At 42.8% G+C, this 248,739-nt stretch overlaps 3 protein-coding genes, 2 long non-coding RNA genes and 1 pseudogene across 5 annotated transcripts in view; 4 read left to right on the top strand and 2 right to left on the bottom strand.

The window, feature by feature from the left end:
* Positions 1–3,637: 3,637 nt before the first annotated feature.
* LOC139352077 (NLR family CARD domain-containing protein 3-like) lies at positions 3,638–15,636 on the top strand (annotated as a pseudogene).
* Positions 15,637–17,965: 2,329 nt separating this feature from the next.
* LOC139352078 (uncharacterized) lies at positions 17,966–18,861 on the bottom strand. Its single transcript, XR_011603619.1, has 3 exons — positions 18,634–18,861; positions 18,222–18,379; positions 17,966–18,103 (listed from the first exon to the last, which is right to left on the bottom strand). It is a non-coding gene; the product is annotated as an uncharacterized lncRNA (long non-coding RNA).
* Positions 18,862–41,495: 22,634 nt separating this feature from the next.
* Positions 41,496–51,855, bottom strand: LOC139328040 (NLR family CARD domain-containing protein 3-like; the record flags this gene model as incomplete). The annotated part of the gene is made up of 6 exons (XM_070958155.1): positions 41,496–42,287; positions 42,456–42,502; positions 47,751–47,924; positions 48,353–48,526; positions 49,705–49,872; positions 49,958–51,855. Coding segments are annotated over 6 exons (3,030 nt in total), but the record flags the coding sequence as incomplete, so codon positions are not given.
* Positions 51,856–64,928: 13,073 nt separating this feature from the next.
* LOC139352063 (NACHT, LRR and PYD domains-containing protein 12-like) lies at positions 64,929–217,304 on the top strand. Its single transcript, XM_070994112.1, has 11 exons — positions 64,929–65,059; positions 65,435–65,554; positions 65,719–65,918; positions 66,821–68,654; positions 70,074–70,250; positions 71,959–72,132; positions 80,215–80,388; positions 209,984–210,157; positions 213,101–213,274; positions 216,476–216,522; positions 216,688–217,304. Exons 1-11 carry the CDS (start codon positions 64,929–64,931, stop codon positions 217,236–217,238), a joined length of 3,756 nt encoding a protein of 1,251 aa, XP_070850213.1. The 3' UTR covers positions 217,239–217,304.
* On the top strand, positions 96,377–97,469 carry LOC139352079 (uncharacterized). The gene is made up of 4 exons (XR_011603620.1): positions 96,377–96,530; positions 96,654–96,797; positions 96,906–97,122; positions 97,207–97,469. It is a non-coding gene; the product is annotated as an uncharacterized lncRNA (long non-coding RNA).
* A 21,393-nt stretch (positions 217,305–238,697) lies between the features above and the next one.
* Positions 238,698–248,739, top strand: part of LOC139352065 (NLR family CARD domain-containing protein 3-like) — a 10,168-nt gene continuing 126 nt past the window's right edge. The window contains exons 1-8 of the mRNA XM_070994115.1: positions 238,698–238,805; positions 239,578–239,656; positions 239,815–240,031; positions 240,184–241,990; positions 242,076–242,249; positions 244,931–245,104; positions 247,862–247,908; positions 248,076–248,739. The exon at positions 248,076–248,739 is cut by the window's right edge and continues 126 nt beyond it. Of these exons, the coding sequence (XP_070850216.1) occupies positions 238,759–238,805; positions 239,578–239,656; positions 239,815–240,031; positions 240,184–241,990; positions 242,076–242,249; positions 244,931–245,104; positions 247,862–247,908; positions 248,076–248,641 (3,111 nt within the window). The 5' untranslated portion in view covers positions 238,698–238,758 and the 3' untranslated portion in view covers positions 248,642–248,739. The remainder of the gene's footprint in view (positions 238,806–239,577; positions 239,657–239,814; positions 240,032–240,183; positions 241,991–242,075; positions 242,250–244,930; positions 245,105–247,861; positions 247,909–248,075) is intronic.

The raw sequence follows: 248,739 nt of genomic DNA, 5'->3' as shown, positions 1-248,739 counted from the left end.
GCTTCCAGCACATGTTGGATTAGAAGGAAATGAACTGGCAGATAAATATGCTCTTTTAACACTGACTGCTCTTTCATTTTGGGCTCTGGGTGAAGTTCAGACTTGTTGGCTGCTTTTCAGCTTCATGGTCCCAGTTTTTGTCATGTTTTGTTGGTTTGAAAAGAGAAACTTCAGACTGAGCTCAATGAAAGTTTGGACCTTTTTAGCAAACAGCTGACGAGCAGAGTTTATCATCTCGAGTCAGAAACCAAAAGATTCAAAGGTGAAAGTCCATTCTTCTTCTGTCATGTTCATTTTATTGTCCTTGTTAATGGTGGAAAGTCACCGAGTACATTTACTCCATGACTTCAGCACAACTTCAGATCAGATCTTGATGTTTCCTCCAGGACCCTCAAAAGGTTTCAGCTCAGTTCCTTCTCTTCGTCTCCTCCATGTTTCTGTGCAGGAAGCTGCTCTTTAGCTTTTCTTGCTCGTGTAGAAAGAGGAACAATCAGCCGGCCTGTGAGGAGCCACGTTCCTCTGATGGTCTTTGGTACCCAGCTTCAGTACCCAGCACGGTGGCACAAGTGGTAACACTGTCGCCTCACAGCTAGAAGGTCCCCGGTTCGAATCCCGCTGTGGGCGCTGGTGGCCCACCATGTCTTCAGTGCCTGCTGCTCGAGGAAAAAGGGGCCTTTCTGTGTGGAGTTTGCATGTTCTCCCCCACTAATAACCCCCACTAAAAACATTGGTCACCTGACCAATGGTGACGGGCAGCGGCATCGGCTGGCAGCTGGTCTGCCGTGGAGGTTGGACAGACCGAGGATGTGTCAAATGCGGAAAAAATAAACAAAAGTACATTTCTAAAAAAAGAAAACTGAGAACTGAAGAACTGTCACTGAGCAGGTGAGCCTGTGAAGCTCAGTGTGATGCTGCCCTCTAGTGGCTGCAGCAGTCTGTGCTGCTGATGGTTCATGTGGATTTTATTGATCCCACAATAAATCCCACACAGGGGACACTAAGTTGTTACAGCAAGCAGGAAAGCAAGTACAGTAGCATTAAAAACGTAAATGCCAAAGAATCCTACTGCCATAAAAAAGTGTTGCTCGTAGTATTATTGAGAAAAACTAATTACTGACATGACGTGTTGTATTACACCTTAGGAAAATACTACTTCACTTGGGAAATACTGGGTCTATGTATTTGCACAATATAAACAGTTTATTAAAAATCATTTCCCAGTTTGGATCATAAATGGTATTACTGCACAGCTGAGAGAAACATACAACTAAGAAATGTAGAAACTGCACCAGGTGAGATGGACAAATGTGAGCAGAGGTTAGCATTAGAGCAGATGTTAGAATTAGAGCAGATGTTAGCATTAGAGCAGATATTAGCATTAGAGCAGATGTTAGCATTAGAGTAGATATTAGCATTAGAGCAGATGTTAGCATTAGAGCAGATGTTAGCATTAGAGCAGATATTAGCATTAGAGCAGATGTTAGCATTAGAGCAGATGTTAGCCTTGAACAGTAGTGCAAATCAAAAACAGATTAATGATGTAGAGTTGAGAAAGAAAGAAGCATCAACAAAGAGCGACATGACATGATGCTGGAGTTAAAGAGTCTGACAGATGTTGGATGAAGGACCTGTGGCAGTTTCCTTCTTACAGACTGGATGCAGCAGTCTGTTACTGAAGGAGCTGCTGAAGCCCACTGTCTCATGCAGGGGGTGGGATGGGTTGTCCATGACCGATGTCAGCTTGGCCAACATCCTCCTCTCACCCACCTCCTTGTTTAGTCTTTTCCTGTCCCTCTCTGAGCTCCCACAGCCCCACAGACCACTGCACAGAAAACTGCAGATACAACCACAGAGTCATAAAATGTATTTAACAGTGTCCTACAAACTCCAAAGGACCTCAGTCTTCTGAGCAGGTGCAGGTACGCCCTGCTGTAAAGGGCGTCTGTGTTGTTTGTCCAGTCCAGTTTGTTGTTGAGGTGAACGTCCAGGTATTTGTAATCCCCCACGATCTCAGTGTCCGATCCCTGGATGTTCACTGGTGTAGTCTGTGGTACATTCCTTCAGAAATCAATCACCATCTCCTTTGTCTTGCTGGCGTTTATGTGCAGGTGGTTCAGTCCACACCTGTCAACAAAGTTGGTTACAACCTCCCTGTACTCCAGTTCGTTTCCCTCTGATCCACGTCCAATGATGGCTGTATCATTGGAGAACTTCTGGATGTGACAGTTGTTGGTGTTGTGTCTGAAGTCCGATGCGTAGAGGTTGAAGAGAAAGTGGACAGCACTGTCCCCTGTGGAGCCCCCGTGCTGCAAATTACCACATTGGACACACAGTCGCGAAGCCTCACATACTGTGGTCTGTTGGTGGGGTAGTTGATGGTCCATGCAGCCAGGTGGCAGTCTACGCCAGCTCCTCCCAGTTTGCCCCTGAGCAGTGATGGTTGGATTGTGTTGAAAGCTCTGGAGGAGTCGTAGAACATGACCTTCATCATGCTTCCAGTGTGCTCCAGATGGGAAAGAGGTCGATGGAGCAGGTAGATGACTGCATCCTCCACACCGATGCTTGGACGGTATGCTAACTGTAGGGGTCCAGCTTGCTGCCCACCAGGTGACGGAGGTGGTTCAGTATAATCCTCTCCAAGGTCTTCATCAGGTGGAAGGTTAAGGCCACTGTCCTAAAGTGGTTGGGCTCCTTGGGTTGCACAGTCTTTGGAAAAGGAACTACACAGGAAGTTTTCCAAAGGGCAGGAACTCTCTCCAGACTGAGGCTCGTGTTGAAGATGTGCAGGAGGACCCCGCAGAGCTGATCTCTGCAGTCCCTGAACAGTCTGGAGCTGATGCCATCCGGGTCTGTAGCTTTCCTCACCTTCATCCTCCTGAGCTCCTTCCTCACCTGGTCGGCTGTTATGGAGAGGCTGGGGGGGACTTGGGGGTGGCTCCTGTAGAGTGACATGAGGGGAGGTGAATGTAGTCTGTGAAGTGGAGCGGAGGGGGTTAAGAATTGTAAGGTACTTGTACTTTACTTTAGTATTTGTACTTCCTGCTACTTTCTTCTGCTCTGCACTGCATTTCTTCTAAAGCTCCAGTTACTCTGGAGATTCACATTATTTCTCAAAATATGATCAGATAATTAACGATGAAGTAAAATTACAGATGAAACTGCAGTATAAAAGTACTGTGAGTTGATCCATTCTGCAGAACGAGTACTATTACTTTGTTCTTTAAGTAGGCTCCTTCTGTACTTGTACTGCAGTACAATGTTGATGTGAGTACTTCTCCCTCAGAAATACTAGAAATGTGAATAAAAGGCAGAATAAAAAGCTGGAGCCGTTCAGACTTTCTGCTTCCTGTTTCCTGTCATTGATGCACATTTGAAATAAAGGTCTTCAGTCATAAAATGTGCTTTTTGTTTTTTCTCTGAGGATTAAAGAGAAATTGATGAGATAAAGGAGATTAAAGCTCTTTGTGAAGACATGAGACTGTTTCTGTGTCTGACAACAGTGAGGACAGTCCGTTAGTTTGTCTCACGTCCTCATTTCCTGCCTGATTTACTCTCACTTGACAGAGGCTCAGAGTTTTCTGTCCTCAGCTGGACTCATGTCTCTCTCTCTCTCTCTCTCTCTCTCTGCTCCTTCCTGTCTGAACTTGACTTTCACTTTCTGCCTTCGGTGTGTAGCAGTTTGTTTTCTCCTCTGAAGCTCCAGCTGAAGGTAAAGTAACTAATTTCAGGTGTTTTTCACTCAAACTGTCGTTAGCTTAGCTTCAGCACAAATGGCATCGATCTGCAGCTCCATCCATCGTTTCTCCAAACTCTGAGTTTAACTGTGAACTCTGGACGAAGGAGGTGAAAGCAGCTCCGTTCAAAACATCGGCCATGTTGTGTGGATGTTTGTGAGTGTAAACGCTGGAATAAGAGCAGAAGCAGAGCGAGTTGATCCTCAACAGTTGATGTGGAGACAGCAGGAAGGAGCATTCAGAGGCTGTGAGGAGCTGAAAGCTTTTATTTCTCAGTTCAGTCTGTAACTGTGTCACTAAATGAGCTGTCAGAGCTCTGAACTCTCCTCCAACAGCAACGAGTGTCGCTGCTTTTTCTCACTTTGTGCTTCAATGTGATCAAGAATCAAATCAAAGATTCCTCTTTGAATATGACCTGAGAGGGCTTTATTGAGACAGGCTTTTATTTTGAAAGGATCTCTCAGTGGTGGAAAGTCACTATTTACTCAACTAATGTAGTTTAGTACAGTCTGTAAGTACTTAATTACTTTACTTGAATATTTGTGCTATTTTCTGTTTCTCCTGTGTAAATATTTGACTTTCTCCTTCACTTATCGATGAGCGAGGATCATTCAGGCGTAAAGAAACTTTCAGTCATGTTGAATTTACTGAATCTTCCACAAACTGAAGCTTCCTGTCAGATTCAGTCAGTGTGTGTCAGTGATGTCAACGCTTGTCCAGGCATCAAGCGTGTGTTCACTTCACTGCAGCTTCATGGCACCATCTAGTGGACTGATAGAAGTACAGCAGCTCGGCCTCACTCTGCTGTCTGACTGCATTCAGCTGACTCTGACATGAGAGACGAGATAACAGCCAATCAGAGGAGGAGCAGCTGATATTTGACAGGAGAAACCATGAAAGGATGATTTCAGCTGATGTGCACATGAATGATTTGTGTTTCCTCTCCAGATCAAAGTGTGTGTGAGCTGACGTGAGTTCAGCAGCATGAATCGGTGTGAGGACAGAGAGGAGGGAGTCCGTCCCTCTAAAACCATTCCGTGTGGGGACGATGACGTCCAGACCGAAGCTCAGAGGTGAGACGAGGATCTCTGACTGTCCAGGACTCGTCTCCATGTCAGAGCACTCAAATCTGTCCATCATCATTATTCACACTCAAAGCTCTGTGTGTGTTGTGTTGAAGGCCAGAGCAGCAGGACCCACCAGACTCTGCTGGACCTGGACCTGGACCTGGACCTGGACCTGGACCTGGACCTGGACCTGGACCTGGACCTGGACCTGGACCTAGCTGTGTGTCCTTCAAGAGTGACCAGTCAGTGGGTCGCGTCAAGGACTTAAAACGTTTCTTTGACAGACTGTAAGTTGTTCTCAGCATGAAACTCGTGTTGGACAATTTGACCTGAGATGTCCATATGTCCTCCTCATGTTGTCCACTGCTGATGTTTGTCCTCATTAAATCCAGTCTGACCAGTTGTCCTTCTGATGTTCATGTTGTCCTGGAATGATGATGAAGGTTAGAGCTAGATTAGTGTTAAAGGACATTTGTCCAGTCTGTCCCTAAATAGCACTGACATGTCCACATGTGGACACTGAAAGCTGAGGATAATATGAGGCTTCAGCACAAATCCAGTGGGGACCTTCCAAAGTGTCTTTCCCATCAAACTTCCTCTTTGAATGTTGGACTAAAAGCTTCAGCGACCATCGTCTCTAAATAACAGTCAGGATATTTGTGCTGAGTCTCATGATGCAAATGTTAGAAAACAGACCAAAAGAGTTGCTGCTGATGGACTCCACAGTTTAGTTTGTTGTCTGTCAATCACAGTAAAATCTGCTCAGAAATCAGTCCGTTGAGTCCTACTTTGGCCCAAGATTTGATGGACAAATGAAGTGATGATTCACAGACTGAAATCATTCAGCTTCATTGTTGATTGAACTTTGGTGTGTTGATCCTTTTCTTGTTGATAGCTGCTAGTTTCTCCAGCAGCTTCTGAGTCTAAGAAGAAAAAGTCCATTTCCATCCCTGGTGGTCTTCCTCTGTGTCTGACAGGTTCGATGGGAGACCAGCCTCTGTTGGACCTAGATCTGACTCTGGACCTGGACCCAGCTGTGTGTCCTTGAAGATTGAACGGTCGATGGGTCGTATCGATAACTTTAAAGGAGATCAACTGTCTGCTGCAAAGAGGTAAACTGTTAAGTGCAACCAGTCAATGGATGGCATCATTCATTTTAAACAGCAACATGTCTCTGACAGACAGTAAGTTGTTCTCAGTGTTAAACACACTTAAATTGTTGGTTTCTTTGTAGATAAAAGAGCTTGGTCTGTACCAGCTCTATATGGAAAGTGTACTGAGACAACTTCTGTTGTGATTTGGCGCTATACAAATAAAATTGAATTGAATTGAACTGAATTAAACTTGTGTTGGACAATTTGACCTGAAATGTCCATATGTCCTCCTCATGTTGTCCACTGCTGGTGTTTGTCCTCATTATATCCAGTCTGACTAGTTGTCCTTCTGATGTTCATGTTGTCCTAGAATGATGATTAAGGTTAGAGCTAGATTAGTGTTCAAGGACATTTGTCCAGTCTGTCCCTAAACAGCACTGACATGTCCACATGTGGACACTGAAAGCTGAGGATAATGGTGGTCTTCCCCTGTGTCTGACAGGATCTATGGGAGACAAACCTCTGCTGGACCTGAATCTGAACCTGGACCTGAACCCAGCTGTGTGTCCCTCAAGAGTGACCGGTCAATGGATTTCCCCATTTACTTTAAACAGCAACATGTCTCTGACAGACAGTAAGTTGTGTTGGACAATTTGACCTTTATTTTCAGCATCGTTCTTCCTCTCATTCGTTTCTATCCTCACATGTGGAAGCTGCCCAGTATAACCAGTCTTCAGCTCTTGACTCCAGTTGAACATTTCCTCCACACACACGTTCTGACTGATGACTGCATGAGTATGAAACAGTGACTTGATTGAGGCTAACAGATGCTAACGAAGGCTAACCCTGATTCCACTGAGTTCCTCCATCAAATCAACATGTTGTGCTTTTCAGTCATGTGACAACACAAACACAAACATGTCAGTGATAACAGCTGGACTGAGATCAGCTGCTGTGAAACACAGAGTGAAGCAACACAGAGAGAGTGAGGAAACACACAGTCTGTTTGTGACTGATGCTGCTGATGGATTCACAAAGTCAAGAACAGCACTGACGGTGGCATCATGGCGCCTCACATCAGGCTGGAGTTGTGCCTCTGTGAAGACGTCTGATGCAGAGAAGGGTGTTATGAGTAACTAAAGGCTGCAGGAGCTCAGAGAGGAGACAAAGCTCAAAGACGTGTTGTGTGTCCAACAAGTGGACGAGAAGAAATACATGTTGTCCAAGAATAAAAGAAAGAGCCAGAACAAGTTGTATGAGCAACAGCTGCAGCTGTTTCCTTCATGTCGTCCAGAGAGGAACGTTCCAGCTTTCATGTGAAGATGCTGTCCACAGTATTATAGGGCTCAATAAAAACTGGAGGGACTCAAGCAGACAAGCTGCTCAACCAACACAGTAAAGTGAAAGCTGCGCAGAAATGCAGACTGGACTGTTGATTCACGGTAGGATCAGCAGCACGAGCGACACTTTAATGTCAGTGGAAACCATCTGATTCAATGTTGGAATCAACACTTTAGCTCAAAGGACCTTCAGCTGGTGTTTGTCTCTGTGTGGACGGACATGATGTGAGCTAATTCTTCATGATTCGTCCACAGAGTCCACCAGGAGAGCTCAGAGGTTCCCAGTGGTCAGTCTGCCCAGCAGCATCAGACTCACCTGGACTCCATATTTCTGGTCTGTACATGTACAACAGCTGCTTTCACATCTGTTCTGTCCACAATAATGTCCACGCTGCACTTTTTAGACCAGTGGACTGTCAGTCTGTCCAACATGGATCTGATGTTTGCTTCCGTGATTTCACTTTGTGTCATTCATATCATCTTCTGTTCCAGCTGCTAGAGGAGAACATTGTCTCTTTTGTGAGGAACGAGCTGAAGAAGATCAAGACAGCTCAGAGCTCAGATTACCCAGAATGCTTAGAGAGTCAGGGGGAGGATGAGGATGAGGATACAGAGCAGAGGAGGAGCAGCAGAGAGGCATTTCTGAAGATCACGCTGCACTTCCTGAGGAGAATGAAGGAGGAGGACCTGGCTGAGTGAGTAAGAGGATTTCTCTAAAGGTTTAACTGCTGGATTAATGGACATTCACTGATGTCCAACAGATGGACAAAATATGTTCAGACAAGGACATTAAATTCTCATCTGAACTTTATCAATCACTCATTGATTTATTTGTTGTTTGTTCATTCAGAACATTTTGCTCCAATTTGTCGGCGTAAACTTAAATGTAACCTGAAGGAGAAGTTCCGGTGTGTGTTTGAGGGGATCGCTAAAGCAGGGAAGCGGACCCTCCTGAATCAGATCTACACAGAGCTCTTCATCACAGAGGGAGGGGCTGGACAAGTCAATGATGAACATGAGGTCAGACAGATTGAAACAGCATCCAGGAAACCACACAGACCAGAAACCACAATCAGATGTGAAGACATCTTTAAAGCCTCACCTGGACGAGATGAACCAATCAGAACAGTGATGACAAAGGGAGTGGCTGGCATTGGGAAGACGGTCTTAACACAGAAGTTCACTGTGGACTGGGCTGAAGACAAAGCCCACCAGGACATACAGTTCATGTTTCCGTTGACTTTCAGAGAGCTGAATGTGCTGAAGGAGAAGTTCAGCTTGGTGGAACTTGTTCATCACTTCTTTCCTGAAACCAAAGAAGCAGGAATCTGCAGGTTTGAAGAGTTCAGGGTTTTGTTCATCCTTGACGGTCTGGATGAGTGTCGACTTCCTCTGGACTTCACCAACAATAAGATCCTGACTGATGCTACAGAGTCCACCTCAATGGATGTGCTGCTGACAAACCTCATCAGGAGGAAACTGCTTCCCTCTGCTCGCCTCTGGATAACCACATGACCTGCAGCAGCCAATCAGATCCCTTCAGAATGTGTTGACATGGTGACAGAGGTCAGAGGGTTCACTAATGAACAGAGGGAGGAGTACTTCAGGAAGAGGTTCAGAGACAAGAAGCAGGCCAACAGAATCATCTCCCACATCAAAACATCACGAAGCCTCCACATCATGTGCCACATCCCGGTCTTCTGCTGGATCACTGCTACAGTTCTGGAGGATGTGATGAAGACCAGAGAGGAAGGGCAGCTGCCCAAGACCCTGACTGAGATGTACATCTACTTCCTGGTGGTTCAGTCCAAAGTGAAGAACATCAAGTATGATGGAGGAGCTGAGTCAGATCCTCAGTGGACTCCAGAGAGCAGGAAGATGATTGAGTCTCTGGGAAAACTGGCTTTTGAGCAGCTGCAGAAAGGAAACCTGATCTTCTACCAATCAGACCTGACAGAGTGTGGCATCGACATCAGAGCAGCCTCAGTGTACTCAGGAGTGTTCACACAGATCTTCATAGAGGAGAGAGGACTGTACCAGGACAAGGTGTTCTGCTTCGTCCATCTGAGTGTTCAGGAGTTTCTGGCTGCTCTTCATGTCCCTCTGACCTTCATCAAGTCTGGAGTCAATGTGCTGTCAGAACAACAAAGAACCTACTATGAATCTGCAGAGTCACACTTCTACCAGAGTGCTGTGGACAAAGCCTTACAGAGTCCAAATGGACACCTGGACTTGTTCCTCCGATTCCTCCTGGGACTTTCATTGCAGACCAATCAGACTCTCCTACGAGGCCTGATGACACACACAGGAAGTGGCTCAGAAACCAATCAGGTAACAGTCAAGTACATCAAGAAGAAGATTGAAGAGACTCCCTCTGCAGAGAAAAGCATCAATCTGTTCCACTGTCTGAATGAACTGAATGATCGTTCTCTGGTGGATCAGATCCAACAGTCTCTGAGTTCAGGAAGTCTCTCCACAGATAAACTGTCTCCTGCTCAGTGGTCAGCTCTGGTCTTCATCTTACTGTCATCAGAAAAAGATCTGGACGTGTTTGACCTGAAGAAATTCACTGCTACAGAGGAGACTCTTCTGAGGCTGCTGCCAGTGGTCAAAGCCTCCAAGAAAGCTCTGTGAGTACAGAGATAGTGAAGTTTCTTCATCAATAAATACTCTGATATCTAACTTACTGTTTGCTTCCTTCCTGTGTCTCTTCAGACTGAGTGGCTGTAACCTCTCAGAGAGAAGCTGTGAAGCTCTGTCCGGAGTCCTCAGATCCCAGTCCTCCAGTCTGAGAGAGCTGGACCTGAGTAACAACAACCTGCAGGATTCAGGAGTGAAGCTGCTGTCTGCTGGACTGGAGAGTCCACACTGTGCACTGGAAACTCTCAGGTCAGGTCAAGTTACTGTTTGTTATCAAAGCATTGACGTCTTTCTTTAACCTCAGAAGTCCACGCATTTGACACAGACATTCATTGATTGGCAGATGTTTTCTCTCAATGTACCTTTTATTAATGAAGTCTGGCTGAGATGGAAATCCTTGTTTATGTTTTGTTGTCATGTGACTTTGATTAGTGGACGTCACTTTATTCCTGATTCAGTCATGATTAATTAGCACAAAGGTGTCACTGAGGACCTCAGGAAGTGAAGTGTCGAGTGTGAAGTCGTTACAGAAACTGTTGAGAATTATTATGTGTTGTAACTCCTCCCACATGACGCTGCATTGTGAGAGCAATGACTGGACGCACACAGCAGGACCCTCAGATGATCTTCCATGTGTGTTGTTGTGTGTGTTTGCAGGCTGTCAGGCTGTCTGATCACAGAGGAAGGCTGTGCTTCTCTGGCCTCAGCTCTGACCTCCAACCCCTCCCATCTGAGAGAGCTGGACCTGAGCTACAATCATCCAGGAGACTCAGGAGTGAAGCTGCTGTCTGTTGGACTGGAGGATCCTCACTGCAGACTGGACACTCTCAGGTGTGAAGAGGCTGCTGCAGCCACAGTCAGTCAGTGTGAAAAAGGAGGAAGAGCTGGAAATATGTTGTCTGTCTTTTTGCTTGATGGTGGACCTGAGTGAGACATGAACAGTCAGACATGTAGGAAACCTTTGTTCTTTGATCACAACATAAACACTGGTTGAACATGAAAAGGACATATTTGTGTTGGAGGTCTCAAGGAGAACATCTCCAGGAACAAACATGATGATGACCTGTTGGTCATAATTGATGCAGTTTGGACAGATCTCTGCATGGTAAAAGACCTGTCTGTCAGTGTGACAAATGACCCTTTTGTCCTCAAAAGAATTAAAAACAAGCTTCCAATAATTCCAGAGCAGTTGTATTTAGTTCAAACTGCTGGAACCTGACAACCACAGGACGGAGCAGGACTTTTGAGACACTTCAAGTGTATATCTAAATAAACATAAAATAATATAAAATTAAATACTATAATGTAGAATTACAACAAGCAGATGAGACAAAATTCAGCAGCGGTTAGGAAAAGGAAGACATACAAGATCTGTCTTCAGATATGGTTTAAAGATCTCAACATATGTAGACACCTTTAGACCTTCGGGCTGGTCCAGAGTTTTACTAAAACAAAGGCTTTTTAGTTCTCGTTCAGATCCAGTCAAGAGGTTTGAATCATAGTATCTGAGAGACTGAAGAGACTCTCAGCTTTGGCTCCAGTAACAAGGATCTCAGTTTGTCTTGACTTTGCTGGAAGAAGTTCAGAGTCGTCCACAAGCTGATGATGTCTGAGATACATGAAGTTCAGCTGTTGGTAGAACTGGAGTCATTTGAGCTGACGGACAAATTGTCTGTCCAGCAGAATGTTCTGATCTACAGGATCGACTATAGCACTGAGGTCTACCAGGACCAGCACAGACAGCTTTTTCTCGTCACTGTTTATTCTGAGTGCATTCACAGCTTTGACTTGAACAGTTTCTGTGCTGGACCCGAAAACCAGACTGGAATATTTCAACCACACTGTCGTCACACAGGAAATAATTCTGCTGTTTAAAAACAGGTTTTTCTAAAATCAGACATCAAGTGACTCTTCTTGTTCTGGTGAACTTCAGGAAGTATGACATAAAAAGATTTCCACACAACAGAGTCATGATGACTCATCTCACATATTGAATTTATTGACAGTGTCGGGGAATTAACTTAATTTGATGTTACATTCGTTGATCAAATACCGGGGCACCACCTTCCTCAGCTAAGAAGGACTGCAGAAATTAACTGCTATAATGCTGATGAAATACTAACGAATGAACCAACAGTAGATCAGTCTGATAATCTGAAATGTAAACTCTCAGGGATCGTATATATTCAGCTCAAAAGGACACCGTCTAACCACAACTTGAATCAGAGTCTTATTTATTAAAGACAATTATGGATAATGAATAGTGTATCATGAATAGCGCGACAGAAGATATGGGTGATATGACATAACACAAGAGAGACTTATGGCAACACAATGGAAAAATAAGTTTGCCGATTGCGAGAAGTAGTTTTGAGGGAAAAATGAAGCAAATGGAGAGTTAATTTCTTGGATAAATGGTTGAGAGAACTTAAGTAAATTAACAGTATCATAACCTCATGGACCAACTCTTATTCAAACCCGCTTAATGCATGCCTACTTGTCAGCAACGTTCCTGTAGAGGCCTACTCTGAACTAGCCAAAGATGCTTCCAGTGTCTGTCCATTGCTCAGTCTGCTCGGCAGTCTGGTAGAAGATCCAGGCACACCAAGGTTGAGAGCTGATATTGGACAGTGATGTTTGAGGAACTGGATTTCGACGGCATCGGTGACAGGCGAGGAACGGCTTTGGATGGTTATCTGACCCGGACCAGTGGGTTAGCAGCAGGCTGCAGGGCTTTAGCTTGGTTGGTAACCGCGAAGCAAGACTTTAGATTTAACAATAATAATATTGATAACCTCTTCGATGGCCGGTCAAAAAGTGTCTCCAAAATTATTCTTACTTGACGAGAATTTTACTAAAAACAAAACAAATCATGCTGCTTAGCATGGCGAGTAAAAATGAAAGTTTTAAGGAGAGTAAACTAGAAAAATACGTCTTCTGAAGAATGAAATCAGTACAAGAGACGTAGAAAACGACGGAACAAAAACATGAAGACAAAAGGACAACTAGACTAGAAGAGGACAGACGGAAAACTAACTAACTGAGTAGCGCGCACTGAGTACTCACTGCTACTGCAGACATTTAAATCTCTCTCTGGGGCGTGTCTAATCAATAGGCCATCCCTCACGTGGGATGGTTCATAGACGCACGATTTCATTTTATGAGGCGTGGAGTAACATGATTTACACGAGGGGCTCATCTGCTTCTCACTATGGTCAATCACGTATATTTTAAATGGGCGATTTTCAATGGCATTGTTCATAACAGGCATTAGGCAACTTTTATGAGTGGATGACAACATTCAGCGATAATCAAGACAACAATCTCTAACACTCATCGTATTACGACAACATTCAGCGATAATCAAGACGACAATCTCTAATACTCATCGGAATATATATATATATGATTGTTCAAGGTATAATTATCATAACATAGCAACAAAATAATAGGAAGGCAGACTACATTTGCCTGAAATGATTATCACCGTTATGACTACTCATTAATAAATGTCTCATAAAGCACAATCAACTTAACCGCTACGAACTCCTAGGTGGCAGGATGGCTCCATGGTGGAACCTCAGACAAATTTTGTAGGAAAGTTAAAATCACAGCTTTGTCATTTTATAAGCTACAAACACGGGAAAAGCATTGATATTATCCAGATGATGAGCTTAGTAATGTGAAAACATCCAAAGTTAAGTCAAATATAGAGATTCAGTTATCCTAGTATACTAGAAAACAAGGCACCCAGACCTACAAACAATTTGTTTCAGGGCTGTCTAATTTAATAAAATAATTCTACTTGGTGGATTCCCCCGAGGCCTGGCCTTTGTTCTCCAGCCAGTTTTATTGTCTGTATTTTCTATGGGCTATCACGAGGGAGCATTAGCATCCTCATGACAAACATTGTGAGCAAGGTAATCTTTGATGTGAAGGTGTTGGTAATCCCACTTCCTTGAAAGAGTGTGGAGAAGATGTCTCTCTCTGAGATAACCCTGTGAACACTCCAGATGGTAGATAATTCTTAAAAGTTAGTCTGCTTTACAACTGAGAGGAGAAGAGGAGGTCAGTTAGAGGTCAGTTCTGCGACAACAGTATTCACACAGTAATGAACACATGAAGCACGGTCACATATGGGACATGACGAGGACAACCGTGTCCAACAGTCAATGATTAAAGCTCTGTTGGTTTGTTGAGTGAAGACAAAGTCAGACTGATTATTGATCATCACAGGTGGGAGAGCAAGAGAGCGATCAATGAGTGAAGCAGCTCAGAATAGAAGTCAGCAACAGATTGAAATGAGGAAATGAGCTGATGAAAGCAGATTTAATGATGAGAGAGAATCAGTGTCGCTGTCAGTGTCTGAGCAGAGCTGAAGAGGGAGAAGCAGGCCGCATCAACATGTTGTGTTTGTGTGTGTGAGAGTGATGTAACGTCCATGTTTGCATGCTGAAAGAGGAGGTGCTGCTCTGACCCCCCTCCTCCTTTCAGGGTGGAGCCTGCTGGAGTCCGATGGTTGAGACCAGGTCTGAGGAAGTGTAAGTGTGTCTTTCATTTGACTGTTGACAACAAAGCAGAGCACATTCAGCCATCTTCAAACTGTGACATCACTCATTCACATCTCTGATGTCATCATCAAACTGTCCATCAATCAACAGCTGATCAACAGCTCGATCAATAACTGCAGCTGTTTTCTTCTTCTTCTCTCCATCAGATTCCTGTGAACTCAAACTGGACACAAACACAGTGAACAGATACATCAAACTGTCTGACAACAACAGGACGATGACACATGTGATGGAGCGTCAGTCATATCCTGATCATCCAGACAGGTTTGACCAGTGTCCTCAGCTGCTGTGTGGAACTGGTCTGACTGGTCGCTGTTACTGGGAGGTCGAGTGGAGAGGAGACGTTTATGTATCAGTGAGTTACAGAAGAATCAGAAGGAAAGGAGACAGTAAAGAGTGTTTATTTGGAGGGAATGATCAGTCCTGGAGACTGTTCTGCTCTGATGGTTTTTACTCTGTCTGTCACAATAAGAGAACAACATCCATCTCCTCTTCCTCCTCCTCCTCCTCTGTCTCTCACAGAGTAGGAGTGTATGTGGACTGTTCTGCTGGCACTCTGTCCTTCTACAGAGTCTCCTCTGACTCACTGATCCACCTCCACACCTTCAACACCACATTCACTGAACCTCTTTATCCTGGTTTTGGACTCTGGTTCAGGTCCAGGTCCTGGTTTGGTTCCTCAGTGTCTCTGTGTCCTCTGTAGGAGGGACAGTCTCCTCCTGTTAGAGAAACACTCCTGAACAGATCAGTTGAGTCTGTGCAGGATCTCAGTCACATCAGTCTTTCAGGTTATTGGAATAAATTGATCAATGAACTTTGTTGAAAAGGATTGAAAAGATTCCTCCTTTACTTTGTGAACTTCTTCCACTTCCGGTCCTTTAAAGATGGAAGCTGTGATCATTAAAGTGTGGACACACTGTTGACTTAAACCTTGAGCTGTGTGTTGATTTCAGTTGTGGATCTTGTTGCAGTCAAAGCTGAATGTTGCTGTGAGTGTTTGTTGTGTCTCTCAGATCAGGACTAGAGGTCCACCGAAACGCTTTTTTCAGGGCTGATACAGATTATTAGAAATCAAGGAGACGGATAACCGTTAAAATATCAGATATCATCTTGATGGTTTCACTTCATGTTGTGTTTTCATGGTTCATTTCACTCAACAACATCGAGCTGAAGCAAGAATCAAGTTAGCACAAACTGTTTGTTGACGTATGAAGACATGAAGACGGAGACAGCAACCTCCAAGATCCAAGACAAGTGACCACAGGGAGAGCAGCACAGGTTTCCCTCAACACCAGAGACAACCTGAGGGACGTGGACCTCGTGAGCAGACGTCCACTTCATTCAAACAACTTCATTACCACCAACAAGTCTTCAGTTTGACCAGCAGAGGTTTTGGTGGCTGATAAGACGTTGTGATACTATTTGTGACTCAAACTCTGATTTGGAGTCAAGTTTCATCTTTGAAAGCAGAAAAACAAGTTTGGAAATCGTTGTTGAACAAATCTGTCAAAGAAGAAAGAAGAAAACTTGATCAACATCAATCAGAGACGCAGAATTTATTGAGAAAAATCAGTTTCATTTTAATGGAGTTTTTCTGTCCTGCAGCTTCTTCGTATTCAATGTAAAAAGAGGAAAAACAACAACAGAAAACGGGTTGAAAAACTTGACTGAGGAGGCTTCATCACCAAAAAGGAACCACAAAATAATGGAAATGACATGAAATGAAAGATAATTTCTCTTATGATGTCTTACATCAAAGCTGGTTTAATGCACAATGTGCTGACTTTATATATTGAGTGTTGGATGGTGGAGATGGTTGCAGGTGGACAGGTGTTCTGACGGTCTGTGGGAGCCATGGAGGAGTCTTCAGGTGAGTCCAGATCCTCAGATCTGTATTCATCAACATCATGTAAGTCTCCACTTTCCAGGCAGAAGTCTCAGCGGTGGATATTTTAGCCTTTCAAAGACGTTGTGACATGATAACAGTTAAGGCAAAAAATGGATCAACAGCAGCAGCAGTGGTGGCAGCATCAGACCCCTGGGAAGGTACAGGTGTGTGTGTGTGTGTGTGTGTGTGTGTGTGTGTGTGTGTGTGTGTGTGTGTGTGTGTGTGGTTTACTTGCATCTTTCCTGAGTTTCAAAGAAGGTGAAATTAGTTGTATAAATAAAGTTGGATGAAAGAGAAATAAAAAATAGGATCATAAATTAATAAATAAAATCTCAATAAATAAAATCCCCCAAAATACAAAAGATTTTCCTTATTTTAAGGATTTTTTTGAACATGAAGCTGCATGTGTTGTACAACAGTGTACAATAAACTAGTAATGCACATAAAAATGAGCTGGATGAAAAGTTTCAAATGCCTCCCTTATTCAGAAACAAGCCGTGACTGATAATTCTACATAATCACACAGCTCACTGAGGAGAAGAGCACACCTGAGCGACATCACACCCTTAAGGTGAGGCTTACATATTAAAAGCTGGCAGTCAGGATGGTGAGAGGTCATGGGGAAGGAGGGGTGGGGAGGGGGCTACCATGGCGGCACCTCAAGACACCTTTCCTCCTCCATGTTCTCGCCTGCCTACTTGTGAACGGCAGACGTGAGCCGCCATCCATCCTCATCGATTTGTTCGAGTGGATGAGGAGAGAACACAACAAGGAATTTGAAAAGACACTTCAGACTTCACGCCATGGGACTGTTTGGGCAGGGCACAGCAGGATTCTCCTGGCAAATTTACTCATGGGAGGGGGTTCAACTCAGTGGAATCACAGTACACAACACCTACGGCACACTGGGAAAAAACTTGAGGGGTGGATGTCTCCAGGTTTCAGTATCTGCAGCTTTGAGGTCTGATTGTCTCTTTCCATTGAAGCATTTTGAGGGCAAGAGCGCAGGAAATGCCATTTCGGGGTGGGGGGGCTGTACAGGCAACCCAGACAAATCCGAACACTCACACTTGCTTTAGCATAAAATGCACTTTTATTAAAACTGAATACGAACTGTAACAAGTTCGACGATGCATTCCAAATTGTAAAGGAGATTCAAGTTAACTCTTGGGGCTCTATTTTCGACTCCGCTGCCGGCGCCATATATCACACCGTCAACAAGACGGCAGCGTGGTTTTAACGGTGTTTTCAGCAGCGCTCGGTCAGTCATCAAACGCACACATTAGCAACAGCGACAGCCTCAGCTGTTCCTGTGTGTTTGGCCACCTGCAACAGATGACACATGACAAGATCCAAACATGAAAAGACGACACCGGTGTGCAACCCATACGGCTCAGCTGACCGTCAGGCTGAAGCCTGGTGACGATATGTGTTGAGATATCACCATCAGCAGCTCCAAACAGCCTGTCTGTAGCAGTGGGCAGCACATGTGCAGCATGAACATGCAAAACTGCTGTGCCTCATGTTGATTTGGGAAGAGTATTAACAATCAGGACATTACTTGCCACATTGCTCACTTATCTGTACTGTAATCCAGTTAACTGCGTGCAAACAGCTAAACTTACCTCTTTTGGGTGATCTCTTTGCTCACTTGCTTGGAGCAGGACTTCTGCAGTGAGCCAATGTAATCGATGAAGTCCTTGCAGTCCGCATGGAGTGTCTCATCCTCTCGCCTCAGGCTGGTGTTGACAGTGTGGTACACCAGGAATCTGTCAGAGGAAGTGCAAGTATTTTAAGTATTTACACATATTTAAGCCCAATTACGTTTATTGTCTACACAAGTGTTGATATTATATGGAGAAAAAACCCAAAACAAATGCTACCAACCTCTTCAAGCTCTTCAGGTAATTCATCTGTGTCTGTTTTGTGAGCTTTGCCTCGGAGAGCTCACAGAGGTACTGCTGGATCTTCTCCCTGTTCCTGACAAATTGCAGGGATGGCTTCTGTGGGTCCAAGTAGTACAGGTACCAGGCAACGCTTTCAACCTGAAAAGACTAGATAGATAGATAGATAGATAGATAGATAGATAGATAGATAGATAGATAGATAGATAGATAGATAGATAGATAGATAGATAGATAGATAGATTCTTTATTAATTTCAGCATATTCCACAAATTTAAAGTAAAAGGCATGCAATAAATACTCCAAAAGAATAAGAAAACACGTTACAACATGTTAAATTGTCTTCTAATCATGACTGTTTTTTTACTTGCATTATGTTTTATGGTAGTACTCACCTCCTGTTTAAAGTTTTCATTGCAAAGCTCCCTCTGCAGGTATACGCCAAAGTCCTTCAGCAAGGCATGGTCCAGAGAGTGCTTCTGATAAAGTCCCTCTGTGCCATGAACTTCCTGTTGGGGATCGTCCACTGCACACCCTGGACACTGCAATGTGGGAAAGGCGTTTTGTTATAAAAGTGTGTGCTAGGATGGAAAGCTAAGCTTTAAAATGGGGAATTACTCCAGTTAATCAGATCTTGCAAGCCTGAAACACTGAAGGCTGGAAGGCTGAGAGCCCTGCCTGAGACTAACAGCTTATTTACTCAAGCTGAGAAGTGCATCACCGGTGCTGATGATTCCCAGACAGAGTGAGGTTGTGAATGTCATTTCATGCAAATAAAGTCATTTCCAAGTTACAATGAATTAAACACATTCCTGGAAATGCCTAAACATGTTTAAACACATTAGAAGCACTGTTCAAACATTGTAAGTGAAAGAAGTTTGACCTCTGACCCAGCTCTGACAGCTGCCTGAAATTGACCACACTAAATGTCTGATTACAAGCATGCAGTTTGTGTTGGGATGGAAAGTTGATACTTTGTGGAAATAAGAGAATCAAAGCTTTAAGATGATGTACAACATGTTTGAATAAATCAGGTTTAGCAGAAACACAGGAGGAGAGGTGAAACCATGAATAGAGGTTGGCTGCAGACCTTTCAAAAACAACTGAATGTAAACAGAATTCAATAGTAGTTTGATAGAAATCAGAAGCTTTGAAACGAACAAATTAGATCATGCTACCCAGAAATACTGAAGGCTGGAAGGCTGAGAGCCCTGCATGAGATTAACAGATAATTTACTCAAACTGAGACGTGCTGAAGCTGATACTCACAAGTGAAAGCACTCGCCACTGCTGACAGAAGTGTTGTCCGATGCCTCACTCTCGCCAGCCTCAGGAGCTGCACTCTCAGACGTCTGTGTGGTTGATGGTGTAGTGTGTAGGGGAACTACCTTGATTTGATGTTGCATTCGTTGATAAAATGACGGGGCACCACCTTCCTCAGCTAAGAAGGACTGCAGAAATTAATTGCTATAACGCTGATAAAATACTAACGAATGGACTAACAGTAAACCAGTCTGATAATCTGAAGTGTAAACTCTGGATACAGGGATCCTATATATTCAGTTCAAAAGGACACCGTCTAACCAGGACTTATATCAAAATATCATTTATTAAGCAGAATTATGGATAATGAGTGATGTATCAGGAATAATAAGACAGAAGATGTGAGGTGATATGACAGAACACACAAGAAACTTATGGCAACACAATGGTAAATAAATTGGCGATAGTGAGAGGTAGTTAAAAGGGAATAATGGGGACGCGAACGTAGAGTTAAGGGAATAAACGATTAATGGAGAGAATTTGGACGAATTGACCGTCTCTCAACCTCACAGACCAACTCTTATTCAAACCCGCTTAGCGTGCCTACTTGATTGCTGGCGTCCCGCTGTGCTCTGCTCCGAACTAACTCGAAGGTGTTCCAGATGTTCGTCCGTGGCTCGATCTGCTTGGTGGTCTGGTGGAAGGCCCAGGCACCAAGGTGAAGAGCTGATGTTGAACGGGGGCGTCTCTGGAACTGGTTCTGCGGTGTCGGTTACAGATAAGGGACGGCTCTGGATGGTTGTTCGCCGGACCAAGGATCAACAGCTGGCTGCAGGGTTTGGTTCGGTTGAGTCCGTGACGGATTATTTTAGACTGATAGTACAAATTAAGAGTCTCTTCGATGGCCGTTCGAAGAAGGCTACAAAATTAGTATTACTTGCCTAAATTTACTGATGTTAAAACAAAACGTTTGGCTAAACAGAAAGTTAACTTGAAAGCTTACGACAAATTATAAGAATACGTCTTCTGAAGATAACTTACGCTACTTGGAATGGCTTGGAGTAGCTCGAAGACGAAAAAAACTTAAAGAGCAAAACGACTGTGCAAAACTTAAGACAAAGAAGTAAGAAAAAGAACTCAGCTGAGAGTAACTAGACGTAGAAAGAAGAAAAATAAAAACAGAACTAAAAGACAAAACTAAACATAACGTAACATAACTTAAAACAAAACTGAGTAACGCGCACTGAATTCATGCTGCGGCTGCAGACATTTAAATCTCGCTCCAGGGGCGTGTCTAATGTCGAACATGTGAGACGCTTTGTGACGCGCAATCGCCTCAAGGAGCTGAACTAATCAATGATTCATACGAGGGGCTCATCTGCTTCTCACTATGGTCAATCACACATAATTTCAATGACAAATTTTCAATGACATTTCAACATTGTTCACAGCATGCATTAGACACTTCCTATGGTTGGGTGACAACATTAAAGATAATCATGGTAACAATTTCATCCTAATATGTATGATGACTCACGGTATAACTAACACAAAAATAAAGATAAAGAAATAAAGAAAGGCAGACTATATTTGCCAAAATGATTATCACGATTACAGTTACTTATCGATAAATGTGTCAAGTCAAGCATATTCAATCTGACGGTTAGGAACCTCTGGATGGCAGTATGGTTTTACGGTGACAATTCAGACAACTTTATAAAACAGTTAAAATCACAACTTTGTCATACTTCAGGTTAGAGATACTGGGAAAACACCAATATTATGTACAGTGTACAGTGAGTCCTGTAGGGTGAAAACATCAAAAGTTAAGTTTAACATAGAAGTTTGGTTATTCTGGAGTATTGAGAAAAAGCACACAAGCATATATCACCGGTTGCTTCAATGAATGTCCAGTTTACAACCCATCAGCATTTGCTGATGTTTGTGGATTCCTCTGAGGCATGTCATTTGTCTCATCCAGACAGTTTTATTGTCTTGAGCCCTTAGGGCTATTGGGGAAGAATTAGCCTTAACATGGGACATCCTGGGAAGGAGATGCCCATGAGGTAAAGGCGTTGACCTCTTGGCTCTCTTCCTTCAACGTGTGAGAAGAGTAGTAGTTGAGCCAGACATCCTGTCTCTCGCCGAAATCGCATTTCATTATAAGTAAACCAGATGGTCTATAATTCAATCAGTTGGCTGGTTTACACCTCCGTTTCTCATGAGAAGTCAAAGAGGGTAAGAGAAGGTCAGTTAGAGGCCAGTTCTGCTACAGGTGCGACAAACAGGACAAATGGCAATTTCTGGACACCTTTAATGGACACACCAGAAATGGGCTGAGTTCCAGCAATATCGAATGTGTTTATGTGGCCTTCAACTACTCAAAGTAAATGAAAGTGTATTCATTTAATTGAAATGAATAAATAACTTTCTTAGTGATGAGTTTGCTTAAAGATAATTGTTTGTTTTGCAGATCATGGAGAAAAAGAGAAAGGAAGAAAAGGAACTGGTATGTATCAAATGAATGTAGCCTAACAATTGTACCCCACTTTTGTGGGTGTGAATTTAAAACCTTATATCTGGTAACTTAATCTAACCATATTTATATGTATAATTTAAACAGAAGTTAAAATGACATTGACACCAACATCAAATCATGAAGCCAACTATGACGCCATTCCAACTTTGAAAAGTAGACACAAGTCTCGTGTATTGGTGTATTAAGCCACGTTTTGATGTCATATAGTTTTTGAGCAGTCGCTGTTCAATGACCATGATCGTTTTGGGAGAAATTGTGAGTTCATAATGGGTGTGTATTGCACGGAATGTTCGCACTAGAGTGGAGGAGAGAAGCTCTGAAAATCGTCTGAAACTTTTTCTTTCCACGCACCTCCAAAGCACAAATTTCGCTCTACATGCGTGAAAATTTCCAGAGCTGTAGTGCCGCTTACGCTGATTCTCACAATGTGCCTGGCTAAGCGATAGGACTTACGGTTTTTGATATATGAGCCTCTGAGTGAGGAGAGTACCTCTGACCTGGCCCATAAGGTCCAATACAAATACAAAAACAGGAGAAACAGAAACCAACCATGTTTTTAACTCGCTGTAAAATCCGCATTTCTGACCCCAGTGGAAAAAGAAAGTGATCAGCATGTACAGCAAAGCCTTGTAGCTCTGATGGTGAAGAAATTTTGGCAATAGGACTTTCGGTCTTCGCGTGAGAAGCGTTTGTTCGAGGGGTGCGCAGAGGCTAAATTCAGATGTTTCTGTCTCTGCTCCTCATTGCCTCCAATACAATGCATGTGTGTCTGCACCTGTGTCTGAGTTAGAGGTAAGAACGGCCCTAAAAAATCCAGCCCGACCCGACCCAGGCCCGCGGGTATTAAAGCCCGATCCGGCCCGAGCCCGATCAATTAACTTGATTTGCAGGCCCGAGCCCGAAACAAACCCGAAATTTTATATCGCAAGTTTTCTTAATGTTAAAATAATCTACATATTTTTATGATCATTATAAATGCATTTACACAATGAAATAACGCTGGAAAAGTTTGTTAAAGATATTTCTGTGTGTGATATTGTGCTCACATGGACGCGCTTCTCTGACAAGGAGAGGAACAGCAGCAGGAGCAGGTCTCTGGGCTTCATTGTAGATCACAAGGAAGGGCATCTGAGATACACGGGGTAAAGCCTCCAGAGCGCAGCAGGTTCACTATAGTCTTCGTTACCAAAGGCGGAAACAAACAGACTTTAAAAATCCTCCGCTGGAGACTGCGCGCACGGATGAATCCATTTATACATGTTTCTGGACCAGCTGCTGTTTGCAGAAGTCAGACCTGCTGAGGTAGGTGGTCCAGGGCGGTCATCTTGGTGTAAAGTGCGTATTGTGCGGGAGTTCAGTCTCGGGTCTCGTCCTCTTGAACATCTGGCATTGAGCGCTGCGTAAAGCGCGCACGTGTCCCGAGCCGTGTATTTGGTTATTACAGACTTCAAATAAATATATATTTATTAAAAAAAAATAGCGAGAGAGAAGCCCGGCCCGACCCGACCCAAAGTTAATAATTGACATTTTGGGCCCGACCCGGCCCGAAATTCGGGCCGGCTCGGGCTCGGGCTCGGGCTCGGGCTCGGGCTCGGGCTCGGGCTCGGGCTCGGGCTTAAGATCTTACCTCTAGTCTGAGTGGGTGACATCATTGATCAGGCCACCTCAAGTTTCCATGGCAACCTCTGAGCCTCAGTACTTCTCTGAGCACTCCTCTCCCACATACACACACATATGTAGCTTCAGCGGCAGCTATGCAGTGGCTTGACAATGATCCACAGCCTAGCCTATTACTGGTGAGTTCTAAGTGTTAGGCTGAATCCCATTTCACCCCTTGGCCCTCCCCCTTGGCCCTACCCCTCCGTTTTGCGCGTTCACGTGGAGGGGTAGGGGTGTCCCAATTCCCATTATGACGGAGGGGTAGGGGGAAGTGGTAGGGCTATGTACCCCTCCAAATGGAGATTTTTCCGAGGCACACTCCAAATGGAGGGGTACGACAGATTTCGATTTACGAAGTATTTTCTCCATGAATAAAGTTTTAAAATGTACGAAAACCACTTTATTGTCTATTTTAACGTTGTTTCAATGTGTAGTGGTCATTTTCCTCGTAAAAAATCCCCCGAAAAAAATCGATAGTAGTCGAGGCTTCAGTTACGTGGTTACCATTGCCAGCCTAAATGCCACTAGCGGTGCTCTGTGGGCAGCCCCGATGATAATCTACAGTGATAACGTTATCAATAATAACTTCGGGCAACCTCGCTGCTGGTATTCGGTTACATTGACAGCATTATGGGATACAACATGCAGGAATGTCATACGACAAATCGAATGTGAGTGTGACGGTAGCATTAGCCTGTAACTCCATTGAAGTTGTGTACGAATTGCGACAATCCGTGCTAACATGTTATATGGATGTTGTAACCCAAGTAACGTTAATATCACTGGTTTATATGAGATCAGAGATCATGAAATCACAGTTATCCATGTGTCCCAATAGCCCACGCAACAGACCACAGCGGGAGACGGCATGATTCCCCGAGATCTCCGGCAAACGCTTGTCGCATCTGCCTACGTAAGAGGCAGCGGCGACTACTGATGAAGTACGCGGTTCAATTCAATTCAATTCAATTCAATTTTATTTGTATAGCACCAAATCACAAAAGAAGTTGTCTCAGGACACTTTCCATATAGAGCTGGTACAGACCAAGCTCTTTATCTACAAAGAAACCAACAATTCCCCCATGAGCAAGCACTTGGCGACAGTGGCGAGGAAAAACTTCCTTTTAACAGGCAGAAACCTCGAGCAGAACCAGACTCTGGGTGGGCGGCCATCTGCCTCGACCGGTGGGGTGAGAGAGGAAGAGCAAGAGAGGGAGAGTGAGAGAGACAGACAGACAGACAGACAGACAGACAGACAGACAGACAGACAGACAGAAATGCAGTCAGAGAGAGAGAGAGAGAGAGAGACAGAGACAGAGAGACAGACATGCAGTCTCAGTCACAGTAACAGTGACAGTGGATGTAATAACAGCAGTAGCAGTTGCAGTGGATGTCAGGCAGGGCCAAGGCAGGAGATGCAGCTGAAATCCACAATCCAGATTCAGCCACTGTCCATGGGAACCTGCAAGATGACAAAGCATAGAGACTCCGGGGAAGGAGCTAAGTTAGTAACACGCCGTGGTAGGACATGAGAGCGTGCGGATGGAGAGGGACAGAAGGACGGAGGAGCTCGGTGTATCTTTGGATGTCCCCCGACAGTCTAATCCTATAGCAGCATAACTAGGGGCTGGTCCAGGACAAGCCTGAGCCAGCCCTAACTATAAGCTTTATCAAAAAGGAAAGTTTTAAGCCTACTCTTAAATGTAGAGACAGTGTCTGCCTCCCGGACAAAGACTGGAAGATGGTTCCACAGGAGAGGAGCTTGATAGCTAAATGCTCTGACTCCTGTTCTGCTTTTTGAGACTTTAGGAACCATAAGTAGACCTGCATTCTGGGAACGCAGTGTTCGAGTAGGGCAATAAGGTACTATGAGCTCTTTAAGATAAGAAGGTGCCTGGCCATTTATGGCTTTGTAAGTAAGGAGGAGAATTTTAAACTCTATTCTAAACTTTACAGGGAGCCAGTGCAAAGTGGCGAGTATTGGAGAAATATGATCTCGCTTCCTGGTTTTTGTCAGAACACGTGCTGCAGCGTTCTGGAGCAACTGGAGAATATTCAGCAACAAATTTGGGCAGCCTGATAGTAAAGAATTGCAATAATCCAGCCTGGAAGTTACGAATGCATGGACTAGTTTTTCTGCATCATTTTGAGACAAAATATGCCTGATTTTTGCGATATTACGTAGGTGAAAAAAGGCAGTCCTTGAAATTTGTTTTACATGGGAGTGAAAGGACATGTCTTGGTCAAAGATAACTCCCAGATTCTTTACAGTGGTGCTGGAGGCCAGCGCAATGCCATCCATAACTGCTATGTCATCAGAAAGTGACTTTCTAAGATGTTTAGGGCCTACTACTATAACTTCAGTTTTGTCCGAGTTTAGCATCAGAAAATTGCAGGTCATCCAGGTCTTTATGTCATGAAGACATGCTTGTAGTCTAGTTAACTGACTGGTTTCTTCCGGTTTCATTGATAAATATAGCTGGGTATCATCTGCATAGCAATGAAAATTTATTGAGTGCTTCCTGATAATCTTACCTAAAGGAAGCATATATAAGGTGAATAGAATTGGTCCAAGCACAGAACCCTGCGGAACTCCATAGCTGACTTTAGTGAGCACAGAGGAGTCGTCATTAACGCGTATAAACTGAGAGCGATCTGACAAGTAGGATTTAAACCAGCTTAGCGCAGTTCCACGGTTGTCGAAGGGGTGTCCCAATTTGGAGGGGGGTTGACTTTCGGCCCTACCCCTTGTACCCCTTGTTTCAAGGGGTACAAGGGGTAGGGCTAAGGGGTAGGGGTAGAAAAGAGAAATGGGATTCACCCTTAGTGAGGTAATGAGTGATGTTGGCCTGTTAGCATTAGCCACAATGCTAACATGCTAATGCTAACATGAGGTCCTATGAACTTGTTGGTGCATAGAGGTTTGACTTTTGATGTCGGGTTGTTGTGTACACATGCTAATGTTAGCATGCTAATGCTAACATGCTAACTTAGGCTAAAATGATTCTTGAAGGCGTTCTAATGATGGTTCAGATGTTTTTAATGTGTTATTTGACATGCTAACCTTGGCTAAAATGATTGTTCAAGGCATTCTGATTATGGTTCAGATGTTTTTAACGTGTTATTTGACATGCTAATGTTAGCTTAGCATTAGCTGTTGGCATTGTCCGGCGGTAGCCCCCGTGGCCCTTTCAAAATTTCCCAGGGGGAAATTGTCTAGTTTTTCTTCCAGCTGTCTTATAAATAAGTACTATAAATAAGTTTCTTTTTTTTAATTCAGTAACATTTGGAAAAGTATTTAACCATGCAAAAGAGCTGTAGTTCTTGAAATAATTCAGTGTAATTGAAAGATGACAGAGGACTGGCATGAGGTTTCCAACTGATTTGATTGACCATTGTCCTAACTAAAACATTTGTAAACATTTCATTTTGACAGGATCTTGACAGTAGTGATGAGTTGGGTGGCGATGACAGCAGTGATTATGTGCCTTCTCCAAGCTCTTCAGACAGTAAGGCCAGCAGTCCAAGTCCAATGCAGTTACTTGAGGATGCTGAAATGCAAGAGGAAGAAGAGCTGAGAGGTGATGCTGACAAAGCAGCTGATGAGAAGGAAGACGGCATGCCAAACATAACAGTGAAGAGGTGCAAGAGGGGAGAGAAAAGGAAGTGGGACAAAAGACATTATTGTATTTACTGCAAAAAGCCACAGAGTAAAATTTCCCGTCATCTAGAGAGAAATCACAAGAAAGAAGAAGAAGTTATTAGAGCAATGTCCTTTAACAAAAACTCAAAGAAACAACGTCTGCTGTTGGATCAGCTTCGCCATGGGGGTAACTATCACCACAATGTAACTGTCTTGCAGACAGGAATAGGGGAGATAGTGACGTACAGACAGCCTTTAGAAGAAGTAAATCCACATCACTACCTGCCCTGCAATCATTGTTATGGGTTTGTCTGAAAAAGTGAGCTGTGGAAGCACGAGGCTACCCACAAAAAAACAAATGATGCTCCCCAGGAAAAATCCATGAAAAGAAAGAGAGTCCAAGCTGTTGCTTCCTGTCTCATTCCAAAATCAGGAAATATAACAGAGAGATGTTCCAAAATCATTTGTAGGATGATCCATGATGAGGTGTCGATTGAGGTAAAATCTGACTCACTTATTTGTGAGTATGGCGACAGACTGTTGGAGAAGCATGGGAGTGATCCATCCAAAGACGGCTATGTGAGTCAGAAAATTAGGGAGTTGGGGAGATTTGTGTTGGCTGCAAAGGCAATAAACAGGAAGGTGAAAAATCTGGAGGACATCTTAGTTCCACCAATGTTCAAGTTGGCTGTTGATGCAGCTAAAAAGGCATCTGGCTACACTAAGTCAAAGTACTGCTATGATCGACCATCTCTTGCTGTAAAACTAGGACACTCTCTAAAGACAGTTGGTGATATCATGATAGGTAAGTATGTAAAAGAAGAAGATGAGGCAGCTGCAAACCGTGTGAGGAACTTCCTGGGTTTATTCAGTGCAGAATGGAACCACTATGTCTCACATCGAGCAAGGACAAACCTGGAAGAGAACAAGTGGAACATGAAAGAAATGATCCCTCTCACTGAAGATGTAATCAAACTTCAAAAATATTTGAAGTGCTTGGAAGAGGATGCCAGAGAGAAACTCAAAGAAGGTCCTCATCCCAAAGCATATAACATGTTAAGTGAAACCATCCTCTCACAGACTATTCTGTTTAACAGGAGGCGCCAAGGCGAAGCAGCTAGAATGGAACTTGAAACATACAAGAACAAAAATACAGAGGCACTAAATGAGGATGTTATGCAATGCCTGCCTGAGTAAAGACTTCACAAGAATTGTGATAAGAGGAAAACGTGGGCGAAAAGTACCTGTGCTGCTTACCAGAGACATGACCAGATCATGGATTTTCTCATTGAGCACAGGACGCAGGAAAACGACATTCTTGACACCAACAAATATGTCTTTGCAAGACCAAAATCAGACTCCCACATAAGAGGGTCTGACTGTCTCTGAAAGTGTGCAAGTCTGTGTGATGCAAAACACCCTGAGACCCTGACCTCCACTCAGTTATGGAAGCACATTGCAACTCTCTGTCAAATAATGAACCTGAAGGATCATGAGTTGGATCAGGTGGCTAAATTCATGGGGCACGATATCCGCGTCCACAGAGAGTATTATCGCCTAACTGAGAACACAATCCAACTTGCAAAAATGAGCAAACTGCTTATGGCGATAGAATGTGGGACCACTGTCTATAAAGGAAAGTCTCTGGATGAGATAGATTTAGGATTAGAGGGTGAGTATCAGAGCTCCCAGTTTGATCTGGGTTTTTTTAACCTATTGGAAAGTAGTAGCGGAAAGTAAGTACATGTGACTTATGCAGTATCAAATATTTCTCTTACAGTTGCCTTGTCGCAAAAAAACAACCACGGGCGCACTTCAGAGCGTGCCACAAGGGAGGCATCGCCTGGACAAGAACTGGATGGTATGCAATTTGCTATAGTAGACATCAGGGTTCAATGGGTTTTTTTAAACATTTTATTTATTTTGCTTTTCTAATAAACAATACACGTTTCAAGAACTTTAGGAAGTGAACACTGAACCAAACAAAGCTGGTATTAAGTCATAAGTTAGCTTTTTCCACTGATGTTAAGTTGTAACGACTAATATCTGATGTGTGTTTCCCTCTGTTACAGAGCGATCCAGAAGCCAGAAGTGGAGGCCTGGCCGGAATGAGTCCTCTGACCAAGACTCTGATGGTACGTACTATGATCATGTACAGCTTAGACTTTCTGGCATGCATTGTACAGTAGGTTAGCACTCAGTTTGTGTACCTGGTGGGCTGTCTCTTCCTCCACCCAGAATGCCCTGCTGTAAACACAAAGACTACTGTCAAGAGATCATCTAAGCCTGATGCAAATGGTAAGCTTTTGTGTTGCCAGTAAAAAACAACTGCCAAACATTATAACATTTTTTTAAAAGTGACATTTCTTGTGATATAACTATTCTTGGAATATACAAAATATACTTGCGCTTCTTCATACCATAAAAATATTTTTAAACTATTCAAAAGTCAGTGTAAACTGATGTAAACTGTCCAAATTTTTTATTTTTTTTTACTTTGCTATTGTCATCTACTATGGTGTTTTTTATTTTATTTTGCTATAACAACAACAACAACAACAAATCTTTCAAAACTGAAATTTTTTATTTTGACTACTCAAATGCATCACTAACAACACATTTTTACAAGACCCCATTGAACACATTATGATAACATAACTGACGTTCATCTGATGCTCATAATTACTTATTAGACTTGAATGCGTCATAGTACAATCCAATGCAGAGCCTGAATGGGCAAATGAAGCACTGTCACAATGATGTGGGAAACATACAGTCACTGTAGAAGCCCCGTTATTAGTAACGTTCAGTTAGTGACTTTTTTTTAAATTCATGACTGGTGACTTGTCCAGTCCTGAGTGTAGCCCACCGGATGACAGCTGACGGTACAGTAAGCCTGCGGCTGTGGCTCATCAAAGCTAAGATAATCGTTTCAACTGCACGAGCCTACTTTTGCTCTCACCATTCTTGGAGGAAAACTGTTTAATGTCCTGGGCCCCTGCTCTGCTGCTCCTACTCCGGGCCTCCTTTTCCACTCTTTTCTGGTGTCCAGATTTGTGCCTTTTAGGGGGCATGATGATATCATCTTATCTGGCTAGCTCTTGCTCACTCCCGCACTCGCATGAGGAAGAGCGAACCGTGCTGGATGGACAAACCATTTCTAAGAAGGGAAGGGACAAAGGGAATTATTGAAATGATTAAAATTAGAGAATATTGAGTGACTTGTGGCTGTTTGAATTCGGATTCATTAGTATAAGTATGTTGTGTAACATAGCAACAGCAAGTTCAGGTAAAAGTTGTGGTTTGCTGTACAAAGATGTGAGAAGTTACATTCTTCCTGTATTCGATGTGCTTGAATAATAAGTTACCCTTGTAGCTGCGTAATACTTTACACAGGTGTGAGAAGTTACATTCCTCCTGTACTCGATGTGCTTGAATAATAAGTAACCCTTGTCGCTGTGTAATACTGTACACAGGTGAGAAGTTACATTCTACCCGTTTTCAAGTAGCATGAATAATAAAAAACCCTTGTAGCTGCTTGAAATTGCAGTGTTTCCTCTACATTCACTTAGGAGTGGTGAGCCGCCATTCCTAAATCCTAGCCGCGTCTCCTTCAAATTTTTTTTTTTTTTATTGTCGCAAATACACCATCGTCTCCACCTTCACTGCAGAGTTCTGCACTGGACAGCACAGTGCACAGTGCAGGGTCTACAGATAACTACAGATAACTGTCTTGCTCAGTATTTATTCTTGGCACCTCGTCTGGACCTTGATTATGGATCACAGTGTGTTTTTCCACACAGCCGTGACATAGGTGACAGAATAATAACAGTGCTAGTACAGATCAGTGGTCGCCGGGTTGGTTACACAATTTTGAAACTTTGTTTCCCCGTTGATTGGAGAATTCTCTCACTTAACATAATTTGGTCTACTGACAGACTGACCCTAACTTGATGGTCAAATAGAAAAATACAGAAAAACAAATAAGATTGGTGTTGATTGGGAGTCAATGAAGGGAAGCCAGGATGCATGTAATGTGGTCAAACCTCCTGGTTCTGGTCATGATTCTGGACAAGCTGAAAACCTCTGGTACTAGAGGCAGGTAGGCCAGGGCCCTATTTCTCCAAACCTAGATAAGCGATTAAGCCGGGCTATGTTGCTTATCCTGGCTTAACTTAGTGTTGATCCGGTTCTTCGAAAGTATCTCCAAGTGCACATATGTTGCCATGGAGATTTATTCCTTGCACTTAGCCTGGTCGTGATCAGGCTAACAGCCAGGCTTAGTTTAGTGTTGTGCCTTGTCTGTCCAAACAGCTGTCACTGTGATCGGAGATCTGTCACCTCCCTCATCGGCCTGCCTCTGTTCTGGTCGAGGACCACCTCCTCCGCTGGCGTGAAGAAAGCGTTGGGCCCTCCCCCACACCCCCCACACCCCCCACACACCCACAGCCTCCTGCTTCTCAGATGCAAGCACCTTTCAGACAGTGCAGTGCGTGACGAGCACCTTACTAATACAGGTTATATCTCATTGGTACAGTAAACAGTAAATGTAACTGAGACACCTCTCAGACTGCAGGATGTTCTTAGATTTTACTTCGACCTGTTGCCAGGTTTGCATTTGGCCAGATGTATTTGTGCTGTATGAACATTAATTACTGTGATAAATTATAGCCTAGTTGCTATAAGAGATAAGAGACGCACAATAAATGAAGGATCATCACGGTACAGTTCCCGAGGAATATTAACTTCCGCTGCTGCTCACCTTTATAGTGAAATGTAAAATTGTTCATTTGTGGAAGGGACTTGTAATGAAATTCATTTGTGCCACAAGTGTATATGTTCAGATCACTTGCACATTCAATTTGTTGCCACACACCCTCTCTCTGCTTGATTATCGCTGCAGTGCTTCCTTTTATTGTTATAATGTGTCTGGATTCTGCATATGTCTCCATAATTAGACGCTGCTCTTGGCGAGAAGTAAGCCGCACGCGCCCTCTCCATTGCTGCATCGGTGAATCTGTGATCAATCTCGGGGTCTATTTAAGGCTGAATCCCATTTCACCCCTTGGCCCTCCCCCTTGGCCCTACCCCTTCGTTTTGCGCGTTCACGTGGAGGGGTAGGGGTGTCCCAATTCCCATTATGACGGAGGGGTAGGGGGAAGTGGTAGGGCTATGTACCCCTCCAAACGGAGATTTTTCCGAGGCACACTCCAAATGGAGGGGTACGACAGATTTCTCAGAATGCCTTGCAAGACCGGTATTTTCTCCATGAACGAAGTTTTAAAATGTACGAAAACCACTTTGTCTATTTTAACGTTGTTTCAATGTGTAGTGGTCATTTTCCTCGTAAAAAAACCCCCCCAAAAAATCGATAGTAGTCAAGGCTTCAGTTACGTGGTTACCGTTGCCAGGCTGAATGCCACTAGCGGTGCTCTGTGGGCAGCCTGATAATCTGCAGTGATAACGTTATCAATAATAACTTTGGCAACCTCGCTGCTGGTATTCAGTTACATTGACAGCGTTGTGGGATACAACATGCAGGAATGTCACACACAAATCGAATGTGACGGTAGCATTAGCTTGTCGCATCTGCCTACGTAAGAGGCAACGGCGACTACTGATGACGTATGCGATTGTCGAAGGGGTGTCCCAATTCGGAGGGGTTGACTTTCGGCCCTACCCCTTGGCACTCCATTTCAAGGGGCAAGGGACAAGGGGTAGGGCTAAGGGGTAGGGGTAGAAAAGAGAAATGGGATTCACCCTAAGAAATCCACGGACACGCACTTATCCGAATGAGTTACACCTGGCTTGACAAAGCTCCTCCTCAGCCTGGCTTGGCGAAAAACCAACTAAGCCAGGATGAACTTAGGAGACTTTGTCCAGCCTCGCTTTCCTGCTTATCTTGGATAAGTTGATTCTACTTACGAGAAATAGGAGCCAGAGTATAGAGCATGACAATAATCAAGGCAAGATAAGACAGTTGCATGGACAATAGTTTCTGCATCAACCATACTTAGCATGGGCCTAAATATATGGAAGTTATAAATGTGTCCAGCTATGAGTTTATCAAACCATAAAACAACAACAACAAGTTATGCACTGATGATAATTGCATACTAAATGAAATTGCTTTTAAATGGTCAGATTAGGTAGAAAGGTACTTTCAACACTAGTGTTGACATGTTGATTAAAAAATATACACACATATACATGAAATAAGATAACTAAATATTAGGGTTTAATAAGATTTTTAAAAAAATCTTTTACGATATTATGTTATAGTAAAAAATTATCATAGATATTATATGTATTAAAATGTTCTTTGTTAATCAAGCCAGTCTTGATTAACAAAGAACTCCTCTTGGGAGATAAGAATTGTTCAAAATGGCTGCCCAAAAGCCTTAAAAAAACAGACCTTGTGATTTAAATATGCCTAGCAACAGTCTGGTCCTCACAACACCACACCAACTTCACCAGTTGTGTGAACATTTTGTGTTTAATCATTTTAAGTGTTTTTCTGATGCTCCAGCCCCACCTAGTGTTAAAGGTATTTTTTTCATCTTCCTAGCATCAGCAGAAAGGGCGGTCCTCACAACATGCTATGGGGTCATGGTCTTCACAAGTATAGCAAAACATTGTGTGTGTGTGTGTGTGTGTGTGTGTGTGTGTGTGTGTGTGTGTGTGTGTGTGTGTGTGTGTGTGTGTGTGTGTGTGTGCATCTACTGCACATTATGTGCAAGTGGCTATAATCATTTTTATGTTAACAACAGATCACATGACCTTTAACATGACCACTTTTGTTCACTCTCACTGCTCTCATCAGCGCTGTTACACTACCTGCTCCGCTCCAAACAACAGACAAACAAAGATAGTGATGAGGAGGCTGAACATCGTGCAGCATTTAGCAACTAAAAAGCCATTTTCCATGATTATTACACCGAGGCCAGAAACACCACTCCAGAGGAATGCCAATGTTTGTGCTAACTAATGCTAATTCTAGTAAAAAGGTGACAAAATTGCAGGTTTAAAATGCTTTTTGTGAAGCTGCATATCTGCTGCATGATTTGACCCATGAGAGTCTGTGCTCTTCACTTTCCTTTCCTTCCTTTCACCCCTGCCATGTTTGTCTACAGCTGCTGCAGAATCTTCAGTATGCCGAAGAGATGACCATCATTTGTGTCTATAACGGCCCCTACATGCTTCCCCCCAACCAATGGGATGAGAAGGCTTTCATCAGACGGCGTCTCCGAAGAAAAGACAAGCCTTGAATATACCAAACGGACACAAATTGCATGGATTCAATTCAGTTTCCTGTTCAGTGAGTTAAAAATGTAAGGTTGTAAAAGTGAAACTGAAGTTCATCATTTAGTATGAAGAATTTGTTGAGCTCTGTTACATTGAAGAAAAAATTCCAGTTTTATTCTATGGAAGAATTGTTCATGTCATTTGTTTAAGCTTTGTGTCAGATGTGACATAAATACATAATTGTCTTCTCATTTGCACTGTTTATGCAGCAAAGTGCTCAGATGCACACATTTAAGAAAATGTTCTGCTTCTTTTCTAACTGGGTATATTACCGCTGTTCAGTATCTGATACCTGGTGTGCTTTTCATCAATACTGCTTCAATATGCAGTGCAGTATGAAGTGGGTCATGATATGTTCTGGAAAACACATCCAACATGAACAGAAGTTATTTCATGCAAAATACACTCTAAAAGAATTGTACTGATGTTTTTGTGTCTTATCCTGCTTTCCGCAGCGGCAGAGGCGATGACGTCATCGGGGATCCGACAGCGGCTCCTCCAGCTCCTTCTCTCCCTCCTCCACGCGATCCGTGCATTCTCCGGGGGGGCCTGCAGATCCAGGAGCTTCCAGAGGGGGAGCCTGTGACCTCCACACCTCAGCCCAGCACCAGCTCTGAGCCCATCGTGCCCAGGCTGACACCCATGGGCCTCCGCTCATCTTCCAGAGCTTCCACTTCCACGCTTTTGTCACGTAAGGGTTCGTCAGAGTTCCATGGCCCCCCTGGGAGTCACCACACATTCGGCCAAGCAGCCAGCTGTGGCCCCCCACAGCAACTCACATCACTTTTAAAATCCCACACAACCACATGCAGACCAACCAGGCATGTTAACACGTCCAAAAAACTTCACGACTGAGGTCTGTGTGTGAGAGAAAAGCACTTCATTCATTGGTGACTCTAATGTGGCCAGATTTCCACCTTTTCAGCACCAGGACTTGCAGGTGGACAGTTATCCAGGGGCTTCATTCTACCATGCAGAGGCTCTCCTGAAAAGCCACCTGCACCACGAGGGTGGAGACTGTTGTTCTGGCCTTCGGGTTGAACAGCAGGAGACACAAACCCTGACAGATCTCCATCAAACAGCTCCTGAAAGCCACCAAGATGGCCAGAACTCGCTTTCCTGAAGCCACGCTGTGGGTGCCTCTTATCAACTGCTCTCCTGCCTTACCACACAGGAGCAATCCAACCTGCAGGTATTGAACTCTTTCATTATGAAAACTTTCAACTTCTTTCCCAAGTTACCTGTCAATGATTTTGACACTGACCTGGATGGGATCCACTGGACCCATCCCACAGCAGCCAAAATGTCTGATCATTGGATGCAGCAGCTAAGCTAAATGTCCCCGAGAGCCTGGTTTGTCAGGAGGGGTTTAAAAATGTCATGGTTTTAGCTGAACAGACTCAGCTAACCAAGGCACAGCTCCCTTTATTGAATAGAGGTTTAAACTTCATCTCCACTAGGGGCAGTAGTGGAAATATTAGACCTGAGACTAGGCTTGATCTCTAGAAATATCATAGGAGACTAGGGCTGGGCCGATAGCGATATGTCTCGCGATAGACATGTCATCAATATCAATATAAAATGCGTTCGATAAAGCATTCGATAATTTTTTTTTCTTCATAGGAAGAAACCTGAAGTTGCGAAGCGAGGTTGGTTGCATGAACAAAGGCACTCGCTCTCAGGTAACTGAGCAACGTAGGGAGTAATCGCTAATCAGTGAGAGACACGCTAACACGCCAATCATGTAACATTATCAAGTTCGGTTGCACCGTGTCGTTGTCACGTGTTTGATGCTCCGCGAGGACTGAGATGAGAAATAGAAAGTGAGCGCTGCAGCGAGCGAAGAAATCATCGATAAAACAGGGAAAGTCAGCTCGCCAGTACGGAGTTTTTTGGATTTTATAAGTCGGACCGTAGTCAGGCCAGTGTGGTCTGTAACTTATGCAAGACTGCCGTCCCCACCAAGACCGGTAACACCACAAACTTATTTAACCACCTTAGCCGCGCTCACTCTTTGGAGCGCAGCCGTATTCGCCAACGTCCGCCAACCGCAGCACCACCGCACAAGCAGCAGACCACCATGCAGAGGTATCTGCTTCAGTGCCTGATGACAAATCATCTAAAAGGCATGAAGACGTAACGGAGGCAGCGGCGTATCATATAGCTAAAGACATGCTTCACTGAGCACTGTGGAGAAACCAGGTTATAAACATCTCTTACACTTACTTTTTTTTTTTTTTTTTTAACACACTTGCAATAAAAATCTAATTGAATAGTTCATGTAAGTTTAGAGTAAGACGAGTGACTAAAGTTGTTCATATGTCTAGGCTGGTTTTATAGTTCAGTCAGTGTTACTGTGCTGTCTATCATGTTTGTTTGTTTGTTTGTTTGTATGTTACAAATGTGAAGTCCACCTCAGTTTCTGCTATGTTTCCAAAACACTGTACATATCTGAAAACATTTTATTCAGCAGAAGGTGAATCAGCTTGTGAACTTTCTGCACTAAACTTGCAGAAAAAAAGTTCCCCCGGCAATACATAATGGGTGTGTATTGCCGGAATGCTCGTGTCAGAGTGGGTGATGTCATCGGTCAGAGTGGGAGAGAGCCGAAAAAAGTCCAGATTTTTTCTCTTTCCACACTCCTCCCAGCCACAATTTACGCTCTGGACGCATGATTTTTTCCAGGTTTGTAGACAAATTTCTTCTGTCTCTCACAAAGTGCTCAAAAAATCTGAGAGACTTACAGAGTTTTTTTTATTATTATTATATTAAAAATCATGTTAAGTCAGTCTATCTTGTTTGTGTTGGTTCATTTCAAGTAATTTAAGTTTGTACAACACAATTCAACATGTTACATGAAATAATATAGGTTTTGTGTGTTACACTAATGTAAATCGTGTTGGATGAACTAATCCAGGTTTTGTCTGTTATACTAATATCTTGTTTTAGTGTTGTTTTCACTTTACACTTAGTGTAAGCATTATGTTCAATTAAATTACCAAAGATCCGCTAACATACATAAAGTACATGCAAAAACATTTGCAATTTTTATTTGACATTTGGGTGCAACATAGAACTGACACCCGATCTTTATTGTCTCTGATGCATCTCCACAGTATGCCACAGTACAACGCTGATCAAAACAGTGTCTGAAGCCCAAAATGAAAGAGCAGTCAGTGTTAAAGGTCCAGTGTGGAGGATTCAGAGGATCTGTTGGCAGAAATGGAAAATAATCTTCATACTTCTGTTTTCATTAGTGTTTAATCACCTCAAAATAAGAATCAGCGTGTTTTCGTTACCTTACGATGAGGTAACGAGGTCCACAGAGTCCACCGTGTTTCTGCTTCTTCTTCTGCTGTTTGTTTATGGCGGTTGGCAAACAACTGTTAGGTGCATTAGCGCCACCTTCTGGACTGCAGTGTGGAGCAGGACAGCTTGTAATCCAACATCAGATCCTAATAATAACCCTGTGCTGAGTAAAAACCTGAATACAGGCCTGTACCCAACATCTCCTGAAGCCCTCCTGAACAGCTCAGTCACACTCAGTGTTCGTTGACTCCTTTGGAGTTCTGGTTGGACTGTTTGTCTCTGCTGTCGGGACCTTGGACAACGTAAGAAGACATGCTCCACTGTTTCCTGTCATCCAGAGTGTCCACAGTTCCCTGTAGCATGTTTCTTTATTATGTGTAGTGGTCAGGCCAGTGTGACCAGTTTAATCTCATCCTGGATATTCTGTCTTTTTCTTTTCTGCTCCTCTGACTTTCTCTCATGTCTCCAGCTTTCCTTTGAATCCTATAGAGGTGTCCACCTTTACTCCCTCTCTGCCATCGTTCCTGCCATTTCTTATTTCTGTTTGATGTGATTACACATTTAATCTCAGACTTTCTGTGTTTTACAGCCATATTTATTTCTCTCTTCTGTGTTGCACTCGCAGCATATTTATCTGCCAGTTCATTTCCTTCTAATCCAACATGTGCTGGAAGCCAAATGAACTGAATTCCTGCCCCTGTCCTCCTGATTCTGTGGATCATTTGTCTCTAGTACGATGTCCAGCCTGGTGTTTGAATGGTTGTGTCTAATTCTTTCTAATGCACTGCTTGAATCTGATCCTGTGAAGACTTTCTGTGCTCTGACCTCCTCTATCCAATTCAATGCTGCAGAACAGCCAATCACTGGCCTGTATGCACTGCTGAGTCAGCACTAATTCTTTGACTTGACGTTGTGTCTGAATGTGGTGTTACAAAAGCTGCTCTACCTTCTTCTTCTGTGACTTGGATGCATCTGTGTCTGCTTTAACAGACTGTGAGCAGTTTCTCTTTCTGTACTTGTTCACTTTGTTTGCACTTCAAATCTTTCCTGTTTGCTCCTTTAACAGTTTCACATCAACTTTCTCTTCTTCTGTTGTCCACGGTGGCTCGACAGAGAGACGAACAGTCTGGCCTGTAGTTTTGTTTGCGATCCCGACTTCCTGAACTCGCTTCTCAATTGTCCATCCAAAACTCCTCGCCTGTCCTTTTGCTTTCTCTTGACGTGGTTTGATCGTACTCTGACCCGGATGATTGTCCTCATGTCCTCTTCGGTTTGCCCAGTAGTTTCATGAAATCTGTTCTCTTCTTCACTCCGATAGCATTTCACCATGACACCAAGTTTTCTCAGCGTTGTATTTGATGCTGATTCATACACTAAACATCCATAATCAATAACTGAACCAATTAAAGCCACATATAATGATTTCAAAGATGCTCTGTTTGCTCAAACAATATTTCATGTCTTTTACACGTGTCAACTATTTTCTCAATATGTATTTTCCATGTAATCTTCTTGTCAAAGCAAATCCCTCAGTACTTAAAGCGATCTACTGTTTCTAGATCTTGTCCATGTAGTTTAAGACTGATTTGGTTTTGTGTTTCTTTTTAGAAAAGATGACTGCCTTTGTCTTTGTAACTGAGAACCTGAAGCCCCATTCCAAAGCCCAGCTTCTACCTTCCTTATTAGGGCCACGGGGCAATCGCCCGAGGCCTATTGCCCCCTACAGCTATGAAATAGCTATGAAATAGCTGTATGGTAATAGGGCTCGGGGCTTTGCTTGCGCTGATTCTCGTGATGTACCTGGCTAAATGATAGGACTTATGCTTTTTGACTTGTGAGCCTCTGAGCGAGGAGAGTACCTCTGACTTGGCCCATAAGGTCCAATACAAATCAAAAACAGGAGAGACAGAAACCAACCGTGTTTTTAACTCGCTGTAAAATCCGCATTTTTGACCCCAGCGAAAAAAGAAAGTGATCAGCGTGTACAGCAAAGCCTTGTGGCTCTAATGGTGAAGAAATTTCGGGAATAGGAGTTTTGGTCTTTGCGTGAGAAGCGTTTGTTCGGGGGGTGCACAGAGGCCAAATTCAGACGTTTCTGTCTCTGCTCCTCATTGACTCCAATACAAAGATTTTCTGAGAGAAGCAGAACGGACCCCTGTTTTAAACTCTCAAGTGTCTGCGAAATATTGACTGTGGAAACACCGAAATCACACCGAATCGTTCAGGAAGTCCTGACAACAATGACGGTCTGTGTTTTTTTCTGATAGGAGCTACCGTTTGGTGAGCATAGGCCCAAATGTCAGAGCAGTGCAGAGGCAGAAAATCACTTTTTCTCCCTCTGAATGCATGTGTCTGCACCTGTGTCTGAGTGGGTGACATCATTGATCAGGCCACCTCAAGTTGCCGTGGCAACCTCCGAGCCTCAGTACTTCTCTGAGCCCGTTTGGATGAACATCGTGTCTTCTTTGGAATATTTGGATGAAGTTAATGAAGGTTCAGCTGATTGATCGACTGAATTTTTGACCAAAGTTTTGCAGTTTTAAGAAGAAATTTGACATTTATCAGATCAAATTAATGAACAGAAACTTGAAATAAAGACCAAATGGACCAACTTGATGATTTAAATGCAGCTTGGTTCAATAATTCAGCAGCAACAGACAACTCCGTGATTTCGGCTGTGACTGAGTGAAACCAGTTTCCAGTAAAGTTTGAATGAAACGGAACAAAAGTTCATCTGATTTCATGAATGTGATGAAAGAGGAAGAGACTCAGCGTGTGTTTGTGTGTTCAGGATGCTGAAAGTGACGATGGAGCAAACAAAAAGTCAGAATTTAAGAAGAAAAAGTGACATATTTTAAACGTGTGGAGGACAGAGTCACACCACAATACACAACAACACACAGAAACACACAGAGACTCAGTCAGTACGACGCTGCAGGAAAACGGTGAAAATGTGAAATATTTTGTGGGAAACATCGAGAGAAGGTTGAATTTTAGAGGAAGTTTCTGAATATTGAGCAGAGATTTGGCAGGAAAACCAGCGTTTGTTGGTGTGTTTCAGCTTCATCTCAGTCTGCGCTTTGGCTGTTTGTCACACTGTGGCCAAAAGTATGTGGACAGCCGAACTTTCACTCAGTGTGTGATTAACGTGACTGTGACACCGTGTTCATGACTGTGCTGCACATCAGCCTCCAGTCTTCTGCGCTCAGCCTTTGCAGCAGATATTGAAGCTGCTGTTTGATCCCGATCGGACACCAGAGCATCACTGAGGTCCAACGCTGATGTCGGCGCTCCAGTTAATCCCAAAGGTGTCGGATGTGGTTCCAGTCATGGCTCTGTGAAGACCTGCTGAGTTCTTCTACACCAAACTGGAAAAACCGTTTCTTTATGGACGACAGCATCAGAAACGTTTCTCCTTATCTTTCAGCTGAGTCCAGTCAGCAGTCCTGACCTGAAGAAAGACCATAAAACACTCACAGCAACATTCAGCTTTGACTGCAACAAGATCCACAACTGAAATCAACACACAGCTGAAGGTTCAAGTCAACAGCGTTTCCACACTTTAATGATCACAGCTTCCATCTTTAAAGGACTGGAAGTGGAAGACGTTCACAAGGTAAATGAGGAATCTTTTCAATCCTTTTCAACAAATTCATTGATCAAATTATTCCTATAACCTGAAAGACTGATGTGACTGAGATCCTGCACAGACTCAACTGATCTGTTCAGCAGTGTTTGTCTAACAGGAGGAGACTGTCCCTCCTACAGAGGACACAGAGACACTGAGAAACCAGGCCTGGACCAGAACCCAAAGCCAGGATAAAGAGGTTCAGTGAATGTGGTGTTGAAGGTGTGGAGGTGGATCAGTGAGTCAGAGGAGACTCTGTAGAAGGACAGAGTGCCAGCAGTACAGTCCACATACACTCCTACTCTGTGAGAGACAGAGGAGGAGGAGGAGGAAGAGGAGGAGGAGGGGGAGGATGAGATGGATGTTTCTCTTTTATTGTGACGGACAGAGTAACGACCATCATCAGAGCAGTCCAGTCTCCAGGACTGATCATTCCATCCAAACAAACACTCTTCACTGTCTCCTTTCCTTCTGATTCTTCTGTAACTCACTGACACATTAACTCTTCCTCTCCACTCGACCTCCCAGTAACAGCGACCAGTCAGACCAGTTCCACACAGCAGCTGAGGTCTCCACTCAAACCTGTCTGGATGATCAGGATATGACTGATCCTCCTCCTCCACATACGTCATCGTCCTGTTGTTGTCAGACAGTTTGATGTATCTGTTCACTGTGTTTGTGTCCAGTTTGAGTTCACAGGAATCTGATGGAGAGAAGAAGAAGAAAACAGCTGCAGTTATTGATCAATCAGCTGTTGATTGATGGACAGTTTGATGATGACATCAGAGATGTGAATGAGTGATGTCACAGTTTGAAGATGGCTGAATGTGCTCTGCTTTGTTGTCAACAGTCAAATGAAAGACACACTTACACTTCCTCAGACCTGGTCTCAACCATCGGACTCCAGCAGGCTCCACCCTGAAAGGAGGAGGGGGGTCAGAGCAGCACCTCCTCTTTCAGCATGCAAACATGGACGTTACATCACTCTCACACACACAAACACAACATGTTGATGCGGCCTGCTTCTCCCTCTTCAGCTCTGCTCAGACACTGACAGCGACACTGATTCTCTCTCATCATTAAATCTGCCTTCATCAGCTCATTTCCTCATTTCAATCTGTTGCTGACTTCTATTCTGAGCTGCTTCACTCATTGATCGCTCTCTTGCTCTCCCACCTGTGATGATCAATAATCAGTCTGACTTTGTCTTCACTCTCAGCAAACCAGCAGAGCTTTAATCATTGAAGTGTGAAAACTGTCAATGAATTCAATATATGAGACGAGTCATCACGACTCTGTTGTGTGGAAATCTTTTCATGTCAAACTTCCTGAAGTTCACCAGAACAAGAAGAGCCACTTGACGGGCTCTATTTTCGACTCCGCCGCCATTCCTTACTGCCAAAGTCTGCGCCGCCATGCCCCATTGGCGCAGCGGACCTGACTTTGCGCCGCGCCGATGGGGCCATCGGCGCAGACTTTGGCATTTTCGTGCGCTGCGCCGCCGGTGCATCTCCTCCTCCTTCTCATCTCAGTCCCACCCAGCGGCGCAACTCGGAAAGAGGGAGGGGAGAAGGCGTGGAGTGGGTTTGACACAGCCGAGTCAAATCTTCACCAATCACCTTTAAGAACGCCGCTGGCCAGGCGCATGGCAGGTTTCCAGGAGACAGACGTCACTCATGTCTCCTGACATCCGTTTGCATATACTGTTTATTTTTTCTCAGTAGATAGATTGCTTTTTATGTATATAGTTCTCTCTCTTTTCTTTCTTTTCAAATTTTATTCTAATTCTATTCTTCTAAGGAGCACTGCAACAAAAACAATTTCCCCTCGGAGATCAATAAAGGATTTCTGATTCTGATTCTGATGTCTAAATATGAGGTCCTTAGATGGTAAATCCTCCTCCTCCTCCTCCTCCTCATCCTCCTCAAAGCAATGATGTACTCCATCTTTGTAGATAACGTTAAGCATTACAATGATAATTCAATTCAATTCAATTTTATTTATTTGTATAGCGCCAAATCACAACAGAAGTTGTCTCAGGACACTTTCCATATAGAGCTGGTACAGACCAAGCTCTTTTATCTACAAAGAAACCAACAATTCCCCCATGAGCAAGCACTTGGCGACAGTGGCGAGGAAAAATTTCCTTTTAACAGGCAGAAACCTCGAGCAGAACCAGACTCTGGGTGGGCGGCCATCTGCCCCGACCGGTTGGGTGAGAGAGGAAGAGCAAGAGAGGGAGAGTGAGACAGACAGACAGACAGACAGACAGACAGACAGACAGACAGACAGACAGACAGACAGACAGACAGACAGACAGACATGCAGTCAGAGAGAGAGAGAGAGAGAGAGAGACAGAGAGACAGACATGCAGTCACAGTAACAGTGACAGTGGATGTAATAACAGCAGTAGCAGTTGCAGTGGATGTCAGGCAGGGCCAAGGCAGGAGACGCAGCTGAAATCCACAATCCAGATTCAGCCACTGTCCATGGGAACCTGCAAGACGACAAAGCACAGAGACTCCGGGGAAGGAGCTATGTTAGTAACACGCCGTGGTAGGACATGAGAGCGTGCGGATGGAGAGGGACAGAAGGACAGAGGAGCTCGGTGTATCTTTGGATGTCCCCCGACAGTCTAATCCTATAGCAGCATAACTAGGGGCTGGTCCAGGACAAGCCTGAGCCAGCCCTAACTATAAGCTTTATCAAAAAGGAAAGTTTTAAGCCTACTCTTAAATGTAGAGACAGTGTCTGCCTCCCGGACAAAGACTGGAAGATGGTTCCACAGGAGAGGAGCTTGATAGCTAAATGCTCTGACTCCTGTTCTGCTTTTGGAGACTTTAGGAACAATCGCAGTGTTCGAGTGGGGCAATAAGGTACTATGAGCTCTTTAAGATAAGAAGGTGCCTGGCCATTTATGGCTTTGTAAGTAAGGAGGAGAATTTTAAACTCTACTCTAAACTTTACAGGGAGCCAGTGCAAAGTGGCGAGTATTGGAGAAATATGATCTCTCTTCCTGGTTTTTGTCAGAACACGTGCTGCGGCGTTCTGGAGCAACTGGAGAATATTCAGCAACGAATTTGGGCTGCCTGATAGTAAGGAATTGCAATAATCCAGCCTGGAAGTTACGAATGCATGGACTAGTTTTTCTGCATCATTTTGAGACAAAATATGCCTGATTTTTGCGATATTACGTAGGTGAAAAAAGGCTGTCCTTGAAATTTGTTTTACATGGGAGTGAAAGGACATGTCTTGGTCAAAGATGACTCCCAGATTCTTTACAGTGGTGCTGGAGGCCAGCGCAATGCCATCCATAGCTGCTATGTCATCAGAAAGTGACTTTCTAAGATGTTTAGGGCCTACTACTATAACTTCAGTTTTGTCTGAGTTTAGCATCAGAAAATTGCAGGTCATCCAGGTCTTTATGTCATGAAGACGTGCTTGTAGTCTAGTTAACTGACTGGTTTCTTCCGGCTTCATTGATAAATATAGCTGGGTATCATCTGCATAGAGTGCTTCCTGATAATCTTACCTAAAAGGAAGCATATAAAAGGTGAATAGAATTGGTCCAAGCACAGAACCCTGCGGAACTCCATAGCTGACTTTAGTGAGCACAGAGGAGTCATCATTAACGCGTACAAACTGAGAGCGATCTGACAAGTAGGATTTAAACCAGCTTAGCGCAGTTCCCTTAATGCCAATGAAATGTTCCAGTGTCTGCATTAGGATACCATGGTCAATGGTGTCAAATGCAGCACTAAGATCCAATAAGACTAGTACAGAGACAAATCCTTTATCAGATGCAATTAGAAGGTCATTTGTAACTTTAACCAGTGCTGTCTCTGTGCTATGATGCACTCTAAATCCTGACTGGAAATCCTCGAAAAAACTATTATTGTTTAGAAAGTCTCACAGCTGCTTGGCAACTGCTTTCTCAAGAGTTTTTGAGAGAAAGGGAAGGTTGGATATCGGTCTATAGTTGGCTAAAACCCCTGGATCAAGAGTAGGCTTTTTCAGTAGCGGTTTTATCACAGCTACTTTAAAGGACTGTGGTACGTAGCCTGTTGATAAAGAGAGATTGATCATGTCTAAAGAGTCAATTAGAGGTAATACTTCTTTAAACAGCTTAGTCGGGATAGGATCTAAAATACAGGTAGATGATTTTGATGATGAAATTATTGAAATTAGTTGGTGAAGGTCAACAGGAGTAAAACAGTCTAAAACTGCGACAGACTGAGTAACAGTTTCTACGGTTTCTGTGTTTGAAGACAAAACAGTACCTGTTAACGGCAGGAGTCGATGAATTCTGTCTCTAATAGTTAGAATTTTATCATTAAAGAAGCTCATGAAGTCATTACTGTTCAGAGCTAAAGGAATACATGGTTCAATAGAATTATGGCTCTCTGTCAGCCTGGCTACAGTGCTGAAGAGAAACCTGGGATTGTTCTTATTTTCCTCTATTAGTGCAGAGTAATAGGCTGCCCTGGCACTGCGGAGGGCTTTCCTGTGTCTTGCCAGGCGGACCGAAATTCTTCCAAATTGGTAGAACGCCATTTCCTTTCTATTTTCCGTGAAGTTTGCATTAATGACAACATTTGTATTTGGAATGAAATGACGTGGGTAACAGCGGACAGCGATCATCACACGTTTTTCATGTGTCTGTCTCTCTCTGTCTCTCAGTGCTCTGAGATAGATGCAGTATATTTGCTCTGTAGGATGCCACGGCTATTTCTGTTGGCACAGCAACGTTAACCGATTAATTCGCATCCCTGTTTCACCTGTGTACATTCGGTCAGGGTGAGTGACCATTACGCGTGCCAAACGTGCTTGTATGTGCTGACTCAGATAGTTTAACTGGATCGTGGCTGTTGCTAATTATTGATCGCAGTGTGCGTTCGAAGACTGACCGAGCACTGCTGAAAACACTGTTAAAACCACGCTGCCGTCTTGTTGACGGTGTGATATATGCCGTCATCAACCACGTTTTCAGTGGATAGCCGTTATCAACTTGCAGCCACCCATCCAGAGGGGTGTCCCCCTGAAAGACTGTAGGGATGCCAGAATTCGCCACGATGAACGAGTCATGTGCTGACCTGGGGAAAGTTGCATACACGTCACCAGGCAATTTGAGTCACAGATCACCAGACATCCCTGTTTCACCTGTGTACATTCGATCAGGTTGAGTGACCATTACGCGTGCCGAACGCGCTTTTGATGTGGTCACATGAGAGACGGATCAAAATATATGACTTTATGTCTGACTGTATGACTGTATGACTCAGATAGTTGCATTGAACTACGGCTGTTGCTAATAATTGATCGCAGTGAAATGCCAAACACTGTGGAAACCTGACTGTGAGGTGTTGGTGACGTGAGCACACGACTCCGCCGGTTTACCAAAATCCACTTGCGCCGCACAGAGTTGACCAGGTCTGAGGTGGCGAGCTTTCAGTGCACTTTTACGCCGCCAGCGCAGACCAAAATGGTCAAAAATTCTCATTATGCCGACACCTCCCCCCTACTGCGCCGCAACGCCCATCCTGGCGCACCTCTGTACGCCTCGGTTTACCAAAATACCAAGTGCGCCGTGCACCTGCCTGCACCGGCGGCGGAGTCGAGAATAGAGCCCGACGTCTGCACAGGGAAATATTTACAAGCCATGTTTGCTGTGAAGACCATGTTCAGTCCAATTGTTGTCCACTGATGAAGGAACAGTCCAACATTTTGAGAAAAACACTTGAATGAAGCGTCTCAAAAGTCCTGCTCTGTCCTGTGGTTGTCAGGTTCCAGCAGTTTGAACTAAATACAACTGCTTTGGACTTATTGGAGGCTTGTTTTTATGTCTTTGAGGACAAAAAGGACATGTGTCACACTGACAGACAGTTCTTTTACCATGCAGAGATCTGTCCAAACTGCATCATTGATGACCAACAGGTCATCATCATGTTTGTTCCTGGAGATGTTCTCCTTGAGACCTCCAACACAAATATGTCCTTTTCATGTTCAACCAGTGTTTATGTTGTGATCAAAGGACAAAGGTTTCCTACATGTCTGACTGTTCATGTGTCACTCACTTCCACCATCAAGCAAAAAGTCAGACAACATGTTTCCAGCTCTTCCTCCTCTTTCACACTGACTGACTGTGGCTGCAGCAGCCTCTTCATACCTGACAGTGTCCAGTCTGCAGTGAGGATCCTCCAGTCCAGCAGACAGCAGCTTCACTCCTGAGTCTCCTGGATGATTGTAGCTCAGGTCCAGCTCTCTCAGATGGGAGGGCTTGGATCTCAGAGCTGAGGCCAGAGAAGCACAGCCTTCCTCTGTGATCAGACAGCCTGACAGCCTGCAAACACACACAACAACACACATGGAAGATCATCTGAAGGTCCTGCTGTGTCCGTCCAATCACTGCTCTCAGAATGCAGAGATCTGATAGGCTGAGCAGCATCACGTGGGAGGAGTTACAGCACAAAATAATTCTCAACAGTTTCTGTGTTTCAGGTCAACGACTTCACACTCGACACTTCACTTCCTGAGGTCCTCAGCGACACCTTTGAGATAATCACGACTGTATCAGGAATAAAGTGACGTCCACTAATCAGTCACATGACAACAAAACATAAACAAGGATTTCCATCTCAGCCAGACTTCATTAATAAAAGGTACATTGAGAGAAAACATCTGCCAATCAAGGAACGTCTGTATCAAATGTGTGGACTTCTGAGGTTAAAGAAAGACGTCAACACTTTGACAACAGTAACTTGATCTGACCTGAGAGTTTCCAGTGCACAGTGTGGACTCTCCAGTCCAGCACACAGCAGCTCCACTCCTGAATCCTGCAGGTTGTTGTTACTCAGGTCCAGCTCTCTCAGACTGGAGGACTGGGATCTGAGGACTGAGGACAGAGCTTCACAGCTTCTCTCTGAGAGGTTACAGACACTCAGTCTGAAGAACAAGAAGAAAAAGAACATTTATTTTAAAATGCTGAGTCTCTTCTCAGCATGTGTTCAAATCTTTGCTGTTCCATCAGAAACATGTTGCAGATGTTCATTCATTGTCTTCATGTATGTAGAAACACAGTCATGTGTATGAGGGGACAGTGTCAGACCTGAATCCACTTCCTGATCTCATGTTTAAACCTGCTGGATGAAGCTTAAAGTTTCAGACTCTTGAATGTGCAGTTAGAAATAAACAGGAGGCTCTGAGAGTGAATGAGTGCTGAAACAAAGATATGAAGTGAATGATTGAAAGGATCAGCAGTTTTCTGCCAGCAGTCCTCTCTCGTCTTATGTGCAGCAACAGTCTTGATTTTCCTCTTTTATTTTTTACATTCTCCAAAGCTCTCCATTATAACAGCCTGTCCCTCTGGACTGAAGGAGTGGGGACATGATTGGTCCTTTTTGTGGTGACAAGGAGTCAAATGATGAAGCAAACCTCTCTTTTTATGGGAACGTGCACAGAGCCTGATGAAGGAAACTTGAGTTGACAGAGGAAGCTGATAACCACCATCGTGATGCCGTTATCTCTGCCTGGAGTTCATGTTTAGTTGAGGCAGCTCACACAAAGGAAGCCTGGCTTGGTCCAATTTGTTTTGTCCTTCATCCCACTGAGCTTCACATGAGACAGACAGACCTCTGTGCTGGACTCAAATGCTGACTCACAGTCTTTCACAATTTATATTTCCCATGACTCAGCACTCCGATCAACAGTAAATTCATCAGATTTAATGAACCATGCTGCACTTTGTGAAACCTCACTGTAGAGAAATATTCCTGCACAGATTTTAATTACAGATACGCAAATTATTTCTACAGCGACAAAACTTTATGACACATCTGCAAACTTGAATTTGAGGGATTTTTTAAAAATTCACACATTCAGACATGTGCACACATTTTTCTGATGTGCACAGAAAAGATGATCTACAACTGCAGGCTGGAAAATTATTTGTGATCATCATTTGACAAACTCAAAACAATCAATTTCAGTCAGAGATCTGAAAATAAAGAAAACAGACTGAAAGATTCAAATCCTGACATGAGAGAGACTGTTTAAACTAAATGAAACTCTAGATGTACAAAACTAACTTAAATCTGTCAACACAAACAGTAACTTGATCTGACCTGAGAGTTTCCAGTGCACAGTGTGGACTCTCCAGTCCAGCAGACAGCACTCCTGAATCCGGCAGGTTGTTGTTACTAAGGTCCAGCTCTCTCAGACTGGAGGACTGGGATCTGAGGACTGAGGACAGAGCTTCACAGCTTCTCTCTGAGAGGTTACAGCCACTCAGCCTGAAGAGACACAGGAAGGAAGCAAACAGTCAGTTAGATATCAGAGTATTTATTGATGAAGAAACTTCACTATCTCTGTACTTACAGAGCTTTGTTGGAGGCTTTGACCACTGGCAGCAGCCTCAGAAGAGCCTCCTCTGTAGCAGAGAATTTCTTCAGGTCAAACACGTCCAGATCTTTCTCTGATGACAGTAAGATGAAGACCAGAGCTGACCACTGAGCAGGAGACAGTTTATCTGTGGAGAGACTTCCTGAACTCAGAGACTGTTGGATCTGATCCACCAGAGAACGATCATTCAGTTCATTCAGACAATGGAACAGATTGATGCTTTTCTCTGCAGAGGAAGTCTCTTCAATCGTCTTCTTGATGTATTTGACTGTTACCTGATTGGTTTCTGAGCCACTTCCTGTCTTTGTCAGCAGGCCTTGTAGGAGAGTCTGATTGGTCTGCAGGGAAAGACCCAGGAGGAATCGCAGGAACAAGTCCAGGTGTCCATTTGGACTCTGTAAGGCCTTGTCCACTGCACTCTGGTAGAAGTGTGTTACTTCAGGTTCTCCATCAAAGAACAACCGGAGTTTAGCTTTTGTACGTTTATGGAAAGTTGTTTGTCCTTCTGACAGCAGATTGACTCCAGACTTGATGAATTTCAGGTGGACATGAAGAGCAGCCAGAAACTCCTGAACACTCAGATGGACGAAGCAGAACACCTTGTCCTGGTACAGTCCTCTCTCCTCTTTGAAGATCTGTGTGAACACTCCTGAGTACACTGAGGCTGCTCTGATATCGATGCCACACTCTGTCAGGTCTGATTGGTAGAAGATCAGGTTTCTTTTCCGCAGCTGCTCAAAAGCCAGTTTTCCCAGAGACTCAATCATCTTCCTGCTCTCTGGAGTCCACTGAGGATCTGACTCAGCTCCTCCATCATACTTGATGGTCTTCACTTTGGACTGAACCACAAGGAAGTGGATGTACATCTCAGTCAGGGTCTTGGGCAGCTGTCCTTCCTCTCTGGTCTTCATCACATCCTCCAGAACTGTAGCAGTGATCCAGCAGAAGACGGGGATGTGGCACATGATGTGGAGGCTTCGTGATGTCTTAATGTGGGAGATGATTCTTCTGGCCTGCTCCTTGTCTCTGAACCTCTTCCTGAAGTACTCCTCCTTCTGTTCATCAGTGAACCCTCTGACCTCTGTCACCATGTCAACACACTCAGGAGGGATCTGATTGGCTGCTGCAGGTCGTGTGGTTATCCAGAGGCGAGCAGAGGGAAGCAGTTTCCTCCTGATGAGGTTTGTCAGCAGCACATCCACTGAGGTGGACTCTGTAGCATCAGTCAGGATCTTGTTGTTGGTGAAGTCCAGAGCAAGTCGACACTCATCCAGACCGTCAAGGATGAACAAAACCCTGAACTCTTCAAACCTGCAGATTCCTGCTTCTTTGGTTTCAGGAAAGAAGTGATGAACAAGTTCCACCAAGCTGAACTTTTTCTCTCTCAGCACATTCAGCTCTCTGAAAGTCAATGGAAACATGAACTGTATGTCCTGGTGGGCTTTGTCTTCAGCCCAGTCCACAGTGAACTTCTGTGTTAAGACCGTCTTCCCAATGCCAGCCACTCCCTTTGTCATCACTGTTCTGATTGGTTCATCTCGTCCAGGTGAGGCTTTCAAGATGTCTTCACATCTGATTGTGGTTTCTGGTCCGTGTGGTTTCCTGGATGCTATTTCGATCTGTCTGACCTCATGTTCATCATTGACCTGTCCAGTCCCTCCCTCTGTGATGAAGAGCTCTGTGTAGATCTGATTCAGGAGGGTCCGCTTTCCTGCTTTAGCGATCCCCTCAAACACACACTGGAACTTCTCCTTCAGCTTACATTTAAGTTTACGCCCACAAACAGCAGCAAAATGTTCTGAATGAAGACACAACAAATAAATCAATGAGTGATTGATAAAGTTCAGATGAGAATTTAATGTCCTTGTCTGAACATATTTTGGTCCATCTGTTGGACATCAGTGAATGTCCACTGGTCCAGCAGTTAAACCTTTAGAGAAATCCTCTTACTGCTCTGCAGACGCTCAGCCAGCTCCTCCTCCTTCATTCTCCTCAGGAAGTGCAGCGTGATCTTCAGAAATACCTCTCTGCTGCTCCTCCTCTGCTCTGCATCCTCACCATCCAACACCTCCTCATCCTCCCCCTGACTCTCTAAGCATTCTGGGTAATCTGAACTCAGAACCGTCTTGATCTTCTTCAGCTCGTTCCTCAAAAAAGAGACAATGTTCTCCTCCAGCAGCTGGAACAGAAGATGATATGAATGACACAAAGTGAAATCATGGAAGCAAACATCAGATCCATATTGGACAGACTGATGGTCCACTGGTCTAAAAAGTGCAGCGTGGACATTATTGTGGACAGAACAGATGTGAAAGCAGCTGTTGTACATGTACAGACCAGAAATATGGAGTCCAGGTGAGTCTGCTGCTGCTGGGCAGACTGACCACTGGGAACCTCTGAGCTCTCCTGGTGGACTCTGTGGAGGAATCATGAAGAATTAGCTCACATCATGTCCGTCCACACAGAGACAAACACCAGCTGAAGGTCCTTTGAGCTGAAGTGTTGATTCCAACATTGAATCAGATCGTTTCCACTGACATTAAAGTGTCGCTCGTACTGCTGATCCCACCGTGAATCAATAGTCCAGCCTGCATTTCTGTGCAGCTTTCACTTTACTGTGTTGGTTGAGCAGCTTGTCAACTTGAGTCCCTCCAGTTCTTATTGAGCCCTATAATACTGTGGACAGCATCACACAGCTCACACAAGCTAACTGGATGCTACCTGTCCAGCACAAACTGGCACTGAGTCCCAATAAAGTGAGTGAAACATGAGCAAAGCAAAGAGAGAAGCAGAGAATACTGGATCAAAGCAAAGCTGAGGCTGATTTCACATCCAGCTGTGTTTCACATGAAAGCATGACTGCTTCTGTCTGTCTGTCTGTCTGTCTGTCTGTCTGTCTGTCTGTCTGTCTGTCTGTCTGTCTGTCTGTCTGTCTCACTCTCCCTCTCTTGCTCTTCCTCTCTCACCCAACCGGTCGAGGCAGATGGCCGCCCACCCAGAGTCTGGTTCTGCTCGAGGTTTCTGCCTGTTAAAAGGAAGTTTTTCCTCGCCACTGTCGCCAAGTGCTTGCTCATGGGGGAATTGTTGGTTTCTTTGTAGATAAAAGAGCTTGGTCTGTACCAGCTCTATATGGAAAGTGTCCTGAGACAACTTCTGTTGTGATTTGGCGCTATACAAATAAAATTGAATTGAATTGAATTGAAGCTGGAACGTTCTTCTCTGGACCACATGAAGGAAACAGCTGCAGCTGTTGCTCATACAACTTGTTCTGGCTCTTTCTTTTATTCTTGGACATGTATTTCTTCTCGTCCACTTGTTGGACACACAACACATCTTTGAGCTTTGTGTCCTCTCTGAGCTCCTGCAGCCTTTAGTTACCCATAACACCCTTCTCTGCATCAGACGTCTTCACAGAGGCACAACTCCAGCCTGATGTGAGGCGCCATGATGCCGCCGTCAGTGTTGTTCTTGACTTTGTGAATCCATCAGCAGCATCAGTCACATTCCTCACACTCTCTGTGTTGCTTCACTCTGTGTTTCACAGCAGCTGATCTCAGTCCAGCTGTGACATGTTTGTGTTTGTGTTGTCACATGACTGAAAAGCACAACATGTTGATTTGATGGAGGAACTCAGTGGAATCAGGGTTAGCCTTTGTTAGCATCTGTTAGCCTCAATCAAGTCACTGTTTCATACTCATGCAGTCATCAGTCAGAAAGTGTGTGTGGAGGAAATGTTCAACTGGAGTCAAGAGCTGAAGACTGGTTATACTGGGCAGCTTCCACATGTGAGGATAGAAATGAATGAGAAGAACGACGTTGAAAATAACGGTCAAATTGTCCAACACGATTTTAATATAGAACAACTTACTGTCTGTCAGAGACATGCTGCTGTTTAAAAGAAATGGGGAGATCCTTTGACCGGTCACTCCTGAAGGACACACAGCTGGGTCCAGGTCCAGGTCCAGGTCCAGGTCCAGGTCCAGGTCCAGGTCCAGGTCCAGGTCCAGGTCCAGGTCCAGGTCCAGCAGAGTCTGGTGGGTCCTGCTGCTCTGGCCTTCAACACAACACACACAGAGCTTTGAGCGTGAATAATGATGGTGGACAGATTTGAGTGCTCTGACATGGAGACGAGTCCTGGACAGTCAGAGAACCTCGTCTCACCTCTGAGCTTCGGTTTGGATGTCATCGTCCCCACACAGACTGGTTTTAGAGGGACGGACTCCCTCCTCTCTGTCCTCACACCGATTCATGCTGCTGAACTCACGTCAGCTCACACACACTTTGATCTGGAGAGGAAACTCAAAACATTCATGTGCACATCAGCTGAAATCATCCTTTCATGGTTTCTCCTGTCCAAATATCAGCTGGTCCTCCTCTGATTGGCTGTTGGCTGTCTCTCATATCAGTGTCAGCTGAATGCAGTCTGACAGCAGTCTGCTGGTGTTAAGAAGTCTAGACATCACAATTTAAAGCACAAAAGGACCTGATATCCTGATGAGGAAATGGGAGGTGGGGTGTCTCAAGTAAATGAAGTACAAGGAACTGAAATTGCCATCACACTTTTTGCTTTACATCAAGTCAGCTCAGTCACTTTATTTTTGGTATCTTGACATTTTAAAGAAGTAGGTTAGGACACTTTTCATTCATACTATACGTTCATGTTCATTATAACTATACACAACATATTTACTGCGCTGTAAAACAGATTAGATGTAATTTCGTGTTGATAGGTTGAAATTCCAGTGAGCTATTTCAAAATTTCAGTATTTGTGTGTTGTTGTCATTATTTTTTTGATTGTGAATAATCAGAGATTACAATTTTATGACGGTCCCTAAACGCTCCGGTTGCCGCACGGTGTGAAGGATATTCAGCGTCGTTCGTTTGAGTTTTCGCCACAGCAACTGAGGTTGGTGAGTTGATGAGACCTGTGAAATGTCTGGCTTAGTTATCTCTACAAAGTAATACCGACCTGGCTGGAATTGGTGCGGTTTTCATGACGCTATTAAAGTTAGAAACAGAAAAAACAAGCGAATGTCGAATATAAACCAGTCACCTCTGTCGCGACACGAGCCGTTTTCAGCTCTGTCTTGTCAGATGCACCGCGTACGTTACGAAACAAGTTCACCAAGTAACTTTAAATATCGTGCAAACCGAAACAGAGGCCAGCTGAAGAAAACCTACGGCAACATGAGCTAGAGTCCAGCCAAGTACTGGGAGACCAGTCAAGCACTGGGGGTCCAGTCACTGTCCGTGTGCGCAACAGTGGGGCACGTCTTCTTCTGTGGGAGTTATTGGCGGTTGGCAAACCAACTCATGGCGCATTACCGCCACCAACTGGACTGGAGTGTGAACAAGAGATAAGGCAGGATACAAAACAAAAACAATAGCAAAAACAAAAACTAGATTCTGTTATCTAACTTAGTTTCTTTAATGAACTTAACAATGTCATATTGTATCTTGCCTGCTGATTTCCCCAAAAGCCCTGTTAGTGTAAAGTCGTGATGTTTTGCCTTCCTTAATGACTGACTAAGATTTTTCCTCTGGGTGTCATATTTGTTGCAGTGGAGTAGTACATGTTCAACTGTTTCTGGCTGGTTACAGTGTGTGCAGAGTTTCCGGTAGGGTGTTTTCCTATTTTGTGCAATGTATGATTGAGACCTGAATGACCTATTCTCAGACGTGTTATAATGTTTTCTTCCCTACGTTTGAAGCCCACCTTCCTCCCATCACCCACATGCCTTTGTATTTGATACAGGTGCCTTCCAGTTTCGCTGATGTCCCAATATTCCTGCCATGTAGTTTGTGTTTTCTTTTATATTCTTATACTTCTTATTTCTTAACTTGAATGCCTACCTGTGCAATTCGGAGTGTTTGCTTGGCCAGAATATCTACCTGTTCATTTCCTTCCACACCCACATGAGCAGGGACCCAGATGTATTGTGTGACTATGCCGTTAACATGCATTCTGTACATTATTAGGTATATTTCATTGATAGTGCCGAGAAACTGTCTGATGCAATAACTGTTTTTTGTATTTCCCTCTCCTCTATCCACTGTAACGCCAATAAATAGCCAGCAGTTCTGTGGTGTATACGGAAAGATGATCTGATACCCTTTTCTTAATATGTGTGCCACTCAACGGAATATATACTGCTGCTCCTGCACATCCTGTATCTGGATCTTTGGATCCATCTGTAAAAATAAACACTGAATCTGAGAAATGCTGGTCTAAATAATTCTGGACTATATGCCATATAGGATGTTTCCCTGACTTTTCCTTCAATTCTTGCTGTATTTTGAGGTCTACATTTGGCAAAGGAAATAACCAAGGAGGAATGGAAGAGATTGGGACTGTGGGGCTGTACTGCAATTTACTCAGTCCTATGATTCGTGCTTTCACGTCACCAATCCAACCAAAACTCCTGAAATTAGTCTCATTGTGTTCCCAGCAGTCTGCTAAGATATCCTTGGCAGGATGTTTATCACCATGCCCCTGCAGATTGACCCAGTATTCAATTCAATTCAATTCAATTCAGTTCAATTCAATTCAATTCAATTCAATTCAATTCAATTCAATTCAATTCAATTCAATTCAATTCAATTTTATTTGTATAGCGCCAAATCACAACAGAAGTTGTCTCAGGACACTTTCCATATAAAGCTGGTACAGACCAAGCTCTTTATCTACAGAAAACCAACAATTCCCCCATGAGCAAGCACTTGGCGACAGTGGCGAGGAAAAACTTCCTTTTAACAGGCAGAAACCTCAGACAGAACCAGACTCTGGGTGGGCGGCCATCTGCCTCGACCAGTTGGGTGAGAGAGGGAGAGCAAGAGAGGGAGAGTGAGACAGACAGACAGACAGACAGACAGACAGACAGACAGACAGACAGACAGACAGACAGACAGACAGACAGACAGACAGAAATGCAGTCAGAGAGAGAGAGAGAGAGAGAGAGAGAGAGAGAGAGAGAGAGAGAGAGAGAGAGAGAGATAGAGAGAGAGAGAGACAGAGAGACAGACATGCAATCACAGTAACAGTGACAGTGGATGTAATAATAGCAGTAGCAGTTGCAGTGGATGTCAGGCAGGGCCAAGGCAGGAGACGCAGCTGAAATCCACAATCCAGATTCAGCCACTGTCCATGGGAACCTGCAAGACGACAAAGCACAGAGACTCCGGGGAAGGAGCTAAGTTAGTAACACGCCGTGGTAGGACATGAGAGCGTGCGGATGGAGAGGGACAGAAGGACAGAGGAGCTCGGTGTATCTTTGGATGTCCCCCGACAGTCTAATCCTATAGCAGCATAACTAGGGGCTGGTCCAGGACAAGCCTGAGCCAGCCCTAACTATAAGCTTCATCACAAAGACTGGAAGATGGTTCCACAGGAGAGGAGCTTGATAGCTAAATGCTTTGACTCCTGTTCTGCTTTTTGAGACTTTAGGAACCATAAGTAGACCTGCATTCTGGGAACGCAGTGTTCGAGTAGGGCAATAAGGTACTATGAGCTCTTTAAGATAAGAAGGTGCCTGGCCATTTATGGCTTTGTAAGTAAGGAGGAGAATTTTAAACTCTATTCTAAACTTTACAGGGAGCCAGTGCAAAGTGGCGAGTATTGGAGAAATATGATCTCGCTTCCTGGTTTTTGTCAGAACACGTACTGCAGCGTTCTGGAGCAACTGGAGAATATTCTGCAACAAATTTGGGCAGCCTGATAGTAAGGAATTGCAATAATCCAGCCTGGAAGTTACGAATGCATGGACTAGTTTTTCTGCATCATTTTGAGACAAAATATGCCTGATTTTTGCGATATTACATAGGTGAAAAAAGGCAGTCCTTGAAATTTGTTTTACATGGGAGTGAAAGGACATGTCTTGATCAAAGATGACTCCCAGATTCTTTACAGTGGTGCTGGAGGCCAGCGCAATGCCATCCATAGCTGCTATGTCATCAGAAAGTGACTTTCTAAGATGTTTAGGGCCTAATACTATAACTTCAGTTTTGTCTGAGTTTAGCATCAGAAAATTGCAGGTCATCCAGGTCTTTATGTCATGAAGACGTGCTTGTAGTCTAGTTAACTGACTGGTTTCTTCCGGCTTCATTGATAAATATAGCTGGGTATCATCTGCATAGCAATGAAAATTTATTGAGTGCTTCCTGATAATCTTACCTAAAGGAAGCATATATAAGGTGAATAGAATTGGTCCAAGCACAGAACCCTGCGGAACTCCATAGCTGACTTTAGTGAGCACAGAGGAGTCATCATTAACGCGTACAAACTGAGAGCGATCTGACAAGTAGGATTTAAACCAGCTCAGCGTAGTTCCCTTAATGCCAATGAAATGTTCCAGTGTCTGCAATAGGATGCCATGGTCAGTGGTGTCAAATGCAGCACTAAGATCCAATAAGACTAGTGCAGAGACAAATCCTTTATCAGATGCAATTAGAAGGTCATTTGTAACTTTAACCAGTGCTGTCTCCGTGCTATGATGCACTCTAAATCCTGACTGGAAATCCTCGAATAAACTATTATTGTTTAGAAAGTCGCACAGCTGATTGGCAACTGCTTTCTCAAGAGTTTTTGAGAGAAAGGGAAGGTTGGATATCGGTCTATAGTTGGCTAAAACCCCTAGATCAAGAGTAGGCTTTTTCAGTAGCGGTTTTATCACAGCTACTTTAAAGGACTGTGGTACGTAGCCTGTTGATAAAGAGAGATTGATCATGTCTAATACTGAAGAGTCAATTAGAGGTAATACTTCTTTAAACAGCTTAGTCGGGATAGGATCTAAAATACAGGTAGATGATTTTGATAATGAAATTATTGAAATTAGTTGGTGAAGGTCAACAGGAGTAAAACAGTCTAAACCTGCGACAGACTGAGTAATAGTTTCTACGGTTTCTGTGTTTGAAGACAAAACAGTACTTGTTGACGGCAGGAGCCGATGAATTCTATCTCTAATAGTTAGAATTTTATCATTAAAGAAGCTCATGAAGTCATTACTGTTCAGAGCTAAAGGAATACATGGTTCAACAGAATTCACGATTGTTAGTTTGTCCAATTACTTTTGGTCCCTTAAAAAGGGGGAGGCACATATAGAAATGGTTGTAATTCTGACACCATTCACCTGATTTGGATGTAAATATCCTCAAAGCTGAAAGTCTGCACTTGAAGCACACCTTGATTGTTTCATTTCAAGTCCATTGTGGTGGTGTACAGAGGCAAAATTGTGAAAATCGTGTCAATGTCCAAATACTTATGGATAATATTCAGAAAAAAGAATAGCTTACACAAGTGCTGATGCTGCTCCGAATGAGGGGGAGTGTTGGCGTCCCTGGCAGGCCAAAGTCTCTCCAGCATTGCTGAAGGCAGTGAGTAAGTCCTTGAACGGACCATCATTGCTGCTGGAGAAGTTTGGATTTGCCTCAAGGAAACTTCAGGCGGTGCGTGACGACACGATAAAACCACATGAACTCCTCTTTGGTGAGGGGAATCAACACGTGACCGAATGTCTCCTTGCTCTTCTGCCATTTAACCTGTGAAAGAAACAAACAAACACTGACATGAACTGGAAGGCAAGCCTTATCAGCCTGATTTAAATGAGCTGACAGTTGGTGCAGACCTCAGGTGTGCAGGGAGAATGTTCCACAGGTGAGGAGCATAATTCTTTGGTGACTCTAATGTGGCCAGATTTCCCCCTTTTCAGCACCAGGACTTGCAGGTGGACAGTTATCCAGGGGCTTCATTCTACCATGCAGAGGCTCTCCTGAAAAGCCACCTGCACTACGAGGGTGGAGACTGTTGTTCTGGCCTTCGGGTTGGACAGCAGGAGACACAACCCCCAACAGATCTCCATCAAACAGCTCCTGAAAGCCACGAAGATGGCCAGGACTCGCTTTCCTGAAGCCATGCTGTGGGTGCCTCTTATCAACTGCTCTCCTGCCTTACCACACAGGGAGCAAACCAACCTGCAGGTATTGAACTCTTTCATTATGAAAAATTTCAACTTCTTCTTCAACTTCGAGAGCCTGGTTTGTCAGGAGGGGTTTAAAAATGTCATGGTTTTAGCTGAACAGACTCAGCTAACCAAGGCACAGCTCCCTTTATTGAATAGAGGTTTAAACTTCCTCCCCACTAGGGGCAGTAGTGGAAATATTAGACCTCAGACTAGGCTTCATCTCCAGAAATATCATAGGAGACTTAAACTTTTAGCCTATTATGGTGACAAAAGTAAATCAGTGAAACAGCCTTTTACCCCCGAATCCAAATGGACTCCTCCAGAAGTTAAAATACCTCCTTATATCTCTAATTTAATTAAACTAGATCTTAATTATTTCCATAATCATTTAGTATTAAGAACTGAGCCCAATCTGTCGCCTGAAGAAAATTTGGCCCTAAAAGAGCTGATACAGAATAAAAACATTGTGATTAAAGCAGCAGATAAGGGCAGCATAGTGGTACTCATGGATCTCCAACAATATTTATGGGAAGGATATAGACAATTAAATGATAATAAATACTATTCTAAACTAGATAAACCTATTTATTTAGAAACATTTACTCAAATTATAAAAATATTTCATAAAGATACATGAGAAAAATCTAATAACCTCTAAACAACGGAATGATCTAATTGGAGATTCCAGCCTGGAGCCAGGCACTTTGATCTTCTTCCCAAAATTCATAAAGATCCAGCCAGTTGGAGCAAACCCTTTCAGATTCCTCCAGGGCGACCTATAGTCTCTGATTGTAGCAGCGAGACCTATAGATCTGCTGAATGTATAGATTTTTATTTAAATCCATTAGCTAAAAAACATAAGAGCTATATTAAAGATACATATGATTTCATTGATAAGATAAAAGATCTAGTTATTCCTAATAATTCTATATTATTTACTATTGATGTTGATAGCCTGTATACTAATATTGATATATAGGAGGGGATCTTGGCCGTTGAAAATATTCTTTACAAATATTATGATAAAAAGTGGCCTGATGAAGAGTTATTACAACTATTAGAAATTCATTTGACAGGCTACTGCTGAACGGCTGATCTGCCAACGGCCTTCACTCAAAGACAGCTCTCCATGAATCTGTGACAGACTCAGACTCACGAGACAAAGAGCACAAAGTACACTGAAATTATGAGGCGTTAAAATCGACTTTAGAAGTTTTTCCTTTTTTCATTTTCCACGTCTGTGAAGAAACTCTCTCTCTCCCTCTCTCTCTCTCTCTCTCTCTCTCTCTCTCTCTCTCTCTCTCTCAGCTCCGTCAGCTCCATCTGTGCGTCCCTGCCCCTCGGGAATATGCGTTAATGTAAGTCTGACTGTGCGTGCCTGCGTGCCTGCGTGTGTGCAGCCATGTGAATACTGGACTTCCATTCGAAGGCACATGGACTGTTTTTAAATGTATTTATTTGGAGCCCAGGTGTGTGCGTGTGTGTGTGCGTGTGTGTGTGTGTGTGTGTGTGTGTGTGTGTGTGTGTGTGTGTGTGTGTGTGTGTTAGTTTCTACAGTGACTTGAGTCGAAGCCATGTATTAAAAATATCACATTTATGCTGCAGAGCTGTTGAGGAACTGATGGTTTGTGTTGTGGACTCACCGGCTTGCCGTAGACGCGGCGGGCCGGCTGCGAATCGGACTGGCAATAAGAATCCCTCTGAATCCAAAAAGCTTTATGTAGATCTCCTGTATATGAGTTGAGGACAGACGTGTGCGTCTCTCGGTTCTGTCGTTGTTGTTGTTTATTTGTAGTTTGGCTGAGAAATGATTTCCTTGTTTATTTTTCTCTATGACGTATAAATGCATATAAAACTGTGAAAATCCTTTGTGTTCAGTTAAAGGGTGAGTTTTATCTTAGCTTTTTTTGCATGTTAATCTAATTTGTTTGATTATGGATGATTTCTCCTTCTTCCATCTCTTCTCGCGCCACACACACACACACACACACAAATATATATATAAATCTAAAAATATATGTAATCTCACTCTCAGGGTCTTTCACAAATCCATTATTCAAAATGCTTCATGTTCTTGTTTCCTGAGTTGCAGCTTGTTCTTTCCAGGTCCTGATTGTTTTGTCTTTTTGAATAATGACTCAGAACTGTCAATCACTACGTTCAGCATGTCTTCGTTCATGTCTCACATTTGATTTCTGCATGTTGGTCTTCCTGCTGTGAACCAAAGGCTGGATTACATGAGCTGTCAGACATGGCGAGGACGGCTGGATGGACGGACACATGCTCTCTCTCTCTCTCTCTCTGACTGCATTTCTGTCTGTCTGTCTGTCTGTCTCCCTCTCCCTCTCTTGCTCTTCCTCTCTCACCCAACCGGTCGAGGCAGATGGCTGCCCACCCAGAGTCTGGTTCTGCTCGAGGTTTCTGCCTGTTAAAAGGAAGTTTTTCCTCGCCACTGTCGCCAAGTGCTTGCTCATGGGGGAATTGTTGGTTTCTTTGTAGATAAAAGAGCTTGGTCTGTACCAGCTCTATATGGAAAGTGTCCTGAGACAACTTCTGTTGTGATTTGGCGCTATACAAATAAAATTGAATTGAATTGAATTGAATTGAATTGAATTGAATTGAATTGAATTGAATTGACGTGATGACAGCTGACACGTGGAGGTTTGTTTTTGAATGAACAGATTACGTTTACGTTTACAGATTATGGCCAACAAGGCTGGAACAACATGAAGAGGAAAGACAAAACAACAAGCAGGTAAATACATGTCACTGCACACACCAGCTGTCCAAACACAGGAAACACAGATTTAACATGACCAGAAAAATATTTGCCAAATCTGAGGAGAGCGTCAGAAAAATGGCAGAAAAATTTGAGTCTTCTCACCAAGAAATGAGTAAATCAAACAAAGTGACATCCTGCAAACAGGATTTCAACTTTGACACAAAAGCACTTAAACTTAGACTTAAACTAAGACTTAGACTCAGACCTAGGCTTAGACTTAAACTTAAAGTTAGACTTAAACTTAAAGTTAGACTTAAACTTAGACTTAGACTCAGACTTAAACTAAGACTTAAACTTAGACTTAAACTTAGACTCAGACTTTAATGATCCCAGTTTCAAAATAGTTCTTAAACAAACACAGACAAACACACACAACAGAATTAAACTAAGAGAAAAGAGTTCTCCAAATCAAACAAAGAGTTGAAACAATATTAACATCAGTTCTTAAAGAGAGAGAAGAGCCATAAAGTAGAAGAAATGTGCGCGAGCTGCAGATGAAAAATAAATGAAACAATAAACAGTATGTTCAGTACAGCTCGAGGCAAATAATCAGGCCGCATCCTCACAGCCAGCAGCTCGAAGTCTGGGCTGCAGACACGCTCGTGAACGGTCACGTGTCCGGGTGACGCCGCTTCTCCTCCACAAACTGCGCAGTCCCTCCTCACTTCTCCTTCCCGCTCCGCGGCTTAGTCCGCCGGACACACACTTCGGTAACTGTCTGCGAGACTGTTAGCAGCAAAGAGAGAACGAAAAAGACCGAAAACACACGAAGCGAACGAAAACACACGAAATGAACGAAAAGGGATGAAAACACACGAAACGAACGAAAATGACGGAGCGACTGCAACAGGCGGCACAGAACACAGCGCCATCTGACAAGAACCGAAACACATGAAAAAGATTATTTCGAAACAAAAAGTCAATAAATCATCCAAAAACTGCTGACTGCTGAAAATGAGCTGAGATGAACTGTTTGTATTTCCTGTCAGTCTGTAAAAACACGTTCAGCTGATTTGGTCTGAAGCAGTTCAGCTGGAACTTAACTAAACACACACACACACACACACACACACACACACACACACACACACACACACACACACACAGAGAGAGAGAGAGAGAGAGAGAGAGAGAGAGAGAGAGAGAGAGAGAGAGAGAGACTCGACTGAATTGCTGTCAATAAAAAGGGGAGGAGCAACACTGATCCAGGTGATCCAGGTGAATATGAGGGAATCCTGAGAGTGAAACTTAAGTGAAAAACAGCTCAGACTCCATTTAGAGTGACAGCAGATGGAGCAGAGCTGAAATCTGAGGCAGGGTGAGTGTCAATCCAACATTTTCATGAGTTTACTGTTAAAGTGTGAGTCAGTTTTCTGCCTGTGGACTGTAGAGGACAGACATGTTAGAGTGAAGACAGTTTGACTCAGCTGTAGACACAAAGTCCTGATTGACATCATGACTGTTTTTCCAGCAGTGGTCTAATAATAATGTTGTGTTGCTCAGTCAGCTCTTTGACCAACACGGTCAACTTTCTCATTATGTTGAATGAATTTGGCACTGGGGAGTCCCTGTTTCACCAGAGGACTTTGAGCTGTGTTCGATGCCGCGCCCTCAGGTGATCTCTGATTAAAGGTCATCAGGGAAATGGCCGTCAGCCTTTACTGTGGGATATTACTGAGGCAGCTGCTGCTGAAAGGTGTTTTTCACAGCGAGTGAAGAATCAGACGATCCAGAAACTCTTCCAGCAAAACATGACGAGTCCTCCTCCTGCTTTGTCACATTGGTCCACGATTGTTGGAGAGATTTCTTTAATACTGACAAGCTCAAAGAAATTTCATCAGAAATATTTCACTTATTTTATCCAACTAGTCACAGAAATTCAAGAAAACATTGTAAGTTTGAGCTTTTGTGGAGAGTCCAGGGAAACGCTGCATCTGTTTTGGTCTTTTAGCCCAAATACTAAACTACTGTGGAGTGAAGTGATTGATTACTGATCATATCTGCCCTCTTTATGCTGTGTGTGTGTGTGTGTGTGTGTGTGTGTGTGTGTGTGTGTGTGTGTGTGTGTGTGTGTGTGTGTGTGTGTGTGTTACTTCCTGTTCTCTCAGTCTTGTCAGTGTCTTGAACACACTTGTTTGTTGCTTCTTGTGTTCTGAGCTCACCGTCAGTGTCACTGTTTCAGCTCTCAGACTGACTTCAAACCTGAAGATGAGTGTTTGTGTGGAGGAAGAGGAGGACAGAGCAGAGTCTCCAGTGTCCAGCTGTCTGTCTCTGAAGAGCGACCGGTCCAAAGGTGATCCTCCACACTTCAGTCATGAACCTGGACCCTCAGATTCAAAGTAAGAAAACTGCTATTAACTCATTTCTACGACTCACTTTCAGTTTCTTCTGCTGATGTCATGTTTTCATTGTTTTGATTTTGTGTTTTTTGATTAAAAATGTGACTAAAATGTCTTTGCAGCCTAAATTGAACCAACTTTTTGTGACATGAAGAGAAATGATTGGTGGCATCTTCATCTTAGAAGCTGTGAGTTGCTAGCTGTCAGTCACCTAGAAAAGCTGTAATCTAATCTAAGAGGACTGATACAGACTTCACAGCTCCTCATTGTGGACAGCAGCAGCAGTTTGTGTGTTTAGAGCTTCAGAAATGGCTTTCATCAGAGAATTGATCAAGGATTCATGTGACACGAAGAAAAACATGTTGGTGTTTGCAGAGTTGAGGACAGCAGACAGAGAGCAGAGTCTCCAGTGTCCAGCTGTCCGTCTTTGAAGAGCGACCGGTCCAACAATCGTCCTCTAAACTTCAGTCATGAACCTGGACCCTCAGACTCAAAGTAAGACCCTGTTTTTACTGTAAACTGACCTGATGGAAGATGATGCATTGAGGATGAAGACAAAATACTCTGCTACAAGATTCATGTTGATGATGCAGAACTCTTCCTGCAGATAGTGTTTCAAACTAAGATCAACCTGATTTTATGACCTGATGTCTTTACAGTCATGTTTGTGTGGAGGAGACGCCGTCCTGCTGTGCTTTGTGTCAGGACGTCTTGAAGGATCCAGTCTCTACCAGCTGTGGACACTGGTTCTGCAGACAGTGCATCACCTCATACTGGGACCAGTCTGCTTCATCAGGAGACTCCTGGTGTCCCCAGTGTGGAGAAAGATCCAGAACAAGATGTGGACGGCAGACAGTAAGTCAGACCTGCACTGTCCAAAGTAAGGCTGTCCATCCACACATCTTCAAACTGTGACCTTCTACAATTCATGACATTTATTTGGAGACTAACAATCAGTTCATTCAACACACCAACCAAAAATGTCAAGAAACATGTGAGAACATGAACTTCATCAAATACGCTGAACTGCTTCAAGAACCACGTTCAGTTTTTGGGTTTTCAGGCAACATGAAACACTTTCACACCAAAATGATCACAAACATGCAGAGTTTTTAATTAAAGTTTAACCTGCGTTCAATGTCAAAACAGGGAAACATGGTGGTGTTAGGCAGTTTGCCGCTAAATAGTGGGACCCAATGATGCAGACCCAGAGACAGGACTTATGAAAATGAAACACAGTTTATTAACAAAAGGCAAACCAAAAGTGCACTCGAATGAGTGGACAAAAAGAACTAAAGACGCACTCAAAAGGAGTGGATGCACAAAAGGAACGCGTGGAAGCGGCGGGTAGGCACTGAAACAAAAGAAAGAGCACACTATCAGTGGCTGAAACAAAACAGTGGAACATTAACTATTCTCAGGAGGAGAAGAGGACAAAAAGACGTAGTACTTACGACCAATAGACCAGACACCTTCATGGGAGGATGAGGAATAATCCGGCAATGGTAGTAGAGAGACTGCTTAAATACTCTGCTCACAGGTGAGTCCAGTGGGAGGCGGAGCTGGCTGAGGTACGGGGATGCCCAGCCACGCCAACAGGGGTGAACAGACAGACAACACACACAGGAAAAAAAAGGGCACACACAAGGAGACACACAAGGAGACACTTCTTTATATCTTCTTTATTGTTATTTATTGATGAAAATAATCAGCAGATTGTCAAATTGTCTTTGTTTTGTCTCACTTTTCTCTCTTTTTTAGTGGACAGTGGTCTTCAGGAGGTTTTAGATGAACATAAGATCAGCCTGAGGAGGAGATATGAACGTGTGACTGAAGGAAGTGATGAAACAGGAAGTGGAACCCTCCTCAACAGGATCTACACTGAGCTCCTCATCACAGAGGGACAGAGTGAAGAGGTTAATACCCAACATGAGGTGAGGCAGCTTGAGACAACTTCCAAGAGGGAGACCCTCCATGAGACCCCAATCAAGGTCCAGGACATCTTTAAAGCCTTACCTTACCAACAGAGACACATCAGAGTGGTCCTGACCAACGGCATCGCTGGCGTTGGAAAAACCTTCTCAGTGCAGAAGTTCACTCTGGACTGGGCAGAGGGCTTGGAAAACCAAGATGTCAGTGTGGTGGTTCTGCTTTCGTTCAGGGAGCTGAACCTGATCGAAGATGAGCAGTACAGTCTTCTCAGGCTGCTCCATGTTTTCCATCCAACATTACAGAAGGTGACAGCAAAGCAGCTGGCTGTCTGGAAGCTTTTGTTCATCTTTGACGGCCTGGATGAAAGCAGACTTTCACTGGATTTCACCAACAATCAGCTTGTTTCTGACGTCACACAGAAGTCATCAGTCATCAGTGCTGCTGATAAACCTCATGGAGGGGAATCTGCTTCCAGACCCGTGGCAGCCAATCAGATCCCTCCTGAATGTGTTGACAGGGTAACAGAAGTACGAGGCTTCACTGACGCCCAGAAGGAGGAGTACTTCAAGAGGAGGTTCGGTAATGAAGATCTGTCCAGCAGAATCATCTCACACATCAGGACCTCCAGGAGCCTCCTCATCATGTGTCAAATCCCAGTCTTCTGCTGGATCACTGCTGCAGTTCTAGAGCACATGTTGACTCCAGACCAGAGAGGAGAGCTGCCCAAAACCCTGACTGACATGTACTCACACTTCCTGCTGGTTCAGACAAAGAGGAAGAAGCAGAAGTATGATGAGGGACATGAGACAAGTCCACAGGAGTTGATGGAGGCTGATGGGAAAGTTCTTGTGAAGCTGGGGAGCATGGCATTTGAACATCTGGAGAAAGGAAACATCATGTTCTACCAAGAAGACCTGGAGCAGTGTGGTCTTGATGTGACTGAGGCCTCGCTGTACTCAGGAGTTTGTACAGAGATCTTCAAAAGAGAGTGTGTGATCTTCCAGAAAACAGTCTACTGCTTTGTTCATCTGAGCATTCAGGAGTTTCTGGCTGCAGTCTACCTGTTCCACTGTTACACCAACAGGAACTCAAAGGTCTTGAAGACTTTCCTAAAAGATGACAAATACAGCAAATCAAAACAAAGGTCTTTTATGGAGAAGATTTTTAAATCTTCTGTAAAAGATGAAAGGCACTACCCATCCCTGGATGTGTTTCTGAGGAGCAACATGGAGAAATCTCTTGAAAGTAAAAATGGTCACCTGGACCTGTTTGTTCGCTTCCTTCATGGCCTCTCTCTGGAGTCCAACCAGAGACTCTTAGGAGGTCTGCTGGGTAAAACAGACAACAGTCCAGAGATCATCCAGAGAGTCATCAACAACCTGAAGGAGATGAACAGCAACAACATCTCTCCTGACAGAAGCATCAACATCTTCCACTGTCTGATGGAGATGAACGACCGCTCAGTACATCAGGAGATCCAAGTGTTCCTGATGTCAGAGAACAGATCAGAGAAGGAACTCTCTGAGATCCACTGCTCAGCTCTGGCCTACATGCTGCAGATGTCAGAGGAGGTTCTGGATGAGTTGGACATGAAGAAGTACAACACATCAGAGGAGGGAAGACGGAGACTGATTCCAGCTGTGAGGAACTGCAGAAAGGCTCGGTAAGTCCAGATGTGATTATCAACACTGTTGAGCAACGTGAAGCTGAAGCCATCAGTGTTAAAGATACACATTTTACACAGTTAACTTCCACACTATCAAAGTTTTACCCTGATTCCAAACAAGTCAGAACTTTTGTTCAGTGAATTCATTTCAAAGATATTTAATGTTCAAACTGATGAACTTTGTTTGTCACCACAGTAACACTAGAGGCAAGATGTGCAGAGCAAACAGCAGCACACATTTCCACTGTGATTTTGATTGAATCTGCAGCCGCAGTCTTTGTTTAGTGAGCACCTGATTTACTCAGACAGCAGCTCATGACAGTCAGCTCCTGGGACGACCTCCAGGTTGATTGTGCCAGTGAAGGAGAGCTCAGCAGGTATAGTTGAGTGGAGGGATCTCCATCATCAACAAGCTCAGTTTAGTCTTTGTTCCAAAACATGAACTTCAGCCAGCTGAACTCCACCTGATAAAACTACTACAAATAAAACTGTAATAATACAATCTTTAGTACTTACTACAGCAGACATGTTGGTACGCTGTGGAAAACATCAATCAAACAGGAGGTGATCACCTGATCTGATCCTCTCTGACACAAACTGACCTGACAACAGCTCAAAGTCAATATATTGAATGTTTTTCCTCATCAGCTTCATTGATTTCTGTAAATATCTGCTTATTGTGAATCTGATGCAGCAACACATTTCACAGACTGAAAGATGTGGAACGCTCCAAAAACACCTGTTTGGATCATTCCACAGGTAAACACGCTGATTGGTAACAGGTGAGAGGATCATGATTGATTTATGAAAGGGGTGTCCTGGAAAGGCACAGCGAGGATGGAGCAAGTTCACCACTTTGTGAACACATGATTGGATGAAGGAGATGAACACATAAACTCAGAGACACTTCAGAAAACTGCTGTCAGTGAATAGTTTGATTATTGATGATTGATTGTGGTTTGATTTTTTGAATCGGGTTGTCTGATGTTGATGAAATAGGAGTCATTAGATTCATTTAACAGGAGATGAAAAGCAGATGAAGTGACACAAGATGTATTAAAGATGCTCAAAATCCACTCAGACACATGACTGAGGTCAATACAAATGACTGCAGTTAATAAAGTTCAACCAACACAAATCACAGCAGCCTGTCAATCAAAATATGACACATATTGACATGATGGTCGTTTGGCTGACACTTTTGTCTGAAGCTGAAATTTGTGGTTCATTATGTTGCTGAAGGAAACTTTGACATGTGGACAGGAGGAGCTTCAAAGCACAGAGCTGGTGACCAATGGCTGAGCAGCTCAGGCTGAGCGACCGACAGCATGTTCAGCTCATGTTAATGTTGTTTGTGACATTAATAAACTGTCAGATTTTATTATTCTCTAACTTTTATATTCTCTGTCATCACAGACTTTCACTCTGTGGACTCTCAGAGACTCATTGTGAAGTTGTGGCCTCAGCTCTGAAGTCCAACCCCTCCCATCTAACAGAGCTGGTCCTGAGTAAAAACTGCAGTCTGCAGGATTCAGGAGTGAAGCTGCTGTCTGCTGGACTGGAGAGTCCAAACTGTAGACTGAAGACTCTGAGGTCAGTTCATGTTTTTCACTCTTGTCCAGTGGATATCCACCAAATTTAAATCCATCACAGATGTTTGAAGTTTCCTTCAGTTCTCTTGTTTTCTGCGTTTGTCTGAGCACAAATCAACAGCTGTTTTTCATAGTTTAACAGTCTGGACAGTTTGGCTCAGAGTTTAGTCTGAACTTTGAATTGAATTGGTTTTATTAAGGAAACTGTAGGATTGAAGCTTCAACATCCTCTAAAATTAAATCAACATTTATAGTTTTTGTTCCCTGTGAGACACAAATACACATAAAAAATGAAGTTCAACACATTTTCAGGAATAATGTCTTTTTATCCAGAACCTTCAGAGCGCAGTATTTTACAGGAACTTATGCAGTACATTTACACACAAAGAACCTCTCTCTGACACACACACACACACACACACACACACACACACACACACACACACACACACACACACACACACACACACACACACAGAGGAGCACAGAGAGTGTGAAGCATATTTCCTCATGCAGGTGTTTGAAGTGTCATGTCTGATCTGTCACCAGCGACAGGTGACACTTCAGTGTGTGATGATGCTTCAGTCAGAAAATGATGTCACTTTGTGTTCTGACTCATCCAGTAAGCAGAAGATGAAGAGAAGATGGTCTGACGTGCACATTTGATCCAGTTCTAGAGATGATTGAGGATGAAGCTCACAGTCAGTCAGCTGTGTGTTGATGGAGACGAGTCCATGAGTTTTTATATTGACTGAAATGATGATTTATGTCCTAAAATCTTCTTTATTTCATATTGTCCACTTTGAAATTGTCCAGAAATCGTCTGTTATGTTCTCAGTCCAGCGTGGGAGCTGCTGCTGTCCAACTAGCTCAACTCTGACTTGCAGAACGATGACTTGAGTGGTGGTTAGCTTTACTTCCTGTTTCCTGTGGCTCTTTACACCATGTGACACAGACAGAGTGAAAACTCAGACTGTGAGACAGAAGAGACACAATCACCATTTTGTTGGCAGCGTGTGTTTTTCCTGCTATAAGTACATGGAAATCAAACATTTAATGACAAACAAATCAAAGACTTTTCCATGTAAATAACGTTGTTAACATGAAGTTAAAAGTGCAGCGATCAGATTCTTTCTGTCCATCGTTGCTTCTGTAGCATTGACAGTGTGGATTAGAGTGTATATAGAAGAGTATGTGGACAGATTGAGCTGACTTACTCCAATGACTAACAGGAAGTGATCTTTGTGAGCCCAGAACTCCTGAAACAGACAAACACTGATCAAAGTCAAAGTCTATCAAAATAAAAGTCCATCCAACATTGTGTCTGAAAGGCAACAGACCTGTCTGAGCATGTTTCATAAGATGACTCATGATTATTCTGAATGAGAAGAAACAGAAGAAAATGAAAGTAACAAAAACAACACGTCTGATTTGATGGTTCTTCCAGACTTGACTGAGATTAGCAGCATGTTATTGATGTGTGTGGACATGAATAGGTGTATGAATGTTGTGCTGACATTTGGATGATGTCTGTAGAAGGCTGACATTATGATGATCCACAATTACACAATGACAAAGTCACTCTGCTCATTTTAGGGAGAAACTCATTGATGAGGACAGAGTAATGTTGAGCTCCACATTTACAACCTGAACAACATCTGATTGGATTAGAAATGGATTTTAATCTTCATCATTTATTCTTTATTCAGGTTGAGTAACTGCAGGTTGTCAGAGATCAGCTGTGCTTCTCTGGCCTCAGCTCTGAAGTCCAACCCCTCCCATCTGACAAAGCTGGACCTGAGCTTCAACAAGATGCAGGATTCAGGAGTGAAGCTGCTGTCTGCTGGACTGGAGAGTTCAGACTGTAGACTGAAGACTCTGAGGTCAGACACCATTTTTCACTTCTGTTCTGAGATTAATATGATGTGAAAGTTGTGTTGACAGTAAACTGCAGACATCAGGCTGATATTATTCGCGCTGGCACTGTAAGGCATAAGTTGCACAGCATGAGCTGCAGGTAGTCCCAAATGGCAAAACACGCCACTCATAGACTTCTGGGCTGTGATCTTTCTTACCATCACGCCACAGGAAGCGGAGGAGTGGCTGGTCTTCAGGGAGGAGACGCACCTGATGAAACATGCCACATATATCTCCACTGATGGCCACAGGGTGTTCTCTGCACCTCAGTAGCACACCAAGCAGTGGTGCACTCAAGGTAGGGCCAGGAAACAGGCTGTTGTTGAGGCAGGCTTCTTGATAGTTGAATGAGCAGTTGAAGACAGCTCTGGCTTTACCGTCATGTTAAACAAGATGGTGAGGGAGGAACCATGATTCCTCTGTCTTGCTCACCTCATCAGCGTTGATCTTGACAGCATATCCAGCTTTCTCCAATTTGTATATCTCCTCATTGTACACTGCAGCTTGTTCAGGGTTGGTAGCCAGGTGGCGCTCTGTTGCTCTGAGGAGAGCCATCACGGCCGTGAGTGGAGCATGGAGCGTGGGTGCATTTGGTTTACGCAACAATGGAGTAGCTTAGCAGGACACACCATCAACTGTGACTCTGATGGTCTTCTGCTCATGTTGTTCCATAGCTGCTTTATCCCCACCTGAGCAGATCACCTCCTTACTGTTTCTGAACGGTAATGTGTCTAGCTTCCAGAGTCTTTCAACATTTTGTTGTAGCTCTTCTGAAGGGGAGAGGAATAAAGAATGCAGACAGCTGTTCTCACCTGATGAATGCTGCAGGAAGGTGGCGGGTCCCTGCACCGCCCATCCCAGAGCCGTGCACACAGCGACAGGTCCACCAATTGGGCCAGACCGGACTGGGGTTACTGGTGTTATCAGATGGTGATTGTCAGAACCGATGAGTCGCATAGGCTTGAATCTACTGTAGGAGTGCAATGGAATGTTTCTTAAGTGTTGGTAGTTTTGTTTCAGGTTTTTGCACATGATTGTTCAGCCAGATTCAAGGCTGCTGCTGTGAAAGCATGGTGAATGTCATGTTTCACCCCTTTCTTCATCATGTGTGACACTTTGAGTGAGACTGTAACTCCCTGTAATTGCACCTTGTCCTGTCTGATCGTCCTCAGGGATAGGATATCTTTCTTACCCTTGAGACCCAGGTGATGCACAGCAGCTGGTAGTATGATTGTTCTTTCAGAGCTGTCATCCAGGACAGCGTAAGTACTGAGTGTTTTCTTCCCATTGTATAGGCGTACTGGGACAACTTTCAGCATCACTCGACCTGAATGGCTACTTTGGTCCATGTAAATCATCCTAGGGGATGTACTCATGGTCAGGACTGTCTCAGTTTGAGCCACATCATGGAGCACTGTGAGGTGGACATGGCTTCTTGAAAGTGCAGTTATCGGGTGTGTGTCCTCTCCCACACCTCCAGCATTTTTTCTTTTCCTTTATCCAGTCAGTCTTTGCATTGTTGGTGAGCTTAGCAAAGTCATCACAGGCATTGAGGTAGTGTTCTTGGTTGTTACAGTAAGGGCAATAGGGCTTAAACCTGTCACGCTTCTTAGACTGTAGTGGGATGCTGGATACAGGAGCTGGATTAGGTTGCTGAGCCCCCTGGTGGTTGCCAGTAAAATAGTTTCAGACTTCACCCATGGCTGCTTCACTGATCTGCGCTCTGCGCGGTTGTCAGCATGTGTGGGTTCTGGTGGACATGCGCTTATCCGACAGGATACCTGCAGGGTCTGGACCTTCCTCTCAAGCCAGTCTGCCAGATCTGGAAGAGAATATGTCCTGTCACTGCCACTTTGGATGATTCCCCTGGTGAAGCAGTATTCAGCGAAGGCATCTCTGAAGCTAGCAGGCAGCTTAGTGAGCAGTGTGTCAACATGAGAACCACACATCAGCTCTGCAGAGGAGGGACCTTGCATTGTGCTTAACATGCCTACTAGTGTTCCAACTGATGCTGCAAAATCTTTAATACCTTGATAGTCTCCAGCCTTCACAGGCGGAACATTCAAGATGGCATAGAGTTCTCCTTGCACAAGTTGTCTGGGCTGACCATATCTGTGCATGAGGGCTTGCATGGCAGTCGTGTATGGCGTTGCACTGTTGATGAACCGCTTGGCTATTTGAAGTGCAGCAGGGAATCTGAGGTGGTCAATAAGGACTTGATACTTGTAGTCTTCACTTAAATGCCTGTGGGGCTCAAGAACACTGTCCAGGCCCTTTTTGAGCAGCAGGAAGTCACTTTCCCTCCCCGAAGCAAACAGTCAGCTTGGGCAAAGGGATGCCAAAGGATGAAGCGATAGCCACCTCTAAAAGACCTGGTGCATTGGGGTTATCTGGTGGCCGCACAGGTGCAAGGGGCCGCTGAGAATAATAGTGTTGGACAGGATGAGCAGGATACTGTGCATGAGGATAGGGATATTGCTGAGGAGTAGGCTGCCAATACCTGGGTACACCGTATGCTGGTCGTGATGGGGCAGGTGCAGTCTGGATCGGCAGAGCAGGAACTGCTGAGACTGCAGGGGGCACCGGCGAGGTAAACGGAGGCTACACATTTCATCTGTGAAAGGGGAGTAGATCGTGTAGATTCAACATCTGAATCTTGATCCACATTATCAGCTAGTAGTGCAGAAGAAGCTTGGTCCACAGTCTCTGTCAGTGTAGCAGAGGGTGCAGCGTGCGTAAATGAAACAGCAGCCGTGTCGTGATCTTGAGAGAGGGGCACCAGTGTAGCTGGAATGTGGGATGCAGGTGGATACTGTGCCATCCTATTGGAGCTGGGACACAGGTGGACCCTCTCTAGGTGGGGAAGGCTACCATACTGAGACATATCTGCAGCATATTGATGTGAGTGATATGTGGGATGAGTGTAGCATACCTGAGAGTGATGGGTCAGTCTTACATTGTCCATTTCGGCTTCCAGTTCTCTCATTTGGTGTCTCATGGTCTGCCAGCGTGCCTCTAGGTGCTGAAGTCTATCATCAGGGCTCACATAGGATGGATATGTCCTTACTCCGAATTTATAGCTGAGTTCTCGGAGTTTCTATCAAGTTTAGTTCTTGAAGCAGATAAAGTAATTATTGTAGGTGACTTTAATGTACATGTCGACGTTGATAATGACAGCCTTAGCACTGCGTTTATCTCAGTATTAGACTCAGTTGGCTTCCGCCAGAATGTACATGAACCGACTCACTGTTTTAATCACACCCTCGACCTTGTTCTGACATATGGCATTGAAATCGAAGACTTAATAGTCTCCTCACAGAATCCTCTTTTATCAGACCATCATTTAATAACTTTCCAATTCATATTACCAGACTACCAGCCAGTAGGCAAAAATTCTTATACCAGACTCCTGTCTGATAGTGCTGTAGCTAAATTTAAGGATATGATCCCATCAGTATTTAATTCAATGCCATGTCTCAATACAACAGAGGAGTCTTATGCTAACGTTAGTCCCTCCCAGATTGACTTCCTGGTTGATAGTGCTACAGGATCGTTGCGTATGACACTTGACTCTGTTGCTCCCCTAAAAAAGAAGAAAATTAAACATAGGAGGTTAGCTCCATGGTATACTCCTCAAACCCGCAAATTAAAGCAAACTTCACGGAAAATAGAAAGGAAATGGCGTTCTACCAATTTGGAAGAATTTCGGTCCGCCTGGCAAGACAGTCTTAAAATATACAGGAAAGCCCTCCGCAGTGCCAGGGCAGCCTATTACTCTGCACTAATAGAGGAAAATAAGAACAATCCCAGGTTTCTCTTTGGCACTGTAGCCAGGCTGACAGAGAGCCATAATTCTGTTGAACCATGTATTCCTTTAGCTCTGAACAGTAATGACTTCATGAGCTTCTTTAATGATAAAATTCTAACTATTAGAGACAGAATTCATCGACTCCTGCAGTTAACAGGTACTGTTTTGTCTTCAAACGCAGAAATCGTAGAAACTGTTACTCAGTCTGTCGCAGTTTTAGACTGTTTTACTCCTGTTGACCTTCACCAACTAATTTCAATAATTTCATCATCAAAATCATCTACCTGTATTTTAGATCCTATCCCGACTAAGCTGTTTAAAGAAGTATTACCTCTAATTGACTCTTCAGTTTTAGACATGATCAATCTCTCTTTATCAACAGGCTACGTACCACAGTCCTTTAAAGTAGCTGTGATAAAACCGCTACTGAAAAAGCCTACTCTTGATCCAGGGGTTTTAGCCAACTATAGAGCGATATCCAACCTTCCCTTTCTCTCAAAAACTCTTGAGAAAGCAGTTGCCAATCAGCTGTGCGACTTTCTAAACAATAATAGTTTATTCGAGGATTTCCAGTCAGGATTTAGAGTGCATCATAGCACAGAGACAGCACTGGTTAAAGTTACAAATGACCTTCTAATTGCATCTGATAAAGGATTTGTCTCTGCACTAGTCTTACTGGATCTTAGTGCTGCATTTGACACCATTGACCATGGCATCCTATTGCAGACACTGGAACATTTCATTGGCATTAAGGGAACTGCGCTAAGCTGGTTTAAATCCTACTTGTCAGATCGCTCTCAGTTTGTACGCGTTAATGACGACTCAGCAAAGTCAGCTATGGAGTTCCGCAGGGTTCTGTGCTTGGACCAATTCTATTCACCTTATATATGCTTCCTTTAGGTAAGATTATCAGGAAGCACTCAATAAATTTTCATTGCTATGCAGATGATACCCAGCTATATTTATCAATGAAACCGGAAGAAACCAGTCAGTTAACTAGACTACAAGCATGTCTTCATGACATAAAGACCTGGATGACCTGCAATTTTCTGATGCTAAACTCGGACAAAACTGAAGTTATAGTAGTAGGCCCTAAACATCTTAGAAAGTCACTTTCTGATGACATAGCAGTTATGGATGGCATTGCGCTGGCCTCCAGCACCACTGTAAAGAATCTGGGAGTTATCTTTGACCAAGACATGTCCTTTCACTCCCATTAAAAACAAATTTCAAGGACTGCCTTTTTTCACCTACGTAATATCGCAAAAATCAGGCATATTTTATCTCAAAATGATGCAGAAAAACTAGTCCATGCATTCGTAACTTCCAGGCTGGATTATTGCAATTCTTTACTATCAGGCTGCCCAAATTCGTTGCTGAATATTCTCCAGTTGCTCCAGAACGCTGCAGCACGTGTTCTGACAAAAACCAGGAAGCGAGATCATATTTCTCCAATACTCGCCACTTTGCACTGGCTCCCTGTAAAGTTTAGAATAGAGTTTAAAATTCTCCTCCTTACTTACAAAGCCATAAATGGCCAGGCACCTTCTTATCTTAAAGAGCTCATAGTACCTTATTGCCCTACTCGAACACTGCGTTCCCAGAATGCAGGTCTACTTATGGTTCCTAAAGTCTCAAAAAGCAGAACAGGAGTCAGAGCATTTAGCTATCAAGCTCCTCTCCTGTGGAACCATCTTCCAGTCTTTGTCCGGGAGGCAGACACTCTCTCTACATTTAAGAGTAGGCTTAAAACTTTCCTTTTTGATAAAGCTTATAGTTAGGGCTGGCTCAGGCTTGTCCTGGACCAGCCCCTAGTTATGCTGCTATAGGATTAGACTGTCGGGGGACATCCAAAGATACACCGAGCTCCTCCGTCCTTCTGTCCCTCTCCATCCACACGCTCTCATGTCCTACCACGGCATGTTACTAACTTAGCTCCTTCCCCGGAGTCTCTGTGCTTTGTCGTCTTGCAGGTTCCCATGGACAGTGGCTGAATCTGGATTGTGGATTTCAGCTGCATTTCCTGCCTTGGCCCTGCCTGACATCCACTGTAACTGTTACTGCTATTATTACATCCACTGTCACTGTTACTGTGACTGCGTGTCTGTCTCTCTGTCTCTGTCTCTCTCTCTCTCTCTCTCTCTCTCTCTCTCTCTCTGACTGCTTTTCTGTCTGTCTGTCTGTCTGTCTGTCTGTCTGTCTGTCTGTCTGTCTGTCTGTCTGTCTGTCTGTCTGTCTCACTCTCCCTCTCTTGCTCTTCCTCTCTCACCCAACCGGTCGAGGCAGATGGCCGCCCACCCAGAGTCTGGTTCTGCTCGAGGTTTCTGCCTGTTAAAAGGAAGTTTTTCCTCGCCACTGTCGCCAAGTGCTTGCTCATGGGGGAATTGTTGGTTTCTTTGTAGATAAAAGAGCTTGGTCTGTACCAGCTCTATATGGAAAGTGTCCTGAGACAACTTCTGTTGTGATTTGGCGCTATACAAATAAAATTGAATTGAATTGAATTGAATATGTGGGCACTGGATAGGGAAGGGATCCTTCTATGTTGGGTGGTGCTGCATATGTTGGGGTTGTCGTCGACCCTGTCCTTGTAGTGGTGGAAGGAGGGTGTTGGAAGGGGTAGCTGAGCTCGTAGTCTTCCAAATGTCTGGGAATGCATCGCACTCTGCTGGGACGGGGACTCTGTGGCAGCTCATCATGATTTCCTCTGCTTGTAGCCATGGCGAAGCTTGTGTACATCCGGCTCGAAGGACCATTTGTGGAATGTATTTTGGATGCTGGCGTACACAGTCTGGCCTTAGTCTTCTGTTAGAAAAACTGCAGCTACTCCAGAGAGTTACGTTTTCCTTCTTTATTGGTTCCACACGTGAACAAAGTACAGGATGCGTTATGTTGAGTTGTGATTTCCTGAAGTACAGAAATAAATAAACAATAAAGATATCAATATCTTACAGAACTGACATAATATACCTGTGATCTAAACACACAAATGGTACCACAAAGAACGCAGTGAGATAGCAACTGAGATCAATAATACTCTCTAATGGCCGCATGGGGGGCCTTAGACTGCACCATTACAATCTAACACACAGCAATGGTAATAAACGTAAATATCAACATATTTATATAACAACCATCCATGGTATGAAACACCAGAACAGATTCATACGTTTAGAACACAAATGTGGATGAAGATGAACATAGTACTAGTCCGTGGCGACATACGTAACTTACAAAAACTCTGTGGGCGGGAGCACACATCAGATATGACAGCATGTTACGAAAAACATAAAACAACTGATGCAAACTTAGTTTGTACTCATGCACAACAGACACAGAATGACAACGTAGACAGCCACGACCCGGTTCTGCTTAATACTGTCAAAAATGAGCAGGATGTGCGCAGCACGCTACAAGTAGATTAGCTGCCTTTTGGGGCTGTCTGTCGTCCTTCGGGTTCCTTCGGGACTACTCGGGTCTTTTCGGTGACGTTCGGTGATGTGACGGTGACACCCCGAACATAGCCGAGCAGGGAAGTTTGCACACAGAGCAATGTTGAGCTCCACATTTAAAACCTGAATATAATAAGAGAAATGGACACTGGATAATTCTTGATTTCATCTGATATTCTACATCATCTTGTTTTTAATAAGTGATAATGAAAACTTTAATCCATTGAATAAAATAATAATCTGTGTTTCCACAGTCAGACAATAACAAATATATTCAGTCTTTTTCTTTTCCAACACTTTCATGAAGCTATATGATGCTTCTACTGACTGAATAGTTGAAAGTGAAGATGCTTTGATTTCATGACTCCACTGTTCCAAACAGAAATATTGTCCATGTGTTTTGTTCACATTTCCTCAAACTTCATCCCGACGTATTTGTCCTCTGTGGACACTTTGGGATGTTGAGTGGAGTCTTCAATCAGTTTCTGTGGGTTTTTATTTGTGTTTGGCTGCACAACATGAGTTCATATAGATGGAGCTATGGGTGGAGAAGGCAGAGTTTAAGAGGTGGAGTCACTCTGTCTTTATTGAAGTAGCAGCACGTTGTCATTGATATTACTGAGATTTGACTGTTTTGAAGCTGCATCCTGTTGGGTTCAGGTGTTTGGAGTTTCCATTTTCTAAACTTGAACTTTCTAAAGCTTCTTCAGCCCTGAACAGATTATTAACCATTGAACGATTTCAAGCAGGAACATTTGCTTCTGAAATGACATCATTTATTCTTTATTCAGGTTGAGTTTCTGCAGGTTGTCAGAGATCAGCTGTGCTTCTCAGGCCTCAGCTCTGAAGTCCAACCCCTCCCATCTGACAGAGCTGGACCTGAGTGGAAACTACCTGCAGGATTCAGGAGTGGAGCTGCTGTCTGCTGGACTGGAGAATCCAGACTGGAGACTGGAGACTCTGAGGTCAGTTCACTGACTCTCTGTTGCTGTTGTAAATCTCACATGTCTTTTTAACAAGTGAAGCAAATTTGTGTTTTCCATAACATCAGTAAAGTTGTAAATTAGCTTTTGTTCATGTTTTCATGTTTCATGTTGAAGTAAATTTAGTCTGCACTCACAAAGATTTATGCTTGTTAAAAAAAGTGTAGAAAATGTCCACTGTTAGTTGTTGAAGTCAATGAATGTTTGTGATTTTTGCTAAATGGTCACATCTGGATACAGAAGATCCTCTGAAGTAATATTTGTTTGAAATTGATCAAGTTTACTTGATGAAGCAAAAATATTTCTTTGTTTTTTGTTGATTTCAGTGTATTTTCACAAATAATGACTGATGATTGATATTGATCCATCACAACACACACACACACACACACACACACACACACACACACACACACACACACACACACACACACACACACACACACAGATGAAAGCATGTTTCCAGATGCAGCTGTTTAAAGGATCAATATATTTGTTGTGCTGTAATTCCAGACTTGACTGAGATCAGCAGCATGTTATTGATGTGTGTTGACATGAATATGTGTATGAATGTTGTGCTGACATTTGGATGATGTCTGTAGAAGGCTGACATTATGATGATCCACAATAACACAATGACAAAGTCACTCTGCTCATTTTAGGGACAAGCTCATTGATGATCATCATAATAATGATAAACTTTATTTGTACAGCAGCTTTCAAACAGGAATTGCAGCTCAAAGTGTTTTCAAAGAAAGAAATCACATGTACCAAGTGAGTGCTTTGCATAAAAGTGGATGGAGAATCAAAGCCACTTTAAAATGAGAACTAGGATAAAAATAGAATAAAGACATAAAAGCGCAGAATAAAATAAGACAATACAGGTAAACATTGAGGAGAATGAGGATGAAAAAATGAGGATAAAGGCTGAAAAGCTTTAAGAAGAAGTGCAGCAGTGCACAAGCATGAGGCAAAGCAGAAAAGCTTCAGACCTGAATCAGGAACCAACAGCTGGTGAGTGAAATGCTGAAGTGAAGAGATCAGTTTTTAGCTTTCTTTGCAAAATGTTGAGTGAGCAGCTTCTCTGATGTCTGTAGGTGGTTTGTTCCAGAGCTTTGGAGCTTCATGGACAAAGGCTGCATCCCCAATTTTCTTTGAGCTGCTGGAAAGCTCCAATAAAGCAGCAGCAGATGATCACAGTGTTGATGAAGACCAATAATAAAGGAGGGAGTTAGCCATGTAGCTCGGTCCCAGTCCATGAAGGGCTTTGTGTACGAGGAGGAGGAGGAGGAGGAGGAGGAGGAGGAGGACCTTCAAAGCAGTCCTGAATGTTCCAGGAAGTCAGTGCAGAGCAGCTGAAACTGGACTAATGTGCTCTCTGCTCCTGGTTCTGGTTCATAGTGGAGCTGCAGAGTTTTGAATGAGCTGAAGTCTCTCAGTATTTTTTAGGGAGGCTGCTAAATAATGCGTCACAGTAATGGAGTCAGCTTGAAATAAAGGCAGGAATCAGTTTTTCAGCATCGTTCTGCTTTCTAAATGGTCGAACTTTAGCTGTTTCTACCGTGGAAAATGAAGTTTTCATCACCTTGTTGATGTGAGACTTGAAGCTTCCATCTGACAACACCAAGACTGTAACCTGAGATTTAATCCAGGGAGTTAATTTCTCAGATTATTAAACAGCATTTCTCTCAGACTGATTATTGATGAGGACAGAGTTATGTTGAGCTCCACATTTACAACCTGAACAAATCTGATTGGATTAGAAATGGATTTTAATCTTCATCATTTATTCTTTATTCAGGTTGATTTACTGCAGATTGTCAGAGATCAGCTGTGCTTCTCTGGCCTCAGCTCTGAAGTCCAACCCTTCCCATCTGACAGAGCTGGACCTGAGCTTCAACAAGCTGCAGGATTCAGGAGTGAAGCTGCTGTCTGCTGGACTGGAGAGTCCAGACTGTAGACTGAAGACTCTGAGGTCAGTTCATTGACTCTCTGTTATCATAGTTCTTTGAAGCTTCTTTATGGAGTTAGTCAAATTTCTGTTAATACATTACTTAAATCAATAATGTTTTCATTTTCCTTTTCTTCATGTTTTCATGTTTCTTACAATAAATTAAGTCTGCATTCACTAAAGATTTCTGCTGTTTAAGTTAAATGCTTCGCATTTTAAACCTGACCAGGTTTAATTGGATTAGAAATGGATTTTAATGTTCATCATTTATTCTTTATTCAGGTTGAGGGGCTGCAGTTTGTCAAAGATCAGATGTGCTTCTCTGGCCTCAGCTCTGAAGTCCAACCCCTCCCATCTGACAGAGCTGGACCTGAGTGACAACTATGACCTGCAGGATTCAGCAGTGAAGTCTCTGTGTGATCTGGTGAAGAGTCCACACTATAGCCTGAAGACTCTGAGGTCAGTAGAGGGTTGGAGTCAGTCCATGCTGGTCTCAGCAGTGTTGTACTAAACACAAAGCACAGATCCAGTATTTCCTGTAAACCTCCAACCTTCTAAGCAGCTGCTTTCCTCAGTGAAGCTGTGAGAGGAGAATGGTGACGGGCTTCAGGATTGGACAGAGAGAGAGAGAACAGTCAGCCAATCAGATGAGCCAGAAGCTTGTTGTGATCATGTGTTTGAGTTGATGTGAAGACATCTGTTGTTGTTGTGTTCATGTCTACAGCAAATAAAGCTGGATTCCAGCTGACAGCATTGCAAGATGTATAGAGACTTTATCAAACTGTCCAACCATCAAATCTGATCTCAGACTGTTTGTTCTCTCATTTCTCATTTGAGTGAAATCTGCGTAAACAGACTTGATGGCCAAAGTCTCTGCAGGTGTGTGAGCTTCCAGCTCAGCGTGTTCACTCCAACACGTTCACATGAGAGCTGAGAGGAAGCTGGCTACACTACACAGTCGCTCCACTTGTGGTCTGAACAGGACTGAAGTCCCTGCTGCTCTTTATACTGGATGTGCTGCATCACTGACTGCCAAGTGATGAAGGAGTCTCTGTGAACTCTGACTGATGACTTTTGTTGTCTGTCTTCTTCTCTCATCAGATGGGAGTTGCGTTAACCAGAGTGAGAGCGACAAGAAAGGTGATTGGCCGAGAGCCGATCAGCTGTGTCCTGATGATCCAGAGAGGTTGAAGCAGCAGCAGCAGCAGCTTGTGTGTGGAGAGGCTCTGACTGGACCATGTTACTGGGAGGTAGAGTGGAGAGGAGAGCTTCATCCAGCAGTGACTGACAGAGGAATCCCAACAAGTGGAGATGACTGTCAGTGCTGCAGTGTGAACTGCTCTGAGATCAGCTCCACTGTCAGACACAATGTCAAGTCCAGCATCCTCCCTGTGTATTCCTGTGGATGTGACAGAGTATCATCAGTGTATGTGGACTGCTCTGCTGCTGCTCTGTCCTCCTACACAGTCTCTGCAGACACACTGAGACTCCTCCACTCCTTCTGCTCCTCACTCACACACCTCCTCCACCTGGAGCCTGGACCTGAACCTTCAACCTGGACCTGAACCTTCAACCTGGACCTGAACCTTCAACCTGGACCTGGACTTTGTTTTGTCTTCCCTTTTAATCTTTCAGATATTCTGAAGTCAAACTGCCTCTGCAGATTAGAGCTGTTTGTGACAACATGAGTTTGGTGAGCACTGACTTAAGTTGAATTTTCTGATGATTTTTGGATGTTGATGTGAAAAAGCAGCATCCAGCCTTCGTCCATAAAGTGGCTTCTCTGAAAGTTCTGGTTATTACCTCGAATACCAGACTTCACAGAGAGTCAAACTGGTGCTTGAAACCCAGAAACAAGAAGATAAAACCTGTAGAACATTTGGATTTAATTGAAGCTTCATTGATATCTACAACCTGAAGCACAATTCTCACTCCAGAGATATGTATCATTGTTATCAGTGCAAGATTATGAATCTGTTTACCTTTTAAAATGTTTTTCTCCCCCAACAGATTGGGTTACTGCAAAAACTGAACTAAAGAACTACAAAATCTGGTGATAATTATCTGTTGGCTTTTCACAATGACCAAACAATTTCACTTTCCTGTTGCTCTTTGCTCCATTGTTAATATAAAGATAATCATTAGTCGCTTATACTTACTGAAATATTTCTGGATTTTGGTGAAAAACCAGTGCTGTTTTCAACCTTGTTCACACTCTGTTTTAAGAACTTGTTACGTGATATTTTATTTTCTTTTGACAGTAAATAAATCAGCAGAAAAATATATGAAAGTGCAATATATAAACCTTAATGTTATTATCAGTGATTAACAGCATGTACCTTCATATATTTGCTGTGTTTTCTCATATCATGTCTGTTTTTATTATTGCAGGAAAAACACTGATCTGATCTTTATATTCAGCCTTTGTTCTCACGGGATGTAGATCTCCACAATCCAACTTCTGTCAATAGAAATATCCTGTGTGTTGGTGTCAATAAAGCCCATTTGTTGAGTGACTTCTCTGGATTTCCAGAGTTTTATTTCTGACTGTTGCTCATTTCCACCAGCTGCTCGACTCACCTAAGACTTAATGATTCCTCTGTGAAGTGCACCAGGCCATGGCTGAGGGGCCAGTAGACTGATTATAGTGTTGTCCTGTAAAGGACAGAGAAATAATGAAGCAGGCAACAGGTGATGTGTTTCCTTCTCTCGCTTCTGCCAGACTTTAATTTTACAAACATATGTATTTTTAACACAATTTCAATTTCACATATTTCTCCATAAACCTTTTATTAGCTCATGGTTTCCAAAAACCCATGCAATAAAACTGGTTCTGTAATAAAATATTTTCCACAGTCCATGTCTCTATTGGTGTTATTGGTCTGCAGCTTTAAGCTGTAATTTCTGCACTTAAGCAGGCAAATAAAGTTCCAGTTACACTGGCGAATCACGTTGTGTTTCACATTTAGCATAAAGCTAACCAAATATAATGGGAAAACCCATATGAAAAATTACAGGCACAGCGAGTGTTTTTATCTAACTGACAAAATTACTTAAACATGAAATACATAAAAACAATGAAATGTTCCTTTAAACCATGTTCTTAATCCAAACAGTTTTTTTTAAATGCACCAGGAGCCGAACCAAATACAGTTATGAGCCTTTAAGCAGTATGTGCTAACCTCAAACATAACAGACGAAGCAAATATTAGCCAGTTTAGCTAGCTCACGCTGCCGCCATGGCTGCATGCTAACCACGTTATTTTCCGATCCTCAAAGAAACAGCCCTGACCAGAAAAGTACACAATGGCGCTTGTATTAACATTATAAATAAATGTTCTGGTGATCATATTTGTGTTTTGACAAGTTACTAACCTGTAAAGGACAGAGAAATAATGAAGCAGGCAACAGGTGATGTGTTTCCTTCTCTCGCTTCTGCCAGACTGAAGAGGAGAGCTGGATACCGTCATCACTAAGCCTGTCTCCCTGGGGAGGCACTGCCTCCTAGTGGCAAAGTTGAGATGCAGCTCCAAACCTAGATGTCCATTAAATTACCTGAATAAGGCTCTTCTCCAAAAATATACACATGAAAACCAAACAAAATATACATTAATTAATTACATAATGTGACCACACATTACTGTGTGTCACAGAAGTGCCCCGAATTGTTATGTGAGTACACACACCAAGACCAGAGGAAGGTGAACTCTCAGGGATGGCTTGAGAGAATACAAAACTAAGGCAGGTAAATTCAACAGAAGGTTTATTAACAAAAGGTGTCCACAAAAACGGGTAAACGAAAAGCGAGAGCACAAAAACACTCTGCAACGTCCAACTAAAGGTGTCCTCCAAAACGGGAAAAACTAAAGGCGAGAGCAAACAAACACTCTGCACAGAGCAACTAAAGGTGTCCACAAAAACGGGAAAAAACTAAAGGCGGGAGCAAACAAACACTCTGCTGGAAGCTCCAACTCCTCTCACGACCGAGGCTAGGCTGGGCTGAGGGCTTATCCACAGGGCAAAAGGCTCCTGGAAGAGGGCAGACAAAAACACAGGTCAGAATGGACTGGACGCACACAGAAGAAAAGTCTACTGACAGAGGAAAGACAGACTACCACGGAGGTAAGCAGACGATCTGACGAGTACTGGAGGGAAAAGCCTGGGTTAAATGCAGCTGCTGATGAGCTGATGATCTGCAGGTGTGAGAGGAGGCAGGCAGGTGGAGCTTGACTGGCAGGTGCAGCCTTACTGCACGGTCCTGGACAGACAGGGGGAGACAAACAGACAAAACACACTGGGGAAAACAGGGGAAAATGACACAAAAGGGAGAGACACACTGCCAGGTCCTAACACGAATGAATGAATGAATGAATGAATGAATGAATGAATGAATGAATGAATGAATGAATGTGTGATCTGTTGAAGTCAGGTCTTTACCACCAACACCAGCTGTTCATATGATAACACATAAATGTTTGCTTGTACAGAACAGAAAGAAGTAGACAAAACCTGAACAAAGTCAACAAAGTCAATCAAGGCTTCACTGCAGTTTCTCAGATGACCACAAATAGAGATGAGGAGGCTGAACATCGTGCAGCATTTAGCAACTAAAAAGCCATTTTCCATGATTATTACACCGAGGCCAGAAACACCACTCCAGATGAATGCCAATGTTTATGCTAACTAATGCTAATTCTAGTAAAAAGGTGACAAAATTGCAAGTTTAAAATGCTTTTTGTGAAGCTGCATATCTGCTGCATGATGTGACCCATGAGAGTCTGTGCACTTCACTGTCCTGAACTTTCACCCCTGCCATGTTTGTCTACAGCTGCTGCAGAATCTTCAGTATGCCGAAGAGATGACGATCCTTTGTGTCTATAACGGCCCCTACATGCTTCCCCCCAACCAATGGGACGAGAAGGCTTTCATCAGACGGCATCTCCGAAGAAAAGACAAGCCTTGAATATACCAAACGGACACAAACTGCATGGATTCAATTCAGTTTCCTGTTAAGTGAGTTAAAAATGTAAAGTTGTAAAGTGAAACTGAAGTTCATCATTTAGTGTGAAGAATTAGCTCTGTTACACTGAAGAAAAAATTCCAGTTTTATTCTATGGCAGAATTGTTCATTGTTTGTTTAAGTTTTGTGTCAGATGTAGCAGAACTGGCCTCTAACTGACCTTCTCTTACCCTCTCTGACTTCTCATGAGAAACGGAGTTGTAAACCAGTCTAACTGATTGAATTATAGACCATCTGGTTTGCTTATAAGGAGATGTGATTTCGGAGAGAGACAGGATGTCCGGTTCAGTGAACTCTCCTCGACACTCTTTCAGAGGGGAGAGTGGAAAGGTCAGGTCATGAGGTCTTTACCTCATGGGCTATCTCCTACCCAGGATGTCCCATGTTAAGGCTAATTCTTCCCCAATAGCCCTAAGGGCTCAAGACAATAAAACTGTCTGGAGAGACAAGTGACATGCCTCAGAGGAACCTCCAAAAATCAGCAAATGCTGATGGGTTGTAAATTGGACATTCCTGAAGCAACTTGTGGTGTATGCTTGTGTGCTTTTTCCTAATACTCCAGGATAACCAAACTTCTATGTTGAACTTAACTTTTGATGTTTTCACCTTACAGGACTCCCAATATGTATAATATTGATGTTTTTCCAGTTTCTCTAATTTGAAGAATGACAAAGTTGTGATTTTAACTGTTTTATAAAGTTTGTCTGAATTTTTATCATGGAACCATACTGCCATCTAGAGGTTCAGAACCGTCAGGTTGAACATGCTTGACGTGATACATTTATCAATAAGTAACCGTAATAGTGATTATCATTTTTGTTGGGCAAGTATAGTCTGCCCTTCTTTATTTCTTTATTTTGTGTTAGTTATACCTTGAGTCATCACACATATTAGGATGAAATTGTTACCATGATTATCTTTAATGTTGTCATCCAATCATAGGAATTGCTTAATGCATGTTGTGAACAGTGTTAAAATGTCATTGAAAATCGTCCATTCAAAATATATGTGATTGACCATAGTGAGAAGCAGATGAGCCCCTCGTATGAATCATTAATTAATTCCAGCTCCATGAGGCGAGATTACATCGTGCGCCACAAACCGTCCTACGTGAGTGACGGCCTACCCATTAGACACGCCCCGGAGCGAGATTTAAATGTCTGCAGCCGCTGCATGAATTCAGTGTGCGTTACTCCGTCTTGTCTTAAGTTATATTACGTTATGTTTTAGTTTTGTTTGTTACTTCTTAGTTGTCTTAGTTTTGTACAGTCATTTTGCTCTTTAAGTTTTTCCCGTGTTCGAGCTACACAAAAGCCATACCGAGTAGCGTGATTTATTTTTCAGAAGACGTGCTTCCATAGTTTTGCTGTAAACTTTCATTTTTCTAAGTCACACGTTTTTGTTTTAGTATCTGTAAATTTTAGTCAAATAATAATAATTTTGTAGATCGGCCATCGAAGAGACTATCAATTTTGTTACTATCAGTCTAAAATAATCCTTCACGGACTCAACCGAACCAAAACCCTGCAACCAGCTGTTGATCCTTGGTCTGGGTTAACAACCATCCGGAGCCGTCCCTTATCTGTAACCGACACCGTAGAACCCAGTTCGAGAGACATCACCGTCCAACATCAGCTCTTCACCTTGGTGTGCCTGGGCCTTCCACCGGACCACCGAGCAGATCGTGCCACGGACGAGCACCTGGGCATCTTCGAGTTAGTTTGGAGCAGAACTCACCGGGACACCATCAAACCAGTAGGGCATGCTCAGTGGGTTAAGATACTGCTAATTTATCCAAATTCTCTCAACTGCTCGTTTAATCCCTTAACTTTACGTTCGCGTCCCTATTATCCCCTTACAACTACTTCTCACTATCACCAAACTTGTTTTGCCATTGCGTTGCCATAAGTTTCTTTTGTGTTCTATCATATCACCACATATCTTCTGTCGTACCATTCATGATATATCATTCATTATCCATAATTCTGCTTAATAAATGAGATTTTGATTTAAGTCCTGGTTAGACGGTGTCCTTTTGAGCTGAATATATACAATCCCTGTATCCAGAGTTTACACTTCAGATTATCAGACTGGTTTACCGTTAGTTGATTCGTTAGTATTTTATCAGCGTTATAGCAGTTAATTTCTGCAGTCCTTCTTAGCTGAGGATGGTGGTGCCCCGTCATTTTATCAACGAATGCAACATCAAATTAAGTTAGTTCCCCTACACAGATGTGACATAAACACATAATTGTCCCCTCATTTGCACTGTTTATGCAGCAAAGTGCTCAGATGCACACACTGAAGAAAATGTTCTGCTTCTTTTCTAACTGGGTATATTACCGGTGTTCAGTATCTGATACCTGGTGTGCTTTTCATCAATACTGCTTCAATATGCAGTGCAGTATGAAGTGGGTCATAATATGTTCTGGAAAATACATCCAACATGAACAGAAGTTATTTCATGCAAAATACATTCTAAAAGAATTGTACGTGTACCCTCCTCCACGCAATCTGTGCATTCTCCGGGGGGACCTGCAGATCCAGGAGCTTCCAGAGGGGGAGCCTGTGACCTCCACACCTCAGCCCAGGACCCAGGATCGTGCCCAGGCTGACACCCATGGGCCTCCGCTCATCTTCCAGAGCTTCCACTTCCACGCTTTTGTCACGTAAGGGTTCGTCAGATTTCCATGGCCCCCCTGGGGGTCACCACACATTCGGCCAAGCAGCCAGCTGTGGCCCCCCACAGCAACTCACATCACTTTTAAAATCCCACACACCCACACGCAGACCAACCAGGCATGTTAACACGTCCAAAAAACTTCACGACTGGGGTCTGTGTGTGAGAGAAAAGCACTTCATTCATTGGTGACTCTAATGTGGCCAGATTTCCCCCTTTTCAGCACCAGGACTTGCAGGTGGACAGTTATCCAGGGGCTTCATTCTACCATGCAGAGGCTCTCCTGCGAAAAGCCACTTGCACCACGAGGGTGGAGACTGTTGTTCTGGCCTTCGGGTTGAACAGCAGGAGACACAAACCCCAACAGATCTCCATCAGACAGCTCCTGAAAGCCACCAAGATAGCCAGGACTGGCTTTCCTGAAGCCACGTTGTGGGTGCCTCTGATCAACTGCTCTCCTGCCTTACCACACAGGGAGCAATCCAACTTGCAGGTATTGAACTCTTTCATTATGAAAACGTTCAACTTCTCTCTAAAGTTACCTGTCAATGATTTTGACACTGACCTGGATGGGATCCACTGGACCCATCCCACAGCAGCCAAAATGTCTGATCATTGGATGCAGCAGCTAAACTAAATGTCCCCGAGAGCCTGGTTTGTCAGGAGGGGTTTAAAAATGTCATGTTTTTAGCTGAACAGACTCAGCTAACCAAGGCACAGCTCTTTTTATTGAATAGAGGTTTAAACTTCATTCGCACTAGGGGCAGTAGTAGAAATATCAGACCTCAGACTTGGCTCAGGCTTGACCTCCAGAAATATCATAGGAGACTTAAATTTTTGGCCTATTATGGTGACGAAAGTAAATCAGTGAAACAGCCTTTTACCCCCAAATCCAAATGGACTCCTCCAGAAGTTAAAATACCTCCTTAGTTCTCTAATTTAATTAAACTAGATCTGAATTATTTCCATAATCATTTTCAAGTATTAAGAACTGAGCCCAATCTGTCACCTGAAGAAAATTTGGCCCTAAAAGAGCTGATGCAGAATAAAAACATTGTGAGTAAACCAGCAGATAAGGGCAGCGCAGTGGTAGTCATGGATCTCCAACAATATTTATGGGAAGGATATAGACAATTAAATGATAATAAATACTATTCTAAACTAGATAAACCTATTTATTTAGAAACATTTACTCAAATTATAAAAATATTTCATAAGATACATGAGAAAAAACTAATAACCTCTAAACAATGGAATTATCTAATTGGAGATTCCAGCCTGGAGCCAGACGCTTTGATCTCCTTCCCAAAATTCATAAAGTTCCAGCCAGTTGGAGCAAACCCTTTCAAATTCCTCCAGGGCAACCTATAGTCTCTGATTGTAGCAGCGAGACCTATAGATCTGCTGAATGTATAGATTTTTATTTAAATCCATCCATCCATCCATCCATTATCTTCCGCCTATCCGGGGCCGGGTTGCGGGGGGAGCAGTCTGAGCAGGGACGCCCAGACTTCCCTCTCCCTGGACACTTCCTCCAACTCTTCCGGGGGGATCCCGAGGCGTTCCCAGGCCAGCCGAGTGACGTAGTCACCCCAGCGTGTCCTGGGTCTTCCCCGGGGCCTCCCCCCGGTGGGACATGCCTGGAACACCTCCCTAGGGAGGCGTCCAGGGGGCATCCGATAGAGATGCCCGAGCCACCTCAGCTGACTCCTCTCGATGCGGAGGAGCAGCGACTCTACTCTGAGCTCCTCCCGGGTGACAGAGCTCCTCACCCTATCTCTAAGGGAGCGCTCCGCCACCCTGCGGAGGAAACTCATTTCAGCCGCTTGTATCCGGGACCTCGTTCTTTCGGTCATGACCCAAAGTTCATGACCATAGGTGAGGGTAGGAACGTAGATTGACCGGTAAATTGAGAGCTTCGCCTTTCGGCTCAGCTCCTTCTTCACCACGACAGACCGATACAGCGACCGCATTACTGCAGCCGCTGCACCGATCCGCCTGTCAATCTCACGTTCCATCCTTCCCTCACTCGTGAACAGGATCCCAAGATACTTAAACTCCTCCACTTGAGGCAGGAACTCTCCTCCAACCTGAAGGGAGCAAGCCACCTTTTTCCGGTCGAGAACCATGGCCTCGGACTTGGAGGTGCTAACTCTCATCCCAGCTGCTTCACACTCGGCTGCGAACCGCCCCAGCGCATGCTGAAGGTCCTGGCTCGAGGAAGCCAACAAGACAACATCATCCGCGAAAAGCAGAGACGAAATCTGCCGGCCCCCGAACCGAACCCCCTCCGGTCCCTGGCTGCGCCTAGAAATCCTGTCCATAAAAATGATGAACAGAACCGGTGACATAGGGCAGCCCTGCCGGAGTCCAACATGCACTGGGAACAGGTCCGACTTACTGCCGGCAATGCGGACCAAGCTCCTGCTCCGGTTGTACAGGGACTGTACAGCCCTCAACAGAGGGCCTCCAACCCCATACTCCTGGAGCACCTCCCACAGAATGACGCGAGGGACACGGTCGAATGCCTTCTCCAAGTCCACGAAGCACATGTGGACTGGTTGGGCAAACTCCCATGAACCCTCAAGCACCCTGCGGAGGGTATAGAGCTGGTCCAGTGTTCCACGGCCAGGACGAAAACCGCATTGTTCCTCTTGAATCCGGGGTTCGACTATCGGCCGGATTCTCCTCTCCAGTACCCTGGAATAGACTTTACCAGGGAGGCTGAGGAGTGTGATCCCCCGATAGTTGGAACACACCCTCCGGTCCCCCTTTTTAAAAAGAGGGACCACCACCCCAGTCTGCCAGTCCAGGGGCACTGTCCCCGTCTGCCACGCGATGCTGCAGAGGCGTGTCAACCAAGACAGTCCTACAACATCCAGAGACTTGAGGTACTCAGGGCGGATCTCATCCACCCCCGGCGCTTTGCCACCGAGGAGCTTGCGAACTGCCTCAGTGACTTCAGCCCCGGTGATGAATGAATCGACCTCCAAGTCCCCAGTCTCTGCTTCCTCTACGGAAGACATGACAGAGGGATTGAGGAGATCCTCGAAGTATTCCTTCCACCGCCCGACAATATCCCCAGTCGAGGTCAACAGCTCCCCACCTCCACTGTAAACAGTGTTGACAGAAAGCTGCTTCCCCCTCCTGAGGCGCCGAACGGTTTGCCAGAATTTCCTCGAGGCCAACCGGTAGTCCTCCTCCATGGCCTCCCCGAACTCCTCCCAGACCCGAGTTTTTGCTTCTACAACCGCCCGAGCTGCCGCACGCTTGGTCTGCCGGTACCCATCAGCTGCCTCAGGAGTCCTATGAGCCAACCAGGCCCGATAGGACTCCTTCTTCAGCTTGACGGCATCCCTTACTTCTGGTGTCCACCACCGGGTTCGGGGGTTGCCGCCACGACAGGCACCGCCGACTTTACGGCCACAGCTATGGACGGCTGCATCAACAATGGAAGTGGAGAACATGGTCCATTCGGACTCAATGTCTCCAACCTCCCTCGGGATCTGGTTGAAGCTCTCCCGGAGGTGGGAGTTGAAAACTTCCCTGACAGCGGGTTCCGCCAGACGTTCCCAACAGACCCTCACGGTACGTTTGGGTCTGCCAAGTCTGTCCCGCTTCTTCCCCTGCCAGCGAATCCAACTCACCACCAGGTGGTGATCAGTTGACAGCTCAGCCCCTCTCTTTACCCGAGTGTCCAAGACATACCGCCGAAGGTCAGATGATACGACTACAAAGTCGATCATTGACCTCCGGCCTAGGGTGTCCTGGTGCCACGTGCACTGATGGACACCCTTATGCTTGAACATGGTGTTCGTTATGGACAAACTGTGACTAGCACAGAAATCCAATAACAGAACACCACTCGGGTTCAGATCGGGGAGGCCGTTCCTCCCAATCACTCCCCTCCAGGTGTCACTGTCGCTGCCCACGTGAGCATTGAAGTCTCCCAGCAGAACAATGGAGTCCCCGGTTGGAGCACTTTCCAGTACCCCTCCCAGGGACTCCAAGAAGGCCGGGTACTCTACGCTACTGTTCGGCCCGTAGGCCGAAACAATAGTGAGAGACCTATCCCCAACCCGAAGGCGCAGGGAAGCGACCCTCTCGCTCAGCGGGGAGAACTCCAACACATGGCGGCTGAGCTGGGGGGCTATAAGCAAGCCCACACCAGCTCGCCGCCTCTCACCGCGGGCAACTCCAGAGTAGAAGAGAGTCCAGCCTCTCTCAAGGAGTTGGGTTCCCGAGCCCAGACTGTGCGTGGAGGTGAGCCCGACTATCTCTAGCCGGTACCGCTCAACCTCCCGCACTAGCTCAGGCTCTTTCCCCCACAGTGAGGTGACATTCCATGTCCCCATAGCCAGAGTTGTTGTCCAGGGTTTGGGTCGTCGGGGCCCCCGCCCACGACTGCTACCCATTCCACATAGCACCGGCCCCTTCTGATCCTTCCTGCGGGTGGTGGGCCTACGGGAAGGCGGGCCCACGTCGCTCCTTCGGGCTGTGCCCGGCCGGGTCCCGTGGGCAAAGACCCGGCCACCAGGCGCTCGCCTGCGAGCCCCAACCCCAGGCCTGGCTCCAGGGCGGGGCCCCGGTGACGCCAATCCGGGCGACGTACGCTTCCTTGCTTTAATTCCTTTCATAGGGGCTTCTTGAACTGCTCTTAGTCTGACCCGTCACCTAGAACCTGTTTGCCTTGGGAGACCCTACCAGGGGCATTAAGCCCCGGACAACATAGCCTCTAGGATCATTCGGGTACTCAAACTCCTCCACCACGATAAGGTGGCAGTTCAAGGAGGAGTTATTTAAATCCATTAGCTAAAAAACATGAGCTATATTAAAGATACATATGATTTCATTGATAAGATAAAAGATCTAGTTATTCCTAATAATTCTATATTATTTACTATTGATGTCGATAGCCTGTATACTAATATTGATATACAGGAGGGGATCTTGGCCGTTAAAAATATTCTATACAAATATTATGATAAAAAGAGGCCTGATGGAAAATACTTCCTACAGATTAAGGGCACAGCGATGGGCAAGAAGTTTGCTGTTTCAGGCTTGCAAGATCTGATTAACTGGAGTAATTCCCCATTTTAAAGCTTAGCTTTCCATCCAGGCACACACTTTTATAACAACACGCTTTTCCCACATTGCAGTGTCCAGGGTGTGCAGTGGTCGAACCAAAACAGGAAGCTCATGGTGTAAATGGCAGTGGATTTGTTTATGATATTTAGTTCTGCCACTTTATTTTTGTGCTTTTATTTTGAAGAGCGCCGCTCGTACTTTACTACTTCCTGTTTTGCCGAAGCCAGACTTCTCGCTCCCGTCTCAGAAAACAACATGCTCACGTTGCTCCAGAGCTGGTAAAATATGCAAACAAACTTTTTACTTCTTGTATGTTGTGTCGGAACTTGTGGAAAGCTATTTTATTGTGATTTGCTTCGTACCTTTTGTGTTTTTGTATATCTTGTGTAAGGATTGTTACCGCGAGGTGTGTGGAAGACAGGCTGCTAGCAGGCTAAGTTCAAGCTTGGCGCCCTTGGAAAGCAGAAGGAGGTGGGAGGAGACTAATGGTGTATTCCTTGTAAAACGATTTGTTCATTTATTTAAAACAAGAGAATTTGTCATTATTTTTGTTTACATAAGAGCTGTAATTCACTACTGTTTAAAAAACGGATTATTTCATGTAAAATTTATTATTTGAGTTTACTAAAATGATTGTTTATTAAGTTAAAAATATGAACATGATTTATGCATTATTTTCTGAAATATAACACCACGGCATTTGTATTTTGTCCGTTTTCACAGTTTTCACGGTGTCATAAGGTGACAGAATGTGTCAAAAGCCATTGGTGACAAGAGAGGAGAGAATGAAAAGAACACCAGTTGAAGCTCTAATTAATAATTAATTCCAAGTGGGCTGCTACACATGGCACAGAGGGGCCTTTATCAGAAGCACTCTCTGGACCATGCCTTTGGCGTCTACCTGCAGAGGGAGCTTTGCAATGAAAACTTTAAAGAGGAGGTGAGTACTACCATAAAACATTCTGTTTTTATTACAAAAAAAATCTGCAAGTAAAAGGAGATGATTTTGCAAAACAGTCAAGATTAGAAGACAATTGAACATGTTTTAACATGTCTTTCAACTTGTTCGTAAATTCTTTTGGAGCATTTACTGCATGTCTTTTACTTTAAATTTGTGGAATATGCTGGAGTGAATAAAGAATCTATCTATCTATCTATCTATCTATCTATCTATCTATCTATCTATCTATCTATCTATCTATCTATCTATCTATCTTGTCTTTTCAGGTTGAAAACGTTGCCTGGTACCTGTACTACTTTGACCCACAGAAGCCATCCCTGCAGTTTGTCAGAAACAGGGAGAAGATCCAGCAGTACCTCTGTGAGCCCTCTGAGGCAAAACTCACAAAACAGACACAGCTGAATTACCTGAAGAGCTTGAAGAGGTTGGTTGCATTTGTTTTGGGGGTTTTTTCTCCTCCATATAATAATAACACTTGTGTAGACAATAAACGTAATTGGGCTTAAATTTGTGTAAATACTTAAAATACTTGCACTTCCTCTGACAGATTCCTGGTGTACCACACTGTCAACACCAGCCTGAGGCGAGAGGATGAGACACTTCATGCGGACTGCAAGGACTTCATCGATTACATTGGCTCACTGCAGAAGTCCTGCTCCTAACAAGTGAGCAAAGAGATCACCCAAAAGAGGTAAGTTTAGTTGTTTGCATGCAGTTAACTGCATTACAGTACAGATAAGTGAGCAATGTGGCAAGTAAGTTCATGATTGTTAATACATTTTATCTTTTTTCCTCACAGACACGGCCTGTTGACTGAGAAACAGCAGCTGACACCGAATGACTGCTTGGCTGTGCTGAGGGCTGCCAAGAAGGACTTCTTGGCAGTTATGGGGAAGGTCTTTGAGGACAAGGACGCGGCCCTGGAGTTGACTAAGTGCTGCTTTGTGGTGTACTATCTGCAGGCAGTGGTGATTTTGAGACACCTCCAGCGGCCAGGCGTGGTGGAGCGCATGACTGTGAGTATTATTGTGCCCTTTTTGTCTTGCCTGGATTTTTGCCGTTACCCTTACTAATCGATATGATATCCTTGTTTTGTGCAGGTCCAGGAGTGGGTTGTGAGAAAGAGAGACACACTGGGCAACACAGTTATTGGAGTGAAGGAGCACAAGACTGCAGCACAGCAAGTGGCCACGTTTGCCCTGTCACAGGAAGAGGAGTTTGTAAGTTCAAATTCAAAGTTCAAAGCATGTCCAGGAATGTGTTTAATTCATTGTAACTACATTAGAAATGACTTTTCTGCAAGTAGTTACACACCGTCACAACCTCACTCATCAGCACCGGTGGTGCACCTCTCAGATTGAGTAAATTAGCTGTTAATCTCAGGCAGGGCTCTTAGCTAATGCAAAATGGCCGTCATGTATATAGATGTAAATACAGAATTACTGCAAGAGATAAAATTAGTGCTGTCAATCAATTAAAATATTTCATTGCGATTAATCTCATGAATGTCATAGTTAACTCACGATTAATCGCAAAGTGGATCAGCTTGCTTTGTGCAAATGTTTTTTATTAAAAACAACAACGTGTAGTGTTTTTTTTCACACTAACATTCTGATTTGAAGCAAAATCTCACACAATTTAACACTGTCAATAAACAGATGACAAAAAAAATACATACTTCGTTACAAAAAGCCCCTTCAACAACCCTTTCTAAGGGATGAAAACAGGGTGATACAAGATAAAGTTACAAAGTGCTCACCATTTTAAACTGGGACTCAGGCTATAGTGCAGTTAAACCATGGCTTAAACTTTCCTTTCTTAAGTTTCCTTTGAACATACAAGCAGTCAGACTATACTGCTCTTCTGTTTGTTCACCAGAGGCTTATCAACCCAGCCTCTTATTTCTCTCCAGAGAGAATGGACATCACTTGTCTATGGCTGCAGTCAGTTTGTTCTTACTTGTGGTATCCATACGCCTCTGTTGAAAGCCATCCATTGTCGCCTGGTTTAGACAAGGAGGCGGTGGAGAATTCGCATTTGCCGTGTGTTTGGCCATCAAGTGGTATTTCAGATTGGATGTGCTGCAGTGATAATTCAGTTCACACCAACAATACACAAAGATAACATCCACACAAACCGGTAGCTTATTTTTTTTTTTTAAACTAGCGAGTAGGCGAGACCAAACACGTGCGTGGGGCGTGTCTATTGTTTTGTTTCCGGTTTACAAACGGATCCTGTAGTTTTCCTAGCATTACTAGCAGTGGCCACAGCTTATAAAAAAACTACAAGTTCACTGGGTCACAAAGAACGTTAATCTCGCAATTTAAAAAAATGACGCAGTTAAAATTGACTTGCGTTAACGTGTTAATAATGCAATATTTTTAACAGCACTAGATAAAATAAATGTTTTTTGTTTTATTCATTCAATTCAATTTTATTTGTATAGCGCCAAATCACAACAGAAGTTGTCTCAGGACACTTTCCATATAGAGCTGGTACAGACCAAGCTCTTTTATCTACAAAGAAACCAACAATTCCCCCATGAGCAAGCACTTGGCGACAGTGGCGAGGAAAAACTTCCTTTTAACAGGCAGAAACCTCGAGCAGAACCAGGCTCTGGGTGGGCGGCCATCTGCCTTGACCGGTTGGGTGGGAGAGGGAGAGCAAGAGAGAGAGAGAGAGACAGACAGACAGACAGACAGAAAAGCAGTCAGAGAGAGAGAGAGAGAGAGAGAGACAGAGACAGAGACAGAGAGACAGACACGCAGTCACAGTAACAGTGACAGTGGATGTAATAATAGCAGTAGCAGTTGCAGTGGATGTCAGGCAGGGCCAAGGCAGGAGACACAGCTGCAATCCACAATCCAGATTCAGCCACTGTGGAACCTGCAAGATGACAAAGCACAGAGACTCCGGGGAAGGAGCTAAGTTAGTAACACGCCGTGGTAGGACATGAAAGCGTGCAGATGGAGAGGGACAGAAGGACAGAGGAGCTCGGTGTATCTTTGGATGTCCCCCGACAGTCTAATCCTATAGCAGCATAACTAGGGGCTGGTCCAGGACCAGCCTGAGCCAGCCCTAACTATAACCTTTATCAAAAAGGAAAGTTTTAAGCCTACTCTTAAATGTAGAGACAGTGTCTGCCTCCCGGACAAAGACTGGAAGATGGTTCCACAGGAGAGGAGCTTGATAGCTAAATGCTCTGACTCCTGTTCTGCTTTTTGAGACTTTAGGAACCATAAGTAGACCTGCATTCTGGGAACGCAGTGTTGGAGTGGGGCAATAAGGTACTATGAGCTCTTTAAGATAAGAAGGTGCCTGGCCATTTATGGCTTTGTAAGTAAGGAGGAGAATTTTAAACTCTATTCTAAACTTTACAGGGAGCCAGTGCAAAGTGGCTAGTATTGGAGAAATATGATCTCTCTTCCTGGTTTTTGTCAGAACACGTGCTGCAGCGTTCTGGATCAACTGAAGAATATTCAGCAACAAATTTGGGCAGCCTGATAGTAAAGAATTGCAATAATCCAGCCTGGAAGTTACGAATGCATGGACTAGTTTTTCTGCATCATTTTGAGACAAAATATGCCTGATTTTTGCGATATTATGTAGGTGAAAAAAGGCTGTCCTTGAAATTTGTTTTACATGGGAGTGAAAGGACATGTCTTGGTCAAAGATGACTCCCAGATTCTTTACAGTGGAGCTGGAGGCCAGCGCGATGCCATCCATAGCTGCTATGTCATCAGAAAGTGACTTTCTAAGATGTTTAGGGCCTACTACTATAACTTCAGTTTTGTCTGAGTTTAGCATCAAAAAATTGCAGGTCATCCAGGTCTTTATGTCATGAAGACATGCTTGTAGTCTAGTTAACTGACTGGTTTCTTCCGGCTTCATTGATAAATATAGCTGGGTATCATCTGCATACCAACGAAAATTTATTGAGTGCTTCCTGATAATCTTACCTAAAGGAAGCATATATAAGGTGAATAGAATTGGTCCAAGCACAGAACCCACAGAACTCCATAGCTGACTTTAGTGAGCACAGAGGAGTCGTCATTAGCGCGTACAAACTGAGAGCGATCTGACAAGTAGGATTTAAACCAGCTTAGCGCAGTTCCCTTAATGCCAATGAAGTGTTCCAGTGTCTGCAATAGGATGCCATGGTCAATGGTGTCAAATGCAGCACTAAGATCCAATAAGACTAGTACAAAAATCCTTTATCAGATGCAATTAGAAGGTCATTTGTAACTTTAACCAGTGCTGTCTCTGTGTTATGATGTACTCTAAATCCTGACTGGAAATCCTCAAATAAACTATTGTTGTTTAGAAAGTCACACAACTGATTGGCAACTGCTTTCTCAAGAGTTTTTGAGAGAAAGGGAAGGTTGGATATCACTCTATAGTTGGCTAAAAACCCTGGATCAAGAGTAGGCTTTTTAAGTAGCGGTTTTATCACAGCTACTTTAAAGGACTGTGGTACGTAGCCTGTTGATAAAGAGAGATTGATCATGTCTAATACTGAAGAGTCAATTAGAGGTAATACTTCTTTAAACAGCTTAGTCGGGATGGGGTCTAAAATACAGGTAGATGATTTTGATGATGAAATTATTTAAATTAGTTGGTGAAGGTCAACAGGAGTAAAACAGTCTAAAACTGCGACAGACTGAGTAACAGTTTCTACGGTTTCTGTGTTTGAAGACAAAACAGTACCTGTTGACGGCAGGAGCCGATGAATTCTGTCTCTAATAGTTAGAATTTTATCATTAAAGAAGCTCATGAAGTCATTACTGTTCAGAGCTAAAGGAATACATGGTTCAACAGAATTATGGCTCTCTGTCAGCCTGGCTACAGTGCTGAAGAGAAACCTGGGATTGTTCTTATTTTCCTCTATTAGTGCAGAGTAATAGGCTGCCCTGGCACTGCGGAGGGCTTTCCTGTATATTTTAAGACTGTCTAGCCAGGCGAACCGAAATTCTTCCAAATTGGTAGAACGCCATTTCCTTTCTATTTGCTGTGAAGTTTGCTTTAATTTGCGGGTTTGAGGAGTATACCATGGAGCTAACCTCCTCTGTTTAATTATCTTCTTTTTTAGGGGAGCAACAGAGTCAAGTGTCATATGTAATGAACCTGTAGCATGATCAACCAGGTAGTCAATCTGGGAGGGACTAACGTTAGCATAGGAATTGTTGTATTGAGACATAGCATTGAATTAAATACTGATGGGATCATATCCTTAAATTTAGCTACAGCACTATCAGACAGGAGTCTGGTATAACAATTTTTGCCTACTGGCTGGTAGTCTGGTAATATGAATTCAAAAGTTATTAAATGATGGTCCGATAAAAGAGGATTCTGTGAGGAGACTATTAAGTCTTCGATTTCAATGCCATATGTCAGAACAAGGTCGAGGGTGTGGTTAAAACAGTGAGTCGGTTCATGTACATTCTGATGGAAGCCAACTGAGTCTAATACTGAGATAAACGCAGTGCTAAGGCTGTCATTATCAACGTCAACACGTACATTAAAGTCACCTACAATAATTACTTTATCTGCTTTAAGGACTAAGCCTGATAGAAACTCAGAGAACTCAGCTATAAATTCGGAGTAAGGACCAGGAGAGCGATATACTATAACAAATAAAACTGGCTGCACTTTTTTCCATTTTTCATGAGGAAGAGTGAGAACAAGGCTTTCAAATGAGTTATAATCAAGTTTAGGTTTAGGGTTGATCAAAAGGCTTGAGTCAAAAATGGCTGCAACTCCACCTCCTCTGCCGCTGCCTCGAGGAATGTGAGTATTAATATGGCTTGGAGGAGTAGCTTCATTCAGGCTCACATACTCTTCAGGACACAGCCAGGTTTCAGTCAGACAAAATAAATCAATATTATGGTCTGATATTAACTCATTTACTAAAACAGCTTTAGAAGACAGAGATCTGATGTTAAGGAGTCCACATTTTATTCTCCTATCTTGTTGTACTATTGCAGTGGTTGTTTTAATTTTTATTAGATTCTTATGTTTAACTCCTCTTCTCTGTATTTTTGGTTTACTTAGTTTACGTGGTCGGGGGGCAGACACAGTCTCTATGGAGTGTTGGGTGGGTAACTGCTCTAATGGAGGCGCAGAGAAGCGTGTAGGACTGCAGCTCGGCCTCCTGGTCTCAACTCTGAGTTGTCAGGGGTTAGGTTCGTAAATAAAATCGGTCAGATTTCTAGAGATGAGAGCTGCTCCCTCCAAAGTGGGATGGATGCCGTCTCTCCTAATCAGACCAGGTCTTCCCCAGAAAGTCTGCCAATTATCAATGAAGCCAACACCGTTTGCTGGACACCACCTCGACAGCCAGCGATTGAATGATGACATGCGGCTAAACATATCATGACTGGTCAGATTTGGCAGGGGTCCAGAGAAAACTATGGAGTCCGACATCGTTTTTGCATATGTACACACCGATTCCACATTAATTTTAGTGACCTCCGATTGACAAACCGGGTGTCATTACCGCCGACGGGAATAACAATCTTACTGTATTTACGCTTATCCTTAGCCAGCAGTTTTAAATTTGATTTGACGTCGCCCGCTCTGGCCCCCGGCAGGCATTTGACTATGGTCGCTGGTGTCGCTAACTTCACATTTCTCAAAATGGAGCTGCCAATAATCAGAGTTGGTTTCTCAGCGGGTGTGTCGCAGAGTGGGGAGAACCTGTTAGAAACATAAAGCGGTTGGTGGTGACCCGTGGGCTTCAGCTTGGGACTATGCTTCCTTCGAACAGTCACCCAGCCTCCCTGGTTTCCCGGCTGCTCGGGAGCAGTCAAGGGACGGCTAGCCGGAGCTGCACTTGGTCGGTCCGCACCGGCTACGGGGGCCTGGCTATCTACAGCTAATGGTTTGGTTTCCATGGTGCGGGGCCGAGCTTCCAATTCACTAAGACTCGCCTCCAACTCACCAAATAAACTACATTTATTACACGTACCAGTATCACTAAAGGAGGCAGACGAGTAGCTATACATGTGACACACCAAGCAGGAGAGAGCTGGAGAGGGACAGAGAAGCCATCGCTAGCTGCTAGGCTAAGCTGGTGTAGCTAGCAGAGCAGACAAGCGCGTAGACAAATAAAATTGACGGTCGCTAAATAAACAGACTTATGGGTGCTTGAGCAGAACTAATGTTACTTTAGAGCGCGGATAAAAGGCCGCTGTAACAAAGCACAGAGCAAATTGCACTCAGAGGAACAAGAGCGACGAACGCACGCTACTCCTAAGGCAGCAACCAGAAACAGGAAGTGAGACGATACGCTTACCTCAGCACGTCAGCCGTCAGCATGGCCTGCAGGTGATTAACTCTGGACCTGCTCTTCCCATGACAAGTCTCTCCAGAGTCTTCATAATGTGGGAGGTCAGTGCCACAGGTCTGTAGTCCTTTGAGGCCCATTCATTGTTTACACTGACAAATCAAACCCCTTGCAATAATTTGTATCTATACAAAATAGCATCTCATTTCCAATATGAATCAAAACCCACGACTGAAACGCAATTACAATAGTTTGACCTATGTGGCATTTGGGTATGCAGCCGATTAGCTTAGCTTAGCATAAAAACTAGAGATGGGTAAACAGCCAGCCTGAATCTTTCCAAACTTCTCCTCACTACTCACCAAGTTGTTGATTGGAGACCCAACACTGATCCGTGCTCGTCGTCTGCCACCATCAAAAAGTACACCATTCACTGTTGAAATGCTGAAACCAATAACAACTAAACTGGGTTTGTCTCTGCTTTTAAAGCCAGTGCATGGAATGTTGTGACCTCACAACATTCCGAGTACCACATCTTCAAAGAAATCAAAGCCAAAGCAGCAGATTAAGGGAAAAAAAAAAAGATTTCATGGTACCTGAAAGACAAACAACAGTAACTGGATTCAGTCATATCAAAACATGGTTGGAGGCCAAGTCTCATGATCTGTCTACAATCAATATATGCAGCGCCGTCGCAGGGGGGGTGCGAGGCCCTGTGCGAACCCCAAATGCGAGGCCCTGCTCTTTGACATGGATGCTAAAACGTGTAGAGATCTAACTTTCCAACAAATGTCATATCATTATGATGTAAAAATAATCATTCCCACTAATCGATCTCCGGGCACTCTGGCTTCCTCCCACAGATCAAAAACATGCTCATTAGGTTAACAGGTTACTCTTGGATTGCCCTTAGGTGTGGACACAAGCTAACGGTTTACAGCACTGCAAAGTAATGTTACGTCAACTGTAACGCTAAATTATGTTACGTGTGCTTTGCTGCTCATATCAATAATGCATAAATATCAATAGCAACGTTACATTATACGTGTGCAGTAAATGAGGTTAACTCAGCAACAACCAATGTCAGTAACATAACGTTAATGATATAACAAAGACTGGCTGCCTGTAAACACGTTTTCCTCCACGGCGGTCAAGCCAGCAGCCTCTCGCGTATCCGTGGTCAAACCAGCCACCGCTTCATTTCAAGTGCGCATTTACTCTCAAGTTTTACGGTGAAAGCAACCGCCACCAATCTTTACTTCGGGATTTCAAAATAAAGCATCTGTCTTTCTCTCTGTGTGTTAGTGTTGTGCAGGCTTCAATGTGTTGAATGTCATATTGAAATGATTTTTTAAAAGTTAAAAAAAAAAAAAAAAAAATGTATGCCATAAGTAGCTAAAGAAGTGTTACTGAATAATGTACTTCATATGTTACTTGCACAAATAATATCAGCTACTGTTACATTGTACTTTTCTAATAATTTACTCTCAAAATCCCATAAGGCATTGCAATAATTTGCATTTTTGTCTACTTTTGAAGTGGGATAAAATCAGTTTCTTCCATAAGTAGTTCATCTAACCTGGACTGCTCTACTTAGTACCTCCGATACTACTTCATCAAATACTATCATGTACTTCTACTGTGTACTTTTCCAGTAATTCACTCTCAAAGTCCATTACAGACAGCAATAAAAGCCATTTTCGTCTAATTTTGAAGTGGGATGAAATCACTTTCTTCCGTAAGTAGTTCACCAAACATGTACTGTTGGACTAAGTACTCCCTAGACTACTTGCACAAATAGTATCAAACACTTTTACTGTGTACTTTTCGAGTAATTCACTCTCAAAGTCACTTATGGATCGCAATAATTCGCATTTTCGTCTAATTTTGAAATGGAATGAAAACACTTTCTTCCATAAGTAGTTCACCAAACATGTACTGTTGGACTTGGTACTCCCTAGACTACTTGCACAAATAATATGAAGTACTTCTACTGTGTAGTTTTCCAGTAATTCACTCTTTAAGTTCATTACGGACAGCAATAAATGCCATTTTCATCTAAATTTGAAGTGGAATGAAATCACTTTCTTCCATAAGTAGTTCATCAAACCAGTACTACTCAACTTGCTACGTCCTATACTACTTCCTCAAATACTATCAAGTACTTTTACTGTATAGTTTTCCAGTAATTCACCATCAAAGTGCCTTACAGATAGCAATAAAAGCCTTTTCATATAACTTTACAATGGAATAAAATCACTTTCTCCCATAAGTAGTTCACCAAATATGTACTGCTGGATTTAGTTCTTCTTGACAAAGGAGCAGAAGAATACAGTATGTGGCAATCACAGTTCATTATTGCAATGGGAAGATCGGAAATTACCCTACCTGCTCTGGAGGACCCACTGCAACTGATGTGGAAGGTGAGTCTGCTGCACCCTGTGTTAATATCAAAGTTAAAGTCTGCTTTATTATCAATTCTGCAACATGTACTGGACAAACAGAGAATTGGAAAGGAAAAGGGCTCTTATTGCTATCTGTAAGGCACTTTGATGGTGAATTACTGAAAAACTACACAGTAGTATAGTAGTAAGTAGTAGTAATACACATATTATTAGTGCAAGTAGGTGATGAAGTAATAAGTCCAACACTACAGGCTTGGTGGACTACTTATAGAATAAATTAATTTTATTTCACTTACAAGTTGGACGAAAATGGCTCTTACTGCTATCTTTAAAGGAATTTGAGAGTGAATTACTGGAAAAGTACACAGTAGAAGTACTTCATAGTACTTATACAAGTAGTAAGGGAAGGGTTAGGGTTAGGGAGAGGAGGATGACAGCCAAGCTGTCCTCCATGACAGACAATGACTCCCACCCCCTCCAACACACACTCACTGCACTGAGGAGCTCCATCAGTGACAGGATGCTACATCCAAAGTGTGTGAAGGAGCGGTATCGCAGGTCATTCCTTCCTGCAGCCATCAGGCTGTACAACAGAAACTGCTACAAGTAAGTATATACTTGTTTTGAATTTACATTGGACTTGTTCTAATACTTTATACACTTTATTGATGCTGGTGTATATTGAAATTTCCCCTCGTGGGACTAATAAAGGAATATGGAATTGAATTGATTGAATTGAATTGAATTGAATTGAAGTACTAAGTCCAGGAGGAGAAGTTTGATAAACTTCTTATTTAAGAAATTGATTTTATCCCTGGGGCTGCACGGTGGCGCAGCAGGTAGTGCGGGTGCCTCACAGCAAGAAGGTTGCCGGTTCGATCCCCGGGTCAGGCGGGGCCTTTCTGTGTGAAGTTTGCATGTTCTTCCCGTGCATGCGTGGGTTCTCTCCGGGTACTCCGGCTTCCTCCCACAGACCAAAAACATGCTCATTAGGTTAATTGATGACTCTAAATTGTCCGTAGGTGTGAGTGTGAGCGTGAATGTTTGTTTGTCCTTGTATGTGGCCCTGCAATCGGCTGGCGACCGGTTCAGGGTGTACCCCGCCTCTCGCCCATTGTAGCTGGGATAGGCTCCAGCCCCCCGCAACCCCGAAAGGGATAAGCGGTATAGATAATGGATGGATGGATGGATTTTATCCCACTTAGAGTTTAGACGAAAATGGGTTTTATTACTGTCCGTAATGGATTTTGAGAGTGAATTACTGGAAAAGTACACATTGAATTACTTGATAGTATTTGCAGAAGTAGTATAGGACGTAGTAAGATGAGCAGTCCAGGTTTGATGAACTTCTTATGGAAGAAACTGATTTTATCCCACGTCAAAATTAGACAAAAATGACTTTCATTGCGATCGGTAAGGGATTTTGAGAGTGAATTACTGGAAAAGTACACAGTAAAAGTAGTTGATAGTATTTGTTCAAGTAGTATAGGAAGCAGTAAGTGCAGCAGTACCGGTTTGATGAACTACTAATGCAAGAAAGTGATTTCATTCCACTTCAAAATTAGAGGAAAATGCGAATTATTGCGATCCATAAGTGACTTTGAGAGTGAATTACTAGAAAAGTACACAGTAAAAGTGTTTGATACTATTTGTGCAAGTAGTCTAGGGAGTACTTAGTCCAACAGTACATACTGTATTTGGTGAACTACTTATGGAAGAAAGTGATTTCATTCCACTTCAAAATTAGACGAAAATGGCTTTTATTGCTGTCCGTAATGGACTTTGAGAGTGAATTACTGGAAAAGTACACAGTAAAAGTGTTTGATACTATTTGTGCAAGTAGTATAGGAAGTACTAAGTCCAGCAGTATAGGTTTGGAGAACTACTTATGGAAGAAACTGATTTTATCCCATGTCAAAATTAGAGGAAAATGCAAATATTTCACCATCCTTATGGGATTTTGAGAGTAAATTATTAGAAAAGTACAATGTAACAGTAGCTGATATTTGTGTAAGTAACATATGAAGTACATTATCCAGTAACACCTCTTTAGCTACTTATGGTATAATTTTTTTTTTTTTTTTTTTACTTTTAAAAAATCATTTCAATATGACATTCAACACATTGAAGCCTGCACAACACATTCACACAGAGAGAAAGACAGATGCTTTATTTTGAAATCCGGAAGTAAAGATTGGTGGCGGTTGCTTTCACCGTAAACTTGAGAGTAAATGCGCACTTGAAATACAGTGGTGGCTGGTTTGACCATGGATACGCGAGAGGCAGCTGGCTTGACCGCAGTTTTACCTCCGTCTAAACCACATTCAAGATATTAACGCCATGATTCATGACAACAAGCTAGTTAACGTTGTTACCTGTAACATTAGCTAATTTACTTAACAGTTAGCTAGCCTAACAGTTTGAAAACATAATCATTCTGAGTTAGAGAATGAACACAAACATTGCGTTAGGTTATTAATTTCCAGAAAATAACAGGGAAATGTTTTCTTACCTGATATCTCCAGGATAACAATTATAACCATGAAATTCACTGTCAGCTGACCAAACAGATCCGCCTGACTCTTACTCTGTGTACGTACTCCAGCTTTTCGTTCTCCGTTTAAATTCCACATCTAAAATTTGCTCAACATAAAAAAAGGCAAGCAGATGTAGAATAATCCAGGTAATAATCCAGGTAATGCATTACTAGCGGTCCACTAGTCAGGACATGTGCTTGCCGAGGTGCGCATGTTACTGGCTTGGTAATAAAGTAGTCCATTGACGACTTTTTCAGCACTGTAACGTAGTGATAGAAAATTAGCGTTACCACATTTCCTATTCAAGCACGACATCACCGTTATAGCAAACACATATGTGTGGTAAGGCTAATTAAATCGTCGTCGTTAGTATTAACGTTTACATCTGTCAGTATAAGTAAGTAGCTCAGTGTTTACGTTAATGTTAGTGGCTAACTAGCCAGTTAGCTTAACGAGATGACTGTCCCTCTTGCCTTGGGTAGACATGATACTGGTCTGGCATAACTTCCGGTAACATGAAGGCTGACGCCAATTACCATTACTGCGCATGTGCATCAAGGACAGACAGGCAGACAAGGCGGCGGAGGGTACAGCGGCAGTTTTGCGTGAAAAACAAAGCTTCAAAAAATAAACAACGCGTTGACTACTAAATTAGCCGTCAACGATTTTGATAGTCGACGTAGTCATGACTAACCGACTAATCGTTAGCTTAGCTTAGCATAAAAACTGGAGATGGGTAAACAGCCAGCCTGAATCTTTCCAAACTTCTCCTCACTACTCACCAAGTTGTTGATTGGAGACCCAACACTGATCCGTGCTCGTCGTCTGCCACCATCAAAAAGTACGCCATTCACCGCTGAAATGCTGAAACTAATAATAACTAAACTGGGTTTGTCTCTGCTTTTAAAGCCGGTGTGTGGAATGTTGTGACCTCCCAACATTCCGAGTACCACATCTTCAAAGAGATCAAAGCCAAAGCAGCAGATTAAAGATAAAAAAAAAAGATTTCATGGTACCTGGAAGACAAACAACAGTAACTGGATTCAGTCAGATCAAAACACGGTTGGAGGCCAAGTCTCATGATCTGTCTACAGTCAATATATGCAGTGCCGTCGCAGGGGGGTGCGAGGCCCTGTGCGAACCTCGAAGTGCGAGGCCCTGCTCCCCTACAGGGACGCTGCTCTGTGTGTGCTCCTCTGTGTGTGTGATTCTACTGTAGGTGTGTGTTTATGACTTACTTGAAGAAAGCTCCTTTCTGACTTCAGGATTTTCATCTCAAATATCACTGCTGTGGCTGAAGGGCAGATATCCATGCAGTATTGTAGTGTATTCAATATAAGAGCTGCAATACTCGGTATGTTCCCTAGGTGGCACTGTAGCTTTGTGGTGTTGTTACTGTGTTGTTGTGGAGACCGGAGAATAAAACAAAAACTAAGTTGACCACCAGACATGCGTCGTCCACAACATATATTACAAGTATCCTAAACAGCAACTACGCTGAGCTGCCACCATGTCATGGGTTCAGCCCAGCAACGCTGGTACAGGTATAGTGGTATAGTGATAGGTTCCAACAATACACACACAATTACAAAGGGGGGACGGCAGGCACCTCCCAAAAGACTCGCAAGTCAATCCAGCAACATCTTGGAGTGAAACCTCATATAAACTAGGACCTGTGCTTCAAAGCCCTGCTCCAGTCCTTTGATAGGTCTCAAAATGGCTTTGATCCATCAGAGATGACCATCACCATTCCGTTGAGGTCATTTGTTTCCATAGCAACAATAAAGACAATATTAAAGAAGTCATTGCAATCAAACTACAGCAGAGAAATCCCTTCAGAACCAATTGACACCTGTCATGAACCAGTAAACACTACTCCAGGCTAACTGATGGTGAACCTGTGAAAACTGATAGACCTGTCGACTCTAAGCAGTGGCACACGTATGAACCATTAATCCTTACAAGTCACTAAAACAGCTTACTATCAGCCTACTGTAATACTGGGACATTGACAGGAAACGAGCGGGTACAGAGGTAGGGGACCCCACTGTGTGTTATTTTAGTGCTCTTTTACAAATCAGTCCACATAATAACTCAGTAAGAGTGATCTCAGTGATGATTTGTGTGACGGCAGGCACATCCCGTATTGCCTCTCAAGTCAATCCAGCAACACCTTGGAGTGAAACCTCATACAGACTAAGACCTGTACTTTAAAGCCCTGGTCCAGTCCTTTGATAGGTCACAAAATGGCTTTCATCTGTCAAAGATGACATAACCATTCCGCTGAGGTCATTTGTTTCCATAGCAACAATAAAGACAATATTAAAGAAGTCATTGCAATCAAACTACAGCAGAGAAATCCCTTCAGAACCAACTGACACCTGTCATGAACCAGTGAACACTACTGCAGGCTAACTGATGGTGAACCTGTGAAAACTCTGATAGACCTGTCAACTCTAAGCAGTGACACACGTATGAAGCATTAAATCTTAACAGATCACTAAAACAACTTACTGTCAGCCTACTGTAAAACTGGGACATAAACATGAGAGGACCATGTCCACGATCCACATTACAGTCACAGCCATGATCCTCGGGAACCTATGATGCTGAGGCACGAACATGCATTCATTCAGAAGTACTAACATGCATTGACAGGAAACGAGTGGGTACAGATGGAGAGTTGGGGGAACTTACGCTTCCAAATCAAACCCCTTGTAATAATTTGTATATATACAAAAAAAAAATCTAATTTCCATTATGAATCAAAACCCACGACTGAAACGCAAGTACAATAGTTTGACATATGTGGCATTTGGGTATGCAGCCGATTAGCTTAGCTTAGCATAAAAACTGGAGATGGGTAAACAGCCAGCCTGAATCTTTCCAAACTTCTCCTCACTACTCACCAAGTTGTTGATTGGAGACCCAACACTGATCCGTGCTCGTCGTCTGCCACCATCAAAAAGTACACCATTCACCGTTGAAATGCTGAAACCAATAACAACTAAACTGGGTTTGTCTCTGCTTTTAAAGCCAGTGCATGGAATGTTGTGACCTCACAACATTCCGAGTACCACATCTTCAAAGAAATCAAAGCCAAAGCAGCAGATTAAGGGAAAAAAAAAAAGATTTCATGGTACCTGAAAGACAAACAACAGTAACTGGATTCAGTCATTTCAAAACATGGTTGGAGGCCAAGTCTCATGATCTGTCTACAATCAATATATGCAGCACCGTCGCAGGGGGGGTGCGAGGCCCTGCTCTTTGATATGGATGCTAAAAAATGTGTAGAGATCTAACTTTCCAGCAAGAAAAAGGCTCACACCCTCTTAACCCTCCTAACTCTCAGCACCCAACCCTCATTTTACCTCTCCTCTTACAGGGACGCTGCTCTGTGTGTGCTCCTCTGTGTGTGTGATTCTACTGTAGGTGTGTGTTTATGACTTACTTGAAGAAAGCTCCTTTCTGACTTCAGGATTTTCATCTCAAATATCACTGCTGTGGCTGAAGGGCAGATATCCATGCAGTATCCTAAACAGCAACTACACTGAGCTGCCACCATGTCATGGGTTCAGCCCAGCAACGCTGGTACAGGAACCACTCGGGGGGTATAGTGATAGGTTCCAACAATACACACACAATGACAAAGGTTAATGGTGAGCAACAGAGGAAGAGAACCGATTCACCATTGAAATGCTGAAACTAATAATATCTAAACTGGGTTTGTCTCTGCTTTTAAAGCCGGTGCGTAGAATGTTGTGACCTCACAACATTCCGAGTACCACATCTTCAAAGAGACCAAAGCCAAAGCAGCAGATTAAAGAAAAAAAAAAGATTTCATGCTTAATTGATGATCGATCTTTTATAGATTTAGGCCTCTTTTATTTAGGATATTTATTGTTGTTTTATCGTCAAATTGTTATGGAGAAATAAACCCGGTTTTATTTCTCCATATCAACCAACTAACTCCATATTATCTCGCTTAATATGCCAATTGCATAATTTAGCGAATTTGCAAGTCCAGTCACTTGTCTGCTACAACCCTCCTCTTGTTCATTTGTTTTCAACTTTTCAATCAGTGGATTGGTGGATTATTATATTACATCTTACGATGTGTGTATTTGTGTATAGTCATATCTGTCGGGGCGCGGTGCACCGACACGAGAGGAGAGACGCCGGGTCCGAGTCTCTGTTCAGCAGGTTTGGTTTTTAGCCCGGAGCCTCCACTCTTCATGTAACAACTTACAAGTCAACTGTCATTACAATTAGTCCCAAGCAGTTTAATGATGGTAAAAATGAAACATAGGCTAAGGTAAATAATCTGCATTTTCTCTTTTCTGCACTCCTCTGACCAGATGGCGTCCATAGCGGTGTCTTGGCAACGGTCTGTTCCAGAAATAACAATAAAACACAAACGCATCACATTATGAAAGTGCTTGTGATTGTTTTTGGTTAAAGAGAGGGGGACAGCAGAGCTACTCTGGCAGCTCAGGTGAGCCAGGTGGAGAGCGGAGGCGCGTCCTTTATTTTCTTCTTTTATTTTTTATAAAGGGCACCATCCTCACAGGTGAAGCCGAAGCACACTGACGTTCCGCTTTTCTGGGTTCTTATTGGATTCAGAATGAATACAATCCCATCTTTAATGATATGTAGGCTATACAGCCTGGTCTACATTCAATAAACTACAGCAGATTAACGTTAGGTCGGAGGGTTTCCCCCCTACCTGTTTATTGACAGGGCTGATACTGACAGAGGACGTAGACTATATGTGATTGACAGAGGGAGAGAGCTTGATTCAAAACAATCCTGTGAAATTATGACGAGATCTGGATTTATTACTCATTTGTAAACACAACACTTATCAGTCAATAGGCAAGAATCCAAAAGTTTATTAATTGAATTAATAACCGCACACAGCGCTGAGAGAGAGAGAGAGAGAGAGAGAGAGGGAGAGAGAGAGAGAGAGAGAGCTGCTTGCGGGTTAGGGAGAGGGGGGTGGGGGGGGGGGGGGGTATCTCCGTGATCGCGGAGCCGAGAGTCATCATCTGGACTCCGTACCCACGGTCAGTAGGCTATTAGTAGGTAAGAACAACAACAATCAAACAGCAGCAACAACCATTATTCATTGCATTATTACATTTGTGGGAAGTTATTACAACATTGAAAGTTGAAGATTTTCACTTCCCCACAAACGTAATAAATCTCTACAAATGTAACAGTTATTACATTTGTGGGAAATCGTGTGTTACGTTTGTAGTAGGCAGCGGCTATTACGTTTGTGGAAAATGTATTACGTTTGCAGGATTATTACATTAAAAGCTGCATATTTTTATAACGTTCGTGGTTTATTACGTTTGTGGGCATTATTACATTGGCGGGTGTTACAGGGATGATGACACATGAATGAGGGAGAGGGAAAGAGAAATAATAGACATGGTTGATTGATCTGATTATCACTGCTTTCCAGACAGTGCTGAATAAAGAAGGCCTGTGAACTTGAAAAAAAAGACATCATCCAAGACTTTTTTTTTTTTTTTTTATGTCGGCTGGACCAAAGCGAAAGGGGTTGATGTTTAACGATGTGATGGGGCCGCTGATCGACTGTCTGGTATTATGGGCTGGTCAGACCAATATTTAAAATAAATAAAAAGTGGCCGACTATCGGCCCAAATAGCACGTCGGCCCACCGGGAAAATGCCCGCTATGCCAGATGGTCAGTCCGTCCCTGGCTAAGACGCTACATTAATGATCCATTAATGTCAGGAAGCACGGAACAAATCGCGTCTAAGACGCAACATTTAATTGTCAATTAAAGGACGATTCAGTATTTTACGGGACGGGTGGCAACCCTACCTATAATTGAGCTTGAACAGCCAATTGTGTGGAGAGATTGCTGCCCCATACAAAATAAAACAAATACAGAACAGAAATATGTCAGCTAAGACGCGACATTAATGATCCGTTAGTGTCAGGAAGCACCCAACAAGCCATAGCTTCGATGAGCCATAGACGAACGGAGTTCGATTCACCTGATCTAATAAGCAATTGATGAAGCGCTGAAAAAACACTTTAAAAAGCTTCTCATGGTCAATTCTTTAAGCCGAATTACTCAACAGAGCCTACTGATTACTTTCCCAGATCGAAAACACGCGGACCGACGCAGATTTTGGAGAAAAAGCGAGATAACTTTAAATTTGTGGATTTTTGACTGGGGTTCGGCGAGCCCCGCAGCGTCCCGTCGGAGTCCTCACTTCGGGACGAAAGCGACTGCCACACTGTCAAAAACAGTTATATTTCTCCGTAGATTTTACAAATAGATCATAAACTATCACTGAGTTTTAGGCGTGTTATTCAAATGTGTACTTTTTCCATAATGAGTCTTACCTGGACACAGTTTCATGCAAACGATGTCCTCGTGCGCCTGAGGTGAACGGCAGAGTCCCGTGATCTTGCTGGGCAGGTGGAGGTCTGCTATCCTGCACGTTCACATACAACCAGATTGACTATCTGTGTACATGTATGAAAGAAGATTCACCGACCGGTATCGAGGAACACTTTGAAGTCAAATTTCAGGTTTCTGCATGAGCTCAGAGCTCCTCGTGCGCAAATAATCGACTGTGACGTAGACAGGCTTAAGTAGTTTACGTACTGACTGAATCATGCTCTCCTATCTCTGCTCTCTGTGTGAGCTAGACGTTGAAAAGACGTTTTACTTTCAATGTTATATAGACATCATTAAAATACGTTTTCAGGACGTCATAAAGGTTACAGGCGTCACTAAACTAAGTTTTCAAACAAAATTGTTTAATATCATGAAGACCTCATTGAAGGCGTCAGAATGAACATTATTGCGTCTTGGACATTGTTATTTACTCGTTTTAGTACGGAAGCCCTAAGCGGACGTGTTTTTGTTTTGTTTTTTTTTTGTTTTTTTTTTTGTTTTTTTGTTTTTTTACAAGCTGTTTTTTTACAAGCCGATAACGATAATATCTCGTTATCTCGAGAAAACGAACTTTTTTTGTTGTTGTTGTTTTTAAACTTTATTGAATGAACGTCAGAAGAAGTGGCGGTGGATGATGTGCAGTGTGGTGTTCAGCGCGGACAAATGCGCGAGCTAAGATGATCATTACAGGAACACATCACCCCAAATTCATCAGTAATCATAACTAGATTATTATACTTTTGCTCCGGTGCTTTTTGGTACGTGCAGACGAACTGTGTGGCTCAGTTGTGCAGGACTGTCGGTCCACTCTCAAAACGGTGAAGCGGTGGAAAGTTCACCAAACTGTTCACCAAACTGTGCATGAATAGATGGCGGAGATGTGTCTCGACTCTGTCACGTAGCCTCGTTTTAACCAGTGGCAGTTTCAGGCACAGATGAAGCGGCCAGCCGCAGCCGCAGCCGCGGCCGCCCGGGGCGGCATGAAGCTCGGAAAAGTTGGTTGGATGTTTGATATCCAATAAGCGTTGTACTGACTGCCCGTCCCAGGCAGACCTCCAGCGGCTCTTTGTCTCTCCCCACAGACGGGAGCTCCACATCTCCGCAGACTGCCTCCACACCCCCACTTTCACAGATCCGCGAGCGGTGGCGGCTCGGCCGCTAGTGTTTTTTCCCCTATACATTTAGAGATGTGATGTGATTGGGCTAATTAATTAATAATTAATGCTGTCACACGCACGCGTGCACGCACACAGAGACACATACACAAATGTTTATAATAGTCCTCAAGACCCTCAGAAGCTGGGAAGGTGATCCTGATGAGGATTCTCCAGCGGAACTTTTCAGTTTTTTTCTAAAGAAAATGGACTATGAGAAGTTCTGCACAGCACTTATGGATGAGAGAAATTACAAAGTTTTTGCCAGATTTGAGGAGTAAGACTGATTAATCACTGTGGACCCATGCAGCGGTCTTAACAAAATCTTGCTGTGAAGATAAATTTAAGTGCAAAGCTTCACAGTAAACTGGGTTTGAAATGTTGCGTCTTAGACGCGATTTGTTTCGTGCTTCCTGACATTAATGGATCATTAATGTAGCGTCTTAGCCAGGGACGGACTGACCATCTGGCATAGCGGGCATTTTCCCGGTGGGCCGACGTGCTAGTTGGGCCGATAGTCGGCCACTTTTTATTCCATCCATCCATCCATTATCTATACCGCCTATCCCTTTCGGGGTTGCGGGGGGCTGGAGCCTATCCCAGCTACAATGGGCGAGAGGCGGGGTACACCCTGAACCGGTCGCCAGCCGATTGCAGGGCCACATACAAGGACAAACAAACATTCACACTCACACCTACGGACAATTTAGAGTCATCAATCAACCTAATGAGCATGTTTTTGGTCTGTGGGAGGAAGCCGGAGTACCCGGAGAGAACCCACGCGCCACTTTTTATTTATTTAAATATTCGTCTGACCAGCCCATAATACTAGACAGTCGATCAGCGGCCCCATCACATCGTTAAACACCAACCCCTTTCGCTTTGGTCCAGCCGGCATTAAAAAAAAAAAAAAAAAAAGTCTTGGATGATGTCTTTTTTTTTTTCAAGTTCACAGGCCTTCTTTATTCAGCACTGTCTGGAAAACAGTGATAATCAGATCAATCAACCATGTCTATTATTTCTCTTTCCCTCTCCCTCATTCATGTGTCATCATCCCTGTAACACCCGCCAATGTAATAATGCCCACAAACGTAATAAACCACGAACGTTATAAAAAATATGCAGCTTTTAATGTAATAATCCTGCAAACGTAATACATTTTCCACAAACGTAACAGCCGCTGCCTGCTACAAACGTAACACGCGATTTCCCACAAATGTAATAACTGTTACGTTTGTAGAGATTTATTACGTTTGTGGGGAAGTGAAAATCTTCAACTTTCAATGTTGTAATAACTTCCCACAAATGTAATAATGCAATGAATAATGGTTGTTGCTGCTGTTTGATTGTTGTTGTTCTTACCTACTAATAGCCTACTGACCGTGGGTACGGAGTCCAGATGATGACTCTCGGCTCCGCGATCACGGAGTTTATAGTTTGTAGTTTATTGAATGTAGACCAGGCTGTATAGCCTACATATCATTAAAGATGGGATTGTATTCATTCTGAATCCAATAAGAACCCAGAAAAGCGGAACGTCTGTGTGCTTCGGCTTCACCTGTAAGGATGGTGCCCTTTATAAAAAATAAAAGAAGAAAATAAAGGACGCCTCCGCTCTCCACCTGGCTCACCTGAGCTGCCAGAGTAGCTCTGCTGTCCCCCTCTCTTTAACCAAAAACAATCACAAGCACTTTCATAATGTGATGCGTTTGTGTTTTATTGTTATTTCTGGAACAGACCGTTGCCAAGACACCGCTATGGACGCCATCTGGTCAGAGGAGCACAGAAAAGAGGAAATGCAGATTATTTACCTCAGCCTATGTTTCATTTTTACCATCATTAAACTGCTTGGGATTAATTGTAATGATTATTGACTTGTAAGTTGTTCCATGAAGAGTGGAGGCTCCGGGCTAAAAAGCAAACCTGCTGAACAGAGGCTCGGACCCGGCGTCTCTCCTCTCGTGTCGGTGGCACCGCGCCCTGACAGATATGACTATACACAAATACACACATCGTAAGATCCGCGATCACGGAAATCCCCCACCCCCCTACGTGTATATGTCTATGCTTTCAGGTACCATGAAATCTTTTTTTTTTTTTTTTCTTTAATCTGCTGCTTTGGCTTTGATCTCTTTGAAGATGTGGTACTCGGAATGTTGTGAGGTCACAACATTCCATGCACCGGCTTTAAAAGCAGAGACAAAGCCAGTTTAGTTATTATTAGTTTCAGCATTTCAACGGTGAATGGTGTACTTTTTGATGGTGGCAGACGACGAGCACGGATCAGTGTTGGGTCTCCAATCAACAACTTGGTGAGTAGTGAGGAGAAGTTTGTAAAGATTCAGGCTGGCTGTTTACCCATCTCCAGTTTTTATTCTAAGCTAAGCTAATCAGCTGCATACCCAAATGCCACATATGTCAAACTATTGTACTTGAGTTTCAGTCGTGGGTTTTGATTCATATTGGAAATTAGATTTTTTTTTTGTATATATACAAATTATTACAAGGGGTTTGATTTGTAAGCGTAAGTTCCCCCAACTCTCCATCTGTACCCACTCGTTTCCTGTCAATGCATGTTAGTACCTCTGAATGAGTGCATGTTCGTGCCTTAGCATCATAGGTTCCCGAGGATCATGGCTGTGACTGTAATGTGGATCGTGGACATGGTCCTCTCATGTTTATGTCCCAGTTTTACAGCAGGCTGACAGTAAGTTGTTTTAGTGATCTGTTAAGATTTAATGGTTCATACGTGTGTCACTGCTTAGAGTTGACAGGTCTATCAGAGTTTTCACAGGTTCACCATCAGTTAGCCTGCAGTGGTGTTCACTGGTTCATGACAGGTGTCAAAGCCATTTTGTGACCTATCAAAGGACTGGACCAGGGCTTTAAAGTACAGGTCTTAGTCTGTATGAGGTTTCACTCCAAGGTGTTGCTGGATTGACTTGAGAGGCAATACGGGATGTGCCTGCCGTCACACAAATCATCACTGAGATCACTCTTACTGAGTTATTATGTGGACTGATTTGTAAGAGAGCACTAAAACAACACACAGTGGGGTCCCCTACCTCTCCGTCTGTACCCACTCGTTTCCTGTCAATGTCCCAGTTTTACAGTAGGCTGATAGTAAGTTGTTTTAGTGATCTGTTTTTTAGCCTGGAGTAGTGTTTACTGGTTCATGACAGGTGTCAATTGGTTCTGAAGGGATTTCTCTGGAATAATTTGATTGTTGCTACGGAAACGAATGATCTCAACGGAATGGTGATGTCATCTCTGATGGATCAAAGCCATTTTGAGACCTATCAAAGGAATGGAGCAGGGCTTTGAAGCACAGGTCCTAGTTTATATGAGGTTTCACTCCAAGATGTTGCTGGATTGACTTGCGAGTCTTTTGGGAGGTGCCTGCCGTCCCCCCTTTGTAATTGTGTGTGTATTGTTGGAACCTATCACTATACCACTATACCTGTACCAGCGTTGCTGGGCTGAACCCATGACATGGTGGCAGCTCAGCGTCGTTGCTGTTTAGGATACTTGTAATATATATTGTGGACGACGCCATGTCTGGTGGTCAACTTAGTTTTTGTTTTATTCTCCGGTCTCCACAACAACACAGTAACAACACCACAAAGCTACAGAGCCACCTAGGGAACATACCGAGTATTGCAGCTCTTATATTGAATACACTACAATAGTGCATGGATATCTGCCCTTCAACCACAGCAGTGATATTTGAGATGAAAATCCTGAAGTCAGAAAGGAGCTTTCTTCAAGTAAGTCATAAACACACACCTACAGTAGAATCACACACACAGAGCAGCGTCCCTGTAGGGGAGCAGGGCCTCGCACTTCGAGGTTCGCACAGGGCCTCGCACCCCCCTGCGACGGCGCTGCATATATTGATTGTAGACAGATCATGAGACTTGTCCTCCAACCATGTTTTGATATGACTGAATCCAGTTACTGTTGTTTGTCTTCCAGGTACCCTGAAATCTTTTTTTTTTTCCTTTAATCTGCTGCTTTGGCTTTGATCTCTTTGAAGATGTGGTACTCGGAATGTTGGGAGGTCACAACATTCCACACACCGGCTTTAAAAGCAGAGACAAACCCAGTTCAGTTATTATTAGTTTCAGCATTTCAGCGGTGAATGGCGTACTTTTTGATGGTGGCAGACGACGAGCACGGATCAGTGTTGGGTCTCCAATCAACAACTTGGTGAGTAGTGAGGAGAAGTTTGGAAAGATTCAGGCTGGCTGTTTACCCATCTCCAGTTTTTATGCTAAGCTAAGCTAACGATTAGTCGATTAGTCACGACTACTTCGACTATCAAAATCGTTGACGGCTAATTTAGTAGTCGACACGTCGTTTATTTTTTGAAGCTTTGTTTTTCACGCAAAACTTCCGCTGTACCCTCCGCTGCCTTGTCTGCCTGTCTGTCCTTGATGCACATGCGCAGTAATGGTAATTGGCGTCAGCCTTCATGTTACCGGAAGTTATGCCAGACCAGTATCATGTCTACCCGGCAACGAAGCTCTAAAGTTTGGGAGCATTCACAAAACAAAAGACAAGCATGTGCAATGCAAAATCTGCAAGGCAAGAGGGACAGTCGTCTCGTTAAGCTAACTGGCTAGTTAGCCACTAACATTAACGTAAACACTGAGCTACTTACTTATACTGACAGATGTAAACGTTAACACTAACGACGACGATTTAATTAGCCTTACCACACATATGTGTTCGCTGTAATGTTATAACGGTGATGTCGTGCTTGAATAGGAAATGTGGTAACGCTAATTTTCTATCGCTACGTTACAGTGCTGAAAAAGTCGTCAATGGACGACTTTATTACCAAGCCAGTAACATGCGCACGTCGGCAAGCACATGTCCTGACTAGTGGACCGCTAGTAATGCATTACCTGGATTATTACCTGGATTATTCTACATCTGCTTGCCTTTTTTTATGTTGAGCAAATCTTAGATGTGGAATTTAAACGGAAAACAAAAAGCTGGAGTACGTACACAGAGTAAGAGTCAGGCGAATCTGTTTGGTCAGCTGACAGTGAATTTCATGGTTATAACTGTTATCCTGGAGATATCAGGTAAGAAAACAATTCCCTGTTATTTTCTGGAAATTAATAATCTAACGCAATGTTTGTGTTCATTCTCTAACTCAGAATGATGATGTTTTCAAACTGTTAGGCTAGCTAACTGTTAAGTAAATTAGCTAATGTTACAGGTTACAGGTAACAACGTTAACTAGCTTGTTGTCATGAATCATGGCGTTAATATCTTGAATGTGGTTTAGACGGAGGTAAAACTGCGGTCAAGCCAGCCGCCTCTCGCGTATCCGTGGTCAAACCAGCCGCCGCTGTATTTCAAGTGCGCATTTACTCTCAAGTTTACGGTGAAGGCAACCGCCACCAATCTTTACTTCTGGATTTCAAAATAAAGCATCTGTCTTTCTCTCTGTGTGTTAGTGTTGTGCAGGCTTCAATGTGTTGAATGTCATATTGAAATGATTTTTTAAAAGTAAAAAAAAAAAAAAAAAATTGTAACATAAGTAGCTAAAGAGGTGTTACTGGATAATGTACTTCATATGTTACTTGCACAAATATTATCAGCTACTGTTACATTGTACTTTTCTAATAATTTACTCTCAAAATCCCATAAGGATCGTGAAATATTTGCATTTTCGTCTAATTTTGAAGTGGTATGAAATCACTTTCTTCCATAAGTAGTTCACCAAACTTGTACCGTTGGACTTAGTACTCCCTAGACTACTTGCACAAATAGTATCAAACACTTTTACTGTGTACTTTTCCAGTAATTCACTCTCAGATCCACTTATGGATCGCAATAATTCACATTTTCGTCTAATTTTGAAATGGAATGAAATCATTTTCTTCCATAAGTAGTTCACCAAACCAATACTGCTGAACTTAGTACTTCCTATACTACTTGCACAAATAATATGAAGTACTTTTACTGTGTATTTTTCCAGTAATTCAATCTCAAATTCCCTTACAGATAGCAATAATTCGCATTTTCCTCTAATTTTGATCTGTAATAAAATCACTTTCATCCATAAGTAGTTCACCAAACATGTACTGTTGGACTAAGTACTCCCTATACTACTTGCACAAATAGTATCAAACACTTTTACCCCGTACTTTTCCAGTAATTCACTCTCAAATTCACTTACGTATCGCAATAATTCGCATTTTCCTCTAATTTTGACATGGGATAAAATCAGTTTCTTCCATAAGTAGTTCTCCAAACCTGTACTGCTGGACTAAGTACTTCCTATACTACTTGCACAAATAGTATCAAACACTTTTACGGTGTACTTTTCCAGTAATTCACTCTCAAAGTCACTTATGGATCGCAATAATTTGCATCTTCATCTAATTTTGAAGTGGAATGAAATCACTTTCTTCCATAAGTAGTTCATCAAACCGGTACTGCTGCACTTACTACGTCCTATACTACTTCCGCAAATACTATCAAGTAATTTAATGTGTACTTTTCCAGTAATTCACTCTCAAAATCCGTTACGGACAGTAATAAAAGCCATTTTCGTCTAAATTTTAAGTGGGATAAAATCAATTTCTTAAATAAGAAGTTTATCAAACTTCTCCTCCTGGACTTAGTACTTCAGTTCAGTTCAATTCAATTCAATTCAATTCAATTCAATTCAATTCAATTCAATTCAATTCATTTCAATTCAATTCAATATTCCTTTATTAGTCCCACGAGGAGAAATTCCAATATACACCAGCATCAATAAAGTGTAAAAAGTATTAGAACAAGTCCAATGCAAATTCAAAACAAGTATATACTTACTTGGAGCAGTTTCTGTTGTACAGCCTGACGGCTGCAGGAAGGAATGACCTGCGATACCGCTCCTTCACACACTTTGGATGTAGCATCCTGTCACTGATGGAGCTCCTCAGTGCAGTGAGTGTGTGTTGGAGGGCGTGGGAGTCATTGTCTGTCATGGAGGACAGCTTGGCTGTCATCCTCCTCTCCCTAACCCTAACCCTTCCCTTACTACTTGTATAAGTACTATGAAGTACTTCTACTGTGTACTTTTCCAGTAATTCACTCTAAAATTCCTTTAAAGATAGCAGTGAGAGCCATTTTCGTCCAATTTGTAAGTGAAATGAAATTAATTTATTCTATAAGTAGTCCACCAAGCCTGTAGTGTTGGACTTATTACTTCATCACCTACTTGCACTAATAATATGTGTATTACTACTACTTACTACTATACTACTGTGTAGTTTTTCAGTAATTCACCATCAAAGTGCCTTACAGATAGCAATAAGAGCCCTTTTCCTCTACATTTAACAGGTAATAATGAAATGCTCGTCAATTTATTACCATGTCTTATTTATTCTTCCAGTTTGACTGTACTCCTTTTGTTTATTTTAGTGTGGCTGGCTTATTTTTTGTATTTCATGCACCAAGGTTTGAGAGAAACGCAATTGCAATTCTCTGTTTGTCCAGTACATGTTGCAGAATTGATAATAAAGCAGACTTTAACTTTGATATTAACACAGGGTGCAGTAGACTCACCTTCCACATCAGTTGCAGTGGGTCCTCCAGAGCAGGTAGGGTAATTTCCAATCTTCCCATTGCAATAATGAACTGTGATTGCCACATACTGTAATCTTCTGCTCCTTTGTCAAGAAGTACTAAATCCAGCAGTACATATTTGGTGAACTACTTATGGGAGAAAGTGATTTTATTCCATTGTAAAGTTATACGAAAAGGCTCTTATTGCTATCTGTAAGGCACTTTGATGGTGAATTACTGGAAAACTATACAGTAAAAGTACTTGATAGTATTTGAGGAAGTAGTATAGGACGTAGCAAGTTGAGTAGTACTGGTTTGATGAACTACTTATGGAAGAAAGTGATTTCATTCCACTTCAAATTTAGATGAAAATGGCATTTATTGCTGTCCGTAATGAACTTTAAGAGTGAATTACTGGAAAACTACACAGTAGAAGTACTTCATATTATTTGTGCAAGTAGTCTAGGGAGTACTAAGTCCAACAGTACATGTTTGGTGAACTACTTATGGAAGAAAGTGATTTCATCCCACTTCAAAATTAGACGAAAATGGCTTTTATTGCTGTCTGTAATGGACTTTGAGAGTGAATTACTGGAAAAGTACACAGTAGAAGTACATGATAGTATTTGATGAAGTAGTATCGGAGGTACTAAGTAGAGCAGTCCAGGTTAGATGAACTACTTATGGAAGAAACTGATTTTATCCCACTTCAAAAGTAGACAAAAATGCAAATTATTGCGATGCCTTATGGGATTTTGAGAGTAAATTATTAGAAAAGTACAATGTAACAGTAGCTGATAATATTTGTGCAAGTAACATATGAAGTACATTATTCAGTAACACTTCTTTAGCTACTTATGGTATAATTTTTTATTTTTTTTTAACTTTTAAAAAATCATTTCAATATGACATTCAACACATTGAAGCCTGCACAACATAGACACACAAAGAGAAAGACAGATGCTTTATTTTGAAATCCGGAAGTAAAGATTGGTGGCGGTTGCTTTCACCGTAAACTTGAGAGTAAATGCGCACTTGAAATGAAGCGGTGGCTGGTTTGACCACGGATACGCGAGAGGCTGCTGGCTTGACCGCCATGGAGGAAAACGTGTTTACAGGCAGCCAGTCTTTGTTATATCATTAACGTTATGTTACTGACATTGGTTGTTGCTGAGTTAACCTCATTTACTGCACACGTATAATGTAACGTTGCTATTGATATTTATGCATTATTGATATGAGCAGCAAAGCACACGTAACATAATTTAGCGTTACAGTTGACATAACGTTACTTTGCAGTGCTGGGATACGTGCTGATACGTGCTGACGTGCTGAGGTAAGCGTATCGTCTCACTTCCTGTTTCTGGTTGCTGCCTTATGAGTAGTGTGCGTTTGTCGCTCTTGTTCCTCTGAGTGTAATTTGCTCTGTGTTTTGTTACAGCGGCCTTTTGTCCGCGCTCTAGAGTAACATTAGTTCTGCTCAAGCACCCATAAGTCTGTTTATTTAGCGACCGTCAATTTTATTTGTCTACGCGCTTGTCTGCTCTGCTAGCTATACCAACTTAGCCTAGCAGCTAGCGATGGCTTCTCTCAGTCCCTCTCCAGCTCTCTCCTGCTTGGTGTGTCACATGTTTAGCTACTCCTCTGCCTCCTTTAGTGATACTGGTACGTGTAATAAATGTAGTTTATTTGGTGAGTTGGAGGCGAGGCTTAGTGAATTGGAAGCTCGGCTCCGCACCATGGAAACAAAACCATTAGCTATAGTTAGCCAGGCCCCCGTAGCCGGTGCGGACCGACCAAGTGCAGCTCCGGCTAGCCGTCCCTCGACAGCTCCCGAGCCGCCGGGAAACCAGGGAGGCTGGGTGACTGTTCGAAGGAAGCATAGTCCCAAGCTGAAGCCCACGGGTCACCACCAACCGCTTCATGTTTCTAACAGGTTCTCCCCACTCGGCGACACACCCGCTGAGAAACCAACTCTGATTATTGGCAGCTCCATTTTGAGAAATGTGAAGTTAGCGACACCAGCGACCATAGTCAAATGCCTGCCGGGGCCAGAGCGGGCGCCGTCGAATCAAATTTGAAACTGCTGGCTAAGGATAAGCGTAAATACCGTAAGATTGTTATTCACGTCGGCGGTAATGACACCCGGTTACGCCAATCGGAGGTCACTAAAATTAATGTGGAATCGGTGTGTACATATGCAAAAACGATGTCGGACTCCGTAGTTTTCTCTGGACCCCTGCCAAATCTGACCAGTGATGATATGTTTAGCCGCATGTCATCGTTCAATCGCTGGCTGTCGAGGTGGTGTCCAGCAAACGGTGTGGGCTTCATTGATAATTGGCAGACTTTCTGGGGAAGACCTGGTCTGATTAGGAGAGACGGCATCCATCCCACTTTGGAGGGAGCAGCTCTCATCTCTAGAAATCTGACCGATTTTATTTATGAACCTAACCCCTGACAACTCAGAGTTGAGACCAGGAGGCAGAGCTGCAGTCCTACACGCTTCTCTGCGCCTCCATTAGAGCAGTTACCCACCCAACACTCCATAGAGACTGTGTCTGCCCCCCGACCACGTAAACTAAGTAAACCAAAAGTACAGAGAAGAGGAGTTAAACATAAGAATCTAATTAAAATTAGAACAACCTCTGCAATAGTACAACAAGATAGGAGAATTAAATGTGGACTCCTTAACATCAGATCTCTGTCCTCTAAAGCTGTTCTAGTAAATGAGTTAATATCAGACCATAATATTGATTTATTTTGTCTGACTGAAACCTGGCTGTGTCCTGAAGAGTATGTGAGCCTAAATGAAGCTACTCCTCCGAGCCATATTAATACCCACATTCCTCGAGGCAGCGGCAGAGGAGGTGGAGTTGCAGCCATTTTTGACTCAAGCCTTTTGATCAACCCTAAACCTAAACTCGACTATAACTCATTTGAAAGCCTTGTTCTCACTCTTTCTCATGAGAAATGGAAAACAGTGCAGCCAGTTTTATTTGTTGTAGTATACCGCTCTCCTGGTCCTTACTCCGAATTTATAGCTGAGTTCTCGGAGTTTCTATCAAGTTTAGTTCTTGAAGCAGATAAAGTAATTATTGTAGGTGACTTTAATGTACATGTCGACGTTGATAATGACAGCCTTAGCACTGCGTTTATCTCAGTATTAGACTCAGTTGGCTTCCGCCAGAATGTACATGAACCGACTCACTGTTTTAACCACACCCTCGACCTTGTTCTGACATATGGCATTGAAATCGAAGACTTAATAGTCTCCTCACAGAATCCTCTTTTATCAGACCATCATTTAATAACTTTCCAATTCATATTACCAGACTGCCAGCCAGTAGGCAAAAATTCTTATACCAGACTCCTGTCTGATAGTGCTGTAGCTAAATTTAAGGATATGATCCCATCAGTATTTAATTCAATGCCATGTCTCAATACAACAGAGGAGTCTTATGCTAACGTTAGTCCCTCCCAGATTGACTTCCTGGTTGATAGTGCTACAGGATCGTTGCGTATGACACTTGACTCTGTTGCTCCCCTAAAAAAGAAGAAAATTAAACATAGGAGGTTAGCTCCATGGTATACTCCTCAAACCCGCAAATTAAAGCAAACTTCACGGAAAATAGAAAGGAAATGGCGTTCTACCAATTTGGAAGAATTTCGGTCCGCCTGGCTAGACAGTCTTAAAATATACAGGAAAGCCCTCCGCAGTGCCAGGGCAGCCTATTACTCTGCACTAATAGAGGAAAATAAGAACAATCCCAGGTTTCTCTTCAGCACTGTAGCCAGGCTGACAGAGAGCCATAATTCTGTTGAACCAGGTATTCCTTTAGCTCTGAACAGTAATGACTTCATTAGCTTCTTTAATGATAAAATTCTAACTATTAGAGACAGAATTCATTGACTCCTGCAGTTAACAGGTACTGTTTTGTCTTCAAACGCAGAAATCGTAGAAACTGTTACTCAGTCTGTCGCAGTTTTAGACTGTTTTACTCCTGTTGACCTTCACCAACTAATTTCAATAATTTCATCATCAAAATCATCTACCTGTATTTTAGATCCTATCCCGACTAAGCTGTTTAAAGAAGTATTACCTCTAATTGACTCTTCAGTTTTAGACATGATCAATCTCTCTTTATCAACAGGCTACGTACCACAGTCCTTTAAAGTAGCTGTGATAAAACCGCTACTGAAAAAGCCTACTCTTGATCCAGGGGTTTTAGCCAACTATAGACCGATATCCAACCTTCCCTTTCTCTCAAAAACTCTTGAGAAAGCAGTTGCCAATCAGCTGTGCGACTTTCTAAACAATAATAGTTTATTCGAGGATTTCCAGTCAGGATTTAGAGTGCATCATAGCACAGAGACAGCACTGGTTAAAGTTACAAATGACCTTCTAATTGCATCTGATAAAGGATTTGTCTCTGTACTAGTCTTACTGGATCTTAGTGCTGCATTTGACACCATTGACCATGGCATCCTATTGCAGACACTGGAACATTTCATTGGCATTAAAGGAACTGCGCTAAGCTGGTTTAAATCCTACTTGTCAGATCGCTCTCAGTTTGTACGCGTTAATGACGACTCCTCTGTGCTCACTAAAGTCAGCTATGGAGTTCCACAGGATTCTGTGCTTGGACCAATTCTATTCACCTTATATATGCTTCCTTTAGGTAAGATTATCAGGAAGCACTCAATAAATTTTCATTGCTATGCAGATGATACCCAGCTATATTTATCAGTGAAACCGGAAGAAACCAGTCAGTTAACTAGACTACAAGCATGTCTTCATGACATAAAGACCTGGATGACCTGCAATTTTCTGATGCTAAACTCGGACAAAACTGAAGTTATAGTAGTAGGCCCTAAACATCTTAGAAGTCACTTTCTGATGACATAGCAGTTATGGATGGCATTGCGCTGGCCTCCAGCACCACTGTAAAGAATCTGGGAGTTATCTTTGACCAAGACATGTCCTTTCACTCCCATGTAAAACAAATTTCAAGGACTGCCTTTTTTCACCTACGTAATATCGCAAAAATCAGGCATATTTTATCTCAAAATGATGCAGAAAAACTAGTCCATGCATTCGTAACTTCCAGGCTGGATTATTGCAATTCTTTACTATCAGGCTGCCCAAATTCGTTGCTGAATATTCTCCAGTTGCTCCAGAACGCTGCAGCACGTGTTCTGACAAAAACCAGGAAGCGAGATCATATTTCTCCAATACTCACCACTTTGCACTGGCTCCCTGTAAAGTTTAGAATAGAGTTTAAAATTCTCCTCCTTACTTACAAAGCCATAAATGGCCAGGCACCTTCTTATCTTAAAGAGCTCATAGTACCTTATTGCCCTACTCGAACACTGCGTTCCCAGAATGCAGGTCTACTTATGGTTCCTAAAGTCTCAAAAAGCAGAACAGGAGTCAGAGCATTTAGCTATCAAGCTCCTCTCCTGTGGAACCATCTTCCAGTCTTTGTCCGGGAGGCAGACACTGTCTCTACTTTTAAGAGTAGGCTTTAAACTTTCCTTTTTGATAAAGCTTATAGTTAGGGCTGGCTCAGGCTTGTCCTGGACCAGCCCCTAGTTATGCTGCTATAGGATTAGACTGTCGGGGGACATCCAAAGATACACCGAGCTCCTCCGTCCTTCTGTCCCTCTCCATCCGCACGCTCTCATGTCCTACCACGGCGTGTTACTAACTTAGCTCCTTCCCCGGAGTCTCTGTGCTTTGTCGTCTTGCAGGTTCCCATGGACAGTGGCTGAATCTGGATTGTGGATTTCAGCTGCATCTCCTGCCTTGGCCCTGCCTGACATCCACTGCAACTGCTACTGCTATTATTACATCCACTGTCACTGTTACTGTGACTGCGTGTCTGTCTCTCTGTCTCTGTCTCTGTCTCTCTCTCTCTCTCTCTCTCTCTCTCTCTCTGACTGCTTTTCTGTCTGTCTGTCTGTCTGTCTCACTCTCCCTCTCTTGCTCTTCCTCTCTCACCCAACCGGTCGAGGCAGATGGCCGCCCACCCAGAGTCTGGTTCTGCTCGAGGTTTCTGCCTGTTAAAAGGAAGTTTTTCCTCGCCACTGTCGCCAAGTGCTTGCTCATGGGGGAATTGTTGGTTCTCTGTAGATAAAAGAGCTTGGTCTGTACCAGCTCTATATGGAAAGTGTCCTGAGACAACTTCTGTTGTGATTTGGCGCTATACAAATAAAATTGAATTGAATTGAATTGAATTGAATTGAATTAGATGCCCGAGCCACCTCAGCTGACTCCTCTCAATGTGGAGAAGCAGCAACTCTACTCTGAGCTCCTCCCGGGTGACAGAGATCCTCACCCTTTCTCTAAGGGAGCGCCCCGCCACCCTGCGGCGGAAACTCATTTTGGCCGCTTGTATCCGGGACCTCGTTCTTTCGGTCATGACCCAAAGTTCATGACCATAGGTGAGGGTAGGAACATAGATTGACCGGTAAATCGAGAGCTTCACCTTTCAGCTCAGCTATTTCTTCACCACGACAGACCGGTACAGCGACTGCATTACTGCAGCTGCTGCACCGATCCGTCTGTCAATCTCACGTTCCATCCTTCCCTCACTCGTGAACAGGAACCCAAGATACTTAAACTCCTCCACTTGAGGCAGGAACATCTCCCCCAACCTGAAGGGAGCAAGCCACCTTTTTCCGGTCGAGAACCATGGCCTCGGACTTGGAGGTGCTGACTCTCATCCCAGCTGCTTCACACTCAGCTGCGAACCACCCCAGTGCATGCTGAAGGTCCTGGCTCGAGGGAGCCAACAAGACAACATCATCTGCAAAAAGCAGAGACGAAATCTGGCGGCTCCCGAACCAAACCCCCTCCGGCCCCAGGCTGCGCCTAGAAATTCTGTCCATAAAAATAATGAACAGAACTGATGACAAGGGGCAGCCCTGCCGGAGTCCAGCATGCACTGGGAACAGGTGCAACTTACTGCCGGCAATGCGGACCAAGCTCCTGCTCCGGTTGTACAGGGACTGTCCAGCCCTCAACAGAGGGCCTCCAACCCCATACTCCCGGAGCACCTCCCACAGAATGACGCAAGGGACACGGTCGAATGCCTTCTCCAAGTCCACAAAGCACATGTCGACTGGTTGGGCAAACTCCCCTGAACCCTCAAGCACCCTGTGGAGGGTATAGAGCTGGTGCAGTGTTCCAGGGCCAGGACGAAAACCGCACTATCGGCTGGATTCTCCTCTCCAGTACCCTGGAATAGATTTTCCCAGGGAGGCTGAGGAGTGTGATCCCCGATAGTTGGAACACACCCTCCGGTCCCCCTTTTTAAAAAGAGCGACCACCACCCCAGTCTGCCAGTCCAGAGGCATTGTCCCCGTCTGCCACGCGATGTTGCAGAGGTGTGTCAACCAAGACAAACCTACAACATACAGAGACTTGAGGTACTCAGGGTGGATCTCATCCACCCCCAGCGCTTTGCCACCGAGGAGCTTGCGAACTACCTCAGTGACTTCAGCTCTGGTGATGGATGAATCGACCTCCAAGTCGCCAGTCACTGGTTCCTCTGTGGAAGACATGACACTGGGATTGAGGAGATCCTCGAAGTATTCCTTCCACCACCCGGCACCCGTGTTGACAAAAAGCTGCTTCCTGTTCTACAACTGAATGTTTGTGAACATTCTAAAATGCAATGATTGACAAACCTGCAACGGAATGTTTGTCAACAACATCAAAGGCAATGCTTGAAAATTCTAGAATGGAATGTTATTGAACATTCCGAAACACAATAATTGACATGTCTGGAATGTTCGTTTCACTGCATAAAATGGAATGATTGATAAATCTACAACGGAATGTTTGTTGAACTTTCTCAAATGCAAGTTCGTGCTACTTCAAAAAAAGTAATGATTGATAAATACTAGAACGGAATGTTAGTGAACATTTTATAGGGCAGTGGTTGAAAATTCTAGGACGGAATGTTCGTCAACATTCATAACACATTGATTGACAATCTACAACAGAATGTTCCTGGCACTACAAAAATAAGGCAATGTTTGAAAATTCGAAAAGAGAATGTTCGTCAACAACATAAAGGTCAATGTTTGAAGATTCTAGAATGGAATATTCACCAACATTCTAAAACACAATGTTTGGCAATTCTACAAGGGAATGTTTGTGGAACTTCCAAAAAATGCAATGTTTGATGAACACTAGAATGGAATGTCAGTGAACATTTTAGAAGGTAACGGTTGAAAATTCTAGAACGGAATGTTCGTCAACAACATCGAAGCCAATATATGAAAATTCTACAAAGGAATGTCGGTCAACAACGTACAGGGCAATGTTAACCAATTCCAGAATGGAATGTTCACCACTATTCTAAAATGCAATGATTGACAAGCCTGCAACGGAATGTTTGTCAACAACATCAAAGGCAATGCTGGAAAATTCTAGAATGGAATGTTATTGAACATTCCGTAAGACAATAATTGACAAGTCTACTTTGGAATGTTCGTTTCACTTTGAAAAATGCAATGATAGACAAATCTACAACGGAATGTTCATTGAACTTTCTAAAATGCAAGTTTATGCTACTTCAAAAAAAGTAATGATTGATAAATACTAGAACAGAATGTTAGTGAACATTTTATAGGGCAGTGGTTGAAAATTCTAGGACGGAATGTTCGTCAACATTCATAACACATTGATTGACAATCTACAACAGAATGTTCGTGGCACTACAAAAATAAGGCAATGTTTGAAAATTCGAAAAGAGAATGTTCCTCAACAACATAAAGGTCAATGTTTGAAGATTCTAGAATGGAATATTCACCAACATTCTAAAACGGAATGTTTGTGGAACTTCCAAAAAATGCAATGTTTGATGAACACTAGAATGGAATGTCAGTGAACATTTTAGAAGGTAACGGTTGAAAATTCTAGAACGGAATGTTCGTCAACAACATCGAAGCCAATATATGAAAATTCTACAAAGGAATGTCGGTCAACAACGTACAGGGCAATGTTAACCAATTCCAGAATGGAATGTTCACCACTATTCTAAAATGCAATGATTGACAAGCCTGCAACGGAATGTTTGTCAACAACATCAAAGGCAATGCTGGAAAATTCTAGAATGGAATGTTATTGAACATTCCGAAAGACAATAATTGACATGTCTACTGTGGAATGTTCGTTTCACTTTGAAAAATGCAATGATTGACAAATCTACAACGGAATGTTCATTGAACTTTCTAAAATGCAAGTTCGTGCTACTTCAAAAAAAGTAATGATTGATAAATACTAGAACAGAATGTTAGTGAACATTTTATAGGGCAGTGGTTGAAAATTCTAGAACGGAATGTTCGTCAACATTCATAACACATTGATTGACAATCTACAACAGAATGTTCGTGGCACTACAAAAATGAGGCAATGTTTGAAAATTCGAAAAGAGAATGTTCGTCAACAACATAAAGGTCAATGTTTGAAGATTCTAGAATGGATTATTCACCAACATTCTAAAACACAATGTTTGGCAATTCTACAATGGAATGTTTGTGGAACTTCCAAAAAATGCAATGTTTGATGAACACTAGAATGGAATGTCAGTGAACATTTTAAAAGGCAACGGTTGAAAATTCTAGGACGGAATGTTCGTCAACATTCATAACACATTGATTGACAATCTACAACAGAATGTTTGTGGCACTACAAAAATAAGGCAATGTTTGAAAAGTCGAAAAGAGAATGTTCGTCAACAACATAAAGGTCAATGTTTGAAGATTCTAGAATGGAATATTCACCAACATTCTAAAACGGAATGTTTGTGGAACTTCCAAAAAATGCAATGTTTGATGAACACTAGAATGGAATGTCAGTGAACATTTTAAAAGGCAACGGTTGAAAATTCTAGAACGGAATGTTCGTCAACAACATCGAAGCCAATATATGAAAATTCTACAAAGGAATGTCGGTCAACAACGTACAAGGCAATGTTAACCAATTCTAGAATGGAATGTTCACCACTATTCTAAAATGCAATGATTGACAAGCCTGCAACGGAATGTTTGTCAACAACATCAAAGCCAATATATGAAAATTCTATAACGCAATGTTTGTCAACATTCTAAAATGCAACGTTTGCCATTTCTAGAACGGAATGTTCGCCAACAACAGAAAATTCTACAGCGGAATGTTGGTCAACAACGTACAAAGCAATGTTAACCAATTCTAGAATGGAATGTTCACCACTATTCTAAAATGCAATGATTGACGAGCCTGCAACGGAATTTTTGTCAACAACATCAAAGGCAATGCTGGAAAATTCTAGAATGGAATGATATTGAACATTTCGAAAAACAATAATTGACATGTCTACTTTGGAATGTTCGTTTCACTTTGAAAAATGCAAGTTCGTGCTACTTCAAAAAAAGTAATGATTGATAAATACTAAAACGGAATGTTAGTGAACATTTAATAGGGCAGTGGTTGAAAATTCTAGGACGGAATGTTCATCAACATTCATAACACATTGATTGACAATCTACAATAGAATGTTCGTGGCACTACAAAAATAAGGCAATGTTTGAAAATTCGAAAACAGAATGTTCGTCAACAACATAAAGGTCAATGTTTGAAGATTCTAGAATGGAATATTCACCAACATTCTAAAACACAATGTTTGGCAATTCTACAACGGAATGTTTGTGAACATTCTAAAATGCAATGATTGACAAACCTGCAACGGAATGTTCGTCAACAACATCAAAGGCAATGTTGGAAAATTCTAGAATGGAATGTTACTGAACATTCCAAAACACAATAATTGACATGTCTACTTTGGAATGTTCGTTTCACTTTGAAAAATGCAATGATTGACAAATCTACAACGGAATGTTCGTTGAACTTTCTAAAATGCAAGTTCGTGCTACTTCAAAAAAAGTAATGATTGGTAAATACTAGAACAGAATGTTAGTGAACATTTTAAAGGGCAGTGGTTGAAAATTCTAGGACGGAATGTTCGTCAACATTCATAACACATTGATTGACAATCTACAACAGAATGTTTGTGGCACTACAAAAATAAGGCAATGTTTGAAAATTCGAAAAGAGAATGTTCGTCAACAACATAAAGGTCAATGTTTGAAGATTCTAGAATGGAATATTCACCAACATTCTAAAACACAATATTTGGCAATTCTACAATGGAATGTTTGTGAACATTCTAAAATGCAATGATTGGCAAATCTACAACGGAATGTTTGTGGAACTTCCAAAAAATGCAATGTTTGATGAACACTAGAGTGGAATGTCAGTGAACATTTTAAAAGGCAACGGTTGAAAATTCTAGAACGGAATGTTCGTCAACAACATCGAAGCCAATATATGAAAATTCTACAAAGCAATGTTGGTCAACAACGTACAAGGCAATGTTAACCAATTCTAGAATGGAATGTTCACCACTATTCTAAAATGCAATGATTGACAAGCCTGCAACGGAATGTTTGTCAACAACATCAAGGCAATGCTGGAAAATTCTAGAATGGAATGTTATTGAACATTCCGAAAGACAATAATTGATATGTCTACTTTGGAATGTTCGTTTCACTTTGAAAAATGCAATGATTGACAAATCTACAACGGAATGTTCGTTGAACTTTCTAAAATGCAAGTTTGTGCTACTTCAAAAAAAGTAATGATTGATAAATACTAGAACGGAATGTTAGTGAACATTTAATAGGGCAGTGGTTGAAAATTCTAGGACGGAATGTTCGCCAACAACAGAAAATTCTACAGCGGAATGTTGGTCAACAACGTACAAGGCAATGTTAACCAATTCTAGAATGGAATGTTCACCACTATTCTAAAATGCAATGATTGACAAGCCTGCAACGGAATGTTTGTCAACAACATCAAAGGCAATGTTGGAAAATTCTAGAATGGAATGTTACTGAACATTCCAAAACACAATAATTGACATGTCTACTTTGGAATGTTCGTTTCACTTTGAAAAATGCAATGATTGACAAATCTACAACGGAATGTTCGTTGAACTTTCTAAAATGCAAGTTCGTGCTACTTCAAAAAAAGTAATGATTGGTAAATACTAGAACAGAATGTTAGTGAACATTTTAAAGGGCAGTGGTTGAAAATTCTAGGACGGAATGTTCGTCAACATTCATAACACATTGATTGACAATCTACAACAGATTGTTCGTGGCACTACAAAAATAAGGCAATGTTTGAAAATTCGAAAAGAGAATGTTCCTCAACAACATAAAGGTCAATGTTTGAAGATTCTAGAATGGAATATTCACCAACATTCTAAAACGGAATGTTTGTGGAACTTCCAAAAAATGCAATGTTTGATGAACACTAGAATGGAATGTCAGTGAACATTTTAAAAGGCAACGGTTGAAAATTCTAGAACGGAATGTTCGTCAACAACATCGAAGCCAATATATGAAAATTCTACAAAGGAATGTCGGTCAACAACGTACAGGGCAATGTTAACCAATTCCAGAATGGAATGTTCACCACTATTCTAAAATGCAATGATTGACAAGCCTGCAACGGAATGTTTGTCAACAACATCAAAGGCAATGCTGGAAAATTCTAGAATGGAATGTTATTGAACATTCCGAAAGACAATAATTGACATGTCTACTTTGGAATGTTCGTTTCACTTTGAAAAATGCAATGATTGACAAATCTACAACGGAATGTTCGTTGAACTTTCTAAAATGCAAGTTCGTGCTACTTCAAAAAAAGTAATGATTGATAAATACTAGAACAGAATGTTAGTGAACATTTTATAGGGCAGTGGTTGAAAATTCTAGAACGGAATGTTCGTCAACATTCATAACACATTGATTGACAATCTACAACAGAATGTTCGTGGCACTACAAAAATGAGGCAATGTTTGAAAATTCGAAAAGAGAATGTTCGTCAACAACATAAAGGTCAATGTTCGAAGATTCTAGAATGGATTATTCACCAACATTCTAAAACACAATGTTTGGCAATTCTACAATGGAATGTTTGTGGAACTTCCAAAAAATGCAATGTTTGATGAACACTAGAATGGAATGTCAGTGAACATTTTAAAAGGCAACGGTTGAAAATTCTAGGACGGAATGTTCGTCAACATTCATAACACATTGATTGACAATCTACAACAGAATGTTTGTGGCACTACAAAAATAAGGCAATGTTTGAAAATTCGAAAAGAGAATGTTCGTCAACAACATAAAGGTCAATGTTTGAAGATTCTAGAATGGAATATTCACCAACATTCTAAAACGGAATGTTTGTGGAACTTCCAAAAAATGCAATGTTTGATGAACACTAGAATGGAATGTCAGTGAACATTTTAAAAGGCAACGGTTGAAAATTCTAGAACGGAATGTTCGTCAACAACATCGAAGCCAATATATGAAAATTCTACAAAGGAATGTCGGTCAACAACGTACAAGGCAATGTTAACCAATTCTAGAATGGAATGTTCACCACTATTCTAAAATGCAATGATTGACAAGCCTGCAACGGAATGTTTGTCAACAACATCAAAGCCAATATATGAAAATTCTATAACGCAATGTTCGTCAACATTCTAAAATGCAACGTTTGCCATTTCTAGAACGGAATGTTCGCCAACAACAGAAAATTCTACAGCGGAATGTTGGTCAACAACGTACAAAGCAATGTTAACCAATTCTAGAATGGAATGTTCACCACTATTCTAAAATGCAATGATTGACGAGCCTGCAACGGAATGTTTGTCAACAACATCAAAGGCAATGCTGGAAAATTCTAGAATGGAATGATATTGAACATTTCGAAAAACAATAATTGACATGTCTACTTTGGAATGTTCGTTTCACTTTGAAAAATGCAAGTTCGTGCTACTTCAAAAAAAGTAATGATTGATAAATACTAAAACGGAATGTTAGTGAACATTTAATAGGGCAGTGGTTGAAAATTCTAGAACGGAATGTTCGTCAACATTCATAACACATTGATTGACAATCTACAACAGAATGTTCGTGGCACTACAAAAATGAGGCAATGTTTGAAAATTCGAAAAGAGAATGTTCGTCAACAACATAAAGGTCAATGTTTGAAGATTCTAGAATGGAATATTCACCAACATTCTAAAACACAATGTTTGGCAATTCTACAACGGAATGTTTGTGAACATTCTAAAATGCAATGATTGACAAACCTGCAACGGAATGTTCGTCAACAACATCAAAGGCAATGTTGGAAAATTCTAGAATGGAATGTTACTGAACATTCCAAAACACAATAATTGACATGTCTACTTTGGAATGTTCGTTTCACTTTGAAAAATGCAATGATTGACAAATCTACAACGGAATGTTCGTTAAACTTTCTAAAATGCAAGTTCATGCTACTTCAAAAAAAGTAATGATTGGTAAATACTAGAACAGAATGTTAGTGAACATTTTAAAGGGCAGTGGTTGAAAATTCTAGGACGGAATGTTCGTCAACATTCATAACACATTGATTGACAATCTACAACAGAATGTTTGTGGCACTACAAAAATAAGGCAATGTTTGAAAATTCGAAAAGAGAATGTTCGTCAACAACATAAAGGTCAATGTTTGAAGATTCTAGAATGGAATATTCACCAACATTCTAAAACACAATATTTGGCAATTCTACAATGGAATGTTTGTGAACATTCTAAAATGCAATGATTGGCAAATCTACAACGGAATGTTTGTGGAACTTCCAAAAAATGCAATGTTTGATGAACACTAGAGTGGAATGTCAGTGAACATTTTGAAAGGCAACGGTTGAAAATTCTAGAACGGAATGTTCGTCAACAACATCGAAGCCAATATATGAAAATTCTACAGCGGAATGTTGGTCAACAACGTACAAGGCAATGTTAACCAATTCTAGAATGGAATGTTCACCACTATTCTAAAATGCAATGATTGACAAGCCTGCAACGGAATGTTTGTCAACAACATCAAAGGCAATGCTGGAAAATTCTAGAATGGAATGTTATTGAACATTCCGAAAGACAATAATTGACAAGTCTACTTTGGAATGTTCGTTTCACTTTGAAAAATGCAATGATTGACAAATCTACAACGGAATGTTCATTGAACTTTCTAAAATGCAAGTTTATGCTACTTCAAAAAAAGTAATGATTGATAAATCCTAGAACGGAATGTTAGTGAACATTTTACAGGGCAGTGGTTGAAAATTCTAGGACGGAATGTTCGTCAACATTCATAACACATTGATTGACAATCTACAACAGATTGTTCGTGGCACTACAAAAATAAGGCAATGTTTGAAAATTCGAAAAGAGAATGTTCCTCAACAACATAAAGGTCAATGTTTGAAGATTCTAGAATGGAATATTCACCAACATTCTAAAACGGAATGTTTGTGGAACTTCCAAAAAATGCAATGTTTGATGAACACTAGAATGGAATGTCAGTGAACATTTTAAAAGGCAACGGTTGAAAATTCTAGAACGGAATGTTCGTCAACAACATCGAAGCCAATATATGAAAATTCTACAAAGGAATGTCGGTCAACAACGTACAGGGCAATGTTAACCAATTCCAGAATGGAATGTTCACCACTATTCTAAAATGCAATGATTGACAAGCCTGCAACGGAATGTTTGTCAACAACATCAAAGGCAATGCTGGAAAATTCTAGAATGGAATGTTATTGAACATTCCGAAAGACAATAATTGACATGTCTACTTTGGAATGTTCGTTTCACTTTGAAAAATGCAATGATTGACAAATCTACAACGGAATGTTCGTTGAACTTTCTAAAATGCAAGTTCGTGCTACTTCAAAAAAAGTAATGATTGATAAATACTAGAACAGAATGTTAGTGAACATTTTATAGGGCAGTGGTTGAAAATTCTAGAACGGAATGTTCGTCAACATTCATAACACATTGATTGACAATCTACAACAGAATGTTCGTGGCACTACAAAAATGAGGCAATGTTTGAAAATTCGAAAAGAGAATGTTCGTCAACAACATAAAGGTCAATGTTTGAAGATTCTAGAATGGATTATTCACCAACATTCTAAAACACAATGTTTGGCAATTCTACAATGGAATGTTTGTGGAACTTCCAAAAAATGCAATGTTTGATGAACACTAGAATGGAATGTCAGTGAACATTTTAAAAGGCAACGGTTGAAAATTCTAGGACGGAATGTTCGTCAACATTCATAACACATTGATTGACAATCTACAACAGAATGTTTGTGGCACTACAAAAATAAGGCAATGTTTGAAAATTCGAAAAGAGAATGTTCGTCAACAACATAAAGGTCAATGTTTGAAGATTCTAGAATGGAATATTCACCAACATTCTAAAACGGAATGTTTGTGGAACTTCCAAAAAATGCAATGTTTGATGAACACTAGAATGGAATGTCAGTGAACATTTTAAAAGGCAACGGTTGAAAATTCTAGAACGGAATGTTCGTCAACAACATCGAAGCCAATATATGAAAATTCTACAAAGGAATGTCGGTCAACAACGTACAAGGCAATGTTAACCAATTCTAGAATGGAATGTTCACCACTATTCTAAAATGCAATGATTGACAAGCCTGCAACGGAATGTTTGTCAACAACATCAAAGCCAATATATGAAAATTCTATAACGCAATGTTCGTCAACATTCTAAAATGCAACGTTTGCCATTTCTAGAACGGAATGTTCGCCAACAACAGAAAATTCTACAGCGGAATGTTGGTCAACAACGTACAAAGCAATGTTAACCAATTCTAGAATGGAATGTTCACCACTATTCTAAAATGCAATGATTGACGAGCCTGCAACGGAATGTTTGTCAACAACATCAAAGGCAATGCTGGAAAATTCTAGAATGGAATGATATTGAACATTTCGAAAAACAATAATTGACATGTCTACTTTGGAATGTTCGTTTCACTTTGAAAAATGCAAGTTCGTGCTACTTCAAAAAAAGTAATGATTGATAAATACTAAAACGGAATGTTAGTGAACATTTAATAGGGCAGTGGTTGAAAATTCTAGAACGGAATGTTCGTCAACATTCATAACACATTGATTGACAATCTACAACAGAATGTTCGTGGCACTACAAAAATGAGGCAATGTTTGAAAATTCGAAAAGAGAATGTTCGTCAACAACATAAAGGTCAATGTTTGAAGATTCTAGAATGGAATATTCACCAACATTCTAAAACACAATGTTTGGCAATTCTACAACGGAATGTTTGTGAACATTCTAAAATGCAATGATTGACAAACCTGCAACGGAATGTTCGTCAACAACATCAAAGGCAATGTTGGAAAATTCTAGAATGGAATGTTACTGAACATTCCAAAACACAATAATTGACATGTCTACTTTGGAATGTTCGTTTCACTTTGAAAAATGCAATGATTGACAAATCTACAACGGAATGTTCGTTAAACTTTCTAAAATGCAAGTTCATGCTACTTCAAAAAAAGTAATGATTGGTAAATACTAGAACAGAATGTTAGTGAACATTTTAAAGGGCAGTGGTTGAAAATTCTAGGACGGAATGTTCGTCAACATTCATAACACATTGATTGACAATCTACAACAGAATGTTTGTGGCACTACAAAAATAAGGCAATGTTTGAAAATTCGAAAAGAGAATGTTCGTCAACAACATAAAGGTCAATGTTTGAAGATTCTAGAATGGAATATTCACCAACATTCTAAAACACAATATTTGGCAATTCTACAATGGAATGTTTGTGAACATTCTAAAATGCAATGATTGGCAAATCTACAACGGAATGTTTGTGGAACTTCCAAAAAATGCAATGTTTGATGAACACTAGAGTGGAATGTCAGTGAACATTTTGAAAGGCAACGGTTGAAAATTCTAGAACGGAATGTTCGTCAACAACATCGAAGCCAATATATGAAAATTCTACAGCGGAATGTTGGTCAACAACGTACAAGGCAATGTTAACCAATTCTAGAATGGAATGTTCACCACTATTCTAAAATGCAATGATTGACAAGCCTGCAACGGAATGTTTGTCAACAACATCAAAGGCAATGCTGGAAAATTCTAGAATGGAATGTTATTGAACATTCCGAAAGACAATAATTGACAAGTCTACTTTGGAATGTTCGTTTCACTTTGAAAAATGCAATGATTGACAAATCTACAACGGAATGTTCATTGAACTTTCTAAAATGCAAGTTTATGCTACTTCAAAAAAAGTAATGATTGATAAATCCTAGAACGGAATGTTAGTGAACATTTTACAGGGCAGTGGTTGAAAATTCTAGGACGGAATGTTCGTCAACATTCATAACACATTGATTGACAATCTACAACAGATTGTTCGTGGCACTACAAAAATAAGGCAATGTTTGAAAATTCGAAAAGAGAATGTTCCTCAACAACATAAAGGTCAATGTTTGAAGATTCTAGAATGGAATATTCACCAACATTCTAAAACGGAATGTTTGTGGAACTTCCAAAAAATGCAATGTTTGATGAACACTAGAATGGAATGTCAGTGAACATTTTAAAAGGCAACGGTTGAAAATTCTAGAACGGAATGTTCGTCAACAACATCGAAGCCAATATATGAAAATTCTACAAAGGAATGTCGGTCAACAACGTACAGGGCAATGTTAACCAATTCCAGAATGGAATGTTCACCACTATTCTAAAATGCAATGATTGACAAGCCTGCAACGGAATGTTTGTCAACAACATCAAAGGCAATGCTGGAAAATTCTAGAATGGAATGTTATTGAACATTCCGAAAGACAATAATTGACATGTCTACTTTGGAATGTTCGTTTCACTTTGAAAAATGCAATGATTGACAAATCTACAACGGAATGTTCGTTGAACTTTCTAAAATGCAAGTTCGTGCTACTTCAAAAAAAGTAATGATTGATAAATACTAGAACAGAATGTTAGTGAACATTTTATAGGGCAGTGGTTGAAAATTCTAGAACGGAATGTTCGTCAACATTCATAACACATTGATTGACAATCTACAACAGAATGTTCGTGGCACTACAAAAATGAGGCAATGTTTGAAAATTCGAAAAGAGAATGTTCGTCAACAACATAAAGGTCAATGTTTGAAGATTCTAGAATGGATTATTCACCAACATTCTAAAACACAATGTTTGGCAATTCTACAATGGAATGTTTGTGGAACTTCCAAAAAATGCAATGTTTGATGAACACTAGAATGGAATGTCAGTGAACATTTTAAAAGGCAACGGTTGAAAATTCTAGGACGGAATGTTCGTCAACATTCATAACACATTGATTGACAATCTACAACAGAATGTTTGTGGCACTACAAAAATAAGGCAATGTTTGAAAATTCGAAAAGAGAATGTTCGTCAACAACATAAAGGTCAATGTTTGAAGATTCTAGAATGGAATATTCACCAACATTCTAAAACGGAATGTTTGTGGAACTTCCAAAAAATGCAATGTTTGATGAACACTAGAATGGAATGTCAGTGAACATTTTAAAAGGCAACGGTTGAAAATTCTAGAACGGAATGTTCGTCAACAACATCGAAGCCAATATATGAAAATTCTACAAAGGAATGTCGGTCAACAACGTACAAGGCAATGTTAACCAATTCTAGAATGGAATGTTCACCACTATTCTAAAATGCAATGATTGACAAGCCTGCACGCAATGTTCGTCAACATTCTAAAATGCAACGTTTGCCATTTCTAGAACGGAATGTTCGCCAACAACAGAAAATTCTACAGCGGAATGTTGGTCAACAACGTACAAAGCAATGTTAACCAATTCTAGAATGGAATGTTCACCACTATTCTAAAATGCAATGATTGACGAGCCTGCAACGGAATGTTTGTCAACAACATCAAAGGCAATGCTGGAAAATTCTAGAATGGAATGATATTGAACATTTCGAAAAACAATAATTGACATGTCTACTTTGGAATGTTCGTTTCACTTTGAAAAATGCAAGTTCGTGCTACTTCAAAAAAAGTAATGATTGATAAATACTAAAACGGAATGTTAGTGAACATTTAATAGGGCAGTGGTTGAAAATTCTAGGACGGAATGTTCATCAACATTCATAACACATTGATTGACAATCTACAACAGAATGTTCGTGGCACTACAAAAATAAGGCAATGTTTGAAAATTCGAAAAGAGAATGTTCGTCAACAACATAAAGGTCAATGTTTGAAGATTCTAGAATGGAATATTCACCAACATTCTAAAACACAATGTTTGGCAATTCTACAACGGAATGTTTGTGAACATTCTAAAATGCAATGATTGACAAACCTGCAACGGAATGTTCGTCAACAACATCAAAGGCAATGTTGGAAAATTCTAGAATGGAATGTTACTGAACATTCCAAAACACAATAATTGACATGTCTACTTTGGAATGTTCGTTTCACTTTGAAAAATGCAATGATTGACAAATCTACAACGGAATGTTCGTTGAACTTTCTAAAATGCAAGTTCGTGCTACTTCAAAAAAAGTAATGATTGGTAAATACTAGAACAGAATGTTAGTGAACATTTTAAAGGGCAGTGGTTGAAAATTCTAGGACGGAATGTTCGTCAACATTCATAACACATTGATTGACAATCTACAACAGAATGTTTGTGGCACTACAAAAATAAGGCAATGTTTGAAAATTCGAAAAGAGAATGTTCGTCAACAACATAAAGGTCAATGTTTGAAGATTCTAGAATGGAATATTCACCAACATTCTAAAACACAATATTTGGCAATTCTACAATGGAATGTTTGTGAACATTCTAAAATGCAATGATTGGCAAATCTACAACGGAATGTTTGTGGAACTTCCAAAAAATGCAATGTTTGATGAACACTAGAGTGGAATGTCAGTGAACATTTTGAAAGGCAACGGTTGAAAATTCTAGAACGGAATGTTCGTCAACAACATCGAAGCCAATATATGAAAATTCTACAGCGGAATGTTGGTCAACAATGTACAAGGCAATGTTAACCAATTCTAGAATGGAATGTTCACCACTATTCTAAAATGCAATGATTGACAAGCCTGCAACGGAATGTTTGTCAACAACATCAAAGGCAATGCTGAAAAATTCTAGAATGGAATGTTATTGAACATTCCGAAAGACAATAATTGACAAGTCTACTTTGGAATGTTCGTTTCACTTTGAAAAATGCAATGATTGACAAATCTACAACGGAATGTTCATTGAACTTTCTAAAATGCAAGTTTATGCTACTTCAAAAAAAGTAATGATTGATAAATACTAGAACGGAATGTTAGTGAACATTTTATAGGGCAGTGGTTGAAAATTCTAGGACGGAATGTTCGTCAACATTCATAACACATTGATTGACAATCTACAACAGAATGTTCGTGGCACTACAAAAATAAGGCAATGTTTGAAAATTCGAAAAGAGAATGTTCGTCAACAACATAAAGGTCAATGTTTGAAGATTCTAGAATGGAATATTCACCAACATTCTAAAACACAATGTTTGGCAATTCTACAACGGAATGTTTGTGAACATTCTGAAATGCAATGATTGGCAAATCTACAGCTGCAGCTGATTCCATAAGACTTTATGTCCTATTTGACATGCTTAAGCTTAATTGTATTCCCAGGGTATATAAGAGGCCATTTCATGTCATAAGCAGCACTGCGCATGCAAAGGCCTCGAGTGGTTTCCTGCTTACATTCAAGCCGTAGCACAACTCAGCAGTTGTCAGCTCTCACATAAAGCCTAAAACAAAAGAATTATGTGAAACCACAAAGGCAGCCACTTTGGCACTGCTGGAAATTGGCATGGGTGAGAGACAGGTAGCCAAAAAACTGAAGATCTCCAAGACAGCCCTTCATTACACCAAGAAAAAGCAAGCCGAACGTGGTCCTACCAAATTGCTAGCTGGTCGAGGCAGGACACGCCTTTCTACCCCACGAGAGGACCGTGCACTCATCGTCATCGTCAGACCTCCAGGGACCTTCAGAATGAGTGGGCACTGTCGAGAAATGTGACTTGTTCAGCAAAGACAGTTCAAAACTGACTTCTTGAAGCGGGTCTGAAGTCACACAGGACAGGAAGAAGCCCTTCATCAGCGACAGGCAGAGGAAAGTCCAGTTACTCTTTGCTAGGGATCACAAGGATTAGACTGTTGATGATTGGGCTAAAGCTCTCTTCAGTGATGGATCCACTCCAGCCAACTTACTGGTTAGGAGGAAGCCTGGAGAAGCCTACAAACCAGACTGTCTTGCCCCTACATTAAAACATGGGGGTGGATCGGTGATGATCTGGGGTTGTTTCAGTATGGGTGGAACAGGGCAAATGCAATTGTGTGAAGGGCGAATGAACCAGGTCACGAGCAGGGCTACTCTTGAAAACAGTCTTCTTTCATCAGCTGATAAACTCTTTCCTGCCTCGAATGACTGGATTTTCCAACAAAACAATGCCCCTTGCCACACGGCAAGGTCACTTAAAGCCCAGATGGAGAAAATGGCTAGATATCAGCTCTTAAATTGAACTTTTATTTGTCCGTTTGTCCAAACAAATGTACCTTTAGTTGTACCAGGCATTAAAATGAACAAGAAATTGAAGAAAACAAGGGTGGTCTAACAATTTTTTCCATGACTGTAAAAGCACAGCACATCTTATTTTACTGCCGCAACCAATTCCAAAAAAAAATCTATTAATAATCAGTCTCTCTCTACTGAGTACCAAACTGATCCATTACTTTTACTAAGTGGTGCCAAGTTACAACATTAGTTTAAGGTCATGACTTCTTTGTGTCATTATGTGTCATTGTGTCACTACAGTATAAGTGTGTATACTGTATTTATAGAATAGATAATTCCCTCTGGAAATTGCATTAGCTTCATGCTGTTTCCCCACTGACAGATGCTGACAGACCAACCTGATGAGCTCTGTGCTTTTAAAACTTTTACTCATTTGCAGAGAGAGAAACACAACGCTGCCATTAGGTTAACTTCTCGCACTGCAACGCCGCTTGTAGTCGGCTGTATCAGCGGAGCAGAGCATGATAGGAGCAGATGGGAAGATGAGCAGTGTCATTTGTCAATTTAGCATTAAATGTATAGCGTAGGTTACAGTTTGTCAGCAAATAAAATCTGGAAGGTTAACACCTCCATTGTTCATGTGTGTTTAATGTCTGGGGAGTTTAACACGCTGTTGCTATGACGACTAGAGAAGACTTGGCCTGCATTGAGGGGCTACAATCTGCAATGGAAAAGAAAGTACTCTGTACCCAAGGCGAGTAGAGTAGAAGTTAGTAGTACCATTAGTGGAAATACGGTATTACTGCAGTGTCTGACCTTGTCTACATCAGGTGGCGCAGGGTCAAGGCCGCTAGTCTCACAGTCACTTGAGGACCGGTGAACTTCCTGAAAAATAAACACAAGAAAATCCGTTTTTAGCAATGAAAATATCCATTCTAAATGGAAACAGCTTTTTTTGTTAGTTGCTGAGTTGGCTCGCTACAGTCACACTAACAATATCACCGTTTCCCTCCAATTCAAATATGCTGAGTTAGTAAAACATATCAACTTCAACTGTAAACAAGGGAATGATTTGTTTCTGCTAGAAATGACTTGTTTGATTTTGCAATGTTGAAAGATGCCACAAAGGTGAGTTAATGAAAGTCTGCTGAACGTTTTATAAAGCTGCAGCTGAAGCAATACTTAGTACTGATGAACAGAATGCCTGTGAATATTCTCATTCATCCAGGTTATTGTAAGCTTCAGGGCATTCAATCGTTCGCAACTGGACTTTGTCAGCAAACAGCCCAGATTTAAGACGCTGTGACACGGATCCAGTCTCACTTTACCTGTTACGCCCTCCACCAGGTGAGCTGCTGGGGATGACATACCCTCATCTTCAAACAGTTTGATGTGGTCATTTGCAAAATAAAATAAAATCTAACTAACGTGAAGCATGCCTCAGTGGTATACTGTCACACAGTGTTTCTATTGCACAGAAAGATGATGGCATATCCTACCTCTCTCTTCTGTTCAGTGTCAAAGCCATCTGTCACATCAGGCACTGCAAATTAATTACAGAAGATGTCTGATTTCCTCCTAAAATCACTGCACATTATTGAGGGGAATGAAACTTAATTTCAATATTGAGGGAGACATGGGACTATCAGTGAGCCACTGATGGGCTGACCTCCCATGCACATGCATGAACTTCTCCTGGAGGAAGGGCGTTACAAGAGAGAAACAGGAAGCATTTGGATATTTATTTTGGTTGTGCACTTAAAAAAAAACCTTACTACAAACCTCATTATACTATCATCTCATTACATCCCCCCTTTCTCACCTGTACACCCAAAGATGTCACCAGTGAAGGTAAATCCTGGGCCATCCTCCTGTCAACACAAGTGACACAGTCAAACTTCATATCACATGACACTGTACTGCCTTCATATCAATATATCACATGACACTGTACTGACTTCATGTCAATATATCACATGACACTGTACTGACTTCATATCAATATATCACATGACACTGTACTGCCTTCATATCAATATATCACATGACACTGTACTGACTTCATATCAATATATCACATGACACTGTACTGACTTCATATCAATATATCACATGACACTGTACTGCCTTCATATCAATATATCACATGACACTGTATGGACTTCATATCAATATATCACACGACACTGTACTGACTTCATATGTTTCATAGTGTTTCCCAGATGTGTTATCACCACCACCATCTTGTTGTCGCTGTTTACATCCATCCAGATGCAATTTCAAAAAATGCTCTACTGTATATGTATATGAATAATCACTGTACATATTGTTCATTTAATTATCTGTATATTTTATGTGACATGAAGGAGCTACAAACTTCCATTGCTTTGTCCACCCTGTGCTAGCAGCCAAATTCATCTATGAATTAGTAAAGTAATATCTGATGAGTAACTGTGCAAAAGTACATGCCAAAATAATGAACCTGAGCAGTTTTACGGATGTTTTCACACAGACGCTCATCTGAGCAAAGTACCGTTATATCTCCAAGGCTCACTACGAATCTTCTCTGTAGCAGCCGTTTTTCTGCTTGCTGTTGTTTTTAGCCCTCTTAAAAGGACAAAACGCAGATAAAACAGTAAAATAACACTGCTCAGCAGAGTCACGTGTAAATGAGACGGAGACGTGAAACTAACTGCGCAGGTAGGGCAGTCAGTAGTGCGGGTTTTCGTCACACAGTGAGGAGGCAGACATCTTCGTAATCATCAGACTCTCTACTTTCATAAGATACCAGGCTTTTGTGGCTTGTGTGAAGTGGTAAACTCGGCAGACGCTCTAAAGCGGACGTACACTATTTTCGTGTTTTCATGACATGTCCATATAATTTCTCGGGGTATGAATTAGGTTTCGGGCTGCACGGTGGCGCAGCAGGTAGTGCGGGTGCCTCACAGCAAGAAGGTTGCCGGTTCGATCCCCGGGTCAGGCGGGGCCTTTCTGTGTGAAGTTTGCATGTTCTTCCCGTGTATGCCTGGGTTCTCTCCGGGCACTCCGGCTTCCTCTCACAGACCAAAAACATGCTCATTAGGTTAATTGATGACTCTAAATTGTCCGTAGGTGTGAGTGTGAGTGTGAATGTTTGTCTGTCTTTGCATGTGGCCCTGCAATCTGCTGGCGACCGGTTCAGGGTGTACCCCGCCTCTCGCCCATTGTAGCTGGGATAGGCTCCAGCCCCCCGCAACCCCGAAAGGGATAGGCGGTATAGATAATGGATGGATGGATGAATTAGGTTTCGTTTGGGTGGCAATGTCTGGTAGAGGCTTTTACCTGAGTTTCTCCCCGTCATTCTGGTATGCTACAAGTTAGGACTGGTACTTCCCACCGTGAGTCTGAACTGCGAACATCTCATGCGTCCCCCTGCACAGGGAGCGCTCGTATTGATAACTTGATATCAACACATTACACTGGCATGTCCGAAGCATGACGTCACCGAGACGTCCCCGCCGTGTCACGAACTTTATGTCGAAATAAATTATATTTTGTAGATAAATTGTTGTTGTAATATTCCGGTCGCCTGGCTTCAAATCTGGTTTACCTGATATCTGAATGTGCAGGTCGCTAATTAGTTGAAACTCGGTTACCATCCTTGCTAGCAAAGTGTTAGCTAACATAAGCATTAGCTCCAGCGCATTGCAACTAAACTGAACGGCATAATATTATATTGTGAGCCTAGTAAGTTACAATAAGTAAAACTAACCATTTTCTTCAGGTTCCGCTATGAACGATATCTCCGCTTTGCTGCATGTGCAGACGGTCTGTCGTCGGGAGCGGGTGTGTCGTGTGCAGCATAAAAGGAGCGCTGGATTTAATCAGCAGTACTGCCCGGAGTAACTCCGCACATAGTTTTAAAGAACACACCGAGAGACTGACGGGCCATGCGTGCATTAAAACAAACCACGTTCACAGAGCAGAGTGCACAATTTGGCGCGGGGCTGAGACAGACAGGAGGGTGGGGGGTGGGCATGGTCCAGGTGGGGACAGTAAATGTCAGGTTGTGTGTAACACATCAGTCATCACTGAGACTGGCTGGAAGGACTGCATGTTCTGTAAAAACGACATTACTCACTTGAAATTTAAAATGAAAATGAAATGAAAAAAATAAACTGTGAATCCTATTATTAGTATTAATCATTTATATATTTTATTTTTTTTTATTTCTACACTTTTTATTAGATTTTTAAAGGAGAGAAAGCATGAATGTAGGAGATGTTTTTAATTTCACTGATCAATCTAACTAGCATGAACTAACAAGGTGACAGACAACCCCAGGCCTGAGAGTTTCCTCTTGCTCAGAGACAGTGTGGGTGGGGAGGCATGGTCACGGTGGGGACTTTATAATTCAGGATCTGGGTAACATCGCAGATGTGCACCAGCGAGGACCAACAACAGAAAAAAGGGGGGATTGCTTAAAACCATTCTGGCACAAAACGGCTTTATCAGTTCAAACGGTGAACGGTGGCGCAGCAGGTAGTGCGGGTGCCTCACAGCAAGAAGGTTGCCGGTTCGATCCCCGGGTCAGGCGGGGCCTTTCTGTGTGAAGTTTGCATGTTCTTCCCGTGCATGCGTGGGTTCTCTCCGGGTACTCCGGCTTCCTCCCACAGACCAAAAACATGCTCATTAGGTTAATTGATGACTCTAAATTGTCCATAGGTGTGAGTGTGAGTGTGAATGTTTGTCTGTCTTTGCATGTGGCCCTGCAATCGGCTGGCGACCGGTTCAGGGTGTACCCCGCCTCTCGCCCATTGTAGCTGGGATAGGCTCCAGCCCCCCGCAACCCCGAAAGGGATAGGCGGTATAGATAATGGATGGATGGATGAATTAATTGGAGTTATGATGAATAAATAAATGATGATCAATGAATAATGAAATGATGCTATCCCCCGTTTGATAACTACGAGCTGTGTTTGTCTAGCCTGCATATGTGCGTATAGATACATACGTGCTGTATGACTTTAGTGATTTGTGTATGTTGCTCCTCATTCTCAGGGTTTGTGTCCATCGTGTCAGAGTAACTGCAATGATCCGGCCTGTTGTCATTAACATTTAGCATCACTGAAGTCAACCTGCTACTAGCTTGAGAGTTAAAGTCCATCAGACCTCAGGCAGCTGCTGTGGACTGGTCCATAATGGCATTATATTCTGGTTTAGACCCATTTCATTCAGGAGGCCCAGGTCCACCTCAACCACATGCTGTTAGTCAAGTCAAGTCAAATTTATTGTCAATGCTGCTATATGTACAGGACATTAACAGAATTGAAATATCGTTTCCCTCAAATCCCTGGTGCAAACAGCAATAAACATAAAATATAAATGTAATATAAAATAAATATATCCAAGTTAAAAAAGCATTAGCATTTCCTTCATACGCTGGCTCTTCTAGCTACTCTGCTAACAGGACTACCAGTGCTTCTATGAAGTGATGACCAGTTCTCTGTTATGGCCTCTTGCTCTTCCTTGTGTGATGCTTTTAACTGAAGAGCTAATGTTAGCACATGCTTGTGTCAACACAATCATCAGGGCATTAGCTGTGGTTTTAGCAACTGATCATTGCCCTGCTATTTCCCTAACAGTACGTGTTGATGCTGGATCAATAGTTAACAGCATCTCCTTATCACATAATGAGCGCCCTCCATCGGCTCTGTTTGCCTCACTGGGCCCTGCTGAAGGAACCTTTATCACTCTCTGACAGCTCACAGTGCCATGCCCTCTTCATGATCAAATGCTCAAAACCAGATCTCACCATTTCAGTTCAGTGGGCCACTATTTCCAGACCCATTCTCCCCTCTGTCCTTTCTGCTAACCCCCTATTAGCCTGGGTGCCCTCTTAGATCTGTTGATGGTGGCCCTCCGGTCGTTCTCAGAGCCCGGCTGCTGTTAAGGGTTATTGAACTTTTGCAGTCTGGGCCCCCACACTCTGAAATAACCTGTTGAGATTAGGTTTGTTAGGTCACTGCTTTTAAATCCCTTCCTCTCTTTTTTGAGAAGGCTTTTATCTCTGTGTATACTTTATTTTCTCTGTTACCTCTATTAGCTGTTACCTCCTTTAGCCAAACACATGGCAGGACTCTACTGTCCATCAGCTGCTGACAGCTAACAGCAAACTAGCTCTCCTCCTGCCGACTTCAACACAGATTTGTTGTTCACAAAGTAGCTGCTAAAAATGAGAAAAGACTGAACTGTGTAGTACTGAAATGTGGAGTTAGACCCAGAGATGTAGTCTAGTTTATTGTAGAGGGTATACTGTACTGTACTGTACATATAATTAGCTGTTATAATAATGTTGCAATCAATGATTAACTAATAATACAAACCACCAAAGTATTAGCCTTGTTAGCCACAAGGTGTGCAAAATGTTCTATTAAAATCAATAACAGCTACATTCACTTTTTGTTGTCAAAGTACCTCAGCAATGTTCAGTGCAGGACTGGAGTAAATGTATCTGCTTACTTTAATCTCTGACTGAAGTTTGGTAAACTGGTGTAAACTCCAAAAGTACTTTTACCTTCAAACTGTACTCAACTGAAGTACTTCAGTACATTTATTTACTGTGAACTTGTTGCGTTGTCACATTAAACTGCTGTTCACTCTTTAACGCTTCATGTTCCTCTGAACAGAAACTCTCAGCCCTGCTGTGTATTTAGCTCCATTAGCTGTTGGATTTATTAGGTCTATTAACTCTGTTAGCTGTCAGCTCTATTAGCTCTTTTTGCTGTTAGTCCCATTAGCTGTTAGCTTTATTAGCTCTATTAGCTCTGTTAGCTCTGTTACCTCTATTAGCTGTTAACTCCTTTAGCCAAACACATGGCAGGACTCTACTGTCCATGAGCTGCTGACAGCTAACAGCAAACTAGCTCTCCTCCTGCTGATTTCAACACAGATTTGTTGTTCACAAAGTAGCTGCTGAAAACGTGAAAAGACTGAACTATATAGTACTGAAATGTGGAGTTAGACCCAGAGATGTAGTCTAGTTTCGAAGAAGACATCCTTTATTTGTCACAATCAACACAACATGCAGAGTTGGGGGGGGAAACTGCACACGCCATGCATATGTGAAATTCTTTCTCTGCTTTTAACCCATCCTTGGTAAGTCCTTCCTCCGCGGCAGACCAGGAGCGGTGGGCTGCCAGCCGACTGGCGCCCGGGGACAAGGTCCTTTGTCATCACCATTGGTCAGGTGGTGATCTTCTTGCACGTTTTTAGTGGGGGTATTTTTATGGAGGATACCCCAGGTGAGCACGGGGAGAACATGCAAACTCAAAAAACAGAAAGGCCCTTTTTCCTCAAGCAGCAGGCACCGAAGGCATGGTGGAGGACATGCCACCAGCGCCCGCAGCGGGAATCGAACAAGGACTTTCTAGCTGTGAGGCGACAGTGTTTCCACCGTTCCACTGTGTCACCACGGTTATTGTAGAGGGTATACTGAACTGTACTGTACATATAATTAGCTGTTATAATAATGTTGCAATCAATGATACTTAGTTTACGTGGTCGGGGGGCAGACACAGTCTCTATGGAGTGTTGGGTGGGTAACTGCTCTAATGGAGGCGCAGAGAAGCATGTAGGACTGCAGCTCTGCCTCCTGGTCTCAACTCTGAGTTGTCAGGGGTTAGGTTCATAAATAAAATCGGTCAGATTTCAAAATAAAGCATCTGTCTTTCTCTCTGTGTTTCTGTGTTGTGCAGGCTTCAATGTGTTGAATGTCATATTGAAATGTTTTTTTAAAAGTTAAAAAAAAAACAAATTATTAGAGATAAACTTCTTAATTAAAAAATTGATTTTATCCTGTTCAGAATTTAGACGAAAATGGGTTTTATTACTGTCCGTAATGGATTTTGAGAGTGAATTACTGGAAAAGTACACATTAAATTACTTGATAGTATTTGCGGAAGTAGTATAGGACGTAGTAAGATGAGCAGTCCAGGTTTGATGAACTACTTATGGAAGAAACTGATTTTATCCCACGTCAAAATTAGACAAAAATGGCTTTTATTGCGATCGGTAAGGGATTTTGAGAGTGAATTACTGGAAAAGTACACAGTAAAAGTAGTTGATAGTATTTGTGCAAGTAGTATAGGAAGCAGTAAGTGCAGCAGTACCGGTTTGATGAACTACTTATGGAAGAAGTGATTTCATTCCACTTCAAAATTAGACGAAAATGCGAATTATTGCGATCCATAAGTGACTTTGAGAGTGAATTACTGGAAAACTACACAGTAAAAGTGTTTGATATTATTTGTGCAAGTAGTCTAGGGAGTACTTAGTCCAACAGTACATATTTGGTGAACTACTTATGGAAGAAAGTGATTTCATTCCACTTCAAAATTAGACGAAAATGGCTTTTATTGCTGTCCGTAATGGACTTCGAGAGTGAATTACTGGAAAACTACACAGTAAAAGTACTTCATATTATTTATGCAAGTAGTATAGGAAATACTAAGTTCAGCAGTATAGGTTTGGTGAACTACTTATGGAAGAAACTGATTTTATCTCACACCAAAATTAGAGCAAAATGCAAATTATTGCGATCCGTAAGTGAATTTGAGAGTGAATTACTGGAAAAGTACACAGTAAAAGTATTTGATACTATTTGTGCAAGTGGTCTAGGGAGTACTAAGTTCAGCAGTATTGGTGTGGTGAACTACTTATGGAAGAAAATGATTTCATTCCATTTCAAAATTAGACAAAAATGTGAATTATTGCGATCCATATGTGACTTTGAGAGTGAATTACTGGAAAAGTCCACAGTAAAAGTATTTGATACTATTTGTGCAAGTAGTCTAGGGAGTACTTAGTCCAACAGTACAAGTTTGGTGAACTACTTATGGAAGAAAGTGTTTTCATTCCATTTCAAAATTAGACGAAAATGCGAATTATTGCGATCCATAAGTGACTTTGAGAGTGAATTACTGGAAAAGTACACAGTAAAAGTGTTTGATACTATTTGTGCAAGTAGTCTAGGGAGTACTTAGTCCAACAGTACATATTTGGTGAACTACTTATGGAAGAAAGTGATTTCATTCCACTTCAAATTTAGACGAAAATGGCATTTATTGCTGTCCGTAATGGACTTTGAGAGTGACTTACTGGAAAAGTTCGCAGTAAAAGTGTTTGATACTATTTGTGCAAGTAGTATAGGAAGTACTAAGTCCAGCAGTATAGGTTTGGAGAACTACTTATGGAAGAAACTGATTTTATCCCACTTCAAAAGTAGACGAAAATGCAAATATTTCACGATCCTTATGGGATTTTGAGAGTAAATTATTAGAAAAGTAAAATGTAACAGTAGCTGATAATATTTGTGCAAGTAACATATGAAGTACATTATCCAGTAACACCTCTTTAGCTACTTATGGTATAATTTGTTTTTGTTTTTTTTTTAACTTTTAAAAAATCATTTCAATATGTCATTCAACACATTGAAGCCTGCACAACACAGACACACAGAGAGAAAGACAGATGCTTTATTTTGAAATCCGGAAGTAAAGATTGGTGGCGGTTGCTTTCACCGTAAACTTGAGAGTAAATGCGCACTTGAAATACAGCGGCGGCTGGTTTGATCACTGATATGCAAGAGGCGGCTGGCTTGATCGCAGTTTTACCTCCGTCTAAACCACATTCAAGATATTAACGTCATGATTCATGACAACAAGCTAGTTAACGTTGTTACCTGTAACATTAGCTAATTTACTTAACAGTTAGCTAGCCTAACAGTTTGAAAACATCATCATTCTGAGTTAGAGAATGAACACAAACATTGCGTTAGGTTATTAATTTCCAGAAAATAACAGGGAAATGTTTTCTTACCTGATATCTCCAGGATAACAGTTATAACCATGAAATTCACTGTCAGCTGACCAAACAGATCCGCCTGACTCTTACTCTGTGTACGTACTCCAGCTTTTTGTTCTCTGTTTAAATTCCACAACTAAGATTCGCTCAAAATAAAAAAAAGGCAAGCAGATGTAAAATAATCCAGGTAATAATCCAGGTAATGCATTACTAGTGGTCCACTCGTCAGGACATGCGCTTGCCGAGGCGCGCATGTTACTGGCTTAGTAACAAAGTCATCCATTGACGACTTTTTCAGCACTGTAACGTAGCGATAGAAAACATTAGCGTTACCACATTTCCTATTCAAGCATGACATCACCGTTATAGCAAGCACATATGTGTGGTAAGGCTAATTAAATCGGCGTCGTTCGTGTTAACGTTTACATCTATCAGTGTAAGTAAGTAGCTCAGTGTTTACGTTAATGTTAGCGGCTAACTAGCCAGTTATCTTAACAAGACGACTGTCCCTCCTCGTCGTCAGAAGTTGAACCAGCCACAACGACGTGCTTCCTTTTCAGATGCTCGTGCATCACCGTGGTACTGCCATGGGGGGCAAGTTCTGCCTTGCAGATTTTTCATTGCACATGCTTGTCTTTTGTTTTGTGAATGCTCCCAAACTTTAGAGCTTCGTTGCCGGGTAGACATGATACTGGTCTGGCATAACTTCCGGCAACATAAAGGCTGACACCAATTACCATTACTGCGCATGTGCATCAAGGACAGACAGGCAGACAAGGCAGCGGAGGGTACAGCGGCAGTTTTGCGAGACAAACAAAGCTTCAAGGAAATAAACAACGCGTCGACTGCTAAATTAGTCGTCAATGATTTTGATAGTCGACGTAGTCGTGACTAATTGACTAATCGTTAGCTTAGCTTAGCATAAAAACTGGAGATGGGTAAACAGCCAGCCTGAATCTTTCCAAACTTCTCCTCACTACTCACCAAGTTGTTGATTGGAGACCCAACACTGATCCGTGCTCGTCGTCTGCCACCATCAAAAAGTACGCCATTCACCGTTGAAATGCTGAAACTAATAATAACTAAACTGGGTTTGTCTCTGCTTTTAAAGCCGGAGCGTGGAATGTTGTGACTTCACAACATTCCGAGTACCACATCTTCAACGAGATTAAAGCCAAAGCAGCAGATTAAAGAAAAAAAAAAAAAAAAAGATTTCATGGTACCTGAAAGACAAACAACAGTAACTGGATTCAGTCATATCAAAACATGGTTGGAGGCCAAGTCTCAGGATCTGTCTACAATCAATATATGCAGCGCCGTCGCAGGGGGGGCGGCAGGCACCTCTCAAAAGACTCGTAAGTCAATCCAGCAACATCTTGGAGTGAAACCTCATATAAACTAGGACCTGTGCTTCAAAGCCCTGCTCCAGTCCTTTGATAGGTCTCAAAATGGCTTTGATCCATCAGAGATGACATCACCATTCCGTTGAGATCATTCGTTTCCGTAGCAACAATCAAATTATTCCAGAGAAATCCCTTCAGAACCAATTGACCCCTGTCATGAACCAGTAAACACTACTCCAGGCTAACTGATGGCGAACCTGTGAAAACTCTGATAGACCTGTCAACACTAAGCAGTGACACACGTATGAACCATTAATCCTTACAAATCACTAAAACAACTTACTATCAGCCTACTGTAAAACTGGGACATTGACAGGAAACGAGTGGGTACAGAGGTAGGGGACCCCACTGTGTGTAGCTTTAGTGCTCTCTTACAAATCAGTCCACATAATAACTCAGTAAGAGTGATCTCACTGATGATTTGTGTGACGGCAGGCACATCCCGTATTGCCTCTCAAGTCAATCCAGCAACACCTTGGAGTGAAACCTCATACAGACTAAGACCTGTGCTTTAAAGCCCTGGTCCAGTCCTTTGATAGGTCACAAAATGGCTTTGATCTGTCAAAGATGACATTACCATTCCGTTGAGATCATTCGTTTCCGTAGCAACAATCAAATTATTCCAGAGAAATCCCTTCAGAACCAATTGACACCTGTCATGAACCAGTGAACACTACTCCAGGCTAACTGATGGTGAACCTGTGAAAACTGATAGACCTGTCGACTCTAAGCAGTGACACACGTATGAACCATTAAATCTTAACAGATCACTAAAACAACTTACTGTCAGCCTACTGTAAAACTGGGACATAAACATGAGAGGACCACGTCCACGATCCACATTACAGTCACAGCCATGATCCTCGGGAACCTATGATGCTAAGGCACGAACATGCACTCATTCAGAGGTACTAACATGCATTGACAGGAAACGAGTGGGTACAGATGGAGAGTTGGGGGAACTTACGCTTACAAATCAAACCCCTTGTAATAATTTGTATATATACAAAAAAAATCTAATTTCCAATATGAATCAAAACCCACGACTGAAACGCAATTACAATAGTTTGACATATGTGGCATTTGGGTATGCAGCCGATTAGCTTAGCTTAGCATAAAAACTGGAGATGGGTAAACAGCCAGCCTGAATCTATCCAAACTTCTCCTCACTACTCACCAAGTTGTTGATTGGAGACCCAACACTGATCCGTGCTCGTCGTCTGCCACCATCAAAAAGTACGCCATTCACCGTTGAAATGCTGAAACTAATAATAACTAAACTGGGTTTGTCTCTGCTTTTAAAGCTGGTGTGTGGAATGTTGTGACCTCACAACATTCCGAGTACCACATCTTCAAAGAGATCAAAGCCAAAGCAGCAGATTAAAGAAAAAAAAAGAAAAAAAAAAGATTTCATGGTACCTGAAAGCATAGACATATACACGTAGGGGGGTGGGGGATTTCCGTGATCGCGGAGCCGAGAGTCATCATCTTATCTTATCAACATTATCTGTAACTGCAAAATGATGTTCTCTGTAGGCCTTATGTGTTCCATCAAAATGAGTTGGAGGGAGCAGCAGTCAGTTCATAGGGATGGGCCTGCTTAATTGATGATCGATCTTTTATAGATTTAGGCCTATTTTATTTAGGATATTTATTGTTGTTTTATGGTCAAATTGTTATGGAGAAATAAACCCCGGTTTTATTTCTCCATATCAACCAACTAACTCCATATTATCTCGCTTAATATGCCAACTGCATAATTTAGCGAATTTGCAAGTCCAGTCACTTGTCTGCTACAACCCTCCTCTTGTTCATTTGTTTTCAACTTTTCAATCAGTGGATTGGTGGATTATTATATTACATCTTACGATGTATTTATTTGTGTATAGTCACATCTGTCGGGGCGCGGTGCCACCGACACGAGAGGAGAGACGCCAGGTCCGAGCCTCTGTTCAGCAGGTTTGCTTTTTAGCCCGGAGCCTCCACTCTTCATGTAACAACTTACAAGTCAATTGTCATTACAATTACTCCCAAGCAGTTTAATGATGGTAAAAATGAAACATAGGCTGAGGTAAATAATCTGCATTTCCTCTTTTCTGCGCTCCTCTGACCAGATGGTGTCCATAGCGGTGTCTTGGCAACAGTCTGTTCCAGAAATAACAATAAAACACAAACGCATCACATTATGAAAGTGCTTGTGATTGTTTTTGGTTAAAGAGAGGGGGACAGCAGAGCTACTCTGGCAGCTCAGGTGAGCCAGGTGGCGAGCGCAGGCGGAGCTCGGCGGACTTGCCCTTCGCCAACTGGGCGTGGCTTGGCGCACTTTGGTAATTTCACAGACCTTTAAATCCGCTGTGGGCGAGGCGCTCTGAACACTTCCTCATTTCATATTTGGACATGGACGAAGGAGACAGCGACGCCACACGGCCAGACTTCTACCAGGAGGAAACTGACGCTGTGGTCCGGGAGGTCCAAGCTCACACAGGCAAAATATACAGTATGGCATCGATCAGACCTCCTCGGACTGAAGACGCACAGTGTTTGCCCTGACACACCGAGAATCATATGCCAACTAAACTAAAACACACACCTCTTCTCCACTAATAAAACCGCTCACATTTACAAACCTATATTTAAACCCCGTGAGAAAACGTGTCCGGTGTTCGCAGACACACACAAACATAAACAAATACCGTGCGTAACGGGATGAAATCAGAGGCACCTGTGCGTAAAGGAGGATCACCAAGCTCCGTGACGAGCGTCTCTCTTTTTCTCTTTTTTCCTCTTTTCTCTTCTCTCCGTCTTGAATATATCCTCACTATCTGATGCAGAGGCTGTTTGTGTCAGAGAAAGACGGGAGTTCGTTAGTTTAACATGTGTTAATTCACTCAGGTTAAGTTTCCAATACGCGTGTCAGCCGCCTTTGATCTGTCATCGATCAATATCGATATCAATGTACGTGCTGTTTCAGATAGTTACACTGAATAGTTGTTGTTTTGATTAATAATTGCATTGAAATGTTCTGGAGACCTGCCTGGAGGTCTTGGTGACGTGTGCGCACTGCTCGCTGGTCAGGGAAATTCCAGATGCGCGCGCTGCGCTCGTCTGCGCCAGGTTTAGACCAGGTTGGAGTTGGCGAGCTCTCAGTCCGCCGCCGGCGAGGTTTTTTGTCACGAAATTATCGCTACGCCAGGCGGAAACTGTCTACACCTCCCACTGCTTCGTCAACACGCCCAGGCGGGCGCACACTAGTTCACCAAATTCCAAATGCACCGCGCGCCCCGCTGCGCTGTGCCAAAATACGGCTGCGCTAGCGGCGAAATGAGAGCCCCCTAACTCTATTGGCTATAACCTTTAGGGATGTGCTAGAGAAGACTGTGGTCAGAATCATCTCAATCGATCTTGGTGAAAAAATACAATAACACTGGATGGAAATAAGTCGTGTAACATTGCAGATGCGTATCGAGAGCAAATGCATGTTTTAGTCAGAGCTGAAGGCAGTCCAATGAAATATTACAATACCCATCGCATTTACGTTACCTGAATGGTTGGCATGAAGCAAAACTGTGACAGAGCTTTGTCAACGAAATCCCCAGAGAAGAATCCCTCATCCTTTAGTTCTCCCAGAGCCGATATGTCAGCTAAGACGCGACATTAATGATCCGTTAATGTCAGGAAGCACCAAACAAGCCATAGCTTCGATGAGCCATAGACGAACGGAGTTCGATTCACCTGATCTAATAAGCAATTGATGAAGCACTGAAAAAACACTTTAAAAACCTTCTCATGGTCATTTTCTTAAGCCGAATTACTCAACAGAGCCTACTGATTACTTTCCCAGATCGAAAACACGCGGACCGACGCAGATTTTGGAGAAAAAGCGAGATAACTTTAAATTTGTGGATTTTTGACTGGGGTTCGGCGAGCCCCGCAGCGTCCCGTCGGAGTCCTCACTTCGGGACGAAGGCGACTGCCACACTGTCAAAAACAGTTATATTTCTCCGTAGATTTTACAAATAGATCATAAACTATCACTGAGTTTTAGGCGTGTTATTCAAATGTGTACTTTTTCCATCATGAGTCTTACCTGGACACAGTTTCATGCAAACGATGTCCTCGTGCGCCTGAGGTGAACGGCAGAGTCCCGTGATCTTGCTGGGCAGGTGGAGGTCTGCTATCCTGCACGTTCACATACAAGCAGATTGACTGTCTGTGTACATGTATGAAAGAAGATTCACCAACCGGTATCGAGGAACACTTTGAAGTCAAATTTCAGGTTTCTGCGTGAGCTCAGAGCTCTATGTCCAGCCTGAGCTGGTTCTGGACATCTACAGACAACCAGAATGAGTCGCAAAAAGACATACTGCTTGTCCATGATTTGGACGTGTATTGGACATCCAGAATTCGTTGATAAATGACATTGCGATTATACGTCCAGCCTGACCTTGTCTGGACGTCTGCCAAAATAAGTTGCAAATAGACGCTCTGCCTTGGACATCCAGGATTAGGCCTATTTGATGAAATTGTCCTGTCAGCTGTTGCATCAGCATCTGACGATGATGATGATGATGATGATGATGATCAGGGGCGGCTGGCTGATAGAGGGCGCTAGGGCGCCGCCCCCTCTGTCTCACATCATGTAGAATCACACAGCCCTTCCTTTAATAAAACGTTTTTTAAAATGACTTTTACAAGTATATTCTGTTTTAAAAAGGCAAAATGAATAACATAGTCTGAAGTGAGTTACTAAAATGTAAAATCTGCACTAAATAGTCAGATTAGAAATGTCCTACGTTGTCTACAGTTACTAATAGCTGACATATATTGGCTCCTCAGACCACCTCTCGACCACCCACGACTGTCGCCCCAGGTACAGCAGCAACCACATTCTGAAGTACGCAGACGACACAACAGTTGTGGGCCTCATTCAGGACAACAACGAACTGGCTTACACACTGTCATACACCCCTCCGCATCAACGACACAGCCGTGGAAGTCGTGAGCACAACCAAGTACCTGGGTTGCATATCACCGACAACCTCGGCTGGTCACTCCACACCTCCTCCCTGGCGAAGAAGGCACAGCAGCGTCTGCACTTCCTGCGGCGGATGAGAAGAGCCTCCCTCCCCCCTCCCATCCTAACCACCTTCTACAGAGGGACCATCGAGAGCCTGCTGACCAGCTGCATCTCCGTCTAGTCTGGGAGCTGCAGGGACTCAGACTGGAAGTCTCTGCAGAGAGTGGTGAGGACAGCGGAGAAGATCATCGGGACCCCGCTCCCCACCATCCAGGACATAGCAGATAGCCGCTGCCTATCCAGATCTCTGACCCCACCCACCCCCAGCATGAACTGTTCTCCCACCTGGCATCTGGCAGAAGGTTCCGCAGCATCCACAGACTCAGAAACAGTTACTTCCCCCTGGCCATCAGACTGCTAAATGCCAAGTAACACCCCCCCCCCCCAGGGGGAGAATTAATTAATGAATGAATTACCTCTTATTTGTGCAATAACCCACCCAGCTGCTACAACATTTATGTTTACACAGTTTATACACACCACCGGCCATGGGGTGGCAGCAGAGAGCGGATTGTTCACCCGCGAGCCTGTAATTAAAACCGCCAAGCGAGTGACGTTGAACGCAGAGGCCGTTTCTCAATACCAAGTACGCCAAGTTCGGACTTACGAACTTGGCAGTTCGGACTTAGCAAGTTCGACTTGGGAGTACAGTCTCTCCAGGACGGGAGGACGCAGGACCGTCATTCTGCAATTGGGACAGCAGCGTACTTGATGACGTTAGCAGGACGACACATCTCCGAAAACTTTGGAGCAAATTTTAAACTACACGCTATCGTGATGAATCGACCACAGATTTTAAGTTTTAACATCCACTTTCTCACATAAAATAATCTTAAAACCACATTCCGTACTACTAAAACAGCAGTATTTCCAAACTTGTAACTTATAGTTGTGGGTCCTCTCCTCCGGCATCGTTGCGACGAAAGGCATTCTGGGATACGTGGTTGCCCCAAGTCCGCACAAGTCACCATCCAATGCATCCTCGATAAAGTGGGAGGGGCAAGAACACATCCGGGTATTTGAGTGTACTTGTCGAGATGCGGACTTGAGAATTGGAACAGTACTTGGACTCAGAGTGATGACGTTTCTCAAGTACACAAGAACACAAGTACAGAGAAGAACGCATATTGAGAAACGGCCAGAGTGTCGGAGTAATTAGCAAACAAGATCATTAGCTAGTCACGAGAGAGCCGAAAAAGGAGAAAATGAAGAGAGAAAATTCAGTGAAGTCACTGAAAACAACGCCGTTCGAGGGGAGAAACTGAGAGTGAAGGAGCTTGGACCTGACTGGCAGGACGTCTTAATTAGACAGCAGTCTGAAGACAGAGGAGGAGATATACTCGTTCTTTTTCACGGAGCTGGTTTGAGAAGACGTCTTGGCTAACGTGATGCAGTGAGGCAGCTGCTTTATTTTGCTTCCCTTGTCTGCTTTTCCGAACTGATCAAGCGTGATCAAGCACTTTTGGCTTAAAGCCGAATGGTTTCAGTTATTTTCTTTATACAAAGTGAACATTTTTTGTGGCTTTGATAGTCTTGAATATGAGGATTTGCTGTGTTTCATTGTCATTTAAGGTTGTTAATGTTAGCTAACAGAAGCACTTTGGGCTTTAAGCCTGATGGTTTGATTGTTTTTTTTAAACAAAATGTCCAGTGTTTGTTGGTGTCATATGTATGTATTTGCTGTTTTGTGTGTGTGTTGTTGTTGTTGTTGTTGTTTTTTGGTGTTAGTGTGAGTTCAGTGTTTTATATTTTCATATACATTCATGTTGTTACAAAGGTTTTGCTTGTTTGTTGTGAGAGTGAGATTGTGTGAGTGAGTTTCTGTTCAGAAAGTTCAGTGTTTTTCTAGTTTTCTTCGTATAAAACTGTTTTTTGTCATTTTTTTGTATTACTGGTTTGTTACAGGTCATATTAAAAACAGTTATGTCAGAAATCATGTGTGCTGTGGAAAATCCATGTAGAATGTTGCATCAGATACAGTCTACCGTGAAATGCAATGACCAGAGTGTAAAGAAGCTGTTATACAATGTAGAAAGCTTGAACAGGTGAAGTATACAACTTTGATAAGATGTTCTTACTAGTAAACCCTGCTAAAAATAAATAAATAAACAAATAAACAAATAAATAAATAATTGAAGAGCCAGAGAAAATGTGGGCTATGTTGACATACATTCAGGATTTCTGGATGTCCAATAATTGTCTAAAACGTATTGCAATGAGTAAATAACAATGTCCAAGACGCAATAATGTTCATTGTGACGCCTTCAATGAGGTCTTCATGATATTAAACAATTTTGTTTGAAAACTTAGTTTAGTGACGCCTGTAACCTTTATGACGTCCTGAAAACGTATTTTAATGATGTCTATATAACATTGAAAGTAAAACGTCTTTTAAACGTCTAGCTCACACAGAGAGCAGAGATAGGAGAGCACGATTCAGTCAATACGTAAACTACTTAAGCCTGTCTACGTCACAGTCGATTATTTGCGCACGAGGAGCTCTGAGCTCACGCAGAAACCTGAAATTTGACTTCAAAGTGTTCCTCGATACCGGTCGGTGAATCTTCTTTCATACATGTACACAGACAGTCAATCTGCTTGTATGTGAACGTGCAGGATAGCAGACCTCCACCTGCCCAGCAAGATCACGGGACTGCCGTTCACCTCAGGCGCACGAGGACATCGTTTGCATGAAATTGTGTCCAGGTAAGACTCATTATGGAAAAAGTACACATTTGAATAACACGCCTAAAACTCAGTGATAGTTTATGATCTATTTGTAAAATCTACGGAGAAATATAACTGTTTTTGACAGTGTGGCAGTCGCTTTCGTCCCGAAGTGAGGACTCCGACGGGACGCTGCGGGGCTCGCCGAACCCCAGTCAAAAATCCACAAATTTAAAGTTATCTCGCTTTTTCTCCAAAATCTGCGTCGGTCCGCGTGTTTTCGATCTGGGAAAGTAATCAGTAGGCTCTGTTGAGTAATTCGGCTTAAAAAAATGACCATGAGAAGGTTTTTAAAGTGTTTTTTCAGTGCTTCATCAATTGCTTATTAGATCAGGTGAATCGAACTCCGTTCGTCTGTGGCTCATCGAAGCTATGGCTTGTTGGGTGCTTCCTGACATTAACGGATCATTAATGTCGCGTCTTAGCTGACATATTTCTGTTCTATATTTGTTTTATTTTGTATGGGGCAGCAATCTCTCCACACAATTGGCTGTTCAAGCTCGATTATAGGTAGGGTTGCCATCTGTCCCGTAAAATACGGAATCGTCCTTTAATTGACAATTAAATGTTGCGTCTTAGACGCGATTTGTTCCGTGCTTCCTGACATTAATGGATCATTAATGTAGCGTCTTAGCCAGGGACGGACTGACCATCTGGCATAGCGGGCATTTTCCCGGTGGGCCGACGTGCTATTTGGACCGATAGTCGGCCACTTTTTATTTATTTTAAATATTGGTCTGACCAGCCCATAATACCAGACAGTCGATCAGCGGCCCCATCACATTAAACACCAACCCCTTTCGCTTTGGTCCAGCCGGCATAAAAAAAAAAAAAAAGTCTTGGATGATGTCTTTTTTTTCAAGTTCACAGGCCTTCTTTATTCAGCACTGTCTGGAAAACAGTGATAATCAGATCAATCAACCATGTCTATTATTTCTCTTTCCCTCTCCCTCATTCATGTGTCATCATCCCTGTAACACCCGCCAATGTAATAATGCCCACAAACGTAATAAACCACGAACGTTATAAAAAATATGCAGCTTTTAATGTAATAATCCTGCAAACGTAATACATTTTCCACAAACGTAACAGCCGCTGCCTGCTACAAACGTAACACGCGATTTCCCACAAATGTAATAACTGTTACGTTTGTAGAGATTTATTACGTTTGTGGGGAAGTGAAAATCTTCAACTTTCAATGTTGTAATAACTTCCCACAAATGTAATAATGCAATGAATAATGGTTGTTGCTGCTGTTTGATTGTTGTTGTTCTTACCTACTAATAGCCTACTGACCGTGGGTACGGAGTCCAGATGATGACTCTCGGCTCCGCGCTCTCTCTCTCTCTCTCTCTCTCTCTCTCTCTCTCTCGCTCTCTCTCTCTCTCTCTCCCTCTCTCTCTCTCTCGTGTTGTGTTTACAAATGAGTAATAAATCCAGATCTCTTCATAATTTCACAGGATTGTTTTGAATCAAGCTCTCTCCCTCTGTCAATCACATATAGTCTATGTCCTCTGTCAGTATCAGCCCTGTCAATAAACAGGTAGGGGGGAAACCCTCCGACCTAACGTTAATCTGCTGTAGTTTATTGAATGTAGACCAGGCTGTATAGCCTACATATCATTAAAGATGGGATTGTATTCATTCTGAATCCAATAAGAACCCAGAAAAGCGGAACATCTGTGTGCTTCGGCTTCACCTGTAAGGATGGTGCCCTTTATAAAAAATAAAAGAAGAAAATAAAGGACGCGCCTCCGCTCTCCACCTGGCTCACCTGAGCTGCCAGAGTAGCTCTGCTGTCCCCCTCTCTTTAACCAAAAACAATCACAAGCACTTTCATAATGTGATGCGTTTGTGTTTTATTGCTATTTCTGGAACAGACCGTTGCCAAGACACCGCTATGGACGCCATCTAGTCAGAGGAGCGCAGAAAAGAGAAAATGCAGATTATTTACCTTAGCCTATGTTTCATTTTTACCATCATTAAACTGCTTGGGACTAATTGTAATGACAATTGACTTGTAAGTTGTTACATGAAGAGTGGAGGCTCCGGGCTAAAAAGCAAACCTGCTGAACAGAGGCTCGGACCCGGCGTCTCTCCTCTTGTGTCGGTGGCACCGCGCCCAGACAGATGTGACTACACACAAATACACACATCGTAAGATGTAATATAATAATCCACCAATCCACTGATTGAAAAGTTGAAAACAAATGAACAAAAGGAGGGTTGTAGCAGACAAGTGACTGGACTTGCAAATTCGCTAAATTATGCAATTGGCATATTAAGCGAGATAATATGGAGTTAGTTGGTTGATATGGAGAAATAAAACCGGGGTTTATTTCTCCATAACAATTTGACGATAACACAACAATAAATATCCTAAATAAAATAGGCCTAAATCTATAAAAGATCGATCATCAGTGAAGCAGGCCCATCCCTAGGAACTGACTGCTGCTCCTTCCAACTCATTTTGATGTAACACATAAGGTGTACAGAGAACATCATTTTGCAGTTACAGATAATGTTGATAAGATAAGATGATGACTCTCGGCTCCACGATCACGGAAATCCCCCACCCCCCTACGTGTATATGTCTATGCTTTCAGGTACCATGAAATCTTTTTTTTTTTTTTTTCTTTAATCTGCTGCTTTGGCTTTGATATCTTTGAAGATGTGGTACTTGGAATGTTGTGAGGTCACAACATTCCATGCACCAGCTTTAAAAGCAGAGACAAACCCAGTTTAGTTATTATTAGTTTCAGCATTTCAATGGTGAATCGGTTCTCTTCCTCTGTTGCTCACCATTAACCTTTGTCATTGTGTGTGTATTGTTGGAACCTATCACTATACCCCCCGAGTGGTTCCTGTACCAGCGTTGCTGGCCTGAACCCATGACATGGTGGCAGCTCAGTGTAGTTGCTGTTTAGGATACTGCATGGATATCTGCCCTTCAGCCACAGCAGTGATATTTGAGATGAAAATCCTGAAGTCAGAAAGGAGCTTTCTTCAAGTAAGTCATAAACACACACCTACAGTAGAATCACACACACAGAGCAGTGTCCCTGTAAGAGGAGAGGTAAAATGAGGGTTGGGTGCTGAGAGTTAGGAGGGTTAGGAGCATCCCCTGCGACGGTGCTGCATATATTGATTGTAGACAGATCATGAGACTTGGCCTCCAACCATGTTTTGATATGACTGAATCCAGTTACTGTTGTTTGTCTTTCAGGTACCATGAAATCTTTTTTTCTTTCTTTAATCTGCTGCTTTGGCTTTGATCTCTTTGAAGATGTGGTACTCGGAATGTTGTGAGGTCACAACATTCCATGCACCGGCTTTAAAAGCAGAGACAAACCCAGTTTAGTTATTATTAGTTTCAGCATTTCAACGGTGAATGGTGTACTTTTTGATGGTGGCAGACGACGAGCACGGATCAGTGTTGGGTCTCCAATCAACAACTTGGTGAGTAGTGAGGAGAAGTTTGGAAAGATTCAGGCTGGCTGTTTACCCATCTCCAGTTTTTATGCTAAGCTAAGCTAATCGGCTGCATACCGAAATGCCACATATGTCAAACTATTGTACTTGCGTTTCAGTTGTGGGTTTTGATTCATATTGGAAATTAGATTTTTTTTTTTTTGTATATATACAAATTATTACAAGGTTTGATTTGTAAGCGTAAGTTCCCCCAACTCTCCATCTGTACCCACTCGTTTCCTGTCAATGCATGTTAGTACTTCTGAATGAATGCATGTTCGTGCCTCAGCATCATAGGTTCCCGAGGATCATGGCTGTGACTGTAATGTGGATCGTGGACATGGTCCTCTCATGTTTATGTCCCAGTTTTACAGCAGGCTGACAGTAAGTTGTTTTAGTGATCTGTTAAGATTTAATGGTTCATACGTGTGTCACTGCTTAGAGTCGACAGGTCTATCAGTTTTCACAGGTTCACCATCAGTTAGCCTGGAGTAGTGTTTACTGGTTCATGACAGGGGTCAATTGGTTCTGAAGGGATTTCTCTGGAATAATTTGATTGTTGCTACGGAAACGAATGATCTCAACGGAATGGTGATGGTCATCTCTGATGGATCAAAGCCATTTTGAGACCTATCAAAGGACTGGAGTAGGGCTTTGAAGCACAGGTCCTAATTTATATGAGGTTTCACTCCAAGGTGTTGCTGGATTGACTTACGAGTCTTTTGGGAGGTGCCTGCCGCCCCCCCGTGACGGCGCTGCATATATTGATTGTAGACGGATCATGAGACTTGGCCTCCAACCATGTTTTGATATGACTGAATCCAGTTACTGTTGTTTGTCTTTCAGGTACCATGAAATCTTTTTTTTTCTTTAATCTGCTGCTTTGGCTTTGATCTCTTTGAAGATGTGGTACTCGGAATGTTGTGAGGTCACAACATTCCACACACCGGCTTTAAAAGCAGAGACAAACCCAGTTTAGTTATTATTAGTTTCAGCATTTCAACGGTGAATGGTGTACTTTTTGATGGTGGCAGACGACGCGCACGGATCAGTGTTGGGTCTCCAATCAATGACTTGGTGAGTAGTGAGAAGTTTGGAAAGATTCAGGCTGGCTGTTTATCCATCTCCAGTTTTTATGCTAAGCTAAGCTAATCGGCTGCATACCCGAATGCCACATAGGTCAAACGATTGTAATTGCATTTTAGTCGTGGGTTTTGATTCATATTGGAAATTAGAAAATTTGAAATTTTTTTTGTATATATACAAATTATTACAAGGGGTTTGATTTGTAAGCGTAAGTTCCCCCAACTCTCCATCTGTACCCACTCGTTTCCTGTCAATGTCCCAGTTTTACAGTAGGCTGATAGTAAGTTGTTTTAGTGATCTGTTAAGATTTAATGGTTCATACGTGTGTCACTGCTTAGTGTTGACAGGTCTATCAGAGTTTTCACAGGTTCACCATCAGTTAGCCTGGAGTAGTGTTTACTGGTTCATGACAGGTGTCAATTGGTTCTGAAGGGATTTCTCTGGAATAATTTGATTGTTGCTACGGAAACGAATGATCTCAACAGAATGGTGATGTCATCTCTGATGGATCAAAGCCATTTTGAGACCTATCAAAGGACTGGAGCAGGGCTTTGAAGCACAGGTCCTCGTTTATATGAGGTTTCACTCCAAGATGTTGCTGGATTGACTTGCGAGTCTTTTGGGAGGTGCCTGCCGTCCCCCCTTTGTAATTGTGTGTGTATTGTTGGAACCTATCACTATACCCCCCGAGTGGTTCCTGTACCAGCGTTGCTGGGCTGAACCCATGACATGGTGGCAGCTCAGTTTAGTTGCTGTTTAGGATACTGCATGGATATCTGCCCTTCAGCCACAGCAGTGACATTTTAAATGAAAACCCTGAAGTCAGAAAGGAGCTTTCTTCAAGTAAGTCATAAACTTACTTGATTATCCATTGTTATCCAAACAACAAGCCGTGGTGTTGCACAAGGTGTTGCTGGGTTGACTTGAGAGGCAATACGGGATGTGCCTGCCATCACACAAATCATCAGTGAGATCACTCTTACTGAGTTATTATGTGGACTGATTTGTAAGAGAGCACTAAAACTACACACCGTGGGGTCCCCTACCTCTGTACCCACTCGTTTCCTGTCAATGTCCCAGTTTTACAGTAGGCTGATAGTAAGTTGTTTTAGTGATTTGTAAGGATTAATGGTTCATACGTGTGTCACTGCTTAGTGTTGACAGGTCTATCAGAGTTTTCACAGGTTCACCATCAGTTAGCCTGGAGTAGTGTTTACTGGTTCATGACATGTGTCAATTGGTTCTGAAGGGCTTTCTCTGAAATAATTTGATTGTTGCTACGGAAACGAATGATCTCAACGGAATGGTGATGTCATTTCTGATGGATCAAAGCCATTCTGAGACCTATCAAAGGACTGGAGCAGGGCTTTGAAGCACAGGTCCTAATTTATATGAGGTTTCACTCCAAGATGTTGCTGGATTGACTTACGAGTCTTTTGAGAGGTGCCTGCCGTCCCCCCTGCGACGGTGCTGCATATATTGATTGTAGACAGATCATGAGACTTGGCCTCCAACCATGTTTTGATATGACTGAATCCAGTTACTGTTGTTTGTCTTTCAGGTACCATGAAATCTTTTTTTTTTTCTTTCTTTAATCTGCTGCTTTGGCTTTGATCTCTTTGAAGATGTGGTACTCGGAATGTTGTGAGGTCACAACATTCCACACACCGGCTTTAAAAGCAGAGACAAACCCAGTTTAGTTATTATTAGTTTCAGCATTTCAACGGTGAATGGTGTACTTTTTGATGGTGGCAGACAACGAGCATGGATCAGTGTTGGGTCTCCAATCAACAACTTGGTGAGTAGTGAGGAGAAGTTTGGAAAGATTCAGGCTGGCTGTTTACCCATCTCCAGTTTTTATGCTAAGCTAAGCTAATCGGCTGCATACCCAAATGCCACATAGGTCAAACTATTGTAATTGCGTTTCAGTCGTGGGTTTTGATTCACATTGGAAATGAGATGCTATTTTGTATAGATACAAATTATTGCAAGGGGTTTGATTTGTAAGTGTAAACAATGAATGGGCCTCAAAGGACTACAGACCTGTGGCACTGACCTCCCACATTATGAAGACTCTGGAGAGACTTGTCATGAGAAGAGCAGGTCCAGAGTTAATCACCTGCACGCAATGCTGACAGCTGACGTGCTGACATGCTGAGGTAAGCGTATCATCTCACTTCCTGTTTCTGGTTGCTGCCTTAGGAGTAGCGTGCGTTCGTCGCTCTTGTTCCTCTGAGTGCAATTTGCTCTGTGTTTTGTTACAGCGGCCTTTTATCCGCACTCTAAAGTAACATTAGTTCTGCTCAAGCACCCATAAGTCTGTTTATTTAGCGACCGTCAATTTTATTTGTCTACGCGCTTGTCTGCTCTGCTAGCTACACCAGCTTAGCCTAGCAGCTAGCGATGGCTTCTCTCAGTCCCTCTCCAGCTCTCTCCTGCTTGGTGTGTCACATGTATAGCTATTCCTTTCCATTCTAGCACAAACTGTCACTTAGTAATTAAATATTTAGTTTGGTCAATTTCAGGCCGCGTTCAGAACTGGGTCAGAAGGTCAAATCTAAGCTTTAAAATGAGGTCCGTATTAATTCACCTCTGCTATGGGTTAGCAAGGTCTGATTAACTTGAGTAATGGCTCATTTTAAAGCTTAGATTCACTTCTTTCAAATAAGTATAAGCTCTCCATTCTAGCACAAACTGCTAGTTGGTAATTAAATATTTAGTTTGGTCAATTTCAGGCCGCGTTCAGAACTGGGTCAGAAGGTCAAATCTTCTTTTCTGCTCGTGTTCTGCGGGCAGTCTCTCATGGTTTCACTTGTGTGTTGCAAGCCCCCTGTTCCATGGTGCTACTTTCTTCTCAGTGTGGACAACCATTGCACCGAAATCGAGAAGAAAAGGCTTACAGCACCTGGTATTCCCAGGCGGTTTCCCATCCAAGTACTAAGCAGGCCCGACCCTGCTTAGCTTCTGAGATCGGGCGTTGTTTTTTTTTTTTTTTTTTTTTCTTTATTATGTAAAAAATATACAAATTATTTACACAGATCATATCTTATATACTTTGCACATAGTGTACATATCAATACATCCTTTCCTATCTCCAAACACAAAAAAAAAACAGCTGGCAAAATGTCTTATGTAACTTGACCTAATGTCTGACAAATTTAAATGCAAGGTCAATAACAGTGAGGCAGGTCATTGTACAAAATCCCCCCAACTCAGGACAGTGGTACATTTAATCCACCACATCGGCAAAGAGTCCATAAGCCGCCAACCTAAAACAAGATCACATAAAAAAAAAATAAAAAAAATAAATAAATAAATTAAAAAAAATAAAATAAAAAAAAATAAATAAAAAAGATACGAGACAGACTGCAGTCTGCCCTAATACAATGAAAATAACTCATACAATATTCTGTGATAACAAATCTTTAATCAAAATCAAATATCAGTGTCCTATCAGCCCCAATCTCAATAAATGTACTCCCTTCCACAAATCCAGTGACAAATTCCTCCTCCCCAACATAACTAAAAATCACCTTTATGTCCCTTTTTGTTATACTCTTGAACACGCTCCACACATCCACTCTCTTCTCTTCATAATGGGCTATATTCCTCCTCAGCTTGACAGCAAACCTTGCATGGCTCAACACATAGTTTAGCAAGTTCACATTGCATCCTTTCACCTTTCCAGTCACCCCAAACAACCACAGCTCTCTCCACTCCATTCTCTCCACCAGCCCTCCCACCCAACATCTGCTGATTAACTCTTTCATTTTCCCAAAATATTCCCCCAGCTCACCACATTCAACAAACTCGTGCATACATGTTTCTACTGCCACACTGCACACATCACATTCCCTCTTCACATTCGCATCAAACTTACTGATTATTAAATTATTAAACACTCTGTTGTGACGCAGAAGAAAATCAAAATTTTCACATTCACTACTTTTCCACTTCACTCTCAGATTCTCCCAAATTTTCTTTACATCCATATCAACCATTACCCTCTCCCATACTTTCTCTGCAGCCGGTCTCCTCACTTCTCTCCCCCTTAGGCATCTATACATCACTCTTGTTGTCACACTCATCAGACTCACTCTCCTCTCGCCTTCCCCCACATACAGTTCCATTTCACCTCCTTCCTCCACCACAGCCTCTCTCCCAATCATACTGAGCCATTCTCGCGGCATCCCATCCTTAATCTTTTCCATCACCCCTTCAGCCGTGCCCAACCACATATCATCACCCTTTTCCCTCACCTCATCTACCAGCACCTGAGCCCTCATAAACCCTGGTACGTACTCATAAACTAAATCCCTCACCAGCCTAAACCCTGCTCTCCATAACACCCTGTTATATATTGTGTTCCCTTCAGATGTGATTTTGGGATTTAGGAACACTGGTTGCTTCCACACCTGTTTCACATTCTTACAGTCATACTGCACACATTTCACAAACTCTCCCCAGGCTCCCAGTACTTCTTTGTAAAACTCAGACACTCCACTCAACATTCCTTTCTTCAGCTCCATAAACACTCCACTCTCACCACATCCACCACATTTGTTAATTGCCTCCTGTAAAAAAATCTTCCATATGTGATCTCTTCTATTCTTTAATAACCTCACCATCATTTTCACCCTCAGTGCTTTCTTTTTCTTTTCTACATTAATCAGTTTCAACCCTCCATCCTTACACTCATTTTCCAACACCTCTCTAGCTATCCTGACTCCCCTCCCACCCCACAAGAACTCACTCACCATTTTCTCCACCTCCTTCACCACCCTCTCAGGCACATCTAGCACATTCATCACATACACAAGCTTACTCATTATCAGTGCATTCACAACCACCACCTTGCCTTTCAGCTTCAGCCCTCTAAGCTTCCAAAACCCTAACGTCTTCCTAATGCCATTCACTATCCCCTCAAACTGCATATCTCTCCCTTCTCTGTCCTCTATCCCCAAATTCACTCCCAACACCCTGAAATAGTCCTTCTTCTCTTTTAGTCCTATCTCCACCCTCCCTTCTCTCCCTCCACCTATATACATGATTTCTGACTTTTCTACATTTAGTTTTGCCCCTGATGCTCTCCCATACATCTCTACACTCTTCAATAGCTCCACCACACTTTCCTTATCTCTGACTGTAACCGTCGTATCATCTGCGTATTGATATAACAAACTCACCCGTCCTCCTGGTAACTCTATGCCCTTGATGTTGTCATTACCCGCCAGCAGCGCCGCCAGCGGCTCTGCCGATAAAGAGTACAGCAGAGCTGACAACGGACACCCCTGCCTCACCGACCTCTCTAACCTGAATGTGTCTGTGACTAACCCATTTATTTTCACACAACTAACTGCCCTATCATACATCCTTCTAATCCACCCGACCAACCTATGCCCAAAACCCGCTTTTCCTAACACCCTGTATAAATATCCATGATCTACCCTGTCAAATGCCTTATTTAAGTCTAAGCTTACAACTATCCCTCCTCCATCCCTCTTCATATAATCTATCGTGTCCCTTATGCTACATATTGTGTCCGCTATATCCCTACCTGGTATACTATAAGCCTGTGTGCATCCCACCACCGTCCCTATGACCCTCTTTATCCTGTTAGCTAACACTCTTGCTAGTATTTTATAATCACTGTTCAACATACTGATTGGTCTATAGTTTTCTAATCTATCCCTACTCCCTTTTTTATGTATAATACTAACTACTGCTGTCACCATACTAACCGGCATTTCATTTTTCTCTTCAATCCATCTAAACAATCTATCCAACACTGGTAATAATTCTACTTTAAATTCTATGTAAAATTCGCCTATTAAGCCATCTAACCCTGGACTCTTGTTCCTTCCTAATCCACCTATCGCTGCCTCGATTTCTCCCGTCCGTATTTCTCCCTCACACATCTCCCTGTCCTCCTCACTGATCCTAGCTTTCATCTTATCCAATACCTGTCTCTTGCTCTCTTCCTCTACCTCCTCTTTCCTAAATAACTCCCTGTAAAAACTCTCTATCCTTTCAACTATCCCCACAAAATCTGTGATCTTCTCTCCATCCTTACCCTCCACCTGTTCTAAATAGCACTTCTTCTGCTTTGCCCTTTCTAACCCCAAGAAGAACCCTGTACATTTCTCTCCCTCGATCACATTTCTCGCTCTGCTTCTAACTATGGCTCCCTGGCACCTCCTCTGTTCGATCTCCTTCAGCTCATCTTTAATTCTAATATATTCTCCCAAATCGCGACCTTCCTCCTTATCTGCCCTCTCTGCCTCCTTAGCTAACTCTTCTCTTAACCTTCTCTCTCTCTCTCTCTCCACCCTATTCCTCCCTCTGCTGTATCCTATGCTCAATTTCTTTATCTCTTCCTTTACACTCTCCCACCACGTCCCTGTATCCTCCTCATACATACGCTCATTCTTCCTCCTCATTATACATTCTCTCACTTTATTTTTGTACCTTTCATCCTTCAACAATCCACCATTCAAACACCACACACCCCCACCTTTCCTCTTAAAACCTTGACCTAAACTAAAGCCCACCACCATGTGATCGCTCAGTGCAGTAACCTTATAATCTATCCTCCCGATCATATCAGCTGTTCCCTTTGTGCACAATACTAAATCAATCCTGCTCTGTTTTAACACCCCCTTCACCACCTGTCTTCTTGAAAAACACCTCCCTTCTGGATTCCTCTCTCTCCACACATCAATCAGCCCATTCACCCTCATAACTTCTTCCAAAGCCCTCCTGGATGAATCATTTTTAAAACAAACGCTTGCAGACGCATCCAACCTTCCACGCCACACATTAAAGTCACCCACTACCAAACAGTTCTCATCACACAACCCTCCCAGTGCCTCAAAAAAACTCCTCCTTTCTTTCTCCTCATTTGGTGCATACACATTCAACAGTCTGAACTCTTTACTCATATACTCAAAATTAATCCCTATCACTCTTCCATTCCCATCATCCACACACTCTCTGACGTTCTCAACCACTCCCCTTTTCACTAAAATTGCCACCCCCCTGGATTTTACACTCCCATTATTCACATACATCTCTCCCATCCATTCCTTCTCAATCTCTCTCATACATCCATCATCCCAGTGTGTTTCCTGTAAACATATGATGTCTGCCTCACACACCAGCAAGGTCTGCTGTCTCCTGTTGCTGTCTCTCAGCCCATTAGCATTGAGAGAAGAGATGCTAATCATAAAGGGAAAAAAAATCCAGAAAAGAATTTCAAACATCATCATCACACTTTTTTTTAACTTTACCTTGTCTTTTATCTCTCCTCCCCAGCGGTCTTTTCCTGTTATCAGCCACCTCATCCATATCATCCCCCTCACTCCCTGTTATGTCAGAAACTTCCCACACCCACCCTCGTCCCCCTTCCTCAGTGTTCTCCCGTGACCCCCTATTTCCCCCTTTATTTCCCCTCTTAGTCCCACCATTGTTCCCTCCATTCTCCCCCCCTCGTCTCCTTCTCTCCATCATTTCACCTCTCTCCTCTCCTCCGTCCAGCTCTTTCACCGCACCGTCCATGCTGCTACTGATCTCTTCCATTTCCATCTGTCCTCCAGCTCCCATCGGTGTCTCCTCCACTATCCTTTCGTCCTCTTCTTCTCCATCCTGCACTCCGTCCTCCTTCTCCTGGTCTCCGCTGCCACCTCCTCCCACATCGCTCTCCTCCGCTCCAGTCTGTTCACCGTCTTCTCCCTCATTGTCCGGCTCGGCTCCAGCTTCCTCACGTCCACCTCCTTCAGCCTGCCGCCCCCCCTCCTCTTCATCGGGCGTCTCTTCGCTCCCTCTCTCCCATCCTCTCTGCTGCTCATCCCTGTCGCACTCCCTTGCATAGTGTCCTTGTTTCCCACATCTTCTGCACAAAAAGTCTGGACACTCCCGCAGAATGTGTCCAGGTTGTAGACACATCCTACACACCTTCTGTTGACGGTCATGTATCACCCTAAAAAACTGTGCACCTGTCTCCGTGTGAAAGCGTGTTGAATATGGCAGTGATTTAACTGTGTCTGTGAACTGCACCTTAACATAACGTGTCCCCTCCACCACTTTTGTCCCTGGCCACATCCTCCTCCTGATGGGCGAAACTGCCTTCACCCCCCAGTCCAACAGTTTTTGATGTATTTCCTGGTCTGTGATATATACTGGCAGCCCTATGAACGAAACCACCATTTCATTGTTTGTGAGTTCCTTTGCCATCACCCTTGTGCTCTTAATTTTAAATCCATCCAGCAGTCTGTCTTTCCCGTGTTGTTGATTCATAGTTATTTCATATTTGTTGATTCCTGTGTATCTGCAACCCTCTACCAGTCCACAAATGTCCTGTGTAGCTCTTAATAATTCCATTAGTGTGATTTTGTCCTCACCGATCAGCTCCACCACAACTGTCAGCTCCTTACTGTAGCGTGGCTCCGTTGCTTTATGTTGTTCCTTGTTTCGTGTGTCCATGTTGTCTTTCAGACTTTCCTTCTGCGTCCCCTCCGTCTCTGCTCTCTTTTCCTTCAGTTCCTCCGCTCTCTCACGCTCCAGTCTTTCGTCTCCTTTGTTTGTGTCACCATCCATTCTCCTTTCAGTGCCGTTCTTCAGTTCTTTGTTCAAAACCATGCGGTCTCTCAGGGACATTTACCGCAAAAAAAAAACACAAAATGAAAACTCCCCCCCGAACAGCAAAGGCTGCTGGGGGGTAAAAAAATCTTCCGAAATTAAACTTAGCAAAGAAATTGATAAGGAAAACTGCTCAAACACTCAGAAACTTTCACTCTGTCACGCTTCACTCCACCTGCTCTGTCGCACCTGATTGCAATCAAGGCTCGTTGTCAGGCTGGTATGGCCATAAGCCACAAAGGCTGTTGCGCACAAGCTTTTAATACATGTGCCCTCGCTATGTACACTCTGGGGTGTGAGGGCTCGCTCCTTTCACGTGTTTCCAAATGTCGAGGCCACTTTTATTCTTCACTCCAACATATCTGATTTCCAACGGAGACAAGTCAATCAATGGATATACTTTTCTTTGCACACACGGGCCTGATGGAGCAAAGTTCAATGTGCCCCCTAACCAACAGCTTACACGTGCTTCTTTCGGAGAAATTTGTTATCACCAGCATGAGCCATCCTTGCCAAGGCAATATTATTTGTCATACTCTTTTTGTGTGATATCACGTAGACACATATGTTGTTGATTTCCTTTGTATGCTGTTTTATTGTCTGTTTGGAAGCGTGGATTCACCTCTGCCCTTCTTGAGGAGGATACAGAGAACTGTTCTTACCAATGACATACTGTGCTTCTTTTCTGCTCCTATTCTGAGCGAGCAGCCTCTCATGGTTTCACTTGTGTGTTGCAAGCCCCCTGTTCCGTGGTGCTACTTTCTTCTCAGTGTGGACGGCCATTGCACCGAAGTCGAGAAGAAAAGGCTTACAGCACCAGAAAAGGCTTACAGCACCTAGTATTCCCAGACGGTCTCCCATCCAAGTACTAACCAGGCCCGACCCTGCTTAGCTTCCGAGATCGGACGAGATCGGGCGTCATTTATTTTTTTTTCTTTATTATGTAAAAAATATACAAATTATTTACACACATCATATCTTACATACTTTGCACATAGTGTACATATTAATACATCTTTTCCCATCTCCAAACACAAAAAAAAAACAGCTGGCAAAATGTCTTATGTAACTTGACCTAATGTCTGACACATTTAAATGCAAGGTCAATAACAGTGAGGCAGGTCATTGTACAAAATCCCCCCAACTCAGGACAGTGGTACATTAAATTCACATCGGCAAAAGAGTCCATAAGCCGCCAACCTAAAACAAGATTACATATTTAAAACATATTGTCTTGACACACACACACACACAAAAAAAAGAAGTAAATAAATAAATAAATAAAAAAATAAAATAAAAATAAAAATTGTGAGACAGATTGCAGTCTGCCCTAATACAATGAAGATAACACATACAATATTCTGTGATAACAAATCTTTAATCAAAATCAAATATCAGTGTCCTATCAGCCCCAATCTCAATAAATGTACTCCCTTCCTCAAATCCAGTGACAAATTCCTCCTCCCCAACATAACTAAAAATCACCTTTATGTCCCTTTTTGTTATACTCTTGAACACTCTCCACACATCCACTCTCTTCTCTTCATAATGGGCTATATTCCTCCTCAGCTTGACAGAAAACCTTGCATGGCTCAATACATAGTTTAGCAAGTTCACATTGCATCCTTTCACCTTTCCAGTCACCCCAAACAACCACAGCTCTCTCCACTCCATTCTCTCCACCAGCCCTCCCACCCAACATCTGCTGATTAACTCTTTCATTTTCCCAAAATATTCCCCCAGCTCACCACATTCAACAAACTCGTGCATACATGTTTCTACTGCCACACTGCACACATCACATTCCCTCTTCACATTCGCATCAAACTTACTGATTATTAAATTATTAAACACTCTATTGTGACGTAAAAGAAAATCAAAATTTTCACATTCACTACTGTTCCACTTTACTCTCAGATTCTCCCAAATTTTCTTTACATCCATATCAACCATTACCCTCTCCCATACTTTCTCTGCAGCCGGTCTCCTCACTTCTCTCCCCCTTAGGCATCTATACATCACTCTTGTTTTCACACTCATCAGACTCACTCTCCTCTCGCCTTCCCCCACGTACAGTTCCATTTCACCTCCTTCCTCCACCACAGCCTCTCTCCCAATCATACTGAGCCATTCTCGCGGCATCCCATCCTTAATCTTTTCCATCACCCCTTCAGCCGTGCCCAACCACATATCATCACCCTTTTCCCTCACCTCATCTACCAGCACCTGAGCCCTCATAAACCCTGGTACGTACTCATAAACTAAATCCCTCACCAGCCTAAACCCTGCTCTCCATAACACCCTGTTATATATTGTGTTCCCTTCAGATGTGATTTTGGGATTAAGGAACACTGGTTGCTTCCACACCTGTTTCACATTCTTACAGTCATACTGCACACATTTCACAAACTCTCCCCAGGCTCCCAGTACTTCTTTGTAAAACTCAGACACTCCACTCAACATTCCTTTCTTCAGCTCCATAAACACTCCACTCTCACCACATCCACCACATTTGTTAATTGCCTCCTCTAAAAAAATCTTCCATATGTGATCTCTTCTATTCTTTAATAACCTCACCATCATTTTCACCCTAAGTGCTTTCTTTTTCTTTTCTACATTAATCAGTTTCAACCCTCCATCCTTATACTCATTTTCCAACACCTCTCTAGCTATCCTGACTCCCCTCCCACCCCACAAAAATTCACTCACCATTTTCTCCACCTCCTTCACCACCCTCTCAGGCACATCTAGCACATTCATCACATACACAAGCTTACTCATTATCAGTGCATTCACAACCACCACCTTGCCTTTCAGCTTCAGCCCTCTAAGTTTCCAAAATCCTAACGTCTTCCTAATGCCATTCACTATCCCCTCAAACTGCATATCTCTCCCTTCTCTGTCCTCTATCCCCAAATTCACTCCCAACACCCTGAAATAGTCCTTCTTCTCTTTTAGTCCTATCTCCACCCTCCCTTCTCTCCCTCCACCTATATACATGATTTCTGACTTTTCTACATTTAGTTTTGCCCCTGATGCTCTCCCATACATCTCTACACTCTTTAATACCTCCACCACACTTTCCTTATCTCTGACTGTAACCGTTGTGTCATCTGCGTATTGATATAACAAACTCACCTGTCCTCCTGGTAACTCTATGCCCTTGATGTTGTCATTACCCGCCAGCAGCGCCGCTAGCGGCTCTGCCGATAAAGAGTACAGCAGAGCTGACAACGGACACCCCTGCCTCACCGACCTCTCTAACCTGAATGTGTCTGTGACTAACCCATTTATTTTAACACAACTAACTGCCCTATCATACAACCTTCTAATCCACCCGACCAACCTATGCCCAAAACCTGCTTTTCCTAACACCCCGTATAAATATCCATGATCTACCCTATCAAATGCCTTATTTAAGTCTAAGCTTACAACTATCCCTCCTCCATCCCTCTTCATATAATCTATTGTGTCCCTTATGCTACATATTGTGTCCGCTATATCCCTACCTGGTATACTATAAGCCTGTGTGCATCCCACCACCATCCCTATGACCCTCTTTATCCTGTTAGCTAACACTCTTGCTAGTATTTTATAATCACTGTTCAACATACTAATTGGTCTATAGTTTTCTAATCTATCCCTACTCCCTTTTTATGTATAATACTAACTACTGCTGTCACCATACTAACCGGCATTTCATTTTTCTCTTCAATCCATCTAAACAATCTATCCAACACTGGTAATAATTCTACTTTAAATTCTATGTAAAATTCGCCTATTAAGCCATCTAACCCTGGACTCTTGTTCCTTCCTAATCCACCTATCGCTGCCTCGATTTCTCCCGTCCCTATTTCTCCCTCACACATCTCCCTGTCCTCCTCACTGATCCTAGCTTTCATCTTATCCAATACCTGTCTCTTGCTCTCTTCCTCTACCTCCTCTTTCTTAAATAACTCCCTGTAAAAGCTCTCTATTCTCTCAACTATCCCCACAAAATCTGTGATCTTCTCTCCATCCTTACCCTCCACCTGTTCTAAATAGCACTTCTTCTGCTTTGCCCTTTCTAACCCCAAGAAGAACCCTGTACATTTCTCTCCCTCGATCACATTTCTAGCTCTGCTTCTAACTATGGCTCCCTGGCACCTCTTCTGTTCTATCTCCTTCAGCTCATCTTTAATTCTAATATATTCTCCCAAATCGCGACCTTCCTCCTTATCTGCCCTCTCTGCCTCCTTAGCTAACTCTTCTCTTAACCTTCTCTCTCTCTCTCTCCACCCTATTCCTCCCTCTGCTGTATCCTATGCTCAATTTCTTTATCTCTTCCTTTACACTCTCCCACCACGTCCCTGTATCCTCCTCCACCTCATCCTTCAACAATCCACCATTCAAACACCACACACCCCCACCTTTCCTCTTAAAACCTTGACCTAAACTAAACCCCACCACCATGTGATCGCTCAGTGCAGTAACCTTATAATCTATCCTCCCTATCATATCAGCTGTTGCTTTTGTGCACAATACTAAATCAACCCTGCTCTGTTTTAACACCCCCTTCACCACCTGTCTTCTTGAAAAAGACCTCCCTTCTGGATTCCTCTCTCTCCACACATCAATCAGCCCATTCACCCTCATAACTTCTTCCAAAGCCCTCCTGGATGAATCATTTTTAAAACAAACGCTTGCAGACGCATCCAACCTTCCACGCCACACATTAAAGTCACCCACTACCAAACAGTTCTCATCACACAACCCTCCCAGTGCCTCAAAAAAACTCCTCCTTTCTTTCTCCTCATTTGGTGCATACACATTCAACAGTCTGAACTCTTTACTCATATACTCAAAATTAATCCCTATCACTCTTCCATTCCCATCATCCACACACTCTCTGACGTTCTCAACCACTCCCCTTTTCACTAAAATTGCCACCCCCCTGGATTTTACACTCCCATTATTCACATACATCTCTCCCATCCATTCCTTCTCAATCTCTCTCATACATCCATCATCCCAGTGTGTTTCTTGTAAACATATGATGTCTGCCTCACACACCAGCAAGGTCTGCTGTCTCCTGTTGCTGTCTCTCAGCCCATTAGCATTGAGAGAAGAGATGCTAATCATAAAGGGAAAAAAAAATTCCAGAAAAGAATTTCAAACATCATCATCACACTTTTTTTTAACTTTACCTTGTCTTTTATCTCTCCTCCCCAGCGGTCTTTTCCTGTTATCAGCCACCTCATCCATATCATCCCCCTCACTCCCTGTTATGTCAGAAACTTCCCACACCCACCCTCGTCCCCCTTCCTCAGTGTTCTCCCGTGACCCCCTATTTCCCACTTTATTTCCCCTCTTAGTCCCACCATTGTTCCCTCCATTCTCCCCCCCTCGTCTCCTTCTCTCCATCATTTCACCTCTCTCCTCTCCTCCGTCCAGCTCTTTCACCACACCGTCCATGCTGCTACCGATCTCTTCCATTTCCATCTGTCCTCCAGCTCCCATCGGTGTCTCCTCCACTATCCTTTCGTCCTCTTCTTCTCCATCCTGCACTCCGTCCTCCTTCTCCTGGTCTCCGCTGCCACCTCCTCCCACATCGCTCTCCTCCGCTCCAGTCTGTTCACCGTCTTCTCCCTCATTGTTCGGCTCGGCTCCAGCTTCCTCACGTCCACCTCCTTCAGCCTGCCGCCCCCCCTCCTCTTCATCGGGCGTCTCTTCGCTCCCTCTCTCCCATCCTCGCTGCTGCTCATCCACGTCGCACTCCCTTGCATAGTGTCCTTGTTTCCCACATCTTCTGCACAAAAAGTCTGGACACTCCCGCAGAATGTGTCCAGGTTGTAGACACATCCTACACACCTTCTGTTGACGGTCATGTATCACCCTAAAAAACTGTGCACCTGTCTCCGTGTGAAAGCGTGTTGAATATGGCAGTGATTTAACTGTGTCTGTGAACTGCACCTTAACATAACGTGTCCCCTCCACCACTTTTGTCCCTGGCCACATCCTCCTCCTGATGGGCGAAACTGCCTTCACCCCCCAGTCCAACAGTTTTTTATGTATTTCCTGGTCTGTGATATATACTGGCAGCCCTATGAACGAAACCACCATTTCATTGTTTGTGAGTTCCATCAGTTGCCATCACCCTTGTGCTCTTAATTTTAAATCCATCCAGCAGTCTATCTTTCCTGTGTTGTTGATTCATAGTTATTTCATATTTGTTGATTCCTGTGTATCTGCAACCCTCTACCAGTCCACAAATGTCCTGTGTAGCTCTTAATAATTCCATTAGTGTGATTTTGTCCTCACCGATCAGCTCCACCACAACTGTCAGCTCCTTACTGTAGCGTGGCTCCGTTGCTTTATGTTGTTCCTTGTGTCGTGTGTCCATGTTGTCTTTCAGACTTTCCTTCTGCGTCCCCTCCGTCTCTGCTCTCTTTTCCTTCAGTTCCTCCGCTCTCTCGCGCTCCAGTCTTTCGTCTCCTTTGTTTGTGTCACCATCCATTCTCCTTTCAGTGCCGTTCTTCAGTTCTTTGTTCAAAACCATGCGGTCTCTCAGGGACATTTACCGCAAAAAAAAGCACAAAATGAAAACTCCCCCCCGAACAGCAAAGGCTGCTGGGGGGTAAAAAATCTTCCGAAATTAAACTTATCAAAGAAATTGATAAGGAAAACTGCTCAAACACTCAGAAACTTTCACTCTGTCACGCTTCACTCCACCTGCTCTGTTGCACCTGATTGCAATCAAGGCTCGTCGTCAGGCTGGTATGGCCGTAAGCCACAAAGGCTGATGCGCACAAGCTTTTTATACATGTGCCCTCGCTATGTACACTCTGGGGTGTGAGGGCTCGCTCCTTTCACGTGTTCCCAAATCTCAAGGCCACTTTTATTCTTCACTCCAACATATCTGATTTCCAACGGAGACAAGTCAATCAATGGATATACTTTTCTTTGCACACACGGGCCTGATGGAGCAAAGTTCAATGTGTCCCCTAACCAACAGCTTACATGTGCTTCTTTCGGAGAAATTTGTTTTCACCAGCATGAGCCATCCTTGCCAAGGCAATATTATTTGTCATACTCTTTTTGAATGATATCGTGTAGACACATATGTTGTTTTTTTCCTTTGTATGCTGTTTTATTGTCTGTTTGGAAGCGTGGATTCACCTCTGCCCTTCTTGAGGAGGATACAGAGAGCTGTTCTTACCGACCACATACTGCGCTTCTTTTCTGCTCCTATTCTGAGCGAGCAGCCTCTCATGGTTTCACTTGTGTGTTGCAAGCCCCCTGTTCCGTGGTGCTACTTTCTTCTCAGTGTGGATGGCCATTGCACCGAAGTCGAAAAGAAAAGGCTTACAGCACCTGGTATTCCCAGGCAGTCTCCCGTCCAAGTACTAACTAGGCCCCACCCCGCTTAGCTTCCGAGATCAGATGAGATCGGGCGTTGTTTTTTTTTTTTTTTCTTTATTATGTAAAAAATATACAAATTATTTACACACATCATATCTTATATACTTTGCACATAGTGTACATATCAATACATCTTTTCCCATCTCCAAACACAAAAAAAAACAGCTGGCAAAATGTCTTATGTAACTTGACCTAATGTCTGACAAATTTAAATGCACGGTAAATAACAGTGAGGCAGGTCATTGTACAAAATCCCCCCAACTCAGGACAGTGGTACATTTAATCCACCACATCAGCAAAGAGTCCATAAGCCGCCAACCTAAAACAAGATCACATAAAAAAAAAAAAAAAAAAAAAAAAAAAAAAAAGATACGACACAGACTGCAGTCTGCCCTAATACAATGAAAATAACTCATACAATATTCTGTGATAACAAATCTTTAATCAAAATCAAATATCAGTGTCCTATCAGCCCCAATCTCAATAAATGTACTCCCTTCCACAAATCCAGTGACAAATTCCTCCTCCCCAACATAACTAAAAATCACCTTTATGTCCCTTTTTGTTATACTCTTGAACACTCTCCACACATCCACTCTCTTCTCTTCATAATGGGCTATATTCCTCCTCAGCTTGACAGCAAACCTTGCATGGCTCAATACATAGTTTAGCAAGTTCACATTGCATCCTTTCACCTTTCCAGTCACCCCAAACAACCACAGCTCTCTCCACTCCATTCTCTCCACCAGCCCTCCCACCCAACATCTGCTGATTAACTCTTTCATTTTCCCAAAATATTCCCCCAGCTCACCACATTCAACAAACTCGTGCATACATGTTTCTACTGCCACACTGCACACATCACATTCCCTCTTCACATTCGCATCAAACTTACTGATTATTAAATTATTAAACACTCTGTTGTGACGCAGAAGAAAATCAAAATTTTCACATTCACTACTGTTCCACTTCACTCTCAGATTCTCCCAAATTTTCTTTACATCCATATCAACCATTACCCTCTCCCATACTTTCTCTGCAGCCGGTCTCCTCACTTCTCTCCCCCTTAGGCATCTATACATCACTCTTGTTGTCACACTCATCAGACTCACTCTCCTCTCGCCTTCCCCCACATACAGTTCCATTTCACCTCCTTCCTCCACCACAGCCTCTCTCCCAATCATACTGAGCCATTCTCGCGGCATCCCATCCTTAATCTTTTCCATCACCCCTTCAGCCGTGCCCAACCACATATCATCACCCTTTTCCCTCACCTCATCTACCAGCACCTGAGCCCTCATAAACCCTGGTACGTACTCATAAACTAAATCCCTCACCAGCCTAAACCCTGCTCTCCATAACACCCTGTTATATATTGTGTTCCCTTCAGATGTGATTTTGGGATTTAGGAACACTGGTTGCTTCCACACCTGTTTCACATTCTTACAGTCATACTGCACACATTTCACAAACTCTCCCCAGGCTCCCAGTACTTCTTTGTAAAACTCAGACACTCCACTCAACATTCCTTTCTTCAGCTCCATAAACACTCCACTCTCACCACATCCACCACATTTGTTAATTGCCTCCTGTAAAAAAATCTTCCATATGTGATCTCTTCTATTCTTTAATAACCTCGCCATCATTTTCACCCTCAGTGCTTTCTTTTTCTTTTCTACATTAATCAGTTTCAACCCTCCATCCTTATACTCATTTTCCAACACCTCTCTAGCTATCCTGACTCCCCTCCCACCCCACAAGAACTCACTCACCATTTTCTCCACCTCCTTCACCACCCTCTCAGGCACATCTAGCACATTCATCACATACACAAGCTTACTCATTATCAGTGCATTCACAACCACCACCTTGCCTTTCAGCTTCAGCCCTCTAAGCTTCCAAAACCCTAACGTCTTCCTAATGCCATTCACTATCCCCTCAAACTGCATATCTCTCCCTTCTCTGTCCTCTATCCCCAAATTCACTCCCAACACCCTGAAATAGTCCTTCTTCTCTTTTAGTCCTATCTCCACCCTCCCTTCTTTCCCTCCACCTATATACATGATTTCTGACTTTTCTACATTTAGTTTTGCCCCTGATGCTCTCCCATACATCTCTACACTCTTCAATAGCTCCACCACACTTTCCTTATCTCTGACTGTAACCGTCGTGTCATCTGCGTATTGATATAACAAACTCACCTGTCCTCCTGGTAACTCTATGCCCTTGATGTTGTCATTACCCGCCAGCAGCGCCGCCAGCGGCTCTGCCGATAAAGAGTACAGCAGAGCTGACAACGGACACCCCTGCCTCACCGACCTCTCTAACCTGAATGTGTCTGTGACTAACCCATTTATTTTAACACAACTAACTGCCCTATCATACATCCTTCTAATCCACCCGACCAACCTATGCCCAAAACCCGCTTTTCCTAACACCCCGTATAAATATCCATGATCTACCCTGTCAAATGCCTTATTTAAGTCTAAGCTTACAACTATCCCTCCTCCATCCCTCTTCATATAATCTATTATGTCCCTTATGCTACATATTGTGTCCGCTATGTCCCTACCTGGTATACTATAAGCCTGTGTGCATCCCACCACCGTCCCTATGACCCTCTTTATCCTGTTAGCTAACACTCTTGCTAGTATTTTATAATCACTATTCAACATACTAATTGGTCTATAGTTTTCTAATCTATCCCTACTCCCTTTTTTATGTATAATACTAACTACTGCTGTCACCATACTAACCGGCATTTCATTTTTCTCTTCAATCCATCTAAACAATCTATCCAACACTGGTAATAATTCTACTTTAAATTCTATGTAAAATTCGCCTATTAAGCCATCTAACCCTGGACTCTTGTTCCTTCCTAATCCACCTATCGCTGCCTCGATTTCTCCCGTCCCTATTTCTCCCTCACACATCTCCCTGTCCTCCTCACTGATCCTAGCTTTCATCTTATCCAATACCTGTCTCTTGCTCTCTTCCTCTACCTCCTCTTTCCTAAATAACTCCCTGTAAAAACTCTCTATTCTCTCAACTATCCCCACAAAATCTGTGATCTTCTCTCCATCCTTACCCTCCACCTGTTCTAAATAGCACTTCTTCTGCTTTGCCCTTTCTAACCCCAAGAAGAACCCTGTACATTTCTCTCCCTCGATCACATTTCTCGCTCTGCTTCTAACTATGGCTCCCTGGCACCTCTTCTGTTCTATCTCCTTCAGCTCATCTTTAATTCTAATATATTCTCCCAAATCGCGACCTTCCTCCTTATCTGCCTTCTCTGCCTCCTTAGCTAACTCTACTCTTAACCTTCTCTCTCTCTCTCTCTCCACCCTATTCCTCCCTCTGCTGTATCCTATGCTCAATTTCTTTATCTCTTCCTTTACACTCTCCCACCACGTCCCTGTATCCTCCTCATACATACGCTCATTCTTCCTCCTCATTATACATTCTCTCACTTTATTTTTGTACTTTTCATCTTTCAACAATCCACCATTCAAACACCACACACCCCCACCTTTCCTCTTAAAACCTTGACCTAAACTAAAGCCCACCACCATGTGATCGCTCAGTGCAGTAACCTTATAATCTAGCCTCCCGATCATATCAGCTGTTCCCTTTGTGCACAATACTAAATCAATCCTGCTCTGTTTTAACACCCCCTTCACCACCTGTCTTCTTGAAAAACACCTCCCTTCTGGATTCCTCTCTCTCCACACATCAATCAGCCCATTCACCCTCATAACTTCTTCCAAAGCCCTCCTGGATGAATCATTTTTAAAACAAACGCTTGCAGACGCATCCAACCTTCCACGCCACACATTAAAGTCACCCACTACCAAACAGTTCTCATCACACAACCCTCCCAGTGCCTCAAAAAAACTCCTCCTTTCTTTCTCCTCATTTGGTGCATACACATTCAACAGTCTGAACTCTTTACTCATATACTCAAAATTAATCCCTATCACTCTTCCATTCCCATCATCCACACACTCTCTGACGTTCTCAACCACTCCCCTTTTCACTAAAATTGCCACCCCCCTGGATTTTACACTCCCATTATTCACATACATCTCTCCCATCCATTCCTTCTCAATCTCTCTCATACATCCATCATCCCAGTGTGTTTCCTGTAAACATATGATGTCTGCCTCACACACCAGCAAGGTCTGCTGTCTCCTGTTGCTGTCTCTCAGCCCATTAGCATTGAGAGAAGAGATGCTAATCATAAAGGGAAAAAAAAAAAAATCCAGAAAAGAATTTCAAACATCATCATCACACTTTTTTTTAACTTTACCTTGTCTTTTATCTTTCCTCCCCAGCGGTCTTTTCCTGTTATCAGCCACCTCATCCATATCATCCCCCTCACTCCCTGTTATGTCAGAAACTTCCCACACCCACCCTCGTCCCCCTTCCTCAGTGTTCTCCCGTGACCCCCTATTTCCCCCTTTATTTCCCCTCTTAGTCCCACCATTGTTCCCTCCATTCTCCCCCCCTCGTCTCCTTCTTTCCATCATTTCACCTCTCTCCTCTCCTCCGTCCAGCTCTTTCACCACACCATCCATGCTGCTACCGATCTCTTCCATTTCCATCTGTCCTCCAGCTCCCATCGGTGTCTCCTCCACTATCCTTTCGTCCTCTTCTTCTCCATCCTGCACTCCGTCCTCCTTCTCCTGGTCTCCGCTGCCACCTCCTCCCACATCGCTCTCCTCCGCTCCAGTCTGCTCACCGTCTTCTCCCTCATTGTTCGGCTCGGCTCCAGCGTCCTCACGTCCACCTCCTTCAGCCTGCCGCCCCCCCTCCTCTTCATCGGGCGTCTCTTCGCTCCCTCTCTCACATCCTCTCTGCTGCTCATCCCTGTCGCACTCCCTTGCATAGTGTCCTTGTTTCCCACATCTTCTGCACAAAAAGTCTGGACACTCCCGCAGAATGTGTCCAGGTTGTAGACACATCCTACACACCTTCTGTTGACGGTCATGTATCACCCTAAAAAACTGTGCACCTGTCTCCGTGTGAAAGCGTGTTGAATATGGCAGTGATTTAACTGTGTCTGTGAACTGCACCTTAACATAACGTGTCCCCTCCACCACTCTTGTCCCTGGCCACATCCTCCTCCTGATGGGCGAAACTGCCTTCACCCCCCAGTCCAACAGTTTTTGATGTATTTCCTGGTCTGTGATATATACTGGCAGCCCTATGAACGAAACCACCATTTCATTGTTTGTGAGTTCCTTTGCCATCACCCTTGTGCTCTTAATTTTAAATCCATCCAGCAGTCTGTCTTTCCCGTGTTGTTGATTCATAGTTATTTCATATTTGTTGATTCCTGTGTATCTGCAACCCTCTACCAGTCCACAAATGTCCTGTGTAGCTCTTAATAATTCCATTAGTGTGATTTTGTCCTCACCGATCAGCTCCACCACAACTGTCAGCTCCTTACTGTAGCGTGGCTCCGTTGCTTTATGTTGTTCCTTGTTTCGTGTGTCCATGTTGTCTTTCAGACTTTCCTTCTGCGTCCCCTCCGTCTCTGCTCTCTTTTCCTTCAGTTCCTCCGCTCTCTCACGCTCCAGTCTTTCGTCTCCTTTGTTTGTGTCACCATCCATTCTCCTTTCAGTGCCGTTCTTCAGTTCTTTGTTCAAAACCATGCGGTCTCTCAGGGACATTTACCGCAAAAAAAGCACAAAATGAAAACTCCCCCCCGAACAGCAAAGGCTGCAGGGGGGTAAAAAATCTTCCGAAATGAAACTTATCAAAGAAATTGATAAGGAAAACTGCTCAAACACTCAGAAACTTTCACTCTGTCACGCTTCACTCCACCTGCTCTGTCGCACCTGATTGCAATCAAGGCTCGTTGTCAGGCTGGTATGGCCGTAAGCCACAAAGGCTGATGCGCACAAGCTTTTTATACATGTGCCCTCGCTATGTACACTGGGGTGTGAGGGCTCGCTCCTTTCACGTGTTTCCAAATGTCGAGGCCGCTTTTATTCTTCATTCCAACAAATCTGATTTCCAACGGAGACAAGTCAATCAATGGATATACTTTTCTTTGCACACACGGGCCTGATGGAGCAAAGTTCAATGTGTCTCCTAACCAAGAGCTTACACGTGCTTCTTTCGGAGAAATTTGTTATCACCAGCATGAGCCATCCTTGCCAAGGCAATATTAATTGTCATAGTCTTTTTGTATGATATCACGTAGACACATATATTGTTGATTTCCTTTGTTTGCTGTTTTATTGTCTGTTTGGAAGCGTAGATTCACCTCTGCCCTTCTTGAGGAGGATAGAGAGCTGGGGGGTATTCCAGGTTGGAAGTTCAACAAACTCTGAGTTTATCTCTGAACTCTGAGTTGACTTACTCTGAGATGGGAAACTCTGAGTATCCGGTTCCAGAACAGCTGATCTGAGTTTGTTCAATCAACTCTGAATATGTTAACCTTGAGTTGTGCACGTGCATAACCACTATAAAAAGCCATCATCAATAGAGCCCCGATACCACGAGTCACCATGACAACTGAAAAAAAAAACAAAGAAAAAAAGAAAGAAAGATCAAGTTATTTTACCCCGATGGAGTTGGAGGTCTTATTGCAGGCCTGTGTGGAGTATGAGCACATATTTCGGTGTAAATATATCACCGCTGCAGCAGCGAAGGAGAGAGAAACGGCATGGGAGAAAACTGCTACCCGAGACAACGTGTAAGTTTGAATGTACTATTCCATTGACTTAACATTTAACCGTACTTAAGATCGTAGCATACAGTTATGAATGTAAGTAGGAATAAAATCTGATTTTCATTTAGGTGCAATCCAACAGGGGAGAAAGAATCAGCGACAAATGAAATATAAAAACATCATTCAAAAAGGTAAGGCATATTTTGCTAGGCTATGATTGTACCTCACTTTGATTTTAATTTTATTTTTTTAATTGACTTAGGCTATTAAACAAAGTGAATATTAATTCAGTGGCGACTTCAAGTAGTAATTTAAACCCCTAACAACATGTTGTTTTAACATGTCATCTCACTTAATATCCCACTTAGTAGATTAACACTTGATACAATGTTTACACATTTTTATTTTATAGGTATTGAGGTCATTTAAAATGTGACGATGTGTCCATGAACACTCAATAAAATACTAATTAAAAAAAAAAGATTAACATTTGAGTTCTGCTCAGCCAACAGAGAGATGGCAGAGGCCCGAAAAATGGGTGGAGGACCACCTCAACCACCAAAGTATTCTGAAACAGTATATTTTCCTTCATCACAGGAGGATGATGATGATGATGATGATGATGAAACACTGTCTGCTGCCACAGGGAGCAATCCAGAGAGACCTACTGAAGTGTGTCTTAATATTATGTAGAGCTACTGGCAGTGCTCTGCCCATTCACATTCCTTTACATTCTGGAGTGGAATGTGGAGTTGGACATGTACACTGAAGTGATGAGCATAGATAATGGACAAACAACTAGCACATTCTTGTCCTTCAACAGAACGACTGGGCATCAGCAGGAGGAAGGTCCATCAACTTCCACAGGGCAGCTTGACACAGTCAGATTTTTGGTCAATACCACGTTAAATCTGTATGTAGAACTGTAGGATTTAAATGTCATCCATAAGTTTCCCAGTTACCAGTGAAGGAGTTGTATAGAGTCGACCTCATGAAGAGTATAGAGAAAAATGAAAAGGAAATGGTCTATTTGGATCGGCAGATTAGAAAAACAGACCTTGAAATTCTATTACTGGAACTCCAGTTGAGGTGGATGCACTTCACAGGTGAAATATGTTAATGGATGGAACTATATTACAAATCCTGACTGCTGCTTTTGTACTTTTAGGGAATAAAGAAGACCAAACCACATGTGAATTTGTCATTATTTGACTGTTTTAATCAAAAGTAGTTTCTGCTGTTTAGGTCCCTTACAGCCCTTCCATCCTGGACGTCTGCAGGGTGGATGGGATGGTCATCCTCAGGGTCATTAATTTGTACAGCAGGGTGTTGCTCTCCTCTAATAGTTGCAATATTATGGAGAACAACACATGCCACAATGATGTCACATGCCCTCTCTGGGGTGACCCTGAGCTAACACAGGCACTGGAACCTGGATTTGAGTATGCCTATGGCCATCTCAACCCAGGCTCTAGTCCTGCAGTGGGCCACATTAAAACGTTGTTGGGGCCCCGGCTCAGGGTCAGGGTAAGGGATAACAGAGTGGGCTGACATGGATAGCCTCAACCCCCCAGTATCAAGCACTCCTGTAATTATAGAGGACACATTTGAGTGTATTAAAAAGGGAGACAAAGAACATTTGTACAAGTTTTAGCTTCCTTACCTCGTGCAAATCTGTTGCTCAGACTACACTCCCAGTAGATCCAGGAGTCATGTACAGAGCTAGGCCACCTGGCTTCTACATTTGTAATGATGTAAGCTGCATCACATATGATCTTCACAGTGCAGAGAATGACATGTGTTACAGTGTCTTGTAATGTATACATTTTCATGTACAAAATTTTTAAGATGGTAGGTCATAAACCTGGACATTGATGCTCTGAAAGGATTTTCTATTCACATAGTGCCCTTCGTGTTCTGCAGGTGCTGTAATGGGAATTTGTGTCCCATCTATGCATCCTATCACATTTGGAAGCCCTGCAAAATAACAGCTAACTAAGCTACTGAACCCACTCTGAGGTCGCAGCAGAATGTATATCATAATTTAAAATAAAAGAATATATGATTTCTACATCAGTCACCAGTCTCTACCATCATTGCTACCATCATAGGCGTTTCAGTGCGAGGATCACTTTCCTCACAGCTCTACACACTGTTGCCTTTCCGAAGTGAAAGACAACAGTGTGTAGAGCTGTACAAAAAACTACCGTTTGCAAAAAGAAAAAACGTAGCACTATGCGTAAAATTTGCTGTGATGTGAGCGCATGTCCGCGGTGTGTGAGGTTGGTGATGTACGGCTGGAGAATGTTATCCAGATAAATTATACCGTTTGATGAAAAGCGGTAGCGTTTGAACAGATATTCCTCTGGAAATGACAGGACACCTAAACTCGGTCGGAAGATTCTCTCGCGACATAAAGCGTTTCGAATCAGTTGGGCTTCGATATCAATCGGATTGGGAATGAACGGGCAATCCATGTCTAACAGCTTTCTTCATGTGGAGACAGGTAGAAACTCAGGGTTTCTTAAAGTAAACCTGCCAGCGAGCAGGTTATGTTCACAGAGTCTGTTACCATGGTGACTGACTCAGAGTTTCAGTTACCTCTCTTTCTGGAACAGAAAACTCAGAGTTTCCCTCATCTCAGGCTTAACTTACTCTGAGTTTTCACATAACCCACTTTCTGGAATACCCCCCGGGTCTGCATGAGCACCTGCACAAACAAAAACACATGTCAACAACACATCAATGGCCCGACACGTGTGCCCCCCGACTGGGGGCCGCTGAACACCCCAGTCCTTACTTTTTAATGACATTGATCGAGTGTGTGTTCATAAGCAACTGAGAAAGTTGTTAAGTGGAGATTTGTCACAGTTTGTTGTTGTTTACTTGTGCGTGTCTTTGTGTTTTTTGTATGTAATTCATTTCACTTTCATGGAAAACATTGTGACTTAATAAATACAATACAATACAATTGTCACTCATTATTGTTCAATTGCAGAAAGAGGAAGAAAGAGGGACAGACAGACAGACAGACAGACAGACAGACAGACAGACAGACAGACAGACAGACAGACGCTCAGTGTGTGTTTTGGCCTTTCCTGCTTTTGTGACTGAGGCTGTCATTTGGTCTGTTGACCACTAGATGGAGGCAAATGATAAGGCTTTGCGCCCCCTAATTCGGGGGCACTGAACACACCAGTCTTGCTCCCATGTCCCAAGTTCATTTCTTGGTGTGTGCTTCGTCCTTGAACCTTTACTGTTATTCTTATTACTATACTACTACTACTACTAATAATAATAATAATAATAATAATGATGATGATGATAATGATAATAATGATAACAATACACCATGTCTAACACAACTGTGTCAGACTTTAAATTGGTGCACTAAAACCCACAAGCCTGGTAAAGCTACCAACAATTGGCGACGTCCCCTGCAGCCTCGGACGTGCTCCCGAGACAACTGCTCTAGCCAGGTTCACAGCACACAAACAAATCCCCCAATGAACTCCTCGGGAATTCGCTCTTAAGCCTGAGAGAGACAGAACAGCAGCAGTCTACTTCAACTGTGGACTGGACCGACAACTCTGTGCCACAAAACACCAGCATTGAACAGCTCCATGACACAAGCAAACACCCCTCTGAGCAATCAACACCTATTATTACCCAAACAGCAAAACAACCAACTTAGCACAATGTATATAGACCATACAAAGATCAGAAATCTGCACAGATTGGTTTGTCAGTTCCGCACCGGGGAATCATCTTCTTTTCTCGTTCCTCTCGCTCCAGCTGAACTGTCAGGTGTAGCGCAGCTTCACAGCCGAATCCAAAGTGTGGTCCATGCAGGTCCCCTCACGGCCACCAGAGGGGGCGACGACAGGCAGGCAGGCAGACACAGACAGAGCGGTTGGGCTGAGGCAACATGAAATGACACAGTGGAAAGCCTCATTTAAAGTGAGATCAATATGTGGTACAAATAATACATGATGTTACAGAATCGACACTTTGGTTAAAGTTAAAGTATACAGTCGGCAAGTGGGAAACAAGAGAAAAGAGTAAACAGAACGAGAGAAATGCTCATAAATACAAACTTGGTCTGCAGAGATGGAGGGGACACTTTGCTCTGTCACCTGGGTGAAAAGGTCGAAGACGATGTGGCCGTGACCTTTGCCAAAAGCCATCAGGCCAAAGCACGCTCTCCCCGATTTCTCCTGGCTCGGCCGCACTGCCTATTGTCTGGATCTGCTGCAGCAGGCGCTCTGTGATTCCCAGCGAGATGTCCCAGGCGACCACCTGCAGCTTGACATGGCCTTGTAGAAGGATGGCAGAACAAGCGTAGGTGTGTTTTTGAGGGCGGGGAGTCTGTGTGAACCCTATAGTGCCATTCCAACAAAGAACACAGCTCCTCTCAACAATGGTGCATCCTCCATGTGCACCCTCTCCTCCATCATGCTGCATAGAGTGTAAATGGCACTGTGGCCTCAGTGAGTCCCCAACACCTTCCTCATCAACTTCCCGCAGGATTCACAAAACTCACGCTGACAGTTCAACAGAGTGTGATGATGGAGACAGTGAGAGTCTGAGGGCGGGCAGCTGTAACACACCACCACATCCAGGACATTGGAGGTGGATGAAATGGAAATGGTAACAAAAAGGAAACACTGCTGAGATGTTTGCACGACTATAGTGTTACACTAATGATCATATCAGTATAATAACTCACTGTTTTTCCAGCTTGGGGGTCCAGAAAGACTAAAACAAAGCAGTCAGTGAACTTCTGCGTCAGAACAGCCTGAAACAAGATCACAGACATGGATATAGACTAGATGGACATTTTTAAGTGAAGCTGTCTGCTTACAAGGATTCTTCCTATACATCAGTGACAATGAAAAGGGCAAATGTTGAAATGTTGACATGGACCAAGCGAAGTGTGCAGAGACGCTGGCTTAGAGGCATTTCTTCCTCTAAGCTCACATGTGAAAGATTTCTGTTACTCAAAACTACAATGTTCCTCAACACAGACATGATGGAGTCTCCTGGATAGTTCAAGTGCTGTCCTGTAAGCTTGTGTTTCAACAATTGCTTACATACAAATTATTTACTATATTTTTGTCATTGTCAACAAATCCCATGTGCTGTCCTGAACCAACCTTGAATGTATCCTCATAACAAGTGCCACCGAGCTCCACTATTGTTCAAGCAGTATTACAAACACATCAATGAGCCACACTGTTACACTGGGAGATATTTTCCTTCATTACCATGAACACACACACACACACACACACACACACACACACACACACACACACACACACACACACACACTGGGGTGGGGAGGGGTGGCTCTGATCTCATAAATGACACATAAATTCGCGACCGACACATCACTAATTTCTCTTTCTGTTCAATAAGAAAACAAACAAACAAACAAACAAACAAAACAACGGTGGCCGTTATCCTGGTCATTTCTGTGCGGCGTGTGCACGTGCCACCCGCGTGAAATGCCTGAAATGTCAATCACTCTTAACCAATCTCAGGACAGACAGAAATAGACTAATAAACAGTAAACTAATAAACAGTAGAATCAGTTTAATTTCACATAAAAATGAGTTAAGACACACAGAAGACGCTTAAAATGTCGACTTTTTGAAGAGGACATCTTACCTGTCTATCTTCCGACTCCTTCTGAAAACTTTCAGCCCGCCCTGCAGAGCAACACTTGTTGATCACGCGCCCTCTCAGCCAATCAGAGCGGCCATAGCCTCCGTCCTGTACTCGTTTTTTTCCTCGTTTTTCTCGTTAGATCGAGAAAACGGCTTGTAAAAAAAAAAAAAAAAAAAAAAAAAAAAAAAAAACGTCCGCAGAAACCTGAAATTTGTTCCTCGATACCGGTCGGTGAATCTTCTTTCATACATGTACACAGACAGTCAATCTGGTTGTATGCGAACGTGCAGGATAGCAGACCTCCACCTGCCCAGCAAGATCACGGGACTCTGCCGTTCACCTCAGGCGCACGAGGACATCGTTTGCATGAAATTGTGTCCAGGTAAGACTCATTATGGAAAAAGTACACATTTGAATAACACGCCTAAAACTCAGTGATAGTTTATGATCTATTTGTAAAATCTACGGAGAAATATAACTGTTTTTGACAGTGTGGCAGTCGCTTTCGTCCCGAAGTGAGGACTCCGACGGGACGCTGCGGGGCTCGCCGAACCCCAGTCAAAAATCCACAAATTTAAAGTTATCTCGCTTTTTCTCCAAAATCTGCGTCGGTCCGCGTGTTTTCGATCTGGGAAAGTAATCAGTAGGCTCTGTTGAGTAATTCGGCTTAAAAAATTGACCATGAGAAGGTTTTTAAAGTGTTTTTTCAGTGCTTCATCAATTGCTTATTAGATCAGGTGAATCGAACTCCGTTCGTCTATGGCTCATCGAAGCTATGGCTTGTTGGGTGCTTCCTGACATTAACGGATCATTAATGTCGCGTCTTAGCTGACATATTTCTGTTCTATATTTGTTTTATTTTGAATGGGGCAGCAATCTCTCCACACAATTGGCTGTTCAAACTCAATTATAGGTAGGGTTGCCACCCGTCCCGTAAAATACGGAATCGTCCTTTAATTGAAAACGCGAGTTGTTCCGTATTTTCACAAATGTCCAATACACATGTCTGTCACACACACACACACACACACACACACACACACACACACACACACACACACACACACACACACACTAAATCTAACAATAAACAAAATAAAACACAGGAAATACTAAGGCCAGCAAAATTGTCATGGCGGGATCTACGCAGGACCCCGGTCGTGTGTCTTTCTTTTTTTCTTTTAATTAATTGAAATCTTTTCATTACAAAAGCAGTTATTATAATGTACATTGGTAAAAACAATTGGATATCAGCCAGGGGGTAGGCTATTAGATAAATACAGAAAATAAAGAGCACAAGTGGTTTGTTTTCATAGCTTTCTTATTGTTAGAGTCACAAATACTTTCCATGTACTGTTCTGTTTCCTTTTGGAATGCAATAAAACAGGGGGTTGAGGGTCTAAATTTGGCTTTGTGTATGTGATATTTACCCAATATTATTATTAAGTTTATGACATACAGTTCTTTTTGTTTTTTACTTTTAACATCATGAACCCCAAAAAGTATATTGTTCCATTCTAAAAGGAAGTCTGAGTCAATCTTCAGTGTGATGTAATGCAGTACTTCTGTCCAGAAGGTGGCAGTATAATGACAGTTCCAGAACAGGTGCAACATAGTTTCAGGCTCAGATCCTCACAAAGAACAGTTCACACATACATCCCTCCCAAATCTCAGCAAATAGTGTTTGGCAGGATAACTTTGTTTGTCATCAAATATTTGTATGGAAGATTCCATTTTTGGATCCAGTTCAATCCATTAACAATATTAGACCAGTACTGAACAACATATGGGGTAGTAATAACATCAGTTTGAAACAATGATCTGATGAGACCATTTTTTTTCTTAGTTTTGACAGAGAAACACATATGCCCCACTGATGTTAATGTAGGGTCTAAAGGAGGACAAACTGGTTTTCCAGTACCTCTTAAGAGCATTAGGATACCAGAAGGAATGGCATCCATTACAATTGCAAAGTCTTCGGGGATAACAGGAATACCATATGTTTGAAAGAATTCTGTGTAATTAAGCAGATTTCCATTATCATTGAGTAGCTGGGTAACGAAAACTATGCTATTATTAAACCAGGAATTAAAAAATAAAGAGTTGTTTTTATATTTGATATGTTGATTATTCCAAATGAAGCATCTGTGAGGCGAGAAGTTGTGTTTATAGATTAAGGACCATGCCAACAGCATTTGCTTGTGAAAGTTTGATAGAGTTATGGGAAGTTTTTCTATTTTAGAATTACATAATAACCAGGGGTGCACATAACTGGTGCGCAGGTGCGCATGCGCCGCCAAAATGCATGATGCGCGGCACATCAAATGCATTGAAACGCACATGCGCACCAACAGCTGGAGCGGCTGCAAGAGGTATTTCTTTCCGGAAAATCCCGACATGTTCGCTGCTGTCTACAACTCTTCAAAATGTCCAGGAAGCAAGCCCCGCTAAGTAACTATTTTGGTGTTCCACCACCACCTCCAAAAAGACGTCAGACTGAACCGCCACCCGAGCCGCACAACAAGAGAGTGTTCTCGGAAAAGTGGCTGCAGCAGGTCGGTTGGCTCCAAACCAATGATGAACGCACGATGATGTGGTGCAAAATATGCCGCGAACATCCCAATATGGCTGATAAAAGCAGCGCCTTTTATATAGGGACAAAGAATTTCAATCATCCACCATTTGACAAGCATGAGAAGTGCTGTAGAGCAGCCAGTTGATTTAAGTTTTTACAGTGTTGATTTCAGAGTTTACAGAAAAGACATTCAGTGCTTAAAAAGGTGCCAGTTGAAATGATTTTCTTTTTTTTTCTTTTGTTTTACATCCAACAACCTTACACCACACTATACACATCCATCCACTCATTTACACTACTGATTCTACAGACTAACATACACCATCATTTGTTAATGCACCTTAATTATGAATAAATGTTGTTTTTGTGAAAATTTATTTGACTGTGTATCCCTTTTTTTATCCATCCTGCGGGGCGGGTTCGCGACTCGCGTGCTCAATGAGCACCAAGTAACATCTCCAGGTGCTCCTCTGAGTACCAGACCAAAAAAGTTATGTGCACCCCTGATAATAGCACATATTCAAGGTCTCCAATGGCAGAAAAAATATATTTGGGTATAAAGTTCCAAGTGGATGTAGGATTATGTAAAAACTGCTTTATCCAGTTAACTTTAAAGGTATTGTTGAGGGTAGTAAAGTCAAGAAAGTTTAGACCACCAGAGTCATAGGTGTTCATAACAACAGATTTTTTCACACAATGCGTCTTGTTCTTCCGTATCAAATTAAATAATAGCTTATCAATGGCACTGCAGATCTGTTTTTCGACAGCCAGGGGAGTAGCGGCGTAAGTAAGACGAGACAACCCCTCTGCCTTTGTTAATAAAACTCTGCCTTTCAAAGACAAATCTCTTTGAAGCCATTGGTCCACTTTTTTCCTCGTCTTGTCTATAATCATATTCAAATTTTCAGAACATCTGCCTGTCTGATTTTTAACAATGGTAATTCCAAGGTAAGTGAGTTTGTTTTTAATAGGAATATTGTAGATGGTGGAGTCATCGCAGTCTTTAAGAGGAAACAGCTCACATTTCTTCAGGTTTAAACAAAGTCCAGAAGCTGCAGGGAATAAATCTATTATATGGATAGCAATGGGAACCTGTGTGGTATTTTTTAAGAAAAGTGAAAAGTGTGTAGTAATGGCTCACATTTCACTTTGTTGAAGTAACACAAGAATTGGTATTTTTTGTAATTTGGTCCAAAGCTTCTGTGTTAACAGTGTAAACACCAACAGCACACCCTCCTGGTTGCTCTCTGGTTTTGTCTGACCGTCCAGAAATGCTTGAGGTGTTCGTGGATTGCTTCTGATCCCTGTCTCCTTGTTTTGTGTCCTTTCAGTTGGAGCAGCTGTACTCGCTGAGCCTCTGCTCCAAAGAGGACTGTCTCAGGATCCTGTCCAGGCACCAGTGGAACCTGCAGCATTAATTATTGCATTTAATTATTGGTCAGTATTCAAGATAAAAATAGCAGCGTAGAAACTGAAAACTTAAGAGGGATGATGACACATGAATGGGGGAGAGGGAAAGAGAAATAATAGACATGGTAAGCCCTCTGGTAAAATCAGGAGGGGAGGAAACACAGCTAAGATCATTACAATGCTTCACCTATCTGGAATTAAGATATGAAATTATTGGACTTGGGTTGAACATATATTTCCATTACACATCTGCACAAAACATAAAGTATATATAAATAAACAGAATGTGAAATAAAGAGATTGTACAATAAACAGTAGAATATAGGTTAAGTTAAAGAATAGCAGCAGAGATGTGTGAATGGAGGGAAGAGAAGTCCCAATAATTTTCTCTGCTGTCCTCACCGCTCTCCTCACATTCTTCCAGTCAGCAGCACTGCAGCCTCCACACCACACAGAGATGCCGCTGGTCAAGATGCTCTCTATGGTGCTTCTGTAGACGTGAGGTTGGGCGGGGGCAGGTGGGCTCTCCTCATCCTGCACAGAAAGCGCAGGCGTTGCTGGGCTCTTTTCACCAGTGACGCAGTGTTCACAGACCAGGTGAGGTCGTCTGTGAGGTGCACCCCCAGGAACTTGGTGCTGCTGACCACCTCCACAGCCATGTTGTTGAGGAGAAGTGGAGCGTGACTGGGCTGGCTCTTCCTGCAGACAACAATGATGACTGGTTTTATCCACATTCAGGATCAGGTTGTTGGCTTTGCACCAGCCCACCAGCTGCGCCACCTCTTCTCTGTTGGCCAGGTCGCTGTCGTCCCTGATGAGGCCCACCGCTGTTGTGTCATCAGATAGGACTGTTTTGAGTGCACTGACTGGGATATATGTCTGGGATATATATTATGATGATCTTAGCTGTGTTTCCTCCCTTCCTGATTCTACCAGAATTCTTACCAGAGCAAAACCAAAAAACAAACAAACAAACAAACAAACCAAAAAGTATATATATATATATGTGTGTGTGTGTGTGTGTGTGTGTGTGTGTGTGTACCCAAAATATATGTCTATATATCCTAGCAATGCATGGAAGGGGAGTTTAAGTAACGTCAAAACATCGACAGAAATGAGAGGAAAAATTGGAAGTCCACACAGGTTTCTGCCATCTTGTTTACTAACACAGGGCTGCAAAGTCAGTGGGTTTATATCCAAACAAATACATCACAATATAGCAAGGTGGTGCATGACAGAGTTGTAAAATAAATAAATAAACAGCAAAAGGTCCAAGTAAACAATGCCACTCACTGGATTCGAACCTGCAAGCTAATAGAGCACTGATTACAGAGCAGGAGTGTGAATGACTCCTATAAAAGGTCTGTTGATCAGTTCATCAGTTTTTGTAAGCCTTTGTTTTGTTAGTGTTAAAATAACCGTTCCCTCCATGTTTTTTTTTCTTTTTTTTTTTTTGGTGTATTTTAATGTTACGAGCTCTTATTTTGGTGCCTTTCCGGCGGCACAGGAAGTGTACAGCTAAGAAGCGTCACTTGACATGAGGGACACGTATCCATAAAGTACGAAAAATCATACGGGAAGTGGAGAAACGGATCACACGGTGTTGCTGTCCAATGCAAAGGAGATGTATGAAAATGATAAGCGCCTAGCTGAATGGGAACAAGCTTTCATGAAGAAAGGAGTGAAGGACAGAAAAGTACATTTGTGTTCAAAACAAGGCTGACGGCTGAACATAAATAAATGCTTTGTGAAACATCAGTACGCTTCACCATTGTCTGGCTGGGGTTTGCTACAAGGAGCTCTAACCACTGCACCACTTCCTGCTTCATTCCTCAGTGGCTACAGCAGTCAGAATCAACAATGACATAGAAGCATTAACCACAAAAAGAAATAAATAAACGATGCATGGAAGAGGAATTTAAAATAATGATGAAGTTAATATATGGGATATATTCCTGCCTATCATCCAAAATATTTACCTATGAGAAACTACAAGGTGAGTTCGGACAAACTTTGCCACAACGGAGATCTGTGCTCAACTGATTTGGTCTGCTTGTCTTGATCGGCGATTGGGCGCAGACACTTCAAGTTGAGTGGCCGAGAGAAAAGAAGGGTGGAGATTATTATCGTACTGGGAAAACGCCGTATTTTACGCGCGTTGTGATGTGCACAAACGCGCGTATTTTACGCGCATTGTGACGCACAAAACGGCGTCTTTTACGGGCGTTCTCGGAGGACTTCATTACGGCGTAAAAAGCGGCGTTCTTTTTGCGCATTACAGCGTAAAAAACGGCGTAAAGTCTGAAAAAACGGCGTTTTTTACGCCGTAATGCAGTTGAAACGCGACTGAATGTGGTGTATTTCTGACAGGAACGGCTTGCCATACACCTGAGCCGCATCAGCGCTCATCAGTGTGCGGCTTCTTAAGCCGGCTCCGCTCTTCCTTCGTCGCCAGATGATTACTTCGTCCAGTTGCTTGTGTCTCTCTGAGCGTGGTCTCTAGCTATTGAATTTACGAGTTATTAGTATCGCTGTCTTCTCTAGTGTTGTCCCTGTTTGCAGGTGGATTTTCTGCTGTACGTACTCTAGCTGAGCTTTTTTCCCTTGCGAGGTGATTTTCCGTTGTAACTTTGTGTTGTGCTATTTTTCCCCTTGTGGAGATTTTTGTTGTAATATTTGTTACTTTGTGTTTGGACATTAAAATCACCAAGCTTCTTGTCACTGCATATTGGATCCTGGCCTTTCTGTGTCTCGCGTCCGTAACGGTGTGTGTGTGTGTGTTTGAAGATGGTTGTATTTTTTTGCAAATGTTGTGTTGGTGAAAAACTGATGAAATAAAGTCAGTTTCAAAAAAATCTCTCTCTCTCTCTCTCTCTCTCTCTCTCTCTCTCTCTCTCTCTCTCTCTCTCTCTCTCTCTCTCTCTCCCTCTGCTCCTTCCTGTCTGAACTTTACTTTCACTTTCTGTCTTCGGTGTGTCGCAGTTTGTTTTCTCCTCTGAAGCTCCAGCTGAAGGTAAAGTAACTCGTTTCAGGTGTTTTTCACTCAAGCTGTCGTTAGCTTAGCTTCAGCACGTTCAAAACGTCGGCCATGTTGTGTGGATGTTTGTGAGTGTAAACGCTGGAATAAGAGCAGAAGCAGAGCGAGTTGATCCTCAATAGTTGATGTGGAGACAGCAGGAAGAAGCATTCAGAGGCTATGAGGAGCTGAAAGCTTTTATTTCTCAGTTCAGTCTGTAACTGTGTCACTAAATGAGCTGTCAGAGCTCTGAACTCTCCTCCAACAGCAACGAGTGTTACTGCTTTTTCTCACTTTGTGCTTCAATATGATCAAGAATCAAATCAAAGATTCTTCTTTTAATATGACCTGAGAGGGCTTGATTGAGACAGGCGTTTATTTTGAAAGGATCTCTCAGTGGTGGAAAATAACGAGTTTAGTCAAGTACTGTGATTGAGTATAGTCTGCAAGTACTTGTACTTGAATATTTGTGCTATTTTCTATTTCTCCTGTGTATATATTTGACTTTCTCCTTCACTTATCGATGATCAAGGATCATTGAGGCGTAAAGAAACTTTCAGTCATGTTGAATTTACTGAATCTTCCACAAACGGAAGCTTCCTGTCAGATTCAGTCAGTGTGTGTCAGTGGATGTCAACGCTCGTCCAGGCATCAAGTGTGTGTTCACTTCACTGCAGCTTCATGGCGCCATCTAGTGGACTGATAGAAGTACAGCGGCTCGGCCTCACACTGCTGTCTGACTGCATTCAGCTGACACTGATATGAGAGACGAGATAACAGCCAATCAGAGGAGGAGCAGCTGATATTTGACAGGAGAAACCATGAAAGGATGATTTCAGCTGATGTTCACATGAATGATTTGTGTTTCCTCTCCAGATCAAAGTCTGTGTGAGCTGACGTGAGTTCAGCAGCATGAATTGGTGTGAGGACAGAGAGGAGGGAGTCCGTCCCTCTAAAACCAGTCTGTGTGGGGACGATGATGTCCAGACCAAAGCTCGGAGGTGAGACGAGGATCTCTGACTGTCCAGGACTCGTCTCCATTAACACTCAAAGCTCTGTGTGTGTTGTGTTGAAGGCCAGAGCAGCAGGACCCACCAGACTCTGCTGGACCTGGACCTGGACCTGGACCTGGACCTGGACCTGGACCTGGACCTGGACCTGGACCTGGACCCAGCTGTGTGTCCTTCAGGAGTGACCGGTCAAAGGATCTCCCCATTTCTTTTAAACAGCAACATGTCTCTGAAAGACTGTAAGTTGTTCTCTGTATTAAACTCGTGTTGGACAATTTGACGTGAAATGTCCATCTGTCCTCCTCATGTTGTCCACTGCTGATGTTTGTGATCATTAAATCCAGTCTGACCAGTTGTTCTTCTAATGTCCATGCTGTCCTAGAATGATGATGAAGGTTAGAGCTAGATTAGTGTTAAAGGACATTTGTCCAGTCTGTCCCTAAACAGCACTAACATGTCCACATGTGGACACTGAAAGCTGAGGATAATGGTGGTCTTCCTGTGTGTCTGACAGGATCGATGGCAGAAAACCCTCTGCTGGACCTGAACCCAGCTGTGTGTCCTTTAAGAGCGACCGGTCAATGGATCTCCCCATTTCTTTTAAACAGCAACATGTCTCTGACAGACAGTAAGTTGTTCTCAGTGTTAAAATCCTGTTGGACAATTTGACCTTTATTTTCAGCATCGTTCTTCTTCTCATTCGTTTCTATTCTCACATGTGGAAGCTGCCCAGTATAACCAGTCTTCAACTCTTGACTCCAGTTGAATATTTCCTCCACACACACGTTCTGACTGATGACTGCATTAGTATGAAACAGTGACTTGATTGAGGCTAACAGATGCTAACGAAGGCTAACCCTGATTCCACTGAGTTCCTCCATCAAATCAACATGTTGTGCTTTTCAGTCATGTGACGACACAAACACAAACATGTCAGTGATAACAGCTGGACTGAAATCAGCTGCTGTGAAACACAGAGTGAAGCAACACAGAGAGTGTGAGGAAACACACAGTCTGTTTGTGACTGATGCTGCTGATGGATTCACAAAGTCAAGAACAACACTGACGGCGGCATCATGGCGCCTCACATCAGGCTGGAGTTGTGCCTCTGTGAAGACGTCTGATGCAGAGAAGGGTGTTATGGGTAACTAAAGGCTGCAGGAGCTCAGAGAGGAGACAAAGCTAAAGATGTGTTGTGTGTCCAACAAGTGGACGAGAAAAAATAAATGTTGTCCAAGAATAAAAGAAAGAGCCAGAACAAGTTGTATGAGCAACAGCTGCAGCTGTTTCCTTCATGTCGTCCAGAGAAGAACGTTCCAGCTTTTTTAAAACCTTCAGCTGGTGTTTGTCTCTGTGTGGACAGACATGATGTGAGCTAATTCTTCATGATTCCTCCACAGAGTCCACCAGGAGAGCTCAGAGGTTCCCAGTGGTCAATCTGCCCAGCAGCATCAGACTCACCTGGACTCCATATTTCTGGTCTGTACATGTACAACAGCTGCTTTCACATCTGTTCTGTCCACAATAATATCCATGCTGCACTTCTTAGACCAGCGGACCGTCAGTCTGTCCAACATGGATCTGATGTTTGCTTCCATGATTTCACTTTGTGTCATTCATATCATCTTCTGTTCCAGCTGCTGGAGGAGAACATTGTCTCTTTTGTGAGGAACGAGCTGAAGAAGATCAAGACAGTTCTGAGCTCAGATTACCCAGAATGCTTAGAGAGTCAGGGGGAGGATGAGGATGAGGATGCAGAGCAGAGGAGGAGCAGCAGAGAGGCATTCGTGAAGATCACGCTGCACTTCCTGAGGAGGATGAAGGAGGAGGAGCTGGCTGAGCGTCTGCAGAGCAGTAAGAGGATTTCTCTAAAGGTTTAACTGCTGCATCAATGAACATTCACTGAGGTCCAACAGATGGACCAAAATATGTTCAGACAAGGACATTAAATTCTCATCTGAACTTTATCAATCACTTATTGATTTATTTGTTGTGTATTCATTCAGGACATCTTGCTGCAGTTTGTCAGCGTAAACTTAAATGTAACCTGAAGGAGAAGTTCCAGCGTGTGTTTGAGGGGATCGCTAAAGCAGGAAAGCGGACCCTCCTGAATCAGATCTACACAGAGCTCTTCATCACAGAGGGAGGGACTGGACAGGTCAATGATGAACATGAGGTCAGACAGATTGAAACAGCATCCAGGAAACCACACGGACCAGAAACCACAATCAGACAAGAAGACATCTTTAAAGCCTCACCTGGACGAGATGAACCAATCAGAACAGTGATGACAAAGGGAGTGGCTGGCATTGGGAAGACGGTCTTAACACAGAAGTTCACTCTGGACTGGGCTGAAGACAAAGCCCACCAGGACATACAGTTCATCTTTCCATTCACTTTCAGAGAGCTGAATGTGCTGAGAGAGAAAAGGTTCAGCTTGGTGGAACTTGTTCATCACTTCTTTCCTGAAACCAAAGAAGCAGGAATCTGCAGGTTTGAAGAGTTCAGGGTTTTGTTCATCCTTGATGGTCTGGATGAGAGTCGACTTCCTCTGGACTTCACCAACAATGAGATCCTGACTGATGCTACAAAGTCCACCTCAGTGGATGTGCTGCTGACAAACCTCATCAGGAGGAAACTGCTTCCCTCTGCTCACCTCTGGATAACCACACGACCTGCAGCAGCCAATCAGATCTCTCCTGAGTGTGTTGACATGGTGACAGAGGTCAGAGGGTTCACTGATGAACAGAAGGAGGAGTACTTCAGGAAGAGGTTCAGAGATGAGGAGCAGGCCAGAAGAATCATCTCCCACATCAAGACATCACGAAGCCTCCACATCATGTGCCACATCCCGGTCTTCTGCTGGATCACTGCTACAGTTTTGGAGGATGTGATGAAGACCAGAGAGGAAGGGCAGCTGCCCAAGACCCTGACTCAGATGTCCATCCACTTCCTGGTGGTTCAGTCCAAAGTGAAGACCATCAAGTATGATGGAGGAGCTGAGTCAGATCCTCACTGGACTCCAGAGAGCAGGAAGATGATTGTGTCTCTGGGAAAACTGGCTTTTGAGCAGCTGCAGAAAGGAAACCTGATCTTCTACCAATCAGACCTGACAGAGTGTGGCATCGATATCAGAGCAGCCTCAGTGTACTCAGGAGTGTTCACACAGATCTTCAAAGAGGAGAGAGGACTGTACCAGGACAAGGTGTTCTGCTTCGTCCATCTGAGTGTTCAGGAGTTTCTGGCTGCTCTTCATGTCCATCTGACCTTCATCAAGTCTGGAGTCAATCTGCTGTCAGAAAAACAAACAACCTCCTGGTGGTCTAAAGTCTTCAGAGACAGAGACCCTGAACTAACACATCTCCACCAGAGTGCAGTGGACAAGGCCTTACAGAGTCCAAATGGACACCTGGACTTGTTCCTCCGATTCCTCCTGGGTCTTTCTCTGCAGACCAATCAGACTCTCCTACGAGGCCTGCTGACACAGACAGGAAGTGGCTCACAGACCAATCAGGTAACAGTCAAATACATCAAGAAGAAGATTGAAGAGACTCCCTCTGCAGAGAAAAGCATCAATCTGTTCCACTGTCTGAATGAACTGAATTATCGTTCTCTGGTGGATCAGATCCGACAGTCTCTGAGTTCAGGAAGTCTCTCCACAGATGAACTGTCTCCTGCTCAGTGGTCAGCTCTGGGCTTCATCTTACTGTCGTCAGAAAAAGATCTGGATGTGTTTGACCTGAAGAAATTCTCTGCTTCAGAGAAGGCTCTTCTGAGGCTGCTGCCAGTGGTTAAAGCCTCCAACAAAGCTCTGTGAGTACAGAGATAGTGAAGTTTCTTCATCAATAAATACTCTGATATCTAACTGACTGTTTGCTTCCTTCCTGTGTCTCTTCAGACTGAGTGGCTGCAACCTCTCAGAGAGAAGCTGTGAAGCTCTGTCCTCAGTCCTCAGATCCCAGTCCTCCAGTCTGAGAGAGCTGGACCTGAGTAACAACAACCTGCAGGATTCAGGAATGAAGCTGTTGTCTGCTGGACTGGAGAGTCCACACTGTGCACTGGAAACTCTCAGGTCAGGTCAAGTTACTGTTTGTAATAAAATCTTTGACACATTTCTTCTTTTCTGCTTCTCTAATGTCAGTTCATTTGATGAGCAGATTTTTTTTCATCCAGATTTTTTTCAACTTGTCTTTCATTAATCCAGTTTCATTGGGTTTTGGTTATGGATGTACAGGTGAGACTCGTGATATGCTTTTTACTCTTTTCTGAACTATTTAAAACTACATTGGGTGGCTACCAGGAAGGTACGGTGTTTCCGACATCGCAAACTCTTGATGTTCCTGAAATTGAAAGCCTTGTGAATGAAAAGAAACATTTTTCTCAAATCTGGGGACAAAAATGCGCTGAAAAGGGAGATCAGGAGAGGCAATGACAGCCACAGGAGGAGGCTGGAGCAGTGCCACCAATGGAGCAATGCCAGAGAGGTTGTCTTGGCTTTTATACTTTTCAACAAAAGGACAGATGGTTATCACACACACACCTGGTAATCATAAACCTTCCTTCAAAGACAACGACCATTTGGGGGAGTTCACTCATTCTGTTTCTTTAGGGTTTATACTATACCATAAACTCCTCAGGCACAGTGAATTGTATCTTAACCTTCCCCCTCTATCCTGTGTCCCTCATTGGATGCCCTTTGATGTTCTTTCTCCTCTCAGTGACAGAGGGCCATAAAGAATTTACAATTCATAGACTGACTCCCAGGATTAGTAAGTCATCTAATTCCTACAGCGCCCAGAATTTGGAGATAGGGAATGGGAAAATGAACTGAACCAGTTTTTCAATAGATTTGATTCCATCCCTGTTCCCTCCCCCAACCACCAGACCCAGACCTGTCATTGTTACTTCTCTACCTTCTCCCTGACACCAGCAGCACCCTCCTGACACCACTTAACCCCCCTCCACTCCACATCAGAGACTACATACCCCTCCCCCCACCTCACTCAGCAGGAGCCACCACCTGAAATAACCACAGATCTGGTGAGGAAGAAGTTCAGGGAGATGAGGGCAAGGAAGGCTACAGGCCCTAATGGCATCAGCTCCAGACTGCTCAGAGACTGCAGATCAGCATCATCAGCATGAGCCTCAGTCTGGAGAGAGTTCCAGCCCTGTGGAAAAATTCCTGTGTGGTTCTGGCCCTGAAGAACGTGCATCCCAGAGTGCCCTCAATACTCAACCACCTCCATAACCTGGTGAGCAGCGAGTTGGACCTCCTACAGTTTGCATATCCACCATCAACACTGAGGATGTTGTGCATGTTGCTTTTGCCCTTGGAAAGTCCAGAGTTCTTCCTTTGAAGCACATCACAAGACCAGGACTGGAGCTGACGGATGCAGCACTGCTTGTCAGGATGGACAAAATGCAAAGGAAAGAGCTGCACCTGGCCTGAAAAGATGATCCAGAGGTCAGGAAAAACACTGCTGTAGTCACAACAGTGCTGAAAAACACCAAGGCTCCCACAGACCAGCTGATTTCAGTCTTCTCAGAGTGGATGAAGCTCCTCAAAGCAGTGGCATGGTACCTCAAACCAAAGACGTAAGGAACTTTCCTTCGGCCACAGCGGCACCCACTCAAGCAGCCAAAAGGGGAGTGCTAAATTCAGCACTTTCAGGACCAAAGTTGGTGCACAGTTTCCCACAGCTGAAGATCTCTCACAGGCAGAAAGGTCAGTTATTGCCTAAGTCTAGAGATAAACACTCCCAGCTGAAATTGTAACACTGGAAACAACCCCAGATAGAAGACAAAACAGCAATAAATCTGTAGGCTTGATCTGTAGGCATCGTATGAGTACGTGGCAGGCTACATGGATCTGCAATACCTGATGAGAGCAAACACCCTTGTATCTTACCCAAAGATACACACATTTCAGTTCTCCTGCTAAAACACATGTATGAGCGCTTTGGTCACGGTGGTAGAAAACATACGCTTTCAGAGCTATGGAAGAAATATGAGGTTGGAAAGGGGAACTCGGTGTCAAGGAAAGTAATCTCCAACTGTGCTGAATATTGATGTATAAAAAGCAAAACAGGTGAGCAAAAGATGCCAGATTTTCAACAAGAACAAATCCTGCAGTGCACTTCAGCATATTGGGCCTTACGTGCCAGGTAATTTGTCGTGGACGGTGACACTTTCCGATCCACTGCATCTCAGGGATGCCTTTCAACAGGGTGAGCGTGAGATACATGGTGGGGAGATTTTTCTCTCTTTCCAACTGTGAATTGTGTTGTTCTCTTGTTGACCAAAGATTTAAAAACACTCAAAATGAAACAACTTTAAAGGACGAAGACAACCAGAGAGATGGTTTACCGTGTGAGATGCAGTGACTCACTCATGGTGTCACTCACAAAGACGGGAAATTTGTGTTTCAGTCTGTCAGACTCTGAAACTTCACTACTGAAAATATCAGAAGTATATTCAGATTATCTGTTTGCACAAAACCTTTTCAAACATGGAAAAATATTTCTACAGCTAAACTTTCATTTGTGAGAGTCCACACTGTGCACTGGAAACTCTCAGGTCAGATCAAGTTACTGTTTGTTGTAAAAGCGTTGACGTCTTTCTTAAACCTCAGAAGTCCACACATTTGACACAGACATTCATTGATTGGCAGATTTTTTTCTCTCAATGTACCTTTTATTAATGAAGTCTGGCTGAGATGGAAATCCTCGTTTATGTTTTGCTGTCATGTGACTTTGATTAGTGGACGTCACTTTATTCCTGATTCAGTCGTGATTAATTAGCACAAAGGTATCGCTGAGGACCTCAGGAAGTGAAGTGTTGAGTGTGAAGTCGTTGACCTGAAACACAGAAACTGTTGAGAATTATTATGTGTTGTAACTCCTCCCACGTGATGCTGCTCAGCCTATCAGATCTCTGCATTGTGAGAGCAGTGATTGGACGGACACTGTAGGACCCTTAGATGATCTTCCATGTGTGTTGTTGTGTGTGTTTTCAGGCTGTCAGGCTGTCTGATCACAGAGGAAGGCTGTGCTTCTCTGGCCTCAGCTCTGAGATCCAACCCCTCCCATCTGAGAGAGCTGGACCTGAGCTACAATCATCCAGGAGACTCAGGAGTGAAGCCGCTGTCTGCTGGACTGGAGGATCCTCACTGCAGACTGGACACTCTCAGGTATGAAGAGGCTGCTGCAGCCACAGTCAGTCAGTGTGAAAGAGGAGGAAGAGCTGGAAACATGTTGTCTGTCTTTTTGCTTGATGGTGGACGTGAGTGAGACATGAACAGCCAGACAAGTAGGAAACCTTTGTCCTTTGTTCACAACATAAACACTGGTTGGACATGAAAAGGACATATTTGTATTGGAGGTCTCAAGGAGAACATTTCCAGGAACAAACATGATGATGACCTGTTGGTCATAATTGATGCAGTTTGGACAGATCTCTGCATGGTAAAAGAACTGTCTGTCAGTTTGACAAATGTCCTTTTTGTCCTCAAAGAAATAAAAACAAGCTTCCAATAAGTCCAAAGCAGTTGTATTTAGTTCAAACTGCTGGAACCTGACAACCACAGGACAGAGCAGGACTTTTGAGACGCTTCATTCAAGTGTTTTTCTCAAAATGTTGGACTGTTCCTTCATCAGTGGACAACAATTGGACTGAACATGGTCTTCACAGCAAACATGGCTTGTAAATATTTCCCTGTGCAGACGTCGGGTTCTATTTTCGACTCCGCCGCCGGCGCAGTAGTATTTTCGACCGGCACAGGCAGGCACACGGCGCACTTGGTATTTTGGTAAACCAAGGTGTACAGAGGTGCGCCAGGATGGGCGTTGCGGCGCAGTAGGGGTGAGGTGTCAGCATAATGAGAATTTTCGACCATTTCGGTCTGCACCGGCGGCATAAAAGTGCGCTGAAAGCTTGTCACCTCAGACCTGGTTAACTCTGTGTGGCGCAAGTGGATTTTCGCAAACCGGCGGAGTCGTGCGCTCATGTCACCAACACCTCACAGTCAGGTTTCCACAGTGTCTGGCATTTCACTGCGATCAATTATTAGCAACAGCCGTAGTTCAATGCAACGATCTGAGTCATGCAGTCATACAGTCAGACCTGAATTTATATATTTTGATCCGTCTCTCATGTGACCACATCGAAAGCGCGTTCGGCACGCGTAATGGTCACTCAACCTGACCGAATGTACACAGGTGACACAGGGATGTCTGGTGATCTGTGACTCAAATTGCCTGGTGACAAACGTGTATGCCACTTTCCCCGGGTCGGCACATGACTCGTTCATTGTGGCGAATTCTAGCATCCCTACAGTCTTTCAGGGGGACACCCCTCTGGATGGGTGGCTGCTACGTGATAACGGCTATCCACTGAAAACGTGGTTGATGACGCCATATATCACACCTTCAACAAGACGCCGGCGTGGTTTTAACGGTGTTTTCAGCAGTGCTCGGTAGAGGTAAGATCTTAAGCCCGAGCCCAAGCCCGAGCCCAAAATGTCAATTATTAACTTTGGGTCAAGTCGGGCCGGGCTTCTCTCTTGCAAATTTTTTTTAATAAATATATATTTATTTGAAGTCTGTAATAACCAAATACACGGCTCGGGACACGCGCGCGCTTTACGCAGCGCTCAATGCCAGATGTTCAAGAGGACGAGACCCGAGACTGAACTCCCGCACAATACGCACTTTACACCGAGATGACCGCCCTGGACCACCCACCTCAGCAGGTCTGACTTCTTCAAACAGCAGCTGGTCCAGAAACATGTATGAATGGATTCATCAAGTTAAGTTAATTGATCGGGCTCGGGCCGGGTCGGGCTTTAATACCCGCGGGCCTGGGTCGGGTCGGGCTGGATTTTTTAGGGCCGATCTTACCTCTAGTGCTCGGTCAGTCATCAAACGCACACTGCGATTAATAATTAGCAACAGCCACGATTCAATGCAACTATCTGAGTCAGTACATACAAGCGCGTTTGGCACGCGTAATGGTCACTCACCCTGACTGAATGTTCACAGGTGAAACAGGGATGAGAACTAATCGGTTAACGTCGCTGTGCCAACCAGAAACAGCCGTGGCATCCTACAGAGCAGATATCCTGCATCTATCTCAGAGCACTGAGAGACAGAGAGAGACAGACACATGAAAAACATGTGATGATCGCTGTCCGCTGTTACCCACGTCATTTCATTCCAAATACAAATGTTATCATAGTAATGCTTAATGTTATCTACAAAGATGGAGTACATCATTGCTTTAAGGAGGATGAGGAGGAGGAGGAGGAAGCCGAGGATTTACTATCTAAGGACCTCATATTTAGACATCAGAATCAGAAATCCTTTATTTATCTCCGAGGGGAAATTGTTTTTGTTGCAGTGCTCCTTAGAAGAATAGAATTATAATAAAATTAGAAAAGAAAGAAAAGAGAGAGAACTATAAATATAAAAAGCAAATATAAAAACAAAATATTTATATTGAGAATATATATATAAACAAAATATAGAACAGAATATAAAACTATATATATATATACTGAGAAAAAATAAACAGTATATACAAACGGATGTCAGGAGATTCGAGTGACGTCAGTCTCCTGGAAACTTGCCATGCGCCTGGCCAGCGGCGTTCTTAAAGGTGAGACGAGGAGCTGCTGTGATTGGTGAAGATTTGACTCGGCTGTGCCGAACCCACTCCACGCCTTCTCCCCTCCCTCTTTCCGAGTTGGGTGGGACTGAGATGAGAAGGAGGAGGAGATGCGTCGGCGGCGCAGCGCACGAAAATACCAAAGTCTGCGCCGCCACGCCCCATCGGCGCAGCAGACCTGACTTTGCGCTGTGCCTGCGCCGGCGGCGGAGTCGAAAATAGAGCCCGTCAAGTGGCTCTTCTTGTTCTGGTGAACTTCAGGAAGTTTGACATGAAAATATTTCCACACAACAGAGTCGTGATGACTCGTCTCAGATGTTGAATTCATTGACAGTTTTCACACTTGTAATGAAGACATGAAGCATGGTCACATGTGGGACATGACGAGGACAAGTGTGTCCAACAATAAATGATTAAAGCTCTGCTGGTTTGTTGAGTGAAGACAAAGTCAGATTATTGATCATCACAGGTGGGAGAGCAAGAGAGCGATCAATGAGTGAAGCAGCTCAGAATAGAAGTCAGCAACAGATTGAAATGAGGAAATGAGCTGATGAAGGCAGATTTAATGATGAGAGAGAATCAGTGTCGCTGTCAGTGTCTGAGCAGAGCTGAAGAGGGAGAAACAGGCCGCATCAACATGTTGTGTTTGTGTGTGTGAGAGTGATGTAACGTCCATGTTTGCATGCTGAAAGAGGAGGTGCTGCTCTGACCCCCCTCCTCCTTTCAGGGTGGAGCCTGCTGGAGTCCGATGGTTGAGACCAGGTCTGAGGAAGTGTAAGTGTGTCTTTCATTGACTGATGACAACAAAGCAGAGCACATTCAGCCATCTTCAAACTGTGACATCACTCATTCACATCTGATGTCATCATCAAACTGTCCATCAATCAACAGCTGATCGCTCAATAACTGCAGCTGTTTTCTTCTTCTTCTCTCCATCAGATTCCTGTGAACTCAAACTGGACACAAACACAGTGAACAGAAAGATCAAACTGTCTGACAACAACAGGACGATGACGTATGACGAGGAGGAGGATCAGTCATATCCTGATCATCCAGACAGGTTTGACCACTGGCCTCAGCTGCTGTGTGGAACTGGTCTGACTGGTTGCTGTTACTGGGAGGTCGAGTGGAGAGGAGACGTTTATGTATCAGTGAGTTACAGAAGAATCAGAAGGAAAGGAAACAGCAGAGAGTGTGTGTTTGGAGGAAATGATCAGTCCTGGAGACTGCACTGCTCTGATGGTGGTCGTTACTCTGTCTGTCACAATAACAGAGCAACACCCATCTCCTCCTCCTCCTCCTCTGTCTCTCACAGAGTAGGAGTGTATGTGGACTGTCCTGCTGGCACTCTGTCCTTCTACAGAGTCTCCTCTGACTCACTGATCCACCTCCACACCTTCAACACCACATTCACTGAACCTCTTTATCCTGGTTTTGGTTTTGGATTCTGGTCCAGGTCTGGTTTCTCAGTGTCTCTGTGTCCTCTGTAGGAGGGACAGTCTCCTCCTGTTAGACAAACACTGCTGAACAGATCAGTTGAGTCTGTGCAGGATCTCAGTCACATCAGTCTTTCAGGTTATTGGAATAAATTGATCAATGAACTTTGTTGAAAAGGATTGAAAAGATTCCTCATTTACTTTGTAAACTTCTTCCACTTCCAGTCCTTTAAAGATGGACGCTGTGATCATTAAAGTGTGGAAACGCTGTTGACTTGAACCTTCAGCTGTGTGTTGATTTCAGTTGTGGATCTTGTTGCAGTCAAAGCTGAATGTTGCTGTGAGTGTTTGTTGTGTCTCTCAGATCAGGACTCGAGGTCCACCGATAAGCTTTTCAGGGCTGATACAGATTATTAGAAATCAAGGAGACGGATAACCGTTAAAATATCAGATATCATCTTGATGGTTTCACTTCATGTTGTCTTTTCATGGTTCATTTCACTCAACAACATCAAGCTGAAGCAACAATCAAGTGAGCACAAACTAATTCCTGATGGCTGAGAACACTTGAACTGTTTGTTGACGTATGAAGACATGAGGACGGAGACAGCAACGTCCAAGATCTAAGACAAGTGACCACAGCGAGAGCAGCACAGGTTTCCCTCAGCACCAGAGACAACCTGAGGGACGTGGACCTCGTGAGCAGACGTCCACTTCATTCACACAACTTCATTACCGCCAACAAGTCTTCAGTTGGACCAGCAGAGGTTTTGGTGGCTGATAAGACGTTGTGATACTGTTTGTGACTCAAACTCTGATTTGGAGTCAAGTTTCATCTTCGAAAGCAGAAAAACAAGTTTGGAAATCGTTGTTTAACAAATCTGTCAAAGACTTTTAGAAAGTCTTCAAACTTCAACGTGAGAAACAACCAAAAGAAGAAAACTTGATCAACATCAGAGACGCAGAATTTATTGAGAAAAATCAGTTTCATTTTAATGGAGTTTTTCTGTCCTGCAGCTTCTTCGTATTCAATGTAAAAAGAGGAAAAACAACAACAGAAAACGGGTTGAAAAACTTGACTGAGGAGGCTTCATCACCAAAAATGAACCACAAAATAATGGAAATGACATGAAATGAAAGATCATTTCTCTTATGATGTCTTACATCAAAGCTGGTTTAATGCACAATGTGCTGACTTTATATATTGAGTGTTGGATGGTGGAGATGGTTGCAGGTGGACTTGGTGTTCTGACGGTCTGTTGGAGCCATGGAGGAGTCTCCAGGTGAGTCCAGATCCTCAGATCTGTATTCATCAACATCATGTAAGTCTCCACTTTCCAGGCAGAAGTCTCAGCGGTGGATATTTTAGCCTTTCAAAGACGTTGTGACATGATAACAGTTAAGGCAAAAAATGGATCAACAGCAGCAGCAGGGGTGGCAGCATCAGACCCCTGGGAAGGTACAGGTGTGTGTGTGTGTGTGTGTGTGTGTGTGTGTGTGTGTGTGTGTGTGTGTGTGGTTTACGTGCATCTTTCCTGAGTTTCAAGAAGGTGAAATTAGTTGTATAAATAAAGTTGTATGTACGTATGTGTATATGTTTATAATTACACGTGCGTGTATTCATCTATAAAATGAGAAACATGACAGACTGCACATCTACCTGGCTGCAGTTGCTCTTGTGTGGAGGACCTTTCCAGGAACATCTGTGGATGCACTCCAGACTTCCTGGGAACCCAGAAGTGTCGAGGTGGTGGTCATGGAGGAAGAGGAACCCCAAATGTGGGTTAGAGTTAGAGGTGGAGGAAGCCACCTGCAAATAAAAGATGTTAAGAGCAAGCTACAAAATAAAAAAAATGAAGTTATAGTTAAAAGAGAAATAAGAGAGAGTAGGAGAAATTATAGCAGCTCCTTCGTGTGTTTCTCTCTGTAGTGGAGCAGACAAATGCATAATATAGCCCGAATTGTTCACTTTGTGATAGAAGCATGAAATTTGGTACATATACTCTTCAAACCCCACTCTTTTAAAAAATCACATTAGCCACGCAAAATTCCAAGATGGCCGCCCCAAAATCCAAGATGTCCGCCCAAAAATTTGGTTTTTCCATTATAACTCAAAATGCCTTGATTTTAAGCCCCATAAATATATTGGACTTGAATATAAAGTTAAATATTGCGGACATTTTGGTACCTAGTACATCTTTGTATCCATTACGGTTCTTGAGATACAGCATATAGATACTTGTATAGAATTGGGAGAGTGAGAAAATTGTAACACTGATTGTTCTTACCTGCATATGGTTATATGAAAACATCATTTCCATTATCTGTTATTTTCATTAGGGTTATAACATGAAATTCAAAAACCAATATGGTGTCCAAGATGGCTTCCTTTGCTTTGAAGTAATCATGAATTCAGCAGAGATGAATCATGAATTCAGAACTTGTCATAAAAGGTTAAAAATTGGACATTTTGTGACAATTTTCTGATTTTTGTTATGGTGTTAGGTAGGCTATGTTTATGAGGTTTTCAAAAACCACCGCAAACAATATATCGCCCCGCCTAGTGGTTTTTTGCCCAAAATCCGAAATTTAAGACTTCAGTTTGAAACCCAAAATAAGTGATAGAAGAGATTTTTCAATGGATTCTGTTACTATTGGGTATGGGAGGTGTGTGTGTGTGTGGGGGGGGGGGGGGTTGTTGGACGTTTCGAAGACATTTGTTTCGCGTAAAGGGCAACTACTCTCTGGCTACTTGCGGGGGAGGCCACGTGGAGGCTGTCTTCTTCTCCCCCTTTTTTTTTTTTTTTTTTTGTTGTTTTTTTTTGGGGGGGGGGGGTGTCAACTATATACAAAACTAACATTGGATAAAGTGCAAACCGACCGCTAGGGGATGGTACCTAACACTATACTATTCAGAAGTTGTTACAAAATTCCCGAATTTTCCAGATCCCATTTAAGCTAAGTCTATTACAGTTTGTAAGATACAGCATATTTACTGTGAATTACACTTCACAGTTGCAACTGCACAGAGCTGTACACATGAGACCCAATTTGTAGCACCTGCCACAACAGCCAGATTTACAGCCACATTTGGTGAGCTGCTCGCATGTCTTGGCTATTGGAGAGTTGGCTGTCCAGAAGACCTGCCATTCCTCACCAACCTTTTGCCATCCCCAGTCTGCAGGGTCCTCTGCTTCTGGCTGCTTCAACATCACAGCTTTTCCGCCGCTGCTTTGTATTAACATCCTCAGGCTCACTGCTGGGGCCAGCAGATCTGCGTTTCCTTGCCCGATTTGGTGTTGTTAAACAACAACCGGCAGCTCAAGTGGTATTTAGCCTGATTTCATCTTAAAGTAGCATCAATACCACCACCTTCATCCAACCTTCCTGGATCCAGGATCAATGGCATTTCCTGCATTTGATGAAACAAAGGTATGTTTGTAGCGAGATTGGCATAGCCATCATTTTCAAGGGTGTAACGAGTTGAAGGTGCTGATAAGTTTTCATTTGTTCTGTCTTTTTGACAAAGACAACATTTAGACCAATCAGTTTGTTTTTTTGTAAACATGGAATCTGCCATTTTGGGTTTGATTAAGGCCGAGGGGTTATCCTTTTTACCACATTAATCAAATAACACACATTCCTGTATGGGATACAACTAGGTTCCTTTTATTTTCGGGTAAACCTACACCTAGCCCGATCATTCATCCGGTGCCATTTAAGTCCCGTGTGATCTGTACACCAACTGAAACCCCGTTACCCTTGGCTCGGCTCTCCCGCACTGGGAGATCATACATTACACACACACACACACACACACACACACACACACACACGTATATATGTATATATGTATGTATGTATATGTGTCTATCTATCTATCTATCTATCTATCTATCTATCTATCTATCTATCTATCTATCTATCTATATAATACATAATATAACATATAATATTACATTATAATATTATAATAGTAATATATACACTATATATATATATTACACACATAACAACAATTAGTGTTACAAATTTCTCACTCACCCAATTCTATACAAGTATCTATATGCTGTATCTCGAGAACCGTAATGGATACAAAGATGTACTAGGTACCAAAATGTCCGCAATACCGAACTTTATATTCAACTCCAATATATTTATGGGGCTTAAAATCAAGGCATTTTGAGTTATAAAGGAAAAACCACATTTTTGGGCGGACATCCCTGCTGAAAAAAACAGCTTAAACCAGCTAAAGCTGGTAGCAGGTCCAGGCTGGTCTTAGCTGGTTTTAGGCAAGTTTAGCTGGTTTACCAGGCTGGACAAGCTGGTCAAGCTGGTGTTGCTGGTCCATCAGTACAGGTGGCCAGCTGGGTTAACTGGTCACCAAAGCTGGTGTTGGTTGGTCAAGCTGGTTGTCGAGCTGGACCAGCTGCATGGCCAGCAAGCTGGCTGGACTGACCATCAAAGCTTGTATGGTAAGCTGGTCAAGCTGGTTAAGATGGACGGTTTTTAAGGGCTTCATCTGTCACTCAAACACTATTCAAAACAAGAATCTTTAAGGTTTCCCAGTGCCCTTAACAACCCCATCCTAAGATGCAATCTTTCTTCACATCAGGTCACATCTGCTGGCTTGATTAGCATTAAAGAAATGAAATAGAGAGTGAAATATAATCTAAATAACAAGAGGAATAGTTAATTCTGGTCAACAGTGAGTAATTTGTAGAAAAACATTCTGCATAGTTCCAGTGCATAATAACGACAATTTTTGGTGACAATGCATCCTAACAACACAATTTGGCTGGAAGACAAACCCCTCAAAACTTTCAAAAATATTTTAATGTAATAATTCTGTTGTGTGTAAAAATGATTGGAATTTAGGTACTGAGAGTAAAAAAAAAAAGAAAAAGAAAAAAAAGATTTGTGTACATAACAAACAGGCAATCTAAATGCAATCATTTAATTCAGCAATTCTTTGACATCACAGACAAAATGTTAACACAAAGTTTATAGTATATAGGCTGGCCCATAGGGGGCGCTAAATGTTGATATGTTATTGTTTGTAGTAAATATGAAATTGAACTTTCTCATTATTTAATAGATTTTGTTAATACATACCTTTTTTAGATATCTTGTGCTGTTTAAAACTGGCTGAAATTCACCATCATATATTTTATTCACACAAAAAAGTCACCCAGGGCATGTGTTTGATTAGCAAACTAGAAATATGTTTGCATTAAATTAATTAATTAATTGTGTTTATGTTCATTAAATGATTCATTCTTGTTGGTTTAACATGAGAATGAGATGCTTCAAAACAATGACTCTGACAGGGATAGCTATTGCGCATGCGCCACATCAACCGACGTCAGAGAAAGTTTTGGAAGTCGATGTGGAAAGTATGATGGACGTTTATCAACACCGCCAGCACATGCAGGAGTCGTTTGCTATCCGTGATATTAAAGGTAAGTTATTCAGATATATACACAAATGTATTTATTTAAACAGCGTGAGTGATAAATTGTACTCATTAGACATTTGTAAGACATATATTAGTCACTCGTGTTTCTCACCGTTAATGCTAGCTTAACTTCGCCATGGCTAACATCAATTTTTTATTTTGACACTTGGTCAGGGCTCATTCCTTGGCCGAAAAACGAGCTGAGAAGATAAAAAAAACTTGTAAAATTGTCCGTAACGTTTTTTTTTATTAGAGTTTTCTGAGTCCGTTTACTGTGTGTGTGTGTGTGTGGGGGGGGGGGGGGGGGGGGGGGGGGGGGGGGGGTTGTCGGGTACGCGCCTTGGTTCGGCTTGTGAGCGTTTACTGTGTACGCACGCGGTCGGTTATGTGCTTTGGTACGGCGTGTGAGCGTGCGTTTGCAGTGGTTAGTTATTGTGTCTATACAAGCTGAAGTTGTAGTGTAACACTCGTCGGCAGAGAGAGCTTTGTTCCACCGGCGTTAGTGATGGCTCCTTATTTTTCAGCTAAGAGCCAGGCTAACGTAAATAACTGATAGATGACCATGGGTTGGAGCTGAAGTTTTGGTAAGGTAACGTTAGCAAACGGCTGTGTAAATCCGTGTAGACAATTACAGATATTGTAATACGTGCCCTATTCATTATAAAAACATTATGTTGTATTAACCTTGTAAATAATTTTCTCTATTTACCAGAAATACATCCCAAAACAAAATACTGTCCCCATGCCCTGAGATTTGTATGCACATCAGAAATACATGGTAAGTTGATATTGTCATTTTCTATTTGAGGAAATGTATATTTATATATCATATACTAATGTTTTTGATTTCTTTTCTTTCAGTGACGTGTATGTGGCAGTGCAGGCATTGTGGATGGAGATGACACGTGTGGATGATGTCAGATGAACACACACCGAGACTGGTATTACTTGATGGACAGTTGTGGCTGGAGCAGTTGTATTCATACTGGTTTTCAAGTACTTTTTCTGTGAGTGGAGCAGTCACACTTGCACGTTGGGCTCCTAAAGTTGAGATTTTCTGACATTGCTTTTACAGTAAGTAATTTTTCACCATTTCTGACTTAAAAAAAAAAAACAGTTCATCTGTTGATTGTAATAATTCAGTGTTTAAAACAATAACATGCATATTTTTATAGTTATGCACACATCATATTGCATTGTTCACATTGTTTGAAGGTTGTTTTTTTACTGAGTCGCAATAATTTTGTTTGTAAAATATTCTACAAGCATTTTTGACATGGTTGAAAAAAAAAGTTACATGTTGAATGTTAAACTTAAATGTCAGAAGTGCACATCTTTTTGCAAGACTGTAAATGTTGAACTCTTAATACAGCATTCCCAAATGCATCACTTGGTTAAAGTCCTGGAGAAAATTGCTTTTTGATTTATTTTTGTGCTGTGGAAGGTCTTCAGACACTGTTTTGGTCAGTGTTGTACTGTGGCATACTGTGGAGATGCATCAAAGACAATAAAGATCGGGTGTCAGTTCTATATTGCACCCAAATGTCAAATAAAAATTGTAAATGTTTTTGCATGTACTTTATGTAATCATAATGCTTACACTAAGTGTAAAGTGAAAACAACACTAAAACAAGATATTAGTATAACAGACAAAACCTGTATTAGTTTATCCAACAAGATTCACATTAGTTTAATGGACAAAACCTGTATTAGTTCATCTAACATGTTGAATTGTGTTGTACAAACTTAAATTACTTAAAACGAACCAACACAAACAAGATAGACTGACTTAACATGATTTCTTTAGATGGAATATAGGTGGCAAGGTAAAATTACATTCATCCAATGAATTATTTTTTTGAGTGCAGGAAACAAGGTAGTATACCACCTTAAACCAGTATAAAGCAGCTAAAACATCAGCATAAGCTGGTCCCTCCAGCTTGACCAGCTAAAACCACAAGCATAAGCTGGTCCCTCCAGCTTGACCAGCTAAAACCAGCTTAAGTGTGGCCAAAACACACCTTAGACCAGCTAGACCAGCAAGAGTAGGAGACCAGCTGGAATTTAGCTAGTCACCAGCTTGACCAGCTATAGCTAAACAGCAGCAACAACCATTATTCATTGCATTATTACATTTGTGGGAAGTTAATACAACATTGAAAGTTGAAGATTTTCACTTCCCCACAAACGTAATAAATCTCTACAAACGTAACAGTTATTACATTTGTGGGAAATCGCGTGTTACGTTTGTAGTAGGCAGCGGCTATTACGTTTGTGGAAAATGTTTTACGTTTGCAGGATTATTACATTAAAAGCTGCATATTTTTATAACGTTGGTGGTTTATTACGTTTGTGGGCATTATTACATTGGCGGGTGTTACAGGGATGAGGACACATGAATGAGGGAGAGGGAAAGAGAAATAATAGACATGGTTGATTGATCTGATTATCACTGTTTTCCAGACAGTGCTGAATAAAGAAGGCCTGTGAACTTGAAAAAAAAAGACATCATCCAAGACTTTTTTTTTTTTTTTATGCCGGCTGGACCAAAGCGAAAGGGGTTGGTGTTTAACGATGTGATGGGGCCGCTGATCGACTGTCTGGTATTATGGGATGGTCAGACCAATATTTCAAATAAATAAAAAGTGGCCGACTATCGGCCCAAATAGCACGTCGGCCCACCGGGAAAATGCCCGCTATGCCAGATGGTCAGTCCGTCCCTGGCTAAGACGCTACATTAATGATCCATTAATGTCAGGAAGCACGGAACAAATCGCGTCTAAGACGCAATATTTAATTGTCAATTAAAGGACGATTCCGTATTTTACGGGACGGGTGGCAACCCTACCTATAATTGAGCTTGAACAGCCAATTCAGCCAATTAGAAGGAGAGATTGCTGCCCCATACAAAATAAAACAAATATAGAACAGAAATATGTCAGATAAGACGCGACATTAATGATCCGTTAATGTCAGGAAGCACCCAACAAGCCATAGCTTCGATGAGCCATAGACGAACGGAGTTCCATTCACCTGATCTAATAAGCAATTGATGAAGCACTGAAAAAACACTTTAAAAACCTTCTCATGGACTGCCACACTGTCAAAAACAGTTATATTTCTCCGTAGATTTTACAAATAGATCATAAACTATCACTGAGTTTTAGGCGTGTTATTCAAGTGTGTACTTTTTCCATAATGAGTCTTACCTGGACACACACTCTCAAAACAGATGTGTTAAAAATAACACATCATGTGTTATTTTTTAACACATCTGTGTGTCTAGTTAAGGACAACACATTTTGTGTTATTTTTAACACAATCAGTGTGTAAACACATTTAACACATACTGTGTGTTAAATGTTTCAACACAAAAATGTGTTATTAATACCTTTTTCCTAAAATAGAAATTATATACTTAAAATCCACTAAACTCTAAAAATTAAAAAATTAAAAAATAACACACGAAAACTGTATTTAAGTCAAGTTATTTAAAATATGTCACTGCAGAAAACAATTTGAAAACCAGGGCTAACCTGCAAATGATCGATGCAGGGACATCAGGTCACACCGTCATTAAATGACCAAAATACAGGCAACACCACTAACCATCATGTCCTATCAGACTGGCTCAGGTACGCATGTCAAAGGCAAAGCAGTTTACAGTTACTTTAAACAATCAATTTGTATCTGGGATTTAAAAACAGTTCATTTCCACTAAAGGATGAAAGGAGGTCTAATGGTCTGATGTCTGCTACATCTTTTACATTCACCATTTCATACTCATCAGTCCGGTGCACCACATAGGCAAACAGATGCTCGTCAAAATATTTCACTGTTAAAATTCTTAGAAAACACAGCACCTCTTCCTTTTCACAATTCGGAACCATGTGCACAATCTCCCCAAATAGACGCTCCCCTCTTGCATCACTGTTTAAAGCAAGAACACAACCAGTTTTATATGTCTGACCAAGCCAACAGACAGAGTGGACTATTAGAGTGCCACATGAATTGTGTTACAAGTGCCAACATCATACCCAAGTGCTTTCAGATTTTCAATTAACAAATCACTTTTTTTCAATGATCCAACCATGACTGGAAAGGCATTTGGGACAGTCATTTTTTTCATCAGTGGATCGCTAAATTTCCAATTATACATACTTTGAACTTGAATCTTTATATATTAATAATCTTTATTATATTTATGAAATCACACACAACATGAGCATGTCTTTTCAGGGGACCATGTTTACTCTCAAATCGCATACACCACAACTTTAAAAGTGGGCCAAACTTTATCATCATGCGCCAATAATGTGTCATAAAATGATGTTTTGGGGTGAGTGGTCTGTCTGGATAAAGAATCTTGTACAAATTATGATGATCTATTACCAACTGCTTTAAAAAGACAGAAAGCCCAACATTGACAACAGGAGCAAATACTATGCTACATATTTCTCTGAGGAGAAGGAACAATTTCCAATGTTGATCATGTTCACTTACAAAATCTCCAATCAGAAAAGGTAAAAAGAGCAAGAGACACCACATCTGACTAGCTGTTTGTTTTATGGGATTATCTGATGTTCTTAAGTTAAGAACAACACTTGGTTTGTTTTTTTCATTTGCAACACAGTAATCAACGTTTACTAATCTGTCATTAAACTGCTCCAGGGTGAAAAACTTTTCTTTATAGATGAAATGTTTTAGCATTAGCTTTACTTCAACAACAGCGACACCCTCTAAAATGTCGTGCATAACATCTACGCAAATATTTTCGGTAACATGAGAGTAATTTAGTGTGTTTAAACAGGAAGGCTCTTTGATTCCTGTTAAACTTGGGTAGTTTTGCACAACATGTTCTTCATAGTTTACTTTGTTACGAAACTCCTGGTGATCATCATCAAACACACAGTTAGACAAAAGTGGCAAAATCTGTTGGCTGAAAAGCTGTTGGGTGAAAACCCACCAAGTGAATGGCAAGCGAGATTATCAGCAGTCAAAAGGCAGATAGTACCATGAAGCAGAGAAATCTGCCGCTCAATTTCAACCTTTATCCCAACTGTTTCAAGAGTTTGAATGTCATCCAAAAAAGGCTTTAGTATTTTTTCAAAGCCATACACCTCTCTGTCAATAGAATTAAAGAGTATACAGAGGTGGATGTTTGCAAGGGAGGAGTTGAATTCCACAGGTAAGTTTCTCAAGCAGAAGTAAACAGCTCCCATTTTGTGAACTTTAGTTTTTGACCCCAAAGGATTGGTCGTTTCTAGGTCATCAAAATATATTTGGATTTGTAGGGCATTGGGATAACTGCTGTATAATGTATGATTTGTGTGCCATCACAATAATCACGCATTTTACAATCACCACTTTTTGTCGATTGCTTATAGAGTTTCTGCATCTTTTCACTTCCAAAGAGAAACTTTATGGTATCGATAACAGCGATGTACTGGAAAGTGTCTGCTGCCAGCACTCGAGAAAATTTTCCCTGCTTTCTTGCTGTGTCACCTCTGTATCCTAAGAAAATTTCTGTGAGTTTGACAGGGGAGTGTCTTTCAGAAAAATATTTGCACATTTTGTAGGGAGCATCCACCTCTGAAAACATATTTCGTGCATTTTCAAAATCCCGCTTTAAAGACTGCACAGCTTCATCATCATTTGATATAGAGTAGCTGTTAATCACAGATGCGGTTTTCTCTTTTAAAGAGTCCAAAGTCTTGTCCAGTAGCTCTTTGGTGCATGTAATGCTTTTCTGAACATCAGTTAAGGTGGAATTTGATGAGGAGTACATTTTAGCAATAAATGATGCTGCACACTCACGGTGCTCTGCAAAATGAAGTTCTGTAGGAGTGTCCAAATCAGCGTCCAAATTACTTTCAGAAGTGTCCATAGCACGAGCAAGACAGCACAGAAACATCCTCCAACACATCACTTAGAGTAACTTGTTCAAGCTGTTGTGGGTTTGCAACTGGTTTGTGTTCCCTGTTGAGATGTCTGGCATATGAATTGAAATTATGATATGTTCTCTGACAGTGGTTTTGACTACATACAATTGTATATTCCTGTCCATCTGAAACTGCATGAATTTGCCTAAGATGTCTGTTTAGTGTCCTTACTCTGTTTGAAATGAACTTTTTGCACTTGGGACACATATACATGCTAACATATTATTGCCTGGAGCTTGGCAATTAACTCCAAAACTTTTGATCTCTTTGCTCCTGAGGTCAGTATGTCATAAACATGCTCAATAAAAGAATACACTGAGTCAAGTTGGACAGGATAGGCTACATTACACACCCACAACATTTTGAACAACTTGTCCAGGGCGCATGTCAACCCAGAGGTGGGCCGTACTATTAGGCAAACCAGGCATTTGCCTGGAGCCCCGGGCCCCATATAACGCCTTTGGGGCCCCAAAAATGCATTTTTTTTAAAATAATTTGTCCCCATATAACCTTTTTTCAATCAATATCTCTTCACAATAGTAGCATCGGGATGTCTAATTTGATCAATTACTCATGTTTTGACAGTCTTTCTACCAACCGTGCACCCCCTTCAGTCTGCACTGCATGGACTATTCCATGTTACGTATCATGCTCGATCGCGCTGTGCAATATGCAGAAATGATAACGGCGCGTAAAATCCAAACAACAAACAAACGGTAAAAGAGAGAAAGAGACATGAAGCAAGCATACGAAAGTGGATCGCAAAAAAAGAAAAAGAGGGACCAAAGGCAGCAGTTCATCTCAAAGCTGCCAAAGCTGTTAAGCTTCTTTACCGGAACCACAGCAGCGGAGTCAGCGGAAGCAGGACCGTCGGCGGCCCCGGGACCGTTTGCTCTCATCGCCGGTAACGTTTCAAACGAAGCTCCTCCTATCACCGATGACAGCCCTGTCAGTCCAAGTGGGTCTGGCGCACCCAGCAGCGCTCCACAAACTGACGAAGATGATGTACAAGTAACGGTGAGTGACAGCACTTTTCCCTCTCCCTCCCTCCCCAATGACAGCGAGACATACATAGTAGATGACACAGCACTGTGGCCCAAGCTGCTCACTGATAGAGATCGCTGCTCAATCGTGAAAATGTGGCCGGTCCAAGTCAGAGACAAAGATTTTCCCGCAAAATGAGAAAGGGTGCAGATTCACAAGGGCAAACTATTATATAATAATGAAAAATGGCGAGAGGGTGAACAGGTCTTGGTTACTGTACAGTGAAAGTGCAGACCGTGTTTTTTTGCTTTTGTTGTCGCCTTTTTGGTAAACAGAAACAACACCTGAGTGAGGAAGGGTTTAATGACTGGAAGAACCTTGCAAAGCATTTAATTCACCATGAAAGGTCTGAAGAGCACAGAAAAAAATGCTAATATCTGGCAGCAGCTCTCACATCGGCTTGAGACAAAAACAATAGATCACGAGAATCAGGACATAATTGAAATTGAAGCAAAACGCTGGAATGAAATTTTATCCAGGTTAGTGGCAATCATCAACTTCCTGTCAGAGAGAAACCTTCCTCTCCGTGGCCACTGTGACAAACTTTATGAACCAGGCAATGGAAATTTCTTGGGTCAGGTTCAGTTAATGGCTCAGTTTGACCCTGTGATGCGTGAGCATCTCAGACGAATCCAAGCTAAGGAAGCCTCAGGCACGTACCTGAGTAGTCGGATCCAAAATGAAGTAATCTCACTTGTGGCCAAGTGTACAACAGATGCCATTGTTGACAGAGTAAAAACAGCCAAATATTATTCAGTAATAATGGACTGCACACCTGATTTGAGTCACAACGAGCAGCTCTCGGTTGTGCTGCGAATAGTAAATTGTGATGTAAAATAAGGCATATCAGTTCACGAACATTTTGTTGGATTTCTCCTGGCCCATGATACCACAGGCAAAGGCCTGTTTGAGATATTTTTGAAAAGCTAGGTTTGGACCTTGCTAACTGTCGCGGTCAGTCATACGACAGTGGTAGCAATATGCAGGGCAAGAACCAGGGGGTCCAGAAGAGAGTGCTAGATCTTAACAGCAAGGCCTTATGTGTTCCCTGTGGAAGTCACACACTGAACCTTGTTGTTGGTGACGCAGCCAAGTCATCTGTGGCATCAGTCAGCTTCTTTGGTTTGTTGCAGCGTTCAGTGTTCAGCTCCTCAGTCCACTGCTGGGCCATCCTCAAGGACCATGTGAAGACCTTCACCCTAAAGGCACTGTCTACGATGAGGTGGGAATGTCGAATCGAAGCTGTCAAAGCTGTTCGTTATCAGTTGCCTGACATCCTTAAGGTGTTGACTGCGCTAGAGGACCATGCCAAGGAAAAGCGGGATGCAGAAGTTGCCTCGTCAGCCAGTGGGATCTTCAAGGAGATGCAGACATGGCCTTTTCTGGTAAGCACCATTGTCTGGTACAATGTTTTGTAGCAGATAAACAAAGTCAGCAAGCTTCTGCAGAGCCCCACAGTGTCAGTTGATACATTTAGGAGAGAAATCACTGCAGTTACCGGCTTCTTACGGGAATTCCAAGAAATGGGATTCAACTCGGTGAAAACAGATGCCAGGGAAATCGCACAGGAGATTGAAGTAGAAATGAGCTGGCCAGAGATTCGAACAAGAAGAGCAAAAAGACAGTTTGAATATGAAGGAGGAGAGGAAACACAGGGTACAGCAGAAGAGACCTTCAAATGAGAAGTTTTTCTTCCTCTTGTTGACACAGCCCTGGTCACTGTCAAAGAGAGGTTTTCCCACATGGAAACATTTTTCCAGCTGTATGGATTTCTGTACTCCAAGGACCTGATGAAAAACACAAAGGAGGCAGGGAGGCTAGGAGAATGCTGCCACAAATTGGAGTAGGCAACAGAAGATGTTGAAGCTCAGTACCTGAGGCTGGAGGTAGAGGGGGCAATTCAGTCCTTCCCCACAGACATCTCAACACCATCAGAGATGCTAAATCACATCTATAAGGAGAACATCGTTGACCTCTACCCAAATTTAAGTATTGCACTCAGGCTCCTTCTTACTCTCCCAGTTACTGTAGCTTCAGGTGAGAGAAGCTTTTCAAAACTCAAACTCATAAAAACATACCTGCAAACCACCATGACACAGGAAAGACTGTCCTCCCTTGCTGTTCTTTCGATTGAGCAGGAAATGAGAAGATCGTTAGACATGAAAGATGTCATAGCAAGATTTGCTGATGCCAAGGCTCGCAAAGTCAAGTTTTGAGAGAGAGAGAGAGAGAGAGAGAGAGAGAGAGTTGAGTTTGAGTTTAACCAACCATTTAGTCACATAAAAAGTCACCACTACACAATTCAACACAACCCAACACTTGAACCATGCATAACTACTACAAAACAAAACAGAACACAACAAAGGAAAACAAACAACTTTCAAACTAACAGAGAGAGAGAGAATCTGAGAGGGAGAAGGAGAAGAGCTCAGAGAGATGAGGACAAACAGAGAAAGAAGGAGAAAGACTCAGAGAGATGAAGACAAACTGAGAGAGAGAAGGAGAAAAATTCAGAGATGAAGACAAACTGAGAGAGAGAAGGAGAAAAACTCAGAGACGAGGACAAACAGAGAAAGAAGGAGAAAGACTCAGAGACGAGGACACACAGAGAGGGAGGAGGAGAAAAACTCAGAGACGAGGACAAACAGAGAGGGAGGAGGAGAAAATCTCAGAGAAATGAGGACAAACAGAGAGGGAGGAGGAGAAAAGCTGAAGAGGTAAATGATGATTAACAGTCAGTGCAGTATGTGTGACCATAATTGACCTTAATGTTTTGTACACTATTTTCTTTTTGCAGGTGATCCAAAATAAACATCATTGGCCGGTCCACCCCACTGCTGTGACCTACCGGAAACCTAATGTAAATAATGACATATTAGGTTAACAGTCACTGTGTCATAATGTCTCATAACTGATCTAATTGTTTTGTATGCTATTCTCACTTTGCAGGTGACACAAGATTGACCACAAGGCCCTTTCCCTAACCCTGTCTTTCAACATATTTTATTCTTTTTTTAAATAAATCTTTATTCATCCTGGAATAACAATTGTCAAGTCTTTACTAATATTGTATAACAAAGGTCACATCTTTGTTCAGACTTGAAGAGTCAAGATTATCTTGTCAGTGAAACATGCATTAGTCAGGGGGTGAAGAAGACCAGGAAAACTACATTTTAGGCTTTAAGACAGTATGAGAGTTTGCAATGTCCATGGAATATACATATAAGGTAAATTAGACTGGTAGATGCAGGGGCCCCCAAATGACTGTTTGCCTGGAGCCCCCAAATGGCTAAGTTCGCCACTGCATCCATCCATCCATTTTCTATGCCGCTTATCCCTTTCGGGGTCGTGGGGGGGCCGGAGCCTATCTCGGCTGTCAACGGGCGAGAGGTGGGTTACACCCTGGACCGGTCGCCAGCCGATCGCAGGGCACATACACACACCATTCACACTCACACTCACACCTAGGGGCAATTTAGAGTCACCAATCAACCTAATGAGCATGTTTTTGGTCTGTGGGAGGAAGCCGGAGTGCCCGGAGAGAACCCACGCATGCACGGGAAGAACATGCAAACTTCACACAGAAGTTCCCGAATCGAACCTGCGACCTTCTTGCTGTGAGGCACACGCACTACATGCTGCGCCACAGTGCAGCCCTTGCTATCCATATAATAGATTTATTCCCTGCAGCTTCTGGACTTTGTTTAAACCTGAAGAAATGTGAGCTGTTTCCTCTCAAAGACTGCGATGACTCCACAATCTACAATATTCCTATTAAAAACAAACTCACTTACCTTGGAATTACCATTGTTAAAAATCAGACAGGCAGATGTTCTGAAAATTTGAATATGATTATAGACAAGACGAGGAAAAAAGTGGACCAATGGCTTCAAAGAGATTTGTCTTTGAAAGGCAGAGTTTTATTAACAAAGGCAGAGGGGTTGTCTCGTCTTACTTACGCCGCTACTCCCCTGGCAGTCGAAAAACAGATCTGCAGTGCCATTGATAAGCTATTATTTAATTTGATACGGAAGAACAAGACGCATTGTGTGAAAAAATCTGTTGTTATGAACACCTATGATTCTGGTGGTCTAAGCTTTCTTGACTTTACTACCCTCAACAATACCTTTAAAGTTAACTGGATAACGCAGTTTTTACATAATCCTACATCCACTTGGAACTTTATACCCAAATATATTTTTTCTGCCATTGGAGGCCTTGAATATGTGCTATTATGTAATTCTAAAATAGAAAAACTTCCCATAACTCTATCAAACTTTCACAAGCAAATGCTGTTGGCATGGTCCTTAATCTATAAACACAATTTCTCGCCTCACAGATGCTTCATTTGGAATAATCAACATATCAATTATAAAAACAACTCTTTATTTTTTAATTCCTGGTTTAATAATAACATCGTTTTAGTTACCCAGCTACTCAATGATAATGGAAATCTGCTGACACTGCATGAAAAACCACATTTTCGACCCGTAAATCCCTGCGAATTTCGTAGATTTTCGGCGATTTACGGCAAGTTTACGGGGAACTTCGCGGGCTCCAAAAATTGTTGGAAACGAACCATCTGTCGGTGGGGGGCGTGGTTAATTGCGCCTTCGCGAAGGTGCAAATAGCTCTAATTAGCACATGAATGCTACCTACGTTGATCTACTCCGGCTGGCCTGCTGACTTCACAAACAACCATTGGATGATTCCACAGGCATTTTAAAAGGAAACCATCATGTGATTGGATAGCAACTCCAATCACATGAGTGAGTGATCATGTGATTGGATGACAACTCTGCTGCTATTGGTCATCTGTGCGCCACAAATAATAATAATAATAATAATAATAATAATAAATACATATTAAATACTATATAATAAATTAATATGTTAAAAATTGTTATTATATTTATATATATATATATATAAAATATAAATGATATATATATATTTTATTTGATTGATGATTCATTGATTTATTTGGCGATCCAGCTTCTACACTACCACACAGTAGAACACAAAGAACACAGTTGACAGAAACATTTTGAAAAAAAGTCTTTAATGAAATCGTGACACACACATTAACAAGGATCAACCAAGTAAAATCAGTGACTACTGGGGGAAAAAAGCAAGGAAATGTGCAGAGGGGTTCACTGATAAGAGTCTCTGGGTTGGGCCATGCCGCTCGTCCATGGTACATGAAAAAGAGTCTAAGGCCTTTGGAAATGCTTCTTTGCTGCCTCTGGGTCATACTGAGGTGGCGCCTGTCGCTTTGAAGGGGACTCCATGTGAAGCCTCTTGCGGTGTGTCGCCACATACTTTGGGTCGCTCTCCAGCCGCTCTTGCAGTGTCTGGCAGAGTTTGGAGAGCTAGGACACTCCTTCTTGCTTCCAGCAGCTGTAAATACAGGTATTGATATAATATTAGTACTGCTAAGAAACAATAACACATGATAACATATGTGAGCATATTTGTCAAAAACAATGCAGCTAATAAAAAAAATTCAGCCCATTTTTACATTGTTGTGAAAATAAAGCGGCATTCATGGGACTCTTACCTGCTTCCTTCTCTGTCTGCTGCGAGCTGAAATCTTCACAGCTGCTGCCTGAACTGAAAGAGCTGGATGGGCATACCTGAAGCTCCTCCACACCATCTCATAATATGTCTTACAGGCCGCTAGAAGAAAATATATATTGGTTTGAAATAATTAAGACAGGCTTCAGTAAAAACAACAACAAGAAACAACAGAAAGGGTTTAAAAGACTGCTGTCCACACCATCCATATCTGGACTCTCAGTTAAAGTTGCCATCAAATATGACGTCACCGTTTCGTTGTGGGGCGAGTTTAGTCTGTAAAACGCAAAAAGTACAAACAGATCATGCAACGTTTACGTTTACTTATATTCTGCAGAATATTTCCTGCGTATTTTATTAACTTACCCCTGCTCAGGTTCATATCGCCTGTCGTGTCCGTCACTATTGTGCAGACGTCGCACCTTTTCCTTTAAAATACAAAATACATTGTAATGTTAAATGTAACGTGAACAATTACCAAACGTTCGGAACGTGGTGCAATAAGAATAATAAAGGTTTGGCGCCCTAAAAACTGCACAATGTGGTACTAAATGCTAACGTTACTTACGTAACTTACGCACCCGTCTCTTCGTCTCCGCAGCTGCAGTTCGGTCGGGGCTGCTCCTCCAGAGCGAGCAGTCTGGCTTTTATCACCGTCATTCTCCTTGCCAACTGCGCCATCAGCTGTGTTAGCAGCCGAGACAATCCACTGAAGACGCTCAGCAGTTTCTTCTCTAAATTGTTTGGACTTTCTGGATATGGTCGCTCCGCAGCCAGGCCGTCCACTCGTCGCAGAGGAGTGCCTTCTGGGATGAACTGAAGATGACGTCCAGCCATTGCATGAACAGAGTTAAAATTTAGCAGGACCCGAAACGTAACTGTTGTAATCCAAGCTCGAGTCGCATTCACAGACATGCCGAGGTCGTTTTCTGCCGACGTCATTGCGTCAGAGGAGGTGTCTAATCATATGTGAGGTCGCGCTCTCGGAATTTCTCGCGAGACCATTTTTGTTGCGTAAATGAAAAACATGCTGTGATTTTGTTAGGTACTTTGATTTTCAAAATTGATTTTCTAAAGTGACATCATCGAAAATAAAAAAAAGAAAAGTTACTTTGGTGTATTCCCTTTTTATTCCTACTTAAAGAATCATCAGCAGACTGACCCTGCTGGAATTTTGCAAGCTAATCACACAAGCATTGTTCATCTGGTGTTGTGGTGGCAAAATGTGAAAAATTGTGACCGGTGTCCAAGAACTGTAGGTGCTTTAATTTTCACAATTTAAGCAATTTAAGTGGAAAATTAAAGGCCTTTGAGAGTCAGGACACTTATCCTGTATGTAACCTATAAAATTATTTAAACACACTTTTAAATCCTCATGAAAAAAAAAAATCTTTGTATTCTGTAGGCACAGAACACACACACACACACACACACACACACACACACACACACACAAACACAAAATCCCAATTTGCATTTGTATAGCTCTGCAGCATTTACATTTGTATTTTAACACCTCATGGTCACAGTGGCTGAGGGAGAACTTCCACGGCAATTTACAGTGACGGAAATTGACGGAAATGTGACTTTTCATGCAGTGACCAACACTGAACGACTGCTTGGATTCAGGAATGAAGCGTCTCCTGCAGACATGCTTGATTTACAGCTTGGAATGTTTAGACATGGTCAGCTGTCCTGAATGATAATGAAAAAATACTCAAATCTGAAAAGAGAAGCTCACAGACGGTCTCAGCAGTCGAAGAGCAGAGGGTCTGTGACAGCTGTTCATTGCTTTGTTCATCTTTGGTTCATATCATGAAGTCCATTGACTCCATCTGACGTCTGCAGCGTCGTTCCTTTTGCTGCTAAACAGCTAAAATGACCCACTGACCGACTCTGTCATGTTGTCTGACTGCAATCATCATCAGAACCAACCAGACCAGCTGTCTTTCCAGCTGCAGTGTCCCGAACCAACGAAGCAGCTTCAAACAGACCTGCAAGCTCAGGCTGGTCGACCAGTTTGACCACTTTTGTTGGTGTAAACTGGTTTCTCCGGTTGGACGAGTGTTCAAAGTTTACTTTCACTTCCTGACTTCGGTGTGTCGCAGTTTGTTTTTTCCTCTGAAGCTCCAGCTGAAGGTAAAGTAACTCGTTTCAGGTGTTTTTCACTCAAGCTGTCATTAGCTTAGCAAAACGGCATCGATCTGCAGCTCCGTCCATCGTTTCTCCAAACTCTGAGTTTAACTGTGAACTCTGGACGAAGGAGGTGAAAGCAGCTCCGTTAAAAACATCGGCCATGTTGTGTGGATGTTTGTGAGTGTAAACGCTGGAATAAGAGCAGAAGCAGAGCAAGTTGATCCTCAATAGTTGATGTGGAGACAGCAGGAAGGAGTATTCAGAGGCTGTGAGGAGCTGAAAGCTTTTATTTCTCAGTTCAATCTAACTGTGTCACTAAATGAGCTGTCAGAGCTCTGAACTCTCCTCCAACAGCAACGAGTGTCGCTGCTTTTTCTCACTTTGTGTTTCAATGTGATCAAGAATCAAATCAAAGATTCCTCTTTTAATATGACCTGAGAGGGCTTGATTGAGACAGGCTTTTATTTTGAAAGGATCTCTCAGTGGTGAAAAGTAACTAGGCATCAAGTGTGTGTTCACTTCACTGCAGCTTCATGGCGCCATCTAGTGGACTGATAGAAGTACAGCAGCTTGGCCTCACACTGCATTCAGCTGACACTGATGTGAGAGACCAGATAACAGCCAATCAGAGGAGGAGCAGCTGATATTTGGACAGGAGAAACCATGAAAGGATGATTTCAGCTGATGTGCACATGAATGATTTGTGTTTCCTCTCCAGATCAAAGTGTGTGTGAGCTGATGTGAGTTCAGCAGCATGAATCGGTGTGAGGACAGAGAGGAGGGAGTCCGTCCTTCTAAAACCAGTCTTTGTGCGGACGATGACGTCCAGACCGGAGTTCAGAGGTGAGACGAGGATCTCTGACTGTCCAGGACTCGTCTCCAACTCAGAGCACTCAAACCTGTCCACATTATTATTCACACTCAAAGTTCTCTGTGTGTTGTGTTGAAGGCCAGAGCAGCAGGACCCACCAGACTCTGCTGGACCTGGACCTGGACCCAGCTGTGTGTCCTTCAGGAGTGACCGGTCAAAGGATCTCCCCATTTCTTTTAAACAGCAACATGTCTCTGAAAGACTGTAAGTTGTTCTCTGTATTAAACTCGTGTTGGACAATTTGACGTGAAATGTCCATCTGTCCTCCTCATGTTGTCCACTGCTGATGTTTGTGATCATTAAATCCAGTCTGACCAGTTGTTCTTCTAATGTCCATGCTGTCCTAGAATGATGATGAAGGTTAGAGCTAGATTAGTGTTAAAGGACATTTGTCCAGTCTGTCCCTAAACAGCACTAACATGTCCACATGTGGACACTGAAAGCTGAGGATAATGGTGGTCTTCCTGTGTGTCTGACAGGATCGATGGCAGAAAACCCTCTGCTGGACCTGAACCCAGCTGTGTGTCCTTTAAGAGCGACCGGTCAATGGATCTCCCCATTTCTTTTAAACAGCAACATGTCTCTGACAGACAGTAAGTTGTTCTCAGTGTTAAAATCCTGTTGGACAATTTGACCTTTATTTTCAGCATCGTTCTTCTTCTCATTCGTTTCTATTCTCACATGTGGAAGCTGCCCAGTATAACCAGTCTTCAACTCTTGACTCCAGTTGAATATTTCCTCCACACACACGTTCTGACTGATGACTGCATTAGTATGAAACAGTGACTTGATTGAGGCTAACAGATGCTAACGAAGGCTAACCCTGATTCCACTGAGTTCCTCCATCAAATCAACATGTTGTGCTTTTCAGTCATGTGACGACACAAACACAAACATGTCAGTGATAACAGCTGGACTGAAATCAGCTGCTGTGAAACACAGAGTGAAGCAACACAGAGAGTGTGAGGAAACACACAGTCTGTTTGTGACTGATGCTGCTGATGGATTCACAAAGTCAAGAACAACACTGACGGCGGCATCATGGCGCCTCACATCAGGCTGGAGTTGTGCCTCTGTGAAGACGTCTGATGCAGAGAAGGGTGTTATGGGTAACTAAAGGCTGCAGGAGCTCAGAGAGGAGACAAAGCTAAAGATGTGTTGTGTGTCCAACAAGTGGACGAGAAAAAATAAATGTTGTCCAAGAATAAAAGAAAGAGCCAGAACAAGTTGTATGAGCAACAGCTGCAGCTGTTTCCTTCATGTCGTCCAGAGAAGAACGTTCCAGCTTTTTTAAAACCTTCAGCTGGTGTTTGTCTCTGTGTGGACAGACATGATGTGAGCTAATTCTTCATGATTCCTCCACAGAGTCCACCAGGAGAGCTCAGAGGTTCCCAGTGGTCAATCTGCCCAGCAGCATCAGACTCACCTGGACTCCATATTTCTGGTCTGTACATGTACAACAGCTGCTTTCACATCTGTTCTGTCCACAATAATATCCATGCTGCACTTCTTAGACCAGCGGACCGTCAGTCTGTCCAACATGGATCTGATGTTTGCTTCCATGATTTCACTTTGTGTCATTCATATCATCTTCTGTTCCAGCTGCTGGAGGAGAACATTGTCTCTTTTGTGAGGAACGAGCTGAAGAAGATCAAGACAGTTCTGAGCTCAGATTACCCAGAATGCTTAGAGAGTCAGGGGGAGGATGAGGATGAGGATGCAGAGCAGAGGAGGAGCAGCAGAGAGGCATTTGTGAAGATCACGCTGCACTTCCTGAGGAGGATGAAGGAGGAGGAGCTGGCTGAGCGTCTGCAGAGCAGTAAGAGGATTTCTCTAAAGGTTTAACTGCTGCATCAATGAACATTCACTGAGGTCCAACAGATGGACCAAAATATGTTCAGACAAGGACATTAAATTCTCATCTGAACTTTATCAATCACTTATTGATTTATTTGTTGTGTATTCATTCAGGACATCTTGCTGCAGTTTGTCAGCGTAAACTTAAATGTAACCTGAAGGAGAAGTTCCAGCGTGTGTTTGAGGGGATCGCTAAAGCAGGAAAGCGGACCCTCCTGAATCAGATCTACACAGAGCTCTTCATCACAGAGGGAGGGACTGGACAGGTCAATGATGAACATGAGGTCAGACAGATTGAAACAGCATCCAGGAAACCACACGGACCAGAAACCACAATCAGACAAGAAGACATATTTAAAGCCTCACCTGGACGAGATGAACCAATCAGAACAGTGATGACAAAGGGAGTGGCTGGCATTGGGAAGACGGTCTTAACACAGAAGTTCACTCTGGACTGGGCTGAAGACAAAGCCCACCAGGACATACAGTTCATCTTTCCATTCACTTTCAGAGAGCTGAATGTGCTGAGAGAGAAAAGGTTCAGCTTGGTGGAACTTGTTCATCACTTCTTTCCTGAAACCAAAGAAGCAGGAATCTGCAGGTTTGAAGAGTTCAGGGTTTTGTTCATCCTTGATGGTCTGGATGAGAGTCGACTTCCTCTGGACTTCACCAACAATGAGATCCTGACTGATGCTACAAAGTCCACCTCAGTGGATGTGCTGCTGACAAACCTCATCAGGAGGAAACTGCTTCCCTCTGCTCACCTCTGGATAACCACACGACCTGCAGCAGCCAATCAGATCTCTCCTGAGTGTGTTGACATGGTGACAGAGGTCAGAGGGTTCACTGATGAACAGAAGGAGGAGTACTTCAGGAAGAGGTTCAGAGATGAGGAGCAGGCCAGAAGAATCATCTCCCACATCAAGACATCACGAAGCCTCCACATCATGTGCCACATCCCGGTCTTCTGCTGGATCACTGCTACAGTTTTGGAGGATGTGATGAAGACCAGAGAGGAAGGGCAGCTGCCCAAGACCCTGACTCAGATGTACATCCACTTCCTGGTGGTTCAGTCCAAAGTGAAGACCATCAAGTATGATGGAGGAGCTGAGTCAGATCCTCACTGGACTCCAGAGAGCAGGAAGATGATTGTGTCTCTGGGAAAACTGGCTTTTGAGCAGCTGCAGAAAGGAAACCTGATCTTCTACCAATCAGACCTGACAGAGTGTGGCATCGATATCAGAGCAGCCTCAGTGTACTCAGGAGTGTTCACACAGATCTTCAAAGAGGAGAGAGGACTGTACCAGGACAAGGTGTTCTGCTTCGTCCATCTGAGTGTTCAGGAGTTTCTGGCTGCTCTTCATGTCCATCTGACCTTCATCAAGTCTGGAGTCAATCTGCTGTCAGAAAAACAAACAACCTCCTGGTGGTCTAAAGTCTTCAGAGACAGAGACCCTGAACTAACACATCTCCACCAGAGTGCAGTGGACAAGGCCTTACAGAGTCCAAATGGACACCTGGACTTGTTCCTCCGATTCCTCCTGGGTCTTTCTCTGCAGACCAATCAGACTCTCCTACGAGGCCTGCTGACACAGACAGGAAGTGGCTCACAGACCAATCAGGTAACAGTCAAATACATCAAGAAGAAGATTGAAGAGACTCCCTCTGCAGAGAAAAGCATCAATCTGTTCCACTGTCTGAATGAACTGAATTATCGTTCTCTGGTGGATCAGATCCGACAGTCTCTGAGTTCAGGAAGTCTCTCCACAGATGAACTGTCTCCTGCTCAGTGGTCAGCTCTGGGCTTCATCTTACTGTCGTCAGAAAAAGATCTGGATGTGTTTGACCTGAAGAAATTCTCTGCTTCAGAGAAGGCTCTTCTGAGGCTGCTGCCAGTGGTTAAAGCCTCCAACAAAGCTCTGTGAGTACAGAGATAGTGAAGTTTCTTCATCAATAAATACTCTGATATCTAACTGACTGTTTGCTTCCTTCCTGTGTCTCTTCAGACTGAGTGGCTGCAACCTCTCAGAGAGAAGCTGTGAAGCTCTGTCCTCAGTCCTCAGATCCCAGTCCTCCAGTCTGAGAGAGCTGGACCTGAGTAACAACAACCTGCAGGATTCAGGAATGAAGCTGTTGTCTGCTGGACTGGAGAGTCCACACTGTGCACTGGAAACTCTCAGGTCAGGTCAAGTTACTGTTTGTAATAAAATCTTTGACACATTTCTTCTTTTCTGCTTCTCTAATGTCAGTTCATTTGATGAGCAGATTTTTTTTCATCCAGATTTTTTTCAACTTGTCTTTCATTAATCCAGTTTCATTGGGTTTTGGTTATGGATGTACAGGTGAGACTCGTGATATGCTTTTTACTCTTTTCTGAACTATTTAAAACTACATTGGGTGGCTACCAGGAAGGTACGGTGTTTCCGACATCGCAAACTCTTGATGTTCCTGAAATTGAAAGCCTTGTGAATGAAAAGAAACATTTTTCTCAAATCTGGGGACAAAAATGCGCTGAAAAGGGAGATCAGGAGAGGCAATGACAGCCACAGGAGGAGGCTGGAGCAATGCCACCATTAGCGCAATGCCAGAGAGGTTTGGAGAGGCCTGAAAACCAGCTCAGGTCACAGCAGCGACAGTGGGAGGGGCCCAGAATTTGGAGATAGGGAATGGGAAAATGAACTGAACCAGTTTTTCAATAGATTTGATCCCATCCCTGTTCCCTCCCCCAACCACCAGACCCAGACCTGTCATTGTTACTTCTCCACCTTCTCCCTGACACCAGCAGCACCCTCTTGACACCACTTAACCCCCCTCCACTCCACATCAGAGACTACATACCCCTCCCCCCACCTCACTCAGCAGGAGCCACCACCTGAAATAACCACAGATCTGGTGAGGAAGAAGTTCAGGGAGATGAGGGCGAGAAAGGCTACAGGCCCTAATGGCATCATCTTCAGACTGCTCAGAGACTGCAGATCAGCATCATCAGCATGAGCCTCAGTCTGGAGAGAGTTCCAGCCCTGTGGAAAAATTCCTGTGTGGTTCTGGCCCTGAAGAACGTGCATCCCAGAGTGCCCTCAATACTCAACCACCTCCATAACCTGGTGAGCAGTGAGTTGGACCTCCTACAGTTTGCATGTCCACCATCAACACTGATGATGTTGTGCATGTTGCTTTTGCCCTCAGAAAGTCCAGAGTTCTTCCTTTGAAGGACATCACAAGACCAGGACTGGAGCTGACGGATGCAGCACTGCTTGTGAGGATGGACAAAATGCAAAGGAAAGAGCTGCACCTGGCCTGAAAAGATGATCCAGAGGTCAGGAAAAACACTGCTGTAGTCACAACAGTGCTGAAAAACACCAAGGCTCCCACAGACCAGCTGATTTCAGTCTTGAGTGGATGAAGCTCCTCAAAGCAGTGGCATGGTACCTCAAACCAAAGACGTAAGGAACTTTCCTTCGGCCACAGCGGCACCCACTCAAGCAGCCAAAAGGGGAGTGCTAAATTCAGCACTTTCAGGACCAAAGTTGGTGCACAGTTTCCCACAGCTGAAGATCTCTCACAGGCAGAAAGGTCAGTTATTGCCTAAGTCTAGAGACAAACATTCCCAGCTGAAATTGTAACACTGGAAACAACCCCAGATAGAAGACAAAACAGCAATAAATCTGTAGGCTTGATCTGTAGGCATCGTATGAGTACGTGGCAGGCTACACAGATCTGCAATACCTGATGAGAGCAAACACCCTTGTATCTTACCCAAAGATACACACATTTCAGTTCTCCTGCTAAAACACATGTATGAGCGCTTTGGACACGGTGGTAGAAAACATATGCTTTCAGAGCTATGGAAGAAATATGAGGTTGGAAAGGGGAACTCTGTGTCAAGGAAAGTAATCTCCAACTGTGCTGAATATGGACGTATAAAAAGCAAAACAGGTGAGCAAAAGATGCCAGATTTTCAACAAGAACAAATCCTGCAGCGCACTTCAGCATATTGGGCCTCACCTGCCAGGTAATTTGTCGTGGACGGTGACACTTTCCGATCCACTGCATCTCAGGGATGCCTTTCAACAGGGTGAGCGTGAGATACATGGTGGGGAGATTTTTCTCTCTTTCCAACTGTGAATTGTGTTGTTCTCTTGTTGACCAAAGATTTAAAAACACTCAAAATGAAACAACTTTAAAGGACGAAGACAACCAGAGAGATGGTTTACCGTGTGAGATGCAGTGACTCACTCATGGTGTCACTCACAAAGACGGGAAATTTGTGTTTCAGTCTGTCAGACTCTGAAACTTCACTACTGAAAATATCAGAAGTATATTCAGATTATCTGTTTGCACAAAACCATTTCAAACATGGAAAAATATTTCTACAGCTAAACTTTCATTTGTGAGAGTCCACACTGTGCACTGGAAACTCTCAGGTCAGATCAAGTTACTGTTTGTTGTCAAAGCGTTGACGTCTTTCTTTAACCTCAGAAGTCCACACATTTGACACAGACATTCATTGATTGGCAGATTTTTTTCTCTCAATGTACCTTTTATTAATGAAGTCTGGCTGAGATGGAAATCCTCGTTTATGTTTTGTTGTCATGTGACTTTGATTAGTGGACGTCACTTTATTCCTGATTCAGTCATGATTAATTAGCACAAAGGTGTCGCTGAGGAACTCAGGAAGTGAAGTGTTGAGTGTGAAGTCGTTGACCTGAAACAGAGAAACTGTTGAGAATTATTATGTGTTGTAACTCCTCCCATGTGATGCTGCTCAGCCTATCAGATCTCTGCATTCTGAGAGCAATGATTGGACAGACAGCAGGACCCTCAGATGATCTTCCATGTGTGTTGTTGTGTGTGTTTTCAGGCTGTCAGGCTGTCTGATCACAGAGGAAGGCTGTGCTTCTCTGGCCTCAGCTCTGAGATCCAACCCCTCCCATCTGAGAGAGCTGGACCTGAGCTACAATCATCCAGGAGACTCAGGAGTGAAGCTGCTGTCTGCTGGACTGGAGGATCCTCACTGCAGACTGGACACTGTCAGGTATGAAGAGGCTGCTGCAGCCACAGTCAGTCAGTGTGAAAGAGGAGGAAGAGCTGGAAACATGTTGTCTGTCTTTTTGCTTGATGGTGGACGTGAGTGAGACATGAACAGTCATGTAGGAAACCTTTGTCCTTTGATCACAACAAAAACACTGGTTGGACATGAAAAGGACATATTTGTGTTTTGAGGTCTCAAGGAGAACATCTCCAGGAACAAACATGATAATGACCTGTTGGTCATCATTGATGCAGTTTGGACAGATCTCTGCACGGTAAAAGAACTGTCTGTCAGTGTGACAAATATCCTTTTTGTCCTCAAAAAATTAAAAACAAGCTTCCAATAAGTCCAAAGCAGTTGTATTTAGTTCAAACTGCTGGAACCTGACAACCACAGGACAGAGCAGGACTTTTGAGACGCTTCATTCAAGTGCTTTTCTCAAAATATTGGACTGTTCCTTCATCAGTGGACAACAATTGGACTGAACATGGTCTTCACAGCAAACATGGCTTGTAAATATTTCCCTGTGCAGATGACGGGCTCTATTTTCGACCCCCCCGCCGGCGCAGTAGTAGAGTGGCACAGGCAGGCGCACGGCACACTTGGTATTTTGGTAAACCGAGGTGTACAGAGGTGCGCCAGGATGGGCGTTGCAGCACAGAAGGGGGGATGTGTCGGCATAATGAGAATTTTCGACCATTTCGGTCTGCACCGGCGGCGTAAAAGTGCGCTGAAAGCTCGCCACCTAAGACCTGGTTAACTCTGTGCAGCGCAAGTGGATTTTGGTAAACCGGCGGAGTCGTGCACTCACGTCACCAACACCTCACACTCAGGTTTCCACAGTGTCTGGCATTTCACTGCGATCAATTATTAGCAACAGCCATAGTTCAATGCAACAAGTCAGCGCATACAGTCAGACCTAAATTTATATATTTTGATCCGTCTCTCATGTGACCACATAGAAAGCGCGTTCGGCACGTGTAATGGTCACTCAACCTGACCGAATGTACACAGGTAACACAGGGATGTCTGGTGATCTATGACTCAAATTGCCTGGTGATAAACGTGTATGCCACTTTCCCCGGGTCGGCACATGACTCGCTCATCGTGGCGAATTCTAGCATCCCTACAGTCTTTCAGGGGGACACCTCTCTAGATGGGTGGCTGCTAGGTGATAACGGCTATCCACTGAAAACGTGATGACGCCATATATCACACTGTCAACAAGACGGCAGCGTGGTTTTAACGGTGTTTTCAGCAGTGCTCGGTCAGTCATCGAACGCACACTGCGATCAATAATTAGCAATAGCCACGATTCAATGCAACTATCTCAGTCGGTACATACAAGCGCATTCGGCACGCGTAATGGTCACTCAACCTGACTGAATGTACACAGGTGAAACAGGGATGCGAACTAATCGGTTAACGTTGCTGTGCCAACCAGAAACAGCCGTGAAATCCTACAGAGCAGATATACTGCATCTATCTCAGAGCACTGAGAGACAGAGAGAGACAGACACATGAAAAAACATGTGATGATCACTGTCCGCTGTTACCAACGTCATTTCATTCCAAATACAAATGTTATCATTGTAATGCTTAACGTTATCTACAAAGATGGAGTACATCATTGCTTTGAGGAGGATGAGGAGGAGGAGGAGGAGGAGGCCGAGGATTTACCATCTAAGGACCTCATCTTTAGACATCAGAATCAGAATCAGAAATCTTTTATTTATCTCCAAGGGGAAATTGTTTTTGTTGCAGTGCTCCTTACAAGAATAGAATTAGAATAAAATTAGGAAAGAAAGAAAAGAGAGAGAACTATATATATAAAAAGCAAGTATAAAAACAAAATATGTATATTGAGAATATATATATAAACAAAATATAGAACAGAATATAAAACTATATATATACTGAGAAAAAATAAACAGTATATACAAACGGATGTCAGGAGACATGAGTGACGTCAGTCTCCTGGAAACTTGCCATGCGCCTGGCCAGCGGCGTTTTTAAAAGTGAGGCGAGGAGCTGCTGTGATTGGTGAAGATTTGACTCGGCTGTGCCAAACCCACTCCACGCCTTCTCCCCTCCCTCTTTCCGAGTTGCGCCGCTGGGTGGGACTGAGGTGAGAAGGAGGTGGAGATGCGTCAGCGGCGCAGCACACGAAAATACCAAAGTCTGCGCCGCCACGCCCCATTGGCGCAGTGGACCTGACTTTGCGCCGCGCTGGCGGCGGAGTCGAAAATAGAGCCCGTCAAGCGGCTCTTCATGTTCTGCTGAACTTCAGGAAGTTTGACATGAAAAGATTTCCACACAACAGAGTCGTGATGACTCGTCTCAGATATTGAATTTATTGGCAGTATTCACACTTGTAATGAAGACATGAAGCACGGTTACATATGGGACATGACGAGGACAAGCGTGTCCAACAATTAATGATTAAAGCTCTGTTGGTTTGTTGAGTGAAGACAAAGTCAGACTGATTATTGATCATCACAGGTGGGAGAGCAAGAGAGCGATCAATGAGTGAAGCAGCTCAGAACAGAAGTCAGCAACAGATTGAAATGAGGAAATGAGCTGATGAAGGCAGATTTAATGATGAGAGAGAATCAGTGTCGCTGTCAGTGTCTGAGCAGAGCTGAAGAGGGAGAAGCAGGCCGCATCAACATGTTGTGTTTGTGTGTGTGAGAGTGATGTAACGTCCATGTTTGCATGCTGAAAGAGGAGGTGCTGCTCTGACCCCCCTCCTCCTTTCAGGGTGGAGCCTGCTGGAGTCCGATGGTTGAGACCAGGTCTGAGGAAGTGTAAGTGTGTCTTTCATTTGACTGATGACAACAAAGCAGAGCACATTCAGCCATCTTCAAACTGGGACATCACTCATTCACTCTCTGATGTCATCATCAAATTGTCCATCAATCAACAGCTGATCGATCAATAACTGCAGCTGTTTTCTTCTTCTTCTCTCCATCAGATTCCTGTGAACTCTGGACACTGGACACAAACACAGTGAACAGAAACATCAAACTGTCTGACAACAACAGGATGATGACGTATGAGAAGGAGGATCAGTCATATCCTGATCATCCAGACAGGTTTGACCACTGGCCTCAGCTGCTGTGTGGAACTGGTCTGACTGGTCGCTGTTACTGGGAGGTCGAGTGTAGAGGAGGAGTTAATGTGTCAGTGAGTTACAGAAGAATCAAAAGGAAAGGAGACAGTAAAGAGTGTTTGTTTGGAGGAAATGATCAGTCCTGGAGACTTAACTGCTCTGTTGATGGTCATTACTCTGTCCGTCACAATAACAGAGAAACATCCATCTCTTCCTCCTCCTCCTCCTCCTCCTCCTCCTCCTCCTCTGTCTCTCACAGAGTAGGAGTGTATGTGGACTGTCCTGCTGGCACTCTGTCCTTCTACAGAGTTTCCTCTGACTCACTGATCCACCTCCACACCTTCAACACCACATTCACTGAACCTCTTTATCCTGGCTTTGGACTCTGGTCCTGGTCTGGTTCCTCAGTGTCTCTGTGTCCTCCGTAGGAGGGACAGTCTCCTCCTCTTAGACAAACACTGCTGAACAGATCAGTTGATTCTGTGCAGGATCTCAGTCACATCAGTCTTTCAGGTTATTGGAATAA

Source organism: Chaetodon trifascialis, chromosome 24, assembly GCF_039877785.1.
Source record: "Chaetodon trifascialis isolate fChaTrf1 chromosome 24, fChaTrf1.hap1, whole genome shotgun sequence".
NCBI classification, from domain to species: Eukaryota; Metazoa; Chordata; class Actinopteri; order Chaetodontiformes; family Chaetodontidae; genus Chaetodon; species Chaetodon trifascialis.
This window is presented reverse-complemented; position numbering and strand designations above follow the sequence as displayed.

Bases quoted from the DNA above. Each gene is read 5' to 3' on its own strand.
- LOC139352063 (XM_070994112.1), top strand. From the start codon at position 64,929: ATGAGTGTTTGTGTGGAGGAAGAGGAGGACAGAGCAGAGTCTCCAGTG. The intron at 65,919-66,820 runs GTCAGACCTGCA...TCTCTTTTTTAG, and splicing joins ATGTGGACGGCAGACAGTAA to TGGACAGTGGTCTTCAGGAG. The intron at 80,389-209,983 runs GTCAGTTCACTG...GTGTCTCTTCAG, and splicing joins TGGAGACTGGAGACTCTGAG to ACTGAGTGGCTGCAACCTCT.